The sequence below is a fragment of the Schistocerca cancellata genome, chromosome 2, assembly GCF_023864275.1.
Source record: "Schistocerca cancellata isolate TAMUIC-IGC-003103 chromosome 2, iqSchCanc2.1, whole genome shotgun sequence".
NCBI classification, from domain to species: domain Eukaryota; kingdom Metazoa; phylum Arthropoda; class Insecta; order Orthoptera; family Acrididae; genus Schistocerca; species Schistocerca cancellata.
The window spans coordinates 171,423,911-171,667,703 of NC_064627.1; the positions used below are offsets into that span (position 1 = coordinate 171,423,911).

Here is a 243,793-nt window from a genome sequence, read left to right on the forward strand (position 1 = left end):
GTGGGGAAAGGGCAAGATGAGCTTCGCATGAGCGACTTTTTCGGTAACTGAGCGGATTCGTGGATGTAAGCTTCACGGTCTCTAGGAAATATATTATATTTCAACTCAGATTACGTTCAACAATTCTACAGTAAAAGGATGTTAAGGATATTCGTTTGTAATTTTGGGGGTCCGTTGTTTTAGCATTATTGTGTACAGGAGTCGCCTGAGCTTTTTTTATTTCAGTCGCTTGGGACCTTGCGCTTGTGAGATTGGCGATGAATGCAAGTCAAGTAACGCGCGAATACCATAGTGCACTCTTTATAAAACCGAAATAGGATTCCACCCGGACCTAGAGACTCACTTGTTTTCAATTCTTTCAGTTGTTTCTCCGCTCGAGAGATTATGATTACTACATCGTCCACAAGGGTTTCTGTAGGAAGTTCAAACGACGGTATGTCGATTCTCCTCCGTGAACAATTTCTTAAACGCGACATTTAAAACTTCGGCTTTCGTTTTTCTGCCTTCTGCTGCCGAAGTAACAGAATTTCTTAACATATGATCACCAATTTTGATGTTAAATTTCTCTACTTCTCCTTGATTTCGTATTTCTTAAGTTTACTCTCAATCCAAATGCAGTAATCATTGGGCTGTTCATTCCATTCAACAGATCCTGTAATTCTTCTTCTCTTTGACTGAGGAAGCAATGTCGCCAGCGAAACGTATCATTGATATCCTATCCCCATGCATTTTAATTTGCATTTGAACCTTTCTTCTATTTCAATCATGGCTTCTTCGACGTATAGATTCAACAGTATGGACGAAAGAAAGTTTCCCTGAGATATACAGGGTGCGAGCGTCAATGCAAAGTGCTGCCATCTCATGCAGTAAGAACAGCTCTAACCCGGATGCACATAGAGTCGGCCTGAGCTTGGGTGACTGATACCACTACTGTACCCAGAATGTTCCATTCTGCAGTTCAACGATCATAGTAGCTGCCAAGTTGTGGTGTGCCACTCCCTCAGCAGCCCATGACCAAACGATCTCTATGGATGACAGGTGCTGGCTAGGCCATCGGTCTAACACATTCTGTATCGAGATGATCAGGACAGCATGGTGAATGTGCGTTCTAGCGTTATCTTGCTGAAAGATAGCATCCCGGAGACCTTGAAAGCACGCCATAGCTGTCGGTGTTTTCAGGTTAGAAAACAAACAGCCGCTGATCCAGATACCGCCTTTGCGAACCAGATCGTGTTGTATACCCATTGGCATCCAGTACAATCACGCCACCTGCTGAGTCCATATAACGATGACGAATGCAATGTGACAATGTGGACAGCATGCCAAACATGATCCAAGCGTGTCACAATGCACACATTAGAGCATCACAGTATTGTAATCAGGAGCGGTCTAGATCGCATATATGTGCATAACTGTGCATTTTCGAACAAACTGCCTTTATTCTGGTTACTGCTCTTTGTAAGATCTGACAATATCAGGTGAGGGAGACACAGTGACTGAAATGCATCAACTTGTGGTCAGGCTCACGGTTCATTCTTTTTCAAAAAAATGGTTCAAATGGCTCTGAGCACTATGGGACTCAACTGCTGAGGTCATTAGTCCCCTAGAACTTAGAACTAGTTAAACCGAACTAACCTAAGGACATCACAAACATCCATGCCCGAGGCAGGATTCGAACCTGCGACCGTAGCGGTCTTGCGGTTCCAGACTGCAGCGCCTTTAACCGCACGGCCACTTCGGCCGGCCCATTCTTTTTCACTCAACATACTTTATACCTCAGTATGACGGGTCTAATTGCTCAATAATTGCCGGCCGCTGTGGCCGAGCGGTTCTAGGCGCTACAGTCTGGAACCGTGCGACCGCTACGGTCGCAGGTTCGAATCCTCCCTCGGGTATGGATGTGTGTGATGTCCTTAGGTTAGCTAGGTTTACGTAGTTCGAAGTTCTAGGGGACTGATGACCTCGGAAGTTAAGTCCCATAGTGCTCAGAGCCATTTGAACCAATTTTGATCGATAATTTCCGATATGTGCGCAAAAGAATGATATTATCAATGGGAGTGTGTGATGACTACAGAGGATCTCCTTTAATTTTAATATGCAGATTGAATTCATTCTTCTGGTAGTTAGCGGGATGTGAAAATCATGGCCGTTGCAGTCTCCGCTCACCTCGTCTTGTCCTCAGCTGGTGATGTGAGTGAACGGACGCACTTGACAGGGGAGAAACACCGGCTGCCTGAGACCCTGGGAGCAACCACCTCTGTCCCATTCACTGCGGCCGACCGCACCGTGCTCTTTGACAGCATTGGCAACGCTCGTGCAAGAAAGCACTTGTACGCTGAGTTCAGTGAACTCCCCCCAGCCTTCGCACAATGGCGAATATGAATACGGAGTTTTCTCTGAAGAAACCAGGTCACCTATACGAACGCCGCGTCCTGTAAGATAACATCTCACTGTTGTGAAGTAGCCATGGAATGTCTACACATTTATGCTGCCGGCGCCTAGGACGTAAAAGTTGAGAAGGCAAAATTATGGAAAATTTTAGTGGAACGGCTTCTTACAGGTATTCACTCGCAATCTTTGGGAGTGGCGATTTGCCATAGAGCGGCACTCGCAAGTTTTTGGAACGAGGAGTTGTGATAGATCGGTGTTCACAATGTTATGAAGAGCGGCGCTGAATCTTCCCTATAACTCCTTCCGTAAACGCTCCTGTTCCCATTTTTCTGGAAATTTGCGGAAGTAATAACCATCCCTAAACCAGAAAAAAAATCGTCTCTTCCCACAAAATCAGAGATCTGTCCTCCTACTATTCATCCTAGAACACTAGAGCACCTAATCCTCACAACACTTCAAGACTTCCTGAAAGAACGTAACATAACCGTCTCGGAAGATTTCGGTTTCCGTGACAGGCTTGGCGCAATGTCCAACTCCACCGTGGGGTTGAGCAGATAGGCTAGGGCCACCGGGTACAGTACGGAGGCGGTCTTTCTAGCCATAGAAAAAGCATCTAACTGTGTCTGGGACGACGGACTAAACTACAAGATCAACCATATGACTACCCATAACACTTCCTGAAGGTGCTGAACTCCTTCTTGCGGAATGAAAATTTTATGTAGATCTAGATAGATGTAAGAGTAGTGTTAAGTCAATCGAAGCAGGAGTTCCCCAGGGATCTGTTCTGGGGTCCACTCTATACAGTACTTTTACGAATGACATTGAAAGTTGCGAGCACTATCTTCTTATCTCGTGTTTTCTACTGAAGATCTCGTGCTTGTACTCTTGTTAACTTTACTACTACAGAGATCGCCAAAACTTTATTCTCTTTTTATTGGTCCTGTGCGCAACAAATAACTCACTTGGTCTTTCTGCTGCCACTGCTTGATCTGCTGCATTCCATTATTTAACAAAAACATAAAAAACTATTATTCATGCTGAGTGCAATGCATGTTCTGTATGGCGGCTCCTGCTGTTGCTGCGGCTGCTGCTGCGTACTACAACTACATATAATTCAAGAGAAAGGGTTTGGCCAAATCTAAACTCGATAAATGATAACCCAAACAAAAAACTATATTCTGAAAGCGATTCTTTCTCATTCAATTAACAAAACGCTAGACTACAAATTAATCAAACCCTTGAGACAGACTGAAATACTTCTCAATTGAATACATAGTGAAACAATTCCCTGACAATTACAAAAGAAATCAATGACAAAAATCAATACTTAATCTAACAATGGTTTCCCCTTAAGAATTCAACTCCTGTCATTATCAAAATTACCGTCTACTGCTACGCACATACACAAACCCTTTTCTTTAAATTAATAAGCGCGCTGCTATTTATAAAAAAGTATCACCTAAATACCAAATCCTGTGTCGCTGCTGGCGGAGACGGCACTACGGCAGCTCGGCAACGACCCCTCGCCTAAGACATCTGCGCACCACAGCAGGCGGGCTCCTACACTGGCCTCCAAATTGCTACTACTTCATCCGTGCGCTGCGAGGCGCGACAACAATATCTTAGATTCCAGAGCTTGTGTATGTGCGCTGTAGCCAACCTTTACATCCTAAGAGAATATTGCAAACTCTCATAACCCCCAACCTCAGTTTTCAAAATTTGGCGGGGTGATTCTTGCCTAACATATTGGCAAGGAACAAACAGTAAAATTTTTTTTACAAAACCACGAAAAAATTAGGCAAAGAGAAAAAATTTTCTTGCAAGGCATATAGGCAAGAGAAAAATGTTAAAATTTTATACAAAATGGCAGAAATGTTGCTTGCCTAATTGATTGGAAAGGAGAAAACATGGCTCCTTTTACAAAAATAATATGAAAATGTTGCTAGCCTAGTATGTATGTAATAAGAAAACATCAAAGGAAATATAACGAGTTTCTTACATAAGTAGATAGAAAATATCATACAACTTTTAACAGATGTGTAACAGTAACAACTTAAGCATGGAATAGTCTTCAATAAGCTAATATAACCTAATAACCAGTAAAAAATAATATTTTATTTTCTGAATTTGGGCACTTAAGTTTCCATGACATTAATCAGTAGTGGTCTGACTACATGATACTGTATGTTTTTATGCTCGCAGTTCCCTCTGGTCAAAAGAAACCAGGTCTACATGTTTTAAGTGCAGTAGACTCAGGGACTTCATATCCACTGACAACCACACTAATATTTCATCATCAGTTAATTTACGGTGTAGGCAGACTCAGAGACTTCATATCCACTGACAACCACACCTGAAGTCAAATTTTCCTCTGGTGAGACAGTTTGACAACGTAGGCAGACTCAGAGACCTTGTGTCCACTGACAACCACACGTCACTGCGTTATTGCATAAGTACCTCCTGAAGCTTATGTAGTACAAGTCTCGGTCGAGTATTTCTGTATACTGAAAATGTCATATTTTATAGAAAATAGATTCTCCCTTTAAAATACGATATCTCTAACTTAATTACAGAAATGAAGCAAAGAGTAATATTATATCATATAAACAGGCATGTGAGCTCTGAGCTCATTTAAATGTTTTCTTTAACTCTATTGCCGCAGCAATTACAGATATGTGGCGTATATCTCAAGTCATGAATAATGTGAGGCTCACCACACAGGGGCAAAGTCAGTTTTCTTACGATTAGTTTGGCCAATAACAGTGGCGAAGTTTTGATTGTGACCACGAATCATTACAAATGTGGCACCACACAAAAAATATTATTTTAATTTCAAGGCATAAATCCTGTGCCATCGAACTCTAATTACCTACTATTTGTACATTACTAGTGATGCTGAAAAGGAATGTTACAATATTTGTTACAATAATTGTTAAGTACATTTTGGTTATAAAATATTTAAATAATCCTACAAATAGAGAAGTAATTCCGTAGTGATCCAATTATATATAATAAAAGTTACAGAATCATTTAGAAAAAGTCTAGCCAACGGCTCGCCAAATCAGTTCATGAATATGTACAAAATTTAGTGAATATTTACGTGATTTTGCGTCAGAATTTTTACACTCTAATTACTAAGTTATACCAAATTTATAATTATTAGTCTGTAATGACTGTCAATATTTATGATGTCGAATGTCAATGTCTTTGGTATAGCGTCTCAATCGTTTTTTATATGGAGTCCTCATTGTCTCTGTTTGGAGGCCTCCCTAGTCTTTGTATGAATCTGTGTGGCCATACCTTGGACGGTCACAAAGAACAAGAAAAAGAAACAACCTACAATGTAAATAATAAAAAATAGATTATTCACAAAATACAACACACAAAACCCCTCCATCTGTCCAGTAGAAACTGAAAGAAATGGTTTATTCATCAGGGTGACAAGAAATAAATTTATGACATGACAGGAGAAAAATCATCTCCTTCCAATTAACCTCGTGCTGGAATCGGCACTGCATCACTAAATGACAATCATGAAATAGAAAAACACAAGATAAATGTTAAATTGAGTTATTTTACACTACTATTTACACATTCATAAAATATAGCAGATACTCTCGCTTCTTGGTGTAAGAGTCATTTCACTCTGGAAAGTGAAAAGAAATCGTTTAATGCACGACATAATTATCTAGGTCATAGCTCGGTGTTTTTGTCACGGCCGACTGTTTCTGGATCGTCTTTCTTCTCGCGACCCTTAACGGTAAGCGTGCTACGCTCCGATCTGAAAATATCGTCTACTACACAAAATTACGTCACGTTAAGTTTCTGCAATGGAGAAAACTTCCGTTGCGATCATGTTTCCTGTAAGAAATGCAATAAAGTCAACCTTAACAACAATAAGAAGAGAAACAACACTATCATTCTTACCATTCCACAACTTAACGGAGCAAAAAAAAAAAAAAATATTCTTGGCACTCATTCATCACATAATTCAACACTTTGCTGTGTATTTGTATCAGAACCCCTCTCATTACTCATAGCCTGTCTTAACTTTACTGTGACTTAGATTTTAAGTAAGTGTGTACTCTGCTTTAACATTATTGCCGGCCGAAGTGGCCGTGCGGTTAAAGGCGCTGCAGTCTGGAACCGCAAGACCGCTACGGTCGCAGGTTCGAATCCTGCCTCGGGCATGGATGTTTGTGATGTCCTTAGGTTAGTTAGGTTTACCTAGTTCTAAGTTCTAGGGGATTAATGACCTCAGAAGTTGAGTCCCATAGTGCTCAGAGCCATTTGAACCATTTTTTAACATTACTGTGACTTAAATTTTACGCAAATGTGTATAAGCTATATCTTTCTTCATAGAATACCGTTGTGGGTTTCTTCGTTTAGAAGTGTATCTTTCTTACCTTCTCTTGTTCTATAAATGTCTGCAAAGTGCTCCCTCATTGTGTCACACTAATCACGAGTGGTCCATAAATCCTAATACGCCTTACCTGGCAAACTAATAAACACGAAAAATCCACATAAATCATCACTCTTCAAACTACCTCATAAATCAGAGCAAGTGTTAGTTCGAAGGTTTCCCAATTAAACTATAACCCATCAAATATACCTTCTCAATACAGAGCCACTTATAGATTATATTTTACCGGAAGATCACATCAACAGTTTCTGTTATTTCATGTTATTTCTCCCTAAAAACGTACATAGTAATTTCTTGCATTTTCCTTCAAATAAGTCACGAAAATTTCATTCTTTCAGTGAACAATCGCAAGATGTCAACAGCTGGTATAATCCTATCATCAGAAATGTTCTTTGCAAAGTTCTCATTCTCTCAAACAATACAAATCATTCATAATCATTCATTCTTGGTCTTTCACACAGGACAGATTGATAGTAAAAGATTAATAGATAAACAGATTAGTTAAAGATTATGAAACAGTACTGAAAACTAAAATCGGAAGAATATACTGTAACGGCTGGGGCACCTATGCTTGCCAAACATATATTTACTAAAGATCAGTAAACCCCCTAGGACCTTATTCCTTGAAAATTTTAAGGTGTGATTAGTGATGAAGACCTCGCGATTTATGTGTTCGTACTGTCTCAAGTTCCACAGTGTTTGTGCGTGCAATGCGTCGTATATGGAAGGGTCCTTCATACACCAAGAAAAGCTTCCTACTCAAATATTTTCCCTTATGAGATAGTCGATGTGATCTAAGCAATACTTTTTGACCTACCTGTAAATTCTTGACGTTGACTCGTGGGTTATGCAGCTTCTTTCTTCTGTCTGTAGCTTTCTTGATGTTCTGTAATGCTATACTTACCACTTCATGTTGTTTTTGCAGTAGTTCATCTAGAGTCTGTGGTCTATCGGTTTCAGGTTGGATTACTGTGTTAATTTGTCTGGAATCAAGAACCAGTCTAATGGAATTATCCCTTTTCTTAACCACGTGAAATGGGCTGTTATATGAACTCACAGCTGGTTCGATGATTCCCTGCTCTAACATGGATTGTATTTCCTGTTTGACTTTGTCTCTGTATGTCAAAGGGATGACGTATGGTGGTACAAAAATTTTTTTATGTTCCTTGACCTTGAATTCATAAAGAAAGTTACGTATTGTTCCTGTCTTTTGAGAAAAAAACTTCACAATTTGTTTGTAATATTTCAAATAACTCATCAGTGCCTGCATTAGGATCTACTTCGTCTCGGTAAACTTTCCTTTTAATTAATTGTTCTGTACTAATGGGTTGTTCTGTTTCACGGTAAAATGTAGTGATGTTATCTGTGCAACTATTAGACAAATTCATTGATTGTTGTGCCTCAAGCAGAAAGAGAAAATGCAGGTAAGTCACTTCCTCATCCTCCTTTGTTAACCATCCTTGAAATTTAAGCCTAACTAGCATTTGATTTACTCGTAACATGACTTCAGCATTACAAAAGTTTAACATTGCTTTATATTCACGTAGGAACTCCACACCCAAAATCATTTCTGTTGATAAAAGAGGGACTACTAAGAAATTTGCAGAAAACTCGTGTCCTTGACACCTGAAAACTAAAGAAGTCTGATTGCGTACGTCTACACTCTTTCCTTGAATGACTCCCTTTAATTTGGTCTTTAATAATGGCAAGGTTGGACAGACAGATGCCTGTTCACACTTCTTAAACATTGTCTCGCTAATTACATTCACAGGGCTGCCAGAATCAAGTACAGCTGAAAGTAGAATATTTCCTACCGAGATTTTTATAATTGGATGAGCATACATAGTTTCGCTGTTATCATTTTCTTGTAATAATGTGTCTCTAATGTCCTCCAGTCCAACGAAGTTAACATAATTTGTGTGTCGGCTTTCCGCCGCTACAAACGGTTCGTTTGTAGTCCTTGTTGCTAGTCATTGTTGTGCCGGCTCGTATTGCCGCGAGTGATTGCTTGGGTTGGGTGGTCTGATTTCTACATTGTCCCCACGCTCTAAATTGGAATTTCTGCGATCCTGCCAATTTTGATTTGTCCCCTCATCATAACTGTTTTGGTTCTCATAATTGTTATGACCATAATTATCACGTGGGCTCGATGCTCTGTATTCTCCATGAGCACCGCGTTCCGAATTGTAATTTGCGTGTCCGCGCCAATTTCGGTTGGCCCTACCACGACCATTCCTTCTAAAATAATTTTCATTTCCATAACGCCTTTGCTCTCGCGGTCCGCGATCTCTATTACTGTACTGATAGTTCCTATGATCATAAAAATCATTTCTCTGGTGTCTATGATCTGTGTTATACGGTTGATGCCGCATATCGCGCCTATCTTCTTCCGCCCTGTACGCGTGAGGTTCGTCCGAGTTCCATACGCGTTTACGGTCACGCCGCGGATTATTATTTTCCCAATACTGATTACTATTATCTCTTTGTGTGTTTTCATATTTGTCAAATTCTAATTCTTGCAAAAGAGCTTGGAATGCCTCCAAGTCATCTTTGCACCTACCTGCCAAAATTATGTGGCGTAATCTGATCGGCAGTTTTGTCAAACAGATACGAATTAATTCCGACTGACTGTACGGATGCGTTAAATATCTGTTCATGCGCATCATGTTTTCAAAATATTGCACTGGAGTTGAAAATTTCGACTGCTCATAACTTTGCATGGTAATGATGTAATGTTTTACATGATCTTGTGTAGTCTCTGACCAGTAAGCAGATAAGAATGCGTGATAAAAATCACCATATGTGTGACATTCACGTACTATTGAGCGCATTCTTGTTGCAGGCTCTCCTTCAAGATAACTGCAAATGAATTCCAGTTTGTGGCCAACTGGCCATGTTGGTGGTAAAGAATAGTCAAATTGTTGTAACCACTCTCGAGGGTGGGTTTCGTGACTAGCATTCCGAAAAATTTTAAATTTCTTAACTGTGAGAAAAAGCTTATAGTCGAACTCGTCATTTTTCTTAGCGGATGAGTTTTCTTTTACAGCATGACTCACGTTTCCTTCATTACGTCCCGCAAACGTGTCATATCCACGAGAAAAGTGGTCGGCATTTCCATAATTAACACGCTCATTGTCGTTACCAATTTGGTAACTATGGGATCTACCCGTGTCATTGCTGCGATCGATCTTTTCTTCGATGCTGGCAAGCTGTTCCTGTATATTTTTTACGTCACGTTTGTTTTGCTGATTAATTGTCATTTGCCCTTGTTTAAAACGTTGCAGAGAATGAAATGCTTCGGTATCCGCGATCGGAACCGGCTGAGTGTCATCTGACCTCGTATCTAACCCGCTACTCAGTTCCGTCACTTTCATGGATAATTCATCTACCTGTTTAGCTACTGTCGTTAATTGAGTTCCTATCTTTGAATCTTCATTGGTGGTCTGTAATTGCAATGACTCAACATTTTTCGCTAATTCCTCTACTTGCAGCTCTTGTTGTGACGTCTGTCGTTTCACTTCAACAAAACCAACATTTTGTACGTGATCAAGTCGAGATACAAGATTATTAATATCTGATTTGAATTCTTCACGTAGCTGGCTTTTCAACTGACTGGTCATTTCTTTAAATTTACTATTTAAATTGACATTCACCTCACCCTGAAACAATGTGAGATTCTCGTTAATTTCGTTCTGAAGCGATTTGAAATTCTTTGCATTATTGTCACTAAATTCAGTGAGTTTACTCTTAAATTCAGTGAGTTTACTCTCCTGTCTGTTATTAAATTCAGTGAGTTTACTCTCCTGTCTGTCATTAAATTCAGTGAGTTTACTCTCCTGTCTATCATTAAATTCAGTGAGTTTACTCAGTAATAATTGTAAAACATCATAACTGGGGGCAGGGAGTACAACGTTACTCTTCTCTGTTAAAGCAGAAGCAGTACCTGCATTTCCACTAACAGAAGGAAAGGCAAAATTACTCCGCTCTATCGGAGTGGCAACCAGACCTGAATTGCCACCGAAAGTGGGGAAAACAAAATTACTCTGCACTTTTGAGGCGGAAGCAACACTGGAATTTCTCATAATGAGTTCGGTTTGTGTCACTGTATTGTCATGTCCTAAGTTGCGTGTAGCACACAGTTGTTCATCACGCATTGTTGGCAAATGATCACCTACATTCCGATTCTCCGCAGTATTGTTCGAAAATTCCCGGATCTCAATATTCTCAAAAGAAATTTCTACTCTCTATTCCGAATTTTCGGAAACTGCGTTTGAAACCGCTCCTACATTCATGTTCGCAGCCGTATCTACGTTCGCGTTTTCGCGTTTGCAGTAGCATCTGCATTATTCTCCATTTTATTTTGTGCTCGCGTCCTCATTGTCGCAGTACGAACGAAAACTTGTCACTAAAAATACACCGCTATCCTAAAAATTCTACTGTTCAGTTAACTATTACACGACGCACCAACAAATTCAAAGACAAAAGTGCTGAAATAAAATTTTGTGTTAATACAAAGCAATGCGCAAGCGATCAAAATGCTGTGCCTCCACTAATGATTACTGTTGCGTAAGCTTGCAGTTGGCAGTAGAAAGACGAAGCAAATCTAACTACGACTCATCCAAAAAAACGTATCCTGGCAGGCATGTCGACAGGTGAAAGTTGCGAGCTCTATCTTCTTATCTCGTGTTTTCTACTGAAAGTCTCGTGCTTGTACTCTTGTTAACTTCACTATTACAGAGATCGCCAAAACTTTACTCTTTTTTTATTGGTCCTGTGCGCAACAAATAACTCACTTGGTCTTTCTGCTGCCACTGCTTGATCTGCTGCATTCCATTATTTAACAAAAACATAAAAAAAACTATTATTCATGCTGAGTGCAATGCATGTTCTGTATGGCGGCTCCTGCTGTTGCTGCGGCTGCTGCTGCTTACTACAACTACATACAATTCAAGAGAAAAGGTTTGGTCAAATCTAAACTCGATAAATGATAACCCAAACAAAAAACTATATTCTGAAAGCGATTCTTTCTCATTCAATTAACAAAACGCTAGATTACAAATTAATCAGACTCTTGAGACAGACTGAAATACTTCTCAATTGAATACATAGTGAAACAATTCCCTGACAATTACAAAAAAAATCAATGACAAAAATCAATACTTAATCTAACAATGGTTTCCCCTTAAGAATTTAACTCCTGTCATTATCAAAATTACCGTCTACTGCTACGCACATACACAAACCCTTTTCTTTAAATTAATAAGCGCGCTGCAAATTATAAAAAGTATCAACTCAATACCAAATCCTGTGTCGCTGCTGGCAGACACGGCAGTACGGCAGCTCGGCGACGACCCCTCGCCTAACACACCTTCGCACCACAGCAGGCGAGCTCCTACACTGGCCTCCAAATTGCTACTAGTTCATCCGTGCGCTGCGAGGCGCGACAACAATATCTTAGATTCCAGAGCTTGTGTATGCGCGCTGTAGCCAACCTTTACATCCTGAAGAGTATTGCCAACTCTCAACATGTCAATGGGAGACGGCACTGATCTCCCCCTCTTTGCGAATGATAGTTTTCTACGCCGGTCACACAAACCCCAATTACATAGTCTTGAAGATCAAAGGCACCTCAACCAGATTACACAGTTACACTTCTGGAAAATTAGAATTACCTAACCAAGTGCAGTGCCATAATGTTGACAATCAGAAGGCGACCTTCATACGGCCAGATCTCTACCGACGGAAGGGACCTCCCCAGTGTGTCACGATCGAATACCTAGGTCTGAAATTTGATAAGAAACTCTTGACGAAAGCACACATATCTGATGCCTGTAATCGGTGTTCGGATATACTATAGCAGTTATACCCATTGTTCAAGGGCAGTCAACTGACCGCCAAAGTTAAGTTAAGCATATGGAAGATGCTGGTCATTCCAACTTTACGGCTTTGAGGTCTAGGGCATGGCTGCAGATATTCACGTAAGAAAACTGCAAATAGTTCAAACCAAAGACACAAATATGCCCACCATCTCATCAATCTACATCTACATCTACATCCATACTCCGCAAGCCACCTGACGGTGTGTGGCGGGGGGTACCTTGAGTACCTCTATCGGTTCTCCCTTCTATTCCAGTCTCGTATTGTTCGTGGAAAGAAAGATTGTCGGTACGCCTCTGTGTGGGCTCTAATCTCTCTGATTTTATCCTCACGGTCTGTTCGCGAGATATACGTAGGAGGAAGCAATATACTGCTTGACTCCTCGGTGAAGGTATGTTCTCGAAACTTCAACAAAAGCACGTACCGAGCTACTGAGCGTCTCTCTAGCAGAGTCTTCCACTGGAGTTTATCTATCATCTCCGTAACGCTTTCGTGATTACTAAATGATCCTGTAACGAAGCGCGCTGCTCTCCGTTGGATCTTCTCTATCTCTTCTATCAATCATATCTGGTACGGATCCCACACCAGTGAGCGGTTTCAAGAAGTGGGCGAACAAATGAGCTGGGACCTACTTCCTTTGTTTTTGGACTGCATTTCCTTAGGATTCTTCCAATGAATCTCAGTCTGGCATCTGCTTTACCGACAATCAACTTTATATGATCATTCCGTTTTAAATCGCTCCATGCGTACTCCCAGATAATTTATGGAATTAACTGCTTCCAGTTGCTGACCTGCTATATTGTAGCTAAATAATAAGGGATCTTTCTTTCTATGTATTCGCAGCACATTACACATTTCTACATTGAGATTTAATTGCCATTCCCTGCACCATGCGTCAATTCGTTGCAGATCCTCCTGCATTTCAGTACAATTCTCCATTGTTAAAACCTCTAGATATACTACACCATCATCCGCAAAAAGCCTCAGTGAACTTCCGATGTTATCGACAAGGTCATTTATATATATTGTGAATAGCAACGGTCCTACGACACTCCCCTGCGGCACACCTGAAATCACTCTTACTTCGGAAGACTTTTCTCCATTGAGAATGACGTGTTGCGTTCTGTTATCTAGGATCTCTTCAATCTAATCACACGATTGCTCTGATAGTCCATATGCTCTTACTTTGTTCCTTAAACGACTGTGGGGAACTGTATCAAACGCCTTGCGGAAGTCAAGAAACAGGGCATCTACCTGGGAACCCGTGTCTATGGCCCTCTGAGTCTCGTGGACGAATAGTGCGAGCTGGGTTTCACACGATCGTCTTTTTCGAAACCAATGCTGATTCCTAAAGAGTAGATTTCTAGTCTCCAGAAAAACCATCATACTCGAACATAATACGTGTTCCAAAATTCTACAACTGATCGACGTTGGAGATATAGATCTATAGTTCTGCACATCTGTTCGACGTCCGTTCTTGAAAACAGGGACGACCTGTGCCCTTTTCCAATCCTTTGGAACGCTACGCTCTTCTAGAGACCTACGGTACACCGCTGCAAGAAGGGTGGCAAGTTCCTTCGCGTACTCTGTGTAAACTAAGAAAATGCACCTTTTCAACTCATCTCACCTTAGGCACTGAACCATTCCACGTCGACTAAAAACACGCGAAAAACGTTGTCATCCGCCATTCCAAGGTTTAGGCCACTCAAAATCACACACCCACTAACTGAAAAACAAAACAAAAACACGTGTAAACGTCAACCCCACATACTTCCAAATCCAACTCAGACGCAAGGCATTAAGGCAAAGCAGACTGGACCTTCAAAACTACATGGATAAGAGCCCAGACATGACACGCGGTCAGAGTAAAATTCTTAGGAGTTTTCAGATTGGAGAAATAAACTATGCGACCTCAGACTGGCCAAAAACGGAAGTTTTGGCGGGCTCACACCGCGAAGGAGCAGCAGAGCGAAGTACCAGGTGCACTTCTTCGCCGCTAGTGGTAGAAAAAGAAATAGTTCGTGTTGGGAGCTGGAGAGAGGTATCAGTGCCCAGGGCTGATGCGGATTCTAAGTCTGCACTTGGAGAGCAGCAGGCCATTTGCGAGCGCCCGTCTCCGCATGCAATCTCGCTATGGCTCGTCTCGTGCGGTTGACGTACACTGTGTGATCAAAAGTATCTGGATACTCCCAGAAACATACGTTTTTCATATTAGGTGCATTTTTCTGCCACCTACTGCCATGTACCCCATATCAGCGACCTCAGTAGTCATTAGACATCATGAGAGAGCGGAATGGGGCGCTCTGCGGAATTCACGGTCTTCGAACGTGGTCAGGTGATTGGGTGCCACTTTTGCTATACGTCTGTACGCGAGATTTCTACACTCCTAAACATCCTTAGGTCCACTGTTTCCAATGTGATAGTAAAGTGGAAACGTGAAGGGACACGTACAGCACAAAAGCGTACAGGCCGACCTCGTCTGTTTACTGACAGAGAACGCCGACAGTTGAAGAGGGTCGTAATGTGTAATAGGCAAACATCTATCCAGACCACCACACAGGAATTCCAAACTGCATCAGGACCCACTACAAGTACTATGACAGTTAGGTTCAAATGGTTCAAATGGCTCTGAGCACTATGGGACTCAACATCTTAGGTCATAAGTCCCCTAGAACTTAGAACTACTTAAACCTAACTAACCTAAGGACATCACACACACCCATGCCCGAGGCAGGATTCGAACCTGCGACCGTAGCAGTCCCGGGGTTCCGGACTGCAGCGCCAGAACCGCTAGACCACCGCGGCCGGCTGACAGTTAGGCGGGAGGTGAGAAAACTTGTATTTCATGGTCGAGCGGCTGCTCATAAGCCACACATCACGCCGGTAAATGCCAAAAGAGGCTTCGCGTGGTGTAGGGAGCGTAAACATTAGAAGATTCAACAGAGGAAAAACGTTGTGGAGTGACGAATCACGGTTCACAATGTGGCAATCCGATGGCAGGGTATGGCGAATGCCCGGTGAACATCATCTGCCAAAGTGTGTAGTGCCAACAGTAAAATTCGGAGGCAGTGCTGTTATGGTGTGGTCGTGTTTTTTATGGAGGGGGCTTGCACCCTTGTTGTTTTGCGTGGCACTATCACAGAACAGGCGTACATTGATGTCTTAAGTACCTTCTTGCTTCCCACTGTTGAAGAGCAATTCGGGAATGGCGATTGTATCTTTCAACACGATCGAACACCTGTTCATAATGAACGGCCAGTGGTGGAGTGGATACACGACGATAACATCCCTTTAGTGGAGTGGCCTGCACAGAGTCCTGACCCGAATCCTATGGAACATCTTTGGGATGTTTTGGAACGCCGACTTCGTGCCAGGCCTCACCGACCGACATCAATACCTCTCCTCAGTGCAGCACTCCGTGAAGAATGGGCTGCCATTCCCCAAGAAAACTTCCAGCACCTGATTGAATTTATGCCTGCGAGAGTGGAAGCTGTCATCAAGGTTAATGGTGGACCAACACCATACTGAATTCCAGCAATACCGATGGCGGGCGCCACGATCTTGTAAGTCATTTTCAGCCAGGTGTCCGGATACTTTTGATCACATAGTGTATGTTTGCAGCAATGTGGCGTACGAAATTCGTAATGGATGATGGGCATGTTGTTTCAGATTAATTAATCAGTCATTGTAGGGTGAACTCCCGGCCATGATTTTTCTCTGTGGTATTCTCTTTGTCTGTACCGACTAATCTTCCAACGCAGTCATCACCAACAATTTAATTTTTACGATTAGTAGTCAGTTAACACGATTTATTGTCCGTTTCGTTATGTTCTGTGAGAACTTTTCCGGCTCTTTCTTTTCAGAAGATCCACAGTTATCACGCATTCATGGCGTACGTACATTCATTCTGCCATGACAAGTATTCGATCCTTATTTGCCCTAAGCAATCACTGAATTTGCAAGCAATAAATGTGCATGATTCGTAACCTTTGTTTCAGTACCACTGTTGATAGTCCCCATCAGTGCTGAGTAGTTATTAATATATATGAAGGCACACTCCTACAGTCAACGTGTTAGGACCAACCCTTTCCTTCCGTTTCCTTGCACAAAATTACTTTACATATACCTGTACCGTAGTGGAGGATTTGCACCTCGAACGGGGATACCCGGTGCGGTTTCTTAGTTCTGTTCTTGGTCTGACCGCAGTGCCTGTGCCTTTTCATCTTTTGACACGCTGCTGTCACTCGACTTCATTCTACTGAATATTTCACAGACACTTATTTGCGGCTATCTTTGCTGACTTTGGGTAACATTTCTGCTTGGACCCATGTTTCTGAAAGCACATTTTATTGTGTCCGAAAATCCTATTTCTAACCTTGTATTATGCCGTCGGAAACTCTCTTCAGCCACTAACATCCAGCGGTCACGCCCCCTCAGCTGTTTGGAGCTTAGTTACAAGCACAGTACGCCAGGTACGACCACACATTACGGGTCAAGAGTGTTCACCATTTTATCACGATTTTACTATATGTGACGATGCCACTTATGCTATATATTTAATGTGTTTGAATTGTTAACTTCATGAAGACACGCATACAGGGTGGTCCATTGATTGTGACCAAACCAAATATCTCACGAAATAAGCGTCAAACGAAATAACTACAAAGAACGAAACTTGTCTGGCTTGAAGGGGGAAACCAGATGGCGCTATGGTTGGCCCGCTAGATGGCGCTGCCATAGGTCAAACGGATATCAATTGCGTTTTTTTAAATAGGAAGCCCCATTATTTATTACATATTCGTGTAGTACCCATTATTTATTACATATTCGTGTAGTACGTAAATAAATATGAATGTTTTAGTTGGACCACTTTTTTCGCTTTGTGATAGATAGTCAGAAACATATGGCTCACAATTTTAGACGAACAGTTGGTAACAGGTAGGTTTTTTCAATTAAAATACAGAATGTAGGTATGTTTGAACATTTTATTTCGGTTGTTCCAATCTGATACATGTACCTTTGTGAACTTATCATTTCTGAGAACGCATGCTATTACAGCGTGATTACCTGTAAATACCACATTAATGCAATAAATGCTCAAAATGACGTCAACCTCAATGCATTTGACAATACGTGTAACGACATTCCTCTCAACAGCGAGTAGTTCGCCTTCCGTAATGTTCGCACATGCATTGACAATGCGCTGACGCATGTTGTCAAGCGTTGTCGGTGGATCACGATAGCAAATATCCATCAACTTTCCCCACAGAAAGAAAACCGAGGACGTCAGATCCGGTGAACGTGCGGGCCATGGTATGGTGCTTCGACGACCAATCCACCTGTCATGAAATATGCTACTCAATATCGCTTCAACCGCACGTGAGCTATGTGCCGAACATCCATCATGTTCGAAGTACATCGCCATTCTGTCATGCAGTGAAACAACTTGCAGTAACATCGGTAGAACAATACGTAGGAAATCAGCATACATTGCACCATTTAGATTGCCATCGATAAAATGTGGGCCAATTATCCTTCCTCCCATAATGCTGCACCATACTTTAACCCGCCAAGATCGCTGATGTTCCACTTGTCGCAGCCATCGTGGATTTTCCGGGTGCAATCGATATTGATGTAGCATTCTTACCACCGACGTTTTTGAGATTCCAGATTCTCGCGCAATTTGTCTGCTACTGATGTGCAGATTAGCCGCGACAGCAGCTAAAACACCTACATGGGCATCATCATTTGTTGCAGGTCGTCGTTGATGTTTCACATGTGGCTGAACACTTCCTATTTCCTTAAATAACGTAACTATCCGGCGAACGGTCCGGACGCTTGGATGATGTCGTCCAGGATACCGAGCAGCATACATAGCACACGCCCGTTGGGCATTTTGATCACAATAGCCATACATCAACACGATATTGACCTTTTCTGCAATTGGTAAACGGTCCATTTTAACACGGGTAATGTATCACGAAGCAAATACCGTCCGCACTGGCGGAATGTTACGTGATATCACATACTTATACGTTTGTGACTATTACAGCGCCATCTATCACAAAGCGCAAAAACTTGTCCAACTAAAATATTCATATTTCTTTACGTACTACACGAACAAGTAATAAAAAATGGAGGTTCCTATTTAAAAAAGACGCAGTTGATATCTGTTTGACCTATGGCAGCGCCATCTATCGGGCCAACCATAGCGCCATCTGGTTTCCCACTTCAAGCTAGACGAGTTTCGTTCTTTGTAGTTTTTTCATTTGACGCTTATTTCGTGAGATATTTGGCCCGGTCACGATCAATGGACCACCCTGTATAGGCGAACCTTCCAGTCCACGTACAGTCACGTTCAGAGAAAACAGAACACGACTAGAGATAGGATGTTCATATTCACAGGACACGTGGATTAGTATGTTCTGCAGAAATGATTAGCATTTGAACCATGTCGGCTCGCGGATTCAAGGTCAACATCCATATCGCGGTGTAACACCACCTACCGGTAAAATGTGCCTGCGGCTCTAGTCGCCGCTATAAACTGAAGATAATGGATCAGTGTGATTTGAGCACACGTGCAGGATGCCTCGCAGATGTATGTGCGAACCGAACCGTCGAATCAGAGAGTTTGAAAAAGGGCGCATTACTGGCATGAGAGGATGTGACGCATCCATCCGGGAGATTGCTGTTGGCGTGGACCGAAGTGTTTCAGCAGTGCAACTGAGGTATGCGGAATGGTTCACGGAAGGCCGTAGAACACGACGAGATGGGTCAGGTCGTACCACCCAGCCCAGCCCCCGCGAAGACTGACACCTTATCCGAACGGCATAGCCGGCCGTTGTGGCCGAGCGGTTCTAGGCGCTTCAGTCCGGAACCTTGCTGCTGCTACGGTCGCAGGTTCGAATCCTGCCTCGGGCATGGATGTGTGTGATGTCCTTAGGTTAGTTAGGTTTAAGTAGTTCTAAGTCTACGGGACTGATGAGTCCACAGTGCTCAGAGCCATTTGAACCATTTGAACCGAACGGCATTGCAGGACAGATCTGCGTCCTCCTCGGCTAGAGCATATCGTACTCTATCAGGAGTGACAGTCCCTCACCGATTATTACGGCATGATTTACGTGCGCGTCATCCACTTATCCGCCTACCTTTTACGAATGTGCGGGCAAATGCTAGACTGTAAGGACACGTGGAATAATGTTCCTGGGGACAGGAAAGGCATCAGATGTTTCCGGAGGAATCCAGATGTTTGAAAATGATGGTCGCATTTTGATTCGCTGCAGACAGGGGGAGTGGCGTCACAGTGACTGCTTTTGCACAAGACATACAGCGCCAACTCAAGGCTTTATGGTGTGCGGTGCTACTGGGTACAACCACTAATCACAGTTGGTGAGTGTCCAGGGTACTGTGACCAGTGTGACCTACACGTGAATGATATCCTGCGACCCATAGCCATACCCTTTCTGTACAACAGCCCAGATGCCATTTTTCAGGGAGATAATGCACGACCACAAGTTGCTGCACGAAGACGTGCCTTTTTGGCGTCAAAAGGTGTCAGCCTTTTCCCTGGCCCGCCACAGCACAGACTTGTCGTCAGTCGAAAATGTGTGGGATATGGTGAAGCGACGGGTGCAGCACAGTAACAAAAAAAAAAGCGTCAACCACCATAGAACGGCAAGAAAGGAAGAATGAATTGACTGTTGGTGTTAAAAACGATCATCCTCCTTTACCTCCTCTGCATTGCTGCAGATGACGTGTCACTGAGCACATTTGTTCTGTGCATGCAGTACACGTGAGGCGCCTAGTTGTTTCCACTGAACTATGTGGAATACGAAGGTTATGTTATAGTTCACTAACCTGCTGTCTTCAAGCTGATGTCCCCAGCGCAGAAAACAGCACGCAGGTCGTAGGTTCTGTATCTTGAGGCTGAAACTGACTTTTAGCGAGGTTCTGTTCTGAAATAATGCATCACTTCTTTGGGATGCCACTCGCGTATTTTAATATAGCCACACGAGAAGACTACATGATCTTAATACAACACCTTCTGATACAGCAAAGTACATGATCAAACACAATGTTTACGAAAATGTATCTTTACACTATTTGTGCCACGTGTCTGTGCCTCATGACTATCGGAGTGAATCTTTTAATACTGAATACTGGCAAACACATCCTGCGACAGACAACATGTCTGTTCTTCTCGACTGCCTAATCCAGAGTGACGAATAGGAGCTTAAATAAAAATTGGAAACGCACCCTACGACAGACAGCATGTCTGTTCTTCTCGACTGCCTAATCCAGAGTGCCGAACAGCCCGAAACACTTCGCGCGCCATATCAGAAAAGGCGTGATCCGAACGCTTCCGAAGTGCTTCGTCTGCAATTTCGTCAGTCTTTTGTTTTTGATTTTAATTGTTTTTAATAAATCTGAAATGACTGATTGATAGTCAGCTGCTGAGAGATATTTATATTAAAAAGTGAAGTCATTCGAATGAGTAGTTTAACTAATAATAATAACTATACTTTAACGTTTTGGCGCCCTTGCTCCGAACACAGTAGCCAGTCACAGAGCTGTAGCATTATGCAGGCGGTCTTTCTCACGGGAATGGTACCGAATCTAACATCTGTCACAGGTACCTCACACCACATTTGCTATATACTTCTTGCATCTCCACTGCTCTGGGAACAGCTTCTTGGAGCCTAGTATGATGGCTGGCTAAGCCAGAAATATTACAATAGATGAACTTAGGAACCAGGTGAGTGCAGCATGGATGCCTACACCATTCGCGCCTTATACGCGTCGATGCCATCAAGCATGGAACAAGTTATCGGGGCCCACGGCGGACCCTCTGCCTACTAGGCAACAGGACACATGCTGAACCGAGGTGACTGAAATGCTTATCATTTCTGGAGAGCATACTAATGTACATATCCTGTGAATATGAACGTCCTACCTCTAGTCGTTCCAGGTGTCCTGCTTTTTACGAATATGGGTGTATTTTACGATGCTGCTTGTAATAGCCTACTGTTAGGTACACTTTTTTCATAAATATGCACATGTTCTCTTTTTACATAAATCTAAGGTGGTCAAAATGACCACCGGTAACTGAATAAACAAATATTTGTGATCAGAGACAGTACTAGTATTCACGAAATTTCATTCCCTTGTGAGGGACAAAGAATCTGCGTACTATTCGTGCGTTGCTCGAACCTACCGGTTACAAACCCGGCAGGACGCCTCTGAAATGTTTCGATTCTACCAGTAATACGACCTGGTGGGAATGCCAAACACTATAGCAGTACTCAACAATGGTTTGCATTAGTATTCTATACACACTGCCTCCTTGATAGATGAGCTACATTTTCCTAAAATTCTCCCAAAAAAGTTTATCATTTGCCTTCCGTACTATTGTCCTTACGTGCCGTTCTATGCCATACCGCTTTGCAAAGTTATGTCTAGCAATTTAATCGACGTGTCTGTACCAAGCACCACACTGATAATGCTGTATTGCCGGCCGGAGTGGCCGAACGGTTCTAGGCGCTACAGTCTGGAACTGCGCGACCGCTACGGTCCCAGGTTCGAATCCTGCCTCGGGCATGGATGTGTGTGATGTCCTTAGCTTAGTTAGGTTTAAGTAGTTCTAGTGGACTGATGACCTCAGAAGTTAAGTCCCGTAGTGCTCAGAGCCATTTGAACCATTTGAATGCTGGCTCTGGCTCAGAGCACTATGAGACTTAACCTCTGAGGTCATCAGTCCACTAGAACTTAGAACTACTTAAACCTAACCAACCTAAGGACATGACACACACCCAAGCCCGAGGCAGGATTCGAACCTGCGACCGTAGCTGTCGCGCGGTTCCAGACTGTAGCGCCTATAACCGCTCGGCCACATTTGAATGCTGTATTCGAACATTACGGGTTTGTATTTCAATTTCATGTCTGTTAACTTACAGTTTTCTATATTTAAAGCGAGGGGCCATTCCTCACACAACCTAGAAATTATGTCTATCTTGTATCATTCTACGGTCACGAAACTTCGACACCTTACCATACACCGCAACATCATCAGCAAACAGCGGCAGATTGTTGTACACCCTATCAGTCAGGTGATTTATGTACATAGAGAATAAGGGCGGTCCAGCCGCACTTCCCTGAGGCACTCCTGACCATACCCTTCTCTATGATAAACACTCGCCATCAAGGACAACGTACTGCGTACTGCGTCCTATTTTTAAGAAGTCTTCGAGCCATTCACATATCTGTGAACCTATGACGTATACTCGCACCTTCGTTAACTACCTGCACAGTGCCATCGTGTCAAACGTTTTGCGGAAATCTAGGAATATGCAATGTGCCTGTTACCCTTCGTCTTGATTCGCAAGGTATCATGTTAGAAAAGGGCAAGCTGAGTTTCACACTAGTGATGTTTTCTAAACCTGTGCTGATTTGTGAACAGAGGCTTTTCCGTGTCAAGATTTCGGAATCTAATGCATTATACGGCGCTTAAGTGCATTAAAACTTATAAAGATTACTTTTTTTAATCTTCTTTCTTCTGACCGGTTCGATGTGGCCAGCCACGAATTCCCCTCTTGTACCAACTTCTTCATCTCGGAGTAACGCTTGCACCTTACGCTGCGCAGATTTGTTGGATGTATTCCAGTCTCCGTCTTGCCTTCAGTTTTCACCCTAGTGCCATGGAGGTTATTCCCTGATGTCTTAACACATGTCCTGTTATCCTCTCCCTTCTTCTTGTCAGTGTTCTCCACATATTCCTTTCTTCGTCTTTTCTGCGGAGGACCTCTTCGTTCCTTATCTTATCAGTCCATACAATGCCGTACTGCAACGTACATTCTCAGAAATTTCTTCCTCAAATTAATTTGACACTAATAAGACTTCTTTTGACCAAGAATTCCTTCTTCACTTGTGCTAGTTTACTTTTTATGTCCTCCATGCTTTGCCCATCACGCGTTGTTTTCCTTCCTACATAGCAGAATTCCTTAACTGCCTCTACATCATGGTTCCCATTTTTTATGTTAAATGTACCGACAGTCTTGTTCCTACTACTCATTATTTTCGTCTTTCTTCGGTTTACTCTAAATCCATAGTGAGCCCTCATTAGTATGTTCATTCCATTCAAAAAATTGTCAACGATTCTTATGAGTGATTTCCTTTCACCTTGAATTTTATTTCCACTTTGAACCTTTCTTTTATTTCCGACATTGCTTTGTCATTGTATAGACTGGAAAGTAGGGGCGAAATACTATACTCCTCACACTCTTTCTGATCCGACTACTTCCTTCCTCGTCTTCCAGTCTCACTTTTTCTCCTGGTTCTTGTATATTTAGTATGTTAGCCACCTTTCCATACAGCTCACACCTATTTTCCTGAGAATTTCGAACAACTTATACCACTTTACCTTGTCGAACGGTTTTTTTGGATCGACAAATTCTACGGACGTGTCTTGATTTTTCTTAAGTCTTGCTTCCATTATCAAGCACCTCTCGGATGCCTTTACCTTTCCTAAAGCCAAACTGATCGTCTTCTAACAGACCCTCAATTTTATTTCTAATTATTCCGTACATTAGCATTGTCAGCAATTTAGATGCATGAGATGTAACCTGACTGTGCGATAGTTTCCGCATTTTCTGCCCCTTGCTCTCTTCGGAATTGTGTGGATGATATTTTTCTGGAAGTCTCATTGTATGGCTCTAGACTCAAAGATTCTACAAACCAAGCTGAATAGTCATTTGGTTTTCATTTGCCCACTATGATACGGAAAATTTCGAAGGAATATCTATCCCTTCTGCTTTATTCGATCTTAAAGTCGTCCAAAGCTCTCCTAAATTCTGATTGTGATAGCTCTTCTAAATTCTGATACTGGATTCTCTGTATCTTCCACATCGACTCCAGTCCCTTCTTCTATCAAGTCAAGAAACGAGTTGCCCCCCCTCCCGTAGAGACACACATGCACTCTGTTCACCTATCCGCTCTCTCTTCTGTTCGTAACAGTGGAAGTCGCATAACACTCTCGATGTTGACGCCTTTGCTTTTAATTTCATCTGTGGTTGTTTTGACTTTTCTGAACTTTGAATTAGTCCTCCGGATGGCCATATCTTTCTCGATTTCTTCACATTTTTGCTGCAGCCATTTCACCTTGATTTCCCTCTTCTTCCTATTTGTTTCATTCCTCAGTGACATATTTCCATAATTCTGAATCTCTCTGAAAATTTTTGTACTTCCTCCTTTGTTGACTAACTGAAGTAGTTCTTCTGTTACCCAAGATTTCTTCGCAGCTACCTTTCTTGTGTCCACGTTTTTCCGTCTAACTTATGAGATGTTCACTCCTCTTTAACTGAAGTGTCTACCAAAGTATTCATCATCACAGTATATATAGCCTCCGAGACATTCAAACGCATCTTCCCATTCCTCAATATCTCAGCATCCCCCTTTTTTGCACATTGATTCTCCGGACGAGTTTCTTAAACTTCAATCTACTCTAAACCATTACTAAATTGTGATCTGTGTCTGTACCTACACATGGCCACGCGTTACAATCCAATATGTGATTTCGGAGTCTTTATTTGACCATGATGAAATTCAGCTGCAATCTTTCCGTATCTCCAGGCCTTAACCAAGTATACCTCCTCCTCCAGTGACTTTTCAACAGTGTTTTCGCTATTTTCTTGTCTGTTTTTTAACCTTCTCATGAGGCAAGATCCTTATTGACCAGACACCTGCTGTACGAGACTCTTCCGTTTCGTTTTATCGAGCGCATTGTTTGTTCATTTGGTGGTGACGTTCGTCGTAGCTGAATTCTCCAAGATGTCATCGCGCAAACTACTTCTGGCTCATCCTCTTGTTGCATCTATTATCTTGCAGACTGATTTAGCAGGTAATCCATTCTCCGTCATGCTTGCTGTATGACCAGCCTAGTTCAACCTTCCCTTCAAATCAAATGTGTGTGAAATCTTGTGGGATTAACTGCTAAGGTCATCAGTCCCTAAGCTTACGCAATACTTAACCTAAATTATGCTAATGACAAACACACACACCCATGCCAGAGGGAGGACTCTAACCTCCGCCGGGACCAGCCGCACAGTCAACCTTCCCTTCTTTAGCACCTCGACGATGTTACGGTGTTTGTATAGCTCTCGTAATTCTTCAGTTTTTCTTATGCACCATTCCATGTTAATTTCATTCTTTGTAATACACTCAGAGTCAAAAAAGGACGCACTACGGAGGAATTATCGAAATGGAACGGATATCGGTAGATGTGATGCACTTGTATAGACAAACAAATGATTACCATTCCGCGTCAAAAATCAGTTTCCCGCTGTGCGCCTACAGTTATTTCGGAAGCCTATGCACATGAATCACATGAGTTCTAATGACAGCTCCGCCAACGCACTGCCGTTGTATACCTTGTTTACTCGATTCTACCTCCGTCTCTACAGGGGCATATGGCTACCCCATGACTTTTGTCACCCCATGGTGTAGTACCCCTTCGGCTACGAGTTCTTTTCTTGTTACGTGAGAGCACAAGGGAACCTTCTGTTTTCCCTAGGACACACATATTACGTAGCATACTTCCCGCAGATATCGTGTTTATTTTGCAAAACATGTCGGCCTTACCCACAAGTGTCCATGTGAATATCGTCCTTTTGGTGGACAGGTCTTACTTTCTGTGCAGCGTGCTTAGTAGATAACTTGAACCATCCCAATTGGTGTTTGCGACGTTAAGGATGGCAGCTGTTTCCTGTTGCTCCAAGAGCAAATCAGAGGTTACGCAAGCGGTTCGTGCAGCCCGCAGCCAGCGTGGTCACGTGGGCGTGCCCATATAGAATTTCCAGCCGGCGTGAGTCGGCAGCTTCAAGGCCAGCACCTTCGCCGCAGCCCAGCCGCGTCTCTGCGAACCAGCACCCGTTCGCAACAGCCAGCGCGCCACGGCCGTCCAGAAAATACGTATGCCGGCCGAGACGCAACCGGCGCAGCGAATTGTTCCCATTGCCCTTTTCCCACGCAGTCGCCTTGGATTTCAACGCCGATTTCACCCAGCGACGATTACATACCATGGCCTGGCTTATTACTAAAACAGCACGTCACCTAGATACGAGACCGTGACTTGACTACAAGAAGTACACCATATGAAACTTCCTGGCAGATTAAAACTGTGTGTTGGGCCGAGAATCGAGCTCGGGACCTTCGCCTTCGACGGGCAAATCCGCTACCGACTGAGTTACCCAAGCACGCCACAGGCCTGCTCCTCGCAGCTTTACTTCCGCCAACACCCTGCCTCCTGCCTTCTAGACTTCACGCCATATCTTCGTTATATAAGTTATTTTGCTAAGTCTGAGCAAATTGCAGGATAAGGAACAAAAAAGTTCACATGGACATATCGCAGGAAATGCGTTCCAGAGAAGGTAAACACACTTGAAGGAGCACATAATAGATTTATGACAGTGTAGATTTCAACAATTGATGTCGCTCGTGCGTGGGGTTCTGTCAGCTACTGCGTACAGAAATACACTCCCGGTAAACATTAACTAATTGTACAAACGTCTCTCTGACAAGCAATAAAGCGTCTATTGGAGAAAAAAATCAGAAAAAGACTACAGTCTTGACCAGTTCTGATTGCATTAGAAATGCGAGTAGCAAAAAAAGATAACTGCTGTTGTTTTCGTGGTCTTCAGTCCAGAGACTGGTTTGATGCAGCTCTCCACGCTACTCTATCCTGTGCGAGGTTCTTCATCTCCCAGTACCTATTGCAACCTACATCCTTCTGAATCTGTTTAGTGTGTTCATCTCTTGGTCTCCCTCTGCGATTTTTGCCCTCCACGCTGCCCTACAATACTAAATTGGTGATCCCTTGATGCCTCAGAATATGCCCTACCAACCGATCCCTTCTTCTGGTCAAGTTGTGCCACAAATTTCTCTTCTCTCCAATTCTATTCAATACCTCCTCATTAGTTATGTGATCTACCCGTCTAATCTTCAGCATTCTTCTGTAGCACCACATTTCGAAAGCTTCTATTCTCTTCTTGTCTAAACTATTTATCGTCCACGTTTCACTTCCATACATGGCTACACTCCGTACAAATACTTTCAGAAATGACTTCCTGACACTTAAATCTATACCCGATGTTAGCAAATTTCTCTTCTTCAGAACCACTTTCCTTGCCATTGCTAGTCTACATTTTATATCCTGTCTACTTCGACCATCATCAGTTATTTTGCTCCCCAAATAGCAAAATTCCTTTACTACTTTAAGTGTCTCATTTCCTAATCTAATTCCCTCAGCATCACCCGATTTAATTCGACTACATTCCATTATCCTCGTTTTGCTTTTGTTGATGTTCATCTGATATCTTCCTTTCAAGACACTGTCCACTCCGTTCAGCTGCTCTTCTAGGTCCTTCGCTGTCTCTGACAGAATTACAATGTCATCGGCGAACCACAAACATTTTATTTCTTCTCCATGGATTTTAATTATTACTCCGAATTTTTCTTTTGTTTCCTTCACTGCTTGTTCAATATACAGATTGAATAACATTGGGGATAGGCTACAACCCTGTCTCACTCCCTTCCCAACCACTCCTTCCCTTTCATGCCCCTAGGCTCTTATAACTGCCATCTGGTTTCTGTACAAATTGTAAATAGCCTTTCGCTCCCTGTATTTTACCCCTGACACCTTCAGAATTCGAAGGAGAGTATTCCAGTCAATATTGTCAAAAGCATTCTGCAAGTCAACAAATGCTAGAAACGTAGGTTTGCCTTTCCTTAATCTTTCTTCTAAGATAAGTCGTAGGGTCAGTATTGCTTCACGTGTTCCAACATTTCTAGGGAATCCAAACTTATCTTCCCCGAGGTCGGCTTCTACCAGTTTTTCCATTCGTCTCTAAATAATTCGTGTTAATATTTTGCAGCCGGGGCTTATTAAACTGATAGTTCGATAATTTTCACATCTGTCAACCTGCTTTCTTTGAGATTGGAATTATTATATTCTTCTTGAAGTCTGAGGGTATTTCGCCTGTCTCATACATCTTGCTCACTAAATGGTAGAGTTTTGTTAGGCCTGGCTCTCCCAAGGCTGTCAGTAGTTCTAATGGAATGTTGTCTACTTCCGGGGCATTGTTTCGACTTAGGTCTTTCAGTGCTCTGTCAAACTCTTAACGCAGTATCATATCTCCTGTTTCATCTTCATCTACATTCTCTTCCGTTTCTATAATATCGCCGTTGTATAGACCCTCTATATACTCTTTCCACCTTTCTGCTTTCCCTTCTTTGCTTAGAACTTACTTTCCATCTGAGCTCTTGACATTCATGCAAGTGGTTCTCTTTTCTCCAAAGGTCTCTTTAATTTTCCTGTAGGCAGTATCTATCTTGCCCCTAGTGATGCGCACCTCTACATCCTTACATTTGTCCTCTAGTCATCCATGCTTAGCCATTTTGCACTTCCTGTCGATCTCATTTCTGAGACGTTTGTATTCCTTTTTGCCTGCTTCATTTACTGCATTTTTATATTTTCTCCTTTCATCAATTAAAGTCAATATCTCTTCTGTTACCCAAGGATTTCTATTAGCCCTCGTCTTTTTCCTACTTGATCCTCTGCTACCTACACTATTTCGTCTCTTAAAGTTACCAATTCTTCTTCTACAGTATTTCTTTCCTCCATTCTTGTCAATCGTTCCCTAATGCTCTCCCTGAAGCCTTCTACAACCTCTGGTTCTTTCAGTTTATCCAGGTCCCATCTTCTCAAATTCCCACCTTTTTGCAGTTTCTTCAGTTTCAATCTACGGTTCATAACCAGTAGATTGTGGTCAGAGTCCACATCTGCCCCTGGAAATGTCGTACAATTTAAAACCTGGTTCCTAAATATCTGTCTTACCATTATATAATCTATCTGATACCTTCTAGTGTCTCCAGGATTCTTCCATGTATACAGCCTTCTTTCATGATTCTTGAACCAAGTGTTAGCTATGATTAAGTTATGCTCTGTGAAAAATTCTACCAGTCGGTTTCCTCTTTCATTTCTTCCCCCCAATCCATATTCACCTACTATGTTTCCTTCTCTCCCTTTTCCTACTATTGAATTCCAGTCGCCCATGACTATTACATTTTCGCCTCCCTTCACTATCTGAATAATTTCTGTTTTCGTTTCCCTTCACTATCTGAATAATTTCTTTTATCTCATCATACATCACTCTCTTCGTCATCTGCAGAGCTAGTTGGCATATAAACTTGTACTACTGTGGTAGGTGTGGGCTTCGTGTCTATCTTGGCCACAATAATGCGTTCACTATGCTGTTTGTAGTAGCTTACCCGCACTCCTATTTTTTATTCATTATTAAACCTACTCCTGCATTACCCCTATTTGATTTTGTGTTTATAACCCTGTATTCACCTGACCAGGAGTCTTGTTCCTCCTGGCATTGAAATTCACAAATTCCCACTATATCTAACTTTAATCTATCCAGTTCCCTTTTTAAATTTTCTAACCTACCTGTCCGATTAAGGGATCTGACATTCCACGCTCCGATCCGTAGAACGCCAGTTTTCTCTCTCCTGATAACGACATCCTCTTGAGTAGTCCCCGCCCGGAGACCCGAATGGGGGAATATTTGACCTCCGGAATATTTTACCCAAGAGGATGCCATCATCATTTAACCATACAGTAAAGCTGCATGCCCTCGGGAAAAATTACGGCTGTAGTTTCCCCTTGATTTCAGCCGTTCGCAGTACCAGAACAGCAAGGCCGTTTTGGTTAGTGTTACAAGGCCAGATCAGTCAATCATCCAGACTGTTGCCCCTGCAACTACTGAAAAGGCTGCTGCCCCTCTTCGGGAACCACACGTTTGTCTGGCCTCTCAACTGATGCGACTCCGCTGTATCTGTATCGCTGAGGCACACAAGCCTCCCCACCAACGGCAAGGTCCATGGTTCATAGGGAGGGGGGGGGGGGGGGAGATAAATGCTAGTGATTTCGGAAGTGTCGCAAACTGGTATGGGATCTCCAAAACTGGTACGGAATCGCTTTTGGGCTGAATTGTCTCCTGATGCGCGTGTCTGGTTCACCTTCGCAAAGCAAAAATGATGGACGCAAATTCCTGTATGAAACTCTCGTACCTATTACAAAACAGAACAGTGAAGTCATGGAAGAAATCTTCAACGCTGGAGCAAGCCGCCAAATACAGGGGTGGATAAAAAATATGGGAACACCAAAGATACAAGCCATTACCATGCCTAATACGGTGTACGGAAACCACTGACATTCAAAACAGTTTCAGGTCGTTACAGAATGCACCAATTTATGTTTTTAAGGGAATTTTACATTATTCTTCCTGAAAAGTAGTGGAACAAGGGCTGTGTCGTCTTGCAACACAGCGTGACCACTGGAGAATAAATGTTGTACCTTGCGATGGACCTGATCAATCAAAATGGTCACATAATGCTTGGCAGTAATGCGACCTTGCGAAGTAGTCATGCCGGCCGGGGTGGCCGAGCGGTTCTAGGCGCTACAGTCTGGAACCGCGAGACCGCTACGGTCGCAGGTTCGAATCCTGCCTCGGGCATGGATGTGTGTGATGTCCTTAGGTTAGTTAGGTTTAAGTAGTTCTAAGTTCTAGGGGACTGATGACCTTAGAAGTTAAGTCCCATAGTGCTCAGAGCCATTTGAACCACGGGATGAGGCCAGAATGGCCGTGCGGTTCTAGGCGCTACAGTCTGGAACCGAGCGACCGCTACTGTCGCAGGTTCGAATCCTGCCTCGGGCATGGATGTGTTTCATGTCCTTAAGTTAGTTATGTGTAATTAGTTCTAAGTTCTAGGGGACTGATGACCTCAGATGTTAAGTCCCATAGTGCTCAGAGCCATTATACACAAGAAAGTTGTCAAGAAATATTTTGCTAACTTGTTTAGGTGTGAGAAATGTTTCAAAAGGTGTATTGTTCTCATGGCTTAATTAAGCATAGGTAAACTTGGAATCCTTGTTCTCATTTATCAATCCTTAAGACCAGCTCCCTGTTTTCATTTACCTTCAGGACTGTTTGTATACTCGCATTGCATATTGCGAGTTGTGTACCGGGAAGTATTTTGAAAACATTGGAAGATACCGTCTTGCACTGCACATCGCAAGTACGGCAAATACAAAGTAATTTTTGACAGTCTTGATAGCAACAGGTTGCAGAACAGACGTGTGTTCCTTGCACATAAGTATGCCAATAAATTTAATTATCATCAAAGGCTATGTCCATTGACGGCACAGTGACTGTCGGTGTTTTTGTGAAAATACCAGTATCAGTTCTGAGGCTTAATACCGGTAAAAGATTTCAGTGAAGTGCTATCTTGTGAATTTTGAAGCAGTTTTACTAGAGAGTCAGATGCGTTAATTTTTATGTTCATTTACACTGTCATTACAATAACACTTCTGGTACAGTGATTGTTTACAAAATTAAGACAAAGATTAGCAATATTCAGGGCCAATATGTTAATCTGAGTCATTTGTTTTGCAGTCAGATAGCATATGTAAATATCATTGAAAACGGATTTCTCTCTCGCAGACGAATTGTTTGACGTCCCGGTTAGTGTGTATTCCACATCGTGTATCGTGAGCTCCACATATTTCCATCCAAAATTAAATTTTAGCACAGTTCTGTTGCCCTGCACCGAGATTAACATATTTCAATATCAGAATAAGCTTTACACTTTCTTCAGATACCAACCTGACACTTACAGACATGGGTGTAAGTGTAGCGAGAAACTTTAAATGTCGCGAATGTTTCGATATCGAAATGAGTTTTATACCTACTTCAGATACCAACCTAACAGTTACAGACATGAATTTAAGTGTAACAAGAAACTTTTAAACGTCGCGTCTGTACATGTTAGACTCTCCGACCTTCGGCAAGGCTCAGCGGAAGCCGGAGCACTGTCCACAGTTAGCTGTATTCGAGACTAAAAAATAAACCACACTATTTTACTTCCTCGACAAAGGAATGATATACTATTAGTTTTCATATGGTTCGTCTACGCTCCCTCCTGCTTCTCTTTGAACTACAAAAATATACTTTATCGGCACTCGACCAACGACCAGTGTTTGGGAGATCGCACGGGAATTGGGAAGAGGATCCTTCACCCAGTTTCTTCATCGGACCTCAAAACCGACCATTGTGCTGCTAGTGGTCGCCGGTAGCACAAAAACGGCCGTGGCGCAGATGTATTGCACAGCCGCTGAGACTAGCCTGTCCTCTGACTGATGGCGTCCTGCTGGAGCGGCCAAAATTAGACTCCGTCTGCCTGCCCAGGGGGGCACATGATGACTCATCTCCGTCCCGTCGCACTGCTGCTGGACTCCGCTCTCTGTGTCGTCCGCTGCTCAGCCCAATGACCCCCCTCCCCTTCCCTCCCCTCCAAATCTGTTCCCCTTCTTTCCCTCTCACTTTTCACTTTATCATACACTGAAGAGTAGATTAGCAGCACGCGAATTCCCATTACTCTAGTTGAACTTGCATGATGAAGAATTTGGAATTTAAGACAATCGTTAGGAAGAATAAATATGGGGTATCCAGAAACGGACCACCGATTTTGTAGAAATAATCATGGTATTCTTATTATTTACAGTGGCATATGTTTATCACATGGTACACTACTGGCCATCAAAAATGCTACACCACGAAGATAACGTGCTACAGTCGCGAAACTTAACCGACAGGAAGAAGATGCTGTGATATGCAAATGATTAGCTTGTCAGAGCATTCACACAAGGTTGGCGCCGGTGGCGACACCTACAACGTGCTGACACGAGGAAAGTTTCCAACCGATTTCAGGCGTTGCCTGGTGCAACGTTGTTGTGATGCCTCGTGTAAGGAGGAGAAATGCGTACCATCACGTTTCCGACTTTGATGAAAGTCGAATTGTAGCCTATCGCGATTGCGGTTTATCGTATCGCGACATTGCTGCTCGCATTGGTCGAGATCCAATGACTGTTAGCAGAATATGGAATCGGTGGGTTCAGGAGAGTAATACGGAACGCCTTGCTGGATCCCAACGGCCTCGTATCACTAGCAGTCGGGATGACAGGCATCTTATCCACATGGCTGTAACGGATCGTGCAGCCACGTCTCGATCCCTGAGTCAACAGATGGGGACGTTTGCAAGACAAAAGCCATCCGCACGAACAGTTCGACGACGTCTGCAGCAGCATGGACTAACAGCTCGGGGACCATGGCTGAGGTTACCCTTGACGCTGCATCACACACAGGATCGCCTGCGATGGTGTACTCAATGACGAACCTGGATGCACGAATGGCAAAACGACATTTTTACGGATGAATCCAGGTTCTGTTTACAGCATCATGATGGTCTCATCCGTGTTTGGCGGCATCGCGGTGAACGCACATTGGAAGCTTATATTCGTCATCGCCATACAGGCGTAGCACCCGGCGTGATGGCACGGGGTGCCATTGATTACACGTCTCGGACACCTCTTGTTGGCATTGACGGCACTTTGAACAGTGGACGCTACATTTCAGATGTGTTATGACCCGTGGCTCTACCCTTCATTCGATCCCTGCGAAACCATAGATTTCAGCAGGTTAGTGCACGACCGCATGTTACAGGTCTTGTACGAGCCTTTCTGGATACAGAAAATGTTCGACTGCTGCCCTGGCCAGCACATTCTCCAGATCTCTCACCAACTGTAAACGTCTGGTCAATGGTGGCCGAGCAACTGGTTCGTCACAATACGCCAGTCACTACTCTTGATGAACTGTGGTATTGTGTTGAAGCTACATGGGCAGCTGTACCTGTATACGCCATCCAAGCTCTGTTTGACTCAATGCCCAGGCGTATCAAGGCCGTTATTAACGGCCAAAGGTGGTTGTTCTGGGTACTGATTCGTCAGGATCTATGCACCCAAATTGCGTGAAAAAGTAATCAAATGTCAGTTCTAATATAATATATGTGTCCAATGAATACCCGTTTATCGTCTGCATTTCTTCTTGGTGTAGCAATTTTAATGGCCAGTAGTGTATTACACTGGGTGTATTAAAAAGAATCATCGCATTTGGCATATCTAAATTTTTTAAACTAATAAATATATACATCTAATTTTATTTTTTTATGAACGGGAAACTCAAAAAGTTCTTTTCATACCTTTTTGTAGGTGTTCAACAGGCCCCCCTTCAGATGCACGGCATTCAATGCAGTATACAGATTGTTCCCACACTGCAGCGAGCATGTCTTGAGTTACAGCTTCCACAGCTGCTGTTATGCGATGTCTCACTTCAGTCACTGTTGTTGGTAACCAATGCACATAAACAGAGTCTTTTATAAACCCCCACAAAAAATAATCACATACAGTCAGGACCGGTGACCGCGGAGGCCAATAACGTAAGGCTTTGGTCCAGTGCGACGGACCCATCGCTCAGTAACCCTTTGATTTAAAAATTCCCACACTTCCAGATGCCTTAGTGGCGGTGCCTCATCCCGTTGGTGGCTCAAAAAAAATGGCTCTGAGCATTATGTGACCTAACTTCTGAGGTCATCAGTCGCCTAGAACTTAGAACTAATTACACCTAACTAACCTAAGGACATCAAACACATCCATGCCCGAGGCAGGATTCGAACCTGCGACAGTAGCGGTCGCTCGGTTCCAGACTGTAGCGCCTAGAACCGCACGGCCACTCCGGCCTCATCCCGTTGGTAAATGAAGTCGTTCGGATCAGTCTCCGACTGTGCGAAAGAAAGTTCTCAAGCATATCGAGAAGTGTGCTTCCTGTAACAGTGTTCTCGGCAAAGAAAAATAATGGACAATACACCTTTTCGTGAAAGTGCACAAAACACATTAAATTTTGGAGAGTCAAAATGGCTCTGAGTACCATGGGACTTAACTGCTCAGGTCATCAGTCCCCTAGAACTTAGAACTACTTAAACCTAACTAACCTAAGGACATCACACACATCCATGCCCGAGGCAGGATTCGAACCTGCGACCGTAGCAGTCCCGCGGTTCCGAACTGCAGCGCCTAGAACCGCACGGCCAACGCGGCCGGCTCTCTCCCTGTGTTATCAACATTAAGCACTGGTATTAATTCTCCTATCGGGCCGAGGTCCAGAATTACAATGAAAGTACATATACAGGGTGTACATAAAGTTTGGGACCCTTTTAACACTTTCAATTATTTATTTCACAAGAACTAAACATTGTACAGATGTCATACATATTGCATTGCATTTTGAAGTGAAACTCTGAAAGTTTTTTTATTTTTTTTTATAGATATTCGATATGCGAACCATGAGTGACCCGGCAGACGTCAATACGGTAATCGAATTCTTGCCATACCTGTCCCAGCATAGCATCGTCGACTGTGACAGTCGCTTCCCGTATTTTCTCCCGGAGCTCTGCTACATCACGTGGTAGATGCGGTACATTCACCAGATCTTTAATGTGTCCCCACAGACAAAAGTCACACGAAGTGAGATATGGTGATCGGGGAGGCCAGTTCATGAAACAGCTGTTCCTTTCTGTAGCTCGGCCGATCCATCCATGCGGCAGCTCCGTGTTCAGGTTCCTACTTCACGATGAAAATGGGGTGGAGCCCCATCCTGCTGAAAGATGAACAAAGTCCGATTTCTTTGGACTACTTATGAATGTCTCTCATACACGCTCCACATTCTCTTCGCTCACGTTGGTACGTCCGCTTCTCTTTGCCGGGCACAAGCAACCCGTCGTAACGAATTTTTTGTGCCAGTGGTAAATGGCCTTCTTTTTTGGTGGCATCTTACCGTACTTGGTTCTAAGCATCCGTTGAACAGCTGTAGCACAGTTGTTTTTGTCGAACTCCAACACACAGTAAGCTCGCTCCGCACCTGAACTCGCCATGTTTGGGACTAGCGCTATTGGCAAATTACCAAACTACGCTGTGGCGGTATACATGAAAAAAAAAACTTTCAGGGTTTCTCTTCAAAATGACATATGTATGATATCTGTACTATGTTTGGTTCTTGTGCAGTAAGTAAATGAAAGTGTTCCCAGATTTATGTGCGCCCTGTACATGTAAAATTCAAATATATACATTACACAAAATTATCACAACACAAAAAACACGTAATGTAAAGAAAAACAACACAGAAATGATGAAAATTTAAAAAAAAAAGCCACACTGTAGAGGCACAAACGAAGTTTGGGTCAAATTGACCATCACTAATAGTCAAGCCATGGCCTCTCTATACAGTTTTCCCCATACTTCCCTCCATTACCAAACTGACTATTCCTTGATCCCACTGTATGTGCCTTTTCAATCAAGTCCTTCTTTTAGTCATGTAGTGCCGTAAATTTATTTTCCCCGCAGTTTGATTGAGCTTTTTGTCCACTAATTATCTGGTCTACCCATATAATCTTCAGCTCTGTTACACCGCGTTTTAAAAACTTCTCTTTTTGTCTGCGCTGTTTATCATTCATGTTGGATATTAGTACCAGGCTACACTCCAGACTAGTACCCGACACTTAAATTTATATTCCACATAAAAAAGATTCCCTTGGTCATAAAAGTCTTTTCTGCTATTATCTGTCAAAACTTAATAGCCTTTATACTTTAGCTGTCTTCAGCTTTCTGCCCAAATAGCAGAATGCATCTCGAAAGGTCTCTACATGAGCCATTTCGTAGTGTTTCGATAAAATTCTTCTTCATTTGCCACATCTTTCAAAAAATGGTTCAAATGGCTCTCAGCACTATGGGACTTGACATCTGAGGTCATCAGTCCCCTAGAACTTAGAACTACTTAAACCTAACTAATCTAAGGACATCACACACATCCATGCCCGAGGCAGGATTCGAACCTGCGTCTATAGCAGCAGCGTGGTTAGTATCCAATTACTGGTCGAATTAGTGTTTTATAAGCTACAGAGCACTGAAAGACCTGAGTCGAAACAAGGCCCCGGGAGTAGACAACATTCCATTGGAACTACTGATGGCCTTGGGAGAGCCAGTTCTGACAAAACTCTACCATCTGGTGAGCAAGATGTATGAGACAGCTGAAATACCCTCAGACTTCAAGAAGAATATAATAATTCCAATCCCAAAGAAAGCAGGTGTTGACAGATGTGAAAATTACCGAACTATCAGTTTAATAAGCCACAGCTGCAAAATACTAACGCGAAGACGAATGGAAAAACTGGTAGAAGCCGACCTCGGGGAAGATCAGTTTGGATTCCGTAGAGATGTTGGAACACGTGAGGCAATACTGACCTTACGACTTATCTTAGAAGGAAGATTAAGGAAAGGCAAACCTAGCATTTGTAGACTTAGAGAAAGCTTTTGACAATGTTGACTGGAATACTCTCTTTCAAATTCTAAAGGTGTCAGGGGTAAAATACAGGGAGCGAAAGGCTATTTACAATTTGTACAGAAACCAGATGGCAGTTATAAGAGTCGAGGGGCATGAAAGGGAAGCAGTGGTTGGGAAGGGAGTGAGACAGGGTTGTAGCCTCTCTCCGATGTTATTCAATCTGTATATTGAGCAAGCAGTTAAGGAAACAAAAGAAAAATTTGGAGTAGGTATTAAAATCCAGGGAGAAGAAATAAAAACTTTGAGGTTCGCCGATGACATTGTAATTCTGTCAGAGACAGAAAAGGACTTGGAAGAGCAGTTGAACGGAATGGACAGTGTCTTGAAAGGAGGATATAAGATGAACATCAACAAAAGTAAAACGAGGATAATGGAATGTAGTCGAATTAAGTCGCGTGATGCTGCGGGAATTAGATTAGGAAATGAGACGCTTAAAGTAGTAAAGGAGTTTTGCTATTTGGGGAGCAAAATAACTGATGATGGTCGAAGTAGACAAGATATAAAATGTAGACTAGCAATGGCAAGGAAAATGGTTCTGAAGAAGAGAAATTTGCTAACATCGAGTATAGATTTAAGTGTCAGGAAGTCATTTCTGAAAGTATTTGTATGGAGTGTAGCCATGTATGGAAGTGAAACATGGACGATAAATAGTTTAGACAAGAAGAGAATAGAAGCTTTCGAAATGTGGCGCTACAGAAGAATGCTGAAGATTAGATGGGTAGATCACATAACTAATGAAGAGGCATTGAATAGAATTGGGGAGAAGAGGAGTTTGCGGAACAACTTGACTAGAAGAAGGGATCGGTTGGTTGGACATGTTCTGAGGCATCAAGGGATCACCAATTTATTATTGGAGGGCAGCGTGGAGGGTAAAAATCGTAGAGGGAGACCAAGAGATGAATACACTAAACAGATTCAGAAGGATGTAGGTTGCAGTAGGTACTGGGAGATGAAGGAGCTTGCACAGGATAGATTAGCATGGAAAGCTGCATCAAACCAGTTTCAGGACTGAAGACTACAACAACAAGCTACTTCCTTTGTTGATGGACTACATTTCCTGAGGATTCTTCCAATGAATCTGTCTCGCACCTGCGGTATCCGCGCTTAATTTTATGTGGTCGCTCACTCCGTACGCATACTTCTAGGTATTTTATAGAGGTAGCTGCTTCCAGTAATTCTTCTGGTTTCGTGTAATCATCAGTAATGGGTCTTTCTTTCTGTCTATTCGAAATACGTTACATTTGTTTATGCTGAGTTTCAGTCAGCACTTCTCTGCAGCTCCTCCTGTATTGTACTTCAATTTTGCAGGGTTGCGACTTGTCTGCATACAACAGCGTCATCAGCAAAATGTCTCATGGAACTCCTAACATTATCTACTACGTGATTTACATATACTGTGAAAAATAAGGGTCCTGTAACACTCCCTCGGGGCACACCCGAAGTTACTTTTACTTCTGAAGACTAGCTTCCGTTTAGAATGACACTCTGTGCTCTGTGTGCTAGAAATTCATCGATCAATCATACATTTGGTCTGATAATCAGTACATTCGTATTTTGTTCTTTAGGCGGCAGTGCGAAACTGTATTAAACGCCTTCCGGAAGTCAAGGAACACGGCATCTATCTGGATGCCGGTATCTACTGCTATCTTGCTCTCTTGGGTGATCAGAGGGAGCTGGGTTCCAGACGATAGTTGCTTTTGGAACCCATGATGGTTTCTACAGAGGTGATTTTCGGTCTCTAGATACATCATAATACGCCAGCATAAAAATCTACAACGGACCTGTGTTAGGAATACAGGCGTTTTGTGTGTCTGTTTGGCGCCCCGCCTTGAAAATTAGAATGACTTGTGCTTTTTTTTCCAATCATTAGGAACACTTTGTTCCTCTAGAGGCCTACGGTATTCTGCTGCTAGAAGAATGGTAAGCCCAGGTCCAGTAGCGTTTCCTCTGCTGAGCCATTTCAGTTGCTTTTCTATTCCTTGGTCACATGTTTCGATATGAGTCACTTTGTCATTCGTGCGACTATTTGAAGGAGGGATTACAGTGTGATCTTCCTCTGAAATAGTTTTGGAAAGAGACATTCACCATTTCGGCCTTTTTTGTGTCGTCTCTTATTTCTGTGCCGTTATGTTCACAGAGTGTCTGGACAGATGGCTTCGATCCGCTTACTGATTTAAAGTAAGTCAAAAACTTTTCAGGATTTTCTGTCAAGTCGATAGACAGAATTTTATTTTCGAATACGTTGAACGTTTCACGCATAGCCTTCCTTACGCTAATTTTGGCTTTGTTTGGTTTTTGTTTGCCTGAGAGGCTTTGGCTACGTTTGAATTAGCGGTGAAGCTCTCTTTGCTTTCCTAGCAGCTTTCTAAACGGTTGTCGAACTACGGTTGATGTTTTCTATCCCTCACAATTTTCGTCGGCACACACTTGCCTAAAGAACTCTTGAACATTTTCCACTAATGCTCGACATTGTTAGTGGTGGAGATGAAATTTTCGTGTTGATCTGCCAGGTAATCAGAAATCTCTCTCTCGTCGCCCTTGCTAAACAGAAAGACCTTCCTATCTTTCCTTGTATTCCTGTTTACAGCCCTATTCAGTGATGTAGTAACGGTCTTATGATCACTGACACCCTGTTCTGTGCTGAGTCGAGAAGTTCGGGTTTGTTTGTCGCCAGCAGGTCAAGATATTCGTCCGCCGCTCGTGGTCTCGCGGTAGCGTTCTCGCTTCCCGAGCACGGGGTCCCGGGTTCGATTCCCGGCGGGGTCAGGGATTTTCACCTGCCTCGAGATGACTGGGTGTTTGTGTTGTCCTCATCATTTCATCATCATCCAGGAAAGTGGCGAAATTGGACTGAGCAAAGGTTGGGACATTGTACGGGCGCTGATAACCACGCCGTTGAGCGCCCCACAAACCAAACATCATCATCACCTCAGGTCAAGATATTACTTTCATGAGTCGCTTCTCTGATTAATTCCTCAAGGTAGTTTTCAAATAAAGGTCTTAGAACAAATTCACACGATTCTTTGTTTTAATCACTTGAGTCTCTCAGTCTCTACATGGTGAAATGTCCACCTAAAATTATAACATGTCCAGGAAGTTTACGCGAAATACTTTCCAAGTTTCCTTTCAGATGTTCCGCAACTACTGCTGCTGAGACAGGGTGTCTATAAAAGCATCCAACGGCCATGTTAAATCCATCTTTAACATTTGTATTTACCCGAATTACTCCGAATTCTGAACCTGTACTAATCTCTGATAGATATAATAACATTTTTGTTGCTGTAAACCCAGTTCCATCACTAGTGTTCACTCTATCTTTGCGATGTACACTACATCTGTTCTTACGGACGTGTCCGAAAGAACAGATACTATCTTCACATAGATAAGGCTTACCAGCCAATGATCTTCTTCAGTGCGGATGCACTCACATTGCCTGAACTCTTACGGGAATCGGTAGATTGACTGCAGCGAGTAATGAGTATAATGGGCAGGGGCACTACAAATGTGATGTGTGGACAGTAAGTTGGACGTGTGGGTCTCACGGGGAGCGTGCCAGAGATAAGTCCCTGCCGTCGCACTATCCTCTGTGTCCTCAGTGGCTCAGTCGCATAGAGAGTCTGCCATGTAAGCAGGAGGTCCCGGGTTCGAGTCCCAGGCGGGGCACACATTGTCAACTGTCCTCATTGATGTTTATCAACGCCTGTAAGGAGCTAATGGTCTAGATTTCATTGTAATTTCATTCAAAACGCGTCTTGTCCGGCTTGCAAAGGAATTTCTTTATTCTAAAAGACCCACATGTACACTCCACATGTACTCCACTACACTGTAGCCGCTTCCTGCGTGTAGTGGACGTCAGACCTATTAAAGTGGACCCTACGTTTCTCCACCCGATAGCGGAGATCGACAAATTTGCAACTGCATCGCAGAATCGTCTGAGCTTGGAGTTCAGACCTCCCACTCTGCTCCAACCCAGAGGACCACCATCGGCTCTGGAAGCGATGCTGCAAAACGGTAGGTCCAACCCATGGGTGAGGCTACCTGTCTTCACCAAATCTGCCAGCCACCTCTAGGAATCGAGGAAGGCCCTTGAACCCATTCGGCATGGGCGATTCGTGCAGACATGAACAGTGACGTGCACCCAGGTGCATCCAGTGCACTCAATCACTGCCGTCAGAGACTCGTCCACATCTAGGTCGAGACCCTCCAGCAGGCAAACAGAATGGACACTGGCCTTATTTTCCGAACTTCCCGCTATTTTCCTAAGAGGCTCCATCACCTGCTTAACATTGGATGTCCCAATGACAAGCAGTCTCACGCTCTGCACTATTTAAGACCTCACAGGTAAATCAGCCATATGCAAAAGGCGAGGCGTCCCATATTGACTCAGATGTACCTTCAGCAACCGGCAGAACCTCAAATCTGTTTTTGAAGTGTAAGGATTCAGTTGTGCTGTCAATATCCACTTTCGCCTCCTGCTCAGAGGCTCGTGAATCCGCTACTATTCGTCAATCCCCACTGGGGAAGTGTCAACCAGCAGGGACCTGCGAATCGGAAGATACAGCGGCATCAGGTATCCCAGGCGGCAAGAGGCTTCAAAGGTGCCAAAGCATTCGCCTCAGAGGCCCCATGGCCAACGTACTACAGGGCGAAAGCCTGAAGCCCGTCGACTGTGGCCAACACAGCTTCCAGCTGTTTACGGACTGTTGGAATTTCTCCCTGCATCCATCCACAATAGGTGCAGTTACTATCGATTTTTGGAGAAGTTTCTCCTTTTTTTTTTTTGTCCATATCAGAGTTAAAGTGACACTAACCCAAGAAGTCACTGGATGCAATCTAAGTTCTGCTGTTATGCTACGCCGGCCGGAGTGGCCGAGCGGTTCTAGACGCTACAGTCTGGAATTGCGCGACCGCTACGGTCACAGGTTCGAATCCAGCCTCGGGCATGGATGTGTGTGATGTCCTTAGGTTAGTTAGGTTTAAGTAGTTCTAAGTTCTAGGGGACTGATGACCTCAGAAGTTAAGTCCCATAGTGCTCAGAGGTATCTTTTTTGTGAGCGGTGTTCAAATGAATTGAGTAAAATAAGATAATGGAAAAATGCGCAGTTTTTATAATTGATATGTCTGCGTAAGCAGATGAAACTAGCGATCAAACTCCGAAAACAATTTATTGGACTGTTCAATTAACCAAAACAAATTCTCCAAGTATAAACCAACACAAAGCAGTGATCCGTCTCCGAATCACAGCTACATACAAGAATAATATAGAAAACAACTGAAATAATTTCCTACTAGTCTCCGCCAGAGACTTCTCCGATATACCAAGCCTAACCCAGAGATCAGTGAGAAGATCCAAGCCAGACTGCCGGGGCGGCAGCTATCCATGTCTGCTGGCGGTCGATGAATTGCTGATGTGCGGTTTTTTTTTTTTTTTTTTACTTTATTGTAATTTTGAAACCTGAACAAACAGGTAGGCTGGCAGCAGCACAATACGCTGCTCTTCAGCCGAAGAGAGTACATGGAGATAAACAAAGAAGAGACATTACATAGAAAAACGGCGGGAAAACACAGGAGACACAAGAACATAAAAGCACAAGAAGCCGTTCACACTTGATGACAATCCACACTAGGAACTGGAGACCCGACGCACAAACACTGAAGAAGACGATGTCACAGGTGAACAATGGAGCGTGACGGCGAAACGGAACACTAAACATGACGGCACACACGATACACTGATGGCGGTGATCTCCGGCGCGCGAATGTCCACTTAGCGTGTGCGAGTCCGGGGACCTGCCAAGAGGGCAACAGGGATGAGGAAGGGGAGAGGGGAGGAAAAGAGGATGCCACGGCTGAGGAGACGGGGACAGGAGGATAGGGACAGGAGAGGGGGGGCCCGGGGGACGAGGGACGAGAAAAGGAGGAGGGAGGGAAAAGAGAGAGAAGGGAGGGAGGGTGCCCTGAGGAGCAAGCACAGGAGGAGGGCGGGAGGATCAAAGTTGGTAGGAGGGGTAGATGGAGGGGAGGAGGGCATCATCAGGGAGGGGGAGCTGGCGGAAGCCACCTTGGGAGAGGGTAAGGAGGGTGGAGAGATGGAGACCGGGTGGGACATGGGAGTACAGGCGCGGCAGCGGGCGGGGTTGGGAGAGGATCGGGGAGACGAGCGGGTGAGGAGGATCGAGTTTACGGGAGATGTAGAGGATTCGTATCCTTTCGAGAAAAAGGAGGAGGTGGGGGAAGGGGATAAGGTCATACAGGATCCGCGTGGGGGAAGGGAGACGGATGCGATAGGCAAGGCGGAGAGCATGGCGTTCAAGGATTTGGAGGGATTTATAAAAGGAAGGGGGGGCGGAGATCCAGGCTGGATGGGCGTAACAGAGGATAGGGCGGATGAGGGACTTATAGGTGTGTAGGATGGTGGAGGGGTCCAGACCCCACGTACGGCCGGAAAGGAGCTTGAGGAGACGGAGTCGGGAGCGTGCCTTGGCTTGGATTGTCTGGAGATGGGGAGTCCAGGAGAGGCGACGGTCGAGGGTGACGCCAAGGTACTTAAGGGTGGGGGTGAGAGCGATGGGACGGCCATAAACGGTGAGATAGAAATCAAGGAGGCGGAAGGAGGGAGTGGTTTTGCCTACAATGATCGCCTGGGTTTTGGAAGGATTGACCTTGAGCAACCACTGGTTGCACCAAGCGGTGAACCGGTCAAGATGGGATTGGAGAAGGTGTTGGGAGCGTCGCAGGGTGGGGGCAAGGGCAAGGAAGGCGGTGTCATCGGCAAACTGGAGAAGGTGGACGGGGGGTGACGGCGGCGGCATGTCCGCCGTGTACAACAAGTACAGAAGGGGGGAGAGGACGGAGCCTTGGGGCACACCGGCGGAGGGGAAAAAGGTGTAGGAATCGGTGTTATGGATGGTGACATGGGAAGGACGGCGGGAGAGAAAGGAACCGATCAGACGAACGTAGTTAATGGGAAGGGCGAAGGTTTGGAGCTTGAAGAGGAGACCGGAATGCCATACGCGGTCATATGCGCGTTCAAGGTCAAGAGAGAGGAAGATTGCGGAGCGTCGGGAATTGAGCTGTTCGGAAAGGAGATGAGTGAGGTGAAGGAGAAGATCGTCGGAAGAGAAGGACGGCCGAAAGCCACACTGGGTAACGGGGAGGAGGCGGTGCTGGCGGAGATGCTGGTGGATGCGGCGGGTGAGGATAGATTCCAGGACCTTGCTGAAGACCTGATGTGCGGCCGAGCGCCGGCCTTTATAGCGCTTCGGCGGATGAGTACCTCGGAACTATTTTCCATCACGTGGTTTGACGTGTGAAAATAGTTCCAGGATCTGCAGCGACCTCTTCCTTATGTTTATGTGGGCCGGTAGTGGCCCCTGGTGGCCGCTGGTGTCTTTGCTGTGGTGTTGTTGTTGTGGTTGTTGTGGCCGTTCATCAATATTGCCTGTCGGTTGTGTAGTGCTTCGGTGTGCCTGCGAGGCGGGCAACCCGCGGCTGCAGGCTGCCAGTTTGGTTACTGATACTCTAGGCGCCGTGATGCCAGGTGGAGAAGGCCACAGCAATAAAGGAGATGTCAGAATAGACATGGAGCAGAGGATGAAAGCATCACCTTTCATCAACAGTGCTAGCCTGTAGTGGTGTGAACTGAAACTTCTGTATTGTAACTCACAACGTTCTGAAATGGCAGTTAGCAGTAACAGCACCAACAGTAAGGCTACTATGTGCCATTGCATTGTCTGTTCACCAAGGCTGGTAAAACCAGAAGCACATGAACCGTCAGGAAGAAGACGTCGAAAGTCTGACGAGTGTTATGCAGGAATTTCAGAGGTAAAGATGTGGTTAACAAATAGTACACTCTCGTACATAAAATAATTGCGTTTCTAAGGAGTTGACAGATATGTTTCAAAAGGTAGATATGTTTCAAACTTACCTTATATGGTGCACCCCAGAAGAAATTCCAAGGACTCCAGCAATATTCCCTACTATAATCTTACTGCGCTGGCTATGTCTGATTGTAAAATGGTGCATTCAGTAGCGTGGTTCTAGCAGTCATTCATTCTTGACCTTGTAGTATGGCCTCATGCTCCAGCAAGGTAACACCTGTGCTCATGTAGCTGCCACATCATGAGGTTTTACTAAATGCTAGAAACACCATATAAGGCTCACACCACTTAGTTCTCACTGCCCGAAAGAACATGCATGAGAGGAAACTAAACATGACTGCTGGAACCTTTGTGAATTGTTAGCAATGTATCAAGCTGCATGTGACGTATTGTCAAAGGATATTATGAGATTTATGTACAAGTCCTTACTGGATGTTACACTGTACTGTCTATGAAGTTGAAAGGCTTCAGATTGTCAACGCAGATTGCACGAACTATTGTGATCATCTCTATAATGTGTAAACTGTAAGCTGACAGATTGCAAGAGGGTGCTTCAGGATGCAGAGGAAACAAGCCCGGACCATAAAGGGAACAAGCTACACCTACTTCCTGCAGTGCAGGCACCTTAAACTTTGCTACAGCTTCCTTAGTAGTAGAACTCAGGCACGGAGGGAAAGATAACTTAAATGTTGTATGAAAGCGAAACTAAAATAGTCTTACGACCTGACATGATTAAAAAAGATCCTAAGTGCAGCTATTATGTACACTTATCAGAAAGAAAGGGAACACTACAAAACACAGTGAAGTACAAAACAATAATATGGTAGATAGCAGTAGCTATACCACTCAGCACTGTTAGCTAGATATGAATGGCTGCAACCAAAAGCAAATGACCACTACCCGAAGCCTTCTGACTTCTACCGTCTTCTACTGATTCAGAACAAGGGAATCGACTGGCCAACTTGAAGTCAATATACAGTGCCAGGGGCCAATTCCTTCGGAGGGGAACATTCATGCTCTTTCAAGTGGCAGTGAATGAATGGGTCATGTCGTGAGTGAAGGCAGGCAGAATTGTGAAGAACAGCATTGTGTTGAACATTGGTGATTATTAAAAGTGAAATAAATGTCGATAGGTAAGCAGTGGAACCTGGTTGAGAAGAACAATATCAGTTAGAAAACTGAGAGGAAAAGATGGCCATAAGGAGTTATTGAGGAAGTTGTAGTTGGATTTAAAGTGTATTATGTGGTAAGGTTAATAATTGTATGTGAAAGATAGGGAACAGTAATTGTTCTATACAATGTTTCATCCATATTTTAGTAAGATATTTCCAGAACGGCACTAATTATAGTTAAAATGGTATTGGAAAAGTAGCGATAAGAGCGACATAGAACTGTAACTTGTTAAAATTAGAATTCGTATGTAATAAGCAATGACTAAAATTGCATAAATCATCCACGTGTATTGTTGGATACAAACTGTGTGCATACACTCATGTACTGAGACGCAGTGAACAATAAGAAAACTTCACGAACTTTCAGCAGCTGTACACGCTGTAACTGTTCATTTCCGCTTCATAACACTTACGTATTTTTTGACATGCTATTTTTGGAAACAACCATTTTGGCTATCTGCATGATTTGAAAATGGGTGATAAAGTAAATAAAAGTGAAATCTGCAACTTTGGCTGATTTTTCGCTGTACAGAACAAAAAACTTAAATAAGGACATGGAGATGGTACTAGTGACTCGGCCACATTGCTTAACTTTCGCTAGTTTAACTGTATGTGAGTTCTTCATCTACAACCAGATAAATTCCGATTGGCTTTAATTACATTGCCGGCTGCTAATAACCAAAGAAATATGGCAAGATGGGGTGGAGGCTTACAGGTTACACGATGAACCTTCCTCATTTATCCTAATTCCCATTCTATTTAAAATGATTCTTTTGGTGTAACTATTTTGTGTGGACATGTTCTACATCTCACTGGCATGGTAATAAATAAAAAAAACGAAGTTCAGTGTTTTGTTCACAACACGTACAGTTTATTAATTTGTTACATGAATTAGTAAATAATCTAATTACAAAAAATAATTACAGTTACATAGTATTTTAAAGTTTAAGCCTTTTGTACACTCTAGATACATCTTTAAAGATACATAATACAGAAATATTTGTATTTGTTGAAATATCACAATAAAATATTTCAGAATACTTAAACCTTATACTCTATGTCCAATGATTTTCTGTATGTAAGTGTTAGACACTAAGAAACCTCGTGCTTAAAACAAAGAAAAGTGTGTGCTTCAGTGCTTTGGGTGCGATAACGGGAAAAATGACTTCTGTACTCTTACATACAGTCGCAAAATGTCGAGTGGGTGCGACCTAAAAAATTATCCCTAATTGCTCACCATTTGAAACTACAATAAGTAGGTAAATGACTGGGACAATACCGCCAGAAATACGATTTTCATACTTTTTCATGAGTATTGTACTTTCATATAAGTTTATATGTCTTAAGTAATAGTACAATAATTTCTTGGTATCAGTGTCACTCCGAACGTCTCGTCATTCAGCTATTCACTTTTGTATCCCCTTACAGACGTCGCTCTGCTTACAAATTACGAAGGCCTTTCGGAAAGTAAGGAACGATCGGTCGCGAAATAGAAACCACAGGGAAAATCCGAAAATCCAATAACGCTTTTGCAGATGTGTTGGGCAGTGCCTCTAGTATGCCCGTAGACAGTGTCACATCGCTCTTTTCAGTTCTGAGCGCACTGCGAGCGCGTAAAGATGGCTAAAAAATAGTGTCTCCCGCCAACTACGGGTGCCTGCCGAGAGATTTCGCCTGATTTAATGCAACCCCACATAACATAAATGTAACGCATTTACTTCTTTATGTCAGTTTCCGGCCGCACACTGCAGGGGCAGTGAGGATGCTCCTGCAGCGTTTTTGATGTGAAGTGTTTGATCACAAACTGCACAGCCTGGTCTTGGCTCCCTCTGATTTTTATCTCTGCTCAAATGAACTGCTGGCTGTGGAGACAAAATTGTGGCACAGACAACGAGCTGCAGTCAAAAGTAGAAAATTGTAAAAAAAGCACAGGGGTCTCCTTTCTATGGCGAGGGCAATTTGAAGTTGGTTTAACGCTACTACAAATGTCTAAGTCGTACTGGCGACTGTGTAGAGAAGCAGCTGGAAGGCGTAGCTAACTGGTGCAAAGAAAACAGTTTTGATTTTCACTGTGGTTTGCGTTTCGCGACCGATAGTTCCTTATATTACGAATAGCCATCGAATTTTGTCCCGGAGTTTCTCGGAGTGATGTGACCTAACAGAATTTTGTAGGTGTGAGGAGCTCCTCCACTACACACGGGAGTTTTAAAATTGCCGATGGCGATCGCAGTGCCATGTTGTGCTCCAAATTGGCACAGGAGTGATGCTGAGAAGTTAAGTATCGTTCTATGTTTATTTTATGTAAGGAAGTATACCGACATAAAATATTCTGATCTTAGCAGCTTTCTCGTACTGTGAAACTCCAAAGTCGAAGCTCGAGAGAGTGACAGTGTGGTGACAGGAGTCCCACGGGGATACAGTATTGGGTACCGCCGACAGCGGTGTTGGAATGCTGGTGGGAGGGCTTGAACATCGTGGGAAGGAGGTCGGTGTGCACAAGGTTTCGAGCACTGAAGCGGTGGTTAACTATAAGGAGTCGAGTCCAACCAGCCCTGCAGCCCCACGCCCAGAGAGACGGGGTGGGCGATCACAGCGCCGAGTAGGCGGCGACTGCGGCGACGCCGAGCAGCGGCAGCACGAGGGGCGTCGCGACGCCGGCGCCGTTGCAGAGGTCGGCCGTGCAGGTGGAGCACTCCTCCTCGCGGATGTAGGCGCCGGACGGCGAAGGCGGGCACGGGTCCTCGGGCTTCACCCACGCGCAGGAGCGCACCGTCTGGAGGTCGCCGTTGTTCACTGCCAACACCAAACACACATTGTTGGACGAGAGATCTTTCACAAGAGTGACGTGTGGCACAGAGGATCAAAAAGGTAAAAGGATAACCCTTGTATGACACAAGAGAAATCTCGTATATCATCAAATGGTTAAGGCTATACCTTCACTGTTCACCAAAAGGTTGGAATATTATAGTAAAATGACGTATACGATACTAGAGGTCTCATTGACCTAAGCACTTCATGCATTATCCCGTTAGAGCTCACACACTGGACGGTGTTTTCTATTGGCATGCTTTGTGACCGTTTCCCAGGCATGTACCGAGAGAGTTGGAGCAGTGGTTAGCACACTGGGCTCGCATTTGGGAGGACGACGTTTCAAACCCGCGTCTGGCCATCCTGTTTTGGGTTTTCCGTGATTTCCCTAAGTCGCTTCAGGCAAATACCGAGATGGTGCCTTTGAAAGGGCATGGCCGACTTCCTTCCCCACACTTCCCTAATCCGATGGGACCGATGACTTCGCTGTTTGGTCTCCTCCCCCAAGGTAACCAACCAATCAACCACTGTAGTAATTTGCCTCGTGGCTGCCGATCGGTTACATGTCACTCAAAGTGATGTGTCTAAGGTGTAGAGAAAATACGGAGAGACGGGAAATGTGAACGACAAATCTTCCAGTGGTCGTCCTCGTATAACACCAATGCAGGGTCGTTTCCTTTAACTGTCGGTTCGCAGACGCCCAACATCGATTGCCAGAAATATTAGAAATGACATCTCCCAGGCAACAGGGATTCGTATCTCAGACCACACAGTGCGTAGAAGGTTGCATCAGGATGGTCTTCATTCCAGGAGACCAGTCAGAGGTTTTGCACTGAACCAACAGAACCGACGCAATCGCGCATCAACATCGGATCATTGCAGAATGGAGTAATGTCATGCTTGCTGACGAGACCAGAAATGGTTTGCGGCCGGAATTTAGACGTGTCAGGATTTGGAGAAACGCTAGACAACACCAGGAAGCCGATACGTTCAGGAAGTCCATCCGTTTGCAGGTGTAAGTGTTATGTTCTGGGCTGCAATAGTGATGGGACGGCGGACCCCACCTACGGCAGTTTGACTGTATTGGCCAGCACAGTCAAACAGACATAGATGCAACTGAGCATGTGTAGGATCCCTTGAAGATGGCCATTGCACAGCGTCCGAATCCACCTGACAATATGCAGGACCTCACTGAAGTTGCCATTGAGGCGTGTGACCTCACACCCAAAGATAAACTTGATGGTCTCATCCAGAGCATGCCTCGCAGAGTGGAAGAACTCTTCCGAGTGCGTGGAGGACATACTCACTACTGAAGACTGATTATCGTCATCAGGATATGAAGATTTTCACTGTTTTTTTTCCAAGATGCACCGCTTTGTTTTGTGATGATTTTTTTGTAACTTCCCAAAATCTTTCTTGTTTTCAGAAGGAATTATGTTTATTTTTTAATAATATATTGTCAGATCTCATTGAGTATGCTGTAAGATGTCAATGTAGTAAACTATGCGATATTCCAAACTTTTGCTGAGGTGTATATATTGGATTCTTATTTCTCCTGACCCGATGTAGACCGATTGTCGTCCGACGTCGTCCATCGTGAGTGCCTACATTGGCCCCAGTTAACATCCGACTAAGAAGCAGTTGCAGTTGTGCTGTGGGGGTACCATGAGTGACTGAGTATGATTTTTTGTGTCGTCCTCTGCTGTAAAACAGCATTCTCCTTAATAAGAGGATTACAAAAGTGTACGAGTGCAGCAGTTTAATGAACAAAGGTCTACAAGGGAACTTTCTGAAACTTGCCGACCTTTACTAAACTACTCAGATAAATTAAAGGGCTACCACCGTATGACTACAGAACTGTTTGATCGCATTTATGAAGGCAAAAGAAACGACATATCTAGTCAGTCTAACTTCGAAGTACGTAACAGTGCAGAAGAAAAACTTATCACAAGTGAACACAACTTTGTGCAATAACTTTTACATACTCATGTCGGGTATTACTAATAAAGAAGTGTTAACGAGTAATTATGTAATAGCTGCAGATAGTCAATATTTGCCGTCATTATGTGCCTTCGGGTTGAGATATCGGCCTGGAAACATACATGTTTGGTCCGTCAACTCGTCGGTCGCTAATCGGGCGTCATCAGTTGTTATCATATGAGGCTTCTGTTTCCATTGCAGGCACTTATATTGTAGTCTTGATGTTTGTTTTCATTCCGATGTCGTGCGGTGGTCGCCCGACATCGGTTCGGGAGGGATACAGACACAGTGCAGAGGCAGCCTGAAACAGTTACTCGGTCACCAAATCCTGCAGACATGTGACGATTTAAAAAAGGAAGCAATATCCTTATACTAAACAGCTGGTGGAAAATGTTTAGGGAGAGAATACTGTGAGAGGCCGGGGGGGGAGGGGGCGTGTAGGGTCTGGATATAAGCAAATGGATCCATTAGGTAGTATCTGTGGAGATTAGGGTACGTGTTGGGGTGGATCTTGAGAGACAAAAGGAGGGAGATTGAGGTGTGCACACGGTCGGAGTTTGAAGAGGAAAACGATAGAGAAAGATAGAGAGTGAAGGGGGAAAGAGGAACCCTGGTGTGGAACAGCTTAGCTGATAGAATTTCACTGTCTGGAAGAAGAAGTCGATTGGAGTCTTAAGTGCGAGTAGTTGCATTTTATCCTTGCTATCTTCAGACTTTTAATGAGTGGGTTCCAATCAACGTTGTCAAAAGGCTTCCCTGAATCTACTTGTGATATAAATGTAGCTCTTAGCATTATCCTTTGTGTTCCTACATTTCTCTGGAACGCAAACTGATTTTCCTAGAGATCTGCTTTTACCAGTTTTTTCATGCTTCCGTAAATAACTTCTGTCACTACTTTGCAATCATGACTTATTAAACGGATGCTTTCCTTGGAATCAAAATTGTGGTGATCTTCTCGAAGTCTGCAAGTATTTCACCTTTCTCCTATATCTTGCGGAGGAAGGAGGCCAAAGCTCTCCGGAGAAGCGTTGCTCTTGTTGCCTTTTGGCGCTGATGGAGACCGACACAGGGGCCTCGCCTCAGTGCGTGCTTTCCTTTGTCGGCGGATAGGGCTGGGCGATCTCAGGCTCTTGTAACTTGAGGCCGAAACCCGAGGTTCGGCAACCATTTTCGTCAAGTCTCGGGGAACACTACACCACTGGCGTGCGCGAGCACGCGTCATTTAAGCGAGCGTCTAGTCTTTCTCATCAGGATTTCAAAACGACAGGAAGTCAGAGGAGCAACGGGTCAGTTGGCCCGGCAGAAATGCCTTCAAGCACTGCCGTATTTCGCGGAGTCAGTAGTCGATCAGTTAAAGGTAGCACTACCGTCTAACATACGAGTATACAGTCGCGACACTCCTGCTGTGAAAAGTGTTACCGCCTGACAGTTGGAACGACACTAATGCCCCTAGCGGCGAGAAACTCAACCGTAAGATGAAGGTTTGTTTTTAATTATTTTCTACTTAATTAACGTAATAGTTATTATATTTTTGCGTTCCGAGCATTATTAAATGATTAAAAGACATGAATGATTATGAAGTAAATATTAAAACCGAGGAGTTTCTCTGATTCAGTGACGTAAAGTACAACTTATTCGCGAGAAATACTTTCAAATATATGTATAATCACAGCTTACTCGTTTGAAAGCAAGGGAATATAAACAAATATTTCAGGCATAAGAAGTATGTTTCTTTTGTTGTCCGTTCTTATTTTGGTAGGCACTTTCCTTGACACTTAACAATTTTGCATGGAGTTCAGTGATTCACATAATCGTACAATGCACTCGACTTTTTAATTCCACGAATATTTTTGTACATGTAATTACTTTTGATTCGAAAGCAGATGTGTTGCAGATTCTTGACATTTATGGTTCAGACGTAGCAACCATTGTGGAATCGATTTCTTCTGAGTTCGGAAATACAGGTCTATTACAAATGATTGAAGCGATTTCATAAATTCACTGTAGCTCCATTCATTGACATATGGTCACGACACACTAAAGATACTTAGAAAAACTCATAAAGTTTTGTTCGGCTGAAGCCGCACTCAGGTTTCTGCTGCCAGAGCGCTCGAGAGCGCAGTGAGACAAAATGGCGACAGGAGCCGAGAAAGCGTATGTCGTGCTTGAGATGCACTCACATCAGTCAGTCATAACAGTGCAACGACACTTCAGGACAAAGTTCAACAAAGATCCACCAACTGCTAACTCCATTCGGCGATGGTATGCGCAGTTCAAAGCTTCTGGATGCCTCTGTAAGGGGAAATCAACGGGTCGGCCTGCAGTGAGCGAAGAAACGGTTGAACGCGTGCGGGCAAGTTTCACGCGTAGCCCGCGGAAGTCGACGAATAAAGGAAGCAGGGAGCTAAACGTACCACAGCCGACGGTTTGGAAAATCTTACGAAAAGGCTAAAGCAGAAGCCTTACCGTTTACAATTGCTACAAGCCCTCACACCCGATGACAAAGTCAAACTCTTTAAATTTTCGGCGCGGTTGCAACGGCTCATGGAAGAGGATGCGTTCAGTGCGAAACTTGTTTTCAGTGATGAAGCAACATTTTTTCTTAATGGTGAAGTGAACAGACACAATGTGCGAATCTGGGCGGTAGAGAATCCTTACGCATTCGTGCAGCAAATTCGCAATTCACCAAAAGTTAACGTGTTTTATGCAATCTCACGGTTTAAAGTTTACGGCCCCTTTTCTTCTGCGAAAAAAACGTTACAGGACACGTGTATCTGGACATGCTGGAAAATTGGCTCATACCACAACTGGAGACCGACAGCGCCGACTTCATCTTTCAACAGGATGGTGCTCCACCGCACTTCCATCATGATGTTCGGCATTTCTTAAACAGGAGATTGGAAAACCGATGGATCGGTCGTGGTAGAGATCATGATCAGCAATTCATGTCATGGCCTCCATGCTCTCCCGACTTAACCCCATGCGATTTCTTTCTGTGGGTTATGTGAAAGATTCAGTGTTTAAACCTCCTCTACCAAGGAACGTGCCAGAACTGCGAGCTCGCATCAACGATGCTTTCGTCATTGATGGGGACATGCTGCGCCGAGTGTGGGAGGAACTTGATTATTGGCTTGATGTCTACCGAATCACTAAAGGGGCACATATCGAACATTTGTGAATGCCTAAAAAAACCTTTTGAGTTTTTGTATGTGTGTGCAAAGCATTGTGAAAATATCTCAAATAATAAAGTTATTGTTGAGCTGTGAAATCGCTTCAATCATTTGTAATAACCCTGTAGTTTTATTGCATTTGACATTTTATTACTACACCTTTGTGGTTTTTCCTTCAGCCACACTTGTGGTGGCTCATTTGGTACCTTAAATAATGTAGGTATTCCCATTCCATACAAGTTATCTAAGTTCCATGTGCACTGATTTGACTGGAAATGACACTCTCTGCAAAATGTCAGGTCTTTAGCTGTTCACTAGACTTTTTTTGTTCTTTAAAGAAAACGACATTCTTCGTTTAATATCTGTAGGTTACAAGAAACTCGTGAATAAACTGTCTTTTAATGTACCGTTTCGTACCTCCCAGGGTTTTTAGGAAACTGAAGGAAGGCAAATGAGGTGTTATTCTACAGCCAGTTTCGACTTTATGGCACTACATATGCTCCCACATTGTAAGAGCTATGTTACGAACCAGTATAAGCCATATTATTCATACTCGTCCGATATCATATTCAGAAGTTTAGCTTTCTGTTCGCTTGGAGCGCTGCTGTCGCGATGTATAGCAAAAATGAGCAGGAGTGTCGTGACAGTATACAGAATATGTTACACTTTGGTATTATTGTCTATAAACAACTGACTGCCGGAATTCGGCCAACCAGCTGGAATAGATTGCTAGCAGGCTGGGGACACGATTATCTCGCTTTAAATTGAGAACTTTTGTTGTTTGATTCGGCTGCAATCAGTACATTAGAATACTGTCTCCCGGAAACATACTCCGGTTTATTAAGATAAAGGTTAACAGGTAGGCAGACAAGTCCGCTCTTTCCTGAAAAATAATTGTCAAAAAACATTAGAAGCAGCCCAACAGAAAGGTGACATCGCTTTGATAGCATGTAAGCATGGCTCCACCAATTGCAATGGCCTCAGTTCGTCCAAGATCTTCATTCAGGTATGCCATAACCATCCGAGGCCAGTCGCTGGTGGTTAGAGCCCGTTTCTTTTCCATCATCAGTCTTCCGACTGGTCTAATGCGGCCCACACGAATCCCTCTCCTGTGTCAATCTCTTTATCTCAGCGTAGTACTTACACGCTACGTCCTGAATTATTTGTTGGATGTATTTCGATCTCTATCTTCCCCTACAGTTTTTACCCTTTTCAGTTCCATCTTGGACCATTAAGGTTATTCCCTGTTTCTTAATAGATGTTCTGTTATCCTAGCCCTCCTTTTTGGCAGTGTTTCCCATATGTTCCTTTATTCGCCGCTCATGCGGAGAACCTCCTCAGTCCCTATCAGACCAACCCACCTAATTTTCAACATTCTTCTGTAAAACCAAATTTGAAAGTCTTCGATTCCCTTCTGCTCCAATTTCCCACTGTCAGTGACTCACTACTATACGGTTCTGTACTCCAAACGTATATTCTCAAAAATTTCTTCTTCAAATTAAGGCCGATGTTTGATACTAGTAGATTTCCTTTGGCCAGGAATACCCCTTTTGTCCTCCTTGCTTCGTTCGTCATGGGATATTTTGCTTCTTTAACCTTGGAACCATCTATTTTGATGTCAAGTTTATCGCTGTTGTAATTTCTGCAACTTCTTATTACTTTTTCCTTTTTCTGGTTTACTCTCAGTCCATATTACCTACTGTTCATTCCATTCAACACTCTTCTTCAGTTTCACTAAAGATAGCAAAGTCATCAGCGAATTTTATCATTAATAACTTTCACCCTGAATTTTAATCCCACTCTTGAAACTGTCTTTTGTTTATATCATCTCTTCTTCGGTGCATAGGTTGAACAGTAGGGACGAAACACTGCATCCCTGTCTTACGCTCTTTTTAATCCAAGCACTTAGTTCATGGTCTTCTACTCTTATTGTTCCCTCTTGGTTCTTGTACATACTGTATATCACCCGTCTTTTCCTGTAGGTTACTCTTGTTTCTCTTAGTATGCCGAACATGTTCAACGACTTCACATTGTCGAACGCTTTTCCTAGATCAACTAATCGTTTGAGTGTACTTGACTATCTTCAGTGTTGCTTCCAACACCAAGCGCAAATCAGAACTACTTCTCTGGTACCTATATCTTTCCTAAAGCCAAACTGATCGTCATCTAACAGAGCCACAGTTTTCTTTTCCTTTCTTTTGCATATTATTATTGTCAGCAGCTTGCATGCGTAAGATATTAATTTGATTGTTTCGGAATTGTGTGGACGCAATTATTCCCAAAGTGTGATGTTACTTCTCCAGTCTCATATATTCTACACAAGAACTTGAATAATCGTTTGGTTGCCATTTCATTCAATGATTGTAGGAATTCCTATGGAATTTATTCCTTCTGCTACATTTTACGTCAAGTATTCCAGAGGTCTTTTAAATTCTGACTGCAATACTGGATACCCTATGTCTTCCTTATCGACTCCCATTTCTTTTACCAACTCACTCGACAATTCCTCCTCATAGAAGCCTCCAACGTACTCTTTCCTCTGCGTTTAACAGTCGAATTTCCTTTGCATTCTTAATGTTACCGCCCTTCCTTTTGAATTCACCAAAGATTGTTTAGACTTTTCTACATGGTGAGTCACTCCTTTGACGGTCATTTCTTTTTCGATATCTTCACATTTTTCCCGCAGCCATTTCGCCTTTCCCGCCCTGCACTTGTTATTTATTTCATTCCTAGGTGATTTGTGCTGCTTTATTCCTGTCTTTTCCTGAACTTTTTGTACTTCTTCCTTTCGTCGCTTAGTTGAAGTATTCGTTCTGTTCCCAAGGTTTCTTTGGTGTTACCTTCCTTCTACCTATGTCCTATGAGGATCCCGTAGAGGCACCACTTCGTGGGGACGTTGATTGCTATGTATAAACCGTTATTCCAAATAGACCCAGACGTTTTATATGGAATTAAGAATGGATGATTTAGCAGACCATAGGTTGTTGGAGAGGGTGCCAAGTTCTTCGTTCAACAAAGAATGTATGTGTGAAGTCCCATGAATGTGGCTATTATCATCTTGGAAAACAGGAGTGTTAAGAGCATCCTCGAGTTTTGGAATAAATGTCATGTTCACATTAAGATGACCGAATGGGGCCAGGTTATGGTACTGAAAACCCAATTATCACAGAATCATTTCCGAAATAAACCACACTCTCCACACGCTAAGAGTAAAATGCCTCACTGGGCACCTTGCATCTACGGATCGCGGGCGCTGATGACCGCGCAGCTGAGCGCCCCACAAACCAAACATCATCATCATCATCATCGTCACCTTCGGACCAGACTATTTGCCTTCTGTCAGACGGTTCTTCTATCGTTTGATCCATTGAAGATGTGCATCAGCATGTGCCACTGTGACTATAGACGGAGTCACGAATGATGGCGGTCGAATTTACTCTTGTTCTGTGCAACTGCGTCATGAATACTCCCACAGCCAATGAGTGGTCAGTACTGTTCTGAGCGCTCTGTTGTGAATGTTAAAACACGGTTTATTGTATAAAAAGGAGAATAGTTCTAAAAGAAGCAATAAAATGAATGTGAATGCCGTAGCCAATACGAGTATTAAGCGTGATCGTAGCGAGTTATTTAGTCAATATTCATTCCAGTTCTTGCGAGTTGTCATCGTTGATGGTGGTAGTAAGCGACAAATTCTACATAAGCAAGCGAGAAATGGACTGGTAAGATAAGGTATGATGAAGTTCTGTGGAGAAAGGGTGAGTAAAGGAATATATTGAAAACATTGACAAGAAGACGGGACAGGATGGTAGGAATCCGTCAACACATCAGAGAATACCTTCCACGATACTAGAGAGGACTGCACAGAATAAAATCTGTATAGGAAGACAGGGATTGGAATACATCCTGCAAATAATAGAGGACGTAGATTCCAAGTACTACACTCAGATGAAGAGGCTGGCATAGGAGAGGAATTCGTGGCGGACCGCATCAAACCAGTCAAGAGAACGATGATTCAAAAATAATTATTGTTCATCTGCTGCACCTTTCAGTCATGCGATTGTGGAACAAATTACCCTGTAACTTGCATCTTATCCAAAACCACTTTGCAGTCTTTCTGTCCAACAGAAAACCGGTATCTCTCTCACACTGTAAGTTATCCATGCTTTTCTCATCCCTTTCTAGTTCTCTCTTCCTCCTTCCATTTCATCTACTGATCTTACTCTTTTGTTTCTCGTTGTTCCTTTGACCAGTCAACTTCTTTCTGTACTGCTATCATACGTGGTAAGTGACATTACTCACATTCGACAAGAATGCAATGAGGATGTCGCTTAATATCAATAGGACTGTCATTTATTAAATTCCACATTTTTATGACTACTTATATTTTTAATATTGTAATTATACACTCCTGGAAATTGAAATAAGAACACCGTGAATTCATTGTCCCAGGAAGGGGAAACTTTATTGGCACATTCCTGGGGTCAGATACACCACATGATCACACTGACAGAACCACAGGCACATAGACACAGGCAACAGAGCATGCACAATGTCGGCACTAGTACAGTGTATATCCAACTTTCGCAGCAATGCAGGCTGCTATTCTCCCATGGAGACGATCGTAGAGATGCTGGATGTAGTCCTGTGGAACGGCTTGCCATGCCATTTCCACCTGGCGCCTCAGTTGGACCAGCGTTCGTGCTGGACGTGCAGACCGCGTGAGACGACGCTTCATCCAGTCCCAAACATGCTCAATGGGGGACAGATCCGGAGATCTTGCTGGCCAGGGTAGTTGACTTACACCTTCTAGAGCACGTTGGGTGGCACGGGATACATGCGGACGTGCATTGTCCTGTTGGAACAGCAAGTTCCCTTGCCGGTCTAGGAATGGTAGAACGATGGGTTCGATGACGGTTTGGATGTACCGTGCACTGTTCAGTGTCCCCTCGACGATCACCAGTGGTGTACGGCCAGTGTAGGAGATCGCTCCCCACACCATGATGCCGGGTGTTGGCCCTGTGTGCCTCGGTCGTATGCAGTCCTGATTGTGGCGATCACCTGCACGGCGCCAAACACGCATACGACCATCATTGGCACCAAGGCTGAAGCGACTCTCATCGCTGAAGACTACACGTCTCCATTCGTCCCTCCATTCACGCCTGTCGCGACACCACTGGAGGCGGGCTGCACGATGTTGGGGCGTGAGCGGAAGACGGTCTAACGGTGTGCGGGACAGTAGCCCAGCTTCATGGAGACGGTTGCGAATGGTCCTCGCCGATACCCCAGGAGCAACAGTGTCCCTAATTTGCTGGGAAGTGGCGGTGCGGTCCCCTGCGGCACTGCGTAGGATCCTACGGTCTTGGCGTGCATCCGTGCGTCGCTGCGGTCCGGTCCCAGGTCGACGGGCACGTGCACCTTCCGCCGACCACTGGCGACAACATCGATGTACTGTGGAGACCTCACGCCCCACGTGTTGAGCAATTCGGCGGTACGTCCACCCGGCCTCCCGCATGCCCACTATACGCCCTCGCTCAAAGTCCGTCAACTGCACATACGGTTCACGTCCACGCTGTCGCGGCATGCTACCAGTGTTAGAGACTGCGATGGAGCTCCGTATGCCACGGCAAACTGGCTGACACTGACGGCGGCGGTGCACAAATGCTGCGCAGCTAGCGCCATTCGACGGCCAACACTGCGGTTCCTGGTGTGTCCGCTGTGCCGTGCGTGTGATCATTGCTTGTACAGCCCTCTCGCAGTGTCCGGAGCAAGTATGGTGGGTCTGACACACCGGTGTCAATGTGTTCTTTTTTCCATTTCCAGGAGTGTATATTGCTTATACTGAGGATCTCTGGTTAGCTGTAAGAGAGGGCCTGAAATCCCTAACCTTGTTGGGTGAAATAAATGCATAAATAAATAAATACGGACAATGTGTATGTGTATGAAACTTCCTGGCAGATTAAAACTGCGTACCGGACTGAGACTCGAACTCGGGACCTTTGCCTTTCGCGGGCAAGTGCTCTACCAACTGAGCTACCCAAGCACGAATCACGCCCCCTCCTCACAGCTATACTTCTGCCAGTACCTCGTCTCCTACCTTCCAAACTTAACAGAAGCTCTCCTGCGAAACTGTATGTGTATGGTCGGAAATAAGTGTTGGTATGCAACTTCAACACAAAAAACACGATACTACTCTCATTACTCAAGCACTATTTGCCTTGGACGTATTGGGCTTTTTCGAGCCTGCACTAGAACAAAATTTTATCAACATCGATCAGCTCGGTGGTGGTACAGGAGGAGTTTACCACAGACTTGTTCTTGCTCTACGTAGGAAAAGCAAACACGACGCAGCTCCTGCGGGGCCTAGAGCAAGATGACGCAGAAATGTTTTGAGCAGCGGACCGAAATAGCTCGAAGACTACCTTCATGAATCGAACATGTTTGGTGGGTGACTACAGAGCTATGCTGGGCCAGTCTCATTTATTTTGTATCAGATCTCAGCCCTCAAACATTTCAATTGGAACGCAACAATGGATCCGCAGTAAACAGTTTATCGTCTGTCATTGAGCTGATCGATTTTTGACAAAACTTTATAAAGCGTAAAAACATATATCAAGTCAAAAAATAATAATTAACTAACAGGCCACGAAAAATTATTGTATAACAATGCGAGCATTTATTTCGTGTCATTACTGTCAGGTCTGAAAATTGGTGCACAAACGTCTTTCTTGGGGGAGTCGAGTTTGTGGGCAAGCAACTGGGCAACAAGGTTGGTAGAATGAAGTTTGTGGGATGTATAACGCACAGTGAAATGTTCTTTACGTTTGAGGAGGGAAGGGAATGTGATGACTTGTTATGGAGTTCGTGGAGTGGAGAGTAAACAAATGTCGATAACTAAGCAGAGACTTTCGAATACATGCAGGGAGTGATACAATTTGGGGGGATCAGTAAGCCAGGCGAAGGATTGCCCATATCGGTGGTCTGTAATTGACAAGGGCAATGGAGAGATGCAGTCACCATGTTCGGCCAGTAATTAGCCGTAGTCTCTTATGCAGTAATCATTTGTGTTTCCATATTATTTTATGATCAATTTTTACACTGAGGTATTTTAGTATTTCGTTTGTTGAACAGGACGATCATACATGGTTAAGTGAAAACCATAGAGGTAGAAGCCCTGGTACGACTGGTACACACTATGATTCTGTTGCCCCTGCTGATACGATTCAAGCAAACCGCAACACCCTCAAAAACCACGTGTGAGATTTTCACAATTATTCTCCCGCTAGCTACGCGCGAACTATTAGCCCTATAGAAATTTAATGTAGCTAAATCTTGTACTGGGATAGATTTTCGCTAAGGGCGACCGTTTTCGGTTTGTTAAAGAAAAACGTGTTTAAAGATAACTTTCTTGAATAATTCGAAAACTACAGCCTCTAGCGAAAACATATCCCAGCACAAGATTTAATTAAATTAAATTTGCTATAAAAAGGTCCTGTTCATTTTTATGTGGGACTAACAGTTTGTGCAAAGTGCTCGAGAGAATATGAAAAGCTTGCATGTGGTTTTTGAAGACGTTGTGGGTTGCATAAAAGTTATCAGTACGGACAGCTGAATGAACCTGTGTAACTTTTTTGCAAATTTTGAAAAGTTTTATTTTAAGAAATTACTCCTTGCACAATTAATTAAGTGACTGCAGCGAAGCTGGGGGGACCGTTAAGATTTCTGCATGGTTGTGTGGACGTTTAGAGAATTAGCGTTGTTCACTTATTGGAGAAGGTGGACAGGAAAAGTTTGTTTAGGCATAGCGGCAGTGTGAACGGCATAAAGGGTCCTTCAAAAAGCGCGCCTATTTTGAATCGCGTAATATATTTTTGTTTGTCGGTTGCCTACAATGTTGTTTATCATTTCGATTTCCATAATTATTCCGACTGTTGCTTCAGTGTGAATTTCTCGGATTTCTTCACTGTGTTTCCAACCATGGAGCAGCTTACAGTTGCACATACTGTGTTACTAGTGAAAATGTTTTATCAGAGCGGAAAAAATAATGCAGCAACAGCGGAACGTCTTCAAGCTATTGTAGGGCACAATGGAGCTCCGTAGGAATCAACATTTCGCAGGCTTACCGTAAAGTTCAATAAAACAGGTTCAACAATGAACATTAAAGAATTCTGAGCGCTCTCGTTCTGGCTGATCCGTGTAAAACATTTGGGGGTTCGTGACAGTGTGGCTGTTAGTCCAATCCAGTGAAATCGGTTCTTCGTCGATCACGAGAATTGAGTGTACTACGGTGAATTTTCCGGTGTGATCTCGATTGCCACCCTTACGCAGCAGCCGAAAGAAGCCATTCTTAAAAGAGGGTGACATTTTATTCTCTAGTTTCTGAAAAGACAACGGTTTTGGGAGGAGCATCGTCCTCAGTGATGATGTGCACTTCCACTTAAATGTATTTTGTGAACAAGCAGAAGTGCCATGTCTGGGGGTAACAAAACCGTTGCATGGTTCAAGAGACGAAAATGTATCTACAGCGAATGATGGCCCGGCCTCGCTTTTGGGTAGGTGGCACCATCGGCCCTTATTATTTTTGAATATAAGACGAGACAAGCTATTACAGTTAATGGAAACTCATACCGTGCGATTATAACGATTTTTTGTGGCCTCATTTCACTGGAATGAACGTTCGGGAATTTTGGATTCAGCAGAATGTCGCACTGAATTGAGCGGTTTCTGGATCGCCTATTTCGCGCAGTTGTGGCCAACAATGGTCACAAAGCCATGTGCCTTATGCCCTTGCGACTTTTTTCTTCTTTCCGGTTATCTTGAATCATCCGCGAGTTACAGCAGGAAATCCGACGTCTTGTTGGTGAAATGCAAGTTGAGTCTTGTCAAACAATCATTGCGAATTTCAGGGGCAAAGTTCTCGCTTGTCAGCGTAGCAGACGAGGTCATATTCCAGACTTCATTTTCAGTACTTGAAATGGGAACGTACGTAAAATGTCTATGTATTTCGTTAATATGTTTAGTTTCAGTCAAGACAGGTTATAAAGTTTGACGTGTTTGTCTTTGCTTGTCTGATTCGCGTCTTCAGAATCAGTTATGTACCAGATAAAGGGCTTATAACACAAAGCTTACGTCTTACAGTAATAATAAAATTTGTGAAACAAGGCTAAAAAAAAGTGTTACTTTCATTTAATACAGCATACATTGTTTCATCAAGAACTCACAGTTCAATAAGTTAAAAAACGATTTGAAGAAATGAAGTTCAAAATTTAACAAAAATCCGGCGCACATGTAAGGTCATCCGTACATAGAGGGTACGCAACAGAATCTTGGCGTAGGCCTGCAGCGGGGTATAAGATACGAGAAATGTCGTTGTAAATAACGACAAAGAATGGGCACACTGAATATCTACATGTAGGTCTGGTAAGCAAAGCAAGTGAGAGGGGTTAATTATGACCGCCATTGAAACAATTAGTATAAAAGCTTTTTTAATTTAATGAAATGCTTTCTATGTTAAAAATTGCTAAGACTGAAGCAGAGGAATGATATTTTCAATAGACTGGAAAAATGTTTTGGGAAAGTAGTACAGCGACGGAGTAAGGACAGCGACGTGTGTCGGATCTACAACAACAACAACAACACCAACAAAACTTCCCACAGCATTGTGGAAAGTGTAGAATATAACTGGTCCGGAAAGAAATTTCATGCGCCATGTGATAGGCAGCCTAACGCAGAAACAACGGAAACTGCAGGTAGCAATATTAGCAATGTAGGAAAAGACAGATTGCTATTTACCGTAAAGAAGACACGTCGAGTCGGTCCCGAGATGCTGAAGTTGGTGGTCATGTGTGAGTGAGGTGTGCTTGCTTGTGTGTGTGTGTGTGTGTGTGTGTGTGTGTGTGTGTGTGTGCGACTGTTGTGTTTACTGACGAAGGCTGTGTCACAAAGCTACACGTGAGAGTCTTTCAATCGCGCCCGTCGGCAACTTAAAGGTTCTTCTTTACGGTAAGTAGCGATCTGTCTTTTCCCACACTGTTGATATTGCAACCTAGCTTATATCATCCACCCCAGAAGAGGTTGATGTTAAGATGTGTTGCCTACATTAAGGCGCATGAAATGAATACCCGGCCAGTTTTATTTTATCCACCCTGTATTAGGACGGGGGTCAGACGTACACGTACCTCTCTGCTTGACCTTCTTGCAGACGGGGATCTCCTTGGGCTGAGTCCCTGTGACGCCAACGCTCTGGCAGTCGGTCATCGGCACGTACGACTTGTTGAACGGGTCGCCGCAGTTCTTGTTCGCCACCGTCGAGCACGTGTAGCACCGCAGCGTGTCTGCAAAGTACAGGAAAACAACACTGGTCAGCTACACGTTACGTACACGCTGGCTGCGATACCTCGCTCTGGCGTACATTGTGTTCATTGGTGCCAAGGGAAAAAAAACATATATATTTATTCCGCAGTTACTATGCTTTACAAGGAATATACATATGCCACAAACATTTATTAACTACCAGTTTATAACAGCCAGTCATCATCATCTTCACCAGATGCCATAAAATTTTCAGAAGTTGGTGTCCCACAGCCCGTAAATATTTGGAGAACTTCAAGAGCTGCTGATGAAATTTCTTTTTTTAGCAACCAGTTTCGGCCCACGGACCATCATCAGGTTCTTAAAAGCATTTATAAGGCCATATTAGATAATATATAAAACCATTGGCTTCAGAGAATAGAATCAAGGAATCGTTACAATCTGGCGCCAATGATTTTACACTGAGGTGACAGAAGTCATAGGAGAGCGATATGCACATATACAGATGGCAGTAGTACCGTGTGCACAAGGCATAAAACGGCAGTGCATTGGCGGAGCTGTCATTTGTGTTCAGGCGATTCATGTGAAAGTGTTTCCAACGTGATTATGGTCAAACGACAGAAATTAACAGACTTTGATAGCTGAGTGGTAGTTGGAGCTAGATGCATGAGACATTCCGTTTGGGAACTCGTTAGGGAGTTCAATGTTTCTAGATCCACAGTGACAAAAGTCTACCGAGAACACCAAATTTCAGGCATTACCTCTCACCCTGGACAACGACCGAGAGCAGCGGCATTTACGTAGAGTTGTCAGTGCTAACAAACAAGCAACACTGCGTGAAACTACCAAAGAAATAAATGTGGGGCATACAACGAATGTATTCGTTAGGACAGTATGGTGAAATTTGGCTTTAATGGGATGTGGCGGCTCCATACTTAGCAATCATATACAACCGTTCGCTCGACGAAAGATCCGTACCTAAAGACTGGAAAGTTGCACAGGTCACACCAATATTCAAGAAAGGTAGTATGAGTAACCCACTAAATTACAGGCCCATATCGTTAACGTCGACATGCAGCAGGATTTTAGAACATATATTGTGTTCGAACATTATGAATTACCTCGAAGGAAACAGTCTATTGACACACAGTCAACATGGGTTTAGAAAACATCGTTCCTGTGAAACACAACTAGCTCTTTATTCACATGAAGTGCTGAGTGCTATTGACAAGGGATTTCAGATCGATTCCGTATTCCCGGATTTTTGGAAGGCTTTTGACACTGTACCACACAAGCGGCTCGTAGTGAAATTGCGTGCTTATGGAATATCGTCTCAGTTATGTGACTGGATTTGCGATTTCCTGTCAGAGAGGTCACAGTTCGTAGTAATTGACAGAAAGTCATCGAGTAAAACAGAAGTGATTTCTGGCGTTCCCCAAGGTAGTGTTATAGGACCTTTGCTGTTCCTTATCTCAATCGTCTTCGGTCGTTTGCAGATGACGCTGTCGTTAATCGACTAATAAAGTCATCACAAGATCAAAACAAACTGCAAAACGATTTAGAAAAAATATATGAATGGTGCGAAAAGTGGCAGTTGACCCTAAATAACGAAAAGTGTGAGGTCATCCACATGAGTGCTAAAAGGAACTCGTTAAACTTCGGTTACACGACAAATCAGTCTAATCTAAAAGCCGTAAATTCAACTAAATACCTAGGTATTACAGTTACGAACAACTGAAATTGGAAAGAACACATAGAAAATGTTGTGGGGAAGGCTAAGCAAAGGCTGTGTTTTATTCGCAGCACACTTTGAAAATGTAACAGACCTACTAAGGAGACTGCCTACACTACGCTTGTCCGACCTGTTTTAGAATACTGCTGCGCGGTGTGGGATCCATACCAGGTAGGACTCACGGAGTACATCGAAAAAGTTCAAAGAAAGGCAGTACGTTTTGTATTATAGCGAAATATGGGAGAGCGTGTCACAGAAATGATACAGGATTTGGGCTGGAAATCATTAAAAGAAAGGCGTTTTTCGTTGCGACGGAATCTTCTCACGAAATCCCAGTCACCAACTTTCTTTTCCGAATGCGAAAATATTTTGTTGACACCGCTCTACATAAAGCGGAACGATCACCACGATAAAATAAGGGAAATCAGAGCTCGTACGGAAAGATATAGGTGTTCATTCCTTCCGCGCGCTATACGAGATTGGAATAATAGAGAATTGTGAAGGTGGTTCGATGAATCCTCTGCCAGGCACTTAAATGTGATTTGCAGAGTATTCCCGTAGATGTAGATGTAGATGTAGATGTAGACGAACAACGCGAGTGCCTTTGCTAGCAACACGGCATCGCTTGCAGCGCTTCTCCTGGGCTCGTGATCATATTGGTCGGACCATAGACGACTGCAGAACCGTGACATGGTCAGATGATTCCAAATTTCAGCTGGTAAGAGCTGATGGTTGGGTTCGAGAGTGGCGCAGATCTCACGAAGCCATGGACTCAAGTTGTCAACAATTCACTGTGTATGCTAGTGGTGGCTACATAATGGTGCTCGCTGTGTTTACATTGAGTGGAATGGGTCCTCTGGTCCTACCGAACCGATCGTTGACTGGAGACTTGGAGACCATCTGCAGGTCCTCATGGACTTCGTGTTTCCACACAACGATGGAATCTTTAAGGATAATAATGCTCCATGTCACCGGGCCACGATTGTTCGCAGTTGGTTTGAAGAGCATTCTGGACAATTCGACAGAATCATTTGGCCACCCAGATCGCCCAACATGAATCCCATCGAACGTTATGGGACATAATCGAGAGGTCAGATCGTGCACCAAATCATGCACCGGCAACACTTTCACAGTTATGGACGGCTATAGAGGCGGAATGGCTCAGTATTTCTCCAGGGGACTTCCACCGACTTGTTGAGTCCATGCCACGTCCAGCTGCTGCACTGCGCCGGGCGTAAGGAGGTCCGACACGATATTGGAAGGTATCCCATGACTTTTGTCATTTCAATGTACACCGACTAAGATGATGTTATAAATGCTCTTATGAACCCGATGATAGTCCGGGGACCGAAACTGGTTGTTAATAAAGGCATTTCGTCAGCAACTCTTGGCGGTAATCGTGACGTTCTTCAAACACCACGAAATTATTTACATTCCAGTGGCGTCAAAAATTAAAAAGCCATCCTGTGTCAGCCTAACATTAATGCATTTAACTGGTACTATGGACAGCAGTTACAGTGCCGCTCTTTGGTGTTTTCATTTTGTTCAAATGGCTCTGAGCACTATGGGACTTAACTTCTGAGGTCATCAGTCCCCTAGACTTAGAACTACTTAAACCTAACTAACCTAAGGACATCACACACATCCATGCCCGAGGCAGGATTCGAACCTGCGACCGTAGCGGTCGCGCAGTTCCAGACTGTAGCTCCTAGAACCGCTCGGCCACCCCGGCCGGCTCATTTTGTTGATGCTGTATTAATATTAATACATTTTACTATTGGCCCTATTTTCTGTGATGCAGAAAGGTTTTCTCATTTTATTTTTTTTGACACGACAATAAGAACGTTTACATGCGGGAAGATATAAGTCATGTTGTGGTATCTCGTGATGACCGGTTCTCGAACCTGGTAGTTGATGGATTATTCCATCAGCAGCTCTTAGTGGGTCATAAATACGACCTTTTTTTCAAATATTTCCGCATCGTGGGTAATCACCTGCACAAAAATATATAAGGTTCTGTTCGTCTGTAGCGTTGGCATGTATTTACGAGGGAAATTCAAAATTTTAAATGCTAGAAAATACCTTCTTAATATAAATCCAAAATGAATTTAAAAACAGTGTATATGGAATATCAAACACAGCACAACAATAAAGACATATTCTTTGAATGCGTAAGAAGTAACTGTACCCTTCAGAATCAAACCTCAAACAAATGAGAAACAAATATTAGACTTTTACAATTACTATACTAGTCCGAAAATATGTATTACTGCGTGTTATATGTATTTTATTACCTATAAAAATATGTCACTAAGCGTTGTGAGTCCCTGCTCATTGTCTGACTACCATTCATAAAATATATTACATTATTCTCTACAAGCAGCACTTCAGAGCACCTAAATGTTTCGGAAAAGAATTCTTAAAATCGCCATTTTTACTACTGTCTTTCCTGAATTATCATCAGTTCGACAAATGTGATCAAAATACCAAAGAAGGACGGTTCTTTGACATCAAAAGTACTGGTAAAACACAGGGATCCATTGCAGTAATAATCATGGTTGTACGATTTAGTTGAGATTCTTGATATCACATACAGAAGTTTTGAGTACTCATTGTATAGCTCAACAGTGGATACATCTCGGACAACAGTTAAATGTCATAAAGCCATAAACAAGTTCACACAGCTACACCAATGAATAAAAACATTATGAGTACATGCCTACTCGTGGTTTCTCCGCCAACCACTTTCCATAAATGCTTACAACAGCAGCACGCTGCATTACCTGGATTACCCTATTTGCAGTCTGTATGTTTCTCGAAAGGTTCCCTATTCGTATCTGCTCTCCTTGCTTCAAAGTCTTTGTGACAAACGCTAGAGTGGTAGATGAAATCATGGGGAATTTCGCAGTGGCTTTATCTACAAGTAATGCTAGCCTCCCGATTCTCATAAGCATTGAGCTCCCAGGCCTAGGGCGTTCGCAGAAATTGTAATAGGGGGTGTGAAAGAGAGGGCGAACTCTGCAAATTTCCGTTTTAATATAAATGAGTTAATCAGTATCAAGATATGTCACGCCACACTAACTAAATTTTAGAGATGACACAAAAAATTGTTATATTCGAGAAATTTGAGAGTCATGCATTCCATGTATGAATAAAAACTCTGTACTCCAGTTTCTGAGGGGTGGGGCACATGCAACATGTGGTCCATGCATCGAGTAGCACACCTGCCATAATATTACTCGTAAAAGAAAAGCAGCGTGTGTGTGTGTGTTTGTGTGTGTGTGTGTGTGTGTGTGTGTGTGTGTGTGTGTTTTGTCGTTCGGTTCTAGCCGTACTCTACTGGTGGAAAAAATAAAAATCATGTCCTTTCCTTGAAAACAGCGTATTTTTACACTTTCCTCAAAAGCGTTTTGCCACATATTTCGTCTGTGGTTGAAAGGCATATTCCGTAGTTTTACGACACGTGTCTTTAACAGCATTTTACGGTCTCTTTATGGCCCCACTTATGACTCAGAGGAATTATACTTCTTTAGCTTTCTAAAAAAGGAAAGAATAAACCAAGTGAACGACGCAAGTCCGCGCTAAGACGCAATAGTATGTTCGAAGACGTGGGTTGCTACTCGATTTCCGACTATACCATTCCTTAGCCTAAGTTTCAGTTTAATGAATTTGCTTAATGAATTTTATGGTTGGAGACATTGTCTTCTTCCTATGCGCTGATAAGAAACAAAAGAAGTGTTGGATTCTAATGTCCAGTCGATATTGATGTTGTTTTGAATGAACACAAGGATGGGGAAAGTAATTTGCCCTGGATTTACTGAGGGCATTCGTCAGAGTTGAATTACGGAGATCACTGCGAACTTAACTCTGAATGGCATCCACCATAAGTAGCGAACGTGTTTCAAGAGCGTTTGAACGACACGGGAGGCAAAATCAGCTGTCTAAGATGTTGGGTTTTAAACTTAATAGTTCACGGTTCGAATTCGGAACAGATTATGGTTTCAAAGATCTGCATCATAAAGCCAGTGTTTGTAAAAATTTGGCCTTGCTTAAATGAAATATGCTGCAAAACGCATAGGGAATATGCGTTTACCTACGTGCCTCCTACGTTTAAAAATTTGCAATATGGTTACCTCAGAAGGCTTGTAATTCGTTGTTTCCATATACCCCACATGTTTTACCAAAGGTATTCGACGTAGATGACAAATGAATAAATCGTGATTCACTTACTTGGGAATTATAGAAAATCTAATTTTTTTATTTACTTCTTGAGGAACTACATTTCGATTGTATGTTCATTCATAGCTATCTGTAACGCTTTACTTTGTGGCTTTTCGTCTTTCGATTGTCACTTTCATCTCTTCAGAGTGAGCGAAATGAAACTGGCCCGGAAAATATTTAATGCCCCTTAAGGCAGGGAACCCAGCTTACATCATTCGCCACGAGTGCAGATTATGTAAGTCTGGTTGCTATCTGAAGATGCATGAAATATTTTTCGGGCCAGTTTCATTTTACCAAGCCTGTGTATACTCTTGGAACAGTCTTCGAGACTATTTAGGGCATTTAATATTTGTAAGTGTCCACTTCTGTACAGCTATGTCCACCCCATTAACTATACCATTATTTTTAAGCTCGTCGTGTCCCTTATAAACATAAATTTTACTATCTTCCTAAGCTAATTTTTACTCCGTTAATAATGGGCTTTTTTTCTTGACAAGGAAGTTGGAGAAATCATTGTAGTGTTCCTGTATGAAGTGATCTCAAGCTCCCTGGAAACAGGAGACATTCGAGACGACAGTAGGCACTGCTGTAGTGTCTGTGTGGTCTGGACAGGACAGGCACCAAGTGTGTTGTTGGCCTGCGTCATCAGCAATAATAATGGAGGCGCCAGATGAAAGGTCACAGCAAGATTTACTACTCAGTAGGATCCGGAGTTTTGTCGATAACGTTATGCAACTATGGATTGTTTTTAAAACGCCAGTGTGCGTTTCGTTTAGCACGAGAAAAGACAACTTTTCACAGAATCATTGAAAGTTGCTAACAAATAATTCGATTAGTAAGACAAAGAATCTAAACAGGCAAATCAGATGCAGCGACATGTCTGTAGCAAATTTTGTAGAATCTATGTAGTGGAAATCCTCCAAGCATTGAAGTATCATTGGGAGGCACTTCAACGTTTGCCAAAGAGGGTGTTCAGGGTGTAAGCGATGAACAGTGGGAATCATTGCGACTGTGGCCACAGGTTACATCCAGCCAGAACCACGGCTGCAGGCACGCAACAATCACCACATTCAGGCTAACCACGCGGAAATGTTACCATCGCGTCTATGCAACACTGTGAATGTCACAATTCCATTTTACTGGCCACACACTACTTGGTAATCAAATATACATTGTTGCACTTCCATAGTACTCGTGTATCGCCGTCAACAGTATGTTTGCCTCAAAGTAACACCCAGGAAAGTGACCGAGAGATAATCATTAATCGATTGGGCAGATTTTTTTTTCCTCTTTAGTGTGTACTCGAAAGATGTTTATTGTTTCAGAATAAGTATTGTACCGGGTAACTTAAATCAGTTCAGCTATGGTTCAGAATAACAGAAATATTGTGACACTAAAAGCAATTGTAACATGTTCTATTTAAAACTTTCACTACTAAAGGGTTGTATGTGCCCTACAGTAGGTTATCAGAGATCGAGTGAGAATATGCTCCATTTCATTGCTTTGTATGAATGGCCCATTGCCAAAGAGAAGCCTGTTAACTGTTCGCAGAATGAAACTTCCTGGCAGATTAAAACTGTGTGCCGGACCGAGACTCGAACTCGGGACCTTTGCCTTTCGCGGGCAAGTGCTCTAACAACTGAGCTGCCCAAGCACGACTCACAACCCGTCCTCACAAATTTAATTCCATCAGTACCTCGTCTCCTACCATCCAAACTTCACAGAAGCTCTCCTGCGTACCTTGCAGAAATAGCACTCATGGAAAAAAGGATATTGCGGCGACATGGCTTAGCCACAGCCTGGGGGATGTTTCCACAACGAGAGGTCCCGAGTTCGAGTCTCGGTCCGGCACACAGTTTTAATCTGCCAGGAAGTTTCATACCAGCGCACACTCCGCTGCAGAGTGAAAATTTCATTCTGTTCGCAGAATTCTTATAACTACATATTTCATCTGCAGTTTCTGCTGTCTTCAAGTTTCATCGTTAATCTTCTGATAGCTAGCTGTAGCGCCATAAAAAATACCCATGACTAATTTTCTTATCTCGCTTTCAGAGCAAATAACAGCACTGGGAAAAAACGCGATTGTGCGAGTCCTCACTCGGGCATGGGTGTGTGTGTTTGTCCTTAGGATAATTTAGGTTAAGTAGTGTGTAAGCTTAGGGACTGATGACCTTAGCAATTAAGTCCCATAAGATTTCACACACATTTGAACAAAAAAAAACTATTGTCAACAGAACGAGAGAAGCTGCGAACAAATCCTTGGTGAATGTTGGCGACCATCTACCAGCTGAAGCTGAAACAGCAGTAAAGAGTGCAGGATGTGCTAAGAGAATGAAGCAAACTATAGCGGATGAGAAGGAGGAGATTAGTATTTAACATCCTGTCGACAACGAGGTCATTGGAGTCGGAGCAGAAGCTCGGATTAGGAAAGAACGGTGAAGGAAAGCGGCCCTGCCCTTTCGAAGGAACCATCCCGGCAGTTGTTCTTAAGCAATTTAGGGAAATCATGGAAAACCTAAATTAGGATGGCCAGATGCAGTTTCGAACCGTCGTCCTTCCGAATGCGAGTCCGGTGGGCTAACCACTGCGCTACCCCACTCGGTGGAAACTTGACCGATGAACTTGCATGTCACGTGTCAACTTGCTTTGTGCAAAAACTGTTTCACAGTGTATCACAAGTAGGCAGATAAAACTGTCACATGAGACACTTGAATTTGCATATATTGATAAAGAGCATCCCATTCAGAATAATACACCAGATTTTCAAATACTTGTAATCGTAAACACAATCCAAGCGCTTTTCTGACAATATGTATCATAAATGAAAATACAATATGATCATTCATGTCATTATCACTGGACTTGTAGATTCCTCGTCAAAATACCAGTGGGACTAATACAGAGTAATTCATATGTATGTACAGGGTTTCGTTAGACAACTGTGTGATATCTGCAAAATACTCAGAAAAATGACACATATCAGTGGATAGAGTATATCGTCAAGTTTCGATTCGTAATATCTGCCGCGGCATACTTGTACTAAACGCAGGCATGTCACAGCATGTATAACGGGCGATCAAAATGAATTAGTTGGCACCGGCAGATAGTGAATAGAATGAACAGATTTGAAAAGCAGTCTGTTGTTGCACGTTCCCAAATAATTCACGTCAGTGAATTACATGAATGTAGTGACATTTGTACGTCTCAAATGCCCTATTAAGGACCTGTAATGTAAGTTCCAAACCTGGAGAGACACTTCATCCACTAATACGTCTGTATTTTCTGAATAACATTTAGTTTTCACATTCTCGTCTTTTGAAAGCCCAGACGTATTTATCAATAATATTGTACGTCACACCCCTCCCCATAATGAAAGTCGAAAAGGCGAGAAATATTTTTTCATACTTCTGACTACAGCATTAATTAAAATAATCATACATGAATGTCTTTCGCTCTGAAAACTAGATAGTGAAAGGGTTAAAATTACTGCACCTGGAACAAGTAATCTTACCATTTATTGACTGTAAATGCCGCACTCAAGCGCGAATTGTTTGTAATTAATAAATGAAATTAACATAATTAAATTTGTGGAGTTGAATATCGTAACAAATCTATCACCACATAAATTAACTACCAGAGTGAGCTAAGCAGAAGCATCACAACATAAAACAACTGCCCAAGAAGGGCTCTGACACGATTAATCACTGGAAATACACTACCAGCCATTAAAATTGCCACACCAAGAAGAAAAGCAGATGATAAACGGATATTCATTGAACAAATATATTATACTAGAACTGACATGTTACTACATTTTCACGCAATTTGGGTGCATAGATCCTGAGAAATCAGTACCAAGAGCAACCACCTCTGGCCGTAATAACGGCCTTGATACGCGAGGGCATTGACTCAAACAGAGCTTGGATGGCGTGTACAGGTACAGCTCATGCAGCTTCAACACCATACCACAGTTCACCAAGAGTAGTGACTGGGGTATTGCGACGAGCCAGTTGCCCGGCCACCATTGACCAGACGTTTTCAATTGGTGAGAGATCTGGAGAATGTGCTGGCCAGGGCAGCAGTCGAACATTTTCTGTATCCAGAAAGGCCTGTACAGGACCTGCAACATGCGGTCGTGCATTATCCTGCTGAAATGTAGGATTGCGCAGGGATCGAATGAAGGGTAGAGCCACGGGTCGTAACACATCTGAAATGTAACGTCCACTGTTCAAAGTGCCGTCAATGCGAACAAGAGGTGACCGAGACGTGTAACCAATGGCACCCCATGCCATCACGCCGGATGATAAGCCAGTATGGCGATGACGAATACACGCTTCCAATGTGCGTTCACGGCGATGTCGCCAAAAACGGATGCGACCATCACGATGCTGTAAACAGAACCTGGATTCATTCGAAAAAATGACGTTTTGCCATTGGTGCACCCAGGTTCGTCGTTGAGTACACCATCGCAGGCGCTCCTGTCTGTGATGCAGCGTCAACCGCAATCGCGATAGGCTACAATCGGACTTTTATCAAAGTCGGAAACGTCATGGTACGCATTTCTCCTCCTTACACGAGGCATCACAACGTTTCACCAGGCAACGCCGGTCAACTGCTGTTTGTGTATGAGAAATCGGTTGGAAACTTTCCTCATGTCAGCACGTTGTAGGTGTCGCCACCGGCGCCAACCTTGTGTGAATGCTCTCAAAAGCTAATCATTTGCATATCATAGCATCTTCTTCCCGTCGGTTAAATTTCGCGTCTGTAGCGCGTCATCTTCGTGGTGTAGCAGTTTTAATGGTCAGTAGTGTAGTCTCTGCTCAAGGCGGGTCTCACCAAAATGCTCGATGAATGGTCTTTTCCCTGACGAGTTCAGAGCACCCACCTGATGACTCTTCTCTCGCCCTTGCGCGCCCTCGTAATGTGAGTAATCGTAATCGCCGCAGTGTGTTGCGCAACAAGCCCGCCAAGCGCTTCGGCCTTGAGGAGGTGGAAAGCACGTTTACAGGCAAGCGTGCCGCAGTCTTTGTTGTGGTTTCGAGCCGCATCGCTCCTGCCCACCGTGTGTTGCGGCTGTGCCTATTCGTGCTTCAGGCCCTCAGCCACTCAAAATAACGACGCAGTATTTCTGACACAGTTCGTGCCGCTATGCCTTTAGCGCAACTGGCTTTTGCTTTTTTTCCAAGTGTTCAGATTCAGGGCAAACCGCCGAGGTCGCAGCGGCTAGAAAGAAATTACTAGGTTTTGCTTGACTTGTTAACATAGACGAACAATAGGAGAAATTTCTGTTATTTGCCCTGGTCACGACGACGACAATTGAATTATAAGTTGTTGTTGTCGTTGTGGTCTTCAGTCCCGAGACTGGTTTGATGCAGCTCTCCATACTACTCTATCCTGTGCAAGCTTCTTCATCTCCCAGTCCCTACTGCAACCTACATCCTTCTTAATCTGTTTCGTGTATTCGTCTCTCCGTCTCCCTCTACGATTTTTACCCTCCACGCTGCCCTCCAGTACTAAATTGGTGATCCCTTGATGCCTCAGAACGTGTCCTACCAACCGATCCCTTCTTCTAGTCAAGTTGTGCCACAAACTCCTCTTCTCCCCAATTCTATTCAATACCTTATCGTTAGTTGTGTGGTCTACCCATCTAATCTTCAGCATTCGAATGTAGCACCACATTTCGAAAGCTTCTATTTTCTACTTATCTAAACTATTTATCGTCCCTGTTTCACTTCCATACATGGCTACACTCCATACAAGTACTTTCAGAAACGACTTGCTGACACTTAAATCAATACTCGATGTTAACAAATTTCTCTTCTTCAGAAACGCTTTCCTTGCCGTTGCCAGTCTACATTTTATAAGTTACCGCCAATAATTCAAGGCCATGGTATGAAGCATTATCCAAGCACAGTCATTCCTCTAGAGGCTGACCATAATGAGTTCAGCCGGCCTGGATGGCCGAGCGGTTCTAGGCGCTACAGTCTGGAACCGCGCGACCGCTACGGTCGCAGGTTCGAATCCTGCCTCGGGCATGGATGTGTGTGATGTTCATAGGTTAGTTAGGTTTAAGTAGTTCTAAGTTCTAGTGGACTGATGACCACAGAATTTAAGTCCCATAGTGCTCAGAGCCATTTGAACCAAAATGAGTTCAGGGCATGCGTCAGTAGGCTTATTTTCGGAGGGTCTATCGAACGACTTTGACGGAATGTTGTTGTTGTGGTCTTCATTCTCAAGACGGTTCGCTGTATCGTTGATCTACCCTGTGCAAGCCACTTCATCTCTGAACAGCCTGGCTACTGCGATCTACATCCATTTGAAACTGCTTACTGTAAACAAGCCTTGACCTCCCTCTCCACATTCTCCTCCATTATCAGTTTGACGTTTCCTTGAAACCTCAGGGTGTCGTGTCAGTCTGTCCCTTCTTTCAGTTAAATTGTGCCATAATTCTCACCAATTATATTCTGTACCTCTTCATTAGCTATCTTAATTTATCTAACATTCAGTATTAGCGCCCACGTTTCACTTCTGCGCAAGGCCACTTTCGAGACAAATACCTCCAGGGAAGACTTCCAAACACTTAAATTTGTATTCTATGTTAACAAATTCCTCTTTTTCAGAAAAGCGTTTCTTGTTATTGGCAGTATGCTTTCCCACTGCGGTGACAGACGTCATAGGATAGCGATATGCACACATACAGATGGCGGTAGTATCGCGTACACAAGATATAAAAGGCCAGTGGATTCGCGAAGCTGTCATTTGTACTCAGGTTATTCATTTGAAAACGTGTCCCACGTCTTTATGACCGCACGATGGAAATTAAGAGACGTTGAAAGCGGAATGGTACTTTGAGCTAGACGCAGGGGACGTTCCATTTTGGTAATTGTTACGGAATCCAATATTCTGAGATCCACAGTGTCAGGAATGTGCCGAGAATACTTGATTTCAGGCATTACCTCTCACCACTGACAACGCACTGTCCGACGGCCTACACTTAACGACCGAGAGCATCGTAGTTTGCTTACAGTCGTCATTGCTAACAGACACTGCCCAAAATAACCAAAGAAATCAATGTGAGACGTACGAGGAACGTATCCGTTACAGCAGTGCGGCAAAATTTGGCATTAATGCTGTGGCAGCAGACGAACAACGCGAAGTGCCTTTGCTAGCAGCACGACATCGCCTGCAGCATCTCTCCTGGGTCCGTGGAAATGTCGGTTGAACGCTAGACTGCGGGTAAACCGTAGCCTGGTTAGGTAAGTCCCGATTTCAGTTGCTAAGAGCTGATAGTAGGGTTCGAGAGTGGCGCAGACCTCACGAAGCTGTGGACCCAAATTGTTCAGATGGTTCAAATGGCTCTAAGCACTATGGGACCTAACATCTGAAGTCATCAGTCCCCTAGACTTAGAACTGCTTAAATCTAACCAACCTAAGGGCATCACACACATCCATGCCCGAGGTAGGATTCGAACCTGCGACTGTAGCAGCAGCGCGGTTCCGGACTGAATCGCTCGCCCACAGCGGCCGGCTCTGCTAGTCAAGGTACAGTCGTTCCCCTAGACAGTGACCAAAAACACCTCAATAAGTTTCAGATAAAGTAATCTTCAGGGATGGCTCACTGTCCGTATTTTCATAGCGTCTGTCGAACGACTTTGATGATTGGATTCAGTGGCACATTATCTTGCCGGATGAGCAAGTTGTCAACTAGACGCTGACGAGAGAAACAAATTTGTACATCAGTTACTCTCCGCTCTGTATGAGAGTGAGCAGCAATAGTATACGTGTCATGGATTTATTTTTTGATGACTATATATTTTGTAGTTCCCTGCTTGATTTAACCGTACTGACACGTGATGGTTGAAGGTGTGTCTAGAAGTGGTGCCATAAAAATAACATAGATAGTATACACAAACTTCTGCTCCCAGGGCGACTTGCTCACCCTACTGCTAGTGTTCGGATGGATGACAGAGTACGAGGCGCGAAAATAAAGTAGCATGCCAGATTAACATGAGTTGGGAGCGCGATTAGGTACCTCTACCAACATTGAACAGGATCGCACGTAATCAATAAATCGACACAAAGTTTTGTTAGAGGATCCATCTTTATCACAGTTTCCGCCAGTATTACAATATTACATAGAAACTACTCTAGATTTCTCCTGTGAATAATTACGCTTGGGTTTCTCATTCCGAGTACACACCGAAAGGAGTGGACATTTTAGTGTAATTAGAGGTGCAACCTTAAGGGCAGTAGTGCGATATTTTGTTTTGCGAATATTTTTTGCCGGGGAGGGGGGAGTAGAGGAGGGGGGTGGGGGGAGGAGAGGGGAAGTTGTCAGTTATCTGGCTGGTTAGATGTGGCCCAGCACTATGACCAACATGCTCAATTTCAGAGTAGCCCTTACACGCAACATTCTTGATTAGTTGTTGGATTTATTCCAACCCAGGTTTTCTCCTACAGCTTTCCCCCCTATGGTTTTCTCTAATACCACAGAACACAACAGCATCAACAACTATAGAACCCCTCAGCAGTTACTCGTACTTGTTGGATATAGAGGGTGGGCAAAATAAAAATTGGACGGAAAATATTTCAGGCACCTTAAGAATGGGCAATCCAGCTTACATCATTCGCCCCAGATGCGAACTTGGGAGTTGCGTTGCCTATCTTAAAGTGTTTCAAATACACAGTCCAGTTACATTAATAGACAACCAAGCATGTTTTCGACGTCAACACGCAATGACCATTCACAGACGGTGGGTGGCAACACTAGCAATGGTCCCATAACACTCCCTTGTGGCACGCTAGAGGTTACTTTAACGTCTGTAGACGTCTTTCCATTGAGAACAACATGCTGTGTTCTGTTTGCTAAAAACTCTTCAATCCAGCCACACAGCTGGTCTGATATTCCGTAGGCTCTTACTTCGTTTATCAGGCGACAGTGCGGAACTGTATCGAACGCCTTCCGGAAGTCAAGGAAAATGGCATCTACCTGCGAGCCCGTATCTAATATTTTATGGGTCTCACGAACAAATAAAGCGAATTGGGTCTCACACTTTCGCTGTTTCCCGAATCCATGTTGATTCCTACAGAGTAGATTCTGGGCTTCCAGAAATGACAATCTGCTCCTCTCCTCTCCGACGTGGTCTGCTACCTGGGGCACACGCCTGCAGCCGTGACGTCCCACGGCGCCCCCGCGCGTTGCACGAGCCGGGTAGCGCCGTGTAGCGCCGGCTCCAGAGCGGCTGGCTGCTCTATTTCCACGCATGACAACAGGCGGCCCCGAGCTCCTGGCACCGCTTCAAGCTTCGGCCTAGCCCAGGCGCAGACGGCCACCCACTTGCTTCCTCGCGCAGAGGATGTGTTCCATTAGCCGGCACGCGTGCGCCTGCTCTACGTCCATTTCCCTGCGCGATCCTCATCTCAAGGTACGAGGCAGGGAAGTAACGGCCGAATAGTTGTAATAAATTCAGGGTGTAAGTGCACATGTGTTTATATGTGGTGTACACACATTTGTCTTGGTTGTTACTTGCCTGTGTCAAACAGTCTCCCCACAAAGTATACGACCTGATACTTTCTGCCTGGTCGTACTGCACCACCAAATGACTACACCTGTCGGTATAGACTAACCGTTTCGCGTACACAGGTCCAAACGTCCACACTTTAACACTTGACGTGCACCCTACGGATATTAATACACTACTGGCCATTAAAGTTGCTACACCAGGAACAATACGTGATACAGACGCGAAATTTCACCGACAGGAAGAAGATGCTGTGATATGCAAACGATTAGCTTTTCAGAGCATTCACACAAGGTTCGCGCCTGTGGCGACACCTACAACGTGCTAACGTGAGTATAGTTTCCAACCGATTTCTCATACACAAACAGCAGTTGAAAGGCGTTGCCTGGTGAAACGTTGTTGTGATGCCTCGTGTAAGGAGGAGAAATGCGTACCATCGCGTGTCCGACTTCGATAAAGGTCGGATTGTAGCCTATAGCGATTGCGGTTGACGCTGCATCACAGACAGGAGCGCCTGCGATGGTGTACTCAACGACGAACCTGGGTGCACGAATGGCAAAACGTCATTTTTCGGATGAATCCAGGTTCTGTTTACAGCATCGTGATGGTCGCATCCGTTTTTGGCGACATCGCCGTGAACGCAGATTGGAAGCGTGTATTCGTCATCGCCATACTGGCTTATCACCCGGCGTGATGGAATAGGGTGCCATTGGTTACACGTCTGGGTCACCTCTTGTTCGCATTGACGGTACTTTGAACAGTGGACGTTATTTTTCAGATGTGTTACGACCCGTGGCTCTGACCCTCATTCGATCCTTGCGAAACCCTACATTTCAGCAGGATAATGCACGACCGCATGTTGCAGGCCCTGTACGGGCCTTTCTGGATACAGAAAATGTTCGACTGCTGCCCTGGTCAGCACATTCTCCATATCTCTCACCAATTGAAAACGTATCGTCAACGGTGGGCGAGCAACTGGCTCGTCACAATACGCCAGTCACTACTCTTGATGAACTGTGATATCGTGCTGAAGCTGCATGGGCAGCTGTACCTGTACACGCCATCCATGCTCTGTTTGACTCAATGCCCAGGCGTATCAAGGACGTTATTACATCAATACGGCCAGAGGTGGTAGTTCTAGGTACTGATTTCTCATGGTCTATGCACCCCAAATTGCGTGAAAATGTAATCACATGTCAGTTCTAGTATAATATATTTGTCCAATGAATTCCCGTTTATCATCTGCATTTCTTCTTGGTGTAGCAATTTTAATGGCCAGTAATTATAACCTTTGCCACATAGTTGGATGTACTAATCAACCTAAAAACATACGACTTGTAATGACTGTAATTATTAGTCTACAAATGATGTAAATACTGACATAGTGTTGCTCAGTAAAGCGATCTCAGTCACGAACAGAAATATCTACACTTACAACCCGTTTAAACCCGTTCATTTTATTAAAAAACATCAATTACAATATTAAAGCGTAAGCAATTTTTCCCTGTTCAGCTATAGTCACGTCATAATACGAGGGTCGTTCAATAGGTAATGCCCCACATTTTTTTCTCAGAATATACACAACTGGCCATTAAAATTGATACACCAAGAAGAAATGCAGATGATAAACGGCTATTCATTGGACAAACATATTATACTAGAAATGACATTTGATTACATGTTCACGTAATTTTGATGCATAGATCCTGAGAAATCAGTACACAGAACAACCAACTCTGGCCGTAATAACGGCCTTGATAATACACCTGAGCATTGAGTCAAACAGAGCTTGGACGGCGTGTACAGGTACAGCTGCCCATGCAGCTTCAACACCATACCATAGTTCATCAAGAGTAGTGACTGACGTATTGTGATGAGCCAGACGTTTTCAATTGGTGAGAGATCTGGAGAATGTGCTGGCCAGGGCAGCAGTCGAATATTTTCTGTATCCAGAAAGGCCCATACAGTACCTGCAACATGCTGCCGTGCATTATCTTGCTGAAATGTAGGATTTCGCAGGGATCGAATGAAGGGTAGAGCCACGGGTCGTAACACATTTGAAATGTAACGTCCACTGTTCAAAGTGCCGTCAATGCGAACAAGAGGTGACCGAGACGTGTGACCATTAGCACCCCATACCATCACGCCGGGTGATACGCCAGTATGACGATGACGAATACACGCTTCCAATGTGCGTTCACCGCGATGTCGCCAAACACGTATTCGACCATTATGATGCTGTAAACAGAATCTGGATTCATCCGAAAAAATGACTTTTGTCATTCGTGCACCCAGGCTCGTCGTTGAGTAGACCATCGCAGGCGCTCCTGTCTGTGATGCAGCGTCAAGGGTAACCGCAGCCATGGTCTCCGAGCTGATAGTCCATGCTGCTGCAAACGTCGTCGAACTGTTCGTGCAGATGGTTGTTGTCTTGCAAACGTCTCCATCTGTTGACTCAGGGATCGAGACGTGGCTGCACGATCCGTTACAGCCATGCAGACAAGATGCCTGTCATCTCGACTGCTAGTGATACGGGGCCGTTGGGACCCAGTACGTTGTGGAAGAGCTTGTATTCCCTGATGGCGAAAGCTCTTGTCCTGTAGGTGTAGCCATGTTTTGACTGCATGACTGACACTCGCGTCATCTTCAAAGTGTCTTCCCCGTAGAGAACCTTTAAGCGGCCCAAAGAGATTGAAGTCCGTGGGTGCCAGTTCTGGACTGTAGGGTGGATGAGGCAATGATTTCCAAAGGCTGTGACAGGACGTCCCGAGCGTGGCTGATTATGGAGCTCTGTTTCTGCATTTCCTGAGGTTGTAACTTTCTTTACCCTTCAAAGAACTGTACTCCTATCAACTGCAGCGTCGCCATACACTGCACACAAATATTATGGATGTTCACAAAGTTTTCTTTTTCTGCAGACAAGAATTCAATAACAGCACGCTGCTTGTAATGTGTGTCGTATGTAGACGCCATTTTGACGCTGTACTACGGCTCTGCCATCTGCGAGAACGGTTCGAAACTTCACCGGCGCACAGAAGAAACATCAAATGTGACGCACCAACAAGGACGTTTGTTAATGTATATTAATGGCTTTTTTAAAAAATATGGGGCATTACTTATTGAACAACCCTCGTAAGTGGGCTAACGGTTGTTGTTTCCATACGCTCCTGTGAAAATTTTAGTGGCACTGTTTCCAATACGTCGTCAGCTGAGTTTATTCAGACGAACATTAGTGTTGTCATTCAGGTTAAGGTATTATAACTGAGTCAAGAATCCAGTAACAAGGAAAGAAAGCATGAATGTTGGATTTGGAAGTAGATTTTGCGCAGACTCTTTTAAAGGGAGTAACACTTGTAAACGAAGATCCATTCGGGAACCACTTTCGACTAACAAAAGCATATTTCGAGTGCTTGTTGCTTTGTGTATCGAGCTCTATGTAGAAAACCGGTACTAAAGTTAGAGATACAGTACTAGTTCGAGTAAAACTATAACAGGGTGTCCCAGATATCTTGCAACGATCATGGAGGGGTTGCAGAGAATGTCTTGAGGAACAAATCGAGGTAAGGTATCCGTGTCCGGAAACGTTATCCAACGACGTTATAGAGCGTCGAAGTTACAGGGGCCCGCACCTGCCACACTTCGGCAGCAAACGTGACTTTGTACGCCGACGGGCCGTAGGCGGAACGCCTCGCAACGCTGTTTGTTATTCAGTGATCGAGTTTGACTGCCACGATCGCCTGTGGAGAAGACGGTGCTAGCTGCTGCATAGAAAGGCATTGTCTCCTACGAATGCGATTCTCTGTTGCCTCAGTGGATGACAGTTTTACACACAACTTTCAATCTGCAGTTTATTATTCTCCTGAAGCCCTCTAATATCTCCAATCTTTTTCGATATACAGGAGAAAAATAAAGTGTAGATGAAAACCTGTGTCGGAAAGTGTCATTCACCACGCCAATAGAGCACCGCGTTCATTGGAGACAGGGCCTGTCTATGCAGTGTCTAGCTCCATCTTCTCCGCAGACGAGCACTGAATAATAAAGGACACAGACAGACGTTCCGCCTACGGTCCCTAACAGTACAAAGTCACGTTTCCTGCCGAAGGGCCTGGTGGCAGTTGCCGGCGTCTGTAACTTCGACGCTCTGTAACGTCGTTTGATGACGTTTCCGAACACGGGTAAGTTCCTTCGATTTGTTTCTCAAGACGCCTCCTACAGCCCTTCGAAGTTTGTCGCAGTATTTCTGGGACACCCTGTATAGTAGATATTTCTCCATAAAAACCGGTTTTCTTCCAGCCTCCATTACCCCGTGTTCCATCTTTCTCAAATGCAGTTTGTAACACGTTACGTAATTTAGTTTCCATGTGACCATACTTTTTTGTTTGCCAAAATGCTGTCTCCACGTACATTTGGAAACTTTACGTTGTTGCTGGTGCTGCTATTGATTACGCAATTCGCGTAATTCCCGAGAATCCAAATTACTTCTAATATTTTTAATTAGTTAAAAAACGTTCGGATTCAGCGGAAAACTAGAAGCCGTCCATCAGCAAGATTCGAACCGGATATGGCCACACTTAACAAAAAATAATTCGAGACTAACAACTATGACATCGAGACTACTGTAGAGGACAGAAGTTTACGTAATAAATTCTCCACTTTTGAAGCGTTATATTAAGTACGAGTTAGCCTACGACATTTCTTCGGTCTAGTGCAAACCATTTCAATACAACAGACGTCTGTTTCGTTCATTATTCCTTCCACAATTGCGGTTCTTAAGGAAGCAGAAGTAGTTGTTAGCAACGGCCTGTCTCTGTTATTTTGATTGTGCTGAATAATTTAGATTTTATCCCTTTAGAGGCTGAGATTGGAGACGCTGTTCTAGTGACGGTGTAGTCGACCAGAACGGCTGAACGAAACGAACATCCGCAGGACGCGGTCATGGGCATGAACAGCTGAAAGTCAATGTCGCGGGTCGCCTGCGTCGCATTGCCCTTCTCCGACTTTTTTTCCCAGTATTGGCCTATCTCCCGGAAGAACGACATCCTTTCCACGCTTTTCAGTATTCTCGGTACATTCCCTCCCCCGCCCCCTTCTCCCCAACACTCCCACCCCCATTCCCCAACAATCGATTTTCAAAAAACTTCATCGCAATTTAGAGAGTATCTCATTGCGCTCCTTCCAAATGGATTGAATAATGCTCCGACCACACACGTTTAAAATTTAGCAACAATTATCACTTCAGTCATCTTATAAGCTTGTAAGTGTTTACAAAGAGCAGCTGATATAAGTGCTGGAGAAATGCAAACCTGTAGCGTCTGAAATTTTTAAAGCCGAGTCACCTCTCAAATGAGAAACTGCTCACGCGTCACTAATTTTTTCAGCTTTACGAAGAGAAGTGGAGACGTTTACTGATTTTTAAGAAGAGAGGAGTTCCTAGAGTCTTCCAAGGCTCTGGCTAGTACGAGGGTAGGAACTTAATTAGTGGCAACTATTTATTCACAACCGATACAAAAGAGTTATATGATTGTACCTGTTACTGTCGTTCAAAGTAGTCCCAGCGTTGTGTAGAACCCGTTGCCACCGATGTGGACGGCGTAGTACACCGTTAGCAGAGCCTGTTCTGTTGACGGTGCGAATGGAACGGTCTACTGCCTGTCGAATCCCTGGAGCATTCTGAAACGAATGCCACGAAGTGGTTCCTTCGTCACTGGAATCAAATCAAAGCCACAAGGACTTAAGTCCGGGGAGTATGGTGGATGGTACAGTACTTCCGAGTCCCATCGACCGAAGAGTGCAGTCATAGCTTGCGCTGTATGCGCCCGCGCATTGTCGTGCAAAGAGAAAGTGTCGCCGCTTCTTTCGCAGCAAAGCTTTTTTTGTTTTTAGTATCACCTGCGACCAGCTTTGCGAAAGAAGCGGCGACACTTCCTACGCAACCCACCCATCATTTTGCACGACAATAATGCGCGGGCGCATACAGCGCAAGCTGTGGCTGCTTTGTTCGGTCGATGGGACTAGGAAGTACTGTACCATCCACCATACTCCCCGGACTTAAGTCCTTGTGATTTTGATTTGATTTCGAAGATGAAGGAATCACTTCGTGGCATTTGCTTCAGAACTGTTCCATAGATTCGACAGGCAGTAGACCGCTGCATTCGCACTGTCAACAGAACAGGTTCTGCTAACGGTATACTACGCCTTCCACATCGCTGGCAACGGTTTCTACACAACTCTGGTGACTACATTGAAGGACAGTAACAGGCGCAAACATGTAACTCTTTTGTATCGGTAGTGAATAAATAGTTGCTAACATTTAAGTTCCAACCCTCGTAGTTTTGTATGCAGAGCAGTATTGCACAAAACTGCAAGGATTACTCAGAAGGAGGAAGAGCCTTGTTTAGGCGTCGTAAAAGTTCTGTTACTTTACTTGTTAAGAATCTGCTCAGTGTCCTGTTGTGCTGTAGGGGTATTAAGTTACATTTGTGGAACTGTATAACAGACTACCAGGATCCCAACTTGAGACGGTTCTGCCGCTGTCGCTTACTAGCAATTGTTTGCTGCTGTGAAAAACGCCGAGTTGCGCAGTTGTTCTCAACGCACGTCATTGTGCTGGTACCTATCCAATCGGCTGGGTAAGTCAGTTCAAACGGCGGCGGAACACTAAGGAACGTCATACCCAATAGGAAGACACTTAGAAAAATGTTATGGTGAACAAATCAACCTGCAGGCCATGGATAAACTCCATAGTGTGGCCAGAAACAGTCTGAAAACTTTGTAAGGGTATTGCAGAGGAGGCTGTGCTGAGAAACAATGATTAAGAACGAAATTCGATACATTTCATCGTTTCCAGGTTAATTAGCATTGAAATTAGCCAATAAGGCCGTTGCCCGCTCAAATTCCAGCGGCCCAACAGACACGGTGTTGCCACACGTGTCCTTCGTTTGGTTTTCTGAAAAACAGGCAAGAGACCGATACAAAAATCGGACAAAGCCTGAGAAGTTCCGAGCGATAACATCTACACTATGAGAACAACTGTAACTCGCAGGCTGCTTGAATTTGCGTGCGCAACGGCGTAGTCGGCTGGCTTCAGTGCTAATTAACTCAGAAACGGCGCAATATGCGATTTTCTTAACAGTTATTTCTCTAACACCCGTACAAGCCTTTCGGAATGTTTCTAACCACCGTGTGTAAACAGAAGGAAGAAAGATTAGCATTTGGCTTAACGGCCACAAAGCCTGTTTCGAACTTATCATTGTGAAAGATACAGCGTTACTATGCAGAACATCAGAACTTCAGAACGTCGCCTTCTTGAACTTTGTCCAAAAATGTAACGGTATGACACACACACACACACACACACACACACACACACACACACACATTAGACCAGTCATGGCGACCCATCAATTAGAAGTCATCCTTTTACAGATACAATTGGACTGTTACGAACAGTTGGAGGAAGGTACATAAAAAATAGGGAAGTCTGAGTATTTTTTGTTGATTTCGAAAAAACCCTTTGATGGAGTTCGGTGGTTTAAACTTTCAGATGTCCTGAACAAGATCGAAATTAACTATAAGGAAAGGAGGCTAATAAGCAGTTTATAATCACACAAAAAGTAACCCGCCCAGGTGGACAAGCGTATTAACGCATCGTTTCCAGGAGTCGGGGAAGCGAGCCCACTCCGAATCAAATCCGCCTCCCGGATTAACGCTGCGTAGATATGGTTTTTATGCGGTTTCTCGCTCCCAACCGGCCTGGTACTCACATTCCGCCTTCGATACACTCTACGTAAACATTTAGAAAACGTTCTCCACTTGAAGAATATATTTTCGCTCGACGCAGACAGATAGGGTAAGCACATTCCACTGCAGAAGATTGGTGGCCTTAGAAAGGGCATCCGGGTACCATCAGTCACTAACCTTGCCACAACCCAACAACAATGGCGACCCCGCCAATTTTTTTAATAAATTTTTATTATTATGTTATGAACTTACATAGCTTTTTCAACACTGTATGTTACAAATAATTTGACGCTTGATACAGTTCATTAGCCAGCCGCTGTGGCCGAGCGGTTCTAGGCGCTTCAGTCCGGAACCACGCTGCTGCTACGGTCGCAGGTTCGAATCCTGCCTCGGGTATGGACTTGTGTGATGTTCTTAGGTTAGTTAGGTTTACGTAGTTCTAAGTGTAGGGGACTGATGACCTCAGATAAGTCCCATAGTGCTCAGAGCCATTTGAACCATTTGATACAGTTCATTGTGGCTAAGTGTTACTGGGAGGCAAGAAAGAAGAAGAAGAAGACGACCATGATAAAGAAGACCCACACAATAAGTAAAAGTAATAACTGGAGATCAAACGACAGAAGGAATTTAAATTGGGAGGGATATTCGATAAGGCTGTTGTTTTCACTTTCTCCGTTTAATTTCTATTTAGATGATTTAGTTAAAAACTTCTTCGAAGAAAAATATTGTGTGACAGTAGGAGGAAGGACAACAAAATGTGTAAGATTTGCTGATAACATAGCGTTACTAAGTGAAAATGACAAGTCAGTTAACAATACGTTTAAAGAACCGAACGCCAGCTGTGAAGCATAGGGAATGAAGATAAATGCGAAGAAGATTAAGACAATGATTTGAAAAGACAACCATGGAAGATGAAAATGAAAATTTGTGAAGAGTTAGTGGAACAAGTTGATAACTTCAGGTACCTAAAATACGAAATTACCTGAAACCTGACATATAGTAATGAAATAAAAGTAAGAATAGCTATTGCAACAGAACTGTTTTACAGAAGGATGAGTGTTTTCTGTGGTCCATTAAACAGGCAAAGCAAAGCGACTTTTCAGAAATCGATATGAAGAAGAACGGAACTTGTGAAACGGACAGATAAAATAAGGAATGAAGTTGTCTTACGAAAGGTGAACGAGAAAAGACAAATAATGGAAACAAGTAAGAGAAGAAAATTAATTGGCTAGGACACTGAACGAGAAAAGGTTATTTCATGGATGACTCTCCAGAAAGAATGATGACTGGAAAGAGGACCACAGATGGAAGATGATATCAGCTAACCGATGACATCTAGATATTGATGGACTGTCACTCGCTGACCAGTATGTCTTCTTCGAAATTCGGTTTTTATATGATCCTAAGTGACTGTAGAGGCCAATCCTGGAGTTTCAGATATTTCCACATCGTTGACACGCTTTTGTTCTGGTGGGGACTGGCTACGTAGCATTACTTATCTTCAGGGGTTCCCACTGGTTCCATTGCGCTTGTCAGTTTCTGTTTCCCTCATCAGTTTTTCGAAGTACTGAATTCCTTCCCAAATATTGAGACGACATGTTGTACGATTAAGTGCAGTAGTTTCCCAGCTACCTGTTTCAATTTAACGTCTTTTCGTATTGTCCTTTAAGACATCTTTGTATCGTCTCTGTGGTCTTTCTGGTTTTCTTTGACCATCCTTTAGTTGGGAATACATAATTTGTTTTGGTGTACGGGATTAAGGAGTATGAACGACGTGGCCCTTCCAACGGAGTTGATGCTTGATGATCATGGCTTCAGTGCTAGTACAGTTGGCTTCTCCCAGAACACTGGTGTTGGAGTGAACCGATCTTGCCATTTCACCCTTAGCATCCTTCTCAGGCAGCACTAATGGTACTTTTCCAGACATCGTATGTGACTTCTGTAAGAAGCCCATGGTTTGGGTTGTTTGGGGGAAGAGACCAAACAGCGAGGTCATCGGTCTCATCGGATTAGGGAAGGACAGGGAAGGAAGTCGGCCGTGCCCTTTCAAAGGAACCATCCCGGCAGTTGCCTAGAGCGATTTAGGGAAATCAAGGAAAACCTAAATCAGGATGGCCGGACGCGGCATTGAACCGTCGTCCTCCCGAATGCGAGTCCAGTGTGCTAACCACTGCGCCACCTCGCTCGGTAGAAGCCCATGCTTTGCGCCCATATGTGATCAAGATAAATGCATTACGAAAAGAATTGCGGAAAACGAGAAGACTGAAGAATTCTGAACTTGCAGTGGTAGACCTGCCTAATGGACAGACCATCACCGTCAGCAGTAGCAGCAGCAGCAGCAACATCTTCATCAATACAAGTGCATTTTTATGATGGTATATTGTGATGAAGCCCATTGACCCTGATAACAAAGGTAATCGTTTCATGGCTGAAACTGAACAGCAACGAGAAATAAAGGCACGTTACACATTCGTCTTGTTGTTGTTAAAAAATGAGTTTGTCCGTAGCTGATGGTAATGGAAAGTTCTCCCTACATTCATGACCTCGCTCTGTGCGGCTTCGAGTTCTAATCACAGGTGAAGGTAGATTAGAGTAGTGGTCTTTTTTTTTAACGTAACAGACCTTCGCCTGTGAAGAAAGAAGTGGTACAGTAAAGCTTTCCTAGGAGCCGTTGTGTACCTGCCGAGAGTAACTGGGGCCACTAAGGCAGGTAGGCGAGCCCCGACAAAGAGGGTCTGTCCGCTGTGCGAGTGCCATTCCGCCTCGGCGTATTTGCGCAACCCTTTGAGACCGCTTCGCTCGTTAGCAATGCCGAGTCACTTAACAGACGACATGTCGTGTCTGGTGGCGCTCCGCCAAATCAAATGCAAGTTTCGCTGCACTCGCCTCGCTGATCGCTCTCTCAGATAGCGCTGGACTGCGTTAAAATTATGCCCATTCCGTTTTGCATGCCGGAATGATTAATCTTGCAACTAGAACATGCGCCTTTTCTGAAAGCATATTTTTCTGCCGAGCGAGTCGAGTCATGTTCTCTGAGAGTTTTAAGATTATACACTCCGACAGAACATTACGACCATCGACCTACTATCGATATAAACCCGTCCAAGCGATAGTAGCATTACCTGGCGAGGAATGACTCCTAGTCAGGCATATGCACAGTGCGTGTACGACGGTCACTCCAAAAGAAATGCACACTATTTTTTTAAAAAATACAGTTTTCTTTCTGCATGTTTGAAAGATTTACAGTGTGTAGATACATACTTCCCACTTGTTTTCAAACTTAGTTCAACCTGTTCCCTTGAGTGACGCCGTCACAGCATGTCTTCAAGATGTCTGATACACTTGACGTTCGCCAGAAGCAACGTGCTGTCATAAAATATCCTGTGCTGTGAAAACGAGACAGTGGGAAACATTCACAAGAGGTTGAAAAAGGTGTATGGAGATGTTGCTGTCGATCGCAGTACAGTTAGTCGGTGGGCAAGCTGGTTACATGATGAAAGCAAGCACGGCAATATTGAGGATTGTCCTCGCAGCGGCAGGCCTCGTACTCCACACACTCCAGACAATGTGCAGAGAGTTAACGAATTGGTGACTGCTGACAGACGCATCACAGAGAACGAACTGTCACGCTACGTTGGGATAGGGGAAGGAAGTGTTTGCAGAATACTGAAAGTGTTGGCGTTAAAAAAGGTTTGTGCCAGGTGGGTTCCCAGGGTGTTGACAGTGGCTCACAAAGAAACAAGGAAAACGGTATGCAGTGAATTTTGGAACAGTACGAGAATGGTGTAGATGAATTTCTTGGAAGAATTGTGACAGGTAATGAAACAAGCCTCCATCATTTTTGACCAGAGACGAAGAGGCAATCAATGGAGTGGCATCATGAAAGTTCACCCGAGCAAAAAAAAAAATAAAATAAAATAAAATAAAATAAAAAAATAAAAAATAAATAAAAAATTCTAAACCACACCTTCTGCTGGAAAAGTTATGGCTACGGTGTTTTTCGATTCCGAAGGACTCTTGCTTGTGGACATCATGCCAAGTGGAACCACCATAAATTCTGATGCATATGTGACGACACTACAGAAACTTCAAGCTCGACTGAGTCGTGTTCGACCACATCGGCTAAAGCGGGATGTTTTGCTGTTGCACGACAATGCACGGCCACAAGTCAGTAAAAAAACCATGGAAGCGATCACAAAACGGATGGACAACACTGAAACACCCGCCTTACAATCCTGACCTGGCTCCATGTGACTATAATCTCTTTGGGAAAATGAAAGACTCTCTTCGTGGAACAAGGTTTGAAGATGATGACTCCCTTGTGCACGCTGCCAAACAGTGACTCCAACAGGTTGGTCCAGAATTTTACCGTGCGGGTATACAGGCGCTGATTCCAAGTTGGCGTAAGGCAGTTGAGAGGGATGGAAATTATGTGGAGAAATGAAAATATTGTTCCTAAAGGATGTATCTACGCACTGTAAATCTTTCAAACATGTAGAACAAATGATGGATTTAAAAAAACATAGTGTGCATTTCTTTTGGAGTGACCCTTGTAGTATGAGTGAGCGTGCTGTCCGTGTATGGAGTTTGACCGAGGGAGATTGTGGTGGCCCAGAGGCTCGGCACGAGCTTTTCGGAAACTGCGCGACCTGTCAGGTGTTCGAGAAGTGCTGTGGTGAGTGTCTTCAATACGCGGTGAAACCAAGGTGAAAAACCATGTCCCGACGTCGTGGGGTTGGGCGGCCACTCCTCATTGCAAATGTCGGACGTCGTTGGCTGGTCAGACTGCTAAAAGAGGACAGACGGCGAACTGTGGCGGAACTAACATCAGACTTTAATGCTGGGCACAGAACATGTGTGTCTGAACAAACTGTGAACCAAACACTCTTAACGATGGGCGTCCGCAGCCGATGACTGAAATGGGAAAGTGACCATCAGCACTGGACGTTGGCACAGTGTCAGAGCGTTGCGTGGCCTAGTGAATCCTGATACCTTCTTCATCATGCCGATGGGAGGGCGCAAAACAGTCCTCTTCAGGGCATCAGCTCCTTAATATCTGTACCGTGGTACTGTGGTGGCGGCTCCATTATGCCCTGGCGAACATTCACGTGGGCATCCATGGGTCCAGTGGAGCTCGTGCAAGGCACCATGACGGTCAAGGACTATCGCAAACTGGTTGCAGACCACGTACACCGCTTCACGATGATCATATTTCCCGACGGCAGTGTCGTTTTTCAACAAGATAATGCTCCATGTCACAAAGCCATGAATGTGATGCAGAGGTTCGAGGAACACAGTTGGAAATTACAATTGATGTGGTAGCCCCCCAGATCTGAACCCGATCGAACTCATCGGGGATGTGATTGAACTTGGCGTCAGAGCCCATCGCCACCCTCTCCGGAATTTACGGGAATTAGTTGACAAAGGACGGCAAAGGACTTGGAACAGCAGTTGAACTGAATGGACAGTGTCCTGAAAGGAGGATATAAGATGAACATCAACAAAAGCAAAACGAGGATAATGGAATGTAGTCGAATTAAGTCGGGTGATGCAGAGGGAATTAAATTAGGAAATGAGACACTTGAAGTAGTAAAGGAGTTTTGCTATTTGGGGAGCAAAATAACTGATGATGGTCGAAGTAGAGAGGATATAAAATGTAGACTGGCAATGGCAAGGAAAGCGTTTCTGAAGAAGAGAGATTTGTTAACATCGAGTATAGATTTAAATGTTGGGAAGTATTTTCTGAAAGTATTTCTATGGAGTGTAGCCATGTATGGAAGTGAAACATGGGCGATAAATAGTTTGGGCGAGAAGAGAATAGAAGCTTTCGAAATATGGTGCTACAGAAGAATGCTGAAGATTATATGGGTAGAATACATAACTAATGAGGAGGTATTGAATAGAATTGGGGAGAAGTTAGTGGCACAACTTGACTAGAAGAAGGGATCGGAGGCATCAAGGGATCACCAATTTAGTACTGGAGGCCAGCGTGGAGGGTAAAAATCGTAGAGGGAGACGGAGAGATGAATACACTAAGCAGATTCAGAAGGATGTAAGTTGCAGTAGGTACTGGGAGATGAAGAAGCTTGCACAGGATAGAGCAGCATGGAGAGCTACATCAAACCAGTCTCAGGACTGAAGACCACAACAACAACAACAACAACAACAGTTGACTTGTGTGCGCAGATGTGGTGCCAACTCCCTCCAGCGACCTAGCAAGGCCTCATTGATTCCATTCCACGACGCGTCGCCGCTGTTATCGCTGCCAAAGGTGACATACCAGCTATAACGCTGGTGGTCATGGAGTCGTTAAAATTTGTTAATGTTGAACATTGAACCTCAAGAGAAGTTTGTTAATTGTCGCATCAAGTTTATTGATTTTTGCATCAAGCTATGGGTCCATGACAGTTGTAAATTAACCAGTACTCCTGTGGTAAAGAAGTCTGTCAAAGTTAAGTAAATGTTTTACTCATTTATGTAAAAAGTACACTAATATTTCATGTGTTATTGTTTGATGAGGCTTCTCTCACTCCAATCAAAGAACCCACAGTAGTGGCCGGCTAAAACTAGTTTCGCCTTGTCACAACACGTACTCCAAAAGCCACCATACAGTGTGCAATGTCCCTTGTACCACAGCTAATAATTGATTTTCCTGTTCCATTTCTGGCAAAAAGAATGCAGGTAACCTTCACTCTAGTATGAAGTCAACAACACCTCCGCTCTGAAAGGCGTGCCGCGGTGCCTGGTTGTAACAGGCCGCCCATGCACGTGAAGCTGTAGCTGTACGTGTACAGCGTCAGTCACACCTCATAGGTTTCTAATAGCTCAGCTTGCGTCTTCTAAAGCTGGATCTCTTGCGAAATATCACACTCAGTCGTGGTTCCGTTTATTATGTGGTGCTGCGACTTTGGCTCAAAAAATGGCTCTGAGCACTATGGGACTTAACTTCTGAGGTCATCAGTCCCCTAGAACTTAGAACTACTGAAACCTAACTAACCTAAGGACATCACACTCATCCATGCCTGAGGCAGGATTCGAACCTGCGACCGTAGCGGTCGCGCAGATCCAGACTGTAGCGCCTAGAACTGATCAGCCACCCCGGCGGGCGCTGCGACTTTAGTCGGAAAAATGCAGGTGTGGTTTCCAGTAAAGAGTACGTATATTTCTTTTAAGGGATGCCATTATTTCATTCATTGTTGGAATTCTTGCCACAACACTTTTAGAAATACACGAAATATTACGCAACACTCTACATGACTGCCTACTTCGCAAACAGATTGAAATTTGTTAATTATAAATGTGGTGTCTGTTCCTTCGGACATGTCTCTTCAGTGCAGACGCACAACAAGCTTGAAATCTTATGAGAATAGGCGAGACCCCGCAAGTACAGATGCTGAGGAGCAGTTGCACAACATCATTAATGTGTGGTATAAATTGAGAATTTAGGTCTAACGGGAGGCGCGCTAGTGTAGTGCATGCGGACCACTGTGTCCGGATGGCGTACTGGTCAGTGCAGCTGCCTTATTAAGCCGGAGACCCAGGTTGTAATCCCGGCACAAATTTTCAACTTGCCCCATTGGTACATAATTTCTTTAATTTCTTTGTGTCTTGTTAATTGTAAAGTAAATTATAGCATTTATTAATTCAACACTGAAAAGCCAATGAAACTGGTACGCCTGCCTAATATCGTGAAAGGCCTCCGCGAGCATACAGAAGTGCCGCAACACGACGTGGCTTGTACTCCACTAATGTCTGAGGTAGTGCTGGAGGGAACTGACACCATGAATCCTGTAGGACTGTCCATAAATCCGTGCGAGTACGACGGAGTGGAGATCTCGTCTGAACAACACGTTGCATGGCATCCCAGATATGTACAGTAATGTTCATGTCTGGGGAGTCTGGTGGCCAGATGAAGTGTTTAAACTCAGAAGACTGTACCTGGACCCACTCTGTAGGAATTCTAGACGTGTGGGGTGTCGCACTGCTCTGCTGGAATTGCCCAAATCCGTCGGAATGCACAATAGACATGAATGGGTCTAGGTGATCAGACAGCATGCTTACGTACGTGTGACCTGTCAGAGTAGTATCTCTAGACCTATCAGGGGTCCCGTATCATACCAACTGTATACACCCCACACCAATACAGAGCCTCCACCTGCTTGAATAGTCCCCTGCTGATACGCAGTATCCATGGATCCTCGGGGTTGTGTCCATTCTCGTACACGTCTATCCACTCTATACAGTTTGAAACGAGACTCATTCGACCAGGCAACATGTTTCCAGTCAGCAACAGTCCAATGTCGGTGTTGCAGGGTCCAGGCGAGGCGTTACGTTTTGTGTCGTGCAGTCATCAAGTGCCCACGAGTGGGCCTTCGGCTCCGAAAGCCCATATCGATAATGTTTCGTTGGACTGTTCGCACGCTGACACTTGTGATGGCCCAGCACTGAAATCTGCAGCAATTTGCGTAAGGGTTGCACTTCTGTCACGTTGAATGATTCTCTTCAGTCGTCGTTTGTCCTGTTCTTGCAGGTCCTTTTTTCCGGCAGCAGCGATGTCGGAGATTTGATGTTTTAGCGGATTCGTGATATTCGCTGTACGCTCGTGAAATGGTCGTACGGCAAAATCCTCACTTCATCGCTACCTCAGAGATGCTGTGTCCCACCGCTCGTGCACCGACCACAACACCACGTTCAAACTCACTTATATCTTGATAACCTGCCATTGTGGCAGCAGTAACCGATCTAACAACTGCTCCAGACACTTGTCTTACAGGGTGGCGCACGAAATGTGCTACTAGTTGTTTCTTTCACAATTTACGACGCACATTAGGTATCACGCTGGGATCTCTACAGCAGTACTAGCAGAGCTTGGAAAAACAAATGAGTTACGAAATGACGTGTAATTCACGATACTGCCGCTAGGAGACTAGTAAGCAGCTATGGCTGACAATGGGAGACTGACGACACAGCAACGATCGGCAGTGTTACTTTTTCATGAAACGAAAAGCCTTGTGGCTCAGAGGCGTTTTCGACAACAGTTTAACACACGATGGGTCCCTTGCAAAAAGACCATCCACAGGCTGTACGATAAATTTGTACAGGAAGGAAAAGCATTGTAAGCGAAGCGACCTCGGCCTAAGCCTGTTTGTTCGCCGGAGAATATTGAAACGGTACGAGTTGCTGTACAGAGAAGACCCGTGAAATCGTGTAGAAAGGCAGCAGTGCAACTAGGAATATCCAGACGCTCCGTTCAACGCGTTCTTGAAAGTGACCTCCATATATACCCATACAAGATGACCTGTGCACAGATGCTCACTGAAGAACACAAGCAGCAGCAGAGACTACTGTTTGCTCAGTGGGCGGAGGATAGGGAAGAAACTCTCAACAACGTTTGGTTTTCAGACGAGGCGCGTTTTCATTTAGACGGTGTGGTTAACAAACAAAATGTACGCTTTTGGGCCACTGAAAACTCACAAGTGCTTCATGAACAACAACATTATGCTCCGAGGATTACAGCATGGGCAGCAATTTCCAGTCACGGACTTATTGGACCCTTTTTCTTTGAAGAAACTGAACAGCGAACCCTATTTGAGCATACTTCGCAATAGCTTCATTCCACAGCTTCTTGCACTGCCTTGCCCTTCAACACGCAGTGGTTCATGCAAGATGGAGCAAGGCCACATACTGCAAACACTGTGTTGGAGTTTTTACACCAGCATTTCGACATGCGGATCATTTCACTCAGGTTTCCAGGTCGCTTCAATGACGGTCAAAATTGGCCCCCCAATAGTCCAGACCTCAATCCATGTGACTTTTTTCTTTGGGGGTACCTAAAGGAGGACAAAATTTTCTCGTAACGTCCACGTGATTTACTGGATCTCAGAAGACTTATTGTTCAAGCTTGCAGTGAAATTAAGGAAGACATGTGCCGTAGGGTAATCACTAACTTCAGTGTTCGTTTGAAGAAAGTTAGGAAACGAAATGGTGGACAAAATGGCTCTGAGCACTATGGGACTTAACATCTATGGTCGTCAGTCCCCTAGAACTTAGAACTACTTAAACCTAACTAACCTAAGGACAGCACACAACACCCAGCCATCACGAGGCAGAGAAAGTCCCTGACCCCGCCGGGAATCGAACCCGGGAACCCGGGCGTGGGAAGAGAGAACGCTACCGCACGACCACGAGATGCGAAATGGTGGACATATTGAGCATGTGCTGAGTTAGAACAAATCTCCATGGACGGCTCTTCATTGTAGTATATGATCCTTTCAGATTGTATTGTCAATAAGGTTTATATTCAAAAACAAAATGGTAACTCATTTCGTGCGCCACCCTGTATATAGGCGTTGCCGACCGAAACGCCGTTTTCTGCCTGTATTTTGTGAGTTTGAATACGCTTGCGTATATCAGTTTCTTTGGCGCTTCAGTGTAGAAGCTGAGGAGAATAATATAAAGATTTTTAGAAAAATTATACTGCTGAAACCTTGTTATGCTCATAGCGGATACACTCTGTATGTATTGGAGCTAGTGTCCCAGCGCTCTGTGCTCGATGGCTAACGATTGTGTCCCTCCCACGACGGCGGCGCCGCGGAGACGGTACCGGAAGCGTCGAGGGCGGAGCGACGCTTCACGGACGGCGTCGTCTTAGTGGCAGCCTTGGGCGCTAACAGCCCGTGCATGACGCGTCACTCTACCGAAAAAGGCCGTGGGTTCCGCTCGCGACAAGGCGGCGAGAAAGAAGACGGACTGCTCGGCGCTCGCTAAAAGGCGCTATTGCGTCACTTGCCAACGACAGCCGAGCGGACAGGTTGTCTTTAGCTATTCAGCACGGGCCCAGCTGCCTCAATGGGACACAGGTGTACGTGCCCGACGAATATATGTCATCTGGCACTCGGCGACACACAACACACATCACACACACACGCGAGCACACAAAGACGCGTAGCGGCTGGCGAACCGGTCGGCGCGGCGACGCAAGATCGACCGGTCGGTTTCTTTTGCGTTCAGGTAGGTATCCAGGTGTTGCGACACAGCTCGCAGCGCTATCCAGTGCGACTAGAATTTCTATTGCGCGATGCGGCCTGTTTCCAGTAAAACCTATGTTGCGACACAGCCACACGGTGTACATAGCAGGTTCGTACGTATGTATCGGTGCTGTTTGTGGCTAACACGTGTTGGAAGATCTGCAAATACGAACGATTTACAAAGACAACTCTCCTATGACAAGTTAGATAGGTTTGGGGTTCCTTGGAGTCCAGCTTTAGTTGGACATACTGAGGTTTTTTGCAGCCATGTCTGGCTAAATATATGCAAGTCCGACCTGTCCGGCACGTGCTTTTTAGCGATGAAGTAGGGGACGAACAACTTAGACCCCTTCCGACTTAATGACGTAGGCGAGAGGAGTAAGTATTCGGTGAAATGTGGAGATGGAGTATAAGGATATGCAAAACGCTAGGGATATACAGTAAGGGCTGATATTTTTACTGGCACTCAGGACAGTGTATTGAACAACATTACGTCAATATTTACCTCATTTCATCATTATTATTTTCTTGGGCCTTTGCCCACGGCAACGCGGGGTCGGCTCTGTTACTATGGATTTGGCAATGTTAGTGTCAGAGCGCGGCTGTCGCCACTCCATACCCCCTGGGACGGAAGTAGTGTACCCCAGCTGTCTGCGTCTAGTGTAAGCCACGAAATTAGTAAGAACGTTTACAAATGTCTGTGAGTAGTGTAACTGAGGCGGGACATGGGGACCAGCCCAGTACTCACCTAGTGGGATGTGGAAAACCGCCTAAAAACCACATCCAGGCTGGTTGGCACACTGGCACTCGTCGTCAATCCGCCGGGCGGATTCGATCTGGAGCCGGCGCTCCTACCCGAGTCCGGGAAGCAGCACATTAGCGCTCACGGCTAATTTGACGGGTAGTATTTACCTCATTTGTACACTAATAATTACAGCTATTAGGAGTAGTCTGTTTTTAGATTGTTTAGTATCTCCTGGGGAGCAGATCAGGTGCTGAAGTGTGGACACGTAAACAGAAAACGGATGCCACCTAATTGCATCTCAGTCTGGCATCTGCTCTTTCTACAGTTTATTTTAGTTACTCATTCCACTTTAGGTCGCTTCTGACGGTTACTCCTAAGTGTTTTTCTGCTGGTACTGTTTCCAATATTTTCTGGGGCACACACACTAATTATATACAAACCAGCAGAATTACTGGGGTGGGTAGTAATGCTTCAAAACAGTCTATGAAGAAAATATAGTTACTTCAGACATTCTTGGAATGGAGAAGATGGTGATTTGATCTCACTTTCGCAAATAGAGGCACTGTGCGATCTAGAAACACACGCCGCCCCATTTGTTGGATCGATTACAGCCTTCTATATATCCATGCCGTGGTCCGTAGTATTTTTCCCCAAGTTTCGAAACAACCTCGACACGTGCTAGCATTTGATAGATGTGAAATATACACGTCTCAACGATCAAAACTGCGTATTATTTCATTGGGACATAATGTCCCATCCCCCATGAAAGGATTAAGAAAATCGTGAATGTGGAAGGATATGAACACAGTTTACAGCACTGAGTACTATGCACAGCAGAGGAACGGTTCAGAGAAGATGTTTCTCGCGTTGGTCGAGATCCAATGACTGTTAGCAGAATATGGAATCGGTGGCTTCAGGAGGGTAATACGGAACGCCGTGCTGGATCCCAATGGCCTCGTATCACTAGCAGTCGAGACGACAGGCATCTTATCCGCATGGCTGTAACGGATCGTGCAGCCACGTCTCGATCCCTGAGTCAACAGATGGGGACGTTTGCAAGACAACAACCATCTGCACGAACAGTTCGACGACGTTTGCAGCACCATGGACTATCAGCTCCGAGACCATAACTGCAGTTACCCTTGACGCTGCATCACAGACAGGAGCACCTGCGATGGTGTACTCAACGACGAATCTGGGTGCACGAATGGCAAAACGTCATTTTTTCGCATGAAGCCAGGTTCTGTTTACAGCATCATGATGGTCGCATCCGTATTTTGCGACATCGCGGTGAACGCACATTGGAAGCGTGTATTCGTCATCGCCATACTGGCGTATCACCCGGCGTGATGGTATGGGGTGCCATTGGTTACACGTCTCTGTCACCTCTTGTTCGCATTGACGGCACTTTGAACAGTGGATGTTACATTTCAGATGTGTTACGACCCGTGGCTCTACCCTTCATTCGATCGCTGCGAAATCCTACATTTCAGCACGATAATGCACGACCGCATGTTGCAGGTCCTGTGCGGGCCTTTCTGGATTCAGAAAATATTCGACTGCTGCCCTGGCCAGCGCATTCTCCAGATCTCTCACCAATTGAAAACGTCTGGCAATAGTGGCCGAGCAACTGGCTCGTCACAATACGCCAGTCTCTACTCTTGATAAACTGTAGTATCGTTTTGAAGCTGCATGGGCAGCTGTACCTATACACGCCATCCAAGCTCTGTTTGACTCAATGCCCAGGCGTATCAAGGCCGTTATTTCGGCCAGAGGTGGTTGTTCTGGGTACTGATTCCTCAGGATCTATGCACCCAAATTGCGTGAAAATGTAATCACGCGTCAGTTCTAGTATAATATATTTGTCCAATGAATACCCGTTTATCATCTGCATTTCTTCTTGGTGTAGCAATTTTAATGTCCACTAGTGTAGTATGTCGACATCGTTGAAGACCCCAGTCTCCAACATAACTACCTTTTCTGGGTTCGGCTCTAGGTGCTACAGTCTGAAACCGAGCGACCGCTACGGGCATGGGTGTGTGTGATGTCCTTAGGTTAGTTAGGTTTAAGTAGTTCTAAGTTCTAGGGGACTTATGACCTAAGATGTTGAGTCCCATAGTGCTCAGAGCCATTTGAACCATTTTCGAGATGAACCCTCGACTCCACACGCGCTGTGCACAGTAGGCCGGCGGCGGCGCCACCGCGGTTGGTTGTTGGCTCTGGCGGCAGGCGCCTCACCTCCAGCTTTCCCCAGCGCTACGGCAAGTAGGCCAGCGGCCTCGCAACACGCAGGTTCATCGGCCTGCGTGGGACCTCGCAAAGCAAGCGCTACGCGTCCGCTCGTCGCGGTCACGCGTGAGATCGCGTCGCCGTCGCCGGGACTTTCTCTGGCTCCTCCGCCAGCCCACAGAGCTCGCCACCGACAGAGAGCCAGGGGCTTCCACTTTCGGCGGCAACTGTCAACCTGGCTATCTCCTTGTAAAGCGAGAGAGCACAGGGGGCAAGACTCTGGAATCCTATTTGCGGGAACGAGGAACAAATCAAGTCCAGTCATGCACACATACGATATTCGCGCATTCACTGAAACATTTCACATGAATGTCACGACAGATTCTTCACAAACGTCGTAGGCGATTCCATTCCCCGTCAGAGAACCTCAGCTGGATATCACCCATCTACAGTGTGACAATATTGAACTACACGAAAAAACGTAAATTCGCTCCGAGCACTATGGGACTTAACTTCTGAGGTCATCAGTCCCCTAGAACTTACAACCACACAAACCTAACTAACCTAACGACATCACACACATCCATGCCCGACGAAGGATTCGAACCTGCGACAGTAGCGGTCGCGCGGTTCCAAACTGTAGCGCCTAGAAACGCTCGGCCACTCCGGCCGACCAAACGTAAATTATTTACAAACTAAGGCGTGCACACACTTTACTCAACATGTAAATGTCACCACAGATATTCGGATTTAGGTCATAATACACTACTGGCCATTAAAATTGCTACACCAAGAAGAAATGCTCATGATAAACGGGTATTCATTGGACAAATATATTATACTAGAACTGACATGTGAATACATTTTCACGCAATTTGGGTGCATAGATCCTGAGAAATCAGTCCCCAGAACAACCACCTCTGGCCGTAATAACGGCCCTGATACACGTGGGCATTGAGTCAAACAGTGCTTGGATGGCATGTACAGGTACAGCTGCCCATGCAGCTTCAACACGATACCACAGTTCATCAAGAGTAGTGACTGGCGTATTGTGACGAGCCAGTTGCTCGGCCACCATTGACCAGACGTCTTCAATTGGTGAGAGATGTGTAGAATGTGCTGGCCAGGGCAGCAGCCGAACATTTTCTGTATCCAGAAAGGCTCGTACAGGACCTGCAGCATGCGCTCGTGCATTGTTCTGCTGAAATGTAGGGTTTCGCAAGGATCGAATGAAGGGTAGAGCCACGGGTCGTAACACATCTGAAATGTAACGTCCACTGTTAAAAGTTCCGTCAATGCGAACAAGAGGTGGCCGAGACGTGTAACCAATTGCACCACATACCATGACGCCGGGTGATACGCCAGTATGGCGATGACGAATACACGCTTTCAATCTGCGTTCACCGCGATGTCGCCAAACATGGATACGACCATCATGATGCTGTACACAAAACCTGGATTCATCCGAGAAAATGACGTTTTGCCATTCGTGCACCCAGGTTCGTCGTTGCGCACACCATTGCAGGAGTCCTGTCTGTGATGCAGCGTCAAGGGTAACCGCAGCCATGGTCTCCGAGCTGGTAGTCCATGGTGCTGCAAAAGTCGTCGAACTGTTCGTGCAGATGGTTGTTGTCTTGCGAACGTCGCCATCTGTTGACTCAGGGATCGAGATGTGGCTGCACGATCCGTTACAGCCATGCGGATAAGATGCTTGTCATCTCGACTGCTAGTGATACGAGGACGTTTGGGATCCAGCACGGCGTTCCGTATTACCCTCCTAAACCCACCCATTCCATATTCTGCTAACAGTCATTGGATCTCGACCAACCCGAGCACCAATGTCGCAATACGATAAACCGCAATCGTGACAGGCTACAATCCGACCTTTACCAAAGTTGGAAACGTGATGGTACGCATTTCTCCTCCTTACACGAAGCATCACAACACGCTTCACCAGGCAACGCCGGTCAACTGCTGTTTGTGTATGAGAAATCGGTTGGAAACTTTCCTCATGTCAGCACGTTGTGTGAATGCTCTGAAAAGCTAATCATTTGCATACCACAGCATCTTCTTCCTGTCGGTTAAATTTCGCAATTTTAATGGCCAGTAGTGTAGTTCTAAGTTCTAGGGGCCTGATGACCTCAGATGTTAAGTCCCATAGTTCTCAGAGCCATTTGAATCATTTGAACAATTTTCGGAAGATATCTGTAGTTGTTCTTTTGATTTGTAGTAGGACATAATTTTAGTTTGACTGTGTGAAGGAGTCTTACTACTTTTTGAGCTTGCATCATGTTCTGTCTTTCTCTTTGACCGTGAGAAGCAAATACAGATGGCACAAAGAAGAAGTCCGATTGCCCGGGGTGGGGGGTGGGGGGGGGGCTGCCGTTTGAATGGAATAACAAGATTTTGGATGTGAAGAAACAACACACCAGTTGCATTAAAAACAGCTTTTAACCCACCTAGTATGCTATTTCTCGACATCGACTTTCATCAGAAACAGTCGCTGAAAATGATAAACAAAAATGTAAATGACAAGATTGGCCGTTGCGGTGGGTGGACGCATATGAGGGGAAATGCTGACGTAATCGACTCTCGGCACTAAGTGTTCCGAACAAATCCGGTATGTGACGAAACCGAATAATGTACCTATCAGACATCTTTTATTGTGCCACTTACCTGCAGCAAAGTGGATATCGCCAAGCTTGAGCGTGCCTCGTTTTACTTCCAGTTCTTTCTCTAAGGGGGGTAGGCAGACTGCTAGTTTGTTGATTTACAAAATATCTAATAACCGATCAATCCTTAAGTATACAGCTCTAAAACCAGCAGTATATTAAAAATGTGCTCCCGATATCTTTATAGGCAGATACGTCGGTATTTTCCCTCTGGTACATCAGTATAACGATACTTCTTTTCCATATATCGAAGACCTATAATGATATATTTTTTTAAATATACATATATGGGATTTCCGATATTTTTTAAAAATATCAACAGTACTAATCAGTGTTATGAGACGCCACAGAATGTTGCATCGAGTCCATTATTTGTTTTCGTATGGCATGCGCAGATTGACCTGGTTACGATGTGGTCGGTGGACTGTATGACGATTCTCCAGTGGTCAGACGTGCTCGACCAGCCTTTGCGGTAAGTATGCTTGCCCTCAGTTTCCATAAACATCGGGCGACTGTCGCATACGACTGCCTCACAGATCTGGATACTGCGCAATACGACCAGCAGGCCAAATGGAGACCCACAGAGAGGCACTTTTCCAACTCTGTCAAGTGCTGATAACTTGTCTCATACGAGTACGCGGCATCTTATGTCCCTCACAGTTATCACTCAACATATGACGCCGTGCACGCCCCTTCTACACCCTACCACATCTGGTAACAACACAAAAAACGAAAAACACTAATGTACGCTCGTGACCGTTCTACCTGTCACATAGGATTGGAACACTAAGCCGGCCGCTGTGACCGAGCGGTTCTAGGCGCTTCAGTCTGGAACCGTGCGACCGCTACGGTCGCAGGTTCGAATCCTGCCACGGGCATGGATGTGTGTGATGTCCTTACGTTAGTTAGGTTTAAGTAGTTCTAAGTTCTAGGGGACTTACGACCTCAGAAGTTAAGTCCCATAGTGCTCAGAGCCATTTGAACCATTTTTTTTTTTTGAACTCTAATCATTTACACACATAGTGTGTGTATGTGTAACAAGTTACACTGACATCCGACTACGTCTTCTGCATGCTTTACTTTTTCTGCCAGGCAGTTCATATTTGATCTAATCGCAACAGACAGACCTGATCTCTTTGAAAATGTCCATGTTGACATTGTTGTCAGCGACCACGACGCGGTTGTAGCAACAATGATTAGCAATGTACAAAGCAAGTAGAAAAAAATTGTATGTTAAGCAAACTAGATAAACAATCAATAACCTCGCATCTCTAGGAGGAAGCCGAAACACACCCGAGAATACTGTCACAGTTTAACTGCGGACTTACTTGCTTGTAAAAAGTAAAGGAAAAGAACAAAACTTAAAATGCAACAGCTCGCTCCTGAGTGACGTAAAGACAGATGATCACACATTCAAATACGTAAGAAGAAGAAAATGAAAATGAGAATAAATTCTCAAAATGCACCGTGGTTCTAGGCGCTACAGTCTGGAACCGCGCGACCGCTACGCTCGCAGGTTCGAATCCTGCCTCGGGCACGGATGTGTGTGATGTCCTTAGGTTAGTTAGGTTTAAGTAGTTCTAAGTTCTAGGGGACTGATGACCTCAGAAGTTAAGTCCCATAGTGCTCAGAGCCATTTGAGCCGCACCGTGGTATTCAAAATAGAACACCCTCCATAAAGTGACTGGTAGCGTAAAATGATTTCTTAATGAGAAATAACCTTATATTCATACACTCGCATGATTTCCTAGCAGCACTGAAAAATTGATGCAGTGAGCGATATGTAGGATTTAACTATTTAACTTCCAGTCGACATCTAGGACATCAGAGGTGTAGCACAAGCTTGTACTAAAGGCTATATATTGACTGTATCCTTATTGAAGGAATCCTGCCAGCTTTCGCCTGATGTGATCTTAGAACAAAAACATGTATATCCTACATTTGGATGACCGATCTGGGATTCGGTCCCAGTTTCTCCCATACACGAGTCCATTGCGTTAACAACTCCGCTATCACGTTCGGTAAAGCGAGAGTAGAGCTATTCTCAAACATACGGCGATTTTTAATTCTTTTTCATATCACTGTACTAATTTCACTGATGCAAAATGTAATCATTTGTGGCTTTAAGTAGGTCCCACTATTCGCCAGTGCAAGAGGAAACCTCGCCTTCGCAAATCATTGCTTCGTCTCGAAATTAAAGTCAACGCACGTCTCGTAACGCGGCTATTAAGACCCCGAGCGAAACCTGTGCTTCGGGAACACGCCGCTCACTAATTGCGGACATGTGCTCTGTTTATTTTCGCCCACCTCTTACTCGGACGGCTGCCAAGTGACATCTGCTACACTAGGACGCTGACCGCTGTGGCGGTCGTCGCTTCTCCACACTTCTCGCTGTTTGCTTGTAATATCTCAGACGTCCATGGGGACGTTCCCGGAATTTCTGAGGCACAATGGTTCAGTCAAACACATGGAGCACTTTTCACTGTGCTAAATAGGATTTGTGAACATTGTAGACGTGTCTTATGTCAGTCTGAGTTACCGGAGGTACTGGGGTGTTCCAGTGGGCCTTGACTGTAGAGGTGTCAAATTCGATCATTCCGTCAAAGGTTTCACAGGAGTGATCTGTGGCGTGCTCCAGTTTCGGCAATGCTATCAGGAGAAAAGTAGCACCAAAGATACACTAGACCCAAACAACACTCTGCTCAGCTTGATAAATTAACGAAGCGAGATGGCTCAGTGGTGAGACACTGGACCTTCCTTTCTGTAGGACGCCGTTCAGATCGCATTCGGTCATCAAAATTTAGGTTTTCCGGGGTTTCCCTAAATTGCTTAAGGTAAATGCTGGAATGGTTCCTTTGAAAATACACGGCCAGTTTTCTTTCCCGTTCCGCCGCAATCCGAGCTTGTGCTCCGTCTCTAATGACATTGTAGTCGACGAGACATTACGACGCAGTCTTCCTTCCTATGCAGAAATTGACTGCAAGAATCCGTCAAACTGTAAATCATGCTGTACACACCAAGTCATCACAAATTCTTGTTGCTGCTAGCCCTGACATCACAAGTCCAATGCAGCAGTATGGGAACATTTTGAGTAATAATTTTAAGTTGTTACATGCTCCACACTACCTACAATCCAAAATGTCTTTATTTCCCTGCTCTGTACACGACTCAAATTCACGAAGTAGAAAACAGATCTCCATTTTGTGTGCATCAATACGTCGGCGTTGCTCCGTCTGCTTTATTCGGTTGTCTGCTGTTGATCGACAAATTACTTACTCGCGTGCGATCCTCAAGGTGACATTGTGCCATATTGATCAAACCCCTGCGGCTTTTTACTATTTCCCAGATTAACTGCAAACAAAATAAATTTCTTCGAATTACCATCAGAACAAGAATTTTTCAATAACACTCCATCTCTTATCAAAAATCAAATGGCTCCGAGCACTATGGGACTTAACATCTCAGGTCATCAGTCCCCTAGACTTAGAACTATTTAAACCTAACTAACCTAAGGACATCACACACATCCGTGCCCGAGGCAGGATTCGAACCTGCGACCGTAGCAGTCCCGCGGTTCCGGACTGCAGCGTCTGGAACCGCACGGCCAGCGCGGCCGGCATCTCTTATCGGTTCAATAAATATACAATCAGTGGATGCCAGTTTTCTTGCAAGAAACAGATTTTTGTTTTTCCTTTTCTAATATCTATAAACATCTCACTACTTTTTTACCATCTTCAGTGGCCATTTCCTTTTATTGGAAAAACTTTGTGGTGATTTGATACTGCTGTGGAAAAAAGCAGTTTCATGACAAGCACACTGGCCAACAACAACATAATTTGTTCACCATTTTGTAAAATATCCCCCTTCTTACATCCATATTTTTTAAAATATTTTTTGGATTTCACGCGCGTAATTTGCGAAACGGGAGCACTTTCATATTTGTATTCAAATTTTTGAGGTCTAAAGCAAGTTACAGCCTTAGGACGTTATATTATTCTTGGATAGAAAATGCTTACACTGAGTGCAGTTCTGTTGTGTTTTAGCTTAAATTTATATATATATATATATATATACACTCCTGGAAATGGAAAAAAGAACACATTGACACCGGTGTGTCAGACCCACCATACTTGCTCCGGACACTGCGAGAGGGCTGTACAAGCAATGATCACACGCACGGCACAGCGGACACACCAGGAACCGCGGTGTTGGCCGTCGAATGGCGCTAGCTGCGCAGCATTTGTGCACCGCCGCCGTCAGTGTCAGCCAGTTTGCCGTGGCATACGGAGCTCCATCGCAGTCTTTAACACTGGTAGCATGCCGCGACAGCGTGGACGTGAACCGTATGTGCAGTTGACGGACTTTGAGCGATGGCGTATAGTGGGCATGCGGGAGGCCGGGTGGACGTACCGCCGAATTGCTCAACACGTGGGGCGTGAGGTCTCCACAGTACATCGATGTTGTCGCCAGTGGTCGGCGGAAGGTGCACGTGCCCGTCGACCTGGGACCGGACCGCAGCGACGCACGGATGCACGCCAAGACCGTAGGATCCTACGCAGTGCCGTAGGGGACCGCACCGCCACTTCCCAGCAAATTAGAGACACTGTTGCTCCTGGGGTATCGGCGAGGACCATTCGCAACCGTCTCCATGAAGCTGGGCTACGGTCCCGCACACCGTTAGGCCGTCTTCCGCTCACGCCCCAACATCGTGCAGCCCGCCTCCAGTGGTGTCGCGACAGGCGTGAATGGAGGGACGAATGGAGACGTGTCGTCTTCAGCGATGAGAGTCGCTTCTGCCTTGGTGCCAATGATGGTCGTATGCGTGTTTGGCGCCGTGCAGGTGAGCGCCACAATCAGGACTGCATACGACCGAGGCACACAGGGCCAACACCCGGCATCATGGTGTGGGGAACGATCTCCTACACTGGCCGTACACCACTGGTGATCGTCGAGGGGACACTGAATAGTGCACGGTACATCCAAACCGTCATCGAACCCATCGTTCTACCATTACTAGACCGGCAAGGGAACTTGCTGTTCCAACAGGACAATGCACGTCCGCATGTATCCCGTGCCACCCAACGTGCTCTAGAAGGTGTAAGTCAACTACCCTGGCCAGCAAGATCTCCGGATCTGTCCCCCATTGAGCATGTTTGGGACTGGATGAAGCGTCGTCTCACGCGGTCTGCACGTCCAGCACGAACGCTGGTCCAACTGAGGCGCCAGGTGGAAATGGCATGGCAAGCCGTTCCACAGGACTACATCCAGCATCTCTACGATCGTCTCCATGGGAGAATAGCAGCCTGCATTGCTGCGAAAGGTGGATATACACTGTACTAGTGCCGACATTGTGCATGCTCTGTTGCCTGTGTCTATGTGCCTGTGGTTCTGTCAGTGTGATCATGTGATGTATGTGACCCCAGGAATGTGTCAATAAAGTTTCCCCTTCCTGGGACAATGAATTCACGGTGTTCTTATTTCAATTTCCAGGAGTGTATATATATATATATATATATATATATATATATATATATATATATATATATATATCGATTGGTGTGTAATTCAGACGCTTTTGACTATTATGTAGGTATAAAATGTATAAAATTTATTGTAGAATTAACTAGTTTTCGAACCACTGCTGGCTGATCGTCAGCTGGAGATGTTACAGGAACACTAAGTTCTAGGCCATGTGGTACTGGTGAAAATAATGAAAATCGTATCAAATTCAGACAGCGGCTGGTTGAATATTATACTCGCATATGCCTCTAATTTAAGTCACAGTTACAGTTCGTTTTTCGCGGTGGATATAATGAATCGCACACTTTTTTTCTGTTTACGTGCATCATAGTCACAAGTCGTCATACCTGAATGTGATATTACTTTAGCCTCACACAGCAAACGGTTACACTCGTTGTAGTTGTACTGTCTTTTGTTGTCAACGTTGTAGATAGTTTCTGTGTAGTTCAGCAGTTTTGTTTCTCTTTACGTAGTCGCCTTAATTCATCACACATCAGTTTCATTTTGATGAAACGTTATCTGAAGACGGCGAACCAAACAATTTTTTTAATATAAGAAGGTAGATCTCCACAAATTATTTACTCTCATAGTGCAATATAACAACGGGCAACGAAGATGACTGTCAGTTTAGAATAATTGGAGGAACAAGGAAAGATTAACGGTGGCAGAAAAGAATCTTTATCGAGCGAGGTGGCGCAGTGGTTGGTGCACTGAACTCGCATTCGGTAGGACGACGGTTCAAACCCGCGTCCGGCCATGCCGATTTAGGTTTTCCGTGATTTCCCTAAATCGCTTCAGGCAAATGCCGGAATGGTTCCTTTGAAAGGGCACGGCCGACTTCCTTCGCCATCCTTCCCTAATCTGATGGGACCGGTGACTTCGCTGTTTGGTCCTTCCCTCAAATCAATCAACCAACGAAAGAATCCTAAAGGAAGAATAAGAAGAAACTAATTTCCTCGGCGAATTTTTTGATCATCTGGTTGCAGAGTAAGAGCCAGTCGTGTAGTGAGTAGTAGTTAATGCTTTAGAGTCACGTATTTATGTCGCTAACAAATTTTAATTCCAGGGTAATTATTTTGTTTTGACTCCTTGTGTTCTTCATTCATTTATCACGGTAGTGGTAGAAGGCGACAAAGTGCTAATAAACTACACGTCTATGACACATCGGAAGACAATTCTGAACTACGCGAGAATAAGCTGTGCTGGTATCAAGCCGAGGACACTTCAGTTAGCTGTCTGTGCAAAACAGTGACTCACTGTTTGAATCACAACCAGCACTGCCGAAAGAGACCTGCCTACTTCAGTAAACACACGTAGCGTTTTAAAATTATTATGCTTGCCCTTTTAACTGAAAATAACATGACAATATATAAGATATAACATCCATTTGTATCAATATTGTTCGATTTTTACATAAAAGAAGCGTTTACCTTTATGACTTGTGCTTAACCCAGCAGATAACGAAAATATATCAAGATAAGAAAGAAATAGAATACATCTCGAAACGTCTGTTGTAGAAAAAATATTCTTGTAGTGAGTTACTTACTAACATTCTATTTCCTCAAAATATTCGTCATTCGTGGAGTTTTAGATACGAGGGCCAACAACGTCCTAACTTTCAAAGAATTTGACTGCAAATTTTTTTTGTGTTCTTAAAACAACTTTCCCTGTGGAACGCAATATTACCTACTTTCGCGGCCAGCGGTGTGGCCGAGCAGTTCTAGGCGCTGCAGTCTGGAACCGCGCGACTGCTACGGTCACAGGTTCGAATCCTGCCTCGGGCATGGATGTTTGTGATGTCCTTAGGTTAGTTAGGTTTAAGTAGTTCTAAGTTCTAGGGGACTGATGACCTCAGATGTTAAGTCCCACAGTGCTCAGAGCCATTTGAACCAACCTACTTTCCCATACCTTTCGATGCAACCAAACGCCGCACAAGATTTCACCATTGTACTAAAGAAACATTTACTGCATATACTGCAATTGCGATAAAAATAAAACTTCCAGACAGATTAAAACTGTGTGCTGAATCAGGATCCAGACTTTTGCCTTTCGCGGGCAAGTGCTCTATCACTTTTCTTTTTCCTTCCCCTTTTCGTTCTAACCATCTGTTTCTTCATAATTCTCGTCAGCAGTTCCATACGGATGCCGCGCCAACAAATTTCTTCCACCACCAGGATTCGAACCGAATTACCTCGGTGTCGGGCGCCACGCACATGACTGCGTTGGTGACCTGCGCTATGGAGGCGAGTTATCCAAACGAGCTATCTAAGCACGACTCACGACCGGTCCTCACAGCTCAAGTATGTGACATATCGTTTTTCCAAAAAAAGTAAATGGCCACTGAAGATGGTAAAAAAGTAGTGAGATGTTTATAGATATTAGAAAAGGAAAAACAAAAATCTGTTTCTTGCAAGAAAACTGGCATCCACTGATTGTATATTTATTGAACCGATAAGAGATCCCGGCCGCGCTGGCCGTGCGGTTCTAGGCGCTGCAGTCCGAAAGCGCGGGACTGCTACGGTCGCAGGTTCGAATCCTGCCTCGGGTACGGATGTGTGTGATGTCCTTAGGTTAGTTAGGCTAAAGTAGTTCTAAGTTCTAGGGGACTGATGACCTCAGATGTTAAGTCCCACAGTGCTCAGAGCCATTTGAACCAACCTACTTTCCCATACCTTTCGATGCAACCAAACGCCGCACAAGATTTCACCATTGTACTAAAGAAACATTTACTGCATATACTGCAATTGCGATAAAAATAAAACTTCCAGACAGATTAAAACTGTGTGCTGAATCAGGATCCAGACTTTTGCCTTTCGCGGGCAAGTGCTCTATCACTTTTCTTTTTCCTTCCCCTTTTCGTTCTAACCATCTGTTTCTTCATAATTCTCGTCAGCAGTTCCATACGGATGCCGCGCCAACAAATTTCTTCCACCACCAGGATTCGAACCGAATTACCTCGGTGTCGGGCGCCACGCACATGACTGCGTTGGTGACCTGCGCTATGGAGGCGAGTTATCCAAACGAGCTATCTAAGCACGACTCACGACCGGTCCTCACAGCTCAAGTATGTGACATATCGTTTTTCCAAAAAAAGTAAATGGCCACTGAAGATGGTAAAAAAGTAGTGAGATGTTTATAGATATTAGAAAAGGAAAAACAAAAATCTGTTTCTTGCAAGAAAACTGGCATCCACTGATTGTATATTTATTGAACCGATAAGAGATCCCGGCCGCGCTGGCCGTGCGGTTCTAGGCGCTGCAGTCCGAAAGCGCGGGACTGCTACGGTCGCAGGTTCGAATCCTGCCTCGGGCACGGATGTGTGTGATGTCCTTAGGTTAGTTAGGCTAAAGTAGTTCTAAGTTCTAGGGGACTGATGACCTCAGATGTTAAGTCCCACAGTGCTCAGAGCCATTTGAACCAACCTACTTTCCCATACCTTTCGATGCAACCAAACGCCGCACAAGATTTCACCATTGTACTAAAGAAACATTTACTGCATATACTGCAATTGCGATAAAAATAAAACTTCCAGACAGATTAAAACTGTGTGCTGAATCAGGATCCAGACTTTTGCCTTTCGCGGGCAAGTGCTCTATCACTTTTCTTTTTCCTTCCCCTTTTCGTTCTAACCATCTGTTTCTTCGTAATTCTCGTCAGCAGTTCCATACGGATGCCGCGCCGACAAATTTTTTCCACCACCAGGATTCGAACCGAATTACCTCGGTGTCGGGCTCCACGCACATGACTGCGTTGGTGACCTGCGCTATGGAGGCGAGTTATCCAAACGAGCTACCTAAGCACGACTCACGACCGGTCCTCACAGCTTTATTTCCTCCAGTACTGCATCTCTTGCCTTCCAAACTTAATCTGTCAGGAAGTTTCTTATCAGCGCACAATCCGCTGACTGAAAAATTCGTTCAAGACAAAAATGAGTTCAACAGTACTCCAGAGGTCGAAGCCACCGCTCGTCACCTGATCGAGATGTTGGTGTCAACATCATTACGTCATGCGTGGTCTGTGATCAACAACACTCTGAGTTAACGTAGATTGTGGGTAACGCAGAGTGCGGGAAGTGTGTTCCATTTCCAATCTGCGAGACAGAAACTGTCAACAGAGGTGTGTTATCTGCCCTACAGATTTATTCCACTCACGCCTAGCTCACTGGAGAATGACATTTATCAGTGCATTCAGATGTCAGATGCAAATACCTCTGGCAGGGCCCTAATCCTTTTTCCCTGTATCTAGATCGGCCGGAGAAAGCGGACGGCCCACTTTGACCCCCTACGCGCAAGACAAGGCGAGCTGCAGACGCGGCCATGCGTCGTGCCGTGACAGCTGCGTTGGTGTGGTGCGATGAAAGGTCACCCTTGTAGTGGGTCAGGCCACCGGGCCGCCGATGCAAATCCGCCGAGCAAGCTGGACTCCTGATTCTGCCCTCGCAGCGCTGTAGGCGTTGCCAAGCAGGTCACTGCTCCCGCTGCCAAACAAACACGCATTTCCTAGCCGGTGAGAGGTGCCTGTAGTATTCTACACCTACATCTACATTCATACCCCGCAAGCCACCGTGCCGTCGGTATCCTGTACTACATTACTGGCCATTGAAATTGGTACACCACGGAGATGACGTGCTACAGACGCGAAATTTAACCGACAGGAGGAAGATGCTGTGATACGCAAGTGATTAGCTTTTCAGAGCAGTCACACAAGGTCGGCGTCGGTGGCGACATCTACAGCGTGCTCACATGAGGAAAGTTTCCAACCGATTTCTCATACACAAACAGCAGGTGACCGGCGTTACCTGGTGAAACGTGCCATTGGTTACACGTCTCGGTCACCTCTTGTTCGCACTGACGGCACTTTGAACAGTGGACGTTACATTTCAGATGAGTTACGACCCGTGGCTCTACCCTTCATTCGATCCCTGCGAAACCCTACATTTCAGCAGGATAATGCAGGACGCATGTTACAGGTCCTGTACGGGCCTTTCTGGATACAGAAAATATTCGACTGCTGCCCTGGCCAACACATTCTCCAGATCTCTCACCAATTGAAAACGTCTGGTCAATGGTGGTCGGGCAAATGGCTCGTCACAATACGCCAGTCACTACTCTTCATGAACTGTGGTATCGTGTTGAAGCTGCATGGGCAGCTGTACCTGTACACGCCATCCAAGCTCTGTTTGATTCAATGCCCAGGCGTATCAAGGCCGTTATTACGGCCAGAGGTGGTTGTTCTGGGTACTGATTTCTTAGGATCTATGCACCCAAATTGCGTGAAAATGTAATCACGCGTCAGTTCTGGTATAATATATTTGTCCAATGAATACCCGATTATCATCTGCATTTCTTGTTGGTGTAGCAATTTTAATGCCCAGTAGTGTACTACAAGTCGTTTCCCTTCATGTTCCACTCGGAAATGGAACAAGGGAAAGACGACTATATATACGCCACCGTATGAGTCCTAATTTCTTGTATCTTATCTTCGTGGTACTTGCGCGAAATGTATATTGGTGGAACCTCAATCGTTCTGCTATCAGCTTCAAATGCCTGTTCTTTAAATTTTCTTAATAGTGTTCCTCGGAAAGAACGTCCACTTCCCCCCAGCGATTCCTATTTGAGTTCCCAAAGTATCTTCGTAATACTTGCGTGTTGTTCGAACCTACCCGTAACAAATTTAGCAATCCGCTTGCGAATTACTTCGATGTTTTCCTTTAACTCGATCTGGAGTTGATCCTAAACTGTCAAGCAGTACTCAAGAATAGCTCGCCCTAGCCTCCTATATGCGGCGTTTTTACAGTGAACACACTTTCATAAAATTCTCCCAAAAAAGCGAAAACGATCAATCGCCTTCCCTACCGCAGTCCCCATACGCGTTACAAAATGTTCAGATGTGTGTGAATTCCTAAGGGACCAAACCGCTTAGGTCATCGGTCCCTAGAGCTACACACTACTCAAACTAACTTAAACTAAGAACAACACAAACACCCATGCCCGAGGGTGGACTCGAACCTCCGGCGGGAGTGGCCGTGCAGTCCGTGACACGACGCCTCAAACCGCTCGGCCACTCCTCGCGGCTGCGCGTTACATTTCATATCACTTTGCAACGTTACACCCTCATATTTGAACGATGTGACATTACTAATGCTGTATCCGAGCATTTCCTAGTCATCCACATTAACTTACATTTTTTCTACATGTAGAGCCAGCTGCCAGTCATCAGACCAACTAGAAATTTTGTCAGAGTCATCTTGTATCATTCCACACTCACTCATCTTCGACCCTTTCCCGTCCACCAGAGAATCATCAGCAAACAACCGCAGATTGCCGCCTACCCTATCAGTCAGATGATTTACATGAAGAAAATAATAGTGGTCCTGTCATGCTTCTCTGGGGAACTGCTGACGATACCCTTGCCTCTGATGAACACTCGTCATCGAGGACAACATACTTGGTTCGATTACTTAAGAAGTCTTCAAGCCACTCACATAGCTGGGAATCTATTCCCAATTCTCATACCTTCTTTATCAGTCTCTCTCTTTCACTAGGAACACGAATAAGTATCTACACTCCTGGAAATGGAAAAAAGAACACATTGAAACCGGTGTGTCAGACCCACCATACTTGCTCCGGACACTGCGAGAGGGCTGTACAAGCAATGATCACACGCACGGCACAGCGGACACACCAGGAACCGCGGTGTTGGCCGTCGAATGGCGCTAGCTGCGCAGCATTTGTGCACCGCCGCCGTCAGTGTCAGCCAGTTTGCCGCGGCATACGGAGCTCCATCGCAGTCTTTAACACTGGTAGCATGCCGCGACAGCGTGGACGTGAACCGTATGTGCAGTTGACGGACTTTGAGCGAGGGCGTATAGTGGGCATGCGGGAGGCCGGGTGGGCGTACCGCCGAATTGCTCAACACGTGAGGCGTGAGGTCTCCACAGTACATCGATGTTGTCGCCAGTGGTCGGCGGAAGGTGCACGTGCCCGTCGACCTGGGACCGGACCGCAGCGACGCACGGATGCACGCCAAGACCGTAGGATCCTACGCAGTGCCGTAGGGGACCGCACCGCCACTTCCCAGCAAATTAGGGACACTGTTGCTCCTGGGGTATCAGAGAGGACCATTCGCAACCGTCTCCATGAAGCTGGGCTACGGTCCCGCACACCGTTAGGCCGTCTTCCGCTCACGCCCCAACATCGTGCAGCCCGCCTCCAGTGGTGTCGCGACAGGCGTGAATGGAGGGACGAATGGAGACGTGTCGTCTTCAGCGATGAGAGTCGCTTCTGCCTTGGTGCCAATGATGGTCGTATGCGTGTTTGGCGCCGTGCAGGTGAGCGCCACAATCAGGACTGCATACGACCGAGGCACACAGGGCCAACACCCGGCATCATGGTGTGGGGAGCGATCTCCTACACTGGCCGTACACCACTGGTGATCGTCGAGGGGACACTGAACAGTGCACGGTACATCTAAACCGTCATCGAACCCATCGTTCTACCATTCCTTACCGGCAAGGGAACTTGCTGTTCCAACAGGACAATGCACGTCCGCATGTATCCCGTGCCACCCAACGTGCTCTAGAAGGTGTAAGTCAACTACCCTGGCCAGCAAGATCTCCGGATCTGTCCCCCATTGAGCATGTTTGGGACTGGATGAAGCGTCGTCTCACGCGGTCTGCACGTCCAGCACGAACGCTGGTCCAACTGAGGCGCCAGGTGGAAATGGCATGGCAAGCCGTTCCACAGGACTACATCCAGCATCTCTACGATCGTCTCCATGGGAGAATAGCAGCCTGCATTGCTGCGAAAGGTGGATATACACTGTACTAGTGCCGACATTGTGCATGCTCTGTTGCCTGTGTCTATGTGCCTGTGGTTCTGTCAGTGTGATCATGTGATGTATGTGACCCCAGGAATGTGTCAATAAAGTTTCCCCTTCCTGGGACAATGAATTCACGGTGTTCTTATTTCAATTTCCAGGAGTGTACATTTCTTGGTACCGGTTACTTTCTTTACTTTTCAGTTCATACTTTTATGCGTATTAGAATTTAGCGGCAGGTACCGTATCGACTCATCCTAGCAATGATTTATTACATTTTTATTACTGACCCAAAATCTCTAATTCAGTTTTATTATAGCAGTAAGCAGGCTGCTCTAAAAGATGATCCTATGCCGACGACGTTTTCTCTCAGAAATAAATTACACAAAAAAGACGAGAATTTAATTTGCTAACACACCTAGCATTATTGGGCTATGTAAAGGCATTTCACTGCATCCACAGGGAAAATCTCTGGTCAGTACTGGTGAAAAGGTGTTTTCCCCAGGCACCTGATAAAAGTACGCCAAAGTTTATATAAAGACACCAAAATAAGAACAGATAATGGCAAAAAGCTTACACCAGAAATAAACCAGTCAGTAAGATAAGGCTGTAGTTTGTCACCTACATTATTCAACATCTACATTCACTTCCTGGCCAGGGAATGGATAAAGGACAGAATACCTCAAGGTATAATAATTGGCACAGCTAAGTTCCTAAATACGATGTTTCTTATCGACGACCAGGTAATCACACAGGACGGTGAAAACAAATTACAAATAGTAGAATATAGATTAAACAAAATAAGCCTACATTGTAACATGAAAATATTAACAAAAAAGACGAAAACAATCATCAGTAGCCGGCCGCTGTGATCGAGCGGTTCTAGGCGGTACAGTCCGGAACCGCGCTGCTGCTACGGTCGCAGGTTCGAATCCTGCCTCGGGCATGGATGTGTGTGACGTCCTTAGCTTAGCTAGGTTTACGTAGTTCTAAGTCTAGGGGACTGATGACCTCAGATATTAAGTCCCATAGTGCTTAGAGCTATGTGAGCCAATCATCAGTAACATAACAGAGCGGGTGTCCTATTTCCAGTATATAGGATGTCACATGACATTGGAAGAAGAGAAAGAGATAAATAAGAAAATTAACACCTATCCACATATATACGACATGATGATAAGAACATTAAGGCGCAAATCGAGGAGAGAAATCCAAATATTTTTAAAGTCATTTATGAAGTACTACATGGAGCAGAAAGTTGGAAACATCAAAAGACCGAAAACAACCTGAAACATCAGGAATGATGTTCCGTATATCAGTGAAAGACTGCACAAGAGAAGACAAAATAAGAAGTGAAGCAATAAGGACATGACTGGTTCAAATGGTTCAAATGGCTCTGAGCACTATGGGACTTAACATCTGAGGTCATCAGTCCCCTAGAAATGGCCCTAGCATAAATTTCACCAGTTCGTGTGCAGGTCTATTATTTTGCACTGGGGGGGGGGGAGGGGGAATTTACTCTATAAGGTACCATCTGGGGCAGTATATTTGGCAGCAGATTCACTGCTTATTTGTCCAGAGGCATTATTACTTACTTCATCATCATCACCATCACTTTGTTCTTCATCCAAAGAGTTGTACACCGATTCCTGAGGAACAAATTCACCGTGTCATCCGAAGCGGTATTTATATCTGACAGGAAGTCGTCATCTTCAGCTACCCGTTGAGTAACAACTGATTCAAAATTTGGGCTAGAAAAACATACTGTTTTCTTTCGTGCGCCATTTTTTAGATGCAGATTCCGACATTCTATCTGAAAAAATAATATGAAGAAACAATCTAAGTACTCTCTTCTTCTACTGGCTGCTGTTCATGATATTCTTAAATGTTGCAAATGACGCTTACCTTTCTTCCAAATGAGTATCGAATATCAAACAAACCGCTGATGTATAGTAAACTACTACAACATTTCTATTTTGCTTCGCACACTCGCAACCATCTACTACAATATTTCGTTCTCTCGCACAACGGAGGAGTATACTATCTGAGAGTTGAAAAGAGTTGCGAGTTATAACATTGTATTTTCTGAAATTACGATAGTGCGTATGTGTGAGAATAATATATTACCCGAATTCCAAAAAAAAAGTAATTGATTACAATCCAATCTAACATAATGACACTACAACATAAATTAAAGAGTCCATTTGACCCAGGTTATGTAAATGTGTGGTATAAAAAAGAAAATGTATATGAGACTTAAAACTAATGACACAAATTGCTAATAGTACCTTTAATGGGTTTTAAATATCGGTATAGAGCATAGCTGAAGAGTCGGGCATCAATGTTTTCATTCAGTAATTAAAAGTTAAAACTCTCTCCGGGTCGTTTGGACCCAGCGTACGCATACTAAAGTTGAAGATAATCTGCAGAGCAGATCTGAAACGGTAGTGGTCAATAAAAGAAATGGTGATTCAGACGATGCTTCTGTCACTTATTAAGAGAACTCAGATCGGGTGTTATGACACAGCGTCAGTCATGTAACTTAGGCCCGTGCCTGCACGTCACAGCCGGGCGTATTGCGCGGGTGCGGCGCTGACAGCACGCAAGGAGGCGGTGTGCAGAAAGCGAGCTCATGCTTAGTGACGTCATGAGGGAGTGCCAGCATCCGCTCGCATCTCATTACGCGGTCGGCCCACGCCCCCGGGCACCGGTCACCAGCCACCACGCACCAGCCTCAAGGCTACGCAGGCGTGCCGGCACAAATGCGTGCTACCTGCTACAAGGGGTGCCAACTGCTGGAGCTTAATCGAACTTCGTCCTCAGAGCAGCGAAAGAGGAAGCTCAGGTATACCGGGTGATCAAAAAGTCAGTATGAATTTGAAAACTTAATAAACCACGGAATAATGTAGATAGAGAGGTAAAAATTGACACACATGCTTGGAATGACATGGGGTTCTATTAGAACAAAAAACAAAAAAAACAAAGTTCACAAAATGTCCGACAGATGGTGCTGGACAGCAAAACGTCAGTGACTGCGCATGACAATCTTGTATAAAAGGAGCTGTAATGAGAGAGAGAATCAGATGCGCCAGCAGTCGCAGCATGTTGACGTTACCTGAAAAGGCGCTTTTAGTGAAGCTGTATTATCATAGTGGGCAATGTGCTAGTCCAGCGTTACGATCCTATCGCCATAGGAAGGGGATTCGAACGGGTAAAGGTACGTTGACAAATGCACCTGTGGCGAGAATGATTTCGAAGTTCGAAGCCACGGGTTGTTTAGACGATAGACCCCGTAGTGGCCGACCGAGCACAAGGCGAAATGCTGCTGAGACAGTTCAGGAAGAAATGGAGACTGTAGCGGGTTCGTCTATGCACGGGGAAGTCAGCGCTCGTGCAATCGCACGTCGCACCGGCATTCCATACACTACTGTTTAGTTGGCACTTAGGCGTAGCCTCCGATGCTAGTGGTACAAAATCCATCGGCATCGTGAACTGTTACCTGGCGATTTAGTGAAGCGGAGGGCATTTGCGGTGTGGGCGTTTCAAAAGATGGCGGAAGATGACGATTAGCTGAGTAACGTGTTGTGGACCGACGAAGCTCATTTCACGCTCCGAGGGTCTGTCAACGCCCACAATTGCAGAATTTGGGCTACCGAAAATCCTAGAACTGTCGTGGAAACTCCATTGCACGACGAGAAAGTCACGGTATGGGTTGGATCTACCACATCCACCGTTATCGGGCCTTTTTTCTTAGAGGAAATGCGTTATTCTGGTTTTGTAACTGCTACCGTGACGGGTGAGAAGTACGCCGATATGTTACAGAATCGCATCATCCCCAGCTTGGCTGATAAACACCTGCTGGAACGTACGATGTTTGAGCAGGATGGCGCTCCATCCCATATCGCTAGACACATGAAAGATCTCTTGCGCGCGTCGTTTGGTGATGATCGTGTGCTCAGCCGCCACTTTCGTCATGTTTGGCCTCCCAGGTCCCTAGACCTCAGTCCGTGCGATTATTGGCTTTTGGGTTACCTGAAGTCGTAAGTGTATCGTGATCGACCGACATCTCTAGGGATGCTGAAAGACAACATCCGACGCCAATGCCTCACCATAACTCCGGACATGCTTTACAGTGCTGTTCACAACATTATTCCTCGACTACAGCTATTGTTGAGGAATGATGGTGGACATATTGAGCATTTCCTCTAAAGAACATCATCTTTGCTTTGTCTTACTTTGATATGCTAATTATTGCTATTCTGATCAAATGAAGCGCCATCTGTCGGACATTTTTTGAACTTTTGTATTTTTTTTTTTGTTCTAATAAAACCCCATGTCATTCCAAGCATGTGTGTCAATTTGTACCTCTCTACCTACATTATTCCGTGATTTATTCAGTTTTCAAAATTATACTGACTTTTTGACCACCCGATACTTGCTTTCATTGTTCAGAAATCTTCTTCTTCTCAGCGTGTCGGTGACAACCACTTAAATTAAGCATAGTGCCCCAGCAAGTTGCACTGCTTTGGGGCTCTCTGATGCCGAAGCCTCTTAGTCACGATGCCTGAGGAAATGATGTTAACAGGGCAGTGAAGGAAATGGATTCACCATCCACATGGGACACACTTCCGTTATCGCAGAGTCCCCATTTTAACATGGCCAACGCCCACACGAAGACTATTAATTGGTCTCTATGTTGGCCATGACAGGCTGTTTCCTGGGGATAACTCCTCTTTTGGTGCTCTCCAATCACTTTCAGCTCTTTCCTGCCAGTGTTGAACCCTCTCTTCCGCCTTTGACTTCACTAAGAGCGAGGTTCTCGAGATGAAGCTTCTCATACTGCGAAGATATGGAGCGACAAGTTGATGCCCAATAAGTGGGTGTCTGTCGTTAGAACTGACTTTACTCCTTTCGGATTTTGCTGATACTATCCGCCTGACAGGGTGGAGCTATTCCGTCGGTATCTTCTCGACTGGAGTTGCTGTCAAGCATCCTGTCACCTGCCTGCAGGTTTGGTGAAGATCAATATCAACCTGTTTCGAGTGGCGCGGTTGGTTCCAAACTGGGGAAGCTCATTCTCCTGTCGAGTAGCACAAGGCTGGAGCCGATGTGCCGGCCTGTGTGGCCGAGCGGTTCTAGGCGCTACGGTCTGGAACGGCCCGACCGCTACAGTCGCAGGTTCGAATCCTGCCTCGGGCATGGATGTGCGTCATGTCCTTAGGTTAATTAGGTTTAAGTAGTTCTAAGTTCTAGGGGACTGATGACCTCAGAAGTTAAGCCCCTAAGTGCTCAGTGCCATTTGAACCATTTGGAGCCGATGTGTGAAGTACATGTAGGCTTGCACGCCACCTTGTGGCTTTGAATTTTTTTCAAAGATATTGTTTCGTGATGCGACTTCCATTCTGACGCTGTCACAGTGTCCCTTGATTGTCAAATTCCTATCAAGAATAACCCTGAAATGTTCAGAAACGTAAAATATTGAACGTCACAAAACGAAAACATATAGAAGCCTACGATTACAATATCAGTAAATCACTGTGGGGACTGGTCAACTCAAACATTTGCGTGGCACAATTGTATTTGTTATGGGTTCACAAGCTCGTAGATTTTTTAATGGCTTCATGTTCGCCATTGACTGTACTATTCAATACAATATCGATTACTGCACTATTGACTTTAGGTCATTTTCAAGTGGTTACAGGACCTGGAAACACAGCTGTAGTCAACCCTTTTTGACTTGTTTTAACCAGTATGGTGATCGTTGCCGACAAGTACAGCCATGTGTCAATGTAACTTCTTACTTGTACACACCATTAGCAGGTGTATTCTCTGTGTCAGGTGGAACAGCCACCAGAGTGCATAGTGTTGCTCATGTTTAGTGCTGTTAGCAGACCTGGTAGGTATATCAGGGGCATGAACACTGTCACATGTTTAGTGATCACTGTGAAAAACATGAAGATGCCACGTATTCGCCTAAGACAGCGTTGTCACCATTGACAGAGTTTAAGAACTCCAATGCAACTCCAATTGACCGGCTGGTCTGACTGCGCAGTATCGAGATTTGTGTGTAATTATGATGAAACAGTGTCTTGAAGATGGGCTGCATGGGAATGTGAGGGCAGGCATATTCTTTGCAAAGATTCTGGTCGACCTCGTCTAATCACTACAAGGGAGGATCGCTGTCTTGTGCACCAAGCACATTGTAACCTCTTCACACCTTTGCCTGCCATTCAGAACAAGTAATTGACAACCCTACAACATTTTCTATCATCCCACACCGATGATGAGAGACGATCAGCAGCCAGACAGGGGAATTACCGTCCCATGCAGAGGTTGCCCTCCCGTTAACACCGCAATGTATAGTGCGCGTAGAATGCCGTGGCTGGTATATCCGCAGACGGCAGGACACACGTGGGGAGAGCGGTAGTAGTGGGGGTTATAGGTAGGCGCTGTAGGGGAAACGCCGAGCGCTGGAGGGGAAGTACTGTTGTAAACTGAGCCTATGCTCACATTTTCTGTAAATATTAAGTGGGGGCCCTCCACATTCACACTAGTATGATGGCCATTCAAAAATATCTACTGTCAGCTCTGCTTTGCTTAGTATCTAAAAAGAGTTTCGCCGAAAATGCAGCGATTTATTATCTTCTAGCTTTCTAACCATTCGTAGCTTTCAGAGAAGCGTTATGAGTGGCAAACTTTGAGTAAAACCTACACTTCTCTCTTGTGGCCACGTTAAAATTTGCTCCTTTTTCCACAACACAGCAGAGTTTGCACAGTCTCATCTCACTAACATGTTGTGCAGATGCAGTTGCAAAAGAATTCTGAAAAAAGCGATTTATTAAGTGAGGATCTGAGGAAGAGTAAAGTCAGGATGGGTTATAAAAAAGCACATTCATTATACAAAATAAACGTGTAATGTCTTCACTTATGTTTTTCCAAAATGTATAGCATTTCTAATTTCACCAACTATTGATGGCCCTTAAAAATTTCATTCTGTCATCAAAAAAGTCTGAGTTTGTGGAATAACATGGTAGATAATGAAGTTTTGCATCATAACCGTATGGAAAAATATTCTCCTCCTTGCGCACTATCATTTGCCAAAATCTCATTTCAATATTTCAACCGTTTATGAAATATGAGAAATGTTATGGGTATTTCACTCTGGCCTTATCGCTGGCGCAGCACGATGGCAAATGCATGTACTACGTCAGATCAATTTTCTCGAGACTGGTGACAGGTAGAGACATCCACCCAAGTCTAAAGAAAAATTCAATATGTTAGCTACATTTCATGTGCTGAAACATATTACAGTATGTAATATGCACCAAACGCATAGTCATAGCGACCTCTATTTTTCATTGCAAACTTTTTCGAATTTTGTGTGGTGACTTACTTCCACATAAATATCACAACTATCACCATTAACGAAATGATGGGTGCGCCATCATGAACCTGACATATAAAGCTATAAGTAGAGTAAAAATGAATTTTTTTTATTGAATAGTTTTTTTTTTAATCATTTGAAGAAGATTGCAGGGCGTGCACCTCGATTCTGTCATCGCTGACCGGCCAAAAGGTTTTAGACAGTCGCCTCCCCTTCCGAACACTGCGCATCGGTCGCTGTATCCTGTGCAAGCTTTAAACAGCTGCATTTGGAATGGATACTTGATCTAGAAGCATGGTCTGTTGATGAATGATGTCATCTTGTGTTCAGTGATGATTGGTCTTATGGACTGCCCCAGATGATCATCGTTGGCGAGTATGTCTTAGACCTGTGGAGAGGTCCCATTCTTCCAATCTTTACCACAGGCGTCATGTGGTGGGGAACCAGAGGGTATGACTTGAAATCACCTGTGGCAGTGATTAAAGGAACTCCGATGCCACAGTGCTAGGTCACGTACATCCTGCGTAATCATGTGTTACGTCTCACGTGTCTGTATTGTGGTACAAGGACAATGCTTGTCCACAAATGACATGTGTGTGTATGAACTGTCTTCATGATGTTGAGGTATGCCTGTGGACATATCTGCCCCAACAGAACACGTGTCGTACCAGTTCACTTGTTATCTCTATCCCAGTGCCAGCATCAAGGATATGAAGGACCAGTTACAACAGTTGTGGGCCAGTTTGCCTCAGGAGAAAAAACAACAGGTTTATGCATCCGTGTCAAAAGGGGTCAACCTCACCCTAATAACTGAGCTCATGCTGCCAAGTTCTTTATAAATCTGACTCGATTTTGAAATCGCTGAAATAACATCACATGTCGTCTGAAACTGCAGAACTTCACTTTGTTTCCTCCTCCCCTTCTGTGTGTTTGAGTCTTTTCGTCTGGCAGTGTACCAAATACTATGAACAGATCGTGCCAAGTGTTGTGCCGTCCAAATCAGAAGGCTGTCTGGAATGTCGCAATCTCAAAATGAAATAGCACTTTAAAAAAGCCATTATTCTTCAGCGTACGTATGTAACGACCGAAATTCTGATACTTTCTCACAGTGCTTTCTCGTTTCAGATCAAAAAATTTCTTACCACATTCCTGATTCTATGCTACTGCCACAGGTTTGTCGATAATGTACGTTAAGTTCTAGGTAGTAATGTTAGAATAAATGCCAACAACTGAAGTTAATCTATAGTGGCTTGAAGACTAGCTTACAGCACGAGCCACTTTCTGAAAGGTGATTCAGCTGCCCCTGTCATGGCTTTTATGTAATCTGCGACGCCTTCAAATACCACATGCAAGATTTTCCTATTCTCCCGCTCGCTACGTGCAAACTGTTAGCCTTAAAAAAAATGAACAAGACTTTAATGTAGTTAAATTCCGTACTCGGATGTATTTTCGCTAGAGGCCGCAGTTTTCGAATTACTCAAGAAAAACATACAGAAGTGAGCTTCAAACGCGATTTTCTTGAATAACTCGAAAACCGTGGCCTCCAGGGAAAACGTATCTCAGTACAGAATAAAAGTACATTAAATTTCTTACAGAAAGGTCGTATTCATTTTTTCTGTGCGGCTAATAGCCTGCACTCAGCGAGCGAGAGAATATGAAAATCCTGCATGTCGTATTTGAATGCGCTGCAGGCGCCATAAAACCCAGCAGTGGGGCAGCTGAATCACCCCATTTATACACCAGAGCTGCAGTTATCAGACTGAAAAGGATAAATTTTTATATGAAGAAATGTTGCACAACAATGCAAGAATAACGTATAAGACTTTCGTAACACTTCCTCTGAAGACTTTCCAAATAAAAACACGTTTATCTGTACTTCATTAGCCGGCCGGAGTGGCCGAGCGGCTCTAGGCACTACAGTCTGTAACCGCGCGACCGCTGCGGTCGCAGGTTTGAATCCTGCGTCGGGCATGGATGTGTATGATGTCCTTAGGTTAGTTAGGTTCAAGTAGTTCTAAGTTCTAGGGGACTGATGACCTCAGAAGTTAAGTCTCATAGTGCTCAGAGCCATTTGAACCATTTTGTATTTTACTGTTGTGCTGTCTAGCTGTTAAGTGTGATGCAGATAATTCACTGTCTACAGCAGTCTCCATCGTAATCTGCCCTGTGCTGTTACGTACCAAGTTACGTCTTGAGGAAAGGAATTGGACTACCGAATAATAAATATAGGATGTTATTCTAAAACGACATACTGCTTTTCATGTCATCGTCATGAACAAAGTTAGAAGACTGGCAACCATCCTGGTTAACATCCTCTCGTAGCTAAACGATGTTTGCTTGGTACTTTTTTGTTTTGCTCCCGAACAAGTCATTATTTGGGGTGGGCAAGATGAATGGGAGACCTGCAGACATTCTCAAGCTTATGTTAGGAGAACAATGAAAATTGCAAAATAAATCTGAAAATCGGCACTTTCGTCGCTTGCTCGACTTAAACCTGTGACACATTAACAGCTGTGAACGTATCTCCCGGCTTTTTCTTTCCTTCTGTCCGCGATTGGCCTCGCAGACAGTGTGAAGCAGCTATTTCTAAGGAGGTTGCTTTCGTCTGTCTGTCTCGGGGATAAATTTCCGACGATGACGCTGCCGCCGCAATCTAAGCAAACGGCTAAACGGACCTGTTGTTTACGAACCGTGGAGAAAGACACAGCCTCTTTCGGAGAGCTATATTTGACGGCCGTGATGTCAGCGTTAAACTCGCTGCGAGACGAAGGCGAGGCACAGAAGTTCGGCCCGCTTGCCAGCAATCGGACGGCAGCGACCAGTAGCCAAGGAAAGCAAATGCTTCCAGGTTTCCTCTGTCGTCTCGTCGGCCGTACCACGCTTGCATTAATCCGAGATTCGCTCACCGACAACAGTAATCTTTTACTCTGTCCTGTTCTTCCCTCTGTTACCATACAATGGCGAACGGTATAATTGCGGTTCTGTCCCAGAGAGCGTACAAATGGTACGGTAGTTTAAAAGCAGTGTGACTCGCTGATCCAGTGATTTACGAGGGGGGATCCAAAAATAACCGGAATTTCTTTCTAGAAAGCATATGCTTTATTGTTTTCAAATACAACCTTAATCTCCTTCGAAGTACTCTCCATTAGCATTAATACACTCGTCCAAACGTTCATTCCAGTGTTCGAAGCACCTTTTAAATTCGTCCTCTTTGATACCTGCTAGCACTTTCATCACATTGCGTTTTACGTCTTCCACATCCGCAAAACGCTTCCCTCTCAAGTCTCTTTTCATCCTCGGGAATAGGGAGAAGTCCGAGGGTGCTAAATCCGGTGGATAGGGCGCGTGGGTCAAGGTAGTCGCCTTCGTTGAGGCCAAAATTGGCGAACGCTGAGAGCCGTGTGCACGGGAGGGCTGTCGTGATGCAGGAATCACACGCCAGAATCCCACAAAGCCGGACGTTTTCGCGACAAACTTATGCGAAACCGTTTCATAACCTCCAAATAGAATTGTTGGCTTACTGTCTAGTTTTCAGGGACAAATTCAGAGTGTACGATCCCTTTGATGTCAAAAAAAAAAAAAAGATCAACATCGTTTTCACATTTTCACATTCGATTTCACTTGTCGAGCTTTTTTTGGTCGAGGTGAGCCAGCGACTTCCATTGTGATGACTGTTGTTTACTTTCTGGGTGGTACCCAGCACCGTGACTCATCACCTGTAATGATTTTGTTGATAAAATATAGATCATCTTTGAACGCGTCCTTCATTTCGAGACAGGCTTGAACGCGACGAGCCCTTTTGATCTCCGGTAAGAAGCTTCGACACGAATTTTGCTGCCACTCTTCGCATCCCCAAATCGATGGTCAAGATGCGCTGAATTGAGCTCCAGGATAACCCAGAAAAGTTCTCGAGTTGGTCGATTGTCCCGCGTCGATCTTCACTTATGAGATCACGGATTTTGTCGATGTTGTCTTCGCTTCGAGCAGTTGAACGTCGACCAGAACGGGGCTGATCTTCAACCACAATTTCTCCCTTTTTAAACCGAGAAAACCATTCGTACACTTGCGTTTTACTTTGTAGGCTGTATGAATCATCGCAACAGTTTCTGCTGCTTTCTTGCCAAGCAAGAAACAAAACTTCACTGCCGCACATTGTTCGTAAGAACTAGCCATTTCCTCGTGTCACGTCTGCACTGTACGCACGTACGCACACTCAACAGAACCGCCAAAGAAACCACGCTTCTCACTGTTGGGTGACGCCGCGTGGCAGAATGGCTCAGCAGAGCTCCTACTACAACCATCTGGCGGCGGAACCTGCTACTACAAGTACACGATGTGCAGCATTGATTAAAAATGGTTCAAATGGCTCTGAGCACTATAGGACTTAACAGCTGAGGTCATCAGTCCCCTAGAACTTAGAACTACTTAAACCTAACTAACCTAAGGACATCACACACATCCATGCCCGAGACAGGATTCGAACCTGCGACCGTAGCGGTCGCGCGGTTACAGACTGAAGCGCCTAGAACAGCTCGGTCACATCGGGCCGGCCCTGCCACCGTATCGACACTTTGTGTACCGTGATTCGTCATTCCACACAACGTTTTTCCACTGTTCAATCACCAATGTTTACGCTCCTTACACCAAGCGAGACGTCGTTTGGCATTTACCGGCGTGATGTATGGCTTATGAGCACCCGCTCGACCAGGAAATCCAAGTTTTCTAACCTCCCGCCTAACTGTCATAGTACTTTCAGTGGATCCTGATGCAGTATGGAATTCCTTTGTGATGGTCTGGATAGATGTCTGCCTATTACACATTACGACCCTCTTCAACTGTCGGCGGTCTGTCAGTCAACAGAAGAGGTCGGCCTGTATGACAATGGAAACAGTGGATCTATGGATGTTTAGGAGTGTGAAAATCTTGCGTACAAATGTATGACACAAGTGACACCCAATCATTTGACCAAGTCCATGAGTTTCGCAGAGCGCCCCATTCCGCTCTCTACGACGTCTGATGACTAGTGAGGTCGCTGATATGGAGTACCTGACAGTAGGTGGCAGCACAATGCACCTAATATGAAAAACGTATGTTTATGGAAGAGTCCTGATACTTTGATCACATAGTGCAAGAACGATGTTGTAAAATGATGACAAAACTCTAGACTATTTATGGCGGTTTTATTAATAACAATTAACGACTTCGCTAAAGTGCTCTAAGTTGCAGCACTTGCAGTGATAAAGGATAGTTTGGGGTCGGGGATTTAAGTATCTCTGTCGAGTGTAGTGTGCAACTCAATTGGTAGGTTGGTATGTTGGGGATCTGTAGTGTGATTGCGGTTAGACGTGGTTCAAAAAATGGTTCAAATGGCTCTGAGCACTATGAGACTTAACACCTGAGGTCATCAGTCCCCTAGAACCTAGAACAACTTAAACCTAACTAACCTAAGGACATCACACACATCCATGCCCGAGCAGGATTCGAACCTGCGACCGTAGCGGTCGCGCGGTTCCAGACTGTAGCGCCTAGAACCGCTCGGCCACCACGGCCGGCGGTTAGACGTGGGATTTGGGACAGGCATAACGTGGAAGTTGGTCAGGCAATGATTGCAGAGACGAAAAAAAGGATTTTATACGAAAAGAGGGGGGGGGGGCGACCCTCATGAGACTCTTACGGGAGTCATATAGTTTTAACAGTAGATAGTGCTGGGGGACATTAATGGGATCCACCGGATTGTAATAATTAAACTTTGGCTACTTGAAAGGGCCCTCACGGAAAACAAGTGTTCCTAGAACAAAGAAACTTTGTGGAAACATTTTAAAGTATATGTGGAAGAGAAATAACGAATAAACCGTTGAAAAAAATATTTTAATCTCCACATGAGAGGGTAACATTTGTTAATTACGTTCCATGTTTACGTTTCAGGTTACAAAAGTTTCTCAGTGTGGCAACTATCCGCATCCACGCAGCCTGGGACCGTACTACAGATACAATTTCACAATTGTTCGTACGACTGTTTCGAACAGTGGACGCTGCAATGTTCCGCTGTCGTGACTCAGCCCGCGCACTGGCTGAAGATCACACATTATGTCCAGCATTCTCAGCCAGGGCAACAGTAAAGTCTCCAACAAATTGTGGCGCAATTGGCATTCGACCCTCTCCCAGGAGCAATTCCCAAATCGCCGCTCATTCGTGCTGCGAACGCTTTCTTCAACTTCGTTGCCGAAAGAGGAGCCGGCCGATGTGGCCGAGCGGTTCTAGGCGCTTCAGTCTGTAACAGCGCGACCGCTACGGTCGCAGGTTCGAATCCTGTCTCGGGCATGGATGTGTGTGATGTCCTTAGGTTAGTTAGGTTTAAGTAGTTCTAAGTTCTAGGAGACTGATGACCTCAGATGTTAGGTCCCATAGTGCTCAGAGCCATTTGAACCATTTTTGAACCGAAAGAGGACCTCTCTGTATTCCTTTAATGAATCAATGCTCACGAAGAGCAGCAGCAGCGCTATTCCTGGCTCAAATTGTTCAAATGGCTCTGAGCACTATGGGACTTAACATCTCAGGTCATCAGTCCCCAAGACTTAGAACTACTTAAACCTAACTAACCTAACGACATCACACACATCCATGCCCGAGGCAGGATTCGAACCTGCGACCGTAGCAGCAGCGCGGTTCCGGACTGAAGCGCCTCGAAACGCTCGGCCACAGCGGCCGGCAGCTATTCCTGTTGTTTTGATAAAACGAATTTGCGAGCAAAGCCCTGCGCACCTAATCCACACCCGTGTTGACTGTCTGCAACTGTAATGCACGTTGATACTGGTGTCTCAACCCTAGGACGCCGTACCAGTACCGCCGCCTAGCGGTGAATCATGACACTAACACTACTATCAACACAAATCCTGCGACCCATAATCTGAAACTCTTATCTAGAAACTTGAGTACCCACACGGTAAATAGTTTTCCTCCTACACCGCCTCAAGTGCGAAAGTTTAACTACGACCACTCTGCACTTGCGATGGCATGTCACATTGACAACAGGGGCAAAGTGCCTGAAGATGAGCCATAGTTGTCACTAAACTGATTGCAAATAAACGAAAAGAACAGAAGCAGGTGAGTCGAAGAAAAGTAACAAGAGAATACACTTTGTTTTTCATAAAAAAACTTCATCCTTAAAGCTATCCACACTGTTGTGTCCCACAGTTAACATTAGAGTAATACTGTCGGAAAAACAAGCCCGAGACAGAATCGGGCAGTACTGAAAGCAAGCTTGAGAGCGAAGAACAAAGTGGACATTACTATTACTAACAGAAGACATCGCGAGTGAATGAAACGAATTTGTTTCCAAATAAGACACAGAACGTACCATCGACATTTGCTTTCTAGTGCAGATATATTTACAGTTTAATGTACACTACTGGCCATTAAATTTGCTACACCACGCAGATGACGTGCTACAGACGCGAAATTTAACCGGCAGGAAGAAGATGCTGTCATATGCAAATGATTAGCTTTTCAGAGCATTCACACAAGGTTGGCGCCGGTGGCGACACCTACAACGTGCTGACACAAGGAAAGTTTCCAACCGATTTCTCATTCACAAACAGCAGTTGACCGGCGTTGCCTGGTGAAACGTTGTTGTGATGCCTCGTGTAAGGAGGAGAAACGCGTACCATCACGTTTCCGACTTTGATAAAGATCGGATTGTAGCCTATCGCGGTTGCGGTTTATCGTATCGCGACATTGCTGCTCGCGTTGGTCGAGATCCAATGACTGTTAGCAGAATATGGAATCGGTGGGTTCAGGAGGGTAATACGGAATGCCGTGCTGAATCCCAACGGCCTCGTATCACTAGCAGTCGAGATGACAGGCATGTTATCCGCATGGCTGTAACGTATCGCACAGCCACGTCTCCATCCCTGAGTCAATAGATGGGGACGTTTGCAAGACAACAACCATCTGCACGAACAGTTCGACGACGTTTGCAGCAGCATGGACTATCGGGTCGGATACCGTGACTGAGGTTACTCTTGACGCTGCATCACAGACAGGAGCGCCTGCGATGGTGTACTCAACGACGAAACTGGGTGCACGAATGGCAAAACGTCATTTTTTCGAATAAATCCAGGTTCTGTTTACAGCATCATGATGGTCGCATCCGTGTTAGGTGACATCGCGGTGAACGCACATTGGAAGCGCGTATTCGTCATCGCCTTACTGGCGTATCACCCGGCGTGATTGTATGGGGTGCCACTGGTTACACGTCTCGGTCACCTCTTGTTCGCATTGACGGCACTTTGAACAGTGGACATTACAAATCAGATGTGTTACGACCCGTGGCTCTACCCTTCATTCGATCCCTGTGAAACCCTCCATTTCAGCAGGATAATGCACGACCGCATGTTGCAGGTCCTGTACTGGCCTTTCTGGATACCGAAAATGTTCGACTGCTGCCCTGGCCAGCACATTCTCCAGATCCCTCACCAATTGAAAACGTCTGGTCAATGGTGGCCGAGCAACTGGCTCGTCACAATGCGCCAGTCACTACTCTTGATGAACTGTGGTATCGTGTTGAAGCTGCATGGTCAGCTATATTTGTACACGCCATCCAAGCTCTGTTTGACTCAATGCCCAGGCGTATGAAGGCCGTTATTACGGCCAGAGGTGGTTGTTCTGGGTACTGATTTCTCAGGATCTATGCACCCAAATTGCGTGAAAACGTAATCACATGTCAGTTCTAGTATAATGTATTTGTCCAATGAATACCCGATTATCATCTGCATTTCTTCTTGGTGTAGCATTTTTAATGGCTAGTAGTGTAGATGCGAAGACAAAAAGGGCTAATAAATCAAAAGAAATTCAGTTATGTAACGAGTCACCGGAAGTCACGGGTCTCTCATTCCAAATCACTCAGAAAATATCACCGAATAATCTCCGGAATTTTGTCGGTGTAGTCTGGGATCACTGTATGTATGACCAATCGCTTAACTGAGCAGCTCGAGTGAAACAGAATCTCTCAGTACACTCACTTGTTAGTCTCGGATCTCTTCTCGTGGAAACTGTGACAGCCACTACAAGAAAAGTCCTGTCTGTACTGAAAGGTGCGCTATACGCGAAAGAATGTAAATGCGTGCTAATGGAGAGAGCCGCTGCGCACCAGAGAAGCTTCGGAGCGCTACCTGCCGCTCTCCCTGTCGCCTGGTGACGTAAGCGGTGCTCAGCCTAGCCGTCCTTGTGCGACTCACGCAGCAATCTGTCTACGGGCTGGCGCTATGACCAGCTACGCCGCGCATTGCGAAATCCTGCCGCTCCACCGCCTTTCCGTTTCGCAATACTCTCTGCGCTTCTAAGTGCGCAGAACTACACCTGGCGAGGCGTCCTACAGAACTACAGAACGCACGCACAAGCCGTTACTCGCGTGCAGGCGTTTACATTTCCACATTGGGAAGCGAATGTACAGGTAAAAGTTGAATCGAGTACAACAACGCAATTCCTTTCTGTAGCGAATACATAAGGAAGCATACATGGCATCTTTAATTAGAGCTCACAACAGCTGTATTTTCTTAGTATTGCCATTTTTTTTGTTTTGATTAGTTCAATGAAAAACTTGCCGAGGACTTGTTGCAGGTGAAATGTGAAAGTATACTGCCCAGATAATTTTTTGTTCGAAGGCAAATTAAATAATAATACGGAAGAGTCAATCAATTTTAATAATTCATATATAGGGTTGTAAGATGTGTATATTTCTACTGTCTATTGTCAAACCACAATTTATGAAAGATGTTTATATTTTATTAATAGGATTAAGTAGGAATAATTAATATTTGTCATTTTGGAAATAGTTGTGGTAGCAGGGAATGTCTGCACCAAAGTATTGTTGACAGGAGAGACCGCACATTGATATAATTTTAAAAATGGCGGGAGAGACCGCGTATGGATACATTTTAAGAAAAGAGCGGGAAAGACCGCGCATTGATACATTTTGTAATGGTACCAGGGGTTGTCTGCACCAGAAAGCACTGTTGGCGGGAGAGACCGCACTTTAGCGTTCGTAGGAAGTCACTAGTAAGCGAGAAGTGAAGCGAGTCGGTAGCAGGTCTGAAGCGAGAGGTTGAGAGGAGCGGTGTGCCTGCCAGCCACCAGCTATGATTTACAAGAGATTATAAACGGATGTACAGAGACATCAGCTAACTATTATCGTAAGAGGAACTAATATTATTGAATTATTTTTTGAGAAACTCAAGACTACTGAAGGTATGTTTGGGCACTGCTAGTTGTAAGATTATTGTAAAAAGTAAGTCCTATTTGAACGTTTGTAAAATCATTTCATTCAGAATATAATTAATTTTTGCCAGCAATATTGCATTACTGATTATAATCCATCCCAAAAACCATCAACGTAAAACTTTGCAAAATTTTATTGTAGTCAAGAAAAAGATTAACTATGAATTACGTAACTTCAGTCAAATTAATTAAAGAATAACGTCAGCTTTGCTATTAAAGAATAACGTCAGCTTTGGTCATAAATACAGCCACTTATTATGACAGCCCACCAGCAGTTAATAGAGTATGGTAAAACAGAGTAAGTATATTCATGTCGCAGTTCGATGTAGCAGTCAGATGGCTATCCAATAACAGTATAAAAGGTAAGGAACAGTTTTGCGTTATTGCAGGTAACGACTGAGGGTGACGACGACACATGTTTCGTCGAAATAATCAGAAAATCACTTTTAATAAGCAGCGTTTCAATTTGTATGCGAAGATTGAGAAAGAGAATTAACTTCAAAGGGAAGATTTCGTTTGTTATTATTAAGCAAGAGATAGAAATCCTAAGGGAAGGTTTCATAGGTTATTGTAGAAGGGAAGGTTGCGTAACAAAAAAGAGATATAGAGGAGACGGGGTTTAAAGGTGAAGAAAATTTCGCGCACTCTGATTTCGCAGCGAGATCCCTCTCATACTAGCAGTACAAAAAATGTCTCTCACAAAATTTCGCCCTGCGCATATTTCCGGCAGTAAACGGATGTTAAAGATTGGCAATCTAGAAATACTGTAATCGCATATACAAAAATTATCTCTGTCAGGATGCTGCAGACTTGCTGTGCAGTTGGTGCAAAGAAGACCGTTCTGGGTTCGTGTACAGAAAGTCCAGAGTTCGATACTGGCTCAAAGTGTATTTATTTTTATTTCCCAATTTCATTCCGCCATATAATACTGTAGTATACACCGTTTCTTAAGCCACATGCATCTGACATTTACATAGTACATGTTTGGAAATTATTTGCAAAGCAGATTGCTAGCCGCACTGGTGACGTAAGGCCAAAACGAAATTTTAATGGACCTTAACGTGGCGAGAATAATAGTTGGTATTAATCAACGGGACCATTGGGGAAGGGCACACAGGAATCAGGTTCGGAACCTAGTAAATGCAGTGGTGTGAAACAACTCGCTTCCAAAACGTGCAAAAGGATTCTTTAAAAGCTGACCAGTGAAAAAGATTGTACTTCCGTGTTCTCAGTACGCAAGTGCAAATGTCTTGTAGAAGACCCACCCTAATCGCTGTATGACTCCTAGTAGTATTCAATGAACTGTGGATGAAGCCCGACCAACAGGCATTACATGCATTGATGATCAAAAATGATAGTGCAATAGAATGACTAGTTTCTAGCTGAAATTTAGATCTGCCAATAAAATTTAAAAAGGACGACTGATAGCTGAAATCTATTATTTACAAGACAATATAATATGTAATCTGTCTTACCTGTTATTCCTGTTAGTCGTTTATTTCCACTCTGGTGGTCTGACTCTATTTCGCTAGTAATTATAACAATTCTTATCATTCGCACACCTCATCAACCACATAAACAAATAGCGACTGGCATTCACCCGTTCGGGTATATTCACTCAGCTTGTATAGCCCTGTTCCTTTTTGTCTACGGAAAAGTTTTTTATTTCTAAATGCGACGGGTATTCCCCTGGCAGAGAAAAAAATGGTTCAAATGGCTCTGAGCACTATGGGACTTAACATCTTAGGTCATCAGTCCCCTAGAACTTAGAACTACTTAAACCTAACTAACCTTTTCTCTGCCTCGTGATGACTGGGTGTTGTGTGATGTCCTTAGGTTAGTTAGGTTTAAGTAGTTCTAAGTTCTAGGGGACTGATGACCATAGATGTTAAGTCCCATAGTGCTCAGAGCCATTTGAACCAACCTAACTAACCTAAGGACATCACACACATCCATGCCCGAGGCAGGATTCCAACCTGCGACCGTAGCAGTCCCGCGGTTCCGGACTGCAGCGCCTAGAACCACACAGCCACCGCGGCCGGCCCCTGGCAGAGAAACCACGTACACTACGCACGCATTCAAAAATCAACTTATGATTCGTTCAGAAATCAACTTAGAATATGTTCAAAATTGTTCGAAAACCAACACGGATGCGTTTCGAAATCATGTGAACAATCGATAGACGAAGGTGCGCTGTGTACTAGGCGCTTTGTGAAACAGGGTTTCTGTATACTGTTAACAATTTGCAATTTCTATGGCCGCTGTAAAAGCAAGATAATGTCCGTCGCGGAGCACTGGAATACACATATTCAACATGTAAGGGACAAAGAAATGTAGACGCTAAAGACTGGCAGTTCCTTTCTACTGCCATCTACATCTACATGGATACTCCGCAAATCACATTTAAGTGCCTGGCAAAGGGTTCATCGAACTACCTTCACAATTCTCTATTATTCCAATCTCGTATAGCGCGCGGGAAGAATGAACACCTATATCTTTCCGTACGAGCTCTGATTTCCCTTATTTTATCTTTGTGATCGTTCCTCCCTATGTAAGTCGGTGTTAACAAAATATTTTCGCATTCGGAGGAGAAAGTAAGTGATTGGAATTTCGTGAGAAGATTCCGTCGCAACGAAAAACGCTTTCTTTTAATGATGTCCATCCCAAATCCTGTATAATTTCTGTGACACTCTCTCCCATATTTCGCGATAATACAAAACGTGCTGCCTTTCTTTGAACTTTTTCGATGTACTCAGTTAGTCCTATCTGGTAAGGATCCCACACTGCGCAACAGTATTCTAAAAGAGGACGGACAAGCGTAGTGTAGGCAGTCTCCTTAGTAGTCTGTTACACTTTCTAAGTGTCCTGCCAATGAAACGCAGTCTTTGGTTAGCCTTCCCCACAACATTTTCTATGTGTTCCTTCCAATTTAAATTGTTCGTAATTGTAATTCCTAGGTATTTAGTTGAATTTACGTGTTTTAGATTAGACTGATTTATCGTGTAACCGAAGTATAACGCGTTCTTTTTAGCACTCATGAGGATGACCTCACACTTTTCGTTATTTAAGGTTGTAAGTAGGCTGTTTATGTTTTCTTATTGGTAACGCCGCCGCCACGTAGCGCTCTGTATGAAAATCACTGGCTGTGCTGTGTGCAGTCTGTGGCTAGTTTGCATTGTTGTCTGCCATTGTAGTGTTGGGCATCTGGATGTTAGCTGCGCGTAGCGTTGCGCAGTTGGAGGTGAGCCGCCAGCAGTGGTGGATGTGGGGAGAGAAATGGCGCAGATTTGAAATTTGTAAGACTGGATGGCATGAATTGCTATATATATTATGATTATTAAGGTAAATACATTGTTTGTTCTCTATTAAAATCTTTCATTTGATATCTATGCCTATCAGTAGTTAGTGCCTTCAGTAGTTTGAATCTTTTATTTAGCTGGCAGTAGTGGCGCTCGCTGTATTGCAGTAGCTTGAGTAACGAAGATTTTTGTGAGGTAAGTGATTTGTGAAAGGTACAGGTTAATGTTAGTCAGGGCCATTCCTTTGTAGGGATATCTGAAAGTCAGATTGCGTTGCGCTAAAAAAATATTGTGTGTCAGTTTAAGCACAGTCTTGTATAAATTGTTCAAAGGGGACGTTTCAAGGTCAACTGCCACTTTTCGCACCATTTCGATATTTCTTCTAAATCGTTCTGCAGTTTGTTTTGCTTTTCTGATGACTTTATTAGTCGATAAACGACAGCGTCATCTGCAAACGACCGAAGACAGCTGCTCAGATTGTCTCCCAAATCGTTTATATAGATAAGGAACAGCAAAGGGCCTATAACTCTACCTTGGGGAACGCCAGAAATCACTTCTGTTTTACTCGCTGACTCCGGTCAATTAGAACGAACTGTGACCTCTCTGACAGGAAATCACAGATCAAGTTACATAACTGAGACGATATTCCATAAGGACGCAATTTCACTACGAGCCGCTTGTGTGGTACAGTGTCAAAAGCCTTCCGGAAATCCAGAAATACGGAATCGATCTGAAATCCTTTGTCAATAGCACTCAGCACTGCATGTGAATAAAGAGCTAGTTGTGTTTCACAAGAACGATGTTTTCTAAACCCATCTTGACTGTGTGTCAATAGACCGTTTTCTTCGAGGTAATTCATTACGTTCGAACACAATATATGTTCTAAAATCCTGCTGCATATCGACGTTAACGATATGGGCCTGTAATTTAGTGGATTACTCCTACTACCTTTCTTGAATTTTGGTTTGACCTGTGCAACTTTCCAGTCTTTGGGTACGGATCTTTCGTCGAGCGAACGGTTGTATATGATTGTTAAGTATGGAGCTAATGCATCAGCATACTCCGAAAGGAACGTAATTGGTATACAGTCTGGACCAGAAGACTTGCTGTCCAGTTCGGTATCTTGGGATCGCAGGGCGCCGTTCCAGCGAAGGAGCGCCGGTTGCAGTTTTCGGCCACCGGGCGTTAGCTGGCCGGCTTGTTTACCTCTGTTGCGCCTTGTGTGTGGACGCCCCGCAGCCGGTAGGGCCACAGCCGCGCGCTGACACCAGAGGCTAATTTTAGACGCGCTAGCTCAATTGGCACAGATTCAACTGCTGGCGAGTTAGCGCACGCCGCTGCATTTGGCCGCGTGTCAGCCCAACAGCAACAGCTGGTGCCGGTTCCGCCATTGTTTAACCTGACGCGCTTTGAGAGTGCGCACTGTCTGGAGTTGCTCCGTACACCATTTCTGAAGCACAACAGCGAGACGGACTCGTCGTGCCCGCCCAACGTAATTTTTCCTTCCTTTTTGTACGCCACGAACGTGGAAAATGGTAACAAGAGACTACCGTGGCGCACCTTGCGAGCTATTCTGTTAACTATGACGTCACTTGCAAGTAGTGCGCTTGAACAGCGCCGATCCTACGTCATGGGCGAACTAAGCAGCTGCCTACGGTGCTGGAATTTGGTGCATATAAAATCCAGAAAACTGCAACAAATTGTGTCTGCTTTTCACAGACGCAAGGTGTCTCTCCCAAGAGTCGCTAGGTGCCTTCTCTCTGGTATTTCAGCAGATATCTGCAGTTTAGTTTTTGCATTGTGCAGTCAGCCCAAACCAACAATTTTCACCGTGGTAACAAATTTAGCAGCCCACCTGTGAATTGCTTCAATGCCTTCCTTAAGTCCGACCTGACTGGCATCCCAAACATTCGAACAGTACTCAAGAATGGGTTGCACAAGTGTTCTATACAGGGTCTCCTTTACAGATGAACCACAGTAAGATTGGCCTTCCCTACTGCCGATCTTACGTGTTCGTTCCATTTCATATCGCTTTGCTACATTACGCCCAGATATTTAATCTGCATAACTGTGTCAAGCAAAACACCACTAATGCTGTATTCGAACATAATGGGATTGATTTTCTCATCTGCATTAAGTTTCCCTGCATTTAGAGCAAGCTCCTATGCATCACACCAACTAGAAATCGGAAGTTGTCTTACATCCTCCTACAGGTACCCAGCGACATATTCCCGTACCTCACAGCGTCGTCAGCAAACAGCCGCAGATTGCTGTTGACCCTGTCCGTCAGGTCATTTCCGTAGCCGGCCGTTGTGGCCGAGCGGTTCTAGGCGCTTCAATCTGGAACCGCGCGACCGCTACGGTCGCAGGTTCGAATCCTGCCTCGGCCATGGGTGTGAGATGTCCTTAGGTTGGTTAGGTTTAAGTAGTTCTAAGTTCTAGGGGACTGATGACCATAGATGTTAATTCCCATAGTGCTCAGAGCCAGCCAAACATGGGCTCTAAAATACATACCTTAAGAGCTATAAGCTGATCTCCGATCAGTGTGAAAAAAATCTCTTCTACTGCAAGGTCTTTGCTTTCCATATTTTGGGAGGAGGTAGTATGGGCCACAAAAAGGAACATGGGCTCTAAATGCGTACCTGAAGAACAATGAACACTTATTCAGTAGAAGAGATGTATCTCGTAATAGTAAACATGAACAAGTGTTCAAAGCTCTTAGGGTATGCACTTCAGAGCCCATGTTTACTGGACATGTTTTCCTGTTTTGGCCCATACTACGACCTCTGAAAATATGGAAAGCAAAGAACTTGCATTACAAGACATTTGTTTCGCATTATCGATGAAGTTGTGCTCATAGCTCTTTAAGGTATGCATTTTAAGCCCCATGTTTTCTTCTCCTGGGGCACCCTCTATAGAGAGTAAGGTGGGCATCACTGGGGCATTCCTGACGATCTCTTTGACGAACACTCGCCACCGACGACAAGGTACAGCATTCTGTTACTTAAGAAGTCTTCGTGGGAACCTATTCCATATGCTCACACCTTCGTTAACAGTCTGCAGGGGGCACCGTGTCAAACGCCTTTCGAAAATCTATGAATATGGAATCTGTCTTCGACGCTCTTTCATGCTTGCGATTGGGCGTTTCATCTTCTGCAGTAAGGAATTCAATCACAGAACGCTGTCTTACAAGAAAGGTCAATGTCAGCCATTTTCTAAACTGATATAAAGCTGCCATCCGTTGATGTAGGACGCTGTTACCGTAGAATATTGCAGAAGGTTTGCGGAAGTGCGCCAAATTCATGATTACTACATTGTATGTATGTGCGTATGTACGATGGTTGGAACCTAAATAGTGCAACTATTTATTCACAACCGATACAAAAGAGTTAAACGTTTGCCCCTGTTGCTGGCCTTCAAAGTAGTCACCAGCGTTGTGTAGAACCCGTTGCCAGCGATGTGGGAGGCGTAGTATACCGTTAGCAGAGCCTGTTCTATTGATAGTGCGAATGGAGCTGTCTACTGCCTGTCGAATCTCTGGAACAGTTCTGAAGCGAATGCCACGAAGTGGTTCCTTCATCTTCGGAATCAAATCAAAGTCACAAGGACTTAAGTCCGGGGAGTATGGTGGATGGTACAGTACTTCCCAGTTGACACTGTTTAAGTTCCAACCCTCGTATTAAACCGGGACCTAGAAACGACGGAGAGGCTTCGTTCCGCAATAGCCCTCAGTGGTTCACAACCCCACAACAGGCCACAGCAGTCCACCCACCCCACCGCCGCCCCACACGGAACCCAGGGTTACTGTGCCGTTCGGTCCCCAGTGGACACCCCCGGGAACGTCTCTTACCTGAAAAGTGTAACACCAAACGTTTGCATGGCACAATAATTATGGTGTACGCGTACGTGGAAACGGTGGCGCAGCAATCGCCGACACAGTGTAACTGAGGCGGATTAAGGGGAACCAGCCCGCATTCGCCGAGGTAGGTGGAAAACCGCCCTAAAAGCCATCCACAGGCTGGCTGACATACCGGATCTCGACACTAATCCGCCGGGCGGATTCATGCCGCGGACCGGCACGCCTTCCCGCTCGCTAAGCAGCGCGTTAGACCGCGCGGCTAGCCGGGCGGGCTGATTTTGTACATTACCAAGTTAATAGAGGAGGAGAAAAAAAACAGGCGTTAGATCCTGTCTGGCTTGCAGAGTAAAAGAACCAGTAATTCATCCCATGGCGTATCTCTAAAGAAAACGGAAAGTGCCTTCAAATGTGATGTTACGAAAGTCTTTCGTGTTTACACGCTTTCTCTGGAGAGAAAATGTAGGAGAGAATGGGAAAACAGTATAGTATCCAAAGAGGTTGACTCTCCTACACACTGGGACAGGAACTGGAAAGCAAGTATTGCTTGCGGTGCGGAACATTCGAGACCAGGCGATGTTTTTGCAAACACTGACTCAGCAGCAACATTTGAGACGATGGCGTCAGTCAGGCACGTTAATGGGTCGTAATGGCAGGTTCACCTGGCAACCTAGAGCGGGCGGCTCAAGGCCGCAAGGAACTGCGAGCGCAGACCCTCCACAGGCAAACGCAACTGGTACACAGGCAGCTGCCCGCCTGGCGCACATGTCAACGGATATTGGTTCCGTGTTTAGGAGCAGTTGATTTCAAAGCCTGTCCAAACATCCTGATTGACAACAGACCATGAAGAAGCCATTTTTTTTAGTCATCAGTCTTCTCACTGGTTTGATGCGGCCCGTCACGAATTTCTCTCCTGTGCCAACCTCTTCATTTCAGAATAGCATTTTCAATCTACGTTCTCAGTTATTTGCTGGACGTATTCCAATCTCTGTCTTCCTCTATGGTTTTGCCCTCTGCAGCTCCATCTATTACTATGGAACTAATTTCCTGATGCCTTAACAGATGTCCGATCATTCTGCCCCTTCTTCTTGTCAGTATTTCCACGTACTCTTTTCCTCTTCGCTTCTGCGCAGAACCTCCTCATTCCTTACCTTAATCAGTCCACCTAATTTTCAGCATTCGTCTGTAGCACCAGATCTCACATACTTCGATTCTCTTCTGTTCCAGATTTCCCACAGTCCATGTTTCACTACCATGCAATCCTGTGCTGCGGACGTGCGTTCTCCGAAATGTCTTCCTTAAATTAAGGCCTATCCTTGATACTAGTAGACTTCTCTTGAACAGGAATGCTAGTGCTGGTCTGCTTTTGATGGCCTTCTTGCTACGTCCGTCATTGGTTATTATGATGCCTAGGTATTAGAATTCCTTAACTTCATCTACTTCGTGACAGTCAATCCTGATAAGTTCCTCGCTGTTCTCATTTCTGCTACTTCTCATTACTTTCGTTTTTCTTCGATTTACTCTCAACCCATATTCTGTACACATTAGATTGTTCATTCCATTCAGTAGAACCTATAATTTTTCATTTTCACTCAGGATAGCAATGTCATCAGCGAATCGTATCACTGATATCATTTCACCTTCAATTTTAAATCAACTCCTGAACTTTTATTTCCATCACTGCTTCTTCGATGTACAGATTGAACAGTAAGGGTGAAAGACAACATCCTTGTCTTACACCCTTTTTAATCCGAGCACTTCGTTCTTGGTCGTCCACTTTTCTTATTCCCTCTTGGCTCTTGTACATATTGTATGTTACCCATCTCCCCCTATAGCTTACCCCCATTTTTCTCAGAATTTCGAAAATCTTGCACCACTGCACACTGTCGATCGCTTTTTCCAGGTCGAAAAATCCCATGAAAAAGTCTTCATGTTTCTTTAGTCTTGCTTCGACCGCAAAGTCAGAATTGTCGTTCTGGTGCCTTCACTTTTCCGAAAGCCAAACTGATCATCTTACACATTTTCAGTTTTCTGTCAGTACACGATATCTGCTTGGTTTCGCTTTAGCTGCGGCTACTCCTTTGCGTTTCCAATTCACATTCACATCACCAACAGTCGACTTGGGCAGCTTTAGAAGACTTGAAATGTCGCAGAGATTTCTTATTCCTTAATATCAAATGACGAGTCCGCTTCGAAGTCACTGAGCTCTCCTAATCGACCCACTTTGCTGTTCCTGCTTCTCTTGACGGTACTCACCGCCTGTTGTTATACTGGCTGGTCCACTTCTGTTGACATCTAGCAGTTAGTTCTGCATTAGGTTCTGGCGTACCGATACTGTTGAACAGATAATTTATCAGCGTAACATATGGCGTGTAAACTACCCAGACCATATTCTTCCCGTGTTTGAGAATAAGAGCACTTTGCGTTTTCCAACAAACTTTTCACATTTCAAACCAGTTCGAAGCTTTCTCACTGACACCCTCCAAAAAAAGGAAAGGAAAAAAATATTTGATTCCTTCATTTTTGCTGTTCATGCATCAAAACTTCAGCATTAGGCCTGACGTATTAGTTCATTACTCCTTAACCACAAATTCAATTCGTAACGCATTTTGCAGAGATTATTCGCATGTACAACTGAATGTACCTACAAAGTTATTTTTTTACGGCATATAGTTCGGGAGATATGACGTCTTTCACTGAGACGCCTGAGAAACTAGCATTTCTTAAAACGGACCCCAAAATACTCAACAGTGCACTCATCTAGTGAATAATGCGAAACTAATAAAACAATTTACGGTTTGTCTCTTCAATCGTAAAGGATTTAAATATTTTAACACATTAAGTCATTTGCATAGACATCAAATATTTGAGGCTGTTTAGTGACAAGGGTGATGGTGGTGGGAGAAAGGGAGGCGGGGAGTGAAAAATACGTTAGAACCATACTAAGTAGTGACGGGAAAACAGAACAAGAGGTGCAAAATACACTACTGGCCATTAAAATTGCTACACCAAGAAGAAATGCAGATGATAAACGGGTATTCATTGGACAAATATATTACACTAGAACTGACATGTGATTGCATTTTCACGAATTAGGGTGCACAGATCCTGAGAAATCAGTACCCAAAACAACCACCTCTGGCCGTTATAACGGCCTTGATACGCCTGGGCATTGAGTCAAACAGAGCTGGGATGGCGTGTTCAGGTACAGCTGCCCATGCAGCTTCAACACCATACCACGGTTCATCAAGAGTAGTGACTGGCGTATTGTGACGAGCAAGTAGCTCGGTCACCATTGACCAGACGTCTTCAGTTGGTGAGAGATCTGGAGAATGTGCTGGCCAGGGCAGTAGTCCAACATTTTCTGTATCCAGAAAGGCCCGTACAGGACCTGCAACGTGCAGTCGTGCATTATCCTGCTAAAATGTATGGTTTCGCAGGGATCGAATGAAGGGTAGAGCCACAGGTCGTAACACATTTGAAATGTAACGACCACTGTTAAAAGTGCCGTCAATGCGAACAAGAGGTGATCGAAACGTGTAACCAATGGTACCCCATACCATCACGCCGGGTGATACGCCAGTATGGCGATGACGAATACACGCTTCCAATGTGCGTTCACCGCGATGTCGCCAAACACGGATGCGAACCATGATGATGCTGTAAACAGAACCTTGATTCATCCGAAAAAATGACGTTTTGCCATTCGTGCACCAAGTTTCGTCGTTGAGTACACCCTCGCAGTCGCTCCCGTCTGTGATGCAGCGTCAAGGGTAACCGCAGCCATGGTCTCCGAGCTGATAGTCCGTGCTGCTGCAAACGTCGTCGAACTGTTCGTGCAGATGGTTGTTGTCTTGCAAACATCCCCATCTGTTGACACAGGGATTTAGACGTGGCTGCACGATCCGTTACAGCGATGCGGATAAGATGCCTGTCTTCTCGACTGCTAGTGATATGAGGCCGTTGGGACCCACCCTCCTGAACCCATCGATTCCATATTCTGCTAACAGCCACTGGATCTCGACCAACGCGAGCAGCAATGTCGCGATACGATAAACCGCAATCGCGATAGGCTACAGTCCGACCTTTATCAAAGTCGGAAACGTGATGGTACGCATTTCTCCTCCTTACACGAGGCATCACAACAACGTTTCACCAGGCAACGCCGGTCAACTGCCGTTTGTGTATGAGAAATTTGTTGGAAACTTTCCTCATGTCAGCACGTTGTAGGTGTCACCACCGGCGCCAACCTTGTGTGAATGCTCTGAAAAGCTAATCATTTGCATATCACAGCATCTTCTTCCTGTCGGTTAAATTTCGCGTCTGTAGCACGACATCTGCGAGGTGTAGCAATTTTAATGGCCAGTAGTGTAGAAGTAGCAAGAACCCCCTATAGTACGGAACCTCCAGAAATGTCTCAGGTGAGCCGGTGAGGCCTTGGTATGAGGAGCTACAGTTGAACTTGCCACGGCTTCCCACCCAAGTTTTACAATAATTAAGCCAGTCGTTCTGATGGCTTGTCTCCACATAGTGTGATCCCAGAGTCATCTGAAAGCTGACGTGTAGAGCCTGTTCTCCGATACAGCGCACCTAGCGTGTAAGCCCAATCCGGAGCGGGAAGGGGGCTGGCGGTTGGATACCAACGTCCATTGTAATACGCACAGTGTTCGACGTAACTGGCTGAGTGGTGCGCTTGTAGCGCGGTGCTTTGTACTGCGATTTAGTTCCGGGGCACGCGCCGTTCTTTAAAGATGAATGGAGCGGCAGCTGAGGCGGTCGAGCTCCGGCGCTGGCTGGACCCGTACCAGACACGAGCGGCCGGGCCGGAAGGCCGCACTCAGCCCATTAAGCCCGCGGGCGGGACCAGACGAGGCGGCGAAGCGCAGACGCCGGCTAGCGCGGTCCAACCGCCGCTGTGCAGGACTAGCGTGGTCGGACTCAACGCTTAGGCCAGGTAGGCGCCGAGCGGAAAGCGGACCACGAATGCTGCTTGGATAGACATGGTCGGTCTCTCTCTCTCTCTCTCTCTCTCTCTCTCTCTCTCTCCCCCCCCCCCCCCCCCACACACACACACACACACACTCATAAACAATAATTTTCATGAATGAGATTTTCACTCTGCAGCGGAGTGTGCGCTGATATGAAACTTCCTGGCAGATTAAAACTGTGTGCCCGCCCGAGACTCGAACTCGGGACTTTTGCCTTTCGCGGGCAAGTGCTCTACCATCTGCGCTACCGAAGCACGACTCACGCCCGGTACTCAGAGCTTTACTTCTGCCAGTATCTCGTCTCCCACCTTCCAAAATTTTACAGAAGCTCTCCTGCGAACCTTGCAGAACTAGCACTCCTGAAAGAAGTGGGAGACGAGATACTGGCAGAAGTAAAGCCCACGAAAGGCAAAGGTCCCGAGTTCGAGTCTCGGTCGGGCACACAGTTTTAATCTGCCAGGAAGTTTCAATAATTTTCATGTAATTTGAAAGCATGGAAGCCAAGCAGGCCGTAGTGGAACTGTATAGAAAAGGACTGATAGTGAACGCAGATAAAAGCAGACTAATGCAGGTTTCAAAACACAACCAACTGGAACAGGAACTATGTAATGGAAAGTCTTTCGAGAAAGTAGACAGTTTTGAATATCTTGACACCATACTAAGTTTTTGTTGTTGTGGTCTTCAGTCCAGAGACTGGTTTGATGCAGATCTCCATGCTACTCCATCCTGTGCAAGCCTCTTCATCTTCGAGTAACTACTGCAACCTACATCCTTCTGAATCTGGTTAGTGTATTCATCTCTTGGTCTCCTTCTACGATTTTTACCCTCCACGCTTCCCTCCATACTAACCCTTGATGCCTCAGAACGTGGTCTACCAACAGATGTATGATTATATGATAGTGGAACAAACACTGGTAGCAGTTACTTCTGTAAAATATCTGGGAGTATGCGTACGGAACGATTTGAAGTGAAATGATCATATAAAGTAAATTGTTGGTAAGGCGGGTGCCAAGTTGAGATTCATTGGGAGAATCCTTAGAAAATGTAGTCCATCAACAAAGGAGGTGCCTTACAAAACACTCGTTCGACCTATACTTGAGTATTGCTCATCAGTGTGGGATCCGTACCAGGTCGGGTTGACAGAGGAGATAGAGAAGATCCAAAGAAAAGCGGCGCGTTTCGTCACAGCGTTATTTGGTAAGCATGACAGCGTTACGGAGAATTTTTAGCGAACTCAAGTGGCAGACTCTGCAAGAGAGGCGCTCTGCATCGCGGTGTAGCTTGCTGTCCAGGTTTCGAGAGGGTGCGTTGCTGGATGAGGTATCGAATGTATTGCTGCCCCGTACTTATACCTGCCGAGGAGATCACGAATGTAAAATTAGAGAGATTCTAGCGCGCACGGAGGCTTTCCGGCAGTCGTTCTTCCTGCGAACCATATGCGACTGGAACAGGAAAAGGAGGTAATGAGAGTGGCACGTAAAGTGCCCTCCGCCACACACCGTTGGGTGGCTTGCGGACTATAAATGTAGATGTACATCCCTTCTTCTAGTCAAGTTGTGCCACAAATTTCTCTTCTCCCCAATTCTATTAGTTTCGTGATCTACCCATCTAATCTTCAGTAGCAACACATTTCGAAAGCTTCTATTCTCTTCTTGTCTAAACTAGTTATCGTCCATGTTTCACTTCCGTACGCGGCTACACTCAATACTAATACTTTCAGAAAAGACTTCCTGACACCTAAATCTATACTCGATGGTAACAAATTTCTCTTCCTTAGAAACACTTTTCTCGCCATAGCCAGTCTACGTTTTATATCCTCCCTACTTCGACAGTCATCAGTTATTTTGCTTCCCAAATAGCAAAACTCATCTACTACTTTAAGTGTCAAATTTCCTTATCTAATTCCCTCAGCATCACCTGCTTTAATTCGACTACATTCCATTACCCTCGTTTTGCTTTTATTGATGTTCATCTTTTAACCTTCTTTCAAGACACTATCCATTCCGTTCAGCTGCTCTCCCAGGTCCCTTGCTGTTTCTGACAGAATTGCCATGTCATCGGCAAACCTCAAGGTTTCTATTTCTTCTCCATGGATTTTAATCCCTACTCCAAATTTTTCTGTTGTTTCCTTTACTGCTTGCTCAATATACAGATTCAATAACTCCCTCCTTTCTCAACCAATGCTTCCCTTTCATGCCCGTCCGCTCTTATGATACGCATCTGGTTTCTGAAGAAATTGTAAACACCGTTTCGCTCCCTGTATTTTACCCCTGCCACCTTCAGGATTTGAAAGAGAGCATTCCAGTCAACATTGTCAAAAGCTTTCTGTAAGTCTACAAATGCTAGAAACGCAGGTTTGCCTTTTCTTACTCTATCTTCTAAAATAAATTGTAGGGTCAGTTCTGCCTCGTGTGTTCCAACATTTCAACGGAATTCAAACTGATCTTCCCCGAAGTCGGCTTAAGCTAGTTTTTCCATTCGTCTGTAAATAATTCGTGTTAGTATTTTACAGCAGTCACTTATTAAACTGATAGTTCGGTCATTTTCACACCTGTCAGCACCTGCTTTCTTTAGTCTTCTTCTTGAAGTCTGAGGGTATTTCGCCTGTCTCATACATCTTGCTCACCAGGTGGAAGAGTTTTGTCATGGCTGGCTCTCCCAAGACTATCAATAGTTCTAATGGAATGTTGTCTATTCCCAGGGCCTTGTTTCGACTTAGGTCTTTGGTGCTCTGGCAAATTCTTCACGCAGTATCATACCTCCCATTTCATCTTCACCTACGTCCTCTTTTCCATAATATTGCCCTCAAGTACATCATCCTAGTATAGAGCGTCTACCTTTATCAAAGTCGGAAACGTGTTGTTACGCATTTCTCCTCCTTACACGAGGCATCACAACAACGTTTCACCAGGCAACGCCGGTCAACCGCTGTTTGTGTATGAGAAATCGGTTGGAGACTTTCCTCATGTCAGCACGTTGTAGGTGTCGCCACCGGCGCCAACCTTGTGTGAATGCTCTGAAAAGCTAATCATTTGCATATCACAGCATCTTCTTCCTGTCGGTTAAATTTCGCGTCTGTAGCACGTCATCTTCGTGCTGTAGCAATTTTAATGGCCAGTAGTGTATTAATCAGACAGTCGGACAGAAAGAGGAAGGAAAAGGTGGCTACGGAGAGGGGGAGGAAGAGGTATGTTCAACATATGGGTTGAACAAATATTCGGGCTAAGCTGCAAGGAAAACACTAGTTATCATTAAATACTGAACATGTGGGGGCCCCTTGTACACCGTTTGTATGGGGAAAAATGGAGACACAGCAGCTTCAAAGCGGAGATTTGCCTGCTCGCGGGATGAATGGGTGCTAAACTACCTGGCAGCATGTTAGTGTGTGTGTGTGTGTGTGTGTGTGTGTGTGTGTGTGTGTGTGTGTGTGTGTGTGTGTGTGTGGACAGTGGTGCTGCTGTGTAGTGTGTAGCAAGTTGGGAATTTGGTTGGAAGGAAAGCGTACTTGGAAACCCGAAGCGGTAAAGGCGACCGCTCCCGTAAAGCAGGAGATCCAAGTTCTGGTCCTGCGCAAATTTTCACTCGTGGCCATTGGATTTATTTCAGTGACCGAGTGCGGCTGAGATCTGAGTCTGTCTTACGTCATTCCAATGCCCTTGTTTCAGTATTGCTGATATCCATCTTACAACTTCTTTTCAAGATACTATCCATTGCTTTTAAATGCACTTCCAAGTCCTTCGCCACCTCTGACAGAGTTAGACAGTCATCAGCAAACACAGTTTTTATGTCTTCTCCGTGAACTTCAATTTTTAGTTTCTCATAGTTTCCTTCCCACCTTGCTCAGTTTAAAAATTCAATAACATCGAGGATAAGTAACAACCTTGTCTCCCTTCCTTCTTAGCCACTGTGTCCCTTCCATATCCTTCTGCGATCTGGGTTCTGTGCGAGTTCTGAATAACCTTTTTATCATTACTACGTTCAGAATAAGAGTGTAGTCCAGTCAACATTGTGATAATCTTTCTCTAAATCTACAAATGATACAAACGTAAGTTTGCCTTTCTCTAGCCTCTCTTCTGAGATATTCGATTCCCGGCGGGGTCAGGGGTTTTCTCTGCCTCGTGATGACTGGGTGTTGTGTGCTGTCCTTAGGTTAGTTAGGTTTAAGTAGTTCTAAGTTCTAGGGGACTGATGACCATAGCTGTTAAGTCCTATAGTGCTCAGAGCCATTTGAACCATCTTCTGAGATGTTCCTACGTTTCTCAGGAAGCCAAACAGATCTTCCCTGTTGTCGACCTCCAGCTTCTACTTTCTTCAGAAAATAATTCGTGTCAACATTTTGCAACCATGACGTATTAAACTGAAAGTTCGTTAACATTCACACTTGTCAGAACACCCCTTTTTTGATTGGAATAATTACAACCTTCCTGAAGTCTAACGGTATGTCGCCTGTGTCGTACTTGCACACCAGGTGAAGTGATTTCATCGTATCTGGCTATTTCAAGGAAACCAAAAATTCTGAGAGAATATTGTTTGCTCCAGGGTCCTTGTTTCGAACCCTCAGAGAACATGGTACTGTGTCAAGTGGTGTTGGTACACCAGTGTTACGATGGATATTACTTAACATGATACTATTATTAAGTTTTTTTCTTTGTATTCTGATGAGCTATGCCTGAAACGCGTAAATAAAAAGTTTTAACAAGTGGATTCTTGATATTAGCAGCACCGCAAGTTAAACTGAAGGCATGGCATCTCTTATACAATGATGGAATTTCAAACAGCATTATGAAATCGCTTTAGAATGTGGAATGTAGATGAAATTTTGAAAGGTATCGGGTTGAAACGCTTACTTTTCGTCTTAAATCGGTCTCGTGTATATAGTCGTCACGAAAACTCTGCTGTTCCCTTGACTAAAATTCGAACAACACAGGATGCAACATAAAAAATATGTAATTTATCCTAGGAGACAAACGTTACTACTGATCGTCGGAGGAGGAGATTAGTGTTTAACATCCTGTCGACAACGAGGTCATTAGAGGCGGAGCACAAGCTCGAATGACGGCCATGCTCTTTCAAAGGATCCACCCGGCATGTACCTAAAGCGACTTCACGGGAAACCTAAATCAGGATGGGCGGAAGCAAGTGTGAACGTGGTTCTCCCCGCTCTGTGGTCGTCGAAGACACAAACCGTAAAATTATTTTACTCATGAGCAACAGTTACCGGTATACACACAGAAAGAATGCAGTGATGTAGACCAACAAGATGGAATGCAAAAGATGGAAAGCTGCTGTATACTGGCTGTTATTAACGCTGACGTGACACATTTAGGACGAAGCGAGGAAAAAGCTGCGCCTGACACTGGATTAATGCGGCAACGGTTAACAGATGTCGCACTGGTAGCGGTCCACTCCTAGTTTACGCAACAACCGCAGTCAACGCAGCGCGCCCTATTTATCTGAATTCCCTGAAGCGTACAACGCGAAAAAAAGTGCGCCTGTTGTTAAACTGTGAAGTGAGCATAGTTCCATTTAAGTGCACAATCTCTTGTAGCACAGATATGGAAATGCTCTATTACTCAGCAACAAAAGATTCTTTAAAGGCTGAGGTTTCTTATCATGCTGCCTTTCGCTTTGCCTCACAGAGAGAGAACTGCTTGTAATGCCACAACGGTCGACAGTTTAGGGACAAGGGGAGTAATTACTTAAAAGTGAAACTAGGACATTTGCGTGTGCGTTATCGCTCTTTCCAGCAACTTAACCAGCACTGGACTTTCATCGCGTTCGGAAACTTTCTAAGAGACGTGCGTTTACAGTCGATTTCTAACGATCTCTACTGCACGAAGTACTTCTCGTTGTGTTCTATGGAGAACACTATGAAACTAGGGACACAAGCCGTAGAGAATAACGTCTTAGTTATTGTAGTGCTGTTAATGGTATTCGTTGACAATTAACCATGCAATAACTGAACAGCAACGCAAAATTCTGATGAGAACTTTACGGATCTTAATGTCCATTCCTCCCCTTAATTTGAAAAATCATATAAATTCTGAAATTTAACAATCCATGGGCCAATTTTGACTATGCGTTGCAATTTTGAAGGTCCTGTGCTCTTTTTCTCATAACGTAACTGCAGTCTTAATGTTAACGCATCTGATGAAGACGTGCCCCCGAATTACGCAGTGCCACATAAGACGAACACAGAAAATAATTTATCAGTCACTTCGGGATACGGTGACAGACCTCATCAAAACTCATGATTCATAAGGTTTGAAGCAAGAAAGGTTTTTTTTCTGCTGTTATTTCCAAACCGGATTTGCGTTTCTCAAGTCTCCTTGCAAAGTAATTGTCATACTTTCTGGTTGTAGCAAAGTTATTCTGCGCTTTCGTGGTTACATTAGCTGCCCTAATACTACACGTCATTTTGTTTTATGTAAATAAATTGCCTATCTGACACCCCTTCATCTGGTTTTGAACCTGTTTGCTGGTCTTATATTCTCAAAATTTATAGACGACGCTTGGGCGTTTGCATAAGACAGACATTTTAGGGAAAACAGTTCACACAAGTGTAACTCCATGTTGTACGAAATCATCATGAGGCAGATTCATCACGCTGTTCATATTAAACATAATATCTAATTGGAATTTAGTCTCTGACTATTGCGTGAGGTCCTCAACAGTTTTGCTTGAACTAGTACCAAGGCTAAATTAGCTAGCCGAAGTTTTCGCCCTCCATTGCAAAATTTGTTAGGTATTTTGTGACATTACATCAGTCGTATCCCATGCAGAGTGAACTCTGAGATGTGGAAAGAAGTTAAATATGTACATTTAGTTTGAGTGCAACACAGTCAATGACTTTACGTGACCTTATTACAGTGCAAATTATTATAAATTAATCTAAAACATGCAGTTTGAGCTCCTGTGAAGGTACTCCTCAGTTGTGTAGGAGTTGCCCAAGAGAATGTTCTTTAATTCAGTCTTATACTCCACTACATTGTGCACGTGGTATTTAAGGTGCTCTTGAAAGTACTTGAGTACATGTGTACCCATGTATCTGACTCCTTTCTTAAACTGAAAGTAACACCCTGAAGTCTTACTGGAGGCTGTTTTTGGTCTTAGGGTTATTTTCACGCTTTTCGTTATTTTTTGTGAGAAATGCAACGTTGGTAAGGACACTAATGAATGTATGAATTGTGATGTATTTATCAAAACATATTTTCTTTAAAGAGATCTGTGCAAGATATTCTTATATTAACAACAGTCTTAATTCTGATACGACGCTTCTGTATTCTGAAGATACTACCATTGTAATTTGAGTGCCCCCAGAATATGAATCCATAACTCATTATTGAACGGATATATGTAGAAAAAAATAGTTTCTTAATTTTTACGACGGTAACGAAGGGTACTGCAAGCACCTGCACCAAGTTGCATTGTTAATTCTCGGCAGTGGGTTTTCTGGTTGAGATTGTGATCTGTACTTAATGCTTTATTGTGATCTGTACTTAATGCTTTCTACTTCTTGCACATTATTTTTAAAGATACTTATTTTTAAAGCTTGAGAAGTTTCACGAGAAGTATTGAACTTTAAGTACTGAGTTTTTGTCAAAATTCAATGATTATCCACTTGTCTTGAACCACGTGTTGATGCTTCCGAATATTTCAAAAGCTGCCTTCTCAGTAATGAGGCTGCTATGATATTTTCTATTCCTATGCTGGTATCATCTACAAAGAGTACAAAATTACATCTTCTGAAACTGTATGTGGGAGATCAGTTACGTACAACAGAAAGAAGAGAGGAATCAAAATGGAACCTAGTGGCACGCAACACCTGATTTCTTCAAATTCTGAGTGTCTGTCTTACGTGATTGACGTGGAACTGATACACATTGCTTTCTGTCATTCAGATATGAACCTTCTGTGCCTAATATTCTGTAATGTTTTAGTTAGGATAAACAGACTGACTGGACACCAGCGAAGCAAAGACCCACGAATCTCCAATTTTGGCAAGTAACATTCCGAAATCGACTTTTCCAAATACACACCGTCCAGTCAAATTAACGTGCCCACCGCTTCTGTTAGACATCCATGTGCAATAAACACACACACAAGGCAAGTTGCAGCGCCAGCAGCGGAGGGTACGTAAACCGTGTCGGGGAGATGCGAAGATCACCGCTGTCGTTGGCGTAATGCAGAAAGGAGCGATTTAACCGACGTTCAAAGGGGCATGATCATGGCTTTCGGGCCAGGGGTGGAAGCGTTTCCGAAACAGCTCTGTGTGCGAGGGACGTTTGAAAAGTCCGTGCAAAAATAAATACTACTTACGTGTTTGGGGTAAACCTTTTTTATTTTTCGACATAGTCTCATTTTAGACTTATACACTTTGTCCAACGCTGTTCTAGTTTGTTGATCCCTTCCGAATAATAGGAATTGTCCAAGTCTGCAAAATAGCTATTGTTGCTGCATCACCTCCTCGTTTCAATAAAATCTTTGTCCCACCAGCCACTTCTTCAAATTGGGGAACAAATAGTAGTCCGAGGGAGCCAACTCTGGAGAATAGGAGGGATGTGAAACGAGTTGGACTCCTATTTCCATTAATTTTGCGACCACTGCTAAGGTGTGTGCTGGTGCACTGTCGTGATGGAAAAGGACCGAGCGAGGTGGCGCAGTGGTTAGCACACTGGACTCGCATTCGGGAGGACGACGGTTCAATCCCGCGTCCGGCCATCCTGATTTAGGTTTTCCGTGATTTCCCTAAATCGCTCCAGGCAAATGCCGGGATGGTTCGTTTGAAAGGGCACGGCCGACTTCCTTCCCCGTCCTTCCCTAATCCGATGAGACCGATGACCTCGCTGTTTGGTCTCTTCCCTCAAAGAATCCAATGGAAAAGGACTTTTTTGTGGTCCAATCGCCGGCGTTTTTCTTGCAGCTTGGTTTTCACACGGTCCAATAACGATGAATAATATGCACTTGTAATAGTTTTATCCTTTCCCAGATAGTCCATGAGGATTATCCCTTGCGAATCCCAAAAGACAGTCGCCATAACCTTTCCAGCCGAAGGAATGGTCTTCGCCTTTTTTGGTGCAGATTCTCCCTTGGTAACCCATTGTTTAGATTGTTGTTTGGTCTCAGGCGTATAGTGATCTATCCATGTTTCATCCACACTGACGAAACGACGCTTTAAGTCCTGCGGATTCTTCCTGAACAGCTGCAAACCATCCTTGCAACACTTCACACGATTCTGTTTTTGGTCAAGCTTGAGCAATCGCGGAACCCATCTTGCGGATAGCTTTCTCATGTCCAAATGTTTATGCAAATTATTATGCACCCTTTCATTCGAGATGCCCACAGCACTAGCAATCTCACGCACCTTAACTCTTCTGTCACCCTTCACAATATCATGAATTTTATCAATGATTTTTGGCGTCGTAACCTGCACAGGGAGTCCAGGACGTTCCGCATCTCTTGTGCCCATATGGCCACTCCGAAAATTTTGAAACCACTTATAAACTGTTTTAACCGAAGGTGCAGAGTCACCGTAATGTTTATCGAGCTTCTCTTTAGTCTCCTGAGGCGTTTTGCCTTTCATAAAATAATGTTTAATCACCACACGACGTTCTTCTTCGTCCATTTTTGACAATCACTCGACTTCCTTGATTCACACGAATGCCAAACACAAAGAAATAGACCAATATGGCTGAACTTGGTGGGCGTTCTTTCCAAAGATGCTACTAAGTAAACTTGACCTCGATACGCACTGGTGGTGCCATCTCTCGGACTTTGGAAGGACTTTTCAAACGCCCGTTGTTTGCGTGCCGCCTTGGTTAAAGTATACTGTGCAAGGCAAGATGGCGCCGAGGCAACAGTGCTGCGCCACGGCCAAAGATGACTGGTGTGAATGACAGCTGTGGAGATATGTACAGGCGAGTAGATGTGCAACTATTCAGCAAATCACCTCCCAGATGAACCAAGGGGATACTAACAATGTCTCCTCAATGACTGGTCAGAGAACGTTGCTGCGTACGGACCTCGGCAGCTGGCGCCTGGTTCATGCACCCATGCTGACTGCAGTTCATCGGCGACGAAGGCTGGAAGCTGCACGTCAGTACCGCACCTGGACGTCACGTGAGTGGCGACACGTGGCCTTTTCGGATGAATCACGTTTTATGTTCCATTGGACAGATGTGTACGGCGTGAAACGTCTGAAAGCAAACACCCTGCACCAGAGGAAGCGTTGCGGTCTGGGAATTGTTTTCGTGGCTTTCCTTGGATGATCTCATCATTCTGGAAGGCGCAATGGATCAACACAAGTGTGCGCCTGTTCTTGGAGACAAAGTCAACGACCACAAGCCGATTGTTTTACCTCGGCACCAGCAGGACAATGCTACGTTCAGGCAGCTAGCAATGTACTTGTTTGGTTTGAAGAGCACGGGGGTGAGTTTACAGTACTCCCCTGGCCTCTGAACTCCCCAGATCTAAACCAAGTCGAGAATCAGCGGCGCCACCCACCTCGATCGGGCAGTTCGCGCTGTGGATCCTCAACCGAGAAACATAGCGCAGCCCGCTACCGCACTAGTCGTCATGGATTCATTCCTGTCGGTACCTTCTTGAGCCTTACTGACTTTCTTCCTACATTACAATTATATTAATACCTTCAGCTGCTGACGGGGGTTGAAATATCTCAACGGGGAAAGATGAAAATGTGTGCCCCGACCGGGACTCAAACCCGGGATCTCCAGCTTACATGGGAGACGCTCTATCCATCTGAGCCACCGAGGGCACAGAGGATAATGCGACTGCAGGGACTATCTCGCGCACGCCTCCCACGAGACCTGCATTCTCACCTTGTATCTCCACACACTACATTCGTAGTGTCCCACCACAACACACTCATTACTCGTGGAAGACATTCTTACCAAGTCCCGTAAGAGTTTGGTGAATATGTGTGCATCTGCACAGAAGAAGAAGGTCATGGCCGATATTGTCAGAACTAATATGGATATGGTGCCTGTCCTTTCGGACATGTCCGAAAGAACAGACACCATATCCATATAAGTATTCTTCCTGCATGTCTCGCAGCCGACCGCGCTTCAGAAGATGCAGATGTCATTGGACAGGGTGGACAGTGGTGTACGAGAATGTGTCGACTGCATTAGATCTTAAGTCGAAATTTGAATGTTTTGTCACTGGAAACCTCAGAATGTTGATTATGCAATACCTTAATCCAGGAACAGTTATTTTTTTGATTAGTCATCGAATAACAAGGAGTGTACAAATTTTAAAAATGTGACGAAATATGGAGATAAGGTTCGGTTCACAGCTATCTTTTGATATAAGATTTCACCTTTCTAATGAAAATGGGAAGCCCCATGAGAAAAAAAAATAGAGTGCTTGGTTGATTACTACCTGCACAGAAGTTAAAGAGGCCACACCAACTGGCGACTTTGGTGTTACAGCTTCTGCTTTATGCGTAGTTAGCTGCCGCTTAATGAAGTGCGCAGTTGTGGCTCGTACCTGCTAATTACATTAGAGGAGCATTGATAATTTGTACGTGCGACCCTTCGAAACATGGAGTGCGTTGGCTAAACAGTTGAGCGCCATTCGTGTTGACTATTAGGCTGCCAACTATTCCAACTACTGAAGACGACTCAAGATTTCTGCTAGAAAAACATTAATCATTGTGATCAGTCCCGTCCGCAGAAATTAGGAAGTCGAGTATTAGAGTTCATAGTTTCCTCCCAGCTCACAAAAAGCATGTGATTAATAAATTAGCACCCCAGTATGATAGAAACAAGTAAGTACTTAGGACGGAATTTAGGACACTTTCTTGGCTAGAAACAACTTAGATGTTAAAATTGAATCCTGGAGGAAAAAGGAGAGAGTTAACATTAAAGAAATGTTTGGCATCACTCAACTGAAAGCAATTGTAGCTACGTTTTACAATTAAACGTAGAGTATGGTGATCGTATTTGAGCATCCTGTAATATTACATTCAGTTGAAAGAAGTGCAATATAACAGAATGTACAGAACTCACACGAACTAAAGGTACACTCCAAAAAAAAAAAAAAGGAGGAAAACTTGCTTAACGTATCAGTAGACCGTAACGACGCTTTCACATTAGAGTCTGTACAGTTACCAAGTCAAAAATGTGGAAAACTTTTGCAGAACATTTCGTACTTTACCCAGTAAGAAGAGCAGTTCTGTGTGTAACTGTTTCCATCTGTAATTTCTATTACATTCAGTGGGGAAAGGTACGCGTTTCCTTGTGGCATTTTAATGAGGACCAACTATTGTTCCTCTGTTCCACATAAGCATGGTAGTGCTAAAAAAAGAGGAAAATGCAACAGCTGTTGTAAGCTGTTGGAGCAAATTTAATTTTTAATGTTTGGATTCAATTCCATTATAATACCTTTCTCTTGTATGATAAATGGCTCCTAGATGGACACCTATACCTTAGTTTCAATGTATTGCAAAACTACGAACCACTGTTGTTTGAGGAGAACTACATTGTCTTTTTTTAATGAAAACGTGAAAGCCTTAAATTATTTTGCGCTAATCCTGTATGAACATTTCGCTCAGATCCCATGACATATCCCATTCTCAGGTTCTTCGAAGCCGTGTTGTCCTCACACTTCAGATATTTCTGGTGCAAAAGACGTTAGGAAGATTTATGAGAGGGGAATCTCGCAAAATAATTCTTTGGAAACGAAATACTGTTGCCATTAAATACATTATAGGCAGCCGTTTAAACAATCTAATAGGTTTCTCGGTGACTGAAGAATACAGTGTGGATTTGTTATTTCAGTAAATCGTGTCTGTCAGTAAACTGACACTGTCTGTATACTAGAAGTTCGATGGCGGCCTTTCATGTTTGACGTTCACGTTACGTGGATGCTACTTGGCTTCCCCTCAAAGGCTTTAGCGCACTCTGTTCCGGTAATAAATCGACAAAAATTCAAATGAAACACTATCACATTTCTTAAACATGCACACAGAAGGAAAGGGAAAGACTGGTGTTATCTTCCAGTGGAAGAGCTCATGACACACTCGATGTTGAGCGCCCTACACAACACACACTCGGAATGGACAAGAGGTGGCACGTAATAGTCCTTGTCCTACGCTCGGAAACTTTCCTAGCATATGCCTCAAATCATTTCGAGAAACTACGGAGAATGTAAATTGCAGAGATTCGTTCCGAATACGAGTCAAGTGTCTTACTCAGTGTGCCCTTGTTCAACATGCACTCCGATAAGCAGGTAATGGATATTTAGCTATTTACAGTCTCAATGGGTTACCATCCGACTTAGGGGCATAATCGCGATGTAAATAGACGCAATGTCAAATCAAACAATTCGATATTGCACTTAGAGTTATTAGTGCTCCAACTTTTTTCCTCAGAGTACTGACAGGTTGCCTAAGTCAGTGGGCAAAATCGCTCGCAACCTAGTCATCATGGCATCCATATCGTTCAAGTGGCTTCCAGCCTGATGGAAGCAACGTGAGGTGGAGGGGGGGGGGGGGGCGGGCAAGAGGAGGCGCATCCCCCCCACATTTTGAATCTGTAGTACAGAGTTTTTATTCAGATAGTGAGTAGATAAATATCAGTGCTCTTGGTTATAATAAGCTTTTAATGTCACCAGCGAAGTTTAGCTCATATGACTATGACATATCTCGAAACTGAACAACTCTATGATAGATTTTTGAGACTTGAAAAGGTCTCTGGAACCACATAGTTTCACTTAATTTATGAAATGTACAGATACAGTGCAGAAATGAAACTCTGTCTCTTTGACAGATAGTCGGCAGAGAAGGTAAAAGAATCTCTGCGGGAGAACCAAATTATCGATAACAGAATAAAATGCACCAAAGGTTTTACAGACAGATATTGATCAAATATAAAATGTCAAAAGTTAAAGTATCTAAGAGAGATAATATAAGAAAATGGGTTAGAAAAATCTGTCCCTAATGAAAGGATACATAAAATGGGAAGGTCATGTTGAAAAACAACTTTCATTTGCTATATGAAGTGCATACCAAGAAATGGAAAAATGTGTTAATACAGGGTAATGAAGGCATCTATTGAGCAATATTGAGTTATAAATAGACAAACTAGAAGTATTAGAATATAAAGAAAAGTTTAGATCCAGCAAGAAGCAAATAAGCCTGGAAATTAAGAAATTGACGAAAATAAATCGAAACGTAGAAAAAAAGGAAAGAGACCCGTGTTTGTATACATTCATACAGCACGTATGACAACAGACTAAAAAAGCAAATCTTCAGGCGTCTCTGGGAATGGAGATAAACATGCTGGATCCGAGAATATGGCAATATAGGCTTTCTCAGAATCTTATCGGGTTGTCGGGTGAGTCATGGTGTCATGCTGTCTTAAAGTTTCGACGAGTTTCCTTTTCGTTATCTTCAGGCGAAAATTAAGAGAAGGAACTACGACTCGGCTGATAAACCTAAAAACTTTCATCGACGGATCAAAGAAGTTAAAAAATACTTAGAAATCTACAAAAGCAAGAGAAACCGCAGAAACGGATGTCTTCAGAAGGCAAGTGTTAAATTTAGGATTCAACGGCGGAGGTAGTACGAATACAGTTGTGAAATGATGCGAAGAAAGGAAAAAAGTTGAAAAAGCATGAATGAATATTAGAGGAAAAGCAAGGAGCAAAGGAGAAAGAACTGAAATTGTCACACGATCCTGAGCAAGAGGAAGGGAAGAAGCGTACGGGAACTGACGGATTAGTACTGTTGTTACTGCCTTCCTAGAAACTCTTTTCTGCATTGTTAACACAAAACAGGACGGTAAGAAAGGTTACAGCGTACGACATTAACTGAAACCAGTTGGATGCTCACTGCGTTCGAAACACACACACTGTTCGATTTGTTCGTTACGTAAATCCCGAAACTTAGTAAGAAACAGAAAATTGTGCGCCAAACTATACAGCGTGGTCCCTGCCTCTTGTGTTTGGATGGGTGACGCGCTAGAATAGGGTGCGGCCAGCTAGCAGTACGGTAGGGCACGCCCACCCGCTTGCGAAATCAAGCGAGCTAGAGGTGGTCTCTAAAATAGCTGCTGCTAGGCAGCAACCAGGCTGCGCTGCTCTTCCTCGACTAGCGCTAACTACTGACGGCACCGTAATTCGGTTGTGATTTCATACGTGACGCGCTTTTGCCACCAGCACCTCTTTCCCTCAGTTTCCGCTGGTATTTTCTCACCCACGGACGTTTACGTCCGTAACTGCGCAACATTACATGTAATCTGCATAGCGGTTGCCCACAGCTCCTGGAAAAACCGTGCAGCCTACTCAGACCAACACAATATTTCTGATTTCGCGTTGCTGTCTCTTAGAACGCGCCTACTGCCTTCTGAACCCGTCCAGCCATCACGTCATTGACCCAAAGGTCCCTGTATCCGATAAGGCGCGCCTTTTTATCGTTACCGGACTTACTCATACAGCTGCTTAAACGCTTGAGGGACTTGGAGTTACGTCACGCAGTTATGTCCTGATCGAGGTATCCAGGAGCCAAAACTCGTGATCCACCCACATTACCACACGGCCAGTCCTGTATATTAAGTATTGAAATATCCATTAAGGGGGGGTATAGGACGTCAAACGGGCCGACTTGGAGCAGGAGAAGCACCACAGGACATTTTATTTTCTACTGTCTATACTTTTACAAATAAATTCATAAAACTTTGTCAGCATTACCAGGAAGGATTCAGGATTCACACTCATAGCAGTGGAAGTGCAAAAACATAACAAAATAAATTTTTTTAGATATGAATTTTCATCATTTTTTTCACTTACTGTTGGCTGCATTTGTTGCTATAGGTACATTTTTCTTCACAAGTAAGAGAGATTCTTTGATGAATTTTGCACAGCATACAAACCATACTTACAGGTGTATGAAACTCTAGAATTTTCCAAATCTATCAAAAACTGTGGTTAAAATTGAGATAATTAACTACAAAATTTGATTTTTTTCTAAACATAAAGTTTAAAACGTAACAGCTCATTCATTTTTTCATAAATTAAATAGATTCTAGACTTTCAGACACCTGTAAGTATGGTTTGTATGCTGTGCAAAATTCATCGAACAGTCTCTCTTACTTATGAAGAAAAGTGTACCTATAGCAACAAATGCAGCCAATAGTAAGTGAAAAAATGATGAAATTTCACATGTAAAAAAAATTATTTTGTTAGGTTTTTGAACTTCCGCTGCTACGAGTGTGAATCCTGAATCCTTCCTGGTCATGCAGACAAAGTTTTATGAATTTACTTATAAAAGTATAGACAGTGGAAATTAAAATGTCCTGTGGTGCCTCTCCTATTCCAAGTCGGCCGTTTGACGTCCTACCCCCCTTAAATCATAAATTTAAAATGTCAGTTACAGCTCCACTTGAAAATGGCTTCTATATAAAACTTCTCGAACGCATTATATCGTTTAAGTATTTAGGGGCAATACTACGAATCAGTACGAAACGGGACGAAACATGAAATCAGTGGGAGGTGAAGCAAAAGAAGACAATCTTTTGGCGATATTTTAGGAAAATGTGGTGCATCTGCATAGTAAATAGTGCGATGAGTTCTTGATTGCTGTTTTACTGTTGGAACTTCCTGTCAAGCAGGCGTGAAAACGGGCATCGAAAGAAATCTGAGGCGCGCAACACATCCATGCAGCCTGTACGACATTGCAACAGTCTCAGGGAAGTGTTGGGCAGATTTAGAGAAACGGTATTTGATAAAGGCTGTACAATTATTCTCTTGCTTCCATCGTATATTGCGCGTAAACACCAAGAGGAAAAACTTTGCCCTCGCTCCAGAAGGAAATATAATCTACATTACTAAACAACTAAATCAGGCGCTCAATCACGGTTGCAGGTTGCCTACCGAACGACACCCGAGGCAACAAAAATTTGGTTTTCAATATTTCGTATGATTGTTGACCGAATCTAAAATTTTAAAATGCCCTCATTATCTACTGATTATGAAGTATAATCTTATGTTAAACGACGAGCTCATTACAGACAGGGCACAAGCTCAGATTGAGAAAGGGAAAGCAAGCATGTCGCTTTCATAGGACTATCGCGGAATTCACCTTAAGCGGTTTAGAGAAACCGTGGACAATCGGGGCGGCGAAACGGGGATTTGAACGGCGTCCTCCCGTATCCGAGTCCTCCGTTTTACCTCTGCTGTACCTAGTTCGGCAATATAGTTGTTAATACTGGTTCGAAGTACCCCCCACCTCAGATTGTAGAGTGGCTTGTATGGTGTATATGTGGGCGAAGGCGCGGAACTCTTAACCTTCCTTTCTCATATTTCTAATGATCGCTTGACCGACAGAATGTTAAAACTTACAAAACAGAACAAAAAAATTTGTTGTCCTTAAACGGAATGTTGGCACGAATAGCACAGTGCTTTACAAAGCATGACCCTGTCCGAGTAGACACGTCTATGCCCTCTTCCGATCTTTGAACTGATTTAAAAGTCTTTGCCAGGTTGAAAGGTGCAACAAGTGTCAGAAAAAAATCCATGGACAGACTGATGTTTGATCACGGAAACACTGGACTTAACCGTCTAGTTACCTGCTAAAACTCAACCTTTTTAAAAAGATTTTAAACTGAAATAAGAATCATCCCGATTCTTTTCAGAAAGAAACTCACATGTATCGAGATGTATGTCATGCAATTATAAAATGTTTCATGTATATTCTGTGGTATAAGCGAAGTGTCTGCAAAATGGTTGCGAAAAGAGTAATAAAGGAGTATTACATTAGAATGATATGCCTGATGTTTACCGCATGATCAGCGAAAATGCAGAAGGAGAAAGCGTTCTTCCTTGCATTATTACGTTGGGGCTGTCAGCGAGAAACAGTCTGGAAGAAATTGGAAATTTTGGAAATTATCTGAAAATTTTGTTGGAAGTCGCTAAGTGTTCATTCTGAAATACTGGACGAATACAACCTGGACGCTGTGGGTTGCGGTGCCTAACGAAAGACAAACATTTTATAATTTTAATACTTGAGTTACTGTGGTAAACCTTTAACGTGAGATTTTACTTCTTTTAAATACATTTTCTAATTTAAATACTTGAGTTATTGTGTTATTTCTTTACCGTAAGATTCTACTTCTTAGTGAGTAGATTATGACTGTATTTTAAATTTTTAAATTCGGTCAGTAATGGTATGAAATATTAAAAATCAAAGTTTTGTTGCCCCTGTAAGTAACTGCCAGTTTCCGCATTTCCAAAGTTCGTCTTCCGCACTACAATTTTTACATACTCGTCCCATCCAGTATCGTTTCGTAGTATTTCCGTGAGGCTTTAAACGATTTGAAAGGGTGCAGGATTTTGCACCTAATCTTGTAATCGGATATGATAGAGTTCTTTCTCTTTGTTGCAGGCTGACAGCAGGGCTTTTTAGGGTGGGGAAAAAGTAAGTCTCAGAAGAATGAAGTCATGAACGGAGCCGAGGTGAACATAAGTAACAAAACCAACATTCGCCTGAACTGATTTATGGGAACCATGAAAGGGTCAGAGAGGAATTCAAACTTCTCTCTTTCAAGAAACGATCCATTGTTTAAAACAGCCATCCGCCGGACAAAAAAATGGTTCAAATGGCTCTGAGCACTATGGGACTCAACATCTGAGGTCACCAGTCCCCTAGAACTTAGAACTACTTAAACCTAACTACCCTAAAGACATCACACACATCCATGCCCGAGGCAGGATTCGAACCTGCGACCGTTGCGGTCGCGCGGTTCCAAACTGTAGCGCCTAGAACCGCTTGGCCAAACCGGCCGGCTCCGCCGGACGTACAGAAGTCACCGCTCCATAGAATCAGTGTAGAATCGACGAGACACACACTTTATAGAATGGCTAAGTCTGTTATTGTGCTGTTTCTTTAAGACACGGGTCATAGAGCGAGATAAGCTGACAGCCTATTGGATACTATTCACAATCTCATTTTCCGTTTACTAGTACTGTCGAAGAGCTTTCGAGGAATGAGATATAGTTAAGAATTGTTTAAATGGGAATAGCAGCGGTTGCAAGGGTAAAGGCTGTCATTTCTTGCTGTTGTACAAGGTGAGAATAAAGTCTTTCCCTGATTACAAAAATTTTTTTCTAAGGAACTATGTTAGATATAGCTACAAGGTTTTTTTTTTTCAAAACGTTGCTAAACTCGTAAATTTTTTCATCCACACCGTACGGTGCTTGGCGGAGGGTACTCTGTACCACTACTAATTATTTAAGGACACACTCCCACATGTCTATGCAGTGTTTTGCAAATGGTAGTTCAATTCAAATATTTATGGGTACACTCTTACATGTGTACAGTTATCTCAGTTATAGGACTTTCGGTCATTGGTAGTGTTTCAACAAGATGATGAACCGCCACTGTGGGGGTTATTAGTTTACCAGTTCTTGGATGAAAACTTTCCGTATACATGTATCAGCAGAGACGGTCGAACATCATGGCCATCATATTTCCCAGTTATAGTCCCACTTGACTTTTGAGTGGGGCTATGTTAAGAGGATAAACTGTTTTTCACCAGTTCCTGACGTGCAAGCACATACGCCAGGATTACGAAATACTGTAGAGACGTTTGCAAAGAAGTGGAGAGAAACTGAGTATCACCTAGTTCTACGGGCAACACACTGAGCACATGCAGAAGTTTACCGATAAAAAAAGCTGTAAGAGTTAAGCTACCGTTTGCAATAAAGTGCATTGCTGTATCTAGCGTAGTTCCTTAGAAATAAGTTCGTGTTATCAAGGAAGCACTTCATGCTCACCCTGTACTCGTAGGACAATCTTAAGAGGATAATTTAGTTAACCCTCAACGTTACAGGTCTCAGTTGGTAATGCTTAGGATTGGGGTAGTGGATGACACCGTTGTCTAGTTGTTTTTTCCCGAAGCTGCTGTGGCTTCCTTTGTCAGTAGCCTCGTGAATGTGACTTGCACTTACTATATTCTTCTTTCGTGCTAGCAGTCACCGAGACCGTCCGCAAAACGGTGCGTTATAGTTACAGTAGCCAGGTCTTTGTCTACTGTTCGTGTAACGGACCATTACTTGGAGGATACTGTTTTGAAATTGTTTCAGGACAGTTTAGGAAATGATGTTGGATCAGATAGTAACAACAAAATTGAAAGTGAACATAATTGAAAGTAGGAACAGTGCGAAAGTGAAGACAAATTTGCTTTGCCACCTGTGAATTTCTTGAACAAAGCAAGTGAAAACGACAGAAGTGTAGAGGTTCAATCTTTAACTAAAGGTTCTTGGTAGAGTTATATTCGGTCGAAACAAATATCGCTAGTCGTCGAAGCCTCTTCCACCGATGGCCAGCGGCATTATTTTTCCGCATGTTGAACATAAGAGGGGTAAATGTCTGTCCTTCACAATTCGTATACTTATGTGAGCCGCTCGAATTTTTTGTAGAAGCTTACAAACTCGTTGGTGACACCACAGATAAAAAGCGATTCGACATGTGTCACATTCCCCGTGAACTTCGTGCAGCCATTCGCCGTGTTTTGGTTTTAGCAGAACCAAGAGTAGAAGTCGGTGTAGAACGACTGGGAAAACGCGAAACATGCTCCACAACTGACCCACAAAACAAGAGAAGGACGCTATGTATTTGTCATTTTTTAAAGAAGCCAATCTAATTTGAATTATCTACAAAAATTCGCAGCGAGAGCAAAGAGAGTCTCCGAGAAGGAAACTAAAAACGTAAAAAGTACTAGTGTAATTTTTTTTTAATCTTTCATTCGAGTTTGTTTTTATTATTACATGTATAATAAGCAACAAAAGTACAGAAAAAGTAAAATTTAGAAAACAGGGTATTAGACTTTCCATAGCATTAGTATTATCATGTTCATTTTGTGCAGATTTCTGCTTAAATACAGTTTTTTTCGTAAAAATAAGCTGTAAAATTTATTTGTATATATTTTTGGAGGGGTTTCAGAGTAACATTTTACATAAGTAAACTGAACTGTTCCACTGAAATCCCTAAATACAATTTTTATCGCTACTTAAATGTAGCGGTCTGTCGGACAGCAGTTGGGACTGTGTGTGATAAAATAATGACCTAGGAAGCTAAGGGTTAAGAAAACCAATGGGCTGATATTCGATATCTCTTGCCGTAAAGAAGAGGGTACATTTACAGTCCACGGTGAACGTACGACGGTTGTTATAAAGACAACGACCGCGACGTGTGGCGGTATACGAGAATGTCGGAAGGCAGCGACTGACCTGCGTGTGCGACGAAGAGCGCGACGAGCGCGAAGGCAGCGAAGGCGACTCGGGGTCCAACGGCGGCCATGGCGAGCGGGCGGGCGGACGGAGTGAGTGTTTCTGTCTGGGGACGCGGCTGCGCTGCTACTGGTGGCTGCGCGCTCTGGCCGGCTCTGCCCTCGCGGTCCCAACGGCCCCTGCCGGGGCCGGGCCGCACTACCGCACCCACATCCTCCACCACCACCACCACCACGGCGTAGGTTAGCTGGCGCCGCGGCAGTACTGCCAAGTCAGGTCGCCCGACACGCGGGCCTTGCACCGGGCGCCACCTCACATTATTCACTAATTACCTAAAAAGCGCAATCATACACTGAAGAACGAAAGAACCTGGTACACCTGCCTTAATATCGTGTAGGGCCCCCGCGAACACGCAGAAGTGCCACCATACGACATGGCATGGACTCGGCTAATGTCTGAAATAGTGCTGGAGGGAATTGACACCAATCAGGGCTGTCCATAAATCCGTGAGAGTACGAGGCGGTGGAGATCTCTTTTGAACATCACGTCGCAAGGCATGCCAGATGTTTTCAATACATGTCTGGGGAGTCTGGTGGGCAGCGGAAGTGTTTAAACTCAGAACAGTGATCCTGCAGCCACTCTGCAGCAATCCTGGATCTGTGGGGTGTGTCGCATTCTCCTGTTGGAATCGACCAAGTACGTCGGAATGCACAATGGACACAAATGGATGCAGGTGATCAGACAGGATGCGTATGTATGTGTCACGTGTCAGAGTCGTATTTAGACGTTGTTAGGGATCCCATACCACTCTAACCGCACACGTCCCATACCATTGCAGAGCCTTCACCACGTTGAACAGTCCCCTGCTGACATGCAGGGTCCACGGATTCATGAGGTTCTCTCCATACCCGTACACATCCATCTGCTTGATACACTACTGGCCATTAAAATTGCTACACCAAGAAGAAATGCAGATGATAAACGGGTATTCATTGGACAAATACATCATACTAGTACCGACATGTGGTTACATTTTCACGCAATTTGGGTGCATAGACCATGAGGAATCAGTACCCAGAACGACCACCTTTGGCCGTAGTAACGGCCTAGTTACGCCTGGGCATTGAGTCAAACAGAGCTTGGATGGCGTGTACAGGTACAGCTGCCCATGCAGCTACAACACGATACCACACTTCATCAAGAGTAGTGACTGGCGTATTCTGACGAGCCAGTTGCTCGGCCACCATTGAGCAGAGTTTTCAGTTGGTGAGAGATCTGGGGAATATACTGGTCAGGGCAGCAGTCGAACTTTTTCTGTATCAAGAAAGGCCCATACAGGATCTGCAACATGCGGTCGGACATTATCCTGCTGAAATGTAGGGTTTCGCAGGGATCGAATGAAGGGTAGAGCCACGGGTCGTAACACATCTGAAGTGTAACGTCCACTGTTCAAAGTGCCATCAATGCGAACAAGAGGTGACCGAGACGTGTAACCAATGGCAATACACGCTTCCAATGTGCGTTCACAGCGATGCCGCCAAACACGGATGCGACCATCATGATACTGTAGACAGAATCTGGATTCATCCGAAAAAATGACGTTTTGTCATTCGTGCACCCAGGTTCGTCGTTGAGTACTCCATCGCAGGCGCCCCTGTCTGTGATGCAGCGTCAAGGGTAACCGCAGCCATGGTCTCCGAGCTGATAGTCCATGCTGCTGCAAACGTCGTCGAACTGTTCGTCCAGATGGTTGTTGTCTTGCAAACGTCCCCATCTGTTGACTCAGGGATCGAGACGTGTCTGCACGATCCGTTACAGCCATGCGGATAAAATGCCTGTCATTTCGACTGCTAGTGATACGAGGCCGTTGGGATCCATCACGGCGTTCCGTATTACCCTCCTGAACCCACCCATTCCATATTCTGCTAATAGTCACTGGATCTCGACCGACGCGAGCAGCAATGTCGCGATACGATAAACCGCAATCGCGATAGCTACAGTCTGACCTTTATCAAAGTCGGAAACGTGATGGTACGCATTTCTCCTCCTTAAAAGAGGCATCACAACAACGTTTCACCAGGCAACGCCGGTCAACTGCTGTTTGTGTATGAGAAATCGATTGGAAACTTTCTTCATGTCAGCACGTTGTAACTGTCGCCACCGGCGCCAACATTGTGTGAGTGCTCTGAAAAGCTAGTCATTTGCATATCACAGCATCTTCTTCCTGTCGGTTAAATTTCGCGTCTGTAGCACGTCATCTTCGTTGTGTAGCAATTTTAATGGCCAGTAGTGTACAATTTGAAACGAGACTCACCCGATCAGGCAACACGTTTGCAGTCATCAACAGCCCAATGTCGGTGTTGATGGGCCCAGGCGAGGCGTTAAGCTTTGTGTTGTGCAATCATCAAGGGCACACGAGTGGACCTTCGGCTCCGGAAGCCCATATCGGCGATGTTTCGTTGAATGGTTCGCACACTGACACTTGTGATGGCCCAGCACTGAAATCTGCAGCAATTTTCGGAAAGGTTGCACTTCTGTCACGTTGAACTATTCTCTTCAGTTGTCGTTGGTCCCGTTCCTGCAGGATCTTTTCCAGGCCGCAGCGATGTCGGAGTTTTGATGTTTAACAGGATCCCTGATATTCACGAACTCTCGTGAAATGGTCGTACGGGAAAATCCCCAATTCATCTCTACCTCAGAGATGCTGGGTCCCATAGCTCGTGCGCCGACTACAACATCACTTTCAAACTCATTTAAATCATGGTAACCTGCCATTGCAGCAGCAGTAACCGATCCAACAACTGCGCCAGACACCTTTTTTTTTTTGTCCTTTGAGTGTGTACTCAATTTAGCCATCGGCAACACATAGTGACAATGTACACATAATTGAATAAACAAATACAGAAATGCATATTTACAAGAATAAAAAGCTTAACTGTTACAGTTTTGTACATAATGTTTTAAAAATTGAATTGAATTGAATTGGAAAATAATTAAAAGTGTCTTAGCTTACAATTCACACCAATTCTGAAATATTTTCATCAGCAAGACATATTTATAATTTACGTACACCATTAAAACCTACAGATTGTAACCAGTGCTCTTGATGAAGTTAACTATCACTTTATATAGACGAACGTCTTTAGTACACAAAACAGAAGAAGCTGATTGAGGAAGATAGTAGCCCATACTCAGCAATGTCTTCAGAAAGACCAACCGTTCACGGTCAAATTTGGGACACATAAATAAGATGTGGTTGACATCAGCTTCCGACTCAGGATCACACTCACATGCTGGTGAACTGTAAACGTTGATCCGATGTAGATGTTGTGGGAAAGAGGCATGATTGAAGCGGAGTCTTATGATGGTAGAAATCGTGGATCGGTCCAGATATGTCCTCATGAACCACGGCTGTGAAGGAATTCGAGGTTGTAGCACTGCGTAATAACCGCCTTTTGTCTGTTGAGAAACGTTCCACATTTCCTGCCATTGTTGTCTTGCGTGATCCTTGACTTCACGTAAGTAGTCTGTATAAGGAAGGTGCAGATCCAGGATGGTGCCTAAGGTTGCCGCTTGTTTGGCTAATGCATCAACTTCATCATTATAGAGGATACAAGAGTGGGAAGGTACCCACAACAAATGGATCGTCCGGTCCGTGCGTGTGCTGCGAATATATTCAGATATCACATCCAAGATACACTCCTGGAAATGGAAAAAAGAACACATTGACACCGGTGTGTCAGACCCACCATACTTGCTCCGGACACTGCGAGAGGGCTGTACAAGCAATGATCACACGCACGGCACAGCGGACACACCAGGAACCGCGGTGTTGGCCGTCGAATGGCGCTAGCTGCGCAGCATTTGTGCACCGCCGCCGTCAGTGTCAGCCAGTTTGCCGTGGCATGCGGAGTTCCATCGCAGTCTTTAACACTGGTAGCATGCCGCGACAGCGTGGACGTGAACCGTATGTGCAGTTGACGGACTTTGAGCGAGGGCGTATAGTGGGCATGCGGGAGGCCGGGTGGACGTACCGCCGAATTGCTCAACACGTGGGGCGTGAGGTCTCCACAGTACATCGATGTTGTCGCCAGTGGTCGGCGGAAGGTGCACGTGCCCGTCGACCTGGGACCGGACCGCAGCGACGCACGGATGCACGCCAAGACCGTAGGATCGTACGCAGTGCCGTAGGGGACCGCACCGCCACTTCCCAGCAAATTAGGGACACTGTTGCTCCTGGGGTATCGGCGAGGACCATTCGCAACCGTCTCCATGAAGCTGGGCTACGGTCCCGCACACCGTTACGCCGTCTTCCGCTCACGCCCCAACATCGTGCAGCCCGCCTCCAGTGGTGTCGCGACAGGCGTGAATGGAGGGACGAATGGAGACGTGTCGTCTTCAGCGATGAGAGTCGCTTCTGCCTTGGTGCCAATGATGGTCGTATGCGTGTTTGGCGCCGTGCAGGTGAGCGCCACAATCAGGACTGCATACGACCGAGGCACAAGGGCCAACACCCGGCATCATGGTGTGGGGAGCGATCTCCTACACTGGCCGTACACCACTGGTGATCGTCGAGGGGACACTGAATAGTGCACGGTACATCCAAACCGTCATCGAACCCATCGTTCTACCATTCCTAGACCGGCAAGGGAACTTGCTGTTCCAACAGGACAATGCACGTCCGCATGTATCCCGTGCCACCCAACGTGCTCTAGAAGGTGTAAGTCAACTACCCTGGCCAGCAAGATCTCCGGATCTGTCCCCCATTGAGCATGTTTGGGACTGGATGAAGCGTCGTCTCACGCGGTCTGCACGTCCAGCACGAACGCTGGTCCAACTGAGGCGCCAGGTGGAAATGGCATGGCAAGCCGTTCCACAGGACTACATCCAGCATCTCTACGATCGTCTCCATGGGAGAATAGCAGCCTGCATTGCTGCGAATGGTGGATATACACTGTACTAGTGCCAACATTGTGCATGCTCTGTTGCCTGTGTCTATGTGCCTGTGGTTCTGTCAGTGTGATCATGTGATGTATTTGACCCCAGGAATGTGTCAATAAAGTTTCCCCTTCCTGGGACAATGAATTCACGGTGTTCTTATTTCAATTTCCAGGAGTGTATAACTGTTGGTTGTTTTGTTCCATCGACTGTACTGAATGTTTTTAAGAATGCTTTGCGAGTCAGATACTATCAATATCTTGGGGAAGGAAGTGCTAGAGACAAACCTAAGTGCTTCCAAAACTGCCACTGTCTCCGTCGTAAAAACAGAAGTGCTCGTAGGCAGTTTGAAGGTTTTGCGGATCTGGATCTGAGGGCAGAAAAAAGTGCATCCTGTACACTCTTCCTGCGGAATTTTGGAGCCATCGGTATAGACACAGAGAAAACCTGGCCATTGTGCTTGAACGAGACGATTGAAGCCAACGTTGACATTAGTACTGTCCAGCCAGGTCGTACTTAAATAATGGACTGGGATCTGGGAGCAGAGCGTTTGAAGATCATATTCAAAAACAGGTAGATGCGCTGAACGCCGTATAGAATGTATGACAGGTGACCAAGTGTCAAAGCTAGCGCAAACGGCTGGCACTTTATTCCTTCTGTGGGATGCAATCCACGGTCGATAAACGCAGTCTCTACTTTGATAGACGGAACTGTCCATAATGGCCATGCCTTGAATGTAGAATTTGTCCGATAACATTTGGCGCCTAATGCTCAAGGGCATCTCCCCTGCTTCTATTAAAAGGGCGTTGGTGGGCGTCGATCGCATGGCTCCAAGACAGGTACGAATGGCTCTATAGTGAAGAGTATCTAATTTGGAGAGATGAATCTTTGACGGAGTGTGGTAGAATTGACAGCCATAGTCTAATCGAGATCGAATTATCCCTCGGTACATGGTGAGTAAAACACTCTGGTGCGCTCCCCACCAGACACGAGTGAGTGATCTGATTACATTTAAACCTTCTTCACACTTGGTAACGGTGGATCGGATGTGGGGCGCCCAGCTTAACCGAGAGTCAAAAATCATCCCCAGAAATCGAACGTGAGATTTTATTTGGAAGGTGTACTTGCCACAGGTAATGTGATCTTCAGTGCAAGCTGTCGTCGACTTGGAGAAGGGAACGACTGCTGATTTCTCAGCCGAGATCTCCAGCCCATTGATAGAGAGCCACTCATCGGTGTGTGCGACGGTTGTGGTTAATGCCGTTTTGGCCTGAAGATATGAAGCAGCAGTAGAATAAACACATTTATCATCAGCATACTGTAGGATTTTTGTGGGGGGAGTAAGTATGCGTTCTAGGTCGTGCGTATATAGAGTATACAGGAGAGGACTTAAACTTGCACCTTGCGGCAAGCCCTAGGAGACATAAAAAGGTCCGATCATGGTACCTTTGAAACGGACGTAGATCGTTCTTTGAGTAATCAGGGTACTGATACCGTAGATCATCCGTGAAGGAATTCCGAATCCTGCCAGCTTGTCCAAGAGTATCGGTATTTGTACGTGATCATATGCACCCTTAACGTCAAGAAAAGCTGCCACTACTGTCTCTTTCGTTTGAAAGGCTGACGTGATATCCATATTAAGCAAAAACAGGTTATCCATGGTCCCTTTGCCTTTTCTGAAGCCGTATTGACTCCGAGGCAACAAATTACTTTTTTCAAGCTACCATTCTAGTCTCCTTTTTACCATTTGTTCCAGTGTTTTTGCAACACACGACGACAAGGCAATAGGTCTATAATTAGTACCGACATTTGGATCTTTACCACTTTTGAGAATTGGAATTATTACTTGCGTCTTCCATGTTGATATGAGGTCATTTTTCATCCAGTACTGATTAAAAATGTTCAAGAGAAAGTCTTTCGCTTCTATAGGCAGGTGTGCAAGCATAGAGTAGTGTATACGATCAATGCCAGGGCAACTATCGCTCGATACTTTAATAGCTTCGTTGAGTTCTTCTTTAGAGAAAGGACGAAGGAGAACATGATAGCGGTCTTCTTAAGTAGGGAACCTATGGTTTAAAAATGGCACCGTGGGAGGAGCGATTGTATCTATGAATTCCTCTAACCAGGCCGTGGTAGCAGGAGGGGAGGAAGACAGTCTCCTTGTTCTAAAAGCTTTTATTTTATGCCAGATGCTTGCCATACTGGTTTCATTATTTAGGGACAGGCAAAATTGTTTCCAACTGTCCTTCTTCGTTTTCTTCAGGAATTTGTTAACTCGCGCATTCACTTTTTGCACAGCCAAGAAGTTGTCCAATGAAGGATTCTGACGATAGGTTTTCAAGGCGAGTCGTCGCTTCGCAACTTCCCGAGAGCATTCAGAATTCCACCAAGGAGGAGAACGGTGCTTCATTACTGTAAACTCTTTTTTCTTAGGGATGCTGATGCCAGCTGCGACGTTCATAGCATTGAGTAAAACTCGGTATGCATCTTCGTCCCGTAAGTCACGTCTCGTATTTGCGAGTGCCCGCCGAACCGTTTCCTTATAAGAGGCCCAATTGGCTTCCTTGATTTTCCACGTACTATTGGAGTAACAGATGTGCGTAGTATCGCCGTTGATGTTAATGTGAAACTCTATTGGGAGATGATCGGATCCCATTAAATTGAATTAACGCACCAATTAGATATTTCAGTAAACCAGGGGGTGCAAAGAGTTACATCAACTGCGGAGGGTCTGCGGAGAGGTGAAGTTATCATAGTAGGAGAGCCATCATTGAGTATCACTAGGTTATTATCTTCGATAACGCTTATCAAGGTCCTGCCGTTCCTGTCTGTCACGTCTCCTCCCCACGCTACATGGTGGGCATTCACGTCTCCAGCTACGATAAAGGGAGGACGAGGCTGACTTAGTAATTGTCTCCAGTCATCTTCCACGAAACTGTGGTGGGGAGCGTTATACAATGAGACAACTGTAAAGGTTTTGTGGGCAGTTCGTATCTCCACAGCAACTAATTCAAGGTTGGTGACAGGTACGTGTAACGGGTGTGGTCGATGCGGCAGCGAAGTTTTTACCAGTATAGCTACGCCGCCCCACCCATCGAGACGGTCTTCCCTTACTATAGAATAATTTTGAAAGCGAACAGTTCGTTCGAATTTGAACCAAGTTTCACATAACAGAACGATATCAGGCTGACTTACGAACAGTTCTCGTTACAAGCTTTCTCTATTGGAATTAGCCGATCTCGCATTCCACTGCAATACTTTTAAAGCCGCCATAATTTAGGGATAGAGAGATTGAAATATGCCAGTAACGAGGTTCTGGATATCGGAATTGTTCATAGCATTATTTTGTCTCATGTTTTGCATGACAATATCAATCACATTTATTATCTTATCTATAAGGTCAGCATGACCTTGAGGCTGTCGTTGATTCGGCGCTTGTGGGGTTGCTAATCTGTGAGCAGCAGGCTGGTATGGATTTTGGCTGATAGGAGTGTATGAATGTTGGATGGGATATAACAGGCTGCGGTACTGAGACCACTCACGAACGTTACTTTGGTTATTTACTTGCGCCTGCCGCCGGGGAGGCCGGTAAGCGACGTGTGTCTGATGGGGCACAGTTGCACACTGAGTTGCGTCCCCACTTCCGCGTTGTTGACTCTGCATGCTTGCGGCGGGCAGCGGCGGGAAGAGTTGTGGGTTTTGAAAGTCCGGAGAACTCAAATTTGTTGGAGCAGGAATGATCGGAGCCGGCAAGTGATGTTGTTGAACGCCGGTGACGGATGCATAGGTTGGCACACGAACAATAGACAGCGCATCCCTGAAGTCAATGTCGTTGAACGTAGCTAATTCTTGAGCTCGTCGCCGTATATGGTATTCCGGGCAGGAACGGTCCGTGGATGCGTGGTGTCCCCCGAAATGAGCGCAAATAGTGATAGGTGAGAAACAGGATTCAACATTATGTGGACCATTACATTTAATGCATCTCATCTGAGATCGACATTGTTTGCTGATGTGCCCGTAACCAAGACAATTAAAGCACTGCCTGACAGTTGGTACATAAAGGTCTACGGGACATCTTGTTCCGTGAATAGACACGGCTTCCGGTAAGGTTTGAGAGTCGAAAGTTAACAAACAGGTCTGCAATTTAACGATTTGGTCTTTACCATATCTCTTCGTAAACCTCCGAACGCCTACAACAGGGAAGGGAGATTGTACCACTTCTAAAATCTCCGCTTTTTCAAGGTTGGTGTCTACTTTCCTGATTACTCCCAGCTTATGGACAACAAAGGAAGGAATGTAAGCTTCTATATTTTTTTACTTTAATACCTCACTGGTAACTAGGAAATTAGCCTTGTCTGGGGTTTTCAGTTCCACCTTAACTTTTGTTTTTCCTGCTGAAGAGATGTTAAGTATAGAATTCTTCACTTCTGGCAAGGAAATATTCAATAATTTCCCTAGTCCCATAGGGTGCAAGCGGCCTAAGTTTTTGTCCAAACATTCCATGTAAACTACGAATGGTCCCCTATCTGTACGTTTGTAAAAAGTTGAGAGACCTCGGACTAGGTGCAGGTCCCACAGGACGAGTGTTACTTGCAGCATGTTGGTTAGGAGTGAGCCCAGAAGCAGGGGGGGGGGGGTCAGCTACATTTGAAACGTTACAGGTAAGAGTTGATTAGCGTCTGCTATGAAGGTTGTGGAATTTCTTAAATCCAGACTGACCTCACTTTGTCGCCTGTTTCTCGTAGCGGAGAAGCTGGAGGAATCCTGCTCCGATAAATCCATATGCTCTTCTGCCGGCTGTATTCCAGATTCTCCCCGAACAACTGCTAACGAGTGGCTGATCACAGCCGTCGTGTTGTCCAATGTAGTTCCTGGAGGAGCTGGTATGGTGCTGCATCTGGATGTAGCCGCTGGGCGGGTGGTTGTTGTTGATGTTGTCCCATAGGGGCGTCGAAGTCACCACCCCCTTCTCCATACACCCCACCATACATGGCGGGGCTTGCCGTCACCGATAGTAATGTCAGGTGTTAATGTGCCTAACAGAAAACCGTACCAAACGATAGCTGTTACGCGCGTGCAGTAGTAGGTAAACCTGAGCGTCACACGGAAGAACGACGGCGTAGCACGTCTTAACACTTCCGCGTCTGCAAGCGAACTGCGCCAGACACTTGTCTAGGCGTTGTCGACCGCAGCGCCGTATTGCGCCTGTTTACATATCTGTATTTAAATACGGATACTTATGCCAGTTTCTCTGGCTCTTCAGTGTAGAAGTTGGACAGACAACTATACACTGATGAATCAAAACATTATTAACACCTATTGAAAAGCGTGTTGGTCCACTTCTGGAATCCAGTTAAGCAGTGATCTGCGGGCCATGAATTCGACAAGTGCTTGATAGGTTTCCAGAGATTTGTGGCACCAAGTATGTACGCTTAGGTCACACACTTCCCGTAATTTATGGGCGGTTGGTTTGTGGTCGCAAAAATGGCATCAAGTAGCCTCTAGGCTGGGTTTCACCAGATTTAGATAAGCCGAATTTGATGGCCAAGACATCAACGTGAGTTCTCTATCATGCTTCTCAAACCACTGCAGCAGGATTCTGACCTTGTGACACAGACAGTATCCGGCTGTAAGGTGCCATTGCTGTTCAGGAAGACATCAAGCATAAGGGATTATAGGTGTCCTCTAGAAATGTTCACGTAGTCCGCAACTGTCAAGGTGCCTTCGATTACTATCGCAAGTCCCATGGAAGCCCAGGTGGGTCCCCCATAACATAATACTGCTCCCAACGCCCTGCGTTCCTGCATGTCGTGATCCGACACAAGCCTTAGTCAGGGAGACAGGGAAGTTATTAAAAGAATCTGGTTTACCAGATGAGATGCTGAAGAAATTAATGCCTCGTTCCGCCAGACCTGCCAGGCTTATGGACTGCGGAAGATACATAAGGAACATGTTCCTCTTAGGCCATTGTTAGTACAATCAGTTCGCCCACCTACACACTGGCAAAACACCTTGCAGTATTATTAGCACGAAAACTGGGTCACTGTGAATACCATGTTGTAAATTCGCAGACATATGTTGAAACGTTCAAGAAAATGGAAATAGGTCGAAACAACGTAATAGTTACTCTGGACGTGGTGTGACTTTTTACGAGGGTGCCAGTACAACACATGCTGGATCTTTTGGCCCAACAGCTTCCACCTAGGATCGTCAAGTTCTTCCGTCATGTTCTAACGACAAAGTGCTTCCTTCTTCTACCGCAACGAATATTATGAAATGGCGAATGGCGCAGCAATAGGCTTACCATTATCTCCTGCAGTCGCGAATTTCTTCATGAAGCACTTTGAGGAGCAGGCTCTGAACTCTGCAGTGTTGCGTCCGTCTTGCTTCCTTAGGTACGTCGATGACAGCTTCCTGATATGGCCTCACCGTGAAAATACACTGCAGCAGTTCGTGGATCACATGAACGGTGTCCAAATCTATCGTTCTTAGATGTTTTAGTTGAGCGGAAGGCAGGAGGCCGGCTTGGTCATTCATTGTACAGGAAACCGCCGCACACTAATCAATATCTGAACGCCGATAGTTTTCACCAATCCGTACACAAGAAAGCGGTCCAGGACATGCTAATACACAGAGCCAAAGTTATTTCTGACGACGACCATCTACAGTCTGAATCGCAGCACTTGAGGCACGTGTTCAGGTTCAGGGAGAATGGCTACAGCAAAAGAGACATTGCAAACGCTTTCAGGTGTCACCGAAGAAGGACGCTTGTGAATTGGCATAAGCAGCCAAGCCGGCGGCATTCCTTCCGTATTGTATGTTAACCGGGGGCTAGAAACGACGGAGAGGCTCCGTCCCCGCCGCAGCCGCAGTGGTCCACAACCCCACGACAACTACCGCAGTCCACTTCACCACTCCACCACCCCACACCGAACCACTCTTTAAGGGTTACTGTGCGGTTCGGTGCCCAGTGGACCCCCCAGGAAACGTCTCACACCAGACGAGTGTAACCCCTATGTTTGCGTGGTAGAGTAATGGTGGTGTACGCGTACGTGGAGAACTTGTCTGCGCAGCAATCGCCGACATAGTGTAGCTGTGGCGGAATAAGGGGAACCAGCCCGCATTCGCCGAGGCAGAAGGAAAACCGCCTAAAAACCATCCACAGACTGGCTGGCTCACTGGACCTCGACACAAGTCCTCCGGGCGGATTCGTGCCGGGGACCAGGCACTCCTTACCAATCCAGAAAGCCGTGCGTTAGACCGCACGGCTAACCGGACGGGCTCTCCTTCTGTACTGTGGGCAGCAAGTTAGGACGTATACTGCAGAGACGGACTGAGACCAGTGTTCCGGCCCGCCTCCAAGATACGAGATATGTTGCATCCTGTTAAAGACGACACAGCTCTTCATGTGCCCGGGTTGTATTTGGTGTCACTTGCGAGTGCGGCAGCATCTATATAGGCCAGACAATTCGCACAGCTGCAGAGCGTTGTGCCGAAAACGGACACAAAATACAGTCTGAGAATACGAGAGTCTTGGCTCGTGCGTCAATGTACTGAGACTCCGTTATAAAAGAGGTAACTGAGATTAGAATTAACAGCAACAATTTCAACACAGACCAGGGGTACACTCTGGGTAGGGCTTGGGGGCGGGCTTTGGATGTCGAGACGAAGTAACGACGGATGCTTGACGCTTGTAGGGAGGCTGGAGCAGCAGTTTCAAACGTGGCGCCGACCTCTCGCGACACATGACGTCACTCGCTCCTGCGGCGGACCGGAGCTGCTATGAGCCGCCCAACTCATCTTACGAGCACGAGTGGTTTCGGTCCTCCCTGATTGATGCCAGCGGCCGTAATCGAAGGTATAAAAGCGGGAAATAGTGCCAGCCCCAGGCCTCGCCTTCCGCATCCGCCATCCGTCCCCCACGCACATCCTCTACGACCTCATCCCCTTCCTCCACCTTCTCCTTTTCCTTGAACACATCTGCACGCTCTACATTGTCCACCGCATTGATCCCCCTCACCTCCTGGTGTCTCCCTTCCTCTCCACCCCCAGCCCATTGCCACGCCTTTACCGTTGTGTCCCGCCCTCTCTCCATCTCCACACCCTCCGCCTCCTTTCCCAACGCAACTTCCACCATCTACCCCTCCCGGATGATGAGCTTCGCCCTGACATCTACCCTTCCCACCAACTCTAACCCCAATCCTGCCTCCTCCTCAGGGCTCCCTCTCTTCCCCCTCCCTTCTCCTGAGCGGCTTTCCCCTCCTGCTAATCCTCCCTCTCTTGTGCTCCCCTTCAGTGTCTCTGCACTCCCTCCTGCCTTGTCCTCCCTCTTCATCTCCTGCCCCACCTGTCTCCTGCCTCTTGGTGTACCTGCTGACACCCCTACTCTTTTCATCCCGCCCCCTCCCCTGCTGACCCCTTGCTCTCCCCTCCTTTTACATCCTTCCGGCCTTCCCACGACAGGTCCCACCTGGCAGTTTTATTCTTCACTGTGTGTGCTCCAAGTGGGTTTAAAGTGTGTTGTTCTGGAGAGTTTTTAATGCTGTGGCTGACTTGTAACCTGTGCGTGTGCCTTCAGTGTCTTCTTTGTGTTTTTAACTTTATGTCGACTTTTTTAATTGTCTCTCCCCCTCCCCCCATGAACGTCTCCATGTCCGTGTATTTTTACCTCCATTATCTCCCCTTACTCTGTTTTATATCCCCCTTTTTATCGCCTTATATGTAACATTTTATTCTCGTATTAGTTGTCATGTCACTTGGCTGAAGAGCGGTGGTTTGTGCCGCTGACAGCCCTCCCCTGCCCATATGGGGCAGGGGAATGAAGTCACAATAAAGGAAAAAAAACAGCCCCAGCAGTCAGTAGTTTTACTCCTGACATCAGTGGCGGAGCTAGCCATCGAAAGCTCGGGAATTTTATTCGAATTGACGCGACTTGAAAATCGAGAAGTGTCTGGACACGACCATCGACCAGGTTTAACAATAAACGGGAGTCATTCGACCAGGCGACAAGATCCCATTGATCCGCGGCCCAGTCACGATGACCCTGTGCCCACTGTAATTATAATTGACGCTATTGTTGGATTAACATGGGAATGCATAGGAGCCCCCTGCTGCGGAACACCACGTTCAACACTGTGCGCTGAAAGGTGTGCTCCAAAATACTTGCACTTGTATCAGCACTCTATTTTGTCGTCAAGTCTGCCACAGATCGCCGCCTATCCTGCTTTAGAGAGTACGTAAGCCTCCGTTTCTTACGTTCTGTGATAAGGTATGAATGACGAATTCTTGTCGCCCACTCGTTGTTTCAGCATTCTTTGACCATTTCCCATAGAAACACGGCAGTAGCACGTGAATGGCCGACCAGCTTCGCCGTTTCCGACGTGCTCGCCCCCAAGGCACTGGGCCACATCAATCTGACTTTTGTCAAAGCCGCCCGAGTCGGCGGATTTCCGCATTTGCACCACTTAATGTCGTTAAAATGATTCCCCATTCGTCTCTGGTCCGCTCATATACTTTTCTTACCGCATCAAGTGCCCTTAGCGCCACAAGGCAGCATACAGCCTCACTGTAGGCAGTGGTCATAATGTTTTGCTCATCAGCGTATTTTCAAGGAAGGTAACTGGGAGGAAACCTTGTAATAGAATATATTCTTCAATTGATCAACGAAAGAAAGAAGCACATAATATTCAGAGAAATTCAGGAGCCCAGGAATACACTCTAAGACAAAAAAAGACGCGTCACGAAGGAATTATCTGAATGGGATGGAAACTGGTAGCTGTGATGTACAAACAAACAAATGATTACAGTTTCAGAAAAATTGTATGTTTTATCCAAGAAAACGAGCTTCAGAAGCCGAGCAAGTCAGTAACGCGTTGTTCCACCAATAGTCGTTATGCAAGAAGTTATTCGGCTTGTCACTGACTGACAGAGTTGTTGGATGTCCTACAGGAGAGATAGCATGACAGATTCTGTCCAACTGACGAGTCAGATCGTCAGAATCCCGTATGCTTGCAAGGGCTTGCCCAAATTGCTCCAAACGTTCGAGAAACTGGTGAGAGATCCGGAAACCTTGCTGGCCGTGTTAGGGTTTGGTGAGCACGAAGAGAACCAGTGTGTGTGGGCGGGCATTATCTTGCTGGAACGTAGTCCCAGTATGGTTTGTCATGAAGGGCAACGAAATGGGGCGTAAAATATCGTCGACGCCCTGCTGTACTGTAAGGGTGCCAGGTGAAAACCAAAAGGGTCTTGTTGTGAAAGAAATGACAGCCCCAAACCATCACTTCTGGTTATCAGGGCATATGTTGGGCGACAGTCAGGTTGGTATCCTACCGCTGTCCTGGGCGCCTCCAGACTCGTCTTCGCCAGTAATCGGGGCTTACTGGAAGCGTGACTCGTCACTGACGACAATTCTACTGAGTCAATGAGATTCCAGGCCGAAGACATGTGTGGAGACGCCCCAGTCATTGGTGGATACCAACGCGACTATCGTCCGCCATAAGGTTCGACAACTGGGAGTGCCATTTCTTTTCATAACAGAGCCACGCGGCGTCCTTAAAACACAGAGGCACGTCGACGATATTCTACGCCCCGATTTGATGTCCTCCATGGCAAGACATCCTGGGCTTACGTTTCATCAAGATAACGCTCGCTCATGGAGGGAGTTTCCACTACTAGACTTCGTGCTTTCCAAACCCTACCTTCGCCAGCAAGGTCGCCGGTTCTCTCCCCAGTTGAGAACTTTTGGCGCAGTATGGGTAGGCCCCTCTAGTCAGCTCAGTATTTTGATGCTCTAACGCGGCAGTTGGACAGACGTCGGCACGATATCCCTCAGGAGGATATTCAACAACTCTGTCAATCAATGCCAAGCCGAATAGCGGTTTGCATACGGGTCATAAATGGACCAACGCTCAGTTTGTGAAGCTCTTTCTCTTGAATAATTCGTCCAATTCGTCTGAAATTGTTATCATTAATTTTTCTGCACATGTATATGACATCTACCGATTTCCATTCCATTCTAATAATTCCTTCGTGCTGCATCGGTTTTTTTTCCTTGTACCACTAACTGATCCTCTCCTTCCGTGATCTACTCGCAAAAGGCGCGTGAGAAGAATGTTTGTCGGTTAACCTCTGTATTAGCTCTAATTTCTTGAATTTTCTCTTCGTGACCACTCCATCTCTTCTATGACTCCTCCGTGATAAGAATTCCATAATGATGAACAATACTCAAGAGTCGGTCGAACAACCACCTTGTAAGTCACTTCTTGTGTGGATGAGTTACATCTCGCAGAGATTCTTCCTATGAATCTCATACTGGCATCTGCTTTTCCCACTATTTGTTTCACACAGTCATTCCACTTAAGTTCGTACTCGGTAGTTATTTCTACGTATTTTAAGATAGATACCATTTCCAGCAATTTATCATCAATAGGGTAGTTGTGCATTAGTGGCTTGTTTTCCTTTGTATGCATAATCTGTTACATTTATTTACGTTCAAAGTGAACTGCCAGAGCCTGCACCATTCATCAATCCTCCTCAGGTCATTCTGCAAATCGATACTGTCCTCTGGCATTGCTACTTTCTTATAGACAACCGCGTCATCAAGCGCTTTCTGCTAGATCATTTGTATACATTATAAACTCCATGGTCCCACCACGCTTTCTTGGGACACTCCGGGAATTACCTTTACCTCTGTCGTTTTTGTTCCGTTAAGAGCGACGTGTTGAGTTGTATCTGCAAGGAAGTCTGGAATCCAGTCACAAATCTCGTCCGATACTCGGAAAGCTTGTATGTTTTTCACCACCTGGCAGTGCTGGACCGTATCAAATGTCTTTATGAAGTCTAGGAACTCGGCGTCGAGCTCAGTGCCGTTATCTGCCTTGACAGGCCTGTTTTTCAGAATCCATGTTGATTTTTTATGAAGGAAATTTTCGTTCATCAAAAACGTCAAAATTCTGGAGGACTGAACACGTCCATAATTGTACAACAGGTCGACGTCGTAGGCTCTTACGCTTCTTGCCTCACAAAAAGCAGTCTATGTTTGGCCTTGTTGTCTAACCTCTTCCTCAACATTCTCTCATGGGCAGCTTCCCCCCTTGCTCCAAATATCTGAAGATCCTTTGCCACTTCGTCTCTCCACCTCTCTGCCTAAAGGTTTTCGTTGTTCGGATGTCTTCCCTGACACTTCTACAATATTGATCTCTCCTCTCTTCTGTGGACATGGCCGGCCCATGTCAGCCTCCTTGTCTTGGCTTCCGTAACAACATCTAGCAAGGTTCCTTATTTTACTATTGTTTCCATCTATCCTCAATTCATGGTAGTAAAATATGGGGAAATGGGTTAAATTGGTTTCTGCATTCATAATATGGACTTCTTAAAGGGAATGTAAAACAGTTGCAGGAAGACTGTGTTATCAATGACATCATTAAGCAATCAGCAATGACTGTTGTCACAAATATGTCTAATGTATAAGACAAAATGGGATTCGCCTGTCATTAACTTTTGGTTTGTTTCAAAAAGTCTTGTGTTAGGTGTAATTTTTGAGTTTGCATAAATAATCGATTACGAAATTATATCACTATTGATATCATATTGCGTATCAACATTAGCTGCCTTGCCTCAGCCGACGATCTCGCAGTGCTGTCTAGAAACATTAACGCAGCTATCGAGCAGATAAATATACTGAAACAGTAAGAAGCAGTAGCCCAAACTTCCTTTGAATGATGAAAATACATGACTAATGTCAAAGTTGCCCCTGGGCAAGGTAAGATGGAGTGTACAGCTTCGCATATGTGTGAGAAACGATACAACAGAAAAGCAGCGAAATAGATGTCAGCAACAAGCGACGAAAGATTGCCAATGTTCTTCGTAGTACACGCGGTTTATACAGAAGAAAATCCCTCTCATGGAGAGCTAAATTAAACACCACAACAGTGTGATTAAACTAGAGTCCATGTATTGCCAGTGAATGACAGGAATATCGGTACTAAGAGAAGCCGATAAATTTGAGAGATAGATGCTCCCCGAGGTAGTGGTCCAAATATTGTGGATAGGTGTATAGATTACGAGGAAGGAAAGAAATATATCAGAAAAATGACAGATTAATACTCATTAGAAAAAGATTGAAATGAATGAATGGTGGATGGGGTTAGTCTTATTGACTAGTAATCAAAACGTCCAAGGTTCGATTGCGACCGTTGCTTAAACTTTGAATAAAAATCATCAGGAATGACACCCAAAGGCTTCAGACATAAGCAGTCACCCTCATTCTACCAATGGCCTTGTCCTAGAGACTGGAGGAGCGGACAGAGGTTCGGGGCATCCTGTTGCCCTTGGGGTGGAAAACTATCCCTAATAGGTCGAAGAATCAGCATTGATCCAGGAAATGAGGATGCCGAAGGCAACGAAGCCAGTGCGTTGAAGGGGATATCGTGTATCCACAGGGCATGCCTGTAATTGAAGAACTGTCATGATGGTCTCTCCCTAGGCGAAAGTATATCAGATTAGTTCCTCATTCAGATTTCCGAGAGCGGAGACTGCCAGTGGGGAGGTGACTGTGAAAAAAAGATTGAATAAACAGCATAAGAAAATGAATGAAAGAGCTGGGGCTTCGAATGTCAGAAGTCGGAAGGTGGTAGGGAAGCTAGAAAATGTAAAAGCAGAAATGCAGAGGCTGCGTCTAGGTGCAGTGGGGTTCAATGAAGTAAAGTGGAAAGAAGATATAAATTTCTGATCAGACGAATAAAGAGTGGTATCAACAGTAGCAAAAATCGTTTAACTGGAGTAAGATTCCTCATGAATAGGAAGGTAGGGCAGAGACTGAGTCACTATGAACAGTTCAGTGGTAGGATTGTTTCCATCAGCACCGTCAGCAAACCTGAGCCGACAACAATAGTTCATGTGTACATCACGACGTCGCCAGCAGAAGATGAAGAGCTAGGGAAAGTACAGGGGTTGGCTAAAAACATGAAAACACCGCAAGAAATGCATGCTTGAACATAAATGTAGATGCTGCCCAAGCCTGAGGGTTGTGCTGTTGTATTTGACCACAGACGGCACCTGTGCAATGCTCTCAATATGTTCCAAGCGTCAGTCGTGGTCATATCACTGTCCTATGTAGTTGTGAGTGCATTTTGTCGGAGCTAAGTGATTTCGAAAGTGGACAGATTGTTGGTGATCGTATGGTGGGTGATTCCGTAACCAAGTTAGACGAAGTGTTTGGTGTTTAAGGAGACACCATATCGAAGATTTTTACCACAAAAAAAGGAAACTGAAAAACATCATCCACTAAGTCACAACGCGGACGAAAGTGTGTGAATAGTGATCACGGACGGTAATTGAAGAAGATTATGACGAAAACTAAGAGAACAACTGCAGAAGTCACTGCAGAACTGAATGTCTCATTCGCGAACCCTGTCCGCACCAAAACAACATGAAGGTAGCTCCATAAGCAGGGAACTGAAGGGTGAGCTGGAATTCTGAAACCACAAGTCAGTGCTGCAAATGCCCGTCACGGAAGCCATAAAAGTTGGACTGTGTAGCAATGGTCGGATGAGTCTTGTTTCACACGATTTCCCGCTTCTAGCCGAGATTCGGTGATAATTTCGGTAGCCGTATCGTGATATTCCATTGGTCCCCATAGCTGCAAGGTTGCTTTACTGCCAAGGATTACGTGACGGTTTGGCTGATTAGACCCACTCCATGGTGCAAAATTTGTTCTCTAGTGGTGACTTTGTGTTCAGAGGAGACAGGGCCCCTATTCACATAGCTCGCATCGTCCAGGAGTATGAACTATCGCATCTCTAAAAAAAATGGTTCAAATGACTCTGAGCACTATGGGACTTAACTTCTGATGTCATCAGTCCCCTAGAACTTAGAACTACTTAAACCTAACTAACCTAAGGACATCACACTCATCCATGCCCGAGGCAGGATTCGAACCTGCGACCTAGCGATCGCGCGGTTCCAGTCTGGAGCGCCTAGAACCGCTCGGCCACTCCGGCTGGCTATCGCATCTCTCCTGGTCACCACATGGAGCCTTTGTGGTCTGCTTTGGAGAGAAGGGTGCGAGATCGCTATCCACCTCCATCATAGTTACTTCAACTTGTCAGTGTTTTGCAGGAAGAATGGTATAAGATTCCCTTGAAAACTATACTGGACCTGTATTTATCCATTCCGAAACGACTGGAAGCTATTTTGAACGCCAACGGTTTTCCTACACAGTATTAGACATGTTATGTGTTGTTTGTGAAGCTTACACATTTTTGTCCACCCCCTGTATATTCACTACGAAAAGGGAGATGAGTCATAATAATGTGCAATTGGAATGCTGTGGTGGGGAATAGAATATAACCAGAGTTACGGGAGAACATGGGCTATGTGGTAGGAATGAAAGAGGAAAAGAGATTGACTTTTGCGATATATATCAGCTAATAATATTAGTTCAAAGATAAGAGGAGAAAAAGGTAATCTTGTGAAAGGGTTGGAGACGGGGGGGGGGGGGGGGAGGTTCCCCGTGGAATACACCGTGGTGAGAGATTTTGAATTCTGACATTGGATTGTAATGCGTACCCAGGAGCAGATGTAGATTCAGTTCACAATTATTTAATAATGATAAAGAGTATAATGAAGTTTAAGTGAACCTTCTGAAAAATATCTGTGTGGAAAGAAGTGGAATTCTGAAATAGTAAGAAATGATAGACTCATTTGAAATTATCTTACACTCAGTTCAGTTGAACAGAAATGGCCGTATCTAAAAAAGGACAATCATAAAAGGTAGACAAAAATAGATGCAAGGAGAAACACCTCAATTCATCGACGGAAGATGGAAGTACAAAAATTCTCTAGAAAAGACAAGAGTACAGCAATATACGTCTGCTAGGAATGACATAAACTGGAAGTGCGTGGAAGCCAAGGCAAAATGGCTACAGGGGAAGTGCGAAGAAATCGAAAAAGAAATGATCGTCAGAAGGATAGATTCAACATACAAAAAACTCAAAACAACCCTCGGTAAAAATAAGAGTGAACATTAATAGTACAAGGGAAGTTTCACTGCTAATCGTAGGGTAAAAAGTACACTCAGGACCTCTACGAAGGGGAGGAATTTCTGATAACGGGATAGGAGATTAAATGGGTATAGATTTGGAAGGACACAGGGGACCCGTTGTTGTAGTCAGTTTAACAGAGCTTCGGGATACTTGCGCTCATATAGAGCAGAAGGTATACATGTATTTCCTTCAAAATTTAGAACATCATTGGAGGGAGTGGCAACCAAATGGCTATTCATTCTGGTTTGTAGTATAGGAGTTTGGAGACATATCATCAGACTTTTCGATAAATATCATCCACATAATCGAGGAGATAACAAGGATAGATATGTGGAAGAACTACCACACAATCAGCTGAACTGCCCGTGCATTCATTTGTTGACAAGAAAAATATACAGAGTAATAGCAAAGAAAATCAAGGATCTGTTAGACAACGATCAGTTTGGCTTTAGCAAAGGTAAGGACACAGAGATTGACTTTGGGCTTCATAATGGAAGTAAAATTTAAGGAAAATAAAGACATATTCATAGGATATCTTGAACAAGCGTTCGACAGTGTAAAACGGTACAAGCTGTTCGAAATTCTAAGGAAAATAAGTGCAAGCTAACTGGAAATACGGGTGATATGTAACATGTACAAGAACCAAGAGGAAAAAATAAATATGGAGGACCAAGAACGAAGTACACGGAATAAAAAAAATGTAAAACATCAGTAGTCTTTCGTCTGTACTGTTCTTCTTTAATGGTGCCCATAATTTTGTCAGATGTTTCTATCCTTTAGTTCTAGTTTTCTGGATTGTCACATTAAGTCAATGTTCAAGCATTCTGAGGCATACAGCAATGAAGGTCTCACTACGTTCATGTTGTCTGAGTTTTTGATGGAGGGAATGGGGTTTAGATAAATATGTAAATCTTCGTATATCCATAATTTAAATAGACGATTTGGGACGTCAGCTAGTACAATATATGTTAAAAAAATGACGAAATTTCTCCAGCTGTATTAAGGTGTTGGTTTTATTGGCGACTAGTTTCGATGTTGTTACATCATCTTCAGGCCCATACTTGTTGACAGCAACCGTATGTGTCTAACACTAGTAGTCAGTGGTAAGATAGGCCTATCTCACCACTGAGAGATAGGCCTATCTTACCACTGACTACTAGTGTTAGACACATACGGTTGCTGTCAACAAGTATGGGCCTGAAGATGATGTAACAACATCGAAACTAGTCGCCAATAAAACCAACACCTTAATACAGCTGGAGAAATTTCGTCATTTTTTAACATAAATTATGTAAATGTTCTTACTTGTGGACTGTCCAGTTCGGAGGTCTATTGTTCAGATTCAGATCAGTGATTTTCGGGGTATCCATTTTCCAAGATATATGAAGGAGTTCGCGTTCTAATTAGTGTATTACCCAACGGGATCATGAAGTGTGCATTTCTAGTGGTTGTGATGAAACCTGTCTTGATGATGTCGATCTTCAGCCCAACTTAAGCTGTTATGTAAGTGAGGTAGGAGAGTTCGTGAATAGGTTTTCTACAATGCGTGCGACATGTGTAAGGTCGTCTGCAGAGATCAGCTAATTGGCTACTCATTTGTCCTTCTTGTTGCAAAACCCCGCATGTGTGTGATTGAATTTAACTGAATCAGAACTAATCGAGATACAAACACATCTCTGAGACTCAGTGCTGGAATAAATGCACGCAATGGATTGATTAATGCTATGAAAGGTCGTGGCCATAGCAGTGAATCTTAATGTGGGGAATTTGCATATCATCACTGACAAATATGAAATGTGACTAGGGGGGCAATCTCTGCTCGAATAGAAGACATGATTTAAGTGAACGCTTTAGTTGATTACAAAAAGCATTAAATGGACAAACAACTAAATAAATAATGAATTCACGAGAATTAGCATAGAATATTAAGCATGAGAATCAGAAAAGTTAACTATCGACAGACAAAATTACTCGGTGTCGGTCAGAATTAGTTAATAACCATGTATCTAACTTCGTGGAATTTATGTCAAACCTGCCTACGCCTCGGTTACAGTGATTGTTTGTCTGCACAGAAAGTCGAAGAAACTCATGCAAATGGGAATGTGTTGACGAACGAGAGATAGGGAAACCCTTCATGAATCTGAACTTCTATTTCCTGATGGTCCTAACACGCCACAGCTGCTAATTATGCTCACCATTATCATCGGCGCTAATGAGCAGGAAGATGACATGTTGGCTGGGTGCTGTCAGGCACAATGCTAGTATCACTCTGCCAAGGACTCGGCCATTGGACCATAGTCTGCTAATGAAGTCTGCTGCTCCAGTCGAGAGCGCAAGTACCAATGCGCCCAGCGTAAAGTCCAGAGATGAGGTCCTTTCTTTCTTCTTAGTAGAGAACTGACTGGACCCTTATTCCCGCCAAGAACCTTGCAACGAGTCCTCTGTACAGTTATATGATGTAATTGATTCCTAGTAACAAAATCTCCCTCGAGTAGAGGCGAAACGTTTAACACCAATAATCTCGATTTCCTCCCCACTTCTCTAAAAAAAACTTTGCACTACATGTTATGTCGTCCTGACGTCACACCAATTTCACCAGCAGTGCTCTCTCAAGCAGCAGCTAGTCTCGCATCACAGGCCCTGGGGAAGGCTAAAAAGCTGTGTTCGAGGCTAGCTGCCAATTGCAGTGTCTTCTGAACCTTTAGTATGTCAGATGTTTCCCCTAGTTTATTGTAAAATCTCGAGATATTTTTTAGCTGAATTCACTTTTCCTAACTTGTTCTGAATGCTCGCTTGGCGGCAGAGTTCCATCGTCTTTAATAAATCCTTTCAACTAAGCCATCAATTTTGATACATGCAATTAACTCCACGCTAGGCCGGACGCCAGTATGACGCTAGCTGAGACGACTTTCCCAAAACAAAGCTAGGGCAGTTATACCTGTTGCTCTCCGACTCTCAGTTCTGTGAAAGCCACGTTCCCTCACTCCACATTTGGCTCCTATCACCATGCAACATGAGACTCCTGTCCCACGTCCACAGTGGTCTTCAGTTCTAAATCTCACCCATAGAAGCTGTGAATACAGCCAGAACTAGGTCAATTTAAAGAATGTTTAAAAAGAAGAAATGAAGTCAGCAAATTCAGTCACTGTAATGTCGTTAATCCACGTAAACCTTATATTGTCAGGCCTGTCTAACTCAACTCCCATCCACTCGAATTATTTATCATAAATAAATAGAGAGACCAGCCGAACAGCTTGCCACTTTTCATTGTAACAGATTCTCAATACAGATTCCAGCAGGCAGCTGAAGAAAAATGGGCATAAGCCGTCTCCTTGTCTAACACCAGTTCTCATCTCGAAGTTCCTTGATAGTTGTTTTATGAAGTTTGCTTTGGACATCATATTGGTTACGCATCCCTTCTCCAAACCTCAAGGTCTTGTTGTCTGGGCTGTGGTCTGAGAGACATTAACAGTAAAACACACTCCCTCCCCGAGTCTTTAAATAACCAATTTCTCATGTATAAAGCAGATTCAAATGTCTCATTACTTTACCAGTTAGATAATGTATTAAATACGAGGGTGAGTCAAATGAAAACCTTAAATTTGTAATAACAAATCGAAATTTCGCGCCATTATCCTGTAAGTTGGTAAGCGTGCTACAAACAGCGTGCAGAATGTACCGTCGCAGTATCAGTATAAAGATGGCCGCCCCACTTGCGACTTGCACTAGGGAAGAACAGCGTTCTGTTATTCGGTTTTTGTGTAGTGAATGTGTGAAACTTATTGAAATTCATCGACGAATGAAGGTTCAGTACGGTGATGCATGTTTGTCACAGCAGCAAGTCTACGAATGGAGTAGGAAGTTCGCAAATGGTGTGACTTCAGTGGAAGATGCTCCTCGTCCAGGTCAGGTACAACGAGTTGTGACTCCACAGAACATTGCAGCAGTTGAAGCCATAGTGAAGGAAAACCGCCGAGTGACACTGAATGACGTTGCAGCATGTTTACAGATTAGTCATGGGTCAGCACACCACATTGTGCATGATGTGCTCCAGTTTCACAAAGTGTCTGCAAGATGGGTGCCACGGCAGCTGACTTCTGAAATGCGAGAACGACGTGTTGATGCTTGTGAAGAACTTCTTCGGCGCTTTGAACGAGAAGGTGGTGGCTTCCTTGCAAGAATCGTTACTGGGGACGAATCCTGGGTTCACTTCCACCAACCGGAAACGAAGAGAGCGAGCAAGAAATGGCGCCATTCCCCATCACCAAGTGATTTCCAAATGTTTGGACCACTCAAAGACGCAATGGGAGGAAAGAAGTTCCGTTCTGATGAAGAGGTACGCCACGTGGTGCATGAGTGGTTGCGCGGACTACCAAAATAATTTTTTTCTAAAGGAATGTATGAGCTTTGTAAGCGCTGGAGGACTTGCAATTAGCGTGGGGGAGATTATGTTGAAAAGTGATACAGCTTTGTACCACTTCTGCACAATAAATAATATTAAAAAAAAATATTTGAGGTTTTTATTTGACTCACCCTCGTATTTGACATTAAGCAGCATAAGAGAAAATTTCATAAAATGTTGGAAATTAAGTTTAGAGTTAGTTGCAAGTCGTTAAGTGGCCTCATTATGAAACACTGGTGGAGTGTTTTCTGGGTAATTTGGGCCCAATTTAAGAAAAGCTAGTTTTTCACATATCTCAATGTTTATGAGGCCATATTTCTTGAACTATGTGTCTACTATGATATAATTTCGCGCACACACATTCTGTGGTATGAGTGCATATTATCTGCAAAATGTATTGCAAATACTCGCTAGTAAAAGAGTAAGAACCTGAAACATCATGCTTGATGCTGAAGCTTTACTTCGTGCACAGTGAAAATGTAGTAATCGGTTAACTCTTTTCGTCTAATTGTTTTGTGGGGTGTGTCACACAAAAAAGTGAGAAACTATGTCTAAAGTTCGTTGGAAGTTGCTAAGTGCTCTTATTCTCAAATACTGTATGAATGTAGTACAGGTAATTTGTGTGCCAAGAGTTACACTGCCTCAAACACATACACATTTGTTAACGTTAATACTCGTCTTATTGTGTTTAACCTCTAACGCAGTACACTGTAAGACAAAAAAAAAAAACCGACGCATCACGAAGGAATTATGCGGCTGGGGCGGAAATCAGTATATACGATGTACATGTGCAGACAAACAAAATGATCACAATCTCAGGAAAATTGGATGATTTATTCAAGAGAAAGAGTGTCATAAATTGAGCAAGTCAATGATGTGCTGGTCCACCTATGGTCCTCATGCAAGCAGGTATTCGGCTTGGAATTGATTGATAAGAGATGTTGCGTATCCTCCTGAGGGATATTGTGCCAAACTCTGTCCAATTTTTGGCGCCTTAAATCGTTAAAATCCCGAGCTGGTTGAAGGCCCTGCTCATTATTCTCCAAATGTTCCCAGCTGGGGAGAGATCTGGCGACCTTGCCGACCACGACAGGGCTTAGCAAGAACGAAGACAAGCAGTAGAAACTGTCACCGTGTGCGGAAGGGCATTATCTTGCTGAAATGTAAGCCGAGAATGGCTTGCCTTGAATATCGTCGACGTACCTCCGTGCTATAAGGGTGCCATCGATGACAACCAAAGGGATCCTACTATGAAAAGAGATGGAACTCCGAACCATCATCCCTTGTTGTTGGGCCATATAGTGTGCGACAGTCGGGTTGGTAGCTCACTGCTGCCTGGGGCGCCTCTAGACACGTCTTTGCTGGTCGTCGGGGCTTAGTTCGAAGCGAGATTCATCACTGAAGATAATTCTACTCCTTTCAATAAGATTCCAGGCCGAAGACGTGTCTGGAGACGCCCCGGATGGTGGTGGGATACTAGTTTGACTGTCATCTACCATACAGCCCAACAACCAGGAATGGTGGTCTAAGGTGCCATTTCTTTTCATAGCAGTACCCCTTTGGTTGTCGTTCGCGGAACCTTGGAGAACAGCAGTACGTCGACTATATTCTACGTCCTGTTTTGTTTCCCTTCATGTCAAATCATCCTGGCCATACATTTCAACAAGATAACGCGTTGGTACACACGTTGAGAGTTTCTAGGGGTTGTCTTCATGCTTGCCAAACTTGGCCAGCAAAGTCACCGGATTTCTCCCCAGTCGAGAACGCTTTGAGCATTATGGATAGGATCCTCCAACAAGCTCGGAATTTTGACGATGTAACGTGCCAGCTGGACAGAAATTCGCATGATACTCCTCAGGACGACATCAATGCCAAGCCGAGTAACTGCTTGCATAATAGCCAGAGATGGATCAATGCTCTATTGATCTGCTCAATTTGTGAAGCCCTTTCTTTAGAATAAATCATCCATTTTTTCTGAAATTGTAACTATGTGTTTGTTTGTACATCACGTCTACCAAGTTCCGTCCCATTCGGAGAGTACGTCTCTTAGGAATCATACAAATACGAAGTACAGCGGCGCCAATGCGAAATGGCTGCAGGGAGAGATTCACTTACCTGCTCTAACATCTAAATCTACATCAATACATGACTACGTGTGGCGGTACCACTAGCTGATCCCCCATTCCATGTTCCACTCGCTAATGGCGCGTGGAAAGAATGTTTATCGATAAGCATATGCATTAGCTCTAATTTCTCGAATTTTCTCACCTTTTCTTAGTAGATTATGATAGCATTTTAAACTTTTTAATTAAGTTAATAATTATGTGGAATACTGTCAAATTTTTGTTGCCCCTCGAAGCTGTTAGACAGGCAACCTGCAACTGATATTGGGTGAGCTGGTGACAGTTTAGCTGTTTGGTAATACAGATTAATAGTAACCTAAACTTTTTTTCCGAGTGAGGCACTTACTTCGAAACTAATATTTTCTTATTTTCAGTTATTGAAAACAGTGAGTGTGCGCCAAAACCTGTCGTTAGCAATGCGAAAGCAAGTACTTCTAAATTCCGGTTACTGTGATCAACAATCGCCTACGCTACCGTGGTTTTAAACACATGCATGACTATGCAAATTACTTTAGATGTGTGATATCAGTTAATGTAAACTGCATCTGACTATTTTTAAATGAATGTAAAGAATACTCAGTATGACTTTCACGTGAAATAACCACACACATTAGCTAACTGTTGCGTAACAAAAGCTATGCCTTGTTAGAAAACGCATCCTTTGAATTTACATGAAATTTTGGTAAATGAAAACTGTTTTTAATATCCTGTCAAAGTTTCACCGAGCGATATGGCGCAGTGGCTAGCACACTGGACTCGAATTCGGGAGGACGACGGTTCAATCCCGCGTCCGGCTATCCTGATTTAGGTTTTCCGCGATTTCCCTAAATCGCTCCAGGCAAATGCGGGGATGATTCCTTCGAAAGGGCACGGCCGAATTCCTTCCCCGTCCTTCCCTAATCCGATGAGACCGATGACTTCGCTGTCTGGCCTCCTCCCCCAAACAACCCACCCACCGCCCTTCTCAAAGGTTCGTCTAGGGCCTACAACCGTTTCTAACCTTGGCAACGATTAACTCGACTTTGCTCTGTCTGCACTGCTAAAGTGATGAATTGAATGATGAGCTGTAATAAATCACTGGGCGCCAATTTGCGTTCCTATCTTACTAAATTATCTGCTGTAGAAATAGATTTTTTGTTCTTTTTCAAAAATGATATTCGCTGTTCGCGCAACGGTGCAAGGCATAACATGGCAACTTTTTAGCAAATGCATTTTTCATTTAAAAGCTTATTACAGTCCCGACCATAAAAACATTTGTTTCGATGGTAACTGGTTTCGGTCAGTATTTGACCATCCTCATACCCTCATACAATGATGGCAGGCAGTGGTGATGAATGGAGTGTGAGTCCAAGAACGTCATCACCACCCGCTCCATTCATCGCCACTGCCTATTATCATTGTATGAGGACTTGAGTATGGTCAGATACAGATCGAAACCGGACACCATCGAAATAAATGATTTTGCGACCGAGACTGTTTCTAATCCACTTTTAAAGTACTTTTAGTTAGACCGCTGTTGCTTCATAAGAAATGTTCTCAAAAAATACATTTATCTTTTAACTGGTGAGGATGTACTCCACTGAAACGTTTCGTAAACAAATGAAAGGTATTTTTCAGTTAGGTTGAAACCTTTTAATAACACACAAAAACTCGAACTAACATGAACTATTACTCTTTCTCAGCACTATCTTTCTCAACATTGTCATACAACATAATGATTACTTCTAACAGACACTTTTTTAAATGACGCAAAATTTTTTCTTTCATGTTCCTAATGAAATATCTTTAAGCTTGACTTGGTGGAGAAAACTAATTAGAAAACTGAACACATGACTGATAATACTTCCCGGACACCAGTACGTAGATATTGTTCAAAGAAATGAAATCTTTACACTACAACAATTACTAAACTAGCGCTTGCAGCAAAATGAACTCAATGCAAATTACCTTTTTTTACCTCTCTATACAATTACCTCAAATCATCCTCTGTCCTGTCCGCAGCTCGTGGTCGTGCGGTAGCGTTCTCGCTTCCCACGCCCGGGTTGCCGGGTTCGATTCCCGGCGGGGTCAGGGATTTTCTCTGCCTCGTGATGACTGGGTGTTGTGTGATGTCGTTACGTTAGTTAGGTTTAAGTAGTTCTAAGTTCTAGAGGACTGATGACCATAGATGTTAAGTCCCATAGTGCTCAGAACCATTTGAACCATTTTTTTTTCCTCTGTCCTTCGGTTACGCATCATGGAACATTTCAAATAAAAATCTCTGTGCGACACACATGCCATTCAGGACCCTCACTCTGTCGCGACGAAACTCTTTCGCTCTCTGGCCGACAACGGATTCCTGCTCTTTCGCTCCACCGACCTGTAATTAATAACAATACAACCTCTGGTAGCCAAAGTACACACAGCACTCATGTGTTCAGACATGCAAAGATCCTCGAAGTGGTTAAAATGCTAAACAAACTGTCAAATATACCGAACAAACTGACATATCTCACGATATATACGTTTTTCATAAACATTTCTCCTGACTCGTAGACCTTTCAACCTCTAATGAAGTCCTATCTCAAAAAATATTCAGTCAGTTTTCTATAAGATTTGAAAGTGATGCAAAAATAGCAACTTGCTTTAAGGCGGGGGGGGGGGGGGGGGGGGGGGGTAGGACGTCAAAGGGGCTGACTTGGAGTTTCCACTGTCTATACGTTTACAAATAAACTCATAAAACCTTGTCAGCATGACCAGGAAGGATCCAGGATTCACACTCATAGCAGTGGAAATTCAAAAAAATAACAAAATAATTTTTTTACATGTGAAATTTCATCATTTTTTCCACTTACTATTGGCTGCATTTGTTGCTAGAGGTACACTTTTCTTCATAATTCAGAGAGATTCGTCGATGAATTTTGCACAGCATACAAACCATGCTGACAGGTGTATGAAACTCTAGACTTTATTAATTTATGAAAAATGAATGAGCTGTTACATTTTAAACTTCATGTTTAGAAAAAACTCAAATTTTATAGTTAATTATCTCAATTTTTACCACAGTTTTTAATAGATTTGGAAAATTCTAGAGTTTATTACACCTGTAAGTATGGCTTGTATGCTGTCAAAATTATCGAAGAATTTCTCTTACTTACTCTAGCAACAAACGCAGCCAATAGAACGTGAAAAAAAGATGAAATTTCACATGTAAAAAAAAAGTTATTTTGCTATGTTACTGAACTTCCACTACTATGAGTGTGAATCCTGAATCCTTCCTAGTCATGCTGACAAAGTTTTATGAATTTATTCGTAAGAGTATAGACAGTGGAAATTAAAATGTCCTGTGGTGCTTCTCCTGCTTCAAGTAGGCCCGTTTGTCGTCTTACCACCATTAAATGTTCGGAAAATTTCTGTTTGTGCACTTTACAAAACAGAAAAACATATTATCCTGGCTACAATGTCAACGAGACACGATTGGAATCAGTCTAATCACTGAAATACCCGGGTATAAAAATGTATAGGCAGGAGGTGGGCCTATTCATTGTCAGAATAATGGGAGTACGCAATCAGTTAACAGAGGAAACTGCTACCAAGACACTCGTGTGTCCCATCATAGAATATTGCCCAATTGTGTGGGACCCATACAGGATAGGATTCTAACAGGAGATACTGACATGTAGAAAGGAGGGCAGCGCTAATGGTCACAGGTTAGTTTGAGCTACTCGAGAGTCCATGGAGCTGAACTGGCGGACACATATACACGCGAGTTATTCCGCGAATGCCTGCTTACAAAGATTCAAGAACCACTAATAAGAGACGACTCTAAAAATGTGTATCACTGAAAGACTAAAACGGTCATACAGTCACAATTAGAGGTAGCGTATCTAGTTGCTTCCACTGCCAGTAAAATGTTGATTTTCAGTGTTTAGTTAGTTATTAACCGAATTAAAAAATTTTAAATGGTGTAGTAATTTACTAATTAAGAGGTATAATCTTATGACAGAGATTAAACATAATATGTATTAAAGTTAGAAACTGAGTATGTGTCTTGAATCAGCGTAACTCAAGGCGCGCAAATCACGCAGACTACACTCCTGGAAATTGAAATAAGAACACCGTGAATTCATTGTCCCAGGAAGGGGAAACTTTATTGACACATTCCTGGGGTCAGATACATCACATGATCACACTGACAGAACCACAGGCACATAGACACAGGCAACAGAGCATGCACAATGTCGGCACTAGTACAGTGTATATCCACCTTTCGCAGCAATGCAGGCTGCTATTCTCCCATGGAGACGATCGTACAGATGCTGGATGTAGTCCTGTGGAACGGCTTGCCATGCCATTTCCACCTGGCGCCTCAGTTGGACCAGCGTTCGTGCTGGACGTGCAGACCGCGTAAGACGACGCTTCATCCAGTCCCAAACATGCTCAATGGGGGACAGATCCGGAGATCTTGCTGGCCAGGGTAGTTGACTTACACCTTCTAGAGCACGTTGGGTGGCACAGGATACATGCGGACGTGCATTGTCCTGTTGGAACAGCAAGTACCCTTGCCGGTCTAGGAATGGTAGAACGATGGGTTCGATGACGGTTTGGATGTACCGTGCACTATTCAGTGTCCCCTCGACGATCACCAGTGGTGTACGGCCAGTGTAGGAGATCGCTCCCCACACCATGATGCCGGGTGTTGGCCCTGTGTGCCTCGGTCGTATGCAGTCCCGATTGTGGCGCTCACCTGCACGGCGCCAAACACGCATACGACCATCATTGGCACCAAGGCAGAAGCGACTCTCATCGCTGAAGACGACACGTCTCCATTCGTCCCTCCATTCACGCCTGTCGCGACACCACTGGAGGCGGGCTGCACGATGTTGGGGCGTGAGCGGAAGACGGCCTAACGGTGTGCGGGACCGTAGCCCAGCTTCATGGAGACGGTTGCGAATGGTCCTCGCCGATACCCCAGGAGCAACAGTGTCCCTAATTTGCTGGGAAGTGGCGGTGCGGTCCCCTACGGCACTGCATAGGATCCTACGGTCTTGGCGTGCATCCGTGCGTCGCTGCGGTCCGGTCCCAGGTCGACGGGCACGTGCACCTTCCGCCGACCACTGGCGACAACATCGATGTACTGTGGAGACCTCACGCCCCACGTGTTGAGCAATTCGGTGGTACGTCCACACGGCCTCCCGCATGCCCACTATACGCCCTCGCTCAAAGTCCGTCAACTGCACATACGGTTCACGTCCACGCTGTCGCGGCATGCTACCAGTGTTAAAGACTGCGATGGAGCTCCGTATGCCACGGCAAACTGGCTGACACTGACGGCGGCGGTGCACAAATGCTGCGCAGCTAGCGCCATTCGACGGCCAACACCGCGGTTCCTGGTGTGTCCGCTGTGCCGTGCGTGTGATCATTGCTTGTATAGCCCTCTCGCAGTGTCCGGAGCAAGTATGGTGGGTCTGACACACCGGTGTCAATGTGTTCTTTTTTCCATTTCCAGGAGTGTATTTTCCGTCACTATTTAGATCAGTCTGCCAACGCTGCGTTAACTTAGAACTACTTAAACTTAACTAAGGACATCACACATATCCATGCCCGAGGCAGGATTCGAACCTGCGGCCGTAGCGGTCGCGCTGTTCCAGACTGAAGCCCCTAGAACCGCTCGGCCATACCGGCCGGCGTGTAAATAACAGGCCGATGATTTACATACTCGGTGATGGCACCCGATAGCGATCCAGATGGGTCCCATGGGAACTTGGTTGTGGGGTTATTGAGTTCATTATAATGCTCCTCAAACCATCATAGCACGGCTCTCTGGCTACGCCACACGGACAATTACACAGCTGAAAGGTGGTATCGCCGCCAGGGCGAGACATCGAGCATGAAGGGATGGAGGTAGTTCGCAGCTGTCAGAGTGTCTTCGATTGGTACCACATATCCCGTGCTGGCGCAAAGGAATGTCTCCCTTAGCATAATACTGCTCCATCAGCCTGCAACTGTGGCGCGCTGCACGTTTCGAGCCTCCGTTCACCTAGATGGCGGCGTTTGTGCAGACGACAATAGATCTAGTGCAGCAAAAATGTGTTTCACACGTTTCCATTAATACACTCCTGGAAATGGAAAAAAGAACACATTGACACCGGTGTGTCAGACCCACCATACTTGCTCCGGACACTGCGACAGGGCTGTACAAGCAATGATCACAAGCACGGCACAGCGGACACACCCTGGAAGCATGCCGCGACAGCGTGGACGTGAACCGTATGTGCAGCTGACGGACTATGAGCGAGGGCGTATAGTGGGCATGCAGGAGGCCGGGTGGACGTACCGCCGAATTGCTCAACACGTGGGGCGTGAGGTCTCCACAGTACATCGATGTTGTCGCCAGTGGTCGGCGGAAGGTGCACGTGCCCGTCGACCTGGGACCGGACCGCAGCGACGCACGGATGCACGCCAAGACCGTAGGATCCTATGCAGTGCCGTAGGGGACCGCACCGCCACTTCCCAGCAAATTAGGGACACTGTTGCTCCTGGGGTATCGGCGAGGACCATTCGCAACCGTCTCCATGAAGCTGGGCTACGGTCCCGCACACCGTTAGGCCGTCTTCCGCTCACGCCCCAACATCGTGCAGCCCGCCTCCAGTGGTGTCGCGACAGGCGTGAGTGGAGGGACGAATGGAGACGTGTCGTCTTCAGCGATGAGAGTCGCTTCTGCCTTGGTGCCAATGATGGTCGTATGCGTGTTTGGCGCCGTGCAGGTGAGCGCCACAATCAGGACTGCATACGACCGAGGCACACAGGGCCAACACCTGGCATCATGGTGTGGGGAGCGATCTCCTACACTGGCCGTACACCACTGGTGATCGTCGAGGGGACACTGAATAGTGCACGGTACATCCAAACCGTCATCGAACCCATCGTTCTACCATTCCTAGACCGGCAAGGGAACTTGCTGTTCCAACAGGACAATGCACGTCCGCATGTATCCCGTGCCACCCAACGTGCTCTAGAAGGTGTAAGTCAACTACCCTGGCCAGCAAGATCTCCGGATCTGTCACCCATTGAGCATGTTTGGGACTGGATGAAGCGTCGTCTCAAGCGGTCTGCACGTCCAGCACGAACGCTGGTCCAACTGAGGCGCCAGGTGGAAATGGCATGGCAAGCCGTTCCACAGGACTACATCCAGCATCTCTACGATCGTCTCCATGGGAGAATAGCAGCCTGCATTGCTGCGAAAGGTGGATATACACTGTACTAGTGCCGACATTGTGCATGCTCTGTTGCCTGTGTCTATGTGCCTGTGCTTCTGTCAGTGTGATCATGTGATGTATCTGACCCCAGGAATGTGTCAATAAAGTTTCCCCTTCCTGGGACAATGAATTCACGGTGTTCTTATTTCAATTTCCAGGAGTGTAGATGGTCGAATCCCAATGGTCCCATGCCCATTACTATCGTAACTGAAGTTGTCGTCATGTGTAGGGGTGGTCTGCTGCAGAGGTCTATGTTCGTCGAGGTACGATGAACGGTGTACTCCGAAACACTTGTGAGTGCGCCAGCACTGTGCCCGTTCGGCAGAGATGCCACAGATCACCACCTATCCTACTTTACAGACAAGATCCCATCCCGCGTTCTGTGAAGAGTCGCGGACATCCAATCAATTTCCGCCTAGTGGTAGTTTCACTGTCCTTCTACCTCTGCCCACAGATGCTCACGACAGTAGCACGTGAACATTTGACCAGCTTCGACATTTTTCCAGATAATCGTTCACAGGTTCTGCGTAATAATAACCTGCCGTTTGTCAGATTCGCTTATCTCAATGGATTTCCCCATCCCTTGCTCTGCTTACATTTTGCTATCGTGTCACGCGCCCACAACACCAACAGGCGGCAGCCAGTGTCGCGGTGGGTAATGGTCATAATGTTTTGGCTTATCAAAGTATCACTGTACACTGTAACCAACATCTCGATCAGGTGGCTGGTGGGGGCGTGCATTTGCAGCCGACTTCAACAGTACTATTCAGTTTATCTTACCATCGGTGTTTTCAGTGAAGCGTCTTCATTAAGTAATCAAATCATCTGCAGACTTGTGCTGAGCAAAATATTTCGTTCCATAGCCAAAGTTGCTAAAATGAAGAAAAAATTCGAACATCTTTTCCAAGATTAAGTCAGTGAATTCACAGGCAATGATATCGTTACTAAACAGATGCGAATGATCTTCTATTTGACGATATTTATTTGTGTGTAAATAATACTGAATGCGTTTTGAGGATCGTTATGTAGGGTGGTTATAATTAAACTGATGTTGTTCCAAGTGCTGTAGTGGAGGCTGTTCACATAGCAGCATGCTGAAGCATCGTAGGTTTTTTCATTGACGTTGCACTTGCGTAGTATGCTGGAAAAAAAGAAGTTCCATTTTCTGCCACGAGGTGAAAATATGTCGAGATAAGCAGTCAGAATGTGATGTGGTTTCAGGAAAAGGGAAGATTGATCAACACATGATAACGGTAGTTCTAACAGTTTCATTAGGATATACACTGAACAGCCAAAGAACCTGGTACACATGTCTAATATCGTGTACAGCCCCCGCGAGCACGCAGATGTGCCAGAAGACGAAGAGGCATGGACTCGACTAATGTCTCAAGTAGTGCTGGAGGGAACTGTCGTCATGAACCATGCAGGGCTGTCCATACATACGTAAGAGTACGAGAGGGTGGAGATCTCTTCTGAACAGCGCCTTGCAAGGCATCCCAGATATGCTCAATAATGTTCATGTCTGGGGAGTTTGGTGGCCAGCGGAAGTGCTTAAACTCAGAAGAGTGTTCCTGGAGCCACTGTGTAGCAATTCTGGACGTATGGGGCGCCGCATTGTCCTACTGGAATTGTCCAATTCCTTCGGAATGCACAATGGACATGAATGGATGTAGGTGATCAGACAGGATGTTTCCGTACGTGTCACGTCTCAGAATTGTATCTAGACGTATAAGGGGTCCCATATCGCTGTACATGTCCCCCACCGTTACACAGCCTCCACCAGCTTGAACATCCCCCTGCTGACATGCGAGGTCCATGGATTCATGAACTGTACACGTCCATCCGCTCGATACAATTTGAAACGAGACTCGTTCGACCATGCAACATGTTTCCAGACATCAACAGTCTAGACTCAGTACTGACGGCCCCAGGCGACGCGTAAAGCTTTGTGTCGTGCAGTCATCAAGGATACACGAGTTGGCCTTCGGCTCAGAAAGCCCATATCGATGATATTTCGTTGAATGGTTGGCACGGTGACACTTGTTGATGGCCGAGCATTGAAAGCTGCAGCAATTCGCGGAAGGGTTGCACTTCTGTCACGTTGAACGATTCTCTTCAGTCGTCGTTGGCCCCGTTCTTGCAGGATCTATTTCCGACTGCAGTGATGTCGGAGATTTGATGTATTGCCGTATTCCTGGTATTCACGGTACACGCGCGAAATGGTCGTACGGGAAAATCCCCACTTCATCGCTACCTTGGAGTTGCTGTGTCCCATCGCTCGTGCGCCAACTATAGCGCCACGTTCAAACTCACTGTATTTGAATACGCATGCCTACACAAGTTTCTTTGGTGCTTCAGTGTAGTCACAAGTGTAACGTGTTAAATATGATCTCCCGACATGTGTAACATGGCATGATCGAGAGTTGCTTGCAGCAAATCCGGTGCCATCAGAGCGATATGTCGTCGCATGCAATCCTCCAGATGAGGAATAATCTGGATACATCCCTCATAGATACGATCTTTCAGGTATTCCAACAGCCAGAAATCATATGTATTTACATCGGAGGATCTGGAAGGCGACATATCTTGAAACTGCCTAGAGATGATGCTGTCGATACCGAAGGTTTCTTGAAGTAATCTTTCAACTGCAAAGCGATACTTAGTGTCGCCCCATCTTATGTGAAAATAATGTTGCGGACACAGTTGCGTTCTTACAAAGCTGGAATCACGTGTTGCACAAGGAGGTTCTTATAACGTGCAGATGTCAATGTACACCTAACATGCCCGCGAGATGACATTTCCTCGAAGAAAAATGGACCGAGAATGAAAGAACTGAGTGCATGCACAACATCTGGCGGCGTAGAACCCCACATGCGACAGTTCTGTGGATTCACAGCACCGTGCAAAGTAAAATGAGTATCGTCCATCCAAAAAATATTCCCCGGGCACATGTCGTCCATTTCTTTGTGTGCTAAAAAAACGAAGAGCAAAGTCAAGCGTTGTAGACTATCTTGGGGCTTCATTTGGTCCATATTCTGTATTTTGTGGGGATTCCTGAAAAAAATGTGTCGCAAAATCTTTTGAAGTGTTGACCAGATGAGAGCGAATTCACGTGACACGGCTCGAGCACTGGCTACAGAACTCGAGGCATGTGCCTCACGGTCGGCTGTAGCTACAGCAACCTCAACAAATGCCACTGGAATGGGCCGCCTCTATCTCTCACTGCTGCAGCACTTAATTGACCTGTTTCTTCACATTTCTTGAACATATTCTGTAGCCCATTTATTGAATAGGGATTTTTCGCAGCTGTTTCTAGCAGTGCACGGTCTTTCTTCTCAACAGCCATTGCGTTTTGTACGGAAAACTTCAACCTTCTTAACCCTTTACGCTAACAATCACTTCACAAACGAAATCAACACGCATCGCCAAGCGACAAAAGGCATACTGACGCCAAAACAGTAAACATTTCACATTTTGACTGCTTACAACGCCATGTTTTACCTGGTGGTAGAATGTGGAACTATTATGTTTTCAACAAACTTCGCGATCGCATCAATTAATGAACATACCTACAATGTTTCAGCACCCTGCGATGCATACGGCCCTCGGAACACTGTCGGTTTAACTAGATTTCGTAAAAAAACGTTGCTCCTCTGATCTAAAACTCGATAAATGACGAAGATTCAGAGAACGTTTTCTAATATACTATGCTTCTTTTCTTCATATTGTTTAGGGATCTATACTGGATTAAGCGAAAATAACAAAACATAAATACATATTTTGCGTAAAAACTGGACACTGGGGATTTAAACGAATCTGATTTCAGAAGAAGGAGGTACAGGGTTTTACGGCCCGTCGACATCGAGGTCAGTAGAGACGGAGCACAAGGTCTAAGGAAATCGGCCATGTCCTTTCAAAGGAGCCATCCCAATATTTTTCTAGAGCGATTTACGGAAATCACTAAAAACCAAAATCTCGGTGACCGGACGCGTATTTGAAAAACCGACCTGCTGAATGCAAGTCCAATGTGCTAACCACTGCGCCATCTCGCTCGGTGATATCTTATAAAATCATAATAAAACATTTCACACGTATTGTCGAAGTACGGTCATAAAACTAAATGCTTCCTGCCAAACTGACATTTTTTCTTCTACTCATGTGGAAGCAGTGGACTAAATTGCTCGCAGTCCAACAAATACACGAATTCATTGAAGAATTGCAATTCTGTTGCTCGTAAAAAGAAAAAAACCTGCCAATACAATGTTTCGAACTGTTTGCTACCGTTTCAGCTGCCAAACCCGCAAACAATAAGCATCGGATTAATACTGAGAATTTCGGGGGAATTAGGTTAACTTTCGTTCTAAACATGTAATACTAACACAAGTCGTTCAGTTGTTAAAATCAGTGCTTGATTTCAGCTATAAATGACAAAAACGGCATTGACAGAAACACGGCTTTTTGCCCTCCGTCACGAGATTTAGATGTTGGTTTCAATCCTTAAGAGGGTAGAGCTAGCAGAGAGAGAGAGAGAGAGCACTCCGTCTTCAGGCCACAAGTGGCCTATCAGGACCATCCGACCGCCGTGTCATCCTCAGTTGAGGATGCAGATAGGAGGGGCGTGTGGTCAGCACACCGCTCTACCGGTCGTTATGATGGTTTTCTTTGACCGAAGCCGCTACTATTCGGTCGAGTAGCTCCTCAATTGGCATCACGAGGCTGAGTGCACCACGAAAAATGGCAACAGCGCGGGGCGGCACGGATGGTCACCCATCCAAGTGCCGGCCACGCCCGACACTGCTTAACTTCGGTGATCTGACGGGAACGGCAAGGCCGTTGCGTCAGAGCTAGGATAGCGCGTAGAATAAATGTATCTACGGTCTAAACTGCCAATGATCCCTGTTGTTGGCCGTGAAAACATGTTGCCTTACTATGCTTTGTTCATCAGATCCAGTTTAAACAAAGGTCCGCTGCTCAGCGACTGGCAGTTCGGTGCAGCCCATCTACAGCATATGTTGTGACGCCACTAGAAATAGGCCTCACTTATGGCTTTAGCTATTTCGGTTTTTTTTTTTCTGACGTGAATGACGTGATCAGGTACTTTAAAGCGCTGAAAGTCTGCAGTGTGTTAAATGTGTAACCCATACAGTTCTTGTTTCAAATCTCATTGCATCGCTTTCTGTGTCTCTCCGATCGTGTGGTCTTGTCGATGTGCGCTGTGAGCAGGTATGAAGTGCTTCATATTCTGTAGTGAAACATAGCCGTGAAAAACAGTCAAAAGGCGGTGAGAATCAGATTGTGCTTAATATCTTCGGGAAGTTACTAAGACTAACATATCACGTTTGAATAATGATAAGTAACCTTTAAGAAAATGTTCCTTAAGTGATAGTATGTGATCTAACAGTATCCAGCAACATTCTGATTAAATTATGTGAAAAAATAGAAAAAAAAATCCAATTACATAATGACGACAGTCATTTTTTACGAATCAAACGGAAAGAGAATTTGACGTTTTATTGTTGGGCTGTTGCAACACGTTAATATTACAACAGTAGCTTGATAATCCTCGCCCGCTGCGGATCATGGAGCACATTGCAGCTGCAGGTCCAATGCGCCAGTACCGTACGACGATGTGGAAGCTGTGAGGCTGTATCACAAAAACGCCGTAATAACTGTACTCGACTGTATTCGACAGTGCTTTGTTCAAGTTCTGAGGGAAGGGGAGTTCAGTATAAAAAAAAAAGGTATATGAAAACATAGAGCAACGTTTACACCTGGTCTTTTTACAATGATACTGCCGCCATTTGACTGTAGTTTTTATTTTATTCTTATGCTGTTGTGTCCTCACCATTGGACGCAACAGGAGCTTGCGCGCTGAGAGAGCTTCCGACTGGCGCCACTGGCGGCGCTTTGAAGTTCGCCGCCAACCACAAGCGCTGCCTTCTCAGCAACCTCCGCCACGTCGCCAATGAGGTGGTCTTCCGCGTTGTGATAAGCTGCGGCCACAGGCAACAACGGACGATTAACGGTCGGCGTTGGCGTACGACAGTTTAGTAGAGAGTCCCACAGTTGCAGTTCGTAGTGGAGATCAGCCTGCGAGACTTAAGTCTACAAGTGGAGTCGCCTGTAACCTTCGCATAGGGACAAGTGTTCATTACGGTGATTGACAGAGTGGCGCCCAGGACGGACATAGTCTTGTTGACATTTTATTCAGTAACGCATGCCTTGACGTGCCACTGCTTAGTTGCAGCTGCCCACATGCACATCCAACGAGTTATTGTAGAACTTTGGTCGGGTACTGCAGCCCAATCAAGTGTATATTTGTGTGTCACGAAGTTGGTTTCACTGTCACAGTTCCTCCGTCCACCTAGGAGCGCCTAAATCTAACAGGACGCGTGCGATCCGTTCTATCCAGACGACCTGTACACATCGTATACAATCCAGATTTCGGCCTTGGGCCATTTTCACGTACAAAAATTGTTTATGTGTCAACAGAAATCAGACTGGTACGATGTCTTGTGACATTCAAATAAGTTTTTGTACTTTAAAATGGCCTAACGCCGAAATCTGGGATGTATAACAATAAAATAAATATTATTACAGTCAAATGACGACAGCATCATTCAAAAACTTTACCATGAGTGAGGCTCCAGCCAAAATAAAAATTACCAGTTTACTTCTGAGTTGAACATACGATGACAGTAGACTTCATTGCCATCATTGCTGTGTTTCGTTGTTCGTAGACTATACTACCCAATTTTCTTTTGTTATTTATTTACAGAATCAGCCTAAAAGGTGGACTACATGAGAATTTCGAGTTCAAACGTGATCACAATCTGATACAGAGTGACTGATTAATTTTATGAAAATAGTGATCTTGAGAAATCCAATTCGTAATATTCTTAGAACCATTGAAAGATGGTTGTACACATGGTAATAAACTTTCATCGCTGTGCTCTTACTACACACACCAAAAAAAGTTTTGCAACACCCTTGTTCCAGAACTACTGAAGATAGACGTTGACTGTGGATATTGTATCACAGACACACTCCCTTTCACTGTTCAGAGATGTCATTAAACCTGCCCAAAAATGTAAACGACCATGGATGAGCAGCGCCTATTAGACGGAGTGGGTCCGACAGCCGATCAGTTCTAGTCATTCCACCAGGAAGGAGGTACATGGCTCGTGTTGTCTGTAGTTAAACCATGCCGAGACGGTCAATACCACAGTTCAATCGCGTCTGCATTGTTAATTTGTGCCAGGAAGGGCTCTCAACAAGGAAGTGTTCAGGCGTCTCGGAGTGAAACAAAGCGATGCTGTTCGGACGTGGAAGAGATACAGGGAGACAAAAAAAATGGTTCAAATGGCTCTAAGCACTATGGGACTTAACAGCTTAGGTCATCAGTCCCCTAGACCTTAGAACTACTTAAACCTAACTAACCTAAGGACATCACACACATCCATGCCCGAGGCAGCATTCGAACCTGCGACCGTAGCGGTCACGCGGTTCCAGACTGAGGCACCTAGAACCACTCGGCCACACAGACAGGCTACAGGGAGACAGGAACTGTCGATGACATTCCTCGCTCAGGCCGCCCAAGGGCTGCTACTGCAGTGGATGACTGCTACCAACGGATAATGGCTCGGAGGAACCCTGACAGCAACGCCACCATGTTGAATAATGCTTTTCTTGCAGCCACAGGACGTCGTGTTACGGCTCAAACTCTGCGCAATAGGCTACATGATGCTCAACTTCACTCCCGACGTCCATGGCGAGGTCTATCTTAGCAACCACGACACCATGCAGCGCGGTACAGATGGGTTCAACAACATGCCGAATGGGCCGCTCAGGTTTGGCATCACGTTCTCTTCACCGATGAGTGTCACATATGCCTTCAACCAAACAATCGTCGGAGGCGTGTTTGGAGGCAACCCGCTCAGGCTGAACGGCTTAGACACTGTCCAGAGAGTGCAGCAAGGTGGAGGTTCCCTGCTGTTCTGGGGTGGCATAATGTGGGGCCGACGTACGCCGCAGGTAGTCATGGAAGGCGCCGTAACGGATGTACGATACGTGAATGTCACCTTCCGACCGATAGTGCAACCATATCGGCAGCATATTGGCGAGGCATTCGTCTTCATGGTCGACAATTCGGTCCCCCATCGTGTACATCTTGTGAATGACTTCTTTTAGGATAACGACATCGCTCGACTAGAGTGGCCAACAAGTTCTCCAGACATGAACCCTATCGAACATGCCTGGGATAGATTGAAGAGGGCTTTTTATGGATGGCGTGACCCACCAACCACTCTGAGGGATCTACGCCGAATCGCCGTTGAGTAGTGGGACAATCTGGACCAACAGTGCCTTGATGAACTTGTGGATAGTATGCCACGACGAATACAGGCATTCATCAATGCAAGAGGACGTGCTCCTGGGTATTAGAGGTACCGGTGTGTACAGCAATCTGACCACCACCTCTGAAGATCTCGCTGTATGGTGGTACAACATGCAATGTGTGGTTTTCATGAGCAATGAAAAAGGGCGTAAATGATGTTTATGTTGATCTCTATTCCAATTTTCTGTACAGGTTCCAGAACTCTCAACCGAGGTGATGCAAAACTTTTTTTATGTGTGTATTTCAGCTGATGAAGTGTGCCAGAACGATGAGATGTGTTTATACAATAGTACACCTGAGGCAGAAAATTCCTTGGGTGCTGAGGATTCAAGCATTAGACTCCTTGTTTTATCTGTAAAGTTGATCGGGGAACCTGACGTAAACTTAAATTGCAGGAAACGCGTTGGGAGAAACGCGAGTGAGTTGTGTAATTGGTAACGAAAACCACCATTATTCATTAAGTACGTTGCAAAAGCCTTTGGGGCCACCTCTTGTTCAATAGCCCGATGTTAATGTTACATGTTTCTTGCGGTGCAAATGCACACTCACTAAAGGCTACCCATCCACTCCAGATAACATCAATAGGGACCCGGAGGTGTAAGATACGAAGAAATACCTCCACAGGCGGGAGTATAAAAATTCCAGTGGTTAACTGCGGAAGCATTCCATCTGCAACAAATTGCCAAAATCTAAAGTCCTGCTATAAAGCAGTGAAGCTCACATAGTACTAAGTACAGAAAGATGGTTAAAACAAGAAGTTCACAGCCGCCGTATTTTTGGGGACAAATTAAGTGTATATCGAAAGAATAGACTAATGGAAAATGGAGGCGGTGTACTTGTCGCAGTAGACAAGAAATTCAAAAATTCGATCCTCTTATCGACCGCCACACACCTCCTGACGTAACCGAAAACTTTAGAGAAAACTTCCGTTCCGTTCTACGTAAATTCCCTAATCGTGCTGTAATCATCGGAGGAGACTTAAAACATCTAAGAATCAACTGGGATAATTACAGTTTTGTTAGTGGTGGGCGTGACAAGACATCCAGTGAAAGATCACGCAATCCCTTTTCTGCAACATACATAGAACAGATAGTTCGGAATCACACTCATGATAGAAATGTACGAAACCTAATGGCAACTGGTATCAGTGACTACAAGGCTGTTATGGCAACAATGGTTACCAGAGAACAAAGGACAATTAAAACAAATGCAAGTTACGGCACCTAGTACCGGCCCGTCGTACGCAACCATAAAGTTCGAGTGCGAGCGCGCGCGTCAACGAGACACGCCGTCCAAACAGTCGCGCACGAACTAACCATTTCCTCTGACGTAACGACACTGCACGGAACTTTATTGTTGTGTAAGGCAGCTGCAGCTGGGACTGGTTTCGACAAGTTTCACTCGCTACGGCTGCAGAGGAAATGGTTAGTTCGTGCGCGAACTGTGGTTTTGACGTACGAGGACTTCTTGTCATTATCTCCTGCAGTTACCTCTTCAATTCAGGTGTGCAGACAGGTGGTGGTCTGCCCCTGGGAGCATTTTCAATCATGAATTTGGGAATCCTGGAGGAGTTTTGTTCAAACTTGACAGAGGGGGAGAGTCACGTTGGTTTCAGTAGGACGGGGCAACATGCCACACATCAGCTGCATCATTGTCCTGCGTGCTTGAGACGCTTACACCAGGGAGGATCCTCCCCCAGTGGGCTCGTATCTCTTTGTTGGGTTCATGTTTGGCTACCACGTGGCCCCAGGCTTTGCAGCATCATTTCCCTTCTGTGCTCCATGTCTGTCCTCTTGTTCTTTATCCCCTCCGTTGGGGAACATGTCTGAGATGCTTTTGAAAATGTGTTCTGCATTTTCAGTAGCTGTCTCTCCACTGTTTTTCGTTTCTTTTTTCTTTCCTTGTTCCCCTTCTTCTATCCTTCCTTCGCTTCGGCGTTTGAGGTTCCTCTTTTTCTTCTTCCTCCCTACGCGCTCCCAAAGGCCCACACGTCTGACGCGAAACAGGTGACTGGGTAACGCTCAATTGTCTGCCCCAGGTCGATAGGTAGGGTTCACACGTACCCTCTGGTACAGGCCAGGCCCAGGGAGAGGTGACTGCCTGAGCTGCTATCTTCCCAAATTGCCGATCGGTCCCTCTGTCAGGTGTTCAGGAGGTGTAACCTGAGGTGTGAATAGTCGCATAATGTGGGTGCGCCCTCCTCTGAGGAGGAGCTCCCAGTTGGAAGCAGCGCACCATCAGAGACACTGGCAGTCGTGGGGGATTTTCTCGCAATGAACCAATCATCTTCTTCATAATCAACGTCTACTAAACGTAAATGGAACGGGGCTAACGATTCAGAGACCGTCCCAGTTGCACCACAGTTCCTCGTGGTTTCAGGTACTGAAGGAGGTCAGTCCTTTGCTACGGTAAATCGGTTTATTATTCAGAAAGGTGTTGATGCAATTGCTGGCCCTGTGAAATCCTGCTCTCGTTTATGCAGTGGAAGTTTACTTTTGGAGAATACTAGTGATTCTGAAGAACAACAGCTGCTTGCAGCTTCGCTCCTCCATGGCTATCCTACTTATGTCGACGCCGATCGAACGCTGAATTCTTCCTGTGGTGTTATTTACAGTAGGCTGCTCGATGGTCTGACCGGGGCAGAAATCCAAAGGCACCTCTTTTATGAGGGTGTCATTGAGGTCCATCAGGTGATAAAAAGGTAGATGCTTCCTTAGTGCCCAAACGCTCACCTTTTCTTCCTTTTGATAGAGTGATGCTTCTGTCAAAGATCAAAGCAGGTTGTGAAGTTATCACAGACTGACTGTACACTCTGAACCCGATGCGCTACTACCAATATCATCGTTACAAACACACTCAAATGTCCTGCCAACACCTGGCCAAATGTGTAACCTGTGGTAGGGATGCTCGTGAGGGTGATTGTACACCTCCTTCTCCCCCTGTATCAATTGCACTGGCGACCATTCCGCCTCGTCCCGAGATTTTCCCCCGTATCTTGATGAGCGGGCCATCTAGGAGATCCGGGTGAAGAAAAAACTGCCTTACCTGGTGGCTCGCAAGTTTTTGGCTAGTCGAAAACAGTGTATTCTACCATCTGGCACTTACAGTACTATTCTTGCTACATCTCGCTTCATGGAGGACATGTGACTTCAATTCAGCACCGTCCGGTGTTATGGCAGCATTCCCGTCTCCTCCTCTAACTGTGTAACAAGCCACCAAACTTTCACCTCATGGGGTGAAGTACCTCCTATACAACCAGTAGGACAGATAGGACAGAAGGAATACTTCTGTGAAGACTTCTTACATCCCTCCAGCTAACAAACGTCGGAATCGTCATCTGCCAACCGGAAAGGCTCCAAGAAATCTAAAAAAGGCAAATGGTCTTCTCCTTCGCGGACTTGGAGACGCTCTTCGACGGTGTCGCCACGTGATACCCTCGCCTGGTCGACCTCTGCGTTGCTGTTGCGCAATGCTAGCCATTTTTCTGCCCTGGACTCTACAGACCGACAGAGGGAGAATGCCAACGCCTCTGTAGATCTCATGGAGCAGGATTCTCCAGCGTCTGTGCCCAGTAGCAGTGATTCTTCGAACGCTAGCACTCGTTAGCTGCCGAGGTGACACCCTTCATTTTTTTCCCTCCTCCTCTTTTCTCATCATGACTCTCCTCCAATGGAATGTTTCAGTCCAACACATGCTCTTCGAAACGCAGCGTCCGCTTGTTCTCTGCTTCCAGGAAAAAAATTGCCTCCTCACGACCGCTTTGAGCTCTCGCATTTATTCCCGGACTGCTTTGACCTTCCCCCTGAGGACAGCGTGGGGGGATCATGCTGCTCCTCTGGGATGATGTTCATAATCAACCCATCTCCGTGACTATCTGCCTTCAAGCTGTTGTAGTCTGCATTTTCCATCCTCACTTCACCTTTTCCCTTTGTACCCTTTACATCCCTCCATCATTCAGACTTCCTTCAGCTTATTGGGCAAATCCCTCACCCTTTTCTACTGCTCGGTGACTTTAATGCTCACCATCCCCTTTGGGGCTCTCCCAGAACCTGTCAGAGAGGTGCCCTCTTGGCTGACCTTCTCAATCAACTTAACCTCATCCACCTTAACATAGGAGCACCCACGTCCCTTTCAGATTTCATGCACACCTATTCCCATTTGGACCTCTCCTTTTCCACTGCCCAACTTGCCCATAGTCTTGAGTGGTCTGTTCTCTCTTACACATACTTGAGCGACCATTTCCCATGTGCTATCAGTCTGCTGACTCCTATCCACCTACATGTACACCCAAATGGCAGCTTCCTAAGGCCAACTGGAGGCTTTATTCCTCGCTGGTGACTTTCGACGAGCAACTTTTCACCAGTTGTGATGACCAGTGGGATACCTTACAAATGTTATCCTCACCGCCCCAGAACATTCCATGTCTCACATTTCCTCTTTAACACACTGTGTCCTGGTCTGGTCCCTTGGCGGACTGAGGCATGCCGCGACGCAATTTGCGCTCGGAGACGTGCTCTCTGCGTTTTTAAACGTCATCCTACGATGGTGAACTGTATTCGTTATAAACAGTTGCCTGCAAAGTGTCGTCGCTTTCTTCGTGACAGCAAAAAAAGCTAGCTGTATTTCCTCTACTAGTTCTTTTAGCAGTTCCACTCCCCCTTCAGTCGTGTAAGCTAACTTCTGGGACCGAGGTAAATTCCCCAATTTCGGCCTGACTTTGTGAACCAAAGTCTCCAACACCTTGAGCCACTATTTTGCGGAGATTTTGAGCTCCACCTACTATCGCCCTGTCTTCCTCCATCGGAAAGGAGTGGGGGAGGCTCGAGCGATACCCTTCTCTTCTCAGAATCGTGCATGCCACAATGCTGCCCTTACTATGAGTGAGCTAGATCATGCTTTCACTTCATCTCGATCCTCAGCACCAGGGCCGGACGATGTTCACATTCAGATGTTCAGAACTGTTCTCTTGTGGAGAAGCACTTTCTGCTTCATATATATAATCGTATGTGGGCAGAGGGCAGGTTTCCCCGATGCTGACATGAAGCCACTATAATACCTATACCTAATCCTGTTAAGGACAAACACTTTCCTTCTAATTATCGGCCGATTTCTCTCACCAGCTGTGTATTCAAAGTGATGGAATGTATGATTAATGCGTGGCTGGTATGGTGGCTCGAGTCTTGCAATTTACTAACCACTGCACAGTGTGGATTTAGAACGCGCCGTTCTGCAGTTGACTATCTCATCACTTTGTCAACCAAAGTCATTAACGGTTTTCTGCGAAAATACCAAACTGCGGCTGGAGCCCTGGTATCCTCTGTATTCTCTACACATGCGGCTTCCGTGGGTGCATGCCTCATTTCTTTCAAGAATTTTTAAAACGAACGTTATTGATCAGAATGGCCATATATGGGATGCCTTGCAATGTGCTGTTCAGAAAAGAGCTCCATCCCCTTGTACTCTTACGGATTTATGGACACTCTGAAGGATTCATAGTGTCAGTTCCCTCCAGCACTACTTCAGACATCAGACGAGTTAATGCCACGTCGTTGTTCGGCATTTCTGCGTGCTTGTGGGGGCCCTAAACGATATTAGGCAGGTATACCAGTGTCTTTGGCTCTTCAGGGTAGAAGTAATTGCTTCCAATAATGGTTCTGCAATCGTGTAGTTATACAATAAAGGCTCTGTGTATTCGCGTTACATTACATTTGTTCATGTTAATGTTCAATTGCCACTTCGTGCACGAAGCGTCTAATCTCTGCAGTTCTTCCTGCGCCTCTCTACATCTCTGTATACAACAGCATCATCCCTGGAAAGTCTCACGGAACTTCAGACCGTATCTACTAGGTTCAAAAATGTTCAGATGTGTGTGAAATCTTATGGGACTTAATTGCTAAGGTGATCAGTCCCTAAGCTTACACCCTACTTAACCTAAATTATCCTACGGACAAACACACACATCCATGCCCCAGGGAGGACTCGAACATCCGCCGGGATCAGCCGCACAGTCCATGACTGCAGCGCGTTAGACCGCTCGGCTAATCCCACGCGGCATCTACTAGGTCATTTGCACATAACGTGAAGAGTAATGGTCCTGTAACACACCCAGGGCCACGCCCGAAGTTACTTTTACGTCTGAAGACTTCTCTCCGTTGAGAATGACAAGCCATGTCGTGTTAGCTAGAAACTCTTCGATTCAAAAATCTGATATTTCGTACGCTCGTATTGTAACACTGAAATGTTCCAAAATGCAGAGCTTTCATTCATATAATGGAAGAGACCGAGAGCCGACACAAGGAAATATTTGTATTAAATTGCCTTGGTGTATACGTTTGCAGCGTTTTTCCATAAGTTTAATAAACACAACGGATACACATAACAGACTTTAGTCATCAGTAATATATTTTCCGTCACTATTTAGATCAGTCTGCCAACGCTGCGTTAGCTTTTAGATTCTATGACCGTAGAAATCACGTGGCTATGAGGCCAAGGAGTCGTCGAGCCATGTTCGGAGCGCATTTTCATCCAGAAAATAAGTTCCTTAAAACTTGTTCCATAGAGGGCGGAAAGGGTGTAAATCTGAGGACGCAAGATAAGATGAATAAGGTGAGTGCATAGTGTTTTTTGTAAGTCTAGCAGAATGCATGGAGGCGTTATCTACATCTACATCTACGTAGATACTCTGCAAATCACTCGAATCTCCGGGGGGAGGGGCCGCGCAATCCGTGACATGGCGCCTCAAACCGCGGGCCACTCTACGCGGCGGTGTGAAAGGCCTTCTGCAAATCCAGAAATACGGAATCGATCTGAAGTCCCTTCTCAATACCCCTCAACATTTCATGCGAATAAAGAGCTGGTTGTGTTTCACAAGATCGATGTTTTCTAAACCCATGTTGACTGTGTGTCAATAGACCGTTTTCTTCGAGGTAATTCATAATGTTCGAACACAATATATGTTCCAGAATCCTGCTGCATATCGACGTTAATGATATGGGCCATTTTCCGGCTGTGCTCTATCCAGTAGCATTATCCCCATAGACTGTGCAAATGTTTACGGCTGTCTCCGCTGCTGTCACCCCTCCGCTGAACTCAATCAGAAGAATATGTCGGAAGTGTTCCGATTTCTGCACTTGACACTCAATTTTCCAGAGCCCACAGTTCCACTCATCATATCCAAATCAGGAAATGACAATATGTAAACTCAAATAGCAGTAATGAACTACAAACACAAAATTACAATCGATAAGCCAACCCATAGCAATCGAATACCACATGCAAAACAAAAACGTTACGAACTTTTGCACCAAACCAATACTTCTAAATTTAAACTTTTTGTTGTAATATTGATACTTACAATAATCGGTAGCCTACGTAATGAACAAATTCTATTGAAAATATTACTATGTAAAAGCATTTTATAAACTTACTAAAATACAAATTTGTTCCATTAGAACTAACGTATGCGCTGCACTTACCCACAACTGTGAAAAGAGTTTACACTAACAGATGTTTATTGCATCCAACGACAATAACTGAGGAAAGTATCATTTGTTTACTAAATTCTGTACGTCGTTCGTAATAACAGAGCTTGCAGTAGAACAAATACGTTTCACACTAGCTAAGGTATGCGTTTTACCGCCCATGCGTACTACACGTTCTTTTCTTGTTTTGGTATATATCACCGTCTCTCAAAATATGAAATAGTTTTTTTAATAACATCCTGTATATGTGTAGGAGTTGTAATGGTATTTTGTCTTTATTCCATTCTCCATTCCAACGTTGCCTTCTTCGTACTGGTATGGAACCCACAAAATGTTAGCAATTTTGAGGGAAACTTCCACCAACTGACAAGTTCCGCAGTTACTCATACTTACAGCACTGTCCTGCAGAAGCTACTTGTGGAAGTCGGCGAAACTTGCGGGAGTCGACTTGCTGGTGGTGTTTCCATATCAAAGAACTTGCAGAAGTAGCAAGCAACTTGCATAAGTTTACTTGCCAGAGGACACATTCGTTTATGCTGTGGTTGTCATGTTTACAGCGATTTAGTGGCAGGAATTCCGAGAATTTGCTGTAAAAAAAAAAAAAACAATTTTTTAAAGTGTTTCATACTTCATTTCTATTTTCTTTTTCGCCATTCTCCTACTTCAGACTTTCTGATTTACACTTACTGAAGTTCAATTATTCTCTCTACACGTTGGCAAAAGTTAAAACATTTGGGCTTTACGTTCCACTATTAATAATATTGCACCCTACAGTACTGTATGTCAGCTGTCTTACTGCATGCTGTTTCTGAAGTGCAGCAGAATATCTTAACAAATTATTGCCGTTACAGTTGTTTTAGTGTAGGCCATTTAATAGTCAAGTAAACACCCAGAAAATTCACATGTAACCTACTCAGCCATGTATAAAAGCCTTTTAAGTTTCACTGGCTTTGATAGCTAATTGAAATAGTAAATGCGTTCATTAGTATAACAGGTGTTAGCGGGGGCGAGTTAGTTTAAATACACACACTCCGGCGCGCTCATCGCTGATTGGCTATCGATTTATGGGCGTAACTCCACAAAGGCGTATTTCCGTCCTTTGTTCATTTGCTCTGACCTTATTACCAGGTCGCTTCTCTCCATCTCGTATGTTGTCTTAGCAAACAGCATTAGTTGCTACCTTTGACTTTACGCAGATGAGGCAATTATCTATCCCGTTGATAATTAAATCAACATCCAGTTATACCTGGACAAAGTATTAACCAGGGACAAGACTTTAGAAAAATGTTATATTGATGAAATTTAAAAAGGCTGCAGTCTGGATAAGCGAATAATAATGGATCACAAGTGGCAACCAGCAACATAAAATTCTTTGTGCTGATGTAATGACACCCTAACTTTCCTTCCTAGATTGCACTAGCGCAAAATGTTCAAACAACAGATTACATTTGGCGAGTACTGAATAACTCGAGTCGAACATGGTTGCGACTATTGGTGTTGCGTTTCCAGTTTTTACTAATGACCGCTGTTTCCAGTTTTTACAAACGGCTGCTAGATCACACTATCGAGATGTGATAACATTGTTGTTTCAGTAGTTGTTATCTCTTACTATTAAAACAATAGCAGCTGAGAAACTGACGGAATAGATTACAGAGAGCTGTTAGATAAACAATGATGGAAAAAAATGAATATTCCTCGTGAAGATTGTGGCGGTTTCCTTTCTTAAAAGTGAGCCTTGAATTTCAGTAAACGTTATTCAATCCCGTGCGCTAAGCCCAACAATAATATAATTCTTAGTTTGCCTCTGCTGAACAACCGCAGTAAGCTGCATAAAATAAAAATCCCATAGAAAAAAAGTTACAAGAATAAAAGTCACAACTAAGTTCTTCGATTTAGCATCTGACTGCCTTAGAAAGTGTTCCACCATTACAGGAGTCGCTAACAAAAACATCCAACACAAAATGTTAAAAAGAGAGTAAATATTTGTATCAGCTTTACACGGCGATTTTCTTTTTAAAAAAAGCACACTGTGTGTAATTATTGAGAATAAAATGAGAATACTTCCGTATCACAATGTGCGAATAAAAATAAAGACCAGAAAAATTCCGTTACTGATTACTAGCTTCATCAGCTCATTCACGAGCGATCTTCAGATCTAAAAAGGCAGAAAACTGTATATAAGAAAGGAGCAATAGCAAAATACATTTAATATTTTAACACCCATAATGTGGTACATACCAATAAAAATTATTATTTTATACAATGGTTCAAATGGCTCTGAGCACTATGGGACTTAACTTCTAAGGTCATCAGTCCCCTAGAACTACTTAAACCTAACTAACCTAAGGACATCACACACATCCATGCCCGAGGCAGGATTCGAACCTGCGACCGTAGCGGCCGCGCGGTTCCAGACTGTAGCGCCTTTAACCGCTTGGCCACCACGGCCGGCTTTTATACAATGTATCAGGCTCTAGGCATTATACATCATTACAGTCTATCGAACTGAATCGCTCTTGTCACGTGCACACCGAAATATAATAAATCGCGACAAAAATAAAATTTTACGAAAGTATATTTGGGAGGTGGTATAAAGTTATGATCTTAACTAAAGTAATGGTGGTGGTGAGTTCCTATAGGACCAAACTGCTCAGGTCATTGGACCCTAGGCTTACACACTACTTAATCTAACTTAAACTAACTTACGCTAAGGACAACACACACACACACACCCATGCTCAAGGGAGGACTCGAATCTCAGTCGGGGCAACCGCATGAACCGTGTCAAGGCGTCCTCAACCACGCAGCTACCCCGCGCGGCAACAGTTACATAGTTCATGCATGGACTAAACAGGGGGAGTGTGCAACTGTTGTCATTGTCAATCATCTTGTATTAAAATACATATGTGGCAATATGAGCACTGGATATACGGTCTGACGCGAAAGTCCGTTAACATTTGTAAATGAGCTAATTCACGAAACAATGAAAATAGAGGGGTAAAAAATTGACTTACATGCCTGAAACAGCGAGCAGTGTCACTGAACCCAAAAATCAGTGCAAAAAATGGCCAACAGATGGCACTGGGCGGCAACACGTCAATGACGCCGCATGAGCTGTAGTAATGGAAATGAGCGTTTGGCGTCATTGGCCGGGAGGCCCCTTACGGGGCAGGTCCGGCCGCCTTGGTGCAGGTCTTATTACATTCGACGCCACATTGGGCGACCTGCGCGCCGGATGGAGATGAAATGATGATGAAGACAACACAACACCCAGTCACTGAACGGAGAAAATCAACGACCCAGCCGGGAATCGAACCCGGGCCTGTAGGACGGCAATCCGTCACGGTGACCACTCAGCTATCGGACCGGACATGAGCTGTAGTGAGAGAGGGAGACAGACGCGACAGCAATAGCGACATGAAATTTCAGTGAAATCCAGACCATTAGCTGCTTACAGGCGTTGATAAATATCAACGGGGACAGTTGAAAATGTGTGCCCCGACCGGGACTCGAACCCAGCATCCCCTGTTGACATGGCAGATGCTCTAGCCGACTGAGCCATCGAGGACGCAGTGGATAGTCCGACTGAAGCGACTTATCTCTGGCACGGCCCTAGTGAGACGCACTGTCCACACACTACAGATGTAGTGCCCCTACCCACTATACTCATTACTCGGGGCAGTCAATCTACCGCCGATTCCCGTAAGAGTTTGAGCAATGTGAGTGCATCCTCACTGAAGAAGATCGTTGGCAGGTAAGCATCAAAAAAAGTTTTGCATCACCCCGGTTCCATAAATCCTGAAGATAGACGTTGACTGTGGATATTGTATGTCACTAAATCCGCCCAAAGATGTAAACAACCATGCATAAGCTACGCCTATTACACGAGGGGGTTCGACGGCCGAACAGTTCCAGTCAATCCACCAGGTAGGAGGTACAGAGCTCGTGTTGTCTGTAGTTCAACCATGCCTAGACGGTCAATACTGCGGTTCGATCTCGTCCGCATTGTCATTTTGTGCCAGGAAGTGCTCTCAACAAGGGATGTGTCCAGGTGTCTCGGAGTGAACCAAATAGATTTTCTTCGGATACGGAGGAGATGAAGAGAGACAGGAACTGTCAATGACATGCCTCGCTCAGGCCGCCCAAGGTCTACTAATGCAGTGGATGACCGCTACCTACGGATTATGGCTCAGAGGAACCCCGACAGCAACGTCACCATGTTGAATAATGCTTTTCGTGCAGCCACAGGACGCCGTGTTACGACTCAAACTGTGCGCAATAGGCTCCATGATGCGCAACTTCACTCCCGACGACCATGGCGAGGTCCATCTTTGGAACCACGACACCATGCAGCGCGGTGCAGATAGGCCCAACTACATGCCGAATGGACCGCTCTGGATTGGCATCACATCTCTTCACCGATGAGTGTCGCATATACCTTCAACCATACAATCGTCCAATGGTTCCAATGGCTCTAATCACTATGGGACTTAACATGTGAGGTCATCAGCCCCTAGACTTAGAACTACTTAAACCTAACTAACCTAAGGACATCACACACATTCATTCCCGAGGCAGGATTCGAACCTGCGACCGTAGCAGCAGCGCGGTTCCGGACTGAAGCGCCTAGACCCGCTCGGCCACAGAGGCCGGCCATACAATCGTCGGATACGTGTTTGGAGGCAACCCGGACAGGCTGAACGCCTTAGACACGCTGTCCAGCGAGTGCAGCAAGGTGGAGGTTCCCTGATGTTCTGGGGTGGCATTTCGTGGAGCCGACATGCACCGTTGGTGGTCTGCACGATACGTGAATGCCATCCTCCGACCGATAGTGCAACCATATCGGCGGCATATTGGCGAGGCATTCGTCTTCATGGTCGACAATTCGCACCCCCATCGTGTACATCTTGTGGATGACTTCCTTCAGGATAACGACATCGCTCGAGTGGCCAGCATGTTCTCCAGACATGAACCCTATCGAACATGCCTGGGATAGGTTGAAAAGTGCTGTTTATGGACGACCTGACCACCAAACACTCTGAGGGATCTACGCCGAATCGCCGTTGAGGAGTGGGACAATCTGGACCAACAGTGCCTTGATGGACTTGTGGATAGTATGCCATGATGAATACAGGCATGCATCAATGCAAGAGGAGGTGCTACTGGATATTAGAGGTACGGGCGAATACAGCAGCCGGGACCACCACCTCTGAAGGTCTCGCTGTACGTTGGTACAACATGCGATGTGTGGTTTTCATGAGCAATAAAAAGGGTGGATGTGATGTTTGTGTTCATTTCTACTCCAATTTTCTGTACAGGTTCCGGATCTCTCGGAACCGAGGTGACGCAAAACTTTTTTTGATGTGTGTATATGGAGATGGTATCTGTTCTTGCGGACTGCACTCACATTGCTCAAACTTTTACAGGAATCTGTAGATTGACTGCCGCGAGTAATGAGTATAGTGGGCAGGGGCACTACAATTGTAGTGCGTGGACAGTAAGATGGAAATGTGTGTCTCACGGGGAGCGTGCCAGCGATAAGTCCCTGCAGTCGCGCTATCCTCTGTGTCCTCGATGTCTCAGTCGGATAGAGCGTCTGCCATGTCAGTAAGAGATCGCGGGTTCGAGTCCCGGTCTGGGCACAGATTTTCAACTGTCCCCGTTGATATTTATCAACGTCTGTAAGCAGCTAATGGTCTGGATTTCATTGTAATTTCATTCTTCGAGAGCTGCAAGATCACCAATAGTATCTATTCTTTCGGACACGTCCGAAAGAACAGATACCCTCTTCATATAGCAATAGCAACATGTTGACTTACCAAACTAGGCACTGTTAGTGAAGCTTTACTTACCGAAATCGAGAGTCCGCAAGCTTTACGATCCTACTGTCATAAGAAGGGCATTCCAGCGGGTAAAGATTCCTTGTGAAGTGGCGCTGTGAAGAAAATGATCACAAAATTCGAAGCCGTGCGTTGTTTAGACGATAGGCCCCGTAGTGGGCGACTAGCCGTTAGCGCTACTGCTGCTCGGACAGTTCAGGAGCAAACAGAGACTTTAGCGGGTTCAGCTCCGCTTGGTGAAGTCGGCGCTCGTGAAGTCGCACGTCGCACCGGCATTCCATGCTCTACAGTTTGGAGAGCACCAAGACGTACCCTCCAAAGTTAGCCATGGAAAAGTCATCGTCATCACGAACTGTTAACCGTCGGTTTTGTGATGCGGAGAGCGTTTCCGGTGTGGGCACTCCAAAAACAAAAAAAAAAAAAAAAAAAAAAAAAAAAAAATGGGAAGTGACGATTGGTTGACTAATGCGCTGTGGACAGATGTCGCCCGTTCCTCACTCCGAGGATCCCTCAACACCTACAACTGCAGAATTTGTGCTACCGAAAATCCCAGTACTGTCGTGGAAAAAATGGTTCAAATGGCTCTGAGCACTATAGGACTCAACATCTTAGGTCATAAGTCCCCTAGAACTTAGAACTACTTAAACCTAACTAACCTAAGGACATCACACACACCCATGCCCGAGGCAGGATTCGAACCTGCGACCGTAGCAGTCCCGCGGTTCCGAACTGCAGCGCCAGAACCGCTAGACCACCGCGGCCGGCCACTGTCGTGGAAACCCCATTGCATTATGAGAAAGTCACGGTGTGGTATTGGTTTACCAAATCAATCGTGGTCGTAGACTTTTTTGTTCCGAGGCTGGTGCTTTTCAAACTGTCAGCGTGACGGCTGCGAGGTACGCCGATCCGTTATAGGATCGCATCGTCTCTAAACTACCAGTAGGTACGACTTTGATGTAGGATGGTTCTCTACACCATATTGCTACTCGTGTGAAAGATCTGTTGCGCACATTGGTTGGTGGGGATCGCTTCCTTCATGCTTGGCATCCCAGGTCCACAAATCTCAATCCGTGTGTGTGTTGGTTGTGTGGTTAGCTGACGTCGCAAGTCTGGGGCAATCGTTCGACCTCAGTAGGAATGATAAAAGACAATATTCGACGGCAGTTTCTCACCATACCTATTGATATGATCTGCAGTGCTGCTCACAACATTGTCCTACAGGTATTGTTGATGAATGACGGCCGACATGTTGATCATTCGCTATAACAAACATCCTCTTTGCTAAAAATCAGTTGTTACTCTAATTATTGCTTTTTGGATCACCTGAAGCGCCATCCATTGGTCATTTTGTAGACTTTTTTGTTTCAGTAAAACCCCACGTCATCACAGGCATTGCGGCGGGGCGGGTTAGGGTTGCGGCGTGATTGTTTGATCACTGTCTTTCGTCGTACTGTGCACTATAAAAGTTCCACCTAGCTCAGTATGGCTTTTGATCACCAGCCCGATTCTCTGCATGCATAGATACTGTCCAGACGATGTTAAAAGCAGCGTTGAAGAAAAACACTGTCAATACTTACGTTTGCAAAACTCTGGTAGCAAGCTATCCTGTAATATCTTATAACAAATTTTGGGTGGAGGGCGATTGCTTCATCTCTTTAGAAAAACGGCAAAATTCTACAACGAGTTCTTTTATTTCTTTTGGTTCAAAATTAAACGCCTGCCATCAGCCCGTATTTAATTAACGAATAATATCACTGTCCTCAGCTCACAGTTCATACAACCCAGAACACACACAAGGCAGCCAGGAATGTACTTAAGTACAACCCGAATTGTTACCCGATTTACAGTCTTTACAGTTGCTCGCAGACATTCCATAGACGAATATGAAACATGCCACGCGGAGTTCTACAAGGGCCGAAAGTTCACACGCGTTTATCTTTCCAACAGATCACTTCACAAAGCTCAGATTTTCACAATCTGTCCGTAAATGCAACTGCTTTCACGGCAATACAATCCGGACGCGAGAAACCCATAACTTCTTCATTTCACGAATAATGTAGACGGACACGTCCAACATGACTTCTGCGTCCGATAGCTAGCCAGCGACTGCCTGAATGCTGCTCCTTCCACAGCCTATAACAACCTGCAATGCGCGGTAAATTCTTAACTCTGATTGGTTGTTCAAAATGACCAGCCAATCAAAACAATCCTTCGAGTACTTTTTCACGCTAAAACTGTCTAACGCCAATCAACATTCACAGATGCATTTACGTCATTTCATCATGCAAATATTAATAAGATGTTTAACAAAACCAAACGAAAACTAATCTTGAAATAACTTTAGAAAACTATTATTCTGTAAACGGCTATTCTGGCTGCCAACTTACAAAAGCAAGTACCCTTAGACATACGTCAATAGGGAGGTGGGGAAATTACATTTATCATTGCAACTTGATTGCTTAACACCTTCCCATGATACAGTTACGTAATGTTTACCATGAGATAATATTGAATTTTTTCGGATGTCCCACAACACTCTCACTCATTCTCATTTACTCACACAACAACGCAGTAAATAAATACTGATCTTTTCTGAATTTTATATTGTTGTTGTTGTGGTCTTCAGTCCAGAGACTGGTTTGATGCAGCTCTCCATACTACTCTATCCTGCCCAAGCTGCTTCATCTCCCAGTACGTACTGCAGCCTACATCCTTCTGTATCTGCTTAGTGTATTCATCTCTTGGTATCCCTCTACGATTTTTACCCTCCACGCTACCCTCCAATACTAAACTGGTGATCCCTTGATGCCTCACAACATGTCCTACCAACCGATCCCCTCTCCTAGTCAAGTTGTGCCACAAACTCCTCTTCTCCCCAATTCTATTCAAACCTCCTCATTAGTTATGTGATCCACCCATCTAATCTTCAGCATTCTTCTGTAGCACCACATTTCGAAAGCTTCTATTCTTTTCTTGTCCATACTATTTATAGTCCATGTTTCACTTCCATACATGGCTACACTCCATACAAATATTTGCAGAAACGACTTCCTGACACTTAAATCTATACTTTTAACAAATTTCTCTTCTTCAGAAACGCTTTCCTTGCCATTGCCAGTCTACATTTTATATCCTCTCAACTTCGGCCATCATCAGTTATTTTGCTCCCCAAATAGCAAAACTCCTTTACTACTTTAAGTGTCTCATTTCCTAATCTAATTCCCTCAGCATCACCCGAGTTAACTCAACTACATTCCATTATCCTCGTTTTGCGTTTGTTGATGTTCATATTATATCCTCCTTTCAAGAAACTGTCTATTCTGTTCAACTGCTCCTCCAAGTCCTTTGCTGTCTCTGACAGAATTACAATGTCATCAGCGAACCTTAAAGCTTTTTTTTCTTTTCCATGGATTTTAATTCGTACTCCAAATTTTTCTTTTGTTTCCTTTATTGCTTGCTCAATATTCAGATTGAATAACATCGGGGAGAGGCTACAAACCTGTCTCACTCCCTTCCCAACCACTGCTTCCCTTTCATGTCCCTCGTCTCTTACAACTGCCATCTGGTTTCCGTACAAATTGTAAATAGCCTTTCGCTCCAGTATTTTACCCCTGCCACCTTATATTACGAAAATGAAAAATAGTTAACGTTTTTAATTGTGAAAATTCAAACAAATTGACCTAACATTTTGTGAACTTCCGTAATGATTCCAAATGATACTAAAAGACAAACTGTTATGAATCCTCACCGACTTTAATCTTACAAGTGTCGGTTTGGCGTATTAAAGTAATTTTCTCTAACTCTGGAAGTATGCCAGCTAGAAAGCTGAGATTTTTACACAATCTTCTTTTTAATAACAAAGTACAGTATATTGACTTTTAACTAAATTGAATAATATTTAATATAGTTTATTTAGATTCTTATGGGCTTGAATATTCTGTCGCTCGAACTGACACACGTACGGCTTCCCACGGCTAGGCTAGCGACAGGTGCGAATGAGTCACAGCTGTTTCTATCACCGCCAAGGGCTCCAAAGCTACGAGCCGCACTGCAAAGTAGTGCAACAAATGCTATTGCGTATTGACTCGCGACGTTACAGCATGTGTGTCAATTTTTACCTCTCTACCTACGTTGTCCATAAAGTAGCTTACTGAATTATCACGTGTTAACGGACTTTTGGGTCACCCTGTATATACGAGGGGCGTTTAATAAGTAGTGGAATACATCTTCTTTCTTCTGAAAGCGGGTTGGTTTCATTCGGAATTCCATTGTATTATTCCCCAATCGTTCGGCTACAGAACCCTATTTTTCATCATAATCCCTGTTGAGTGCGAAGGGACTTACGCCACCTTACTGGGAGAATCTGTACGCCAGCGTGGTACAACTCTAATGACAGACATTGCAGCCAACATCTTGCTGCATCAATAACCCCCCCCCCCCTCCAAAAAAAAAGAAAAAAAATCATTCACGTACCGCTTCCCACGGAGTGCATAGTTCATTGGGCCGAATAGATGGGAAGCTGCGTGAACTGGGCTGTAGGATGGGTAAGAAAGAACAGTTAAGTTTTGTGAGCTTCGCTCTGGTGCGCAGACTTGTGTTAGGCCTTGCGTTGTCAAGGAGAAGTTCGTTTACATTATTAAGGCGACGAAAACGAAGTCGTTATTTCAGTTTCCTGAGGGTAGCACAAGAGTTGATCGTTGCACTATGAGGGACGACATCAAATACCGCAGAGTCCCAGAAAATTGTCGCCAAGACTTTGCCGGGTACGGCTTTGAACTTTTTCTCCGTAGGGGAGGTTGCGTGCCGCCACTCCATGGATTGCAGTTTTCTTTCCGGTGATGAACCCATGCTTCATCACCTGTGACGATGTTCGACAAAAAATTGCCACGATCAGCCTCGTAATGAGCAAACAATTCCTGACAGAGGGTCTTTCATTTCTCTTTATGGTCTTCTGTTAAGCGGCAAAGAACCCACGGGCACACACTTTTGGCTTCGCCAACTGGTGGGCGAGCGTGTCAGCACAACCAACAGAGACGTCCAATTGGGCAACGAGGTGTTTGATTGTGATCCGTCGATCAGCTCAAATGAGAGTGCCCGCACGCTCCACCACAGCAGGAGTCACAGCTAGACTATGTGATCAAAAGTATCCGGACTCCTGGCGCCCTCCATCGGTAATGCTGGAATTCAATATGGTGTTGGCCCACCCTTAGTCTTGATGACAGCTTCCACTCTCGCAGGCATACGTTCAAACAAGTGCTGGAAGGTTTTTTGGGGAATGGCAGCCCATTCTTCACGGAGTGCTGCTCTGAGGAGAGGTATTGATGTCGGTCAATGAGGCCTGGGACGAAGTCGGCATCCCAAAACATCCCAAAGGTGTTCTGTGGGATTCAAGTCGACTCTGTACAGGCTAGTCAATTGCAGAGATGTTATTGTCGTGTAACTACTCCGCCACAGGGCGTGCATTATGAACAGTTGTCTGTCGTGTTGAAAGATGCAATCGCCATCCCCGAATTGCTCTTCAACAGTGGGAAGCAAGAAGGTGCTTAAAACATCAATGTATACCGGTGCTGTGATAGTGCCACGCAAAACAACAAGGGGTGCAAGCGCCCTCTATGAAACACATGACCACGCCATAACACCACCGCCTCCGAATTTTACTGTTGGCACTACACACGCTGGCAGATGACGTTCAACGGGCATTCGCCATACCCACGCCCTGCCATCGGATCGCCACATTCTGTACCGCGATTCGTCACTCCACACAACGTTTTTCCACTGTTCAATCGTCCAATGGTTACGCTCCTTCCACCACGAGAGGCGTCGTTTGGCATTTACCCGCGTGATGTGTGGCTTATGAGCAGCCGCTCGACCATAAAGTTTTCTCACCTTCCGCCTAACTGTCTTAGTACTTGCAATGGATCCTGATGCAGTTTGGAATTCCTGTGTGATGGTCTGGATAGATGTCTGCCTATTACACATTGCGACCCTCTTCAACTGTCGGCGGTCTCTGCCAGTCAACAGATGAGGTCGAATGGCTCTGAGCACTATGGGACACAGATGAGGTCGGCCTGTACAGTTTTGTGCTGTATGTGTCCCTTCATCTTTCCATTTCACTATCACATCGGAAGCAGTGGACCTATGGATGTTTAGGAGTGTGGACATCTCGCTTACAGATGTGCGACACAAGTGACACCCAGACATCCGACCACGTTCGAAGTTCGTGAGTTCCACGGAGCGCCCCATTCTGCTCTCTCACGATGTGTAATGAGTGCTGAGGTCGCTGATATGGTGTACCTGGCAGTAGGTGGCCGCCCACGCACCTATTATGAAAAACAGTTGGTTTTGGGAGTGTCCGGATACTTTTGGTCACATAGTGTACGTGCGGCCGGCCGGCGCGTAGGATATTGTACACGTATGCGCGACCTTGTCGCGATGATGACAGACGCCTTGCCCGACGACTTACCGTGCTTTTATTTACTGCTAGATCTCCTTAACATTCTACAAGCGCCAATGAGTATCTGCGATGCTCTGGTTTTCCCACAAATGATACTCAATGATAGCTGTCTGCTTGGAACGCATCTCCGTTACAGGCGACAATTTGAAGGTTAAGTACAGCGCCGCTGCCTATCGGAACATCATAGAACTATAGGGACTGAAGCAGGAATATCCCACGATGTTCCACAACAAATTCCGTGTTTTTCAATCGATATTCGCGGAAAAAAAAGTGTTGCATTACTTATTATTCCGCACCTAGTATAATACATGGCTAACGTTGTAAATTATGTAACTACGACGCCCTTCTACTTGAGATATAATCATAACTTTATTCCAGCTCCCAAATATACTTTCGTATGTTTTTATTTTTGTCACAATTCGTTATATTTTTCAGTACACACATGACAACAAGAGTGATTCAGCTCAACAGATTGTAACGATGTGTAATGCCTAGTGGCTGACACACTGTATAATATTGAAATGTATCATATTATGGGTGTTTAAATATTAAATGTGTTTTGCTATGTTCACCTCTCATGTATAATTTTCTGTATTTTAGGTCTGAAGACGGCTTTTGAATGAGCAGATGAAATTAGTAATCAGTAAAGGAATTTGATCTTGACTTCGGATTTTTATCCACACATTTTGATACGCAAGTATTCACATTTTACTCTCTGTAATTTCGCACAATATTATTTTTTTTAAAACAATATCGCTGTGTGAAGCTGATAGAAATATTTACTCTTTTTTAACATGTCAAATAACAATTTTCATGTGAATTCATTACATAAAGTAAACCACTCATCACTGACCTAAAGTCACATTGTATTTTTTTAAATAATATTGCGAGCACTGCGCCTCATAGAAATAGCTTGATAACAGTCTTTAAAAAATACACTATCATAAAAAATTAGTAAACCCTTTTAGAGACTTGTAATACACTCAATATTTAGTGTTGCAACAGTGCATATGGAGTACATGAAATGATTACATGTAGCAGTCAATAGCACAAACGACACCTGGTATCAACCCATACTGACACTCCTATATCAGTGCGTGTGTAGCCCCCACAGGCGGTAGTGCGGGCGCTGACTTTGGCATCCAGTCGTTCGTACAAATGGCGAACACTGTCCTCCTTGACCTGCTCACGTAGTTCCATAAGAGTCGCACGAGTCACTTCTCGTCCCATCACCCTCGATTGGAGTCAAGGTCGGAGATCCAGCTGGCCAGGGAAGCTGCTACACCTGTTGCAGAGCGCATTGAGTTCCAAGGACAGCTTTTGGCTGCGTATTGTCCTCTTGAAACAACACATCACCTTCCTTCTCCACGTACCGAGCACTGGCTATCGTCCCTTCTAGAAACATCAAAGGTGAGGGAGAGTTGTTGGTCATTAAATCCCAGACCATAAGGTATAGGGTGGTGCCAGTGTGTCTTTATGAAACAGCACTCAGCAGGCCTACGTCGTATGCACAGACAATATGCACAAACAACCAGCACTTGCGTGGACAAAGAATTTGCTTTGATCGCTGAAGACCATGGCGTGCCATTCTATCTTTTAAGTGATCCTCTGTTGCTACCAGTAGAGCCATGCACGTCGATGCTGTGGCACGAGCGGAGGACAGGATAGAAGTGTGCGTACCTGTAGCCTCATTGCTACACTACTGGCCATTAAAATTGCTACACCAAGAAGAAATGCAGATGATAAGTGGGTATTCATTGGACAAATATATGGTACTAGAACTGACATGTGATTACATTTTCACGCAATTTGGGTGCATAGATCCTGAGAAAACAGTACCCAGAACAACCACCTCTGGCTGTAATAACGGCCTTGATACGCCTGGGCAGTGAGTCAAACAGAGCTTGGATGGCGTGTACAGGTACAGCTGCCCATGCAACTTCAACACGATGCCACAGTTCATCAAGAATAGTGACTGGCGTATTGCGACGAGCCAGCTGCTCGGCCACCATTGACCAGACGTTTTCAATTGGTGAGGGATCTGGAGAATGTGCTGGCCAGGTCAGCTGTCGAACATTTTCTGTATCCAGAAAGGCCCGTACACGACCTGCAACATGCGGTCGTGCATTATCCTGCTGAAATGTAGGGTTTCGCAGGGATCGAATGAAGGGTAGAGCCACGGGCCGTAACACATCTGAAATGTAACGTCCACTGTTCAAAGTGCCGTCAATGCAAACAAGAGGTGACCGAGACGTGTAACCAATGGCACCCCATACCATAACGCCGGGTGGTACGCCAGTATGGCGATGACGAATACACGCTTCCAATGTGCGTTCACCGCGATGTCGCCAAACACGGATGCGACCATCATGATGCTGTAAACAGAACCTGGATTCATGCGAAAAAAATGACGTTTTGCCATTCGTGCACCCAGGTTCGTCGTTGAGTACACCGTCGCAGGCTCTCCTGTCTGTGATGCAGCGTCAAGGGTAACCGCAGCCATGGTCTCCGAGCTGATAGTCCATGCTGCTGCAAACGTCGTCGAACTGTTCGTGCAGATGGTTGTTGTCTTGCAAACGTCCCCATCTGTTGACTCAGGGATCGAGACGTGGCTGCACGATCTGTTACAACCCTGCGGATAAGGTGCTTGTCATCTCGGCTGCTAATGATACGAGGCCGTTGGGATCCAGCACGGCGTTCCGTATTATCCTCCTGAACCCACCGATTCCAGCAGTTATTGGATCTCTACCAAAGCGAGCACAAATGTCGCGATACGATAAACCGGAATTGCGATAGGCTACAATCCGACCTTTATCAAAGTCGGAAACATGATGGTACGCATTTCTCCTCCTTACACGAGGCATCACAACAACGTTTCACCAGGCAACGCCGGTCAACTGCTGTTTGTGTATGAGAAATCGGTTGGAAACTTTCCTCATGTCAGCACGTTGTAGGTGTCGCCACCGGCGCCAACCTTGTGTGAATGCTCTGAAAAGCTAATCATTTGCATATCACAGCATCTTCTTCCTGTCGGTTAAATTTCGCGTCTGTAGCACGTCATCTTCGTGGTGTAGCAATTTTAATGGCCAGTAGTGTAAAAACCAGTTCGTGTTGAGACGTCTCGGCTCAGAAGCCCTCATGTCTGTGCTGTGGTAGCTATAAGATCTGCCACTGCTGTCCTTACAATACGATGATCCTGGCGGACGTATGTACCGTGTGGACGTCCAGAACCTCGTCTACGTATGGGAGAGTGTTAATATGACACTGATACTAGCATCGGTCTACAGTGGACGCACACGACCAACTTGTGTGCCAATTCTTTGAAAGGACCATCCCGCCACTCGGAAGCCCACAAAAAAAAAAAAAAAAAATGGTTCAAATGGCTCTGAGCACTATGGGACTTAACATCTATGGTCATCAGTCCCTAGAACTTAGAACTACTTAAACCTAACTAACCTAAGGACAGCACACAACACCCAGCCATCACGAGGCAGAGAAAATCCCTGACCCCGCCGGGAATCGAACCCGGGAACCCGGGCGTGGGAAGCGAGAACGCTACCGCACGACCACGAGATGCGGGCGGAAGGCCACAATTCGACCCCTTTCAGACTCGCTCATTTGGCTGCAGGAAGCACACGAGTGCGTCTCCGTGGAATGGTTGCCTGCTTGCTTCACATGGTTGCACCATACTGTGCCTTCTGGCTGTGAGCATTCCCTATTAATAGCTAGACACAGATGGCGCCCTGGTAGCAAATCCCTTACGCTATCTGTAGGCGGACGACGTTGAAACCGTAAGCAGTACATGTCCCATACCCCAGGTGGCATATGGCGCTATCGCATCAAAATTATTGTCCTCTTTCCAGGTGTACTAATTTTTTTTTCCGGCAGTGTATGAGGCGCCGGGATAGCCGCTAGCGTTGGCTCGCGCTTCCCGGATAAAATCACGATGGAGATGTTAGACGATTCGTTCTGCGTTAGGCTGTATTCAATGAAAACTTCGTAGCACGTGCTCCTGATTGTGACTCTGAAATATCGACCCTGTGCAGACGTACCAGGCAGGCTTACGAGGCTATAAAGACGGCCTTACGCCGCGCACTGATATGGCGCGACTTCGTCCTAGACGCCACGCACTAAACGCCAGACAATGGCCACTCCTAAGCTGCGTGCATACAGATAGGGGTCGTGACCATCGCCGTTACGGAGCCAGTTAACATCGCTTTCAGGCGACCTGCGTTCGGTATGCAAGATATGTAAGCGTGTGAAAGGAACTTTAAGGTTTAACGTGACGTCGAGAATTCGAGACGGAGCACAAGGTCGGTGGGGTGAAGGGGACGGGGGGAGAAGAGAGGGGCACCACCCACATCATTCGCCAGAAGTGACATCCAGGCACCAACGGAAAACTGAAATCGGGATTTTAATCCCTCTACTCGTGAATGCATCACCTCGCTTGGTAAACAATTGTGCTGTGTGTATGACTCGTGAGTTCTCTTCTACTGACATGTTCTTCGTTTGTGTTTAAACAGCCTCCCCCCCCCCCCTTTATCAGCAAAAAAAAAAAAAAAAGGTTCAAATGGCTCTGAGCACTATGGGACTTAACATCTGTGGTCATCAGTCCCCTAGCACTTTGAACTACTTAAACCTAACTAACCTAAGGACATCACACACATCCATGCCCGAGGCAGGATTCGAACCTGCGACCGTATCAGTCGCGCGGTTCCGGACTAAGCGCCTAGAACCGCTAGACCACCGCAGCCGGCTTTTATCAGCAGAGTAGACCATTGGAATATAAGACTTCCTTGAGGCTTTGCTGTGTATCTCTATTATTGTGATACTGAATTATAAGTAACTAAAACAAAGCCCCAAAACAGTCATAAAGCCGCGCGGTCCCAGGCGCCTCGTCACGGTCCGCGCGGCACCCCCAGTCAGAGGTCCGATTCCTCCCTCGGGCATTGGTGTGTGTGTTGTCCTTAGCGTAAGTTAGTTTAAGTTAGATTAAGTAGTGCGTAAGCTTAGGGACCGATGACCTCAGCTGTTTGGTCGCATAAGACTTTACGACAAATATCCAACAATCATAAAGACGAGAGGAAGGACAAATTACATTCAGACTCGGGAGTGCTAGAAACATAACCAGAAGGTAACAAAATTTTAAATACCCAACGCTTTATGCCAAAAGCTTTACATTAATTAAACAGCCACAACCGGAAAACATTATTGATTACAAAACTGCTCATCCTCTGTCACAAAACGTGCACATGCGCCCCCAGAGGACGGCGGCTGCCTGCGGTAACAGAAACAGTCTGGCTACAGGTTGGTACAGGTGACTTATAAAACAAGAATAGAGCACACGTGTAACAACAAAATACAATTATTTTAAAACTCCACAGCCCGCCCCGAGCTCGAGAATAGTAATAAACAGTTATACTAGTTATTATTAAAGAATATTTTAATGGATAAGAAGCAGCTTTGCATTTCCTTAAATCCAACTTTAAATAAAAGATACACGGCATCAACTAATGGCGCCAACTAATAACTATTCAACAGTTAAATTGCTTATAATAAGTTAAACTGTAGTAGTAGCCGTCCAGTAACAAAACAGTTTGCGAACTGTCGCAAGCTAATGGGCCAGTGACTGCAAATTGCAGGAATTAACTTAGAGTCTCACTAACTTAGAGTCTCTTCTGGTCATAATTTCTATTTTTCATATGTTTTCATTTGAATGTAAACTTAAACACTGTTGATTTTGTGACTGATGTTCAAAATATTACGACACTTTTCCAAAATCTGATCATCCGTGATTATTTCACTACTATAGACCAAAATTTCTTCGATTGAGGCAATAGTTACCTACGAGATTTTGGCTTATAGAGAGGGTACGAAGTATCCTTTCACCCAAAAAACTGGATTGTGGTCAATTCCAACGCTAAGCACATGCACGAATCCGAGAACAATGGTTTTTAATTGTTTAAGCCAAAAGTAAAAGGTTTACTGAGAAACTATCTGCATCAAGGAAGCCCATGACACACATCAAAAAAAGTTTTGCATCACCTCCGATCCGCGAGTTCTGGAACCTGTACAGAAAATTGGAATAGAAATCAACATGAACATCATTTCCGCCGTTTTTATTGCCCTTGAAAACCACGCATTGCTTGTTGTACCACCATACAGTGAGACGTTCAGAGGTGGTGGTCCAGATTGCTGTACACACAGGTACCTCTAACATCCAGTAGCACGTCCTCTTACATTGATGCCTGCCTGTATTCGTCGTGGCACACTGTCCACAAGTTCATCAAGGCATTGTTGGTTCAGACTGTCCCACTCGCCAACGGCGATTCGGCGTAGATCCCTCAGAGTGGTTGGAGGGTCACGTCGTCCATAAACAGCCCTTTTCAATCTATTCCAGACATGTTCGATAGGGTTTAGGTCTGAAGAACATGCTGGCCACTCCAGTCGAGCGTTGTCGTTATCCTGAAAGAAGTCATTCACAAGATGTGCACGATGGCGGCACGAATTGTCGTCCATGAAGACGACGCCTCGCCAATATACTGCCGATATGGTTGCACTACCGGTCGGAGGATGGCATTAACATGTCGTACAGCCGTTACGGCGCCTTCCACGACCACCAGCGGAGTACGTCGGCCCACATAATGCCATGCCAAAACATCAGGGAACCTCCACCTTGCTGCACTCGCTGGACAGTGTGTCCAAGGCGTTCAGCCTGAGCGGGTTGAAGGCATATGCGACACTCATCTGTGAAGAGAGCGTGATGCCAATCCTGAGCGGTTCATTCGGCATGTTGTTGGGACCTTCTGTACCGCGCTGCATGGTGTCATGGTTGCAAAGATGGACATCGCCATGGACGTCGGGAGTGAACTTGCGCATCATGCAGCCTATTGCGCACAGTTTGAGTCGTAACACGACGTCCTGTGGCTGCACGAAAAGCATTATTCAACATGGTGGCGTTGCTGTCAGGGTTCCTGCGAGCCATAATCCGTAGGTAGCGGTCAAAATGGCTCTGAGCACTATGGGACTTAACTGCTGTGGTCATCAGTCCCCTAGAACTTAGAACTACTTAAACCTAACTAACCTAAGGACAACACAAACATCCATGCCCGAGGCAGGATTCGAACCTGCGACCGGAGCGGTCAAGCGGTTCCAGACTGAAGCGCCTAGACCGCACGGCCACACCGGCCGGCCGGTAGCGGTCATTCACTGCAGTAGTAGCCATTGGGTGGCCTGAGCGAGGCATGTCACCGACAGTTCCTGCCTCTCTGTATCTCCTCCATGTCCGAACAAGATCGCTTTGTTTCACTCCGAGATGCCTAGACACGTCCCTTGTTGAGAACCCTTCCTGGCACAAAGTAACAATGCGGACGCGACCGAACCGCGGTATTGACCGTCTAGGCATGGTTGAACTACAGACAAAACAAGCCGTGAACCTCCTTCCTGGTGGAATGACTGGAACTGATCGGCTGTCGGACCCCCTCCGACTGATAGGCGCTGCTCATACATGGTTGCCGGCCTGGTTGGCGGAGCGGTTCTTGGCGCTACAGTCTGGAACCGGGTGACCGCTACGGTCGCAGGTTCGAATCCTGCCTCGGGCATGGATGTGTGTGATGACCTTAGGTTAGTTAGGTTTAAGTAGTTCTAAGTTCTAGGGGACTGATGACCTCAGAAGTTAAGACCCACAGTGCTCAGAGCCATTTGAACCATTTCATACATGGTTATTTATATGTTTGGGCGGGTTTAGTGACATCTTTGAACAGTCAAAGGGGCTGTGTCTGTGATACAATATCCACAGTCAACGTCTGTCTTCAGGAGTTCTGGGAACCAGGGTGATGCAAAACTTTTTTTGATGTGTGGATGTACGCATAAAATGGCTATGCAAATAGGTAAACATAAAATACGCAGGACACAGAATACTTTAGTTATATCAATAGCAAAATGCCATTTCTCATTACTGCTCACTGGAGAGCTCGCCATTTGCTCGACAATATGTGAACGAAAATAGTTACTGAATGTTTCGTAAATGAAACTGTTAATGTAGACAAGTAAAATTTACAGATACAATATACATCTAGCTCTTCCATTGAATCTGCTATTATATAGCTCTAGTTTTAAAATGAAAATATATCTTAATGCAATATTGACTTAAAATATGGTCGTAACTTTGATAAACCTCGTACGAAGAAGAAAAACGAGCCGAACATTGCTTAGCGCGTGGTCATAACGTCGAATTCTGCGCGACGTACCTCATCGCGGCCAACCGTCAAAACTTATTTACTCGAATCTGGAAAGAGCTACTTTCTTCACTGCAAACTTCTCAAAACATGCCCAGTGATTTATTTGGGAAGTATCACAATAACTATGAACAATAACGAAAATAAAACCAGTTGACTATCAGGCAGTGATGCCAGACTACAAGATGTCGAAAAATCAGTTTATTTTGCTGGATAGTTTTGTCTAAATCGAATGAAAAAGACTGCAAAGTGGAGAACGCGAGCGAATCAAAAAACAGTAGTTTTTAATTTTTTACGTGAAATTTAAAAGTTTTACTGAGAAACAATCAATAGATGCGAATGTAGCTTTGCTTCAGCTAAATAAAACAATTTTTTGAGGAACATCGCATGACTTAAAATTAATGAAAACAGCAGCGCGCCACTTGGACGTCTCCGCCACGCGTCCCCTCAATGCGCCACTCGTGACGACGAACGGACGGGGCACGGAACACAGAACACGAAGTGACGCGTCCGCGCCACGTCATCTCTGTTGTTGTTGTTGTTGTTGTTGTTGTTGTGGTCCATAGACTGATTTGATGCAACTCTCCACACTATTCCATCCTGCGTTAGCCTCTTCATCTCTGACTAACTACTGCAACCTACATACTTCTGAATCTGCTTACTGTATTCATCTCTTGGCCTCCCTCTACTGTATTTTCCCCTCCCACGCTTCCCTCCAGTAGTAAATTGGCGATCGCTTGATGCCTCAGAATGTGTCCTTCCAACCGATCCCTTCTTCTAGTCAGGTTGTGCCACAAATTTCTCTTCTCCCCAATTCTGTTCAGTACCTCCTCATTAGTTATGTGATCTACCCATTCCGTTATCCTCGTTTTGCTTTTGTTGATGTTCATCTTATATCCTCTTTTCAAGACATTGTCGATTCCGTTCAACTGCTCTTCCAAGTCCTTTGCTGTCTCTGACAGAATTACAGTGCCATTGGCAAACATCAAGGTTTTTATTTCTTCTCCCTGGATTTTAATTCCTACTTCAAATTTTTCTTTTTTTTTCCTTTACTGCTTGCTCAGTATGCAGATTGAATAGCGTCGATAGGCTACAACCCTGTCTCATTCCCTTCTCAATGATTGCTTCCTTTTCCTGCCCCTCGTCTCTTATAACTGCCATCTGGTTTCTGTACAAATTGCAAATAGCCTTTCGCTCCCTGTATTTTATCCCTGCCACCTTTAGAATTTGAAAGAGAGCATTCCAGTCAACATTGTCAAAAGCTTTCTCTAAGTCTACAAATGCTATGAACGTAGGTTTGCCTCTTCCTAACCTATCTTCTACGAGAAGGCGTAGGGTCAGTACTGCCTCTCGTGTTCCCACATTTCTCCTGAATCCAAACTGATCCATCCCGAGGTCAGCTTCTTCCAGTTTTTCTATTTTTGCGTAATGGATTCGTGTTAGTATTTTGCAACCGTGACTTATTAAACTGATAGTTCGCTGATTTTCAAATCTGTTAGCAGCTGCTTTCTTTGGAATTTGAATTATTTATTATATTCTTCTTGAAGTCTGAGGGTATTTCGCTTCTCTCATACATCTTTCTCATCAGGTGGAAGAGATTTTTCATGACTGGCTGTCCCATAGCTATCAGTAGCTCTAATGGAATTCTGGCTATTCCGAGGCCATGTTTCGACTTTCAGCGCTTCGTCAGATTCTACACACAGTATCATATCTCCTTCTCATCTTCATCTACGACCTCTACCATTCCCATAATACTGTCCTTAAGTACATCTGCCTTGTATAGTCCCTCTATATACTCCTTCCACATTTCTGCTTTCTCTTCTTTGCTTAAGACTGGTTTTCCATCTGAGCTCTTGATATACATACAGATTGTTCTCTTTTCTCCAAACGTCTCTCTGATTTTCCTGTAGGCAGCATCTATCTTATCCCTAGTGATATATGCTTCTACATCCTTACATTTGTTCTCTAGCCATTTCTGCTTAGCCATTTTGCACTTCCTGTCGATCTAGTTTTTTAGACGTTTGTATTCCTTTTTGCCTGCTTCATTTATTGCACTTTTATATTTCCTGCTTTCATCTATTAAATTCAGTACGTCTTGTGTTACCCAAGTATTCTACTAGCCCTCTTCTTTTTACCCACTTGATCCTCTGCTGCCTTCACTATTTCATCTCTCAAAGCTAACCATTCTTCTTCTACTGTATTCCTTTTCCCTGTTTTCGCCAATCGTTACCTAATGCTCCCTCTGAAACTCTCTACAACTTCTGGGTCCTTCAGCCTATCCTGGTTCCATCTGCGTAGAATCCTGCCTTTCTGCAGTTTCTTCAGTTTTAATCTGCAAGTCATACCCAGTAAATTGTTGTCCGAGTCCACATCTGCCCCTGGAAATGTCTTGCAATTTAAAACCTGGTTCCGTCTTACCATCAGATAATCAATCTGAAACCTACCGATGTCTCCAGGTCTCTTCCACATATCCAGCCTTCTTTCATGATTCTTCAACCAAGCGTTAACTGTGATTAAATTATGTTCTGTGCAAATTTCTACCAGTCGGTTTCCTCTTACATTCCTTTTGCACAGTCCATATTCAGCTACTATTTTTCCTTCTCTTCCTTTTCCTACTACATAATTCCAGTCCCATATGACTATTAAATTTTCGTCTCCCTGAACTATCTGAATAATTTCTTTTATCTCATACTACATTTCCTCTACGTCCTTCTCATCTGCGGAGCAAGTTGGCATATAAACTTGAGCTACTGTGGTCGGTGTGGGCTTCATGTGTATCTTGGCTACAATAATGCTTTCACTATGCTGTTCATAGTAGCTTATACGTGTTCTATTTTTTTATTATTATTAAACCCACTCCTCCATTACCCCTATCTGATTTTGTATTTATAACCCTAACCAGAAGTCTTGTTCTTCCTGCCACCGAACTTCACTAATTCCCACTATATCTAACTTTAACCTATCCATTTCCCTTTTTAAATTTTCTAACCTACCTGCCCGATTAAGGGATCTGA

The 243,793-nt window shown here is 44.6% G+C and overlaps 1 protein-coding gene across 1 annotated transcript; it reads right to left on the reverse strand.

Annotated features, from left to right (window-relative positions):
• Positions 1 to 47,928: 47,928 nt before the first annotated feature.
• LOC126152169 (uncharacterized) lies at positions 47,929 to 240,796 on the reverse strand. The gene is made up of 5 exons (XM_049915989.1): positions 240,792 to 240,796; positions 220,642 to 220,835; positions 169,629 to 169,922; positions 65,220 to 65,375; positions 47,929 to 49,879 (listed from the first exon to the last, which is right to left on the reverse strand). The coding sequence occupies exons 1-5, from the start codon at positions 240,794 to 240,796 to the stop codon at positions 49,674 to 49,676; spliced, it is 855 nt and encodes a 284-aa protein (XP_049771946.1). The 3' UTR covers positions 47,929 to 49,673.
• Between the last annotated feature and the right edge of the window lie 2,997 nt (positions 240,797 to 243,793).

Bases quoted from the DNA above. Each gene is read 5' to 3' on its own strand.
- LOC126152169 (XM_049915989.1), bottom strand. The intron at 169,923-220,641 runs GTAAGTATGAGT...GCCCGGTGCAAG, and splicing joins AGCTTCTGCAGGACAGTGCT to GCCCGCGTGTCGGGCGACCT. The intron at 49,880-65,219 runs GTACGTGTACGT...TGGTGTTGGCAG, and splicing joins CAAGAAGGTCAAGCAGAGAG to TGAACAACGGCGACCTCCAG.